Genomic DNA, 288,358 nt, shown 5'->3' on the forward strand with positions numbered 1-288,358 from the left:
GAAAACACTGAGGCAACATATCTCACATGTTTAAGTCATGTAAATATAGTAGCCATAATTTTATCCTTCCTTTAAAGGCAAGTTGTTTATTACCCTTCTTTACCTGGTCTTTCCCTCGTACCCCATCCTCTTTCTTGAAGTCCTCCTTCATCCTTTTCCCATTCTTTTACAGCCATTTGGTTTAGTATTCATATTTCCTTTTCCCCAGTGTGGTGAGGAAAACTTTCCTTCTCTACTGCCCACTGGGGAGCCTGCCTCATTTGACACTGAACTCAGGGAAACCATATTGAAACAAACCAGCATTTGACAGGATGAATAAAAAGGCCTTTGTATTCTTGCTTTTCTTCTAGGAATTGGGACCTGAGGAATATTGAAAAGTGATGTTATTTCTATTTCATCCTCATAGTCAGCTTTCTCTGAGGAAATGGCACATAAACACAGAAAGTCCAATGTATAAAAACATGCTTAATAAATTATTCCTTGAGGAATATAAGGGAGAGTCTGTTTTTGTTCGAGCACTGTGAAAGTTGCAATACCTATAGGGTAGAGTGGGGATAAGAAAAGGCTGCTCTTCATGAAATCTTTTCCCTTATTAAACATTCCTGTGGAATTAATTCAAGCTTTGTTTCTTCAGTAATAAAGGTGACCATTATGCACTTATTACTAGACAAATACACTCAATTCCCAAATAATTATAACTTGGTACTACTGTGAACCCCCAGTTATTTACAGTAGATTATCTTTACTGAAGCTGATCTTTAAAAGATCAGTTTTGAAACATCTTGTCATTACAATCTGTTTTCTTTGCTTTAACGTATTACATAATTTCTGTTTATCCTTAATAAGAAGTGAATAAATAGCCTTTTGACACAAAATATTTATATGTTTAAGGAACTTTGGACCTAAAGAGCTCAGAAAGATTTGCTTCAAATGAAAGCAGTTTTATAGTAAAAAGTGCATCTTATAAAGTTATATAGCACACTCTTCTTCCAAAGGAAAGAATTTCAGTAGCTGAATTTTCATTTTGGTAGCATTTGCATAGTAGCTTCAGAATCATATGGAAAATTTTTACAAAATAGCCTATGGTAAGCCAAACGTTACAGCAGTATAATTCTATATACCTACTTATTCTGAAGAAATTTAAGCATTTTCAATCTTAACAGCAGCTGATCTTTAAAAAGCTAAAAAAAAAAAAACAAACAAACAAACAAAAAAAACTAATACAAGACTCTGGGACCCATGGGGAGGAATGGGTGCTCTGCATTTACTATGGCTACCCACGGAGGTTCTTTCTGATGGCAAACAGATGGAAACCCCACAGAGAGGCAGATTCCCGCTGTGAGTATTACAGGGCTACCCTATGCTTTGGAAATGACATCAGCCAGGAAATCACTGACTGGAATTTCAGATTTCATAGAAGGATTTTGCTTTGTTTTCTTGTAGGCCCAGAGATGGCAGGAGGAGGCAATAAATTCTGTCTTAGAACCTCTCCTGGTAGATGTTTAAAGAGATTACATTAGTAAATCAACTGTCCCAATCCCCTGATGTGATATGGACCATCCGGTTTGAATTTGAATTCCTTGCGTCCTTCTTTTAGAGAACTGATGTAAGCCAACAATTCAGAATAAGTTGGGTCTGGTAAGTGGAATGCAGTGCTGAGGGGGATTATTGGGAAGAACTAAAGTATTTATTTTTTATGAAGCTTTTCCTATAACCAAGTTTATAGCTGGAAAGGGCCAAGGCTGAAATAGTGCAGTGCATAGATTAGTATTTCTCACCAGAGAAAAGATTAGGTTGCTTCACTTTAACACTTAGATTTACTATACATGAATAAATGCTGCTGTAGTTTTCATCTTTATTTTTATTTTTCTATTATTGAGATTTGACTGAAACTACCTTACATGAATGTAGAGGAAATTCTAAAGTTGACGAATATGTTTTTCGTATGAGTCACTGTATGCATTGGTATTTATCGTGTGCTTTTGCCAAAAAGAAGCAAACAAGCTTTAGACTTAGGTTAGTTCATTTGGGTAGGGAAATTTCTCTATTGACTTCTATGTAAGTGCATGCTGTTCCAATGAATGCATACCAAACCTCATGAGCAACTGTTGCAATTGCAAAAGTAATGGATAAGCAGTTAATACTAATGAAGTCAAGTTTTCAGGTCAAATTGACCTTTTCTTTTGTCCTACTCATCTGAACCCAAGGAATGATGCTAGGTCTCCAGGAAGACTTGATTACCAGAGTGCTAGGGAATATACATCAAGATTCATCACTTCCTGGACAACACTCAAAATATATGCTGTATGTATAGTGCTAAAGAAAAAATTATTCAGTGACACTTGTTAACCACTTTGGTACCAGCGTTGACTATAGTCGATAGCCACGGATGAACGCGCACAGCGACTTTAGCCAACAGCCGTGATATGAGTTTTCTAATTTTTCATTTATCAAAATTGTGAACATTTAAAAATAACATATGCCGGGCGCGGTGGCTCACGCCTGTAATCCTAGCACTCTGGGAGGCTGAGGCAGGCGGATTGCTCAAGGTCAGGAGTTCAAAACCAGCCTGAGCGAGACCCCGTCTCTACCATAAAAATAGAAAGAAATTAATTGGCCAACTAATATATATATATATAAAAATCAGCCGGGCATGGTGGCTTATGCCTGTAGTCCCAGCTACTCGGGAGGCTGAGGCAGGAGGATCGCTTGAGCCCAGGAGTTTGAGGTTGCTGTGAGCTAGGCTGACGCCATGGCACTCACTCTAGCCTAGGCAAGAAAGCGAGACTCTGTCTCAAAATAAATAAATAAATAAATAAAAATAAAAATAACATAATGAAAACATATGTGTATATGTTACCTATTCTGATTTACATTACAAGTAAAGCTGCCTGTAAAGTAAAACAGGTTTTCAGGGCTTTAATGCTTTCCTCATCGCACAAAAGCAAAACGGATTTGTTGTCAATGCACAACACAAACTATCGTGCAGACTATGACTGCCGGCTGTGGGCGAGGTTTCATGACGGTGAGCGCCGTACCGAAGTGGTTAAAGATAGTAAGGTATCCTTTAGTCAAGGTGCATATGTGGGAACTGTCTCCATAGGTAGAGGAACCACTGCAATGGGATTTTGCAGTAGGAGAAAGAGATTGCACTCAACTTCAAATACACCATGGACAAGTGGGAATTTACAGCCAAGAAGCAGGGTGGGTTTCAGCAAATGTAAAATTACTAAGAGAAAACATCAGGGGTGAGGGGAGGATTCTGGCTAAATTGATTTAATAAGATTCTTGCTGAAGGCAGGCCAGGGTGATCAGACATCACCTGGGGGGTGGTGGAGGAGGAGGAACCCAATCCCATGTGCAGGGTGATCAGACATGGAGGAAGAGGGATTCTCACTAAGCTAACTTAGCTGGATTCTTGTTAAAATTGGACAATGCAGACACAAACACAGAAGTATACAAGTTGAGGCCTAGTTGGAAAATTCAAGGGAAACTAAATAGAATTTGGTCAAAGAGAGATCTTTGTCAATGCTGAGTGCGGTCTGGGTACTTTTAGACACAAGTAGCAGAAAAATCTGGCTCAAACAAGTTTAAACAATAAGATAATTTATTATTTCCACTCTACAGGAGACTCAGAGGTAGGTCAGGCTCCAGGGTAGGTAATATAGTGGCTCAAAGATTTTATCGAGGACTCAAGTTCCATTTCTTTGGTATCTTCAAAGTCACCTTTACCCTTAAACTGGTTTCTATTATGGTCATAAGCTGGTAGCAGCAGATTCAGATCAATAATACTGAGATAAATAAGAGCTACACTTATATACCCACCCCCCTTTTTAAGGGGTGAAGAAAGGTTTTCTAGGAGCCTCCCAGGAGACTTCTTTTCATGCTTTGGTAGGTAAGGACTGGGTCACATGCCTATTCCCAAATCAATCACAGAAAAAGGGATTATAATGATTGGCTTACACCAGTGGTTCTCAATCTTGGCTGCAGTTTGAACCTGGGTTCCACCCCCAGAAGTTCTGCTTTAATTGTTCTGGGATACAGCCTGGGGCATGAGTTTTAAAAGCTTGCCAGTTGATTCTAATGTGCAGCCAAGCATTTTGGGAACCATCAGTTTAAAACAAATGTGGGGTGGGGAATTCACATTGGATTATAGACAGTCATATCCATTGAGTATTGTTATATTTTCAATGAAAATTTTTAAAAGATGTGCATATGTATAAATACATATATGCGATTGGAGTCTGGTTTGGAGGAGTCCATATTTATAGGGAGACCAGACAAATGTGACCCATATTAGGAGAAAAAATTGGGTGCATCCAAAGCCAACCAAAACCATTTGTAAGTATGCTTATGATAATGCACACATAGAGTTTTGACTTTAGCAATGCATAATAAACCAAATAGCGATGACAGTGACAGAGTTTGGGACATGCCACTCCAAAATATGCTTCTTTGGCATATTGACTATTTTGAACTAGAGACACCTGAAAAACAGCAGGAAGGGCACTCTGATCTCCCCTTTCTTCCTCAAAGCAGGAGATAAAACTCCCATATGAAAGATGCCTTCCCTATACCAGTAAAAAAGAGACAGTCTTATCACCAGAGACGGAGAGTCAAGGCTGAAAGAAATTTATACAAACAAACCTAGTTAAACTAGCTCATCTGCCTAGTTACTTTTCCACAATTGCCACTCTTTGTTCAACCTATGTTGTGCTTAGGCCTAGCCACTTCTTTGGGTCTTCATTTTTTTGTGTGTGGTTCCCATGTATATGTAAATGTAATTCATATTCTTTTCTCCTCTTATGTCAGTTTTAGCCAAAAACTCTAAGACGATAAAGAAAAATTTTTTCTCTTCTATAACAGAAATGATACCTATGATGAGTCTTTGAAGAAAAAACGTATGAAAATAGTCTTAAATTTTAAAAACTCTCTTTAAAGTGTTTCCACTATCAAATTTCATAGCTTTTAGTATTTTTCAAATTCCTTCTGTGAAGGCCAAAGATCTCTTTAGAATTCTTGACTGTATGATATTAAAATTTTTTTTTAAGGTTTCACTGGTTACAAAGCTACATTTGAATAAACCAGAATACCCCAGACTGAATGCCTTTAAATAATTCAAATCCTCTAATTTGTTCCATTTATTAATTTTTCATCATTTCTTTAGGTTGGACATCAAGGTCATTTTATTCTCAAACAGGCTGCATCCAAACCTTCTCACCGGCAAGCAGCATCCACATGGTCCCTACTGTGTTTGTACAGAACAGTGGTTCTCCAACTCAGCTACACATGAGAATCACCTGGGGGACTTCAAAAAAACTAACCCCCTCCTCCCACTCCCACAGCCATAAACTGAAACAGAATCATGAGGAGTTAGGGCCAAAGCATCTCTAGTTTTTTAAAAGTTTGCCAGCTGACTCTGATGTAGAGTGAGGACTGAGAATTATTAATACAAAGGGAAAAATGAAGGTATTAATAGATAACAGGCATTCAATCTGTTCTTGTTTGTGGCTTGTTTTTAATTTTTCCTCCCTAAAACCTAAGCTAAAATGGGTAATCAATCTCCTGGAAGAGGGTGTTTAACAGCTTAGCTCAGATGGACTTTGCAGTAAAGGTAAAGCTTTATGGAGCCTCAGAAGTCTCTGGCAACACTCTGTAAATACTTGTGGAATCAGCTGGCTTTCTGCTGTGGTTTAGGAACAAGTACCTCACAGCTCTTTGCACTTGAGGTGTAGAGAAGCCTTCTGACAGCCGTTTTTATGTGTTTGGTGGCTAGAAACTATAATGAAGAGAAGAAAATCACTAACTCGAAGAAGGATCATATAAGGTGATTTTTTTTTTTTTAAAGAGGTGATGGAACAACAGGTGGGTAAATGATCTATGCCCAGCCCAGATCGTAGTGCAGCTAAATCTGTGCCCGCTGCAAACAATATGCAGTGCCTGCTCAAGACCCCGCCAGCACACCTTTGGAAACTATAATGTAATTTAGGCCAGACCAAGAATGTACTCACTACTAACTGAGTATCTTGGAAAAAAACTTATTAAACCCCAATTAAATCACCAGCAGCAACTGAAGGGGTGAAAGTCATAGCTCTGGAAAAAGAATTTCTTACTTAGCATTGATAGATAACTTATAAAAATAAAAAACAAAAACAAACAAACCCTAAGGGGAGGAATGCAGTAGAGTAGAAAGTGCATGAGAGTTGAGCAAGAAGCCCTGAATCCTGTTCCTGGCTTTGCCCTGATCCCATTTGGCTTTGTCATCTGGGGCAAGGCCTATTAATCTTTCTGAGGTTCGGTTTTATGATTCAAGAGATGAGCCTGTCTAAGCCCTCATTGTTCAATGCAGATACATTCCAGATGTTTATCTTACTACTTAATTTGTAATTTAAAAAATCTATTTTTAAATAGATTTATATCTACAAATGTAAAACATCACATTTCTGATTTTTCATTTTATATTTTACATGATTATTTTGGAATCATTTTATAATTTTGCCAATCATTTCATTATAAATCCTGTACATTGTCAGAAAAATAGTCTCCTTAGTTTCTGAAACTATTTCTAGCATCTTGGTCAAATCATGTATAGCTCTCCTCTGTTCTCTGACATTTTTTCAGATTTTAATAGTAATAAATCAGTACAAGAATAGAAGATCTAGAAACAAAAATACTGTATTAATTACAGAAAAAGTTTTGCGTTTTCTAGTAAACACACAAAATAATGGCACTCCTTAGAAAATGCATGTGTTACTGCCTTCTAACTGAGTCTTCTTCAGCGAAGTGTTTGTTATGGTCTGATTCCTGAAGCCTTTCTTTTGTTTTACAACATTAGGATGTGACCGTCTCTTACTATGGTACTCCCTGACTTAAAAATGTAACAGGAATATAAGATTATTTTCTCCAAACTATACACTCTCCTTTCTATATATGAAGTCTATAAATTATAGGATACAGATTTGGCAAATTTGGAAGAACTAGAACTAAGAGGTTGAATTTTCACAGAGCAGACTCTGATGAGAAAAACTAACCCAGTCAGTAATTTACTATTGTGTCTTAACAAGATCTTAAGGGTTTGTGGGTACTCTGTGGACATAGTTTTTATAGAAGTTGCCGTGAATGCTGGTGAAACTTTCCATCATGTGTCCTTTATCTTCAGCATGTGCCTCTCCTAATAAAATAATTGAAAACAAAATAATAATAAGCATACTTTCTCACACACCTTGTTAGGGACTTGTTTGCACAGTATAATTTTAGCCATTTGTTATTTTTAACTAAGGCATCTAGTTATTGATAATGATGTGTTTAATTTCATCATGTGCAAATTTCACTTTTGAACAAGGAATTTGACTCATTTTACATGTTCACCTAATAATATTTGCAATCAAGTTATTGGCAAGTCCTATTTAAACTACCAAATGCTTTTCATACTAGAAACATACACAGAGCTCTATTTTTAAATACTTTTTCCCTATGAAGCAATTCCTTTTCAAATACATACACATTATGATGTTATAGAAAGGATTTCAGTATGTGGTGGATCAATCTTGGCAAGAATCCACGGAACTTGATTTAATTAAACAACCAAAAGAACCTAAATAATAGTGGACTCAAGTATAATCACCTTGTAAAGACACACTAATAAATTAATTACTAGACACAGTAATTAATTACTTCTGGCCAATGTCCAGCCCTATTTTTCAATATAAAATGATTATGATACAGTAAAGCAAGTGCCCTGTATAGTTGAGTACATTTAATTCCCAATGTCACAGAACATTTTAGGTGATAAAAATACTGTATGTCTTTAAAATTCCAGTCACTGTTTTTCTACACCGTTCAAAGAGTTTAAAGGAAAAACGTGGGTTACTGCAAATATACTTTAAAGCTCATTGTATTCTACAAATTATATAGAGCTAGTGCTTTTGGTGAGTCCTCTTAAATAAATTTTTTCCAGCTTTACCAATTTGAGCGTTACTTTTTACAGATAAATGCTATCTTGTTTTGCAAAAAATGCATTGTTTAAGGGTTTCTAAAGTCACCTTGAATATCAAATGCTTGCTCACTTGACATTTACTGCTAAAAGGTTGGTATGCATCTTTTATACCTGGTTGTGGTTTCAACTGCCAGCTATCAGAGAAAAGTGTCCCTGTGATTGACAAGAGGGAGAAGATAAAAAAGAGAAAGAAAAGGGGGTTGGTAAGGAAGACAAATTTTTCATTTCTTATCTTGTGATACATTCTGTAGCAGTAAACACCACTATCTCTTAAATAGACCCTTTGAAGGAAGGAAAAGAAAACACTCCAAGAGAATCTTTATAAACTAGAGATTGTCTTTCTGTTCTATGTGGCCTTGACCTTTAGGAAAGTCTGCATGACCTCCCCTCCTTGTATTAAATAAAACAGGAGTGTAAGGACTGATGATTCGATTTGGTGAGTTAGCTACAGAAGTAGCTCTGGCATCTGTTACTTCTGCTCTGTTATCCATTACTTCTGTCCTGTGAATGAAAGTAGACATTTGATTAACTGCTGAGATTGGGACATGAAGGGGATCCAAGGTGGGTTGTGAAGTAAATCATGTAGCTTAATCTCCATTACATCTTCACTTCACCTGTTCCTTTGTTTCCAGATTTCTGGCATACCGGCAGCTGGAGGTCTTCACTTCAGGAAAAGGAAGGCTCTATTTATTTGAAGAATAATTAGGGGAAAAATGCACAATATAATAGCCATCAATAAAACTCCTAAAGGGAAGGATACTTTATCATTTCTGGGAAGGATTAAAAGCAAATCTCCCCTTGCCCAACAAATAGATACAATTAGCAGAAAAACTAAAGGGAAGTTAAGAGAATTATACAATTTATAAACAGTTACAGAATTCTTAATTTATACACAAACATATAAGAAAATAGGGACCATACTATATACATTCACAGCTAGATTTGTAAGCAAAAACTCCAAGTTAAAAGGCAAAAATCCAAATTTCTTAGTAGTAATCAGTATAATATCTAACAATAATGATCATTCACCTTAGGAGTTAACATTTACTGTAAGCCACATTACTAGAAAACATTCATCTGAAATACAATTATATGTTTCATTTCTTGGCTGACTTGTTTATTATCCAGGTCATAAAAGAAGAGAAGCAATTTTCTTCTAGATGGCTTATACAGAATCAGATGTTACAGTTAAAAGTAATTATAAAGAGCACCTAGTAGGTCAAATGATTGGGAAACCTCAAAGAGCAAATATATTTTTAGAGCGTAAAACTAGAGTAGAATGTCTAGAAATAATACCATAGTCTTCTCATTCTCAGTTCAGTGTTTCTTTTTTCTTATACTGAAAATACAAGGAAGCTTCCATAATTAATATATGTCACTATCCATAAGGAGTCACAATGAATTCTGAAACTCAAAAATGGAAAATTAAGAGAAATATTGATTATAAAACTTTAGAACCAAACAATCAATGAAATTATGGAAGAAAAATCAAGTCACTGATCAAACCTCATAATGTGAAAAGACCTAGGAAAAGAAATTCTCATTCATTTAGTGCCTGTACTTCTGAAAGCACTCAGACCAAGGTCCACACGAGACTTTGCTGAGATCCAGAAAGTTAAAGCACTAAAACATTGTGAAGACATATAGTTAGGAATTAGATTTATTAGACAGCACAGGCTATTGTGGGATGGTAAAACAGACATGCCTTTATTTTCTGATTGAGAAATAGTCAAGCCATAGGCTAGCAATCATTTACATACCAGTCACCAAAGAAATGAAAACACACTTACTCCAACAGTGCATTGGTTCCTGTCACACCCTTTCTGAGAGCCCAAAGCTAAAATATCAACTTCTATTTAGAGTTACTTGCTTACACATACAAAGATGTCACTCTAACAATTATTGCTTGAGGGCAAGACCTGTTGATTGTCAATAGTATAAAGAACGCAGAAATAATTCAGCTAATACTGCATGGTTCCTACTCTCAATTTAATGGAAAAGTTGCTCACACATAATATTTGTTATTGTGTGTGCTATTTGTTGAATTGTACAAGGTTCAACATAAAACAAATATAAATATTCCAAGGCTAAATGCATATAAAAGAGTGGAAAATAATAGGGAACAAAGCCATTTTGATAAAAACCACTAGCAAGCATGACTATATATTCCATCCTATAATCTCATAAATCAATGCTTTCAACTGTCTGGACTCATATGTGACTGTATTCTTTCCAATTTGCATTCTTTCTTCTTCCAGAGGTTGTTCTATAACAGCAGGTATGTTTTTGCCATAAAGCTCACAGTGTTCTAGAAACTGGACACATTCTTGAATAACACTGTCACGAAGCACTATCATGTGTTTTGACATGTTTTCTAACAAAGACAGGAAACATCTTTTGGCATAATACCAGGTATCAGTTCCAAGTTTTTTATTATAAGGTTCTAAGCTTTTGATAACTCGAGAAATACCAAAGTCATAATTTCCTTTGGCACAATAAAGAGTTCCTATTACCAAATTCACAATGCAGAGATGGTAGATTTTCTTATCTGGGTCATCATAAGAGAGCTGCTCTTCCTCCTTCTCAATCTTCCTCATCAACTCCTCAGCTTCTTCATTTTGACTTGTCATAATGTATGAAACACAGAGGTTAGCTAATACAATAGCACTGACACTCAAGATGTTATCATAATGCTTCTTGACTATGGGTTCATAGAAACCGATGGCTTCTTTGTACTTGTTTTCCTGCATGAACAGAACATGAGCCACATTCAGCTTCCACACATCCTGGTCATTACAGAATTCCACGGATTTGCGAAAGATCTTCTCCACCATGGGATAATTTTCAAGGTTCCAGTAGATTTTGGCCTGGGCCATCAACACGGGAATATACTTGTCAATGTTGTCATCATATTCATTCACTGCCTTTATGATTGTTTCCTCATCTCTATTGTGTCTTGCTTCCTGTACTTGTTTGGCGAGTCTCCGAAGCTGCTCAGTCAGCATCCCTGCTAACGCATCAAACTTAATGAAAGCCTCCTCAGGAGCTGTCTGGCAAGTGATCATAGCATCCAAGAAGTCGTAGAGATAGGGTGTGAGGAACTTATATGTCAGATGGGCATTTTCTGCCAGGACATCTGCTGCCAGGTCAAAATACTCATATTTACAGTAGAGCAGCAACAGGTTGCCAAAAGTCTCTGGGGGGAAGGGATTCTGTTGGAGCAAAAACTGTAGCTTTTCGAATCCTTCTGTAGGTTTGGCATCCATGTTCATTAGTGCCTGGTTGTGCAGGGTCACAGGGTCCAACTCTTCCTCTGCCCTGGGTGGCATGTCAGTGAGGGCTTCCTGAGCTGCCTCATAGTTTCTCAGTTGGTATTCTATGGCTGCCTTGAGGTTGAAGGCTTCCACTAGAGCAGTCTGGTGGAGAACTAAGGTGTTGCCAACACTGCGAATATCAATGCCTTCAGTGGTCATGCCCACACCTAGCTCTGGGTGCTGGCGGATGCCACGCTCAATAATATCAGCGATATACTTCAGTGCAGGGGCATAGTGCTTGTTGCTGTAATAGGCCAAAGCCAGGTTGTAGGAAAGGTCAGGTCGGTAGCCTGAGGCCTGCAGGGCCGCAAAGAACTTGGCACACGCTGCTTCATACTGTCCCTCCTTGTAGAGCAAACAGCCCAGGTTGACGTGGCCATCGTGCTCATTCTCGCCCCCACTCTCTTCTGCCCCTTCCCCACCCAGCAGCTGCTCTACCAGGCTCCTGGCCCCTGACAGGTCGCCCTCGCTGTACTTGATAGCAGCTTGCAGGCGGAGGACTCGGCTGTGGTAGGCGGGGTTGTCCAGCAGGAGGAAGGCGACGCGGGTGGCCTCAGGATAAAGGCAGGCCTTGTACAGGGCCTGGGCCTGGTACAGGCGGTACTGCTCCAGTTCGGGGTGCAGCTGGCCCAGCTGCTCGTAGCACTCGGCCGCCAGCGCGAACTCCTGCAGGCGGTAGTAGCAGTAGCCCAGCAGCGACAGGCCGGCGCGGCTCCTCGGGCTCCGCTGCAGCTCCCCGCCCAGCAGCTGCACCGCCTCGGCGTAGCGGGCATCTCGGATGAGCCGGTACACGACGGCGGTGAACTCCCCGTCGGGGATCTGCGAGCCGCTGAGCTCTGCCATAACCGCCAGGAATGTTGTGTTTGCTGGTTACCACCGTAACAAGACAACCGGAAACGGAAGTCTGCGAGGCAAACGTTTCTTTATGTGCTCCGGAAGTTGATTTGTAGTCAAAGCAACTTGCTAGGATTGGAAAGGGATCTCTTAACTGACAGAACACACTGAATGTTGCCTACACTTCTTAAGCAAATGGAAGAATTCTTTAAATATATATAAACTGATATTTAAAGAGCTTTTGAGCATTTTCTTCAAATATGAATCAACTGGAAAATGGTAGCAGCTTGAATAATACGGATTATACAGATTAAAAGTGTAATAAATTACAGACTATGCCTTAAACTTCACAGTTAGCCAAATTCTCTGACAGATCTGATATAATTTCAACACCCATCGAGACTATGGTACAGAAGAATTATGCTGAGCATACTTCATCTGAGTACCTACGTAGCTAAATAAGTCCTCCTGCAAGGAAACTCATTATAGCAGGAATCCCTGACTTTCAGTTGAAAGCTGTTAGGTTGAACCATAAGAAATTGCTGTTTTTGTGAGTTGAAAACTTTCAAATATAGTAATTTCATATTTCAACCTAAATACATTTGATTTTTTTCTAAGTCATTTAGAGTGAGATTGACAATAACATCTGTGAAAAACAAAGGGCCTAAGAAGTAAGGAAAACAAATTATAATGCTTTTGTAGCATGTGGAAATGTAAATACCTGAACTGCAAAAAACTATTGAGAAGATTATAGATATGAAACTGGCCATTATGAATCTAGTAGATAAGGTTTCAGAATCTATTTGTAGACCATTCCATGTTTTGTGTGAGTAGCAGAAAAATTTGATGAGGTCATAGAAGTAATGTACAATATTTTACCTTTTCCAAGCAGCTACACTATGGGTACATATTCCAGCATTAATAGGTTCTCATTTGCGAAAGAAAATTACAGACCAATATCCCTCATGAATATAGATGTAAATATCCTCAACAAAATTTTAGCAAATAGAATTCAGCAGCACATCAAAAAAATAATTCACCATGACCAGGCAGGCTTTATTCCAGGAATGCAAGGCTGATTCAACATATGCAAACCTATAAATGCAATTCACCTCAAAAATAAAAGCAAGGATAAAGACCATATGATTTCCTCAATAGATGTAGAAAAAACATTTGACAAAGTCCAACATACCTTTACTATAAAAACTCTTAACAAAATAGGCATAGACTGCTCATATCTTAAAATTATCAAGTCCATTCATGACAAACCCAAGGCCAATATCATACTGAATGGGGAAAATTGAAACCATTCCCACTTCAAAACAGAACTAGACAAGGATGACCACTATCTCCACTTCTATTCAACATAGTGCTCGAAGTTCTAGCTATAGCAATTAGGCAAGAGAGGGGTATTAAGGGCATTCAAATGGGAGCAGATGAGATCAAACTGTCACTTTTTGCCGATGATATGATATCTAGAAAATCCCAAGGATTTGTCCAAGAGACTTCTAGAATTGATAAATGAATTCAGTAAAGTCTTAGGTTACAAAATCAATACACACAAATCAGAGGCATTTATATATGCCAATAACAGTCAAGCTGAAACTCAAAACAAAAACACAATACCTTTTACTATAGTCCCAAAGAAAATTAAATATCTAAGAGTATAGTTAACAAAATCTGTGAGAGACATATACAGGGAGAACTATGAAACACTAAAAAAAGAAATTGTAGAAGATGTAAGCAGATGGAAAAATCTACCTTGCTCATGGTTTGGTAGAATCAACATCATTAAAATGTTAATACTACCTAAAGTGATCTACAGAATTAATGCATTCCCCATCAAAGTACCATCATCATTCTTTACAAATCTAGGAAAAGTAATTCTACACTTTGTATAGAACCAGAAAGGACCTTGTATAGCCAAAGCAATCTTAAGTAAAAAGAACACACTGGGAGGTATCAGTCTACCAGACTTCAAGCTGTACAACATAGCAGTAATAATTAAAACAGCTTCAAACTGGCACAAGAACAGATACATAGATCTTTGGAACAGGACTGAGAATCCAGAGATGAAACCAGGTGCATATGGTAATCTAATCTTTTACAAAGCAGACAAAAATATACATTGGGGAAAAGAATCTCTCTTTAATAAATGGTGCTGAGAAAACTGGATAGCTACATGCAGAAGAATGAAACTGGATCCCTGCCTCTCACGAAAATCCATTCAAGATGGATAACAGACTTAAGCCTAAGGCATGAAACCTTAAGAATTCTAGAAGATGATGTTAGGAAGACCTTTTCAGACATCAGACTAGGCAAAGAATTTTTGAAGAAGACCCCCAAAGCAATCACTACAGCAACAAAAATAAACAAATGGGATCTTATCAAATTAAAAAGCTTCTGCACAGCTAAGGAAACTATCATTAGAGCAAATAGACAACCTACAGAATGGGAGAAAATATTTGCTCTCTACATTTCTGATAGAGGTCTGATAACAAGAATCTATCTAGAACTCAAAAGAATTAACCAGAAAAAAATCAAACGACCCCATCAATAAATGGGTAATAGAAATGAACAGAAAAATTTCAAAAGAAGACAGAATAATGGCCAGCAAACATATAAAAAATGCTCAACATCTCTAATCATTAGAGAAATGCAAATCAAAACCACAATGAGATATCACCTAACCCCAGTGAGATTGGCCTCTATCAAAAAATCTCAAAACAACAAATGCTGGTGAGGAAGGAGAGAGACAGGGACACTCTTACACTGTTGGTGGGACTGCAAATTAGTGCAACCTTTGTGGAAAAGAATTTGGAGATACCTCAAAGAGCTGAAAACAGAAATACCATTCTATCCAGCAATAGCACTGTTAGGCATCTACCCAAAAGAGCAAAAGATATTTTAAAACAAAGACATCTGCACCCAAATGTTTATGACAGTACAATTCACTATTTTAAGGATGTGGAAACAATCTAAATCCCTGTCAATTAATGAGTGGATTATTAAAATTTGGTATATGTATACAATGGAATATTACTCAATTATAAAAATGACAGTGATCTACTACCTCTTATATTTTCCTGGATCGAGCTTGAACCCATTATCCGAAGTGAAGTAACACAAGATCAGAAGCATAGGCTCCACTTGTACTCACCATCAGATTGATACTGATTGATTAACACTATGGTGCTCACATGGTAGTAATATTCTCCAAGGATAGGGGATTGGGGGGGAAAACTCACAACTATAGGACATGGTGTGCATTGTAGGGGGGGGAAGGGCATTCCTCTAACCCCCTATTAGGGAGAGGCAATGGTATAAAATGTAACCAAAATGTTTGTACCCTCATAATATCCTGAAATAGACAAAAAATGTTCTCATTTGCAACAGAAATGTAGGAATTAACAACTGACTTCTAAGATCACCTCTACTATTAATCATTGTTAAAGATCAACTATGGGAACAGAGAGGGGAATCAAGATGGTGGACGAGAAACACCACCAGACAGAGTGTCTCTGCAGAAAAGACCAATTCTAGCAGAAATTAGAAGAAAGAAGCAAGAAGATGGGCATACAGCGGACAAGGGGCAGAAGGAGGAGTACCTGAGACCACGGGAGACTCAACAGGAGGAGTTTGCAGAGGAGAAATGGAAGCTGAGACCGCCAGAGCAGCCCAGAGACCAGTGGGAAGGGTAGGTGGATAGGCCAGCTTTCCCCTCCCCTGTATCTTGGACTGCTGGTGGGCTCCCCAGTGGGTGGAGAGACCTGAGGACACCAGCCCAGAGATGGCTGCCGCCACTGAGCAGTAAGCCAGTAGCAGATGCTGCACCAGGCTCCCAAATCCTTCGGGGCACCTCCATGTGCACAGACCCGAGCCGTGCGGCAGGCGCCATATTGCCTCCTTCTCCCCTCCACCGACCCTACCCGCGGCTGCCCAGAGAGACAATATAGCCACCAGCCTGAGGCACCTCCAGGGAATGGGACCTTCCCTTTTGGGGCCCTAGGCTGACTAAGGGGAACTAAGACTGTGAGCTCCATACCCGCCAGCCCTCCCATGTGCTGCTGGCACGGCGATTCCAGGAGAACAGGGCAGACCCTGAGGCTGAGAGACATAGACCCAACTTGGGCTCCCCATGGGTGAATTGGGACTGGCACTCCTCTCCCTGGTGGGGATATAGTTTGAACTCTGGGGCCCAGAGGTCAGACCTGCAGACCAGATCCCATGCACCTAGGTCTCGCATTGCCCGGGGCACAGAAGGGGTATACGTGAACAGCCTACTGAGGCGTGTGTGCCTTCGGGGGCAGATCAGTGCCCTAGAGGGCAACCCTCCTCCCAAATGGAGGCCGTACGCCCAGCCCAGGTGGGATTCCTGCCCAGGGAACCTCCCTGTCGGCATCACAGTCAGGGGAGGCCCGGTGGCGTGAGGTCTGGCCTGGTGGCAGAGGCCCAGGAGTAGCTGCGGAGTTGGGGGGGGGGTGGAAAGAAGCAAGGCCCGCCCCAGACTGCGGATCTTAGCCCCACTCCCATACGTAGACTTTTAGACTTTTGGACTGAGCGGGGCCATTCCAGCCCCTCCCTGACAGCTTTTCCTGGAAACAGAGAACAGAACTTTGACCCCTGCTAACGACATTGGTGGTGCCTGAGGGCAGGCTTACCCAACCCAGCTCTGCCCAGACTCTCTCCTAGGCCATCCCTCACTGAGGGGGAGAAAAGGACACACCTGGAAGTCCCAGGGCCTGACCAACCACCGGAGGCAGCAGAGTACCTCTCTAAAGGAACAAGAGCTGATAACAGGACACAAAAACAACAGCATAGCCTGTTCCTACAAGCAAGCCCCACCTACTGACAGGGAGGACATCCTGCACACCCTTTTCATGGCACCTACTGACTCATACAGGGAGTGGTCAAATCTCACCCACAGATACCACCTACCAGCTCAGAAACTAAACAAGGCATGTGAATACCCAAAAGAAAACCTAAAGGAAAGAAACAACAACTGATCGACATGAGAAGAAATCAGCGAAGGAACTCTGGAAATATGAAGAACAAAATGGAAAACACACCCCCAAAAAGGAGCACCAGCCCCCTAGAAACGGACACCAACCAAAATCAGGCAACCAAAATGACAGAAGAGGAATTTCGAATGAAGAAAATTCAACAACCTGCAAGAACAACTCAATAACCAACACAAAGAAACCACAAAAAGCCTCTAGGATCTGGAACAAAAGTTCACTAAAGAAATCGACACAATGAAGAAAAGTTTAACTGAACTCCTGGAAATGAAGAATCAATTCAGGGAACTACAAAATACAATGAAAAGTCTCAAGAACAGGGTAGATCAAACAGAAGAAAGAATGTCAGAGATTGAAGATAACACCCTCCGATTAAATAAATCAGTCACAGAGATAGAGCAGAGAAACAAGAGAAAAGAGCAAAGCCTACAAGAGATGTGGGATTATGTGAAGAAACCTAATGTGAGGGTCATAAGGTTACCAGAAGGGGAAGAAGACAACACTCAAGGGTTGGACAAGCTATTTGAAGATATAATAGAGGAAAATTTCCCAGGCCTTGCTAAAAATCTTGATATACAAGTTCAAGAAGCTCAGAGGACCCCTGCGAGATTCGATGCAAGCAGGAAGACATCACGACATGCAGTCACCAGACTGACCAAAATATCAACTAAAGAGGCCCTTCTGAGAGCTGTAAGACAAAAGAAGCAAGTAACATACAAGGGAAAGCCAATTTGAATAACACCAGACTTCTCTACTGAGACTACAAGCAAGGAGAGATTGGGGCCCCATTTTCACTCTTCTGAAACAAAACAATGCCCAGCCTAGAATCTTATTTCCTGCAAAACTAAGCTTCGTATATGAAGGAGAAATAAAGACATTCTCAGATAAACAAAGTCTCAGAGAATTCACCAAGACAAGACCAGCCCTACAAGAAGTACTCAAAACAGTGTTACGCATGGAACACCATAATAAAAACTCATGAATATAAAAACAACCAAAACCCAAAGATTAAAGGCCAGATATTACAATGGCTCAAGAGAGAAATCAAAGCAACATCCAACCCAACAGAATGAACAGTAATCTACCTTACCTATCAGTTCTCTCGATAAATGTGAATGGCTTAAACTCTCCACTCAAGAGACATAGGCTGGCTGAATGGATAAGAAAATACAGGCCAAGTATATGCTGTCTTCAGGAAACACGTCTATCCTGCAAGGATGCATATAGACTAAAAGTAAAAGGGTGGAGATCAGTATTCCAGGCAAGTGGAAGCCAAAAGAAGGCTGGCGTGGCAGTTCTAATTTCAGACAATTTAGTTTTTAAACCAACAAAAGTAGTAAAAGACAAAAAGAGTCATTATGTAATGGTGAAGGGCACAGGTCAACAAAAAGAGATAACAATTTTAAATATATATGCACCCAACTTAGGTGCACCCAGATTCATAAAGCAAACCTTACTGGATCGGCCGGGCGCTGTGGCTCACGCCTGTAATCCTAGCTCTTGGGAGGCCGAGGCGGGCGGATTGCTCAAGGTCAGGAGTTCAAAACCAGCCTGAGCGAGACCCCGTCTCTACTATAAATAGAAAGAAATTAATTGGCCAACTGATATATATATATAAAAAAAATTAGCCGGGCATGGTGGCGCATGCCTGTAGTCCCAGCTACCCGGGAGGCTGAGGCAGAAGGATCACTCGAGCCCAGGAGTTTGAGGTTGCTGTGAGCTAGGCTGACGCCACGGCACTCACTCTAGCCCGGGCAACAAAGCGAGACTCTGTCTCAAAAAAAAAAAAAAAAAAAAAAAAAAAAAAAAAAAAAAAAAAAACCTTACTGGATCTAAGCAAATGGATTAATAGCAACTCCATAATCACTGGAGATTTCAACACCCTACTGATGGCACAAGACAGATCCTCCAAACAGAAAATTAACAAAAAAATAATGGACTTAAACAAAACTCTAGAACAATTGGGCCTGACTGATATTTACAGGACATTCTACCCAAAATCCACTGAATATACGTTCTTCTCATCAGCTCACAGGAAATTCTCTAAGATTGACCATATCCTAGGACACAAAGTAAACCTCAAGAAATTAAAAAAAAAATAGAAATCATACCATGTACCTTCTCAGATCACAGTGGAATAAAAGTAGAAATCAACCCTAACAGAAACTCACATTTCTACAAAAAAACGTGGAAATTAAACAACCTCCTACTAAATGATTACTTCATAAATGAATAAATCAAGATGGAAATAAAAATTTTCTATGAGCAAAATGACAATGGAGAGACAAGTTATCAAATCCTCTGTGACACAGCTAAAGCAGTTCTGAGAGGAAAGTTTATCTCCATAAATGCCTATAACCAAAAGTCAAAAAGATCACAAATAGATAATCTAATGAAATGACTCAAAGAGCTGGAAAAGAAGAACAGACCAGCCCCAAACCCAGCAGAATAAGTGAAATCAACAAGATCAAATCAGAACTAAATGAAATTGAAAACAGGGAACTTATTCAGGAGATTAATAAAACAAAAAATTTGTTCTTTGAAAAAATAAACAAAATTGACACGCCATTGGCTAAGCTAACGAAAAGCAGAAAAGAGAAATCTCTAATAAGCTCCATCAGGAACAAAAAAGGAGATATCACAACTGATCCCAAAGAGATACAAGATATAATTTACGAATACTACAAAAATCTTTATGCACACAAACTGGAAAATGTGGAAGAAATGGAAAAATTTCTAGAAACACACAGCCTTCCTAGGCTCAACCAGGAAGAAATAGATTTCCTGAACAGATCAATCTCAAGATCTGAAATAGAAACAGCAATTAAAAATCTCCCTAAAAAGAAAAGTCCCGGTCCAGATGGCTTCACACCCGAATTTTACCACACTTACAAAGAAGAACTAGTACCTATCTTGCAGAAACTATTCCACAACATCGAGAAGAATAGAAACATCCCTGACACCTTTTATGAAGCGAATATTATTGATACTAAAACCAGGAAAGGATGCAACAAAAAAAGAAAACTACAGACCAATATCCCTAATGAATACAGATGCAAAAATTTTCAACAAATTCTTAGCTAACCGAATCCAGACGCTTATCAAAAAAAATAATTCACTACCAAGTGGGCTTCATCCCAGGGATGCAGGGATGGTTCAACACACATAAATCTATAAATGCAATTCACCACATAAACAGAAGCAAAAACAAAGACCACATGATTCTTTCAATAGATGCAGAAAAAGCTTTTCACAAAATTCAACAACCTTTCATGATACGAACACTTAAGAAAATAGGCATAGAAGGGACATACCTAAAAATGATACAAGCCATATATGACAGACCCACAGCCAACATCATACTGAATGGGGAAAAATTGAAAGCATTCCCATTTAGAACTGGAACCAGACAAGGTTGCCCACTATCTCCACTTCTATTCAACATAGTGCTGGAAGTCCTGGCTACAGCAATCAGACAGGAAAGTGGAATTAAAGGTATCCAAATAGGGGCAGAAGAGATCACTGTTTGCTGATGATATGATATTATATTTAGAAAATCCCAAAGATTCAACCAAGAAACTCCTGGAACTGATCAGTGAATTTAGTAAAGTCTCAGGATACAAAATCAATACACAGAAATCAGAGGCATTCATATACGCCAACAACAATCAAATTGAGAACCAAATCAAAGACTCAATTCCCTTCACAATAGCAACAAAGAAATTAAAGTACCTAGGAATATACTTAACCAAGGAGGTAAAAGACCTCTACAGAGAGAACTATGAAACACTGAAGAAGGAAATAACAGAGGATGTAAACAGATGGAAATCTATACCATGTTCGTGGATCGGCAGACTCAACATCATTAAAATGTCTATACTACCCAAACTGATTTACAGATTCAATGCAATACCTATTAAAGTCCCATCAGCATTTTTCACAGATATAGAAAAAATAATTTTACGCTTCGTATGGAACCAAGGAAGACCCCAAATATCAAAAGCAATTCTAGGCAACAAAAACAAAATGGGAGGTATTAATATGCCAGATATCAAACTATACTACAAAGCTGCAGTAATTAAATCAATCTGGTATTGGCATAAAAATAGGAATATTGACCAGTGGAACAGATGTGAGAATCCTGATATAAAACCATCCTCATATAGCCATCTAACCTTTGACAAAGCAGACAAAAACATATGCTGGGGAAAAGAATCCCTCTTCAATAAATGGTGCTGGGAAAACTGGATAGCCTCTTGTAGAAGGCTAAAGCAGGACCCATACCTTTCACCTCTCACAAAAATCAACTCATGCTGGATAACAGACTTAAACCTAACATATGAAACTATTAGAATTCTAGAGGAAAATGTTGGAAACACTCTCCTAGACATCGGCCTAGGCAAAGAGTTTATGAGGAAGTCCCCAAAGGCAATCACAGCAGCAACAAAAATAAATAAATGGGACATGATCAAACTTAAACGCTTCTTCACAGCCAAAGAAACAGTCATGAAAATAAACGGACAACCTACAGAATGGGAGAAAATTTTTGCATCCTATGCATCTGATAAGGGGCTGATAAGTAGAATATACTTAGAACTCACGAAAATCAGCAAGAAAAAAATCAAATAACCCTATTAAAAAGTGGGCAAAGGAATTGAACAGAAACTTTTCTAAAGAAGACAGAAGAATGGCCAACAAACATATAAAAAAATGCTCAACATCTCTAATCATCAGGGAAATGCAAATCAAAACCACAATGAGATATCGCTTAACTCCAGTGAAAATGGCCTTTATCAAAAAGTCTCCAAACAATAGATGCTGGTGTGGATGAGGAGAGAGTGGAACACTCCTACACTGCTGGTAGGACTGCAAACTATTTCAACCTCTGTGGATAGCAATATGGAGATACCTTAAAGCGATACAAGTAGATCTACCATTTGATCCAGCAATCTCATTGCTGGGCATCTACCCAAAAGATCCAATGACACTCTACAAAAAAGACACCTGCACTGGAATGTTTACAGCAGCACAATTCATAATTACAAGGCTGTGGAAACAGCCCAAGTGCCCATCAATCCAAGAATGGATTAATAAAATGTGGTATATGTATACCATGGAGTACTATTCAGCTCTAAGAAACAACGGTGATATAACACATCTTATATTTTCCTGGTTAGAGCTGGAACCCATACTACTAAGTGAAGTATCCCAAGAATGGAAAAACAAGCACCACATATACTCACCAGCAAACTGTTTTTAACTGAATAGCACCTAAGTGGACACATAGGTACTACAGTAATTGGGTATTGGGCAGGTGGGAGGGGGGAGGGGGTGGGTATATACATAATGAGTGACATATGCACCATCTGGGGGAAGGTCAGGCTGGAGACTGAGACTTGTGGGGGGAGGGGGGAAAGGGCATTTATTGAAACCTTAAAATTTGTACCCCCATAATATGCCAAAAAATATATATATGTATATAAACAAACAAAAAAACCTATGGGAACAATAACATCATACCTTATCATATTTATGTTCATATATTCAACTTACTAAACAAGTGGAGCAAAAGAAAACCATGGAGACATGTTTTCCAATTGTTTATTGTTTCTATTCCATAGCACCATAATTTTGTTAGGGCACAAGATTGTCCACTGGATCTCGTATGTTCTCATAAAATATTTAGAATGTGAGCAGTTTTTGTTAGATAAAGCATAACATGTGTATTAGAAAACATGCTGAAATATCCTAAAATTTATGCAAAACCTATGCATTACAAATTAATTTTCAGAGTAAGCTGTTGAAGTAGAACATATAATCCCTGAAATAATTATTACAGCCCATATATTCTATACATTAACTGAGTTCTGGACTTGATAATGCTTATTCCCTGGAGGATGTAATTTTGGCATACAGGGTACTTTTAACAAAACAGCAAAACACAAAAGATAACAAGGGCATTACAAATACTACTAAATGTAACTTGCCCATTCAGTTTTGAATTTTTTCATAAATCCTTCCAGGGTTCAAGTTCATTTTATTTTAATTCAGTTTGTGTGTTTTCTCAAAAGAAGAACTGTATGTATTTATTTTAATTATAACTGAAAAGGGGGAAAAGTTCCACATATAACAAGAGTAAAGATGCCAAAGGCTAGAGATAAAACAAAGATAACAAAACCAATATGATAAAATTCATTATCAGACATTATTAAATATTCCATCCTATAATTTCATAAATCAAAGCTTTCAACTGTCTGGACTCATAGGTGACTGTATTCTTTCCAGTATGCATTCTTTCTTCTTCCAGAGGTTGTTCTATAACAGCAGGTATGTTTTTGCCATAAAGCTCACAGTGTTCTAGAAACTGGACACATTCTTGAATAACACTGTCACGAAGCACTATCATGTGTTTTGACATGTTTTCTAACAAGGACAGGAAACATCTTTTGGCATAATACCAGGTATCAGTTCCAAGTTTTTTATTATAAGGTTCTAAGCTTTTGATAACTCGAGAAATACCAAAGTCATAATTTCCTTTGGCACAATAAAGAGTTCCTATTACCAAATTCACAATGCAGAGATGGTAGATTTTCTTATCTGGGTCATCATAAGAGAGCTGCTCTTCCTCCTTCTCAATCTTCCTCATCAACTCCTCAGCTTCTTCATTTTGACTTGTCATAATGTATGAAACACAGAGGTTAGCTAATACAATAGCACTGACACTCAAGATGTTATCATAATGTTTCTTGACTATGGGTTCATAGAAACCGATGGCTTCTTTGTACTTGTTTTCCTGCATGAACAGAACATGAGCCACATTCAGCTTCCACACATCATGGTCATTACAGAATTCCACGGATTTGCGAAAGATCTTCTCCACCATGGGATAATTTTCAAGGTTCCAGTAGATTTTTGCCTGGGCCATCAACACGGGAATATACTTTTCTAGAGTTTCATCATAGTCATTCACTGCCTTTTTGACAGCATCCTCATCTCTGTTGTGTCTTGCTTCCTGTACTTGTTTGGTGAGTCTCCGAAGCTGCTCAGTCAGCATCCCTGCTAGCCCATCAAACTTAATGAAAGCCTCCTCAGGAGCTGTCTGGCAAGTGATCATAGCATCCAAGAAGTCGTAGAGATAGGGTGTGAGGAACTTATATGTCAGATGGGCATTTTCTGCCAGGACATCTGCTGCCAGGTCAAAATACTCATATTTACAGTAGAGCAGCAATAGGTTGCCAAAAGTCTCTGGGGGGAAGGGATTCTGTTGGAGCAAAAACTGTAGCTTTTCGAATCCTTCTGTAGGTTTGGCATCCATGTTTATTAGTGCCTGGTTGTGCAGGGTCACAGGGTCCAACTCTTCCTCTGCCCTGGGTGGCATGTCAGTCAGGGTTTCTTGGGCTACCTCATAGTTTCTCAGTTGGTATTCTATGGCTGCCTTGAGGTTGAAGGCTTCCACTAGAGCAGTCTGGTGGAGAACTAAGGTGTTGCCAACACTGCGAATATCAATGCCTTCAGTGGTCATGCCCACACCTAGCTCTGGGTGCTGGCGGATGCCGTGCTCAATAATATCAGCAATATGCTTCAGCGCTGAGGCATACTGCCGGTTGCTGTAACAGGCCAAAGCCAGGTTGTAGGAAAGGTCAGGTCGGTAGCCTGAGGCCTGCAGGGCCGCAAAGAACTTGGCACACGCTGCTTCATACTGTCCCTCCTTGTAGAGCAAACAGCCCAGGTTGACGTGGCCATCGTGCTCATTCTCGCCCCCACTCTCTTCTGCCCCTTCCCCACCCAGCAGCTGCTCTACCAGGCTCCTGGCCCCTGACAGGTCGCCCTCGCTGTACTTGATAGCAGCTTGCAGGCGGAGGACTCGGCTGTGGTAGGCGGGGTTGTCCAGCAGGAGGAAGGCGACCCGGGTGGCCTCAGGATAAAGGCAGGCCTTGTACAGGGCCTGGGCCTGGTACAGGCGGTACTGTTCCAGTTCGGGGTGCAGCTGGCCCAGCTGCTCATAGCACTCGGCCGCCAGCGCGAACTCCTGCAGGCGGTAGTAGCAGTAGCCCAGCAGCGACAGGCCGGCGCGGCTCCTCGGGCTCCGCTGCAGCTCCCCGCCCAGCAGCTGCACCGCCTCGGCGTAGCGGGCATCTCGGATGAGCCGGTACACGACGGCGGTGTACTCTCCATCAGGGATCTGCGAGCCGCTCATCCCCGCCATAACGGCCAGGAAAGTTGCGCGTGCTCGTTACCACGGCAACAGGACAACCGGAAACGGAAGCCGGAGGTTACTTCGGTGCGCAGGAACTCGTTTGGCGTAAAAAGGGATCAGTGTCGGGAGTTTCTCAATTTCTGATTTTTTTCTTCCAATACCCTGGACTGCGGAGTGGCCGCAGTCTGGGAGGGGAGAGGAAGATTCTGAGGACATTTAGTGGCCGAAACTTCCCCTCCCGGCATGCACTGTTGCAGCCGCATCTCTGGCAGGGACCTAGCCGCGCTGCATGCTGGGAGGCGTAGTCTCTACTTCACTGACACTCCTCCGCCCCGCAATCTCCCCCTCCCATTAGGGGACGCAGAGTCATTGTCTTCCCTGCTTCTTAAGGATGAGGGTTGATAGCTGTTTGTATTGTGCCACTTCAGTCTCTGGCACAGAGAGGAAGGTTTACTGTCCGATGTACCTTGCGTTTTTGAGCCTTGGACACTGTGTGGTCCATACTAATGGCATTTGTCATTGTTGTGATAGGAATGACCGGAGAAAGTAACTGCCAATGCCCAAAGCAGTACCCAAAGCAATGCCCAAGGCAATTTAAAGCAATACCTAAAAGCAGTGACTGCCAGTTCCTTGTCTCAGGAAGTGGATGGAAAAGGCGGGTCATCTAGGAATTTCCTGGAATTAGAGTAAGTTCTTCTTATGCTTCCCTGAGGGCACACTTTCTAAGGATAGGATAGTACAGCCACCAGGAGTCCTTATTTTGGTCATTTCTAGTGGTTCATGAGAAGAAAACGTGAATCTTAATTGGGAGATGGAGGAAAACATCGGTTTATTATTGGCAGGGAACGTTGGAGAGCCAGAGCAGTAGATAGATCCAAGTTTAAATGTCAGCATATACTCAGTAATATTTGTTATGGAAAAGGAAGGCAAGAGATATTTGGATCCAAAACTGATCAGTTTCCTCCATCTCCCATAACATTTATTGATCTTTCATGATCTCCATTGGTTTCTCTAGCACCTGAGATAAACATAGTCCAATAAAAGTATGTCTTTATTATATAGAGACGTCAATGTAAGTCCTCGTGTGCCTCTTCAATTGTATTCTGCCCATAAATATTTTCTACATTTAAATTTAAGCACCGTCAGCCATATTGTATGGCACTTTATTATAGACCATTTACCTATATTATTTCTAATTTTAATAATCACCCCATAATCTGCATGTTAAAGGTGAAGAACTCTGTGGGCTAGAAAGGTTTAAAGGTTTAAGTAATTTGCTCAAGACTACCCCTAGATAGGTAGCAGCTGAGCTACTTTCAGTAAGAAATGCTAATGAATAACCCAATCCATATATTTCCTATAGATGAGTTTGTAAGGGCCCAGTGTTTGGTGTCAAATGTGTATGGAGGAAGATTAATGTCTTGTTTCTTCATTATCCATTACAACAACCAGCTAACTTGGAATGGGCAGTAGACTTTGACCTTCTAGGTTCAATTGCAGCTATTAGGAAGTGACTAGTGAGGGTTGTGTAGCTCCTAATCACCTAGTATCACTAGGGGAAACTTCAGTAGGTGTGTGTTTGCTCATGTCGTAAAATGACTGATTTAATGTGCTTATTCAGTCTTTTTCTTTGTTAAGAATTGGCAGAGTTGTGTCTTTCTGGGTGCAAGGAACCTCTCAATGCATCAATAGCAAGAAAGGGACAAATTGCACCCATTTCAGAAGGGTTGTGTGGGGCTTTGACTCACCCAAGATACCCCCAGAAAGCAAATGAGGAGTACTACTACAACCCTATTCTGAGGCTTATTTCAAGCTGATCTCCTGGTGCGCCCTTTTAGGATCTTAAACACTGGGAGGTATGTGGATGGACGGATGCTGACTACTGCTGCTGCTCCTTATTATTGAATAAGGTGGGGGAGAGGGTGCATCTTTTTTAAGGCTGATTGTCCAAGTTGTTCCTTGGAAATGTAGGCTCAGTATTTTAAAATCCTTGTGTATGGACTGTTACTTTGGGCATTAAATCAAAGTAAGATGACAAAACATGGAAATGGGCAATTGCCTGTTATGTCTTTAGCCCAACTCTGTTTTGCAGAGTTGTATTTGCATCATGAAAGCATTCACCTTCAAATGGCTTCTTGAAAATGTATGAAAGATAAAAGGACTATCTTCTTTCTTCCAAATTTCTCTGATCTCTACAGGCATTAGTTGGGGTTCTCCTCTTTGTGTTGTTAACCTGTGAGCATGGCAGCTGAAGTGGGCAGGAGGGAGGCCATTCTATGTCTTCCTCCCTATTTCCTGTGATGTTTCTCCAGAGGCCTGGCTTGAAAAAAGCAGGACATTCGGTTTAGACAGATGGAGGGCAGGGTCATTTTCAAAATGAAATGAGTGCACAAATCACGCTGTGAAATTGGCATGACCATCACTGCTGCTGTGATAGACCGACTTTTATTTAGTCTCTGATAGGCAGTTGGGGAATAGATTAGTTTTTGCAGGGAGGAGGTGAGAGAAGGCTTTTTAAAATAGAAATTCTGGAAAGCAATAAACAGGGTGGAATATTATAAAATGTCATAAAGGATCATTTTGTTTGCAATAGAATCTTGAAAAGCTGGAGCATATATCAAAAAGTTAAGTGTATCATACCATTTCAAGCAAGGCCTTTGATGGTTGTAATAAAGTGATTTAGTGACTTGTAGAAAGGAATTAGAGTTTGAAAAAATGGTGTTGGACTTAGGGTGGATTTTGCTGCACAAAGGGATACATATTTACCATGTAGAAGAGTTCTATGTAGGCAAAATGTAGAGGAGCAGAAAGCATGATGTTTCTTAGCATGCTTATGTTCTGCCTCCCAAAATATGTGATGATCAAATCCCAAATTCTATTTGTATATAGAATCTATTTGGCATTCTTTTTTTAAAACTACTTGGAAGGTATGTATTTTTATGTATCCTGTAAATGTGTCTATTTTCTGTTGGTAAGTATTGTTAATTTATGAATATTTCAACCACAGCTATGATCAAATATCTTCTTTTATAAAGAAAGACCTTTTGCAAAACCATTTTCCAGTTGCTATTTTTTATTCCTTTTGATTCCAGACCATTTGCTTCAGGATGGCCAGTTTGGGGGGCTTGGTTGCTTTGTATCCCCATTCCCAATCCCCATCTCCCAATATGAAGAGGAAAGAAAAAATAGTGCCAAATTTGTAATGTAGTTGAATGACTTTTTAGGAGCATCTGTTCAACCTTTTAGACTTCTGGAAAGACTGTATGCTAAAATCAACACTTGAGAACATTTATGCTCAGATGGTGAGACATTTAACCTCATTATGAACTTTCCTTTTGCTTGTAGTTCCAGCTTTATTAATATTTTAATTAGATTTCCTTCTTGAGTACACCTTGCTTTTGATCAAGTAGCTTGTATTTTGGGGTTTACAGTGTTATTGTCTAAATTAGCTTACCAGGGAGAACATAATAGCATTAAGGTTTATAAAAGGGATTAATAGAGAAGGCAAAACCGTGGACACTGGCATTTAAAAAAACAACAATCAACCAACCATTCAAACAAAGAGCTACTCTAAGGGCCTGTGTTTATGCAGTACTTTCAGTACCAGGCCTGCTTTGCCTAACTTCCCTCATTAATCCTCACAGCCCTCTGTGAATTAGGTGAGCCTTATCGTTGGCCCCACTTTAAAACTGCAAGCTGGAAAGCACAAAGGAGCGGGTGGTTGCCTGGCCAGCAGTGGTGATTGCTTATGCTGGCCAGTAGTGGGCCTCACTGTACCTCTCCCCTCTCTCTCCCTGGGCACCTCCTCTCCAGTCATTTGAATTGGCTTTGGATCATTTGCTGCAGTTTGTTCTAATAGAACAGGCACAATGGTGTAAGAATTTTAAAGTTTAAGCACCGAAGCCGTTGTGTAATTGTATGGCGTCAGTGTGGCTGGCGGCCCTGCGTTGATGCGATCCCCCTGTGTAATTGCCCATGCAAATTTGAGCAATCTGTAACGGACACAGGAACCCAGCATTTGGCTGCAGACTTTCCTACCTCCAGAAAAACCTCAATAATTTGAAGGAGCTTTTGTCATCTTTCAAGTGCTATATGAACAGGGATATCCCGGTATCCTTCTCACACAGGCAAACATCACCACACGTCAAGGCAAAGTTAATGGGCTAAATTAATAGTCAAAATATAAATTGTAGGTATTTGTATGCATGCTTGCTTCTTTCAGCCCTTAAGTCACCCTTCTCGAAATAAAGATTATTACAGAGCTTTAGTTGAACTTCAAGCATTTTATTAAAAACAAAGATATTTAGGTTTCTTAAAGCAGACTGTTTCAAAATCATGGATTAGTTGCTTGTGAAATGGCCAAGCAGTCTAAAATGTGGTATTCCTATAATGAATCATCAGTTTGGGAAATCTACACAAAGGGAATGACTTCAAACAATTCAACTGAAACATATTTCCCTTCTTTCGGGTAAAACAATAATAAACAGGAAGCAAGTCAGTAGGGGATCCTTTTTAGATTATTGTACATCTAAATAAAATGGCAAAAGCAATTTCCCCTCAAGGGAATGAGACTCAACAAAACCTAGCCTTCTATTTCCACACTATGATGTTTTTACAAAATTTACCTAAATATGATTTAATCTAAATCTAAACTAAAGCAAAAGGAAAATTGAGATTCTAACATGCACTTATACACAGAAAATGAACACGGAGATAAATGATGGCCACAAATAACACATTTTTCACAGCAAATATTTCATTTACTTAATAAAACAAACATATTTCTGTACCAGTGTATACATCCAACAACATTGGTGTAGGTATGCTGCACAAATAAACAATGTATCTTTAGCACTGCTGAAAGTTGTACCAAACATGCAAAAAAATTTGAAATTAATTAAAAAAAATGTACAACCCAAAATTACTAGCTGAAAAAAAAGTTCGAGACACAAGCAATGTAAGCACGACATTGGACACTGCTAAATCTAAATGCTCATCATGAAATTCTCCAGATACACCTCATTTTGTTTCTGCCATCTATGTGTTTGATCCCATTATTGTGCAAGCTTATTAAGGCCAAAACACCATAAACTAGACATGTAGCCACACTTAACCTTTAAATTTCCTGATACATTTGAGTTTGAGGACTTCTTTATAGCACATGGCAGAATAACAATTTTAAAGACTATTATTCTGAAGCAGATAATGAAGCTTTGCCACAGTAACATTGCCAGAGTTTTTAGGGTTCCAAATTAGGTTTTCTCCTGTTGCTGTAATGAATCTTTTTTTGTATTTTTTCTCCCAAGCCAAAGCAATTTTTAAAAATATATTTAAATCTTTCCATAATATGTTTAGATTTCTGTCTCACTTGAAGGGAATTGTTTCATACTATTACTGGGGATGAAACTGTTTTATCTTTCTGTAATTCATTATAGTCAGCAGTAAAAAATGGATTTTAAAATAATTGTACTGCAAAGTTAATAGAGCAGATTTTGTTTAATTACCTAAGGTAGGTGGATAAAGCATGATACATTTTAATACATAGAAAATGCAACTGAATTTTGGTGGAATTAATAATGGATAATATTGTTATTATACTAACACAAAGTGTTAAAGATTATTTTCCACCCAAATATTTTATATTTGCAAATATAAAATACCCAGAAATGTGTAGACATTTCAGATTTTAGAAACAGAAAACACACATGCAATTTTAACTTCTCTTGACTCATTTTACATTAAAAATAAATTCATTTCTAAATTATTGACTACCATTTATGGGATATCTATGATATGAGATAATCTAAAATTGTTTTTTATGAAATAAAAGGGTATATTTTTAAAGAATTGTATTGATGACCATATCTTTCACCATCACTAGAGGCGGGCTCAGACAGATCTGCAGTATGATTATTTTTCTATCTACCCCATATATGTAACTTTTTATTGTGTCTTTAATAAGAAGATGACCTCCTTAGGTTTGTTCCTATTTTATTTGAGAAGAATAAATAAGAAGATTATCTGGAAAAATTTTAAAAAGCAAAACACATCTTGGTCCTTTGCTGTGGGAACTGAATAAAAGTCAGTCCTTCAATTCAATAGATGGAAGACCTGAGACCTGGAGAGTTCCAAGATTACAGGTCTAGCCAGTGGCCAGGCTAGCATGGAGTCCCAATCTACTGTGCACTGGATGGTGCCCTTTGCAGTGTGGAGGGCTGTCCCTACCTGCCAGGAATGCCAGCTACATTGTAGGTTGTGCATATATTATCTAAATACTGGCTAACAAGAATAAATATCATGTCTGAAAAAAATACATCTCATAGAAAAAGTAGGATGATGTCATTTCAACCATTAATGCCAAGAGACCCAAGGAAGCAAATATGATCTGATCAGTTTGAGGTTTTACAAAAAGACTCACATTTCAAATACCTTCCTCCTCTAGGAGATAAACATTAACAATAAGGACTGGGACAATTTCTCTTTCTCTATTTTGGAAAAGCAGAGTTGTATGGATAATCACACATACCTCACATTCTTGGAAAATTAAAAATCATTTAGAAATGGGATTAAAACTACCTAACCCCCCACCCCCCAAGAGTTCAGTCTTTTACCCCCAGGGTTGTTGGCACCCTGAAGGACTGCCACCCTCCCTTCCACTGCTCCGTGGTCATGGAGGATCAGACCCATAGGATTAGTCAGCAGTTTCTGCATCTTGACCCGCAATAGGAAAGATACCTTGAGACAGGAGAAATAGATGGAGGCAATTACAAACAGCTACTTGATTGATGGTTGACATTGTCAGGGCTCCACTGTATGGCAGATTGCAATGGTGTTGAACTCCCCTTGCTACCAGTGGATGTTGCTATTGGCAACCGTGCAGTGAAGCCAATAAAAAGGGAAGAAAATGAGAGGAAAACTCAACCTTAGTGGAAGCTGTAGGGTTTGTGCTATAAATTATGTTCCCCTTAGCAATATGCAGTATCAACATTCAGGGTGGCTACAGTGCTTTTAGCTGCCTGCAGTCTCTGTCAGACCCTGGGTCCAGTTTTATCATAAAGCACATGCTTTAAAATGTTGCTCTAGATGGACTGGCATCCATTTGTCTGGGGTACTTATTTATTTATTGTTGGGGAGGATAACAGATGTGGGCTCATCTCTGCCTCACATGGACTGATTTTCAATTCCCATTCGGGACATAAACATGATGTGGCACAATACGCAGGGACACCTGCAGTGCCTCTGAGCTGCAGACACGTGATGATCTCGCAGACCAGGCTCTGTCCCTAACCCCACCCATGCTTTCTTTGTTCCTTACCTGAAGGAGGGGAGACAGCCCTGCAGAAGTTATTTTCCTTTATAGTGGAGTGATTCAGAAAACTGGCTTAATAAAATCCATAAATCTGAACAACCTCCTCTTACCTGCTCTGCGGAGGCAGTTTTTCCTGCACTCATTGTCTCCTCTGGTTTTTCCAGTCTTCCCTGCAGAGACAGCTGTAAAGGGGAGCTAGGAACATTATTTTTTAGGGCTCCCACTCCTTCCGTCTCTCTTTTGTCAACCCCCTCCCTGCTCAAGTGTCTCTCTTTTCTGAGCAATTGATGGCAGGATTCTACATCTTCATGTTTTGGGTTGGAAGTACCATTTTTCTTTGTTTGCATTGACTTTCACCTTGCCTTTGGCAATTCCTTTATTCACCTGCCTCAGTCCCTATCTTTGCTTTATTGGTCATCTTATTTTTCTTCTTCTTCCTTTTTTCCCCCTTTGTCTGGTTTATAATTTTCTTTAACTTCATTCCCTGCTATAAAGAATCTTACTTCCCTACACTTACCTGCTCTCCCCTCACTTAATTTTACCTACTCATTCCACAAACATTTTTCCAATTTCTCTACTGTGTATTGGAAAAACACGTCCCTTGTAAAACTTGGCCCCTATTTCTTTAATAGTTGAATTGTAAAGTTAATAACTGATGCTGATGAGTAACAACATGAACAAAATGGTTTGTAAATTTTAGAATTTTTAGAGCTGGAAAGGACCTCAGGTTTCATCTAATTCAGGGATTTTCAAACTCCTCTGAGTCCCTTTGTGGATCACCATGTGTATAATCAAAGAGATGAAGATTTGTAGGGGCTGTGGATCCCCAAACCCTGCTTCAAACAGAGGAATTCTGCTTTTTGATGTTTTATTTCTTGGCAATTCCTTGAAAGAGTTATTTGAACAAAGAGTTCTAAAGTTAAAACTGTTTGAAAATCATTTCCTAGTATAAGACAGATAAGGAAACAAACTTAGAGAAGTGACTTGTCCAAATTTACCCAGTCAGTAGTGCCAAAGCTAGGGACTGACGTCTATCTTCTAGCCCAGTGTTCTCTGGATAAGACATACCATGTCCTCAGGTAAAATGGAAAACAAAGAGACCATCTAGTCATTGCATCTATTTAATATAGTTTATTCTTCCCTATTATAAACCTGGCTTCCCACAGAATATGGGTTCTCTGTCCAGACTGTTATTTCTTAATCTTTCAAGCATATTTTTAAAGGAAAAATCCAAAATTGAGGATGCTTATGGCTTTAAGTTGGTTACTGGTAGTAACCATAAATTTGATACCAAAACTCATCACTAGGAGAACGCAAGGTAGTCAATGCTCAATCTCTATGGCTCTGCTGAATCCTGTGAAATATATCTTGCTGTTGGAACTAGTTCCTAAATGTTTCTAGGGACTATAGTTCCTAGATGTCACTTGTGGTAAATCCAGCTATAGATTTTCTTTCATTCTTGCTTTAATTAAAGTCTATTAATCCATTCCTTCTGGGAGAAGACTTGGTCTATAATAAAGGTTGAATTAAAAAACTTTGAAAAAGGGGACCACGGTCCCAATGCAGAATCACAATCAGACAAACACACTTGTTGTATTTCTGCTATGGACCTTTTTTTGGGGAAAACTGGGTGGGATTGGCTGGTATTTATGACAGTATAGCTTATCCTTTAGGTAGGCAATTCTAAAGGCTCTGATCCATCATTAAGAGGCTTTAGGATTAAAAATAAAATACCTCTCTAGATTACAGATCAGGATTCTTGGGACAGTCTGGCACAAAAGGGCATTCAGAGAGAGGAAGCAAAGGCAGGCAGCGTTTGGCTTGTAACGAACAGAAGAGCCATATACAAAATGAAGCAGCGCTAATGACGCTTTCACGGTTCAGTGTTCCCGCAGCACAGAGTGAGCGGGGCCGAATGTCCTCAGGTCCTTGGATCCAAAACAGTCCTCTGCCCAGAGCCTTCGTCTCAGCCCGTGTGGGTCCATCAGAGGAAGGTGAGGGTCCTGGGGTGTGCTCCTGGCCCCACCTCCTCCTTTGTCCTTCCTGTCACCCTCTCCGCTGCTGACCACACTTCAAGGTGAAAGCCCAGCCATGCTTCCCAGCACACCCTCGAGACCTTAGGTCTGTCTGAGCTAAAAGAACAAAAGGATGATGTGGCTAGACTGGAGTCGGCCTTTCAGGATGCAGTCATTTTGCAGCGGCAGCTGACTTGGAGGTTTAGTTTCTGTCCTCTTCAGCTACTGTGAGGCTGGCAGTGGAGGGAGAGGCAGCTGAGACCAGCAGCCTTTTTTGGTGCAATTCTTCCCACTTCCTTCTGTTTGCAGCCACGGAATCTAGCATTGGCTTCAGTTTCACATTGACTTTCACCAATGCCTAAAACAAAACAAAAAACAGGTGAGGGAGAGAAGAACCAGAGTCATTGACATGATTTTCCACCTTTAATTTATGAGGACAATGGAAACTGGCTGTAAGGAGTAAAAGTGATGATTATTTTGGTAAACAAGAGCTATTTACAAGAAGTAAATATTCATTTAACACCATTATGGTGTATTAATAGAGCCTTCTACAGAGAATGAAAAAATAAAACAGGATGGTTGTGTTTAACTCCAGGGGGCGCCAGGCACGTAGACTCCGACTCTGTTTTACAACCACATCGAACAAGACAGAAATCAAAATTTCCCCTCACACATGTCTACTAACATGTGTATCTTTGCCTGCTACAGAGGGCTCCAGATCTCAAAAGACTGTAAAACCTAAATTTTTACTAAAATAATCCTACAATTGCTCCACCATAGATGACTCTGGGTGGACTTACCTGAGTAAGAAAGGCCAGGTAAGATCCTGAAACAAGAGAAGGTGTTTATTTTTAAAGCTATTTTAAAGATCTGGGAATTGTGCTAAATATACAGGTCAACATGGAAATATATATGAAATAGACATGGCAGAACAGAAAAGGAGTGTGGGAGAGAGTGAAAGAGGGGTGCAGGAGAGATGAGGGAAGAGACAATCTAGTGTGTGGCCAGAGCCATGTTGACCGCCAGGGTAGTGAAGCTCAGTGTCCCCACTTGCACCAGACCCTTCTAAATATTTTCTTTTTTTTTTAATTTTATGTGTGTGTGTTTGTGTTTTAATTAGGGGAATAATCCCCCTATTCCTATATTTGAGTTTCTCATCTTACAAAACCTAGATTGCCCCTGGTAGTGGAATGAGAGCCCTAAAAGTATGGTGGCTCATTTAAATTGAATGCAAATGAATAATTCTGCTTTCACGTCAGAGGCTACTCAGGGATAGGGGTGACGAGGGAGTGGGGAAGAGGATCTTGCATCTGAACTGGAGCTAGAACAAATTCAGGAAGCTCAGGTTAAATAGTAATAGGTAAATGTCTCACAGGCCAGAGGGGCATAGAGTTTGCCCAACAGGGAAATTCCATTATTCTCTGCTTCACTGATTTTTGAAAGTAAATGACAAATTTAAAAGTTTATAGAGTTCCTTTTCATTCTTTTAAATGCATGAATATCTATATTTTCATTATGTTAACTTTTTAAACTTTTCATTATGAAAAGCTTCAAACATATTCAATTAGTAAAATATGATTAGTAAAAACATCTATTATCTATTTGCCAATAAGTGTGAATAATAAATATAAGGTACCCATGTAAAACATATAAAGCAAAGGGCCTGGGAGTTGTTTTATTTTCTGGATAGCTCAATAAAAAAGGAAATTAGATTTTGATGATGTTTAATTTTTCAAAAAACATGGCCTTTATCTTTTTTAAATGAGGGGGGTTTTGGGTTATTTTAAAAATAATGCTTTTTATTGTAGTTATTTCATATTTTTAAAAATAATGTGTTAATTTTAGAAAATATAGAGACAAAAGATTTTTAAAAAGTACAAAGTAGAGGTAATTTGTAACCTTCCAACTCAGGAGAACCATTAATAACTTTTGGCTTTTGCCTTGAATGGGATCCTTCTATTATGTTTTCTAACTGGTTAAATTATCTAAACATCTCAAATATATTCACATGGTGGTGTTTTTATAACAGCGGTTTACAAATGGGCAGAATCAATGAGAACGTATGGATTTTTAAGCACTTGTACTTCTTGGGGGGCCTTTTTTCCATCTCCAGGGTCTCAAAGAAGTATGAAAACCTGGCACCCCCACATGGATGAGGAGGAGCTTCCACTACTGAACACCTACTATGTGCTAAATACATTGCCAGGCTGCTCTGCATACTTCATCTCAGTTATTCCTCACAATGACTCTGCACCATACAGATGATAAACCACGTCCCCCACATGTTAGGATCATGAATGACCCTTCGTCTTTCCACTGTGGGAGGAAGATATGAATCTGATAGGAAGTTAAAGATTCCTGTTGTAATCTTACCATTTGTTTTGGGAAGCTATGGAGAAAACCATTGTTTTTCTCAAGTAAAAATCAAGGATAGGACACAAGCCTGCCACACAGAATGAGTATACAGAGAAAGCTGTCGAGGATGTAGCATACAAGGTAGCTTTAAAAAGTCAAGAAGAAAAAAACAAAGAATAATACTGTATACACATCTTGAAATTGTGTGGCTTCAATGATTTTTAATAATCAATTCAAACCAGCTAAGAATTTTGTTATTCATAAGTTTTTAGAAACTGAAGACATGAACTTTGAGGACACTTTGAGTGTGATTGCTATTGTCATCCCATTGGGAAATGGCCTGACACCAGGAACTTCCTTCCTTTCTTCCTACTTATTCATACTCATCTTTCCTGTCTTCCCTCCTCTTATCCATCGATTCTGTCATCTGTCATCTTGGCTATGTATACAACTCTCATGAATTTTGACATGAATTCTCAAGACTTTCCATTCTTTGAATGAAATCTTTATGTCACTTAGGGCTTCCCTGTCCCTTGAGATTTAGGTAAAACTTGACCTTGAATTTATTTCCATGCTCTGGGCACCTTTCAGATTCTTCTCTATGATTTCCAAGTCTTAACTTCCTTCTATTTTTTCACTTCCTTCTTGAGTTTCACTTTATTTCCCTTTCTCATAGGAAATCCCATCACCCTCAACATTTTTGCTGCCCACTAACTACTGAACATGAGAGATTGTCATAGGGGAAGTGAGTTACCCCACTGACTCACTCCTCCACGCTCCTCCCCATCTCAAAGGCCACAGTCTTTTGCACCATAGGAAGAGTAAGCCAGTTTTCTCCCTAGCCCTATAGCACTGCTTTTATATAGACCTGCCCTGCCAGCCAGTCTGTTTTTCCTAGGTTCTCTGCAATTATGACAAATTAAAGTTTTTCTATCTTGGTACACTAAGCTCTATAGGGTAGTTTTTATTTTTCCCTATAAAGAAATGAATTAATAAAGGAGCATGGAGCTGTGAGGTTGTTAGCCTATGAAAGGGGGGTGTTCTCACTTTATGTCCTGGGTCAGTTAGCTTCTTTTGTTCTGTGGCCACAAATTATGCCCCTGGGCCCGCCATGTCAACACCTTGCAGGTGTGTCCCATTCATCACAAGGGGGACAGAAGGTGAACATATGATTCAACGACTGCAATTTCACCACACTTCCTGAAAGCCTTCTCCAAGCATGACCTGTGGTTAGGGAGCGGCCAATAGCAAGGTCCTTGAACAGGAAAAATAGCTCTTCATGTTGAGGACAGCAGAATGAACTCCCCCAAGCACAACTGCAAACCACCTGTTAGTAAACCTGATTTATCCACTCAAATAACTCTCTACTCCAGGGAGTTCCAGGAATATGAGTAAAATTTAACTATATATAAGTTAAAGGAGTTAGCGTGGGAGTTGAACGCCCAGAAATAATCAAGCACCCTAATGAATACTGAGTGCTCCACCCGGGCTGAGATGATGTCTCTGTTCACATCAATGTCCTTAAAACAGAGTATATTCTCTCTCTCTTTCTTAACAGTGATGTTTATCACAAGAAAAAAACATCTAATTTTAAATCAGATGTACTAGTTATTTCATATGATAGTAAAACAAGCAAATATAATAATTCAGGCAGTGATCAGAATCTCCTTTATTTCCATGAGAAAAATGTAGATGCTTGTTTTCTACTCAATGCACAGTGTTTTTATTTGGACAATCGTGTGAGGTAGCACACAACTGCCATGGTTTTATTTAGTATAGTTTGGCACCAGCTCCCCTTTACTCTGATCAAGCCTTTTAATTAAACTGACTACTATAATTCCTATGGAAATTAGTGTTTATGTTATTTTCCTGCTACAAAAGCATTTCTCTAGACCTTGTTTTTTTTTAATCCCAGGAGCACAAATTGGAATTTTTTTTCTGCTTGAAATGTAATTAAAAACTCATTTGATTACAATATTTCTGGCTCTGTTTTACTTATTAAATTCCTGTAATCAGTTTTCTTTTATGAAGCTGCTGGGAAATGATCTCAAAAGCAACACATTTTTCTCTTCCTTGGCAGGTTCCCTAGCATTTACTAAATTACATTCATAGCACCTGCCCATGATTCGAATCACTCCACCAATTTATCCCTTAAACCATTTAAGTTTATTTGGCATAGCCCCAAACAGCTTTCTTTCCTTTATCCTCGCTCTTTATTCTCCCTCTGGCTTCCTTTGTGTTGAATAAAAAATTGGGTGGGTGCTGAGTACATATTTCTCAGAATTCCTCTTTCTCTTTGTTTTATATTCTCCCGAAACACAGAATTGCCACACTAGAATATTGTTTTCCTCTGGCCAGGTGCTGGTTCTAGGCAAAGGCATCAAAACTTCTATCTTAAGGAATTAGTCTCACACTGTAACATTTGTTACATAAAGGCAGTTAACTGGGAGAATATGGAACTATTAAAATATTACTAAAGCAAGGGATTATCCCCAACCTAAATTCCATGGCTTATGGTGATTATGTGCAATGTGCCGTCCTCAAGAATTGCTTCTCGTATTTAGAAAAATACAGGCATTCCTAAAAGCTTGTCATCTGCGAATGACACCTATTGGGTGCTGAGAGGATGCTACTATTATCTGTGTAGTTCCACCTGCCCCTCACTTATCGAAAGAGACGGGGAAACAGCGCCAGTTGGATCACCGTCCATATGCACCGTCAGGGTTATGTTTGTGGGGCATCAGCCACAGGATGCCTGGCTGTCCCCTGTGGCGACCCTGCTGCTTGACTGCTCAGCCACTGTGGAAAGGCAGCCAGAGGCAGTGAGCGCACTACCTGGGGGTGGGGGTGGGGTTGGGGGTGGGGGTGGGGTGGCGTCTGTTTTACTCTTTGTTCTGGCTTTAGAATGTTAGTTCCTTATGCTGAACTGACATCTCTATCCCTGTAATTTCTACCTCATGGTTCTGTAATTCTTGGGGTGCTCTCTCTTTAAACTAGAATTTTCTTCAGCAGTGGAGGACTGCTGTACTGCTTCAAGTTAGAGTTGATGCTGACCTGAAAGCCCAACTGGGGTGAACTGTGTCTGCCTTGGGGCCACCATATTAATCTCGCTGGGGCTCCCAAGCTCCCTCCAGCTCCCTCCTGGCCCACCACAGGCAGGACCTGGGATACTCTCCCCACTAGGGGACACAGCCCAGCATCTGGTCATCAGGGTAGCTGAGGGCCGCCTCCCCCCGCCTGCTTCTTTCCTGATTCCTTTCACATCCCATTGTTGAACTCTCTTGTGACCAGCACATGTGGTTTAGTCCACATTTTGTTTGTGTTTTGAGTAAGTAACACATTCACATAGTTCTGTGGTAATGAAAGGGTACCAAAGGGCAGCATAAAACCTCCTTCCTCCCCTGCCTAGCCACTTAGTCTCCTCCCCTATAGGCAACAGATGTTATCGGTTTCTTGAGTATCCTTCAAGAAATATTTCCTGCATGTGTGTAAGTACATAAATATATTTGCCCCTTTTTACAAATGGCAATACAGTACACAAATTGACCTGCGCAAATTGAGCTTTTATTCTTAATATATCTTGGATAAAATCTCATGTCCCTGCAAAAATGAGGTTTCATATTTTATGCAACCTAGTGTTCCATTGATGTCAAAATTTGTTTAATCAGTTCTTTTTCTTTCTTTCATTTTTTTATTTTTATTTTTTGAGACAGGGTCTCACTCTGTCACTCAGGGTAGAGTGCAGTGGCATCATCATAGCTCATTGCAACCTCAAATTCCTGAACTCAAGTGATCCTTCTGCCTCAGCCTCCCAAGTAGCTGGGACTACAGATGCATGCCACCATGCTAATTTTTCTGTTTTTTTTTTTTTTTTTTTCTTCTTGTAGAGATGGGGTCTTGCTCTTGCTCAGTCTGGTCTCAAACTCCTGACCTCAAGCAATCTGCCCACCTCAACCTCCCAAAGTGCTAGGATTAGAGGTGTGAGCCACCTCACTCAGCCTAACAGTTCCTTTTTTGATGGAACCTAAAGGTTGTTTACATTAATATTTGGCCATTACAAATAATGCTGTCATGGATATTGTTGTAGAAAGCCACTCTGTAGATCTGGAGTTCATCAGAGGGTCAAATTCTAAAATTGGTATTGCTGGATCAAAGGGCATGTGCACTTGCATCTTGGTGGATATTATCAAATCAACACATACGATTTTGCTTAAGATATATAGCAAGATCTTTCTGTTAACCACACTATTAATAACAAGAAAGAGAAAACATAGAAATAAGAGTTACTGTTTAGACTTAGACTTATTGGTTGCTTACTTTGTGTCAGACTATAGTAAGTGCCTTATATACATTGTCATTTAATTATCTCAAGAACCATATGAAGTAGAAACTATTATCTTCATTTCTTATAATTGAGGAAACCGAGCTCGCTCATGGTCATTCAACTGGTAAGTGCAAGAACTGAAACTCTACTGAAGGGTTTCTCAGCCCCAGTCTGGATGATATTTTGGGTCAGATAATTCTTTGCTGTGGGGGCTCTCTCATGCATTGTGCTCCCCAAGTTGTGCCAGCCACAACTGTCTCCAGATATTGCCAAATGTCCTCTGGGGGGCAGAATCACCCCGGCTGAGAACCACTGCTCTGGTGCCTCTAGGAGTTACCTGTCTCCATCAGGTCTTAAATCAACTCAGCTTACCCTCAAAGAGAAGGAGGAATGAAAGTAACTAGCTATAGTCTGAACCCAAACAGCATAACTGCTAGCAGAGAAGGAAAGATTTCCTTCTGGGACCAAATACATTCCCCCTCTTCACCTCCTTTTTCTGAGGACACGTAGGAGAAGTAAGAGGCGTTTCTATATATTGAGCATTCACTGTGCTGGACTAGGTCTATGGGCTTAGAGTCATTATCTCATAAAATCTTCATAGCAGTCCCACTGAAGCAGGTATTTTTATCATCTCCACTTTACAGATAAGGAGGTTCAGTTAGGTTAAGTGCCTTGTCTATGGCCATTTAGTGAAAGATGGAACCAGGATGTTTACCTGAGTCTTTCTGACTCTAAAGCATTGTGTAAAAAGCTCCTTACCTAGAGAACTAGTCTTTCTTCACCACCCAGCTTTCACTCTACCTTCCCTGTGAAACCTTCTCTGGTCTTCTGGTGTAGAATCAGGACGGCGCTCTACTTAGGCAGGTCTGTGGCACGTCCTCCATCTCTCCAATCATAACTATCACACTGAAAATGTCCTTGTATTTTTTTCCCAAAACTTTAAAGATATTATCTTCTGGATTGTACTTTTGTTTCTTTATACATGTCCTCCCCCCCCCCCCCCCCGGCTCCTTTTAAGATTTTCTCTGAATCAGTGGTTTTAAGAAATTTGATTCTGATGTGTATTGGTGTAGTTTCCTTCATGTATCTTCTGCTTAGCTTCATTGAGAATCTTGGTTCGCAAGTTTATTTCTACGACTCTGTCTTCAACTATTTTTTATGTCTGTCCTTTCCCTCTGGGATTCTAAGTATACGTATTTAGCCATTGGGTGCTGCCTCCCAGCTCAACGGATGCTCTGCTCATTTCAGTCTTTTCTGTAGCTGAGTTTCATTTTGGATGGTTTCTGTTGCTACATCAGTGAGTTTTTCTTCTGCAGTGCTTAATCTTCTGTGAGTCCCATCTCCTCTATTTTTTTATCTTAGAAATTATAGTTTTCATTTCCAGAAGTTTGAGTCTTTTTAATATCTTCCATGACTCTGTTTATCATGCTCAATCTTTCTCTACCTTCTTAAACATATAACACATAAAAACTGTCTTAATATCCTTCTCTACCAAGTCTATGATCGGTATCATCTCCGAATCTGTCTTGATTGATTTTTCTCATTATTCTGGGTCAAATTTTCTTGCGTCTTTGCATGCCTGGTTATTCTTGATTGGATATCAGACATTGTTAAGTTTATATTGTTGGGTGCTGAATTTTTTCCCCTCATTTCTTTAAACATTTTTCAGTTTTTTTCTGGAATGTATTAGGTTACTTGGAAATAATTCAATCTCTTCGAGGCTTGCTTTGCAGCTGTGCTAGGTGGGTCCAGAGCATCCTTTTGTCTAGGACCAACTGGGCCCCACTACTGAGGCAGTGCCCTTCTGAAGACTGTACACCATGCCTCATGCAGTTCGAGGTTTCTCTGTGGTGCTCTGGCTGGCAGGAGCATGGGCTGTCCTGCAGTCTGTGTAACCACTGAGGATTATTCTACTTGCTCCTTTTGCTTGTTCTTTTTTCTGCCTTGGAATTTTCCCCATACGGATACGGTGAATAGTCCTAAGCTGAAGACTCAAAGTGCCACCTGCAGCTCTCTGGAGCTCTCTTTCTGTGCAGCCCTCTATTCTCTGCTGCTCTTTCCTGGAGACTCTAACCTTCTGGCCTTCCCCAGACTCCTGTCTCTGCCTCCTTAACTAGTGAGATCACTGGGCTGCTCCTGACTTCCCCATCCCCATGCCATGGCCTGGAAATTCTCTCCAGGAAGAAAGCTGGGACAACTGCAGGAACCACAGCATTTATTTCCTTCACTCAGGAATCACCATATTGTGCTGCCTTTTGTCCACTGTCTGAAAACTGTTTTATATATTTTTCAGGGTTTTTTTTTTTTTTTTGGCCTTTGTCACTCAGTCGTGGGCAGCTGTGGGGGTCCATTATCATTAATCTTAAACAACGTTGTCTTGCCCACTATCCCAAAAGCCCAGGGAGAGAATGGAAACAGGATCTTTGATCTTTGTAGTCTCAGTGCCTAGCACAGTGACCGCAGGACGCAACAGCCTCTCCTCCACTCCTCCCGAGGAACAGTGGCAGTGAGGGCTGGGACGGCTGCCGCCGGCTAAGAGTGGGGCCAGGATGTTCTGACCTGCCACACGATCCTGCTGTAACAACAAACCAAGAATGACCCACATGAGAAATGAATATATTCTCTCTTATTACTGTTATTCCTGGGACCTTTCTTGTTTTTATCAGTTCACCAACCTGCTGGGAGCCAGATTCTGGCCATGCTTTCCCTCTGCCATCAAGATCCACATCTGCTATCCTCTGGCTCCGTGTGTGCTTATTAGTTGACCACAATCACTCCTGGGGACTCAAGTGCTGGATAGATGGGGCAGATGTGGGACGAGGGAGAAAGCAGAGAGAAGCCACACTCTTAGAAAAAGTGAATGTTCCCATACTATGTTGTTGGAAGAGGGCATAGAGTAACCCCACCAGATTAAAGCCAGATTTGTCTTTGAACCTGAAAATGTCCAACTGTGCCATTAATACCTTTTAAAGACTCAGAGGAAATTGTCTGAGCTGACTATTCATTTATATATATTTTTTGAAAAGGACAAAGAGAGAAGATGGTTTTGGCCTCCTGTTGTTGATTTATATTTCCAAAGTTGCTAGCAATATCACTTAGTATTTTCTGTCTTCCCTCACCCCAGGCTTACCCAAGAAAAATAATCAGAAACCAAGTGATATAATACATGGCAAAGGGGAAAGAATTTAGAGTATTTTTCTTAAACATCAATTTTTTAAAATGAAAATACAAAGTTAGACTTGGAATTTATCTCAAATATCTGTTTGAGGCAATATCCCTGTTATAAGGACACAATCACTTTACTACCATGGTTATTTCCTTTCTGAATGAAAATGTCAAAAAGCTCATTTGGGGGCTGGCATTTTGAAATGGAAAATCATTGACGATAAGACCAGCTGCCATCATCTCTGCTCAGTCTCTTCAACAGGAGGGGCAAGAGAACAAACAAGTGGTGAAATGCTCTTCAATTCACATGACTGACCGGTCACAGGTGAAAATATTAATAGTATCTTCAAGAAACACAGGAGCTTTCTATTCAAGGCACGTAACCTCAGAGAGAAGTGGCCAATTGTGGGAGCATGTCCTAACTTTTAAATTAGTGAACTGTTGAACTGCTAACACCTCTTGGTTCCCAAAGGTTAAGATTATTTGTGATTTAGTCTGACATATCTCTGGATTTTACATGCCACACTGCAGTGATGCAGTTGGCTAGGAATTGTATTTGGCTTGCCAACCTCTACCCTTCCAAGAGCTGTGAAGGCCAGAGACATGGTGGATTCATTTTCTAGAACTGAACACCTCACCTTCCTTCAAACCTTCCTCTCAGGTTTACTCTCCCAGGGAACTGAGCACTATCAGCCACACAGTTGCCCAACCCAGAAAGCTATAGGTCACCCATGACATCTCCCTCTGCCCCTACATCTGGTCTATCGCCAAGGCCTGTCAATCCTACTTCCTGGGTATCTTAGTATGGCAGTCTACTTGCTGCCTTTCCAACCCTGGTTCAGACTATCATCATCCTACCAAATGTTTTAAATCTGTACAGCCTCCTCACTGGTCGCCAGCCTTCATCTTGGTCCTGTCCCATCATCTCTTCACGTTGAAGCCACCATAGAGTGGTTGATTGAAAACACACGCCCAAGCTCACCATTCTCTGCACCTTTCTATGGCTGCCATTTGATATGAATATGCTCAGCGTATCATGTTCCAATCCCTCAGCATGGCCTATAAGACCTTATCAGAAAAGGAGAATTGTAGTAAAAGAGCGTGCAATCCAGAAACAAAACAAAACAGAAACAAACTCATAAAATCTGATGAAAAACTAGAGGTATAGTACAAAAACAGAACTTCAAAATGCCAAAATAATCTCATCAAGTTTTCCAGAAAACCGGAAATACACATCTTCCTATGCATTTGAACATTTTCCTGAATTTAAAAAAAAAAGTCTCGGCGGCACGTGGTGTGCTTGGCAGGGAGAGCTGCAGTGCTGGTTGCTACATGTGAGAGCAGATGGAGCTGGCTGCGGGTCCAGATGGGAGGCAGCAAACAGACTCCTCCTAAACCTCACTCCTTCCCTCCCCAGTTCAATGGCTTTTGAAACTCAAGGTTGTGTAAAAATTAATTTGCATTAAATTGCTTAAGATAATGTATTACCTACCATAGAAGGCTTCCAGCAGTTTTTAAAACTTGCTTCGAAAAACAAATAATCAAACAATAATGGTGAACACAGAAGCAAGCCAACACTTCTTTGGATAAATGTTTTAAACATTCGCGTTAAAGAGACTAGCATTACAACACATCTTTTTTCTGTTATTTGCTAAGTTGGAAAATTAATAATAATTATTTACATAGGTTACACATATAACTGTGCCAAGCACTGTGATATATTGGTGCTTCATTTATTTTTATTTATTATTATTTTTTCTTTTTGACAAACTTTATTAAATCTTGTATTGGTAATGGGGTATCTCTTACTGCATTCTACAATCCCAGGATTCAAGGGGGTGGTAAAGTGGCAATGGTGAATTTGGGTATCTGGTCTCCCAAAAGTGCCTGCCGCTCTACCCCTGGCTCTGCAATGGCTGCCAGGCGGATCACCCCTCCACTGGAGCCATCCGCTCCATGGCCAAAGCCAGAGCATTGGCAGTGAGTTGCTGACACTCTTCCTTGGTCCTGCCTTCCCGGTAGGTAGCATCGACATAGCCATAGATACAGGAGCTCACAGAGCCTCCGATGGCAAAGGACTGCTGTACCGTCATACCCACCATGGGCACTGGATACCCCTGCCCTCCTTCTTGAGGATCCCAGCCAGCAACAATAATTCCCGCCATCAGGTCTTCCCGGTACCTGTAACACATCTCTTTCAAGAGGCTGGCTGCTGTGTGCACCAGTGGAGGCTCATTCAGTTCAGTGCTGTGGAAGCCAAGCTGGTAAGTGACAGCATCAGCTACAGCTTGGGTATCAGCTGCTGAGCCTGAGCGGCAGCAGAAAATTCCATCATGAATAGGAGTCAGCTTGTCAGTCACTCGATTGGCGATGTATGACCCAGTGGTTGTTATGGAGCGGTTGTTATCCGCCCCCAATACCGCGCCCCTTCAAATTGGACGGCCATGATAGTGGTCCCCGTGGAAACTTCAGCATTTTCCCAGTCTGGAGTGATGGCCTCCGGCCCCCAGGCCGGTGCCGGCCCCACTCCCCAAGCAGCTACCAAGGTGGCCGCCATCTTCCTCTTCCGGTGCTGCCTCAAAGCAACTCTGCTTCATTTATTTTTATCTCATTAAATCCTCAAAACAAAACCAGATGAGTGAGGTATGTCCATTATGAGCCCATTTTAAAGATAAGAAAATCAGGCTCCGAAAGGCTCTATAATTTGCTTGGGGACTCAGAGCCATGGTTTGGACCCAGGTCTCTCTGATTCTAGAGCCCATGTTGGTAACCAACTACCATGTATGTAATGTTAGCACATGATTTTGCATAGGGCAGCCCTGCTGGTTAGAGTTATGAATGAAAAGTGAATTTCCAGACAGGAATATTGTTTTTCCATCCTAAGGAATATCTGATTAGCCAATAAATGTTTTCCCCTTAACAGACTCAAATGCTACTGTGGTTGCAGCTGTGTTCATATCACTTAGGTCTGTAGAGGACAAAATTGGTCAGAGGGGCAAGTAAGAGGTAGAGTCACCCTGGAAAAGAGTGGACAGGGTTCAGGGCTGCCCAAATATAAGGCTGAAGTTTGGAAAAAAGACCAAGGGTGGCCCAAGGAGAGGCAAGGATGACATAGTGGGGTCACAACAGCTGAGGATCTGAAATATATATTATTTGTTGAGTTCTTCTCAGGCTACAACACAATGGAGTTTAAAGAGCTCTATCCTTATAACTTCTTCCTTCTTTGGGGACATGGTTATTTATTCTTCCAATTGTGGTGTCTCTAGAAGAGTTTGCTAGTTGCCTGCCCAATATGCATTTTAACCTCCCTCGAGTTTAGGAGTGGCCAGGGAGATAGAAGTAGAATTCATAAAGTAGAGGCCCAGGGAAAATTCTTTAAAGGGGCCTTATTCTGCTAAGAGGTGCATTCTTTTGCCCTTGTCCCTATCTATCTCTTGCTGTTGGAATATGAATATAATGGCTGGAGCCACAGTGGCTATCTTGTGACTATGAAGCAAACTTGACTATGGCAGCCATATGCTAAGAAAAAGGCTGGGTTTCTGATGGTTATGGAGCTGCCATATCAGAGCAGTACAGAATTGGCTTCTCTAGATTATTTCCATATTTTACTAGTAGCTGAATTCCTAATTGAGAAAATTGATGTCATATTGTAGGACTCTATTTTTCTGACTATTTGTACAGGCGGCAGAGTGTTTTAGGCATCTTGATACTTGAACAAATTGATTCCCTGTGTTGTGTGTATATGTGTTATAAGTTAGCTTTTTTTTTTTGGTAATGGTTATAAGTGAACTCTAGTAGACAGCAGAGGCTATACATTGTCCCTTTACCCTTCTCTGGTAACAGAATCCATTTCACATGCTCAGATTAAATCAGGCCTGACCAGCAGGAGTGTCCCTGTGATTTGCTTAGGGATTGGCATCGGGCACAAGCTAACCCAATCAAAGGTCTCTTGGGGTTTTACATGGAACTGTTGGAAATGAGGCTTTCTTTTTCTTTTCTTTTTTGATATGATAATAGCTATGACAAAGGTGTAACCTCTGAGCTGCCAAGAATATCTTAGAGCTTGGGCCTCAGGGGTCTAAGAGTCAAGGACTGGCTAGCAGCTACCTCCCTTCTCCTTGAACCCCCAGAGTCTGCCCAACAGAAGGGGCAATTTCCTTTCCTTTTAAAAGGTTCACATTCTTAGTCTGTCATGTTATGGGGACTCGGCAAACACTAATGGAGGGTGCCAACTCCCTTGGTGGCAAAGTTAACAAGCCTATGGAATCTGTGGCTTCCAAGGAAGGTATACTCAAAGGAATCAGGTGGGGGCATCCATTTCATTTGGATTTTCTCTATGGTCCAGGTGAACTCAGATAGACAGAAAACAGCCATTAGTTGTTATTTTCTCCTTAGTGGGAATTCAGTGTTACACCATGTTTATCACAGAGGGTGAGTTGCTTTTTCCAAGTGGAAAAACTATTTTTCTATATGTGGTATTTACTCTGTGGCTCTGTTACTATTCAGTAGTGACAGTAAGGCTGTGTGAGGTATTTTGCAAATGCCAAAAAATATTGTCAGATTATCCTGTTTTGTTAGCAGTATATGAGATCTTAAAATCTAAAAAATGTGAGACTGTTACCCAAATAGCAGAAAAGATGACAAAGCCACAGAGGTACTGCTTAGTAAGCAAGTTCATTAGACTCTAAGGCAAGAATGATTCAGATCCGCAATTAGAATTTTAAGGGCATAGTCTACCTAAGTTACAAATGGAGACGATGTTTGTAGCACCAATGTCTAATCTTCTGTGAGACAATTATAGTGCTAATAGTAAGTTAGAAAGAGATCATATTCTTTCAAGGTTTGAAGCAGATTAGCAGTGCAAGTAAAAATGAAAGTGCAACAATGCGTTATAGCAGTTTTCTCTCCCACTTTCCATTTCTTTCCTGACCTCTCAGGTTACTTGTGTTGCTTATTTTATTTATATGCTCAAGGGATTCCTGTGTGGCAAATGATATTTACAAGTGACCTAATAAATTAATGAGGCAGGAATTTTAGTCTCCTTGGATTAATAGCATTGTTATTTCCATAATATAGGGCAAGTATCTTAAACTCAAATGCCCACAGGGCCAGGACAGTGAAGTTAATGAGGGAAGTAGGCTGCATGATGTATAGTTGGGAGCGGTGGGGACCGCGGCAAACTAGACATTTTACAATTTAAAAAGTGTGTTCGACTCAACGAAACATGTCTGTGAGCTGAATCTATTCTTTGGACCAACTATTTGCTTGCTGTAATAAAGAGTAAAACACATCTTGCTAAAATAAACTAACTACTGAGTATTAAAGGTAACCTGTTCCAGGTGCCATTCTGGGAACTCTCCACGTATGAGCTGATTAAACTTCGCAACAGTGCTGTGAGATAGGTATTATTGACTCTGTTTTGACAGAGGAGGAACCTGAGATTGGGGAAATTAAGTTAAAAGAGCCAAAGTTTACATGGTTGAGTATATAGCAGAGCTGAAATGTCAGTCCAGGCCTGACTGACATGGTGTCTTCACATTAGAGATCACAACTGAAACATTGGTAACAATAGGTGTCTCACACCTTACTGCAGTGTTGAGGACAATGATGAAACCTTTTTGTTCTAGTGTCCCTGACACTGGTTCAGGACAAATTCACCGGAGGGTGGAGGCCTCACTAAGTAAGGAAGAAATACCACCTCCCAAACAAAAGGTATAGACAGAGAATCTTCCATGACTCGTCTACTCTACCCTGCCCTGGGAAAATAAAACAAGGATTTTAAGTAGTGAGTGACAGACAGGCCTAAAGATAGCTCATTTAAATGGGAGCAAGGAGAACAGTTTCTTCTGTTATAACGAGCCCCTCTAGGATACTGTCCTTGGTTATCCTGTTGGTTGGGTTTTCAGAGCAGACTGGTAGCTAATCAATCATGTTCATTGTGTGGGCAACTTTTGACTCGGAAGGAATGGCCACTGACCCAGAAGCCACAGCCTTTGATGAATGGGGCTTCATATAAGAGGTGGTTGGAACATGTAACTAAACTGCCGCCACATGGTGATAATCCACCTTTCCACATGCCAGAATGTTTTCTGGTAAAACTATGCCACCTGAGATTTTACAGAAATATATAAAAATCTATTATTTTTTCAAAGTTCAGTGTGTAAAAAAGGCCATTTAAAAGTTTTAGTTTGTTGTGCTGCAAACATTCATTCACCATATATTTATTTTGTGCTCTTCTTATGTCTTGAGTCCTAGGAGTCCCCCACATAATGGAGAGGGTGCCTGGGTGGGAGAGGATTCTACGAATACAGAATTGCAAATCCATGTCCTTGGTGTGATTGGTAAGGAACTATAAGACCTCGAAGAATGAATTCTAAAATACTCTATTAGCATTTGCTCAATTTTTTTTTTGCTTATATTTGAGAATCCCCAAAGAGGCACTAGGCTAATCATATGCAGTGATGAACTGCTTAGTGAGTACCATGCAAATCTGATGATTACTGAGCATTTCTTATGAGAATTTAAAGGTGGTCCTGATGCTTAGCCCCAATCAGTGCTCATATTTGAGACAGGGAGATGGCTTGAGAGCTGTCAAGCCCCTACATCCCCACGCCCCAGATCTACAGAGGACTACACCCAAAGCATCCAGGAGAAATGCTTCGTTTTTAGGTAAAGATCTACGAGGATAAAAATGCTCTGTTATTTTAGTGATCTCTCTATATATGGTAAGGGAACCTTCTTTTCCTTAATTTTACAACCTAATAAAGAAAGTGAGATTTTTGAGATAGAGAATAAAAAGAAAAGAAAAGGGAATATTTACATATATCACTGGGTATATGTCTGAGGAAGATGCTGTATCATTAGGCGGCCTTCTCTTTGTCCATAGAAAGGGGCCAATCTGTCTACTGTAAGACCTGGTTGGCTCTTTTTTAATTACATTGCTAACTCCTTAAAAGGATAAGATATAGGAAAAGTTTGTATGTGTAGGGAAAGCAGGACCAATATCCCTAATAGTTTTATTACATTTCTGAAGTGCAGTTTAAGAGAGGAAACTAAGAATTTTATGAATAAAACCTCCTAATGGGCAATATTTTCTATTTCTTAAAAGTTGTAAAATTCTATATTAATTTATTTTTCAGACATTGACCATCTAAAATTAAATAAGCTACTTATAGAAAGACAAACTGAATTTGTTTTTGAACTAAATTATAAAGCTTATATGGAAAAATAAACAAGAATACCTAGAAAACACTGAAAAAGAAGAGTAATGAGAAAGTCGAAACTAGTCTTACCAGATATTAAAATATACTATAAAGTGATATTAATTAAAATAATATGACTAAGTAGATAAGTCAATAGAATAGTATAGAAAGACTAAATGTAGGCCCAAATTTAAGGGAATTTAGTATATGATAACAGTCACATTCAAATCATAAGGAAAAAGATTAGTCAAAAACTGATATAAAGAAAACTGGGTAGCCTAAAAAATAAAGTTGGATTCCTACCTCACGCTTTATAGTAAAACAAACCAAACCAGAAGAATCAAAGCTTCAAATATAAAAAAACAAAACTGTAAAACACTAAAAGAAGTTCTGAAAAAATTTGTTTAATTTTATAGTTTTGAATGGAAAAGTCATTATAATAAGTATGACACAAAATTCAGAGCCATGAAAGAAGATTCATGAATTTGACTATGTAAAATCAACATATGTATAGCATAAACAAAGTGAAAAGATAAATGACAAACTGGGAAAAATATTTGCCACTTTTCCTATGGATAAAGGTCAATTTCTTTACTTTTATAATGAGCTCTTCCAAATCAACAAGGAAAAGACCACTTACCCAATAGAAAAATAGGCAAAAATATGAACAGTTTACAGAAAAAAAATACAAATGGCTTCTAAGTGAGTTAAATCTATACTAAAACTATAATCATATTCATTTCTAATGCAGAAAGTATAAATTAAAACTATAACGAGATAGATTCTGCACTTACTACATTAGCAAAATTCAAGAAATTTGAGAACACACTGTGTTGGTAAAGGTATGGAGCAATAGGCACTTCAGATGTTGCTGCTGGGAATATAAATTGGTTCAAATTCCACAGAGAGAAAGTTGGCAATAGCCATCAACATTTCAAATTTCCATACTCCAATTGCCCAGTAATCCCATTTCTGGGTATTTATCCTATAAACAAAGTGTGAAAATTATGTACTTCCAAGGATATTTATTGCACATTGTTTACAATAGCAAACTATTAGATACAGCATCAATGTGTATAAATAATTAAATAATTAATTATTGGCTAAATAATTATTGGTTAAATAATTTATTCTCTACCTTTAAAATTGAATACTATGCCACCAATAAAAAAGAATGAGATAGCTTATGTGTGGAAACTGAAAAGGAATAATCTAGAAAATGTATTAAGTGTAAAGAAGCAAGGTATGGGATAAGCACTATGCTCATATATATGCACATGCACATACATATATATGAGCATAGTACATATAGATACGTGTATACACACTGTATGTAGAAAACAAGGTATAAACATTATGTGTAAAAAACTGCAAAAACACTGCATTTATGCTTTCATATAAACTGTCTTGAGAGGCACACACAGAAATTGGTTAACAGTGGGAGTAGAATTGGGTGACTGGCAGACAGGAGCGTGAGGGAGGATCACTTTTCTCTGATATGTTTGTGCCTTTAGTACATTTTGAATTGTGTTCGCTGAGTGTGCATAAACTATTTAGCAATGAAATATTTTATTTAAAAATCTAACATGAACTGATAAAGGAACTAGCCATATTTGGTCATGTATTGTAATTATTTAATGAGTCATCTGATTGTTAGCAGTTAGAGAAGGCTTGCAAGTACAAGGACAACAAAGGGAAATGCTTATTTCCATAAAGATCAAAATAATTTAGTGCTTTACCACCATAATTCAACGTTATTTTAATATCTTCATGTATGTTGCAATGATATTGTGTACCAACATCCCCCAACCCGCTGCCCACCCATCCACGTCACAAATAAGGGCTGACTACCTCATTGCCCCTCAACATTCCCTCTGAAAAGCGATCAATGTCCCCTGCCTGGCCATTAAATAGATTTTGAAAAACTCTTCAATCCGTATCAGTCTCATATCCTTATTGAGTTCCTCAAATTTGCCCTCAGCTGGGAATTCCGCAGGCCACTGTGATTCTGTTGTGCTCACCACTCATTTGAAGGGTCCCATCCATCATCATTTCTAGTCCTTTTCTGATGCAATGTAGCTTGTTCTTTGTCTTTCTTAAAAACTGAATAGCTGTTAAATTATCCATTTATCTTCCTTCAGATTTTCTGTTCAGTTTCTCAGGCCCTCGCAGGGCTGTCTTTTCTACCTTGTTTGCTGACTTTTCATTCCATTTCCCCCGTTCTTGGAGGCATCGTGGTTCACCATGCTGTCCTTCAAAACACACTGAGTTCAGTCTGCTTTCTGCTTGTTTGAAAGCAAGCAGAACTTGCTAACCACGTGGATTTCCTTTGACAATTTTGCCCCTCCAGGCTAGCCTTGAACACTTTGAGATAACATACTTCATACTTTATACGTAGATGGTAGGGTATTTGGGGTCTTTTGGCACAAACCCTAAACAGAAGAAAGATCAAAAGTCTCGGGTTCTAAACCCAGCTCTGCCACTCTTAAGTCGGGTCACTTGAAAGTGACATCTCAGGGTTTTGCTTTCCTCACCTATAGGCGATCTGCAAGTAGCTCCTAGTTAAACATATTAGTATTAAAATAGCACATTGCTTCTGTTAAAGGTGACTCAGTAAAGGATATGAGGTTTATATGATGCTAACACTGGCAAATACACGGTCTCAGGTGACAGGAGGGCATACGCGTTAGAAGCTGCAGATTTCGACGCATGGAGAATCTAAGCCCTGCCACTTGCTGTGCACTCTTGGGTAAGTTACAGAAACTCTGTAGCCTCCGTTTCCACATCTGACAAATGGGATAATTATAGTGTCTAACTTGATATTGCTAGGACAATTAAATCAGATAATGTTTGGAAAGTCCATCTTGAGCGCATAGCGAATGCTCAAGAAAAGTTATTGTAGACTCACCGTATCTTTGTGAGACAGGCAGCTGGGCTATTATTATCCAGATTTACAGCAGAGATACTGAGGTTTAGAGATGATATTAATGATAGCAGTAACGACTCACGTGTTGGAGGGCTTCAACATACAATATTTACTCTTCCTAAAGCATGTCGACATACTTCACCTCCCTTGGATCAGACTCTTGGAAAAGTTGATATTATCTATCATCAATTCCATTTGCTTCAAGAAAAAAGTCACTTTGTAAGGCTAAAGACTTTTAAAAAGTAGCAGAGGGAAGCTACTTTCAGCCAAACCTATTAGCCAGTAGTGATCAAAAGGAGAAAGCTGAGGGTAGCGGGCTTTGGGTTTATGAGTGTGGAGGGCAGGTTTGAAAGAGGACACATAAAATCACTCAGCCCTCATTGTCTCCTCTTAGGCCCTCATCTTAGGTCTTTTTTTCTCTTTCCCGCTGGCTCTTTCTTTGTATGTTTCTGTTTCTCTATTTCTCCTTTCCCCTGTAGGTTTTTCAGCCATTTTGTAGCACCTGTAGCACTGAGACCTTAGACCACGATCTATTAAGTCAAGGACTTGGAGAATAATTTTTCCTTTCCTGCTATTTCATGGTTCTGTAGCTCATCCCGCTCTTTGCTTGTAGGAGGTATTGGTTCTGATGCTGACACTCCCCTAATTCACTGGGGGTGATTCTGAGCAGCAAGGATAACCTCCCTAGTTTCTCGTCCGTGAAATAAAGGCAGAAATGCTAACATCCGCCACAGGGCAACTCAGGAACGATAGGTTATTTCAGGGCACCCTGAAAGCACAAGATGCTGGGGGAATGCAAGCTCTTACTAGTAGCAACTGATAACCCAATCTTCCCTGTTCCTGTCACTCTCGTGCACTTGCTGTGTTGCTGAGGCAGCCTCCTGGGGGCTCCTAGCAGCAGGATAACAAACTTACACACTGTGGCTGCAGCTTGGATGAGGGAGGAGGTTGGTAGCATTTAGCTGGGCTGGGCATTGTGATGAACAACAGAGACAATGGATGCAAATAATTAAAATGTGCTAATAAAGCAACCCACAGAGCATCCTGAAGGCTGAAATATCTACCTCCTGGGGGCAAACAGAGGTTTTACATGGAGCCTGTCATCTGAGCAGTGTTTCCACATAAGACTAGGAGTTGCTTGGGGAGAGGAGGGAAAGGTAGGCCTGCAGAGACGGCTGTGTGAGAAAGGCACTGGGCGTGGAACATTAGTGAGGTAGCAATTTGGGAAATGGCAGGTGGCCAGTCATGGCAAGAGCAGAGGGTATGAAGGAAGGAGAGAGAGGAGGTGGGACAGGAAGGTCGAATGTGCCAGCTTAGATTTTTTCCCTCTAGTAATGGGGAGGGAGGGCCTGCATGGGGAGGGACTTTAAACAGGTGGGTGATACCATCAGGTCTGCTTTAGGATGACAGCTCTGGTGGTCACATGGTGCTTGGAGGATGGGATTGTGGGGGTGAGACTGGGGAGGGGCTGCTGAGTGCAACAAGGGTCTGAGTGGAGGCAGCTGGCAGTGGGACAGTCATGAGGACCCTACTAATGTAGGGGACCCAGACGAAGGAGAAAAATCATGATGTGGCACCTAGAAAATAATAGAGGAGAAGAAAACCCCAGGCATTTTGGGTCTCGTTTTATAACGTATTTCTTATTTTTTTGATGGTATTAGAGGTTTTTTTTCAAGTTGTCTTCTTTTTTCTACCTTTACTGTAAGCTCTGAATTCCCTTTTCTTTCATGATTTAGATTTGCTTCTATTCTTTTCTATTGGAGGCTGCCCTCAAACATTCTGTGCTCTTATCTGTTTGCATATATGTAAACGCAAGACACTGCAAGACTTATTCAAGGCAGCACATAAAGGGGGAGGTGGGCAGGCAAGTGGCAGAGCTGTGATTGTCAACTGGTAGGCCCATTTTAAGGGCATCCTGCAGGGAGTTGATTCGTTGAGGGACTCCCAAGTGCAGGTGCATGCAAATCTTTTCTCTGAGGCTGTTCTGTTTCCCTAGAGAAGAATCCAGCGTTCTGCTTCTGGGGCATCTAGCTGCCGGCATCCCAGGTGCAGAGTAGGAGGGCATCTGGGGGTCCAGCCAGTCATTCCACAGACTTTTAACTTGAGCTACGAGTTCTCTCCATTAGTGCTCCGAGAGAAGAGCTCTCTGGTCTCTCGACATGGCAGCAGTTGCAGAGGCTGTTTGCCTGGCAAAACAGTGGGTTGTGGGAGGTTCCTGAGACCCCATTTGCTGACTTTCAACCTTTCCAGCCTCATGCCTCAACCTCACTGTTGTGAATTGAATCGTGTCCTCCTGAAAGATATTCTGAAGTCCTAACCCCTGTACCTGTGAATCTGACCATATTTGGAAATAGGGTCTTTACAGATATCATCAAGGTAAAATGAGGTCATATTGGATTAAGGGGGACCCTAATCCAGTGGTTGGTGTTTATAAGAAGGTGATATGAAAACAAGAGACACAAGGAAGAATGTCATGTGAAGAAAGGCAGAACTTAGAGTGATGCATCTACAAGGCAAGGAACGTCAAGGACTGCTGGCAACCACCACAAGCTGGGAGACAGGCATGGGGCAGATTCTCCCTCAGAGCCTTCAGAGGGGACCAACCCTGCTGACACCTGAATTCTGGCTTCCAGAACTGTGATGGAATATATTATAATTTTTTCACCAGATTCTAGCATTTTAATATGGATTCATGATGGCAGTTTTTGAGCTCATAAAATACATATCGATAGGGATCGATTAAGTACTACTGTATAAAGAATGAGGTGTTTTTTTTTTTAAGTTGCATGAAATAAAAAAATTAAAGTCCATTTTATTTATAAGAAAATGTACAGAGCAGGTTGCTTTATCAGGTCAAACTCCTTTTTGGAGGTAGAAGATTCTCTACAAAATCCAACATCCTGGAGCATTAGGTACTCAGGAAGAACTCTGAGATGTAGCCAAGGGTATGTACCTGCCAATATCATGCATGATGCAGGAAGTGACATGAATTTAACTGCTCTTCTATTAATGAGCCCTCTCCACTATCCCACACTTCATCCTACACAGCATATTATTATCATATTTGATGTTTATACTGATAACCAACTGTTAAGCAATGGAGGATCTAAAAATTCTTCTAAGTCAAAGAAAGATTACCTTTTAATCATGATAAATCTAGTATATTTCAATGTATCATAATTTTTTGAAATAATATGTATATAATGTATGATATAATTTCTTGAAATCTCTTCATGATATATGCTAGCTCAATCTATTAACTTTGAACACCAAATTAACTAGATGACTACATTTTCTGGCAATGGTGGATAAAAGAAAATTTAATGCATTTCCAAGCTGAAAAAGTCAAAGCTCTGAAAAATGCAAGGCATAACTGGTCTTTTACAATAGAATTAAGGGCCAATTCAACCATGATGAGAACTAAACCATTTTCTAAAAAGATATCATAGGCCATATACTCAAGATTATGGGCAGGAATATAACAGTGCGTACTCTGATGAAAGGTTTTATATACAGTCATGTGCCGTGTAATGATGTTTCGGTCAATGATGGAGCACATATGCTACCATGTTCTCATAGATTGCAGTACTATAATTTTACTGTACCTTTCCTATGTTTAGATATGTTTAGATGTGCAAATTCTTAGCATTGTGTTACAATTGCCTACAGTATTGAGTGCAGTAACGTGTTGTACAGGTTTGTAGGCTAGGAGCAATAGGCTATACCAGGGGTCCTCAAACTTTTTAAACAGGGGGCCAGTTCACTGTCTCTCAGACCGCTGGAGAGTGTGGGCTCGGGACAAGTCAGCTGCTAAGCAGGACAGGCAGAGGCGGCAAAAACACCTGGAGGGCTGGATAAATGTGCTAGGCAGATGGCTTGTGGCCCGCGGGCCATCGTTTGAGGACACCTGGGCTATACCATCTAGCCTAGGTGTGTAATAGGCCATCTAGGTTTGTGTAAGTACATTCTTTTCTTTTTTTTTATTTTAGCATATTATGGAGGTATGTGTAAGTACATTCTATGATGTTCATACAATGACAAAATCACCTAATGATGCATTTCTCAGAACATATCTTGTCATTAAATGATGCATGACTGTATTTGCAGGTGATCACTTAAAATGATATTATAACCTTACTTTGTACATTCCATTGCTTATAATTAATTCTTCGGGATGCATCTCATCATTCACAATTCTGCTTCATTCATTCATTTGTTCAACAAACATTTACTCAGCAGTTTTCATGTGGTAGGCACTGTGCTAGGTGCCAGGAATACAGTGGTCCCAAGAAACCAGTCTAATGGGGAAGAGGAACAGACAGAAAGATGATCACAAAACAGAGTTTCATGTGTGATTATAAAGAGGTGAAGAGAGTGCCACGGAATGTCAAGGAGTAAAGGTTTCTCAGAAGAAGTGACAGTTTGGCTGATGTCTTCCAGGCAGAGAGAACGAGGCTGGCATAGGTAAATGCCAGGGAAGATGGACAAAAGGGTTAGTAGGTCCTATGCTTTGGGGCAAAGGGTGTCTGGGCGAGGAAGAGGGAAGGATGACAGATGAGGCTTTGAGGTGTGGCTTCAGAATGAATGAGGGGGCCCTGGAATGCTACACCAAGGACTTGGGAGGTATCTTATACATGGTGGTTGTAATCTGAGGTTTTTAAGCAGGGAGATGCCATGATCAGAATTTTTTTTTAAGGAAGATCATTTTGTCAAAAGTTTGGAAGGTAGGCTACAGTGGAGGGGCCTATAAATTGTATGAAACTGCCCCTTTAAATATTTATGTTTCTCTTCCATTCATATTTGACTAATAGTACACAAAATGAATATTTTTTGAGATAAACAGGTTTTACCACGAACACTCAGATTTGGGTACAATATAGGTAACAGGACAACATTTTGAAAATATTAAACCAATGTGTTTTTCCATCTGTTTGAATGACAATGCCTGCAGCCCCTCACCCATTATCTCAGTGTCCTTCCCTCCTTCAGGCAAGTGGTGGTTCCCAGCTAGAAACCACAAGCTGTCATCATTCTGCTTTGAGAGTCGAGAGAGAACACGCCTGCGTGCGGCTTTGCGTGATGAAGGGGTTTTCTAAATTTCAGAACTCAACTCTACCTATGAAGAACCAAGCCTGGCTAAGTCAGATCAAGTTTTACTAGAAAGCTCTTGCAGAGAGAGCATGGTGGAGGCCATACAAGGGTAGTTCCCATCAGATGAGGAAAAGGAAATGGAAAAATGTTAGGGAAGCAGGGAGAGAGAAGAGAGGACAGAGAGAGAGAGCTGGGAGAGAGACAGGGAGAGGGAGAGAGATCAGAAGTAAGCAGTCTTGGCTTCACATTCCTTGGGGGTCAAACTCTGGGGCTAGTGGGAGGGCTTGTCCCTGGAATCTCAGAGTCAAATTCAGGAAAATGACAGAATTTTCCTAAAGCAAGTTGGCACCACCCAAGCAGCATGTTAGAAAGGACTCAGGAAGTTGTGTGGATGGCAGGGTGAGAAGAAAGTAGCTGGGCGTTCAAGGTTCCCCCCGGGGAACTGAGTAAATGCCAAGGGAACCCGTTGCCTAATCTGACAAGGAAGCTTGGGGGGGGGGGATGCCGAGAGGAGCTGCTACAAGGCCCACAGACTTCAGCAGCCACAGCTACCATCTAGGGCCTGCACAAACTGCCATGACACACACACCCACGGTCACACAGAGGCTGGCCCAGCATCACGCCCCAAGTCCTGACCAGCAACCTCTTAGGAACCCAGTAAGGCCCAGCAGGCGCCAGGTGCACCAGGGGTCCTTCTCCTGAAGGTCACAAAATGGTCACAAGCATAGGTGAGTTTCTCTGGCACCTAGATATCAGCTGGGGAGGAGAAATAGCTCTGTCTGGGAGCAATTCACATTTTAGTGTCTCCCACACCCTGCCAACCCCACGTTTTTTTTTGTTTTTTTTTTTGAGACAGAATCTCATTCTGTCACCCAGGCTAGAGTGCCGTGGTGTCAGCCTAGCTCACAGCAACCTCAGACTCCTGGCCCAAGAGATCCTTCTGCCTCAGCCTCCCAAGTAGCTGGGACTACAGGCATGTGCCACCATGCCTGGCTAGTTTTTTCTATATATTTTTAGTTGGCGAATTAATTTCTTTCTATTTTTAGTAGAGACAGAATCTCGTTCTTTCTCAGGCTGGTTTCAAACTCCTGATCTTGAGCAATCCACCCGCCTCAGCCTCCAAGAGTGCTAGGATTACAGGTGTGAGCCACCACGCCCGGCCACCACATGTTTTAACCATGAAGTTTAAGTACCGAACACTGCCACCACTCCAGCCCATATCACCAGAAAAAGGTGGAGCCAGGTAGATCAATTATAATGAATAAAGGAAGTTATTTTACTTCCTTCTTCCCTCCTTTCCTTTCTTTCTTCTTCCTGAGTTTTTTGAGTTATATATGATGCCATTCTATATATGTCCCCCTTTGTAAGAACAGGTAAGAAATTAGACGCAACTATTTCTTCCTCTCATTACAAGAATATAAATGTCATAGGCGAAACACTTTACAGGAACCTGACCTGGGTGGTGTCTTTTAAAAAAAAATCAGATGAAATTTTTTCTAGGAAACAATTTTGTTTAAAATACTTTTATCAATACCCAGAGAAATTGTCCTGGAGTAGCACCTTATATCCTCTTTTCCTGTTTATCAATTTCTAATTTCCAGTCTCCACAATTTCAAGTATATTTTAAAGACTTTTTTCTTCTTTTTTTTCAGAAAGCATATTAATATTGCATCAAGTAGAATGCACTTGCTAAAGTGACCATGACAGCTGACGGCAGAAGAAAAGTCAGAGGTTACTATAATCTTAACAACAGAAGCCTGGCCTGTTTCAGAAACCTCATGACATTTTAACAAAGAGGCACTGGTCATACCAACATTTTCCTGCTCTTAATGGCGAAAGAAAATTATTCTGGCTAGATGCTGCCCAGGTCAAGCCGTTTTGCATTATCTGTGAGATAATACACTTCAAAATCAAAAGCCAGTTTGTGATGAGCTGAAAATCTGATTATGTTCATAATAAAAATTACATCCCTCAATCCTTAACAGAAGATTTATAATGCCTCTGTGCACCATTGACATTCTAGGTACACTGAGGTTTGATTAAGTTGAGAATGAAAATGAGAATTAGGAGCCTAAACTCAGCTTGCTATTGCAAAGAGCAGCTCAGAATGATTTGATGACATGAGGCTTTCTGTTTATCCCTAAGGCTGGTGCAAGCAATGACTTCAAAGTTTGATGGTGTCTTTTTTTTTTCAGTTCTTCTTTCTTTCTTTTTTTTTTTTTCTCCAAAGATGTTGAGCAGCAGGCTAATGGATCCCCAGCAGGGTGCAAAGACAGCAGAAAGCTGGGAATCAGAAGTCAATGTATTCCTCCCGAGATACCCTGCTAGGACAGAGCTAACTAACCAGGGCTTTAGTCTTCTCTGGGGCAACGTGCTTTGATGGTTCCCTGCCCACTCCAGGCTTCCTATATGCGTCCTGATTAAAATGCTGTCACAGATAAATCATGACTTGTGCCTGTTAGGACCATTTTCTTTTCTTTTCTTTTTTGTTTTTAAGAAAAGTTTGGAATCATGTGATTAAAAAGATGAGCAAATTCCAGAGAACTATATGCTCAGATATAAAGGCATGTAGATAAACATGGCCTATGTCCTTATCATATAACTTTCCATGGATCTTGGGACATTCTCTGCATGTGCCCTCCCACCTGGCATGGTATGAGAGCTAAATCAATGCCACAATTACTCGCTCTCTTCCTCCCCTTGAGAGAGAACCAGTCAGCCTCTCTTAGTACAATACATATGTAAAGAGGGCCCACAATTGCTTTTTTCTGTTTTATTTATATATTTTTATAGATTTTCTGTGTGTCACTTTCAGTCAATCACTAGGTTACTTAGGTAACTTCCTAATAAATAGATTTTGGAGGACAGGGAGTTCCTCATCATTTTTCCCTCAACGTAGTCACAGATTGGCTGGAAACTGAAGTTATCCCAGAGACAAGTTTCGATTTTAAACCCAATGGGCATCCGAAGTGGACCGATGTGGGTTCCTAACCAGGCACACAAATAAGTAGCCCTTCAGGCCCACGAGAGAAGCGATACTCTTTACCCTTTGCTTGGGGAGAGACAAACTCAGTGAACAGGAGCACAAGCGGAAAGTGCTTGATCTATTTGACAAGCACAATCCTTTTAAAACCACGAAATAAAACCGAACTACCCAGCGAAAGGCAATGAAGTAAAAAAGCTACAGTAAAGCCATGTTTGTATCTACTGCCCAGCTGTGAGTCCACCCTCCCTCTACCTCAGCGTCAGCTTCCACCCTCCCCTACCTCCATCGCTTCACACTCCCCACCTGCAGGAGGATCCCCCCGCCCTCTCTAGGAGAATCTGTTTGTCTTAGGCTCTGCATGAGGTTTCCTGGCAGCCAAGCCTACCCCACCTTGGGGTCGGGGCCTTGGCCATTAGAGAGGACATCTTGTCTCGTATGCGCTATTCTGCATTCTTTTGCCATGTGCCCAGACCAACCAAGCAAGGTCAAACTGGATTCTTATGCTCTCTATTTCAGCCCATGCCATTTCAGACCAATCACATTTGAGATTCCTGCCACCTGCGTACTGCCCCATGTGCCTTCTATCTCCTCAGGTAGACTTGTTATTGCACTTTGAAGCTCAAAACCCTGGTCTGGCCTTTTGCTGAGTTGCCTCAGTGACTAGTGTCACATCAGTGACTTTCCTGGCTTGTTATTTCCTCGTGATTTTGTGTCTTCCCACTGTGGTGATTCCTGCCCACTGATTGATTCCACTCCTGGTCGGGAGCACCAACAATTGATGTGAGATCGTCCAGGTAAATAGTGGGAAAAAGAAACCCACTGCAAGAGATGAAACAAAATAGGGACCCTTTGAGAGGATACTTAAACTCCACAAAGTTTCAGTTTGAGGGTTCTCGAAAGGTTGGTTTTGAAGCCTTGTAAAAAACTTACAAATGAAATCATCAGTTTTTAAAAAAAATTAGTGGCGATAAAGAATCAAAAGGAGCAAGATTTTCGTCCTCTTTAGATGAGAAGGCATAGCAGCACGTATCAATGTGAGCTTTTGTAAACAGCTCCTTCCATGTTCCCTTTCGGAATGGCATGCCTCGCCCCAGGTAGTGAAATAATAAAAAAAATAGCGGAGGAAATTTCCCTCAGAGGTGGAGAGGAGTAGTAGAAAGGCCACCACACAAAAACAGAGGTCATGGGTGAGCAGGACACGACTCTCATTTGGTGGGAACATCGCTTAATCTTTCTACATGTTTATTTCCTGCAGATGAAAACAGCCGGTGTACATAACCTCACAGAAAAGTATAATCGTGAAGTAAAACAGATGTGAAAGATCAGGATGATACATACCATGAAGGGATAATATTACTCCCTAAATTCTAGAAACTGCTATTTTCTATTTAAATCCAAGTAACTTCCTTTTTAACCTGAATATTTCAAAGTATTTAATAGGAAATAAAAGATAAGCCCTAATAATTGTGAGTCAGTAATAAAACCATTAAATTAATATGGAAAACCACCTGAGGATCCTTTATAGCAACGGTCCCCAACCTTTTTGACATCAGGGACAGGTTTCATGGAAGACAGTTTTTCCACAGAGGGTGGCAGGGGGGATGGTTTTGGGATGATTCAAGCACGTTACATTTATTGTGCAGTCAAACCTCTCTGCTAACGATGATCTGTATGTGCAGCCACTCCTCAGCACAAGCATCCTCACCTCAGCTCCACCTCAGATCATGAGGCCTTAGAGTCTCATAAGGAGCGTGCAACCTAGATCCCTCAAATAGGCAGTTTATGATAGGGTCTGGCTCCTAGGAGAATCTAATGTTGCTGTTGACCTGACAGGAGGTGGAGCTTACGTGGTGACGCAGGTGATCGGGAGTGGCTGTCAATACACATGAAGCTTCACTTGCCCTTGGCCACTCGCCTCCTGCTGTGAGGCCCAGTTTGTAACAGCCCCGGGGGTTGGGGACAGCAGCTTTACAGCATGTACTGTAAGGAATCGCACAGGAAGAGTGTATGTAGACTTTGGGTTCACTCCAAAATAGCTCTGCAGACCAGTACCAAAAATTAATCATCCCCACCCCCACCACATGTCATCATCCTCCCAAGCTTTACCCACAGTAAGAGGATTTTATTAAATGGAAGAATAATTTATTCATCCCATTTATTGCCTAAGTGTGCACAGGAAACTGAATAACATTAAAAAATAATTCATGCGGGTAGTCAAGGTCAAGTTAGCAAAGCAAGATATATGTGACCCAACAGCCATGGGCTTTACACATGGGGGCCAGCTTCTCCAGAGACATCAAGGATGGGAGGAGCAGATAGGAGGAAAAGAGAATTGAGGATCCCCTTATAATAAAGTATACATCATTCTTGATTTTTTTTTTGGCCCAATCTTTCATTGTTAAATAAAAGAACATTATGTCCCATTTATAACTAAAATAATCAATTTTACATTATTTGAAAATTTTGGTTGACTTTATGCTACCATGTATTTAAGGATAATATAAAACAAAAATTTACTTTTATCATTTATAGTTATTAAAAAATTATATTTCCAGGCCTGATGAGGTGGCTCATGCGGGTAATTCCAGGATTTAGGGAGGCTGAGGCAGGAGGATCGCTTGAGGCCAGGAGTTCAAGACCAGCCTGAGCAACATAGTGAGATCCTGTCTCTACAAAAAAAAAAAAATTAGCTGGGCATAGTGGTGCCTGTCTGTGGTCCCAGCTACTCCTGAGGCTGAGGCAGGAGGATCACTTGAGCCCAGGAGTTCAAGGCTGCAGTGAGCTATGATGACAACACTGCATTCCAGCTTTGGTGCTAGAAAGAGACCCTGTCTCTAAAAAAATTAAAAAAAGATTACATTTCTATCTTCAATACTCTTCTAAGTTTATTTTTTTTTTTTTTTTTTTTTTTTAGGGTACTGTGACAAGGCTCAGCAGTTCCTAAAAGTGGTGAAAACAAAGTGGTAGACGAGCTTGAACTTAATGATTGTGAGGTCCTTAAAAAACAATACTGTGTCTTTAATGGAGCTACATGGAGTGAGAAACTAAAGAGGTTTTGCTTTCCCTGCATGTTTCTCACTTTGAAGTTAAAAAAGAAGCTCAGTATGATTGAGCTAGGTAGGGGGTAAAGAACTTGCCAGGTTTTACATGTGAAAGCAAATTCTTAGAAGGAGAATTAAAAGCCAGTGTACACTAAACTGTTAGTATTAACGGATGCCAGCCCTAATCCATACTCAAAAAGTGGAGTGTGAACCATTGAAAGTGACACTTGTCTCCTTGCCAGGAGCAGAGTCCTGCACACCAGGGAGCAGAGCTAGGAATCCTTAGTGCATCTCGCTCAGAATTCACTGGTTGGGATTCGTCGCATGTGTCTCAGAGAGAGGCAGCTTTTGAAAATGGAAGGTGCTTCACAAAACCCCCCTGGCCCAGATCATGGGGTCAGAGCAGAACACCACGTTTCATGGAACCCTCATGTGTCACCTGGTATTAATAAAGTAAAAGAAAATTTGTAAAAAATAAAAAAGATTTCTGTAATCAAATATATTTGAGAGATTCAGAGTTAATCAACTCTGAATTAAAAAACACTGAAACACTCACGTGTTTCTTGGGTCTGTGAGCTCTTCTTTGAAGAGAGAGCTATTGGATTACAGCTGGATATTTATGTTCTATGGGGCACAGTTTGGGAGATATTGAGATAAAATGTTATTACCCCTGGTTTACAGAGGAGGAAGTTGAGCCCATGGAGATTATGTCTTAGAAAGCAAAACTCTTCCCTGGGGATGGTCAGAAACCCAGGAAAAGACAAAGTGCACCCAGAGTTCTTAGTAATGTTTGTACCCTGGAAGGGTCTCCTAAAACGAATGCTTCTGAAATACCTTACTTACTATTCTGGCTCAGTTGGGACATGCAGACCCTCCCAAATCAACATTACCTGATACAAAGGCATGCAGATGCTATCAATCCACTCCAATTGCAATCGAGGCAGTTCATCTTTTCGGTTCCTATCAAAAATAGCCTAGAATAGGGGAGGAAAAGCTTGCTTTAGCACACCGGAAGTATTTTAAGGTGCTTTGTCAAACGCTTTGCCACAATAGTCCCATGTTTGCAAACTGAACACTTCCCAAATCATAATCAATCTTCACACGTACTTTCTTTTCCTGTACCTATGAGAAACAAAGTATTTTTACCCCTTTTTATGAGATTTGTAAGTGCATTTATTTGAACTTTATAGTGTGCAACTTTGTGGGGCCAAAATCTGTCTTCAGATACAGGTAACTGCTACTAAATCAAGTTCTCAGGTCACTGGGAATTGGATAAAGTTAAAGGAAGGAAATATGTTTTATTGTCACAAAAATAATGCAGGTCTTTATTTCTATAGTGAGAGGATTGGCTGGAATGGGATAGATTGGAAAAGATCCTTAAAAGCAATTTTATATTAAATAGGAACAGTTTGTATTAATTTTTTAGGGTGGAGTGCTGGTTTGGCAATTATGTGTATTTTCTAATAAGATACTGTCATTAATAAATTCCTAAATACTTATCTATCTTTGGATGGTTGATGGTGGGAGGCACTCATCTTTCTTCATTCCAAACTTTTAAACTTTATGATGTTATAAAGTTTGAGATTATTTAGGTATATTTTTGAGAAAAAGAAATGACATACTTTCTCTTAGGCTGACTTAACAAGGGAAATAATCAATTGGAACTGGAAGGTTAAAATAGATTCCTTGAATAAACACTGACAATTCTACACCAGTGAGAATGTCCCTCTCTTTGTTCTTAAGGACAAGCCCAGGGCCTAAGGAGCTACCTAGTGCCCTTACCTATCTAGAAGACCAGGTTGTCCAGGCATAACTTGCCCTGCCTTATGGTCTTAGAGGAAGTTTTGTGTTTCCTCTAGATAAAACGTGGCATCCATATCATTTTGGTGTCATGAGGGCAGATTCAAGAAATCCCTTTCATCCAGAGATGTTGGAAAAGCCTCCGTCGGACTTATAAACAAGAGCGGGAGTGGCTGTGGCAGAAATCACTAGCTGCCAAATCTGAGGAAACTGTCACTCAGTTAAGGAGAAGGTCACTGACTTCCACCAGCTCTGCTCGTCCTTGTCTTGCAATGGGAATGGGAAACGTCAGGAAAGAAGACTGGAATTCAGAGACAACTGTGAAAATATGTTGGAGAAAGGGATAGTTCTTGAGAACTGCATGAATCTTGCTCCAAAACGTTTCTTTAAAATATACTATTCTGTTTTATTTTCTCCATAGTTCTCTTTGCTATTTGAAATTTTCGCATTTATTTAATTACTCTGTTTCTGGTGGGTATTATAAAGTTACTTCTTTTATTAATGCAGTGGTTTATAGTATATTCACAGAGTTGTGCAGCCATCACTTACAATCCATTTTAGGACATTTTTATCACCCCCAAAAGAAACCCCATACCATTAGCAGTCAGTCTTCATTTTTTCCCAAACTCCCAGCCTTGGGCAACCACTAATCTACTTTCTATCTCATTGGATTTGTTTTTTCTGCACATTTCATATAAATGGAATCATATGATATGTGGTCTTTTGTGATTGGCTTCTTTCACTTAGCATAATGTTCTCAACGTTTATCTATGCAGCATTCATCAGCACTTCATTTATTTTTATTGCCAAATAATATTTCATTGTATAGATATGCTATATTTTATTTATTCATCAGTTGATCAATATTTGAGTTATTTCAAGTCTATTATGAATAATGCTGCTATGAACATCCATGTACCAGTTTTTTGTGTGGATGTATAGTTTTCATTTCTCTTGGAGATAAACCATATACCTAGAGGTAGAATTTCTGGGTCATATGATAACTCTATGTTTTACTTTTTGAGGAATTGACAAACTGTTGTTTAAAGGCAGCTGCACCATTTAAATGCCTTCCAGCAATATATGAAGTTTTATTTTTTCCACAGCCTCACCAACACTTGCTATTGTCTGACTTTTTGATTATAGCCATCTGAGTGGGTGTGAAGTCGTATCTCATGTGGTTTCAGTTTGCATTTCTTGGATGACAAATGATTTTGAACATCTTTTCATGTACGTATTGGCCATTTATATATCTTCTTTGGAGATATGTCTATTCAGATCCTTTGCCCATTTTTAAAATTGAGTTATTTGTCTTTCTATTGTTAAATTATAACAGTTCTTTGTAGAGTCTAGGTACCTGGCCCATATCACATATAGGATTTGCAAATAATTTCTCCCATTTTGTAGGCTGTCTTTTCACTTTCTTGATAGTATCCTTTGATGTGCAAAATTTTTTAATATGGATGGAGTCCAATTTACTTTTAAGAAAGTACAATTCAACATCTCTGGACCAACATCTCTAGGCCATTTTATCTTTTGTCTCTTTGTGCTTTTAGTATCATATCTAAGACACCATGGCAAACCCAACCCAGAAGATTTATACCTACATTTTCTTCTAAGAGTTTTGGCTCTTACATTTAGGTCTATCATCCATTTTGACTTTATTTGGGGGTATCTCGAGAGGTAGAGGACCAACCTCATCCTTTTGCCTGTGGATATCCAGTGGTTCCTGAACCATTTGTTAAAAAGACTGTTTTCCCCCCACTGAATTGTCTTGGCACCCATGTTGAAAATCAGTTGACCATAATTGTAAGGGCTTATTTCTGGACTAATTTCTTCTTAATCAATGCTTGATGAGAGAAAAATGAGTGTGAGATCCCACATTGTCCTGTGCTTTTCCTTCAGAGCACTTTGTATTGAGTATTAGTGAATATTTGTTTAATGTCTAAATTTTTTTTAATGTTGGCATGGGTCTTGAGGGGAGGGGAGGTGGCATCTTGCTCATTGCTGGATACACAGGACCTGGCTTCACGCTGGACACATGGAGGTGCTCAAGCAGCTTTATTAGCTGACTCACTGCTTCCAGTGCTGACTGTGGTCCATATTAGCCTTTGTCTTCATAAGTCACTCCAGAGACTTCTGGGACCATGATACCTGAGGGGGCTCCAGGACAGTTTTCTTCCTAACTATCAAGGGCAACTATCAGCTCTGGCTGCATTTATCTCTGGCTGCATTTATCTCTGGCTGCTATCTATCTGCCTGCATTTCCAGACATTTCTGGAAAAGGACTAATGAGGGATAACTCTGCCACAGCAGCCAAGCCTCTCTTGAGAGACGGTCACCAGCTGTGTTGAGTAGCCTTTTGTGAGAAGACAGTAGCATTGAGAGCTATGTTTCTACCACAAAACTAATTTCATTTATATCTTCAGAACACGCCTTACCTGAGCCCACAGATAAAGGCTCCTTAGTGCTGCGCCGCTGCACCCGGCAGCTCACCGACTCTGGCAATTTTCTCATATATATATTTTTTTCCATTTAATTAAATGACCTGTGGTATTGCTGCATTATAATGCCTCTCAAACAGTTTTTAAGAGGAAAAAAGCTTTTATCTGAAAGTAGGTGTGTAGCTGAAAGAAATTTGGGTTGTACCAGGTTTTACACAGTCACTGTATGCATTCCAATCTAATATCTTTATTTTTATAACCAAATTTGGTGACACCACTAAAGAAGAATACAGGGATTTGAAAATTGTATAAATGTATGTTGCTTTGAAAACTAAAATAATTAGTGTTTCAGCCTATGAAGTCTTCTGACCTTTTATACATAAGCAACTGATTAAGAAGACTCAAAATTAGTAAGGCTGTGAGTTCTGACTTCAAACTGGTGAAACGATTCAAGCTAGGAGATAGTTCTTGTGTTTAATGTCAACAAAGAAGGGTCTCTTAAAAATTGAAGATCTTATAAATACCTCCAAATGTTGGAGACTCAGTTGATTTGAAGCCTTGTAAACACACTTCTTGACAATTGACACATTTTTTAAGCTTCATTGAATCTACTGTGCTGTGCTAGGCTTGAAAATAGTTTGCACCACTCTCAGAGTCATTGGTTTATATGTTTTTAGCTAATCATTCACTAGGAATACAGAGGCTGCCCCCTCCTTGAGGATAGTGAATGAGGCACTTATGACTTTTGTATCCTGATGCATAAAAACAGCATCATCTTGAGCCTATAGTGAGCATTCTCAAATAATAACTGTATGAGCGAGTCCAGCATAAATAGCATCCCAGTCACCGGAGCCTGGTTCCCCAAGTGGAACTTTTCATTTTGCAAACAAAGAAAAGAAACAGAGATTTGAAATGATTTGCTTTTGGGATTTTGAAAAGTTTAAAATTAGAAAATAAAATCTAGCTTCTCAAGTCTGGACAGCTTGCCTTTAATTTTTTTGCTGTACAATATTTCTATTACAAAGTAGGCATATATGAAATGCCAGCACCAGGCTTTGAATTATTCAAATTCCGTTTTGCACATCCTCCCTTGTGCCTATTTGTTCCACGGTGGGTGCTCAGGAAATGCTTGTTAAGTAGCTCACCACTCTTAATCAGAAACCTGGGAATAACAGTGTTTAGCATTTGAGTTTAATTAAAGCTTTAAACTTTCAGGAGTGCTTCCTTAAATCCATTCTCAGTCTCTTCCATTTTCAACTTGTGACTTGGAGTTATTTTTGAAAATGTCATTTGAAAGGGTAAATACGTGATAATAAAAGGATGAACTTACTGAAGGAGTGAGTTTGAGTTCTGATCTCTCCCGATCTCCTTGTTCGAAGAACTCACTGGTTACAAGTTCAGCCACCTGAAACACATTAATATTTTAATTCAAGGTTACGTGTAGTTTATCATGAGGCTTGAGAGTTATTTCTTGCTTACGTATCTAGTGATTACCTTCAACACAGACAGTCATTTAAAAAGCTTATGAGAAAGTACATTAACCTTTTGTGTTTGAAGGTATTACAAAATTTAATCAATGAAACTGATTTCCTTTTAATCAAGAGAACTTGTGCAATGTATTTTTAGATGCATGCCAACAGATGATCTCCCACAATACAGCTTCCATATTTGGGACGAAGCACTAGGTTGTCACCTTCAAAATAGGAAAAGATCTTATACAGAAACACGCAGCAAATTTTAACGTAATAATAATTTATATTATTATTTTACATTATTGATGATTAGCCAACTTTTGATTATTTCTATGTAGATTCTTTACTTTGCTCCATACTTTTATCTTTGCTTGTCTTCCTCTTGCTACCACAAAAACTGCTTAACTCCCTCCCTACAAATACTTGTGTTCACTGTAGAAGGATAACCCCAGGGCATACCTTCTTGCTTCCTACCGTAGCCATCAATCAAGAGGCAGAACTGTTAGATTCACTGTTCAAACCATACTTTCACAGTATGTTATGATAGAGTTTGAAGAACGTGATTTGTTCTTCAGGCTGTCTGGATCTATGTACTAAAAGTGTTAATTTATGGTAGGCTCTAGCTGGTACAAGCACAATGGAATGGTTGTTCTACCCCAAACCACGGAGACCTGTATTTTTCTACTTTTCACCCATTAGATCAGCAGCTACTGTTCATAGCCAAGCTAAAGAGATTTTTCTTTTTTCTTTCCCAACCTGCATTTCTCAGAATAGTTTGTGGGAAGAAAATCGATATAACGGATAAATGTTGAAAAGGTATTTTCAACCATACTAGCTGTGCATCTACAAAATTTCTGAAATGAACTATATTGATTTATGAAATATTGGAAGAGTAGAAAAAAATCCCAGACAACTTCATGGCAAGAAGACCTGGATCCCAAAACTAATTTGTCTCTATTCCAGCCTTTTATAAAGATAAGGTTTTTTAAGTCTGGCAAAGGTGAGACGGGTTTCATTCTGGTCAAGTGCATAGAATCAAGATAATTTACCTAAGTCTATCTCTTAAGAGACTTTGTCAACCATGGATCATAGATAAAACTTAAATACAACATTAAACACACAAACGCACACATGCACACATACATGTATAAATCTGAGAATGGCAAGTATGCAGTCATTAATAAAGAATTCCAATATCCACTAAGTTCAGATTTCTAACATTTCTAATGAGAAATATGGGTTCCTTTTAAGAATTAAACCATATATCATATAAGAAACCTAAAAAAAAAGAATTCAATCATATAAAATCACAAAAATCTCCCTCTCCCCAGCCTCTGGCTCCAATGACTTCACTTGTATGTCTGCCTATTTTCTGGGACTTGATTCGCTTCTCTCCTCTCCAGTCTCTGCAGCTACCTTTCATTTCAGCACGTAAGGTTTCCCTCTCCTTTCTCTGGCCTTCTTTAAAGAAGAAATGGTCCCCTAAGGGTATGGCCTCATTTATTCCGTTCCCAGAACTCTCCATCAGATTGCTCTGAGCTGGGTCTTTTGCATTAAAGAATGTAAATGTGCACATCAGGCACCCCAAAGTGGGAGTCCTGCAACTGCATAGGTCTGTAGCCCCTGGAAAGCAAAGAAATTAAAACAAAATCCTGTCCTTGCTCTTGCTCTAAGCAGACGTCCGCATCTCCCCTGTGCTTCCTTTACAACTTAACTTGTACTACTGCTTTGTTTCTACTTAAAAACCCAATCAGGAACATTAAATGGGTCCTGATTGAATTTTTTATTAAAGAAGAAAATTTGAGATGCTAATCAGGCCTTGGGGAATCACTGGGGAAACCCACATGCTTAGAGTCATGTTTGTGAGGAAGGAAAAGTGGAATAGACTCCGGTAGAAAAATATTTTGAAAGGGAGTTAAAAAAAAAAATCAACATCCAGGAAGTTAAAAATATATTTTTAAAAGAAGGGTCTGTTGTTTTGTCCGAATGTTTCCCAAAATTAGGATATGAGTATATTTTTAAAAGTATCTTAATCTATACCATTTGGAGACAAACACGAATGAGATCTCCAGCTTACAACTGTGAACTTAGCTTTCTGATGGAAGCTTTTGGGAAAACATGCTTTTGTGTTTTATTTCTCTGAACTCTTATGTTTCTGCACTTATCAGCAGAACTTCACATCCTAAAAATAAAATAATATTTACACTAGTGACTGAGAAGACCACCTACAAGCAGCTATTAGGCCTCCCAAGTTGGTCTAAAATATTATATCATTGCAGAAATTTCTTTTCCTTCCAAGTACTTTGCCCGCCCCAGTGGGATAGTGACAGTTCTTGCTGTGAGTGACAGCTCTTTCAGTTCCTGACATGCGTTTATTTCACTGGGGTTTCTGAAGGTCCCGCCACATCACACCTCATCCTGTTCCCTTTCTGTTCTTATTTTTCCCCCCAGTCCCACTAACTTCCTTGCATTTCCCATTCCTCTACCCCATTCCATCCCTATCGCAGCAGCCACGCTGGTGAGACACTTTCCCCATCCCTGGAAACCTCTAGGGGAAGCGAAGTGGGCAGAGATGTAAAAAGAAGCTACTCAACCACACAGATGCTTCATAATTACCCTGGTTCATGTTACTTCAAATAGGCCACACTGAAATTAAAACCAAAGCTCAACTGGAGGAGAGCTCTGTAGGAAAACTGCCCAGTCTGCATTGGACGACGATATAAACAAGAAATAAACCTTTATTTGTGTTAAACAACTGAAATTTTAGACTATATTGTTACTGAAACAAAGCCTAGCCTGTCCTTACCTAATACAAAAATTGGTATGGAAGTGAGGTGCTGCTGGTAAAAAAAAAAAGGGGGGGAGAGAGGGACAGAAAAAGACCCTAAAATATGTGTCATCAGCTTGGGAAGCAGATATAAGATAGCGAGGAGCTATAAAGATGACAATCCATGGTACACAGTGGCAAAATATTTTGTACAGTTATCACTGAAATAAAGCTAACAATGTTCTTAATGACCTTATAGTCTTAGGAGAAGAGATTGGAAAACAAAACATTGGTAGCACACAATGGTTACTATCAACTGTTTCGCTATGTATTACAGGAAGTGAGTTCAGAAAACGATCAGCAGGCTTATAACCAGGAATGAAAGAGCATAGAAAAAGTCACAATTCAGGGTCGTGTAGAGACAGAAGATGAAGTTGCTTCTCAACTCCAAACCATAAAAATGAAAATTTAGATATGCTTTGAACAACAGAGGTTGATCAAGACTCAGGATTACAACAAGTTTCAAATCAAATTTATGGCTATTGCACCTATAGTTAAAAACTCCGAATGAATTAAGTTCTTTTAACTGGACAAGAGTGGCTCAGAGAAATGATTTAAGTTCATGGTTTTCTCACCGAACCCTTTTAGGCTGAAGGCATTAGGAATTAAGTCAGAGAGAGAAAAGAAAGAAATATATTTGCTATATTTCTTTATTCCTAAATGTAAAGAAGCAAAGAAATAGAGAAAATCTAAGATGTCTATGTAGAACTGTGAATATGGTTATTGGCAAATAGAAATGACTAGAATCAAAGACATAAGAAGCTGACTAAATGTTGAAGAGAGTTTTAATACTAAGGCAGCCCTGAGCCCATGACAACATAAAACAAGCCCTGGGCCCTTAACATTCTTCAGGTGAGAAGCTGAGAAAGCAGCTTGACCTTCAGACAAGGAATGATTTCCAAGGGAAGATCTAAAGGTCACAAAAAATAATGAACTGGGGACACCTCCCAGAGAATCTGGGCCCACCCAGTGAGTGCCCAGTGGGATCTTGCAGTTGCTGTGGACTGCCATATGTTGCTCTTCTGTTTGCTTCCAGAATGGGAGTGTTATAACAGGTGTTTTGTGTTTGGGGTGTATGTCAGATGCTGTATTTTGAAAGTGCGTAGGTCTTTAACTGGCATCCAGATCTGAGATAGAGACTAGCACCTATCACCCAGGGATCCTGGACTTTGAGTTTTGATGCCACGACTGATGGGACATTCGGGCTGTCTTCCTTGGGGAGAGCATGAGTATATTTTGTCTGCTGAAAGGAGGGTGTATCACGTTTTTGGTGATTAGAAGGGCAAACTCTGGTAGTTATGTTTTTATCTACTATTTCTGGCTTTTTCCTTTCTGGGTGAATAGAAAGATTATACTTCCTGCATGAGGAGAGTCATGTGACAAATTCTGACCAATGAATTATTGGGGGAGGGACATTTAATTGCCAGTGCAAGACCTTCTAGGGCTTCTGCCAGAATGATCTGGGTAGTGGCTGCTCCATCAACCCCAGTGCAGAATGAGGACAAAGAGGCATGAGCCAATTCTAGATGCACATGTTCATGAGCAATTTGTTGCTTAAATCCACTGAGATTTTTGGATTTAGTGGTAACATAGCCTATTCTGTGGACATACTTGCATCATTTAAAAATGATGATTGATGCATCTTGTGTAGGATGCCTGGAGCCTAATCTGCTATACCTAGCTCCACCATCTTCCAGATGTGTGACCCCTGACTGTTTATCATTTCTAAGCCGTTTTTCCCATTTGTGAAATGGGGATAATAACTATATTAGTTTCCTAAGCCTGCTATAAATTACCACAAACGTTGTGGCTAAAATAGCAGGAATTTATTCTCTCATAGGTCTGGAGGCCAGGAGTTCTACATCAGTTCACTGGGCAGAAATCAAGGTGTCAGGAGAGATGTGCTCCCTCTAGGGCTCTTGGAGAGAATCTGTTTCCTGTCTCTTCCAGTTTCTGGTGGCTGCCAGCATTCCTTTGATTGTGGCCGCATCACTCCAATCTCTGCCTTGCCTTCACAGTGCCTTCTCCTCTACCGAATGTGTAATCTCCCAGGATACTGTCTTCAGTCAAGATCCTTAATTTAATAACACCTGCAGACACCTTTTCCTCTAAGATAATGTTTACAGGCTCTAGGGATTAGAACTTGATATCTGTGGGTGGTCATTATTCAGCCTACCATAGTAATTATACCTGCCTAAAGGGAGATTTTGAGGATTAAATGAAATAATGTACATAAAGCAGTCAATATGTATTTATTGATATAGGAAGATATCTTATTTTCCCTAAAATGTCAAGTCTTAAGATGCCAAGTTACTGTTTTGGACACCACAGCCCACATAGTAGGTGCCTCATAAAACTTAAAGGCATATTAACCTCTAAATACTGTCAGTAACAAAGATCTTAAGTCAGATAGTTATTTGATTAAAAATTATTCTTGCTACAGAACTAATGTTTTATGGCAGAGAAACCAGATAGGTAGTAAAGGCATGATTTCTTTGCTACAAATTAAACTGGAAACTGAACATTCTGGCCACAGAACTGTCTGATATCTAAACAGTATTTGAAAAGAAAAGAAAAATAGAATTTCCTTTTACCTCTTTTTTTTTTCAGATGTGAAAAACAGGGCCCCATGCTAAGACATGATTGCCTAGCCAAAAACACTTTTGAAACTCTTGCCATAAGAAATGGTCAAAGTGTTGTTTGGATTTAGCACTTAAAAAAAAATGTTAGCGTCAGAAATATTATTGCTCAGTGGAGGCGATAAAGAAAAGGCTATGCAATAAACCATGTTGCGCCTAAGCCTCCTGCTATTTTTTACACCATGTTAATATTGATGCAAATTGACTGGGGTTTCAGTGCCTTACGGTAGTCAGGGCTCTGGGAATATTGTCCCCCCAACCCCCGCCTCTGCCGAGCCCTGCCATTAATCACCACTTGCCTGTCTTGAGATCTCCCACGGTTTGGTCACGGCTCCAAGGTCACAGGCTGTCATTAACATTGATCTGAAAAACAGAACCAAACAAAACAGCCTGAATAATCTTTTGTTGCATTCCTAAACAAACCTGTCCTAGATACATAAATAAATAAAATGGAAAGGAGGCCGGCTCACATCTTCCTTTCCTCAACAAGGGGCAGCACTGTTTATAGTCCCTGTGTTCAGCATCTCCATCATGCGGTCACACTGCTTAGGAAGACAAAGCTCCCACACATCCTCCGGTGGCCCTTTTGTTTTGTCTGCAGCAAATCAAGGAAAGCAAAGTACTTCTTTCTCTATACCTGAGCTAAGTAGGCTCTGTTTAAAATAATTTATAATGGACAGTGTTATTGGAGTTTTTTTTTTTTAACTGTAAGCAAGGGAGTCAGTATATAGCACTATAGATGGCTGATGAAACAATTTACCAACTTATGACTGATTGAAGGGAATGGAACAAAACACACACCAAGGAGCGGAGGCACACAGCACACGGGAGCCCCGCATTTTCATCTGCTCCGTAGAGCTGAGATTTATGGGGGGGAGCCACCCTGTCTCCCTCCAGTTTACTACCTGGCTCCAACCATGTTTTATAAGCATTATGAAGAAGAAACACACTCTGCTACAGCCTTCATTAATTTGAGCACGTAAGGAAGCATAGGAACCATCTGAATCAGATGTTCGAGGGGCAGATTTAACTAGAATTCACACGAAACCATAGAAACATGAGGAACAATTCAAGTTATACGTAGCTCTGGTGCTTATAATTGGATAGGGTGGGAGGGGGAAAATAAGGCGCACTCTTTGTCTCAAATCCACCTTCTTTGTGCTAAGACCTGCAGCATGTGATGAAAAGTAATGTCGGATTTGAGCTGGGGAACCACATCTCGGCTAACTGCTTTTGGAAGAAAGGGGTGTTGTTGTAGGTCACAGGGCTGTCCTGATGTCAGGTGTTAACATTTCATACCCTGCCGGATCCGGACACCTTGGAAACATGTCTGCTGCCCAGATGGCAGAGCCTGCTGGATGGCAGGGGGGGTTGTGTAACTTCCCCAGGAAACGCCTCCAGGGAACCAGACGGAGCGCGGATAACAATAGGTCATTCAAGGCTCGACCAGGCAGCACCGGCATCTGCAGTCCTCGCCCTCTTGGATGCAGGCACCTTTTATGAAGCATCTAATGCCAAACATCCCTGTGTTAACCACCACGTACTACTAACTCACTACTAACTAACCACTACCTAAATGAATCCTCATCACAACCCCAGAGGTAGGTGCTGTTATTCCTATTTCACGGATAAGTAAACAGAAGCATCGAGAGATTAGGTAACTTTCCCCAAGTGAGCAGACGATTCAGGATCCTATGCTTCTGGCAAAGCTACCAGACGCCCTCCTGCTATACTGCGATGCTTCTCGTTCTAGGTTCTATCATGGAGATGAGACTGTGGGTAATACATACACTCTGCAGCGTCTCTCCTGCATGGGAAATAATCTCTGTGAGGCTGCCTGCTTGTATCATAACTTGGATAATTACTTAGGCTCTGTCCAATTGAAAATTGGAGACTTACTTCTGAAATTTATATCACCATTAATTGGTTGGTCAATATGTTTATTGAGTATCTGCAAGGTGCTCAAATGATAATTCTTATAGCTACTCTTCTTTGGGCCGCCACTACAAGGTGATTGACATAGTCTCTATATGAAGTAGAGATATTATTATTATCTCCTTTTTGCAGATCAAAAAATTAAGGGTTGGAAAGGGTAGGTAACTTGCCCAAGGTTATATAGCTAGGAGGTATCAAAAGTAGGGCCAGAATTCCTAAGTCTGATGGAAGGATTTTGACTCCAGTGAGTGCTCTACAGTGGAGCAGAAAGTCTACACAGAGAAGGAAGATGGGAAGGGCTGGGAGGTTGGTAGGGTGGGTGGACTGGATGAAACTTTTTTTTTTTTTTTTTTTTTGAGACAGAGTCTCGCTTTCTTTCTTCTTTTTTTTTTTTTGTAAGAACGTGTTCTGTAATAAGAGTCTCGCTTTCTTGCCTAGGCTAGAGTGAGTGCCGTGGCGTCAGCCTAGCTCACAGCAACCTCAAACTCCTGGGCTTAAGCAATCCTACTGCCTCAGCCTCCCGAGTCGCTGGGACTACAGGCACGAGCCACCATGCCCGGCTAATTTTTTATATATATATGTATTAGTTGGCCAATTAATTTCTTTCTATTTTTATAGTAGAGACGGTGTCTCGCTCAGGCTGGTTTTGAACTCCTGACCTTGAGCAATCCTCCCACCTCGGCCTCCCAGAGTGCTAGGATTACAAGCGTGAGCCACCGCGCCTGGCCTGGATGAAACTTTTGTTCAGTTGTCACTGGGGAGTCAATTAAGGCTGGGGACTCAGGAAAGACCTGGCTAGACTTTTAGGGAGGAAACTTGAGATAATAGAAGTGAAGACGCTTTGAAGAAGGAGAGAGTGGAAGGAAAGAGACCAGTTGGAAGCATAAGTTGATAAGAGCCTGAAACAAAGATGGGGGAGTGGACAGGCAAGGACAAGGATGGAAGATTACAAAGGAAGAACTGAAGGAGACAAAGGAGCAGTTTTATCTTATTTTTAGATCAATTCTCTGCAGAAAGTTTGTATTGACTGTTTTAGTCTTGAGGTGCCCATAATTCTAGTTAAATTCACAGGTAAATTGTGTCAATCTGTTTAGTGCAATTGAATGAATGGTCTGGAATAAGGGAAAAGCACAGTGGTGTACCCAATATACCTGATACTTGCAGCAGATTATTTTTAACATACCTCTCCTCTAAATGCCATAATTATTTCAATAATAATTTGTGATAATCACTATTTTCTTGATTTGTTCTATAGTTTTAAAACAACTGCCAAATTAAAAGGAATACATTTTAATTCCAAAGATGTATTCAAATTCAATAAAACATTTCATGTATGAACTGAAATTTGCACTTATGAAATAAAAGTGTTTCACCTTGAAGTTTGCACTTTGTTTCACTGTTTTAAATTTTAAACACAAACAAAAACTCAAAATAGTTATATAAAATGACAGGATGGAAATAACTCAAGTTATATTTCTTCATCTCTACCATCACTGTGTTAGCCTTGTTTATCCTAAATATAGTCTTTAAAAGCAGGAATATGAGATTCTTCAAGGTTAAAGACATAAACTACACCCAGAGTAAGTTCAAAAGGTTCCAAACAGGAACTTACTCCTGAGAGCTTGTAGCTGAGTCCACCTGTGTCAGGGGCTGACTGTACAACTAGACATTCTTGGAATTAATTTATGATACATGTACAAAGAAAGGATAAGTAATAAACGTGTGCTAATTGGAAGCTTTTATATCAATTATTACGATTCTCAACAATAACTTCAGCAATTGTTCAGAATTTATACCAACCAAGACATTTTTCAGGAGGAGTATCTCATCAGTGACTTTGCTTAGACTTGCTGGCACATGGTGATAATGAAAAGCAGACTGACTTTTAGTTGGTTGTATTACTAGTTTTAAATCCTGTACGGACAGTACTTCATCACATCCCCATCCCAGTGCACCATGGCCCAAGTCTAATCATGAATGGAAGAGGGGGGAGGGTCGGGGGGAGGGGCATGCACTTTTATTTTGCATATTGCACTTCCAAACAAGGTATTTCCTCCATATGGGGTTCCCAGCCAAAAAAAGTTTGAAAATATCTACAGAAAAACATCCAGGGGAAGATATTGAAGGAGGACTGGCATTTTTGGAGTGGAGCTCAGAAGAGAGGCTAGAGCCCAAGAAACAGGCTGGGAGTCATTTGAGAAGAGATGGCAGGAGAAATCATGAGGATGCTGAGGAACAAGAGAAGAGAATCAAAAACAGGTGCTTGGGGGACAGTTATGTTTGGGGGGAGGAAGAAGGGCTACAGAAGGACAAAGAAGGGAAGGAAGAGTCAGGAAGAAAGGAGAAAATCCAGAAGAGCATAGCTTTGCAGAATTCAAGGCTGGAGAGTGTTTGAAGAAAGGAAAGGCATGTTTAATTAGGGGCTGCAAAGAGATCGAGGAAGCTGAAGAAGACAAAGAATGTGGGTTTTGATACTTGAGAGGTGACCAGTGACTTTCAAAAAGAGCAGAAATCACATTTCACAGACTTAATTCCTGAGCAGAGGAATAGCTAAGTATGCTGTGGTACATCCATGTTTTGGAATACCATGCGATGATAAAAGATGATGAGGTATGAACACGACAAGAAGTCCAAGGCATACAGTTGAGTGGAAAAGCAAGTTCATCTTGGGATGTAAATATATAACTTATGTTAAAAGTAACAATACAAATCCACACTAGATGATATTTTTCCTTAGGGTACTCATGTGTGAAAATGCTTTGAAAATGATCTGGAAAGACATGACAAACTGAAGACGAAGTGTAACTGCGCAACCAGTATGGGAGTTGGGAGTGGAGGGAGCTCCAAGGAGTTTATCTGCAATGTTTCATGTGTTACAGAAAAATATATTCATCTAATTACTCACGAATTAAAAATTATACAAAAAGAAAGACGTTGCCTTGCAAGAAGTTAGGGGATGTGTGAGTGAAGTGTGGGAGGGAAGAGGAGGAAGCTGTGATGGGACCTGAAGAAAAGGCAGGACAGATTTTCTGATTGAGGTGGAAGCACATTTGTAGGTCATGATGGAAAACAACAGATTTCGAAAATGGAGGCCAAAGAAGCATGATCGATATAGCAAGGCTGCGGGTGGGCGATAGGGAGGTGGAGGGAATGGAATTAGGACACAAGTGGAGGGGCTAGTCTTGAAGAGAGGAAGGGTCTCTCTCTCTGGAAAGGATGAAGAAAAAAGTCTGTAAAGAGAACACAGAGAGGCCGGGCGTGGTGGCTCACGCCTGTAATCCTAGCACTCTGGGAGGCCAAGGCAGGTGGATCGCTCAAGGTCAGGATTTCAAAATCAGCCTGAGCAAGAGCGAGACCTCGTCTTTACTAAAAATAGAAAGAAATTAATTGGCCAACTAAAAAAAACCCAAATATATATATATATATAATTAGCCGGGCATGGTGGCGCATGCCTGTAGTCCCAGCTACTCAGGAGGCTGATGTAGGAGGATTGCTTGAGCCCAGGTGTTTGAGGTTGCTGTGAGCTAGGCTGACGCCACGGCACTCTAGCCCGGGCAACAGAGTAAGACACTGTCTCAAAAAAAAAAAAGAAAAAAAAAAAAAAACAGAGAACACAGAGAAATATCAAAGTAGAGAGGGAAGAAGGCTTCAGCGGGAGATGGGAAGGTCAGCTGCAGCGTGCCGAAGATGGGGGCAGAGGTGGGATACAGCAGATGCCGGGGACAGTGGTGGGAATCCCACGCAGGGGATTCCAGCAGTTGCCTGGTTGTGGAGCAGACCCAGAGCACCCCAATCCTGGCCTCACAAGCTTTCCCAGCAAGACTTGGCAGTGTCAGAACAGGAAGAGGACAGCAGAAGGTCCAGGATGGGTGAGGTGAAGAAGGAGGGAGGAGAGGGCAGGAAAGAAAGAGGATTGGCTCTACCATCTGGAGCAGTTGCAATAGAGTGGTTAGAATATGCCACGTAAACACAGCAGGTTGCTGCTGTCCTTTCTCAACAGCTAGGAGGAAGTCCAGTGTAACATCTGGAATAGCCTCTCCCACCCCCAAAATTGCTCTGACTGGTTCTCTATCCTCTTGTTGCCTATTGTCACTAAAGAAAAGCAAAAGGTAACCCTCCACTTTCCTCTGTGCTATGTAACTCTGATTTCTAAGGTTCAAAAATCCCTTCTGCTCCCCACTTGCACCCTCCTCCCCTCAAGAAAGAGAGGGAATCATGGCTTGCTGACACTGAACTAGCTTGAACATTATTTTCTATTTTTGAAGGCAGATTTATGGAGAGGAGGCAAAACTGTAATAAATTATAAGACAAAAAGACACATATTCTATCTTTTCTCTATTCGACTAATCTCTGAATGTTTTGAATGTAAGCTAAGATTTGTCACTTTAAAAATCACTTCCATGCTCTTACCACTGTCGGAAATGTGCGGCTCAATGTCCAAATATTGAAGAAACACATAAACAAGAACGTTTTCTTACCGAAATATATCACGATGGTTTTTGATGTTCCAATCACATTCTCCTTTACTGACAAGTTCAAAGAATTCTGTTCTCCTCCTGCAAGAAAATCAAATGAAGAAAGAAAGAGAGAGAGAGAGAAAAAACCCTGAAATGAAATTTCTCAGTCTGTGGGGTGACATAAACACATTTATGGGAAAAATATAAGACCACCTGAACCAAGTAACTTAATACTTGAAATCACGAGGCTAAAGCACTATCAAAATAAATCACTTTTTAAAAAATGTTGCTGCTTCAAGAAAAAGCCACAATCATTTCTGAATGTATTTACAACAGAGGAGATTATAGAGCCATAAAACAGAAAACAAAGTGGTACTGCATTTAGGATTATGTGCTGTGGAGCCCTGTGACACTTACTGAAAGTCAGGGAAGAAAGGCAAGGACAAATGAAAAGCAGAACAATTCCAGAATGTACTTTTATCATCACACAGAATTGAGCTGCGTGATGATCCAAGATAAGATAAACTCCCTGGTAATAAATTCAAGATAAATATTTTTTTCCAGTTTAGAAAACAATGATTTCATCATTTCAGTGCTTAAACACATAGGCTATGAAGTGAGAAAGTAACCGTGTTTAAACACTGGCTCAGTAGCCTCTTGTGACATAAGTTTGGAAAATGACTTAAATCCTCTGAGCCATCAGGAAATTGACCTGATGTAACATGGGGATTGGGATTCTAGTTGCTAAGTCAGAGTTACTGTGAGGATTAAATGAGAGGACACGTGCAAAGCATTTAGCACAGTGCTTGATACACTCCCCACCCCCACTCTTCCACAGATATGCATTTGGAGATGTATAGGTATGGAAAAGACAGGAAAGGAATATTTTAAAGTTGTGAAAATAGGATGATTTCTATTTTCAAAACTTTTGTTTATCTAGTTATATTATCTTATTTTTACAGTGAAAAAAGAAAAAAAAAGAGAACAACACCATTTCTATTTAAGAATCATTTCCCAAATTGTCACCCTTTTGGTGCTTCCTAAGGAGAAAGTATTTATTTATCAATTTATTTATTTTTTTTTTTTGAGACAGAGTCTCACTCTGTTGCCCAGGCTAGAGTGAGTGCTGTGGCGTCAGCCTAGCTCACAGCAACCTCAAACTCTTGGGCTCAAGCGATCCTCCTGCCTCAGCCTCCCGAGTAGCTGGGACTACAGGCATGCGCCCCCATGCCCGCTAATTTTTTCTATATATATTAGTTGGTCAATTAATTTCTTTCTATTTTAATTTCTTTCTATTTGATAGTAGAGAGGTGGTCTCACTCTTGCTCAGGCTGGTTTCAAACTCCTGACCTCAAGCAATCCGCCTACCTCGGCCTCCCAGAGTGCTAGGATTACAGGCGTGAGCCACCGCGCGCGGCTTGGAGAAAGTATTTAAAGGATCCTGCCACACCATTTCCCCAAGTGCATCTCACGAAATGCTGGTCTCAAGGAGTGCTCTGTGTAAAGAAATTCCCTGGGAGGTAGAAAAGCCTGTTTAATCTTATTTAACCACAGAATTCCACACAGTACTGATGTTTACAAAATACACTTTGGAAAATACCACCATAACACATCATTGATGGTGGAAACCAGGGCAGGATCTTGGAAACTTAGTGCTGACCCATTGTAGTTTGGGGGACAAAGGACACAACGTTGAGAACTGCTGGCTCTCCTGTGTCTGGCCTGGGGTGTCATCACCACTGACCAAATATATGGATTTCTTGTCAACCAATCGAGCTGACTACTCAATTTACTTGAGAGGAGGCAGGTCAGGAAGACCAATGTACAGCTTACTTCCATATTCCACACACTAGGACAGGTCCTGGATTCATCTTTTTGGGTTGATATGGGTCAAGTCATGCTAGAGCATGAGACGATCTCCAAGACAACCTTATAGCGACTGGCAGAGATGCCATTGTGCAAGTGCACAGAAAGACCCAGCAGCCCCCTCCCCCCTCAGGTGGGCACTTTGTACACATATTTTCTTTGCATACCTTTACCATCTTCTTCATCTGGCCCACTCCCTTCTTCATGACCATGGCATGCCTTTCTCATATCACCACCACTGACTGTGAACTGCAATAGAAAGGGAGGTGGTGGGGTGGAAAGGGCCCAGGTTTGGACTCTCGCTGATCTGGGCTCAATGCTGACTGCCGCTTATTAGCCATGTGATCCTGAGTGAGTGACTCCACATTGCTGAGCCTCAGTTTCCAGCTTTGTAGTGAGAATTTTGAGTTAAGGTACACTAAGTGTGTGGCACTGGTAGATACTCAATACCCGATAGCTATGGTTAATGTGTAAATAATATTAATAGTATTATTGCCAACAATAACACAAAATTGGCTAATTGGACTACATAGAGATTGAAGAGTTCACCCAGTTCTCTTCTCTTACTGCATAGAAATTAGTCTTCTTTTGAATTATTATAGAGTAGAAAGTTGGGTTCAACAAATATTTATTGAACATCTATTCTGTTCCAAGTCTTTATTAGGTTTTATGGATACGAGACATGGGTGCTACATTTAAATGGCTAAATGTTTAGCCAGGGTAACCAACAAATAAATAGGTAATTCCTCCCTTTAAATGTGATACAAATGATAACAATGATTCTGTGATTAGAGTGACATGAGAAAGACACTCATTTTGGGCATAAATTTAATAGGTACCAAAAACTTCAGTATTCAAGATAAGTATTTTGGTGCAATGTTTTCAAAAAATCAAAATAAATGCAAAAAAATCCACAATAAACAAAATAACAAAATTCTAAATAAATACAAAATTCTAAATTAAGACAAGATTCTTTGTAGGCCTCACTTCACCTGTCTTACCCTAGTCCCAGCCCTGGTGAGGCTAATATTTATGGGGTCCTTACTATGTTTCTGGTGTCACTTACTACCTGCATGACTGACCTTGAGTAGGTTACTTAACCTTGTTGGGCTTCAGTTTTCTTATTAGTAAAAGAGTAATAGTAATAGGATCTACCTTGTAGTATTGGTGGGAGGATGAAATAAAATGATTTATGCAAAACACTTAGCAGAGTGCCTGGAAAAAGGAGATGATCAGTAAGAATTACTTACTGTTACTAAGCTCAGAGGGTTGAGTACCTGGCCCAAGGTCTCCCAGCTGGTTAGTGGCAGAGCTGGGATTCAAAGGCAGCCAAGATGCCCAAGCAGCTAAGGTGTGCTCAGGGTGTCCTAGGAGCATGGAGGAAGGCACTTTGCTTAGCTTCGAGGATCATGGAGGAACATACAAAGCTTTCTGGAAGAGCTTGTCAGCCATCATCTTTATCATCATTTGCACCTGGGTGGCCATTTCAATTGTAGGAGTTATTCCAAGAACTCACAAGAATGCAAGCTCCATAAAGGCAGGGGTCTGGCCCATTTTTGTTCACTGCTTCATTCTCCCTACCTACAACAATGCCTGACGTGTAGTGGGAACTCAATAAATATTTACTGAATTGATGAGAATGAAAATCATTATCTCAGAAAACTGTTCATTTTTAAAAATATCTCTTTAGCTACTGGTTTCACGTTGATTCTCATTGTTCTAGGGGTTTCACAGTTGCCACTTGGAGAGATTGAGATAAGAAGACAACATAAAATCTAGGCAAGAAAAGCTCTGTCGGATTCTTGCAGACTAGATTCTAACCTGAACCAAGTGGGCAACATAACAAGTTGTAGGAAATAAGAACACCATTCCTATCCAATGTCTGACCCACTGTCCACTAACTGTTGTTATAATGTATCTGCGAATAGTTTGTTCAATATATGGAACATAACATCTTTGATGCAAAGTAGAGGCATGTTACCTAGGTTTTCTTTCTCATTGAAAAAAACATTCTTTTTTTTAAAATGCAAATCTATGACATGACAACCAAGCAGCACCATAAGAATAAATTCTCTAATAAGGGAAATTTTAACAGCTGGAGTTGGTGGTGTGAAAGTCTCAAATCAAAACCAAACTCAAAATCAGTCATAGGCTTCACATCACATTACCAATGCTAGGATGAAAGGGAACATCAACTATCGCTAGGGAATGGTGAATGGAGGAGGAGTAAGAGGAATATTTTCACAGGGTGCAGAAAAATGTAGCATACTAATTTGATTTTCCACCACTGTCAAAAGTCAGCTACTTGTTGATTGGGTCTGTGTGCTCTGTCATCTCAAGGTTTGGCTCTGACCTCACAAGATAATAGGAGTCTTCCTGCACTATAATTTTGTCAAGAGAAACATAAGAAAAGCCTATTTTTCATAGTTCGTGAAAAGAAGTCTTCTTGAAAGATCAGGATATGGGGTTAATCATTTCCATAAGGCTGCAAAAAGGATTTGGAAGTGATATGTCACATAACAAATTTATTAGACATGTTTAATAATTTTTAAAAGGTATAAAAATTACACAATGGACATAGAGTATCCATCTACTACCCAGCCTAGAAATAAAGCTCTACCAGTCCTGTCCAGGCCCTGTGCCAGAACTGTTGCTTCTGCCTTCCTTCCACCCACCATAAGAGGACCATTTTCTAAATTTCATATAAAGCATCATGATATACATCCTTGTAATTTTACTAGGTCAGTTACACATGTTATTGTTCTACATATTTCAAAACTTTATATAAATAATTTCATCATAGTGTATGTATTCTTTGGACACTTGTTTTTTTCATTCAAGGTGAGATTCATCCATATTGTTATATATAGTTCTAGGCCATTCCTTCTCACTTATGTGCGGTATTCCATATATTATTATCCTACTGTTTACTTACACATTTCTTCATAATGAAAATTTAAATTATTTCTTATTTTTTTGTTATTACATACAACAATGCTATGAACAACTTTATGTGCATCTCCTTGTACATTTGTGTGAGTTCTCTCTCTCTGTATATATGTGTACATACATGTAAATATATGTATATGTATATGTAAAATTGCCAAGTCATAGAATAATTTCTATGTTTGAGTTTTCATTATAGTTATAGACTATTAGAACTGTATGGAACTTTTGAGGAAAACCTGTTGTAATTCTCTCATTTTATAGGTGAGGAAACTCAAGGTGAACGAAGGTGAAGTGATTTGCCCAGGGTCCTGGGGCAGTTATGGGCATATCTAGGTAGATTCCAAGTCCCCAGCCTCCCAGTTCTGGCCTCTGAGATGATCTATGTAACTATTAATATGTGTAGCATCAATCTTTGGGGCCAGGTAGCCTCTCGTGTAGTGAGTATGTGGGCAGTCATGGCCGACAGCCGTCATGGGACATGATGGCATCAGGTGCTGCTGTACCAAGCAGTACCAAGTATCAAGGCAGACACCAGAGGTGAGGAGACCTGCAGATGGCCCAGGCCAGCTTGGTGGTTCACCGCTCCAGTGTGACATTCTCCTTAGTGATAATCATTACAAAGTAACCATGTGAAATTCACTATGCTTTTGGGAAATGAGTTTGCCCATACAGCTGTTTCTTTTAGCATCTAAATGTATATGTGTACATAGATTATAGAGTCAACAGCATGAGCATATGCGAAACTGTTAGAAATAGAAGCATTTTCAGAAACATGGGACTGCTAAAATGACTATTTGAAAATCCACAAAATTATACAATACCCCCTGGATCCAGACTCCTTTGTCATGAGGAACTATATCATTAACTTCTCAAGCAGATCATCGGGAACATTGGTTTTCAAGGACAACGGCAAGTACCTCAGCTAGTGAAAAGCAACTTACTGGAAAATCTCATTTATAATCAGATATGTTTTTATTAGGCTTTTATCCTGCTCTCCTGACATATGTTCCCCTCAGAAAAATAGCAGTCCTTAAAAAAGCATCATTTGAACAGAAATGCTAAAATTACCCTCAAAAATAATTCTCAAGATTGGTTACCAGTCACCCATCACTACATTGAAAATCTTTCTGCTTTGTAATTTATCTGCAAGGCATCTTTTATTTGCAAAATGAGAAATCACCATTCCTGGGTATATTTTAATCAGGATTTTTTTTTGTAAATTTATATATCTATACATGCATATATGTATACATATTCTTTATCTGTCTATTCATCTAACTCCTCTGAATCTACTAAAAGTCCATAAATGTTAGGAAGTTTTTATTGCTGAGATGGCAAATCATCAGTGTGACTCTCCCCAATTTCAACTCCAGGATTGTCAGGCAGGGCTGGGGGGTGTGTGTATGTGTGGACGGGGTGAGTAGATGCAGCAGAGAAGGGTATTTGTCCTTTTTGTGTTCTTACAGCTTGTTCAACAGGCAAATCATATACACATGCAGTCAATTGCTAAATGCAGATTCTGGAGAGATTTTTGGACTTTTGACATAAAAGCACTGGAGAGAAACAGAAGATTAATGTGCAAATGTTAACTCTAGTAATTACGACTAAATAAAAAAAGTGGTATGTTTAATTTGGAAGTGAATTTTCTCCCTGCTTTAGACTAGCACTAACACAAGGGCCAGCTAAGAACCTCACTGAAATGTTCTGTTTGATGCTGTGCTGTTTTTGACAGAACGAATAAAATTAGCAAAATGCAGGGAATGGAAAGACTAGAATTACTCTAAATGTTGAAAATGGCAGATTAGATAATGCAAGACCCAAGTGGTCAGTTCAGTAAAACTATAATCACCAGGCAGATATGATGCTTGAGCCGTTGCTAGACAGCGTGCTCCAGGGCTCCCAGCGCTCACTTTGGCTGTAGCACCCCACGGGCTGTCGCACTGCGGCCCCCTGCTCCCCACTGGGCTCTGCCTCCCTGAAGGTGAGAACCCTGTCTTAACTGCCCGTGCATTCCCAGCAATTAGCACTGTGCCTGGCATGAATAACTGCCAGTTGGATGAATTTCTCATTTTTTAGTTAGTTGTGATATCATGTAAATGGGGATCTGGAGATGAGTATATGTAAAAATGCTTTGAAGTATGTCAAGAAATACCAAAATATTTCTTCCATCAACCTACCACAGGGGCTACTGGTCTAACATTAGAGTAGTTTCAGCAGGTTAACTCATCAGGCTCTGTTAAAATATGAGAGTGTTTGGGAGAGAGTAACGGGTTAAGCTCTACCCGTCATTGACACCTTGCTGTGCACCAACTTCTCCTCCTCCTCTCCAATATGGTTGGGTGCAGGAAGCTGTGGCAGTTGAGGGCGCTGAGCAGAGTGGGCGGCCGGACACACATTTGCTGACTATTGAATGCATGAACAGTTCGGTCTGCATAGCAGTGGAAACGTTTGTTGAGTTCCCACTGTATTTTTAAAAATAAATTGTCCGAAAACTAATCTGATTTTTAAAAATGATGGTCAAACTATTCCACCAAACAATCAAAAATAGTTTAGTGCATGTTGCTATCATGATCAGATGCTTTTGAGAAGTGCTACTTACTGCATCCCTTTGGAAAGACAAAGACAAAGACAAAGAAAACATTAGACCGTGTATTTTTTGACGAATTGTGTTGATGAATGTAGAGCACAAAATGGAGCAGCAAATTTTCAATGTGAAGAATAGTCTGATTAATTTAGAAAACCAATCTAAAAAGTATTGAGCACTCAAGAGGATTTATAAAATCTGAATTTTGGGGTAATTCTCTGTTTAAATAGTGGCCTAAGGCAACGTGGCACAGAGACCTGGTCACATACAACTTGATGGATTTGGGCAAATTGCTTGCTGTCTTTAAGCCCAGGTATCTCTATCTATCAGGTGAGGATAACAATATCTACCTTTCAGGTTGACACGAAAATTCAATATCAAAACGTTAATATTTTAAGAACTCATGTCAGACAGTGCGTGTGTCAGGTTTGGGGGCTCCAAGAGTGAGCTAGAGAGTAGGATGTCTGCATTCATGGAGCTTCCATTCCAGCACAGTGGTGACAGAGGGAGTGTACAGTGATGCAGGGAGACACTGGAATGCCTAGAATGGTGCTAGGCATGGAGCAGGCACCTGGTAGACAAGGGATACAATGTTATGTAATTACAACCTGGGGGGGATGGATGCTATGTATTGCTACCCAATAGCAACAACCTCCATGACTGTATTAAAGCTAAAGGATCTTCAACCTCTGATGCCCCAGCTTAACTCAACAGCAAACAAGGAGCCTCTCTTTGCAAGCTCAGCCCCACCACACAGGCTCCCGAGCAGCTCTAACCTGGAGCCTCCACACCCACCCTGCACTCCTGGTGGTGGGGCCTGGCATTAGTTGAGTTGCTGTCACCTAGTGTGCTGACATCTAGTGTGTTTGGAACTAGCCTCAGGCATGTGCATACTCAAATTACTGCTGCTCCTAAAGCCCAAGTGTTCCCAGGATTGGCCTCAATTTTCCCTTTAGTACTCTTAAACTAGCCATTACATAACTGCAGAGAGAATGTCGGGGTAGTTAAAAACATTTTTTGAGTTGAACTACTTGGTTCAAATCCCAAATATACTATTTAACATTGTGAGCAATTGCCTGAGTCTCTCCATACCTCAGTTTTCCCATGCATATCGTGAGGTTAACAACAGTACCTGTTCTAATAGGTCTGCTCTCAGTGTTAAACGGGATAATGTGTACAGAAAGCTCCTAAGTAAGCACTCAGGAAACATTAATTGATGTTTTTATTACTAATTGTGAAAGCTGCATAGGTCATCTTTGTTGACTTACAGGCAGGCAAACAGTACAGGGCATTTGTGACATCCTCTTGAAGTTTGAACATTTATAATTTTAGATCTCTCTCTGCCCACTTGGATAAGCATCGTCTTTTATAGTGCATATTTTATTAAGTTTTCTGTGTGAATGATTCCTTTCTTTATAAGGTACTTAAAAATATCAAAGCTCTTTCATACAGGTAATCTCCTTTGACTGCCACAAGGACCCTGGGAGACTGGCATGGGTGATATGCCTCCCCTCATGCTGCTGACAAGGAAACTGAGGCAAAGAGAGATTTGACTCTTAGAGTTACATGGCTGGTTACTGACCAGGTATATCTAATTCCTGCTTGAGACGGTGAAATGACTACTTAGTTATCAAAGCCTTACTCACTTCAGGGACTCAGAATTTGGCACAGAAATCAATTTCAGAAAATCACGCAGCAGTAACCAGAAAATGTTGTCAGTATGTTGGAAAATCAGAATGAATAATTAATTTCCAGATTTAGGTTGTGAAACCTAGACATTCATACCAAGGGTTTTGTTTGCTTTTGTTTTTTAATCTTGTAAATTCTGCTTTGTGGCATTTGTGGCATAGAATCCCAAGGACACCCAAAGCCATTAGAAATTTAAGTCATTAAGTTTTGGTGGTTGTTTTGAATGCATTTCCATATTTCCATGAATATTAAATTTTTTCTCTTTTGGAGCAAGGCAGGAAATCCTGCCCCTGGGAATGAGTCATAAACCCTTCTCCAAAAGGCTGCCCATCCTGGCCATGTCTAGAATGACTTTCTTCTTCTAGGGGAGGAAAGCAGTGAGCTTCCTTTTTGGTTTCCTCAACTGTATGATAACTTTTGCTGTGAGTAGTCAAGGCAGAAGAACTAACAACAATGCAGACTTCTAGAAACTAGTCCTATGGCCACTTCTCATCCTCTTGGCCCACCCACGCTTCTCCAGCCATTGCTGCAATCACCAGTGCCGCAGCTGCTCCTCTGCTGCCCCACGCAGGCTCACTTTCTGCCCTGGCGCTGCTCTGAGTCCGTGTGTGGGACAGACTGGGGACGGCCGCAGGAATCCTGAGCCCTCAGGCCTGCACAACCTGGAAGCGCATGGGAGTGAATACCACGTACAGCAACCTTTGGCTCACAAGGATGGCGTCTGGGGGACGATTCCGACATGCATTATACGAGACTTCTCAGACAGTCTCTGCAGGGTCAAGCCCGGCTGATCACAGTGATGACCAACAAGGAAATGTGTCCCTCCTTCCAATGGCTTCCCTCCTTCCCCATTTCACTGTCCCAGCACCCTCTCTCTTATTCCTGGAGTCATTTCCAAAATGAAACTACCTGCATGCAAGCCCGTGTCTCCAACTCTGCCTTGGGAGAGGACACAGGGAACCCTGGCTGGTTTTTAAATTAAACTGATTAAAGAACACCTAGTAAGGTCAATATTAATGTATCCCCAATTATTATAAAATGGCAACCATTTCTTGATTCTTCCATTGGAGAAGGTGATTGAGGAAAAAGCCCTGAAAGAGGAAGAGTGGATTCCAGTTTTGCAATAATTACTTAAGTGATCCAGCTTACGCTGTTTAACCATTTGGACCTCCGTGCCTGATCTGTAAAATACAGGAGATGAATTGGATGGCATCCTTTCTCAGATCCCTTCCAGTTCCGCAATTGTACATTTATGAAACAAAAGCATCTGGGTGACAGTTTGTACTAGTTGCTTTTTTTCCTCATTAACCCTGGTGATTGTTTTGGCTAAAAATATGGCAATACTTTAATGCAACTTTAGACAGGCAAGTGAATCAGTCCCCTGAAGGTCTAGATTAGAGAATGAACAGCTATTCAGAACCTCAAAAAACAATAATGCTGACGAAAACAGAACAAGCCAGCTTCTTTGGGAGTCAGCAAACATTAGCAGGGGCTGCAGCATTGAGATAAGAACAGAATAATGAGAAAATGAGTTGCAACCAACTTCCTTGACTGCATCCCACGGTCACTCCATGATTCGTCACATCCCTAACGGGGCTTGATAAATGGACTCCAAGTGTTGAGATTTTTTTTTTTTTCTCTTTAGGAGTTACTTGGAAACATGGCTTGGGAAGATGCTTCTACTTTGAGATAAAGAACACAAAATCCTGCAGAGACAGGAAATAAAAACACTAAAAGGACCCAGACTTTCCATAAATCCCAAATCAAGGAGCATCGATCCAGAAAAGATGGAAGATCATGATAGTTAAGTCAACACAAGGGCGACAAAACATGCAAAATAACTAGGTTATAAAGCAAATGAGGTTGTAGATGTCACCATTTATAAGCCATTTACACATGTGAGCCATTTATAACACATATAATGTAGGTATTGTTATCTCCAGAGAAACAAAAAAAGATGCTCAGAGAGGTAAATAATTTGTCTGATGACACACAGCTTGTACTTAGTGGCATAGCTGGGATTTTTGATTTTTAAATATATTTTAAAAATTAATTAACATTTATATTTATCAAAGTAATAACTGTGCATAGCTAACAAATCAAATAGCACTAAAAGGCATATAATGAAATATAGCAGTGTTTTCCATCTTGCTGTCCTTTGTCCTTTGACTGTATTTCCCAATGTTTTCATTTGATTTTTTATTTTGGTCATTATGTTTTTAATTTTCAAAAGCATTTTTTTCTCCATGTTTGTTTCTATTATTATTTTTCAAAACATCCTATTCTTGTTTCATGGACATGATATCTTAGCTCCCTGAGGATAGTAACAATGGTTTGTTTTCTTCCTCTTCCTGAATTTTCTGAATTCAATTTTTTTCTATTTGTTTTGGCCTCTGTTTTGCATACTGGAGGCTTATAAATGTTCTTGATCCTTGTTTGTCTGTGTATAATAGTAAGGCATTAAAAAGCTAAGTGGGAGTTGTGTGGGGGGTGGGTAGGATTGCTAGATAAAATATAATAATTTCAGTTTCAGATCAAAAATGATTTTTAAAAAATTTCCTATTGATACCTAATATTGTTCATATTTGGGGCTACATGTGATATTTTATTACATGCACAGAATGTGTAATAATCAAGTCAGGGTATTTAGGTTATGCCATCACCAGGAATATTCATAATTTCTATATATGTTAGGAATATTTCAAGTCTTCTAACTATCCTAAAATATATAAAAAATAATTTTTAGTGTAAGTATGTCCCAAATATTTCATGGAAAAAAATATATATATACACTAAAAAACATTAATTGTCTATCTGAAATTTAAATTGAACTGGGTCTTCTGTGTTTTCACCTACTAAATCTGACAAGCCTGGGCATGTGGCATATGGACTCCTAGCTTCCAAGTGCTGGGCTATGGGACATGGGCTTTCAATTCAGAGACTGGATCCAGTTAATTTAATCCCTTCTTCGCAGCACTGCATCTCATTCCTACCCTGCACTTCTCATCAATCCAGAGCGCTTCATTTTATTTCTCCAGAAAATAAACCTCTGGCCTTCTAGAGGTGGAGGAAAAGAAATTACCTGGCTATGTTGGCAGAGGACTTTGTGGGCAGTGTTCTGTGGACTAAGTTTCTAGCAATCTCTTTGAGCTTTGAGTGTCTTAAGTTTTGCATGTCCCATCTATTTTTCACGGTAGTGTTTTCTCTAAGCCCCAAGCAAGGTTCTGCAGGGCAGAGGGCTTGCTTTTCAGAGCTGTCCTCTTCTGTAGGTACCACTTTCCATTCCTACTCTGCTAGGTCCATTACCTATTTGGTGGTCCACCTTCCATTGTCCACGAATGTACCGAATCTCTTGTCAGTTGTTGTGTGCCCTCTTTTTCTCCTTGCAGATTTATGTCTTTTTCTTTGAAATTTATTTATTATAGTATCATTTTAATGAAGTCTTAGGAGGGAGAAGACATAGATATTTGGGCTCAATCTACCAGGTTTAACTAGAATGCCAAAGTGAGATTCAAATCCAGGCCAATATAAACTCCAAAATCTTTACTCCTTCTAGGATACCATGTAATAACCCATTTAGCAGAATCCAAAAATAAATACCTGTGGCATAGACCGCCAGTTGTCTCCCCCAGTATCCCCTTTTCCTTTCTTCCTTAGTAACAAGACTCCTGTTTTTTAAAGCTGGTCACATGGCTACCCAGGATAAAGACTTCCTTTTCCAATTTTCCTTGAAGCTAGGTATGGCCAATTGACTAGATTCTGACCAGTAAAATATAAAAGGAGGTGTTAGGTGGCATTTTCCAGCAAACTCTTTTAGAAGACAGCTTGGTTCGCCCTTTTACTACTTTCTTCTTTCTTCTTCCTGCTGGCTTGAAGGTAGACATTATGGCTGGAGCTTGAGCAACTATCTTAGACTAAGAGGTGGAAAGCATATGTTGAAGGTGGCAGCACCTTCAGGGAATCTAGGTCCCCGATGACTTCATATAGCTACTCTACCAACTCCAGATTGCTTATCTCCGGACTTCTTCCATGTGACAGAGAAGTAAGTAAGCCACTGTTTCTTTGGGTTTTCTGTCTCTTACAATTGAACCTTATTTTAACCGATGCAAATGCCATGGTGCAGTAAGATTTCAAAGGGGGTGACACAAGACTTCCTAGAAAAAGTGGCAGAAGAGACAAAGGACAAAAAGACAAAAATCTTAAAGGATGATCATTTCAGCCAGGTGGGGACGTGAAGGGGCAGGATTCCATATAGGAACGACGCTATGATTAGGACACAAGGAAAACTACATAGGGGTTTTCAAAGGGAACTATGTAGACCAGTTTGGTTAAAGTAGACAAATCGCACAGAGAAGAAGTAGAAAATAATAAGGAGAAAAGGTTGGGGGAAGATTATGGAGGGCCTTGAAAGTCAAACCAAGTTTAAAGCTTTCTTTGAAAGCAGTGAAGATACTGAAGGTTTTTGAGATGAATTTGGAGATACAGGTCCACAATGTGAGGGAGGCTTAGAGAAAAAGATGTCATAGTCTTTGGCACACAGGTGATACCATATATAGAGGTAACATAGAAGTGAGGCCAGGGGAGTGAATCTGAGTGGAGAAAGGAGAACATGGTTGGAGATCTCATATGTAGGAGCCAGGAGAAAAGAAACCTACAAAAGACCTAGAAAAGGAGAGAGAAAAGGCAATTGGATGTTGGTGAAGCAAACAGAGTAGAAATGGACATTAAATCAGTAAACCTTCAGATATCTCAAAGACACTAGAAAATATCAGAAATGAGGACAGGGCCAGGCGCGGTGGCTCACGCCTGTAATCCTAGCTCTCTGGGAGGCCGAGGCGGGCGGATTGCTCGAGGTCAGGAGTTCGAAACCAGCCTGAGCAAGAGTGAGACCCCGTCTCTACTATAAATAGAAAGAAATTAATTGGCCAACTAATATATACAAAAAATTAGCCGGGCATGGTGGCACATGCCTGTAGTCCCAGCTACTTGGGAGGCTGAGGCAGGAGGATCCCGTGAGCCCAGGAGTTTGAGGTTGCTGTGAGCTAGGCTGACGCCACGGCACTCACTCTAGCCTGGGCAACAAAGCGAGACTCTGTCTCAAAAAAAAAAAAAAAAAAAAAAGAAAAAGAAATGAGGACAGGACAGTACTCAGATGTCTCTGGTGTCCTCTGAGAACAATTCTGATAGAACGTGGAGGTGGACTCTGCTCTTCATGGTGTAAATGGGTGTTAGGAAAATAGAAGTACTAATGTGCTGTTTATTTTAAAAAGTAAAAGCAAGGTAAATTGAAAAGCAATGAAAGATCTCCATGGAATCAAGTGAAATAATTTTTTTAAGGAAGGGGATTTGTTTGGTCTTTAAGATAGGAGGGAATTGTGCAAATTAGTGGAGGAAGAGATTTCCAGGCTGCCAAAGAAGAGGTACCTGATGGAGCAGGTCTCGCTGGGAAAGGGAGGGCTAAAATTTCCAGCTCAGAGAGAGGCCTGACCTTGAGGAAAAAGGAGGACAGCTCTTCCAAGAAAGAGAGATAGAAGAGCAGCAAGGAATCAAGTCTTGAATTTTGAGTTAAACTTTCATCAGTGAATATTTCTCATCATCATCATCCATGCCATTATAGATCTAACCAGAAATAATAGTCTAGAACTGCAATTTTAGCCAGTATCTAAACTAAAAATGGCCATCACTTCGTTTAAGAGTCAAGAATGTCAAACAAGGCTCATAAAACAGAAGATATAAATCTTGTGATTGCAGCCTTGATTCTCTTCACTTCTACACACTGCCTTAATGAACTCCATTTAAATGAAGGATAAACAGCAACAAAAAAGATTAGCTTAGTTACACATTGATATCAATGCTAGAGTAACAGGCAACCCCAATGTAGACCTAAAAATTAATTACAGGATGGAACTTTAGATATCCATTTATCAAATAGATCAAATGCCAATACCTACTCAAAGTACAGCGTGAGGTCCGTTGCCAATATTGACTGCTTCAAAAGCTGCATAAGGTCACTATATTCCTTGGAGGACAAATTAGCAAAGATATTGTGACCCTGTAATGAGAAAGTAAGAAGTCACAAAAGACAACATTAAATTTGTGGTTGTGGATTATATGTTTTTTCTGTATTAAAAAAAAAAAGCCTGGGAACATGATAAAATCATTTTTAAAAAGCTTAAAGAAATTTTGTACAGATACAAACAGATTACTTGGCAAACATAGCAAAGCCAGAATGCACAATCATTTTTGAGAAGGTTTGTTATGTGTTTAGTCTAAAAGGAAAAAACTCCGAAAATGGGACTCTGCCTGACTGCCTGCTTCCTATGGGGTTACTTAGTAGAGAAGTTGGTGAAACATTTGGGAATCTTTCTCACCTTAAAATAAATACTAATTTCCCTAGGTAGCAGAGGTTTAAACTGGCATTTTGGAAATACTTGCTATGGCAACAAATGAATTCAAGGGGGAGAAAAAACCATTAGACCAGTGGTTCTCAACTGGGGGCGATTTTGACAATGGGGACTTTTGGCAACGTCTAGAGACATTTTTGAGTGTCACAACTGGGTAAGGATGCTGCTACCATCCAGTAGTAGAGGCCAGGGATGCTGCTAAACATCTTACGATGCACAGAGGAACCCCCCTCCCGCCCCACACAAAGACTTACCTGGCCCAACATGTCAACATGGCTGAAGTTGAGGAATCCTATATCACACTCTTAAGAAACACTTTGATGAAGTGCGTGGTGGGTTAAATTCAGTACAGTGACTAATTACTGAATAGCTAGGAAGTATAAGACATTATTCTTGGCACTGCGGGACTCTAAAGACGATTCTTACCCAAGAAAATTTGCAATTACACTTTTATCTCCATACCTTTGAAAAGCACCCTTGTTTTCAGCAAAATTTATTTTAGCTCCACTAGGCAGCTCCACATTTGTCTTTAGTAAAGTGAAAAATTCTTCTGTAAAGTGACCAATTCACTTAATTTGTTTTGAAAGTCAGGACTTTTCATTTTTCAGGTTTTCTTAGCATGAAATATGAACTCATTAGTATGTGGCCCAGGAAGTGGACCGGTTTTAAACCCAGTGCTGGGAGCCAGGAGATGGTGGAGAAGGAATGGGGAAGAACGACTGCCTGAGAATAAACTATTCTCCAACAAGAAGTAAATTAATTCTTTCAGGGAACCAGGATATCAATTAGTAAATTATCGCTTACCAGGCACCAGATGATAATCTGCTATCCTGAGTTAATTTATCTCATTGGGTGAACCTGCCACTCCTTAAAGATGAAAGTATATTGGTTCCACCTGGGACCAAGTCCAATATTAATAATAATTTTCAAATGAACTCTTCCAGACCCTTAATTCAGCCATTAAGAAGAAGACAAATAACTAAAGGAATGTCGCACCATAATTCTGCCTGAGCATTGCTCGAGGCTCAATCACAGGCAGGTGTTCAGGGGCCTGGGAAAAAGTGGTCAGAAGCTATGGAAAATTAGTGGATCTAGCCACACACCCAGCATCTCCCAGACAAAGACGGAGAGCCTTCAGGAGCAAGTTACAGTAAGTTAACATTGAGCCAGGGAGAGAGCTGGTCTGAACTTGAGGATCCTGATTATTTTGTGTTATGTGTATGTTATTACAGTCATGCATCATGTAATGGGGGGGATACTTTCTGAGAAATGTGTCGTTTGGTGATTTCACCATTGTGCAAATATGGCAGAGTGTACTTATGAAATCCTACACATTATAGCCTACTGCACGCCTAGGTGATATGGCACGGCCTATTGCTCCTAGGCTACAAACTTGTAAGCATGTTACTGTACTGAATACGGTAGGCAACTGTAACACAGTGAGAAGAATTTGCATATCTAAACATAGAAAAGGTATGGTTAAAAAATATGGTATTATAATCTTATGGGCCCACTCTCATATATGTGGTCTGTCTGTGACTGAAACATTATGTGGCCCGAGACTGTACTCTTAAAGGACATACAGTACCTAACACCATTTACAGCTGAAAGAGTGACAAAGCTAGCCAGATCAGCTTTAATTTTTAAAAAAGGTAATTTGCAATGAGTGTATTGTTTATATGCAAATTGGCCTTCCACAGTGCCTCGAGGGTTTGGTCCCTGAAGTAGTTTAGAGACTTCCTAAAAAACTGCTTCTACTCTTTGTCTAGGGAGGCGGTGAGTGTGGTACTGATGGTAAGAAATGCAGATGTGCAAGGAGAAACGTCTGGGGTAAACTTCCTAAAGCCATATAACCTCCCTGCACATGTGCGCATTTGGAAATGGGACAGTAACGGCACCTGCATTGCTGCCTTCGTGACGGGCAGGACCGTGGGGGCCTGGGGCAGTGCCAGGCAGCCCCGGCACGTAGCAGGTGCTCAGTGCACTGTTCCCTCTGTATTAGTCTCCGATCTTCACAGGGAAGCCCAGAGTGAAGGGCGGCCAACGTGTCTCGTTTGTATGAACGCGAATTCCGAGTGAGTGGGGTTTGTTTCCCCGAGGAAACTTGACATCCTGTTTATAATCCGTGTTATTACAAAGGTGGGGCTTTCTGGGGGCAGAGGTGTAAACATACCACACTTACCAGTATAGAAAAAATAGTCTGAACCAAATTTCCTTTATCCCCATTGAGTGCTATGGAAGCACTCAGCTACAATATGGCTCTTGTAGGAAAATTCCAGAGCCACAGATGCCAGCATGCTGGCTTCTGTCAGTTACTGAAAGCCTAACCCTTGGTGTTTCAGTCCCAGCTGAAAACACATCACTCCCAGCGGGTTTGCCCTTCCCCGGCCTGCATCCGGGTTCCACAGTGTCGACTCTCCTTTATGGGGTCGGGGGCCTTCAGTGAAACTGCAAAAGGCGTGCTTTCTCAAGATGAGCTGGAGGAAAAAAACCTCCATATTTAATGATGCTATTCCAGCGAAGCAGGGCCTTAATGATGATAATAATAATAATTAATGGCACAGCTAGAGAACTGACAAATAATGGGGAACAGATGATCCCTTCCTGGCCTCAAAAAAAAAAAAAAAAAAAGTCTGTACGCCTGCAGAAAATTAAACAGATCCTTTCCTGGCAATTTAAAACTCAGACGCCTCAGCCAGAGTTGGTTAGTGGTTTCTGTTTTTCTCTGTGGAGAGCTAAAAGTATAAAATTCCAACTACTTCTAACTCCTGCATTGCCACATGAAGCAAAATAAGGCATATGGCATTAGCCCTGGGTCTTAAGTTTAGTTGCAGTTCTCACTTTCAAACTGGTCCCACCAGCAATTTTAAGTTCTTTTATGTTTTATAGGTTTCTCGATGGTGCTAATAAAGTGTAACTTTCTCACCCTGTTTTTGTTTCTACCATCTTTCGAAATGACTTTGGGTTTCACAAAATGGGAATGTTGGGCCACTCACTACTTGAATCAAGTCACACCCTTAGTGGGCTTCTATGTCCCTCAAGGAAAGTAAGATCGTGTTCTGGGGATAAGCAGTCTATTCCTGTCACCCCATTAAGTGAATTTGAAAAGCCTGCTAGCCAATAACGAAACCCAAATGAATCAGCCCAGGAAGAATCTGAACAAGGTCCTTGGTCAGGCATCTAAAAGAATCCAAAAAAGCCAGCAAGTCCCAGTAGTTTGACTTAAAAATGGTTTTCCCATATCTCTGTGTCTGCCTGTGACACCATAAAGAAGGAGAGGTAGGAAACAAATAGTTGTTTCCTTTCTATGTCAAGGAGAGAAATAGAACATCAGGTCTGTACCTCACTCTGCAGGATCATCACGGCGTGGTTAAAATGATGATGCTCCAAGGTAGCAGAGGTTCCATAGAGTTGGGCCAGGGCAGAGCCGCTCCTGAAAGAGGACAGAGAGGGAGTGAGCAGGGCCCTGGCCCCTGTCGACCGTTCCTCCACACCAGCTCTTTGGATCAAAGTGCTTTTCCTGCTTTTGGCAAAGGACCACAAGCAGATGCATTATCAGGTACCTGCTTTTGCAGTTCTTTCATCTATTAAGCAAGCCTTTCTGTAAGTTTCTATGTGTTAGGCTAGATGCTGTGGATGACACACGATGAATAAAACACAGTCCCTACCCCTAAGAAATTTACAGACTAGTAAGAGAGATGAGATGAGAGAATGGACATAAAAACAATATGAATACTAAGACACTGTAGAAAAGTGTCCCAGGTCCAACCAAAGTGCTGTGGATACTCTGAGAACAACGAAGACAGGATTGCTGGCCATGGGGATCAGGGGAGACTTCGTGGACTAAACTTTGTACAATCTCTGAGTGTCCAGAAAATAATTGTCTTATATTAATACCAAATGTATTTGACTTTGTATAGGAAAAGACCATGTCAATAGTCCAGAGTCCATTTTATCTACTTTACATGTCAAGTTGACAACCTTCTACTATGGTTTCCCAGTCCACAGTCACACTGTGATATCTCAGTGTAGAACTCTGGAAATTTCCCTGGATTTAGAGTCAAATTTCAGCTCTTCCTCCACATAGCAGCTTTGGACAGTTACTTGGCCTCTTTAAGACTCAGTTTCTTTGTCTCTAAGATTATATACTGTTTATCTAACCTGCTATTTATGAGAACAATAAAATATTTTAAAGTGCTTATCACAATGCCTGGCATATAGTAGATTGTAATCTATAGTAATTAGTAATCAACAATTAAAACATGTATGGATATTTTCATTTTAAATTAATAAGATGTTAATTGATGCTTGAAGGGATTACTTCAAGTTATCTGTAAATTTCATATATGTAGAGCAACCCATTCCTCAACAGTGTCAGATTGGAAAAGTATTCATTCAAAATGGTCATATATGTTCATTTCAAAAGTGTTTTTAGGAATAGGAGTTAGAACATATTAAGAATCAAGACAGGCTGGATGTGGTGGCTCACGCCTGTAATCCTAGTACTCTGGGAGGCCGAGGCAGGCGGATTGCTCGAGATCAGGAGTTTGAAACCAGCCTGAGCAAGAGGGAGACCCTGTCTCTACTATAAATAGAAATAAATTAATTGGCCAACTAAAAATATATAGAAAAAATTAGCCGGGCATGGTGGCACATGCCTGTAGTCCCAGCTACTCGGGAGGCTGAGGCAGCAGGATTGCTTGAGCCCAGGAGTCTGAGGTTGCTGTGAGCTAGGCTGACGCCACGGCACTCACTCTAGCCTGGACAACAAAGCGAGACTCTGTCTCAAAAAAAAAAAAAAAAAAAAAAAAAGAATCAAGACAGATCCCAGAGAGTCCCATGGTTTAAAGGGTAGTCATGGGACTTGGGCTGAAAATCCACCCACATCCTTGTGTGCTGCAGACACTGAAAGGGCAATTTGGCCTTAACTTGGAGTTGCTGGTGATTGACAGCCCACAGTCTGCCCTGCTAGTGAGAGGAGTAAAGACTGCATCTAAGTGCAACATGAAGGATTTCAGTTATAAGCTGCCCCTGTGTGCCTCCAGTGTGAGGCAGCCCAAGATCGCGGTCAGTTTGGGCGTACAGGGATCTGAAATCTTTAGAAAGACTCAGAGATGACCACATGTTGGGAGAAACAGCAGGGTTAGGTTCAGTAGGAATTGTTATCAAGAGCCTTAGTAAAGAGGGTGCTAGATTTTAATCAGGTATGTGTTATTTCTTTAAATCCTGCTGCCTCTATCATTTAATAAGTAAAAATTTGTTAGGCTAATCTTAGTAATCAATGGTAAATTAATATTTAATGTTAGTTACTATTTGTCTTACATGGAGTTCATTTCTATGAAGATATATGTTTCAAAATGCACACTATTTGCCTTTGTCTTGGCTGTTGAAATTCTAGGGCATATCACATCTAAATGTTTGGCATGGAGTAGGTACTTAAAAAATATTAGTTCCTTGTCTAATGAGCTTACAATAGTATGTCTAGAGACTATAGTTCAAATTGGGAGGTTAACGATAAGTGTGTTAGCATATTTTATAATACTAATGTTATTAATAATTATAGTTACCATTTGTAAATGCCTTGATGCACTAGGCAATATATTAACAACTTAATATTTCATTTAGTCCTGACAAAAATCACGAAATAGGTATTATTTTCTCATTTTGCACACGAGGAAACCAAGGCTCAGAGAAGATAGGTAACTTTTCCAAGGTCACACAGCTAGCTAGTGCCGGTCCTAGATTTGAATCCAAGTTTTTAAGCTTCTTATTGCTCAATGAGAATAATTATAAATACATTTCTGATATTTGATTCTCCATTTTTACCAAGCTGGTTGTCATCAATGAAAGAAGATTTCAAAATTTAATTCAGAATTCTACTACTATACCTGTTAACCATAGGCTCAGATTCCTGTGATTTGGTTCTATGAGCCAGCCATGCTCAGATGCGCCTCACTTACTAGTGTGAGTCTTGATGACAAGACTCGTTGCTGCAAGGTAGGGTCTAGATGCAGAATGTTCTCTCTTCCTTTATTCATGTTGGTTTAATGGAACCCACAAAAGTTAAACCAGCTAGATGATCACAAGTCACTTCATATTTTCTTTGGGGTGAATAAGGAGATGCTTCCTCCTTTAACCAGGGGATACCTTATAACGAGGACTCTGATACTGCCTGGGCTGCACTGCTCTCCCCCACAAGTCCATGTGGCTTCTGACCTGCTGTGTTTTACCTCATGGTATGCGTGCAAGGGCAGCCATGTGACTGCCCACAGTCTGAGCATCTTCCTCGTCAGATTCCCTGTCTGTTCCTTTCTGTAATTCCATCCTGCATTCTGCCTCCCCTCACACAATACTGATTCAATCACAGAAAATATGTAGATGTTGCAACTGAATCAGACCAATGCTATGAAAGTGCAGGAAGACATTGTGATTCATTCATTCATTCATCTATCACTCATTCAACCAACAAGCATTGATGACTATTATTATACCAGGCTTTAGTACAAAGATAAATGTGGAGTACAAAGATAAATGACATGATCTCACCTTCAGGAAGCCCACAGTCCTCTATAATTGTGTCAGGGATTTTCTCTGATCAGTCTGGCACTAATGCTCACTTTTCTGCAAGCGAGGTACCATCTTAGCATTCAGAGAATGGATCATGGTATTAAGTTTGAATTGTTTAGAATAAAATCATCTAAGCAAGAGCACTTCTATTTCCATATGGATCCCTTATTTACACTCTAGATTTGGTTCCTCTCAGATTTTCTAGACTGCCAAACCTCTTAGTGCCTTTTCTCTCAGGCTTGGGCTCACAGAGAAAGTTGTCTATGCCTGCCATTGCACGCTGTGAACTTCCTAGGACCACCACGAGACAAGTCCACAGTCAGAAAACTTGGTATAAGTGGCAAAAAATAAAACATATGTGTTAGAATAAGCTTTACCAAAAAGTATTTTACAGAATACTAGTTCTTTACAGTGTTAAACAGTATTAGGGAAGAAATAAAAAGGGTTCCGCAGTCAAATAAGTTTGGGAAGTGCTACCTTTAAAAAGTTAGGCTGTTTCTTTATTGTAAGACTTCCCAGAGGTGTCAATATGTGAAAATACACATTGTGATTCCGCTGAAGGAGAACATAATATGCATAATAATCTTAATTAATCATAAAAACATTTTTTAAAAGGGCCATGTTTTTCACATAATATATGTTATGTAAAAGTATACTTCCACTTTTTCAGGTAAAATATGAAAAAAGATCCCCAAATCAATTATATATGGAAAAAATTGACTTTAATACCGTGCTTCATTTTAATTGTCTAGGGTAAGTATATCCACCATATAAGTAGTAGTGAAAATATGATTACATATATACAGGGTGTGTGGAAAGAGAGGGGGAGAGTGGGAGAGAGGAAGGAAATCCAAATCCATAAGCACAAGTACATTTACATATGTGAATATTCATGATGTGCATTATGGATTAGGTCATCTTTACATACTAAAGTTTTTCATTGGAGACAAGCAGCACAATGAGGAGAAACTTATCAAAAAGAAAAGTCCGAATGAAAATTCCCTCCAGGCATTTGGCACTTTGCACAGGCACCAAAAATAAGTGTGCTAATGGAAATGTACCTTTAAAATGTCCCTAGATGATGCATATTCTTTGAAAAAGAGACTGAATGGCAGTGTGCAGCCATGACTTAGAGGAAACTTTAAAAAGGAAAACTATGAAAGGTAATTAGGAAATTGAGAATTGTTGGGAGGTGGTGAGGAGTGGGATTAGGCTGTCATGGCAGATTAATGTGCCCCAGTATTTCACTTCTGGGACCTGGCCGAAAGCGACAAGATGGGTTTTCATTCTCAAGAAATGAGCATAAGAGATTATGCTAGAAATGAATAGAAGAAGTCTCCTAGGAGAATATACTACAAAGCTGCTCGGTACTGATATTTAATCATCAGGAGCAGCTGTAATAGAGAGGAGGATGGGTGGGGAGCGCTGTCCCCGGAGAGGACTGGGAGAGCTATGAACACAGCCATTTCATGGCACTGTGGTATTGCAGCTCTCTCTACCTATTGATCATTCGTTGCACGCACTCCAATAGTTAAAAATTAAGAACAAAATATGAAAATGCAAAGGTTCACTTATCAGAAAGGCTAAGAGAATAAATCAAATTGTGCTCTAACTAAAGTCACACTTTTTATTGTAGAGGCATTTTGCATTTTATATAGTAATTTGTCCCTTGCTAAATGTCTTCTGTTTTTTTATAGCCTTATGTATGAAAAAAAAGGTAGCATATGCTTTGCCACATAATAATTGGTGTATTTAAATCCCGTTTTCAAATGGCTCGAAAGGCTAGAATTAGACTGTGAACAGTTTAAGAGAAGGGACTGTTTGCTATACTTCATTTCTCCCACAATGCCTAGCACAGTGTCATGGACGTAGAAAGCCCTCAATTAATTGGGAAATAAAGAGGTAGAAAAGAATACAGGTTTCTTCCAAGGGATTTTCTAAACAATGGCACACTCACTGAATAAATTTCATCTAATCAATAAAAAGGTAGTTCTTTTACCATGATGTAAAAAAAGTCTTTTTCAGCATTCATTCTCAAAGAAAATTTTCACTGAGGGTGGGTAGTCCTAAGTTTAAAAATGATTCTCTTAGGTAAGTGCAAGGCTGACAGAAATCCCATGAACTAGTAAATTTCGTACAAAGTTAATAGTCTTGAGAAAACACATCACATCATCTTGGAATAGGCAGATTTGATCATGTGACATGGGGATGCAAAAAATAATTGAAATCTAGGATCAGTGACTCAAGACCTACCTAACATATGTGAAAGCTGCTCAGTCTTATATAAGCAACTTGAGATTTGGGGGCCTCAGTTTCTATCTTTGTAAAGTCAAGGCATTGGAAAATATGACCACTAAGGTTTAGTTCAGTTTTATAATTTTTATGGCTCCATGTCTTAAATGATTGGATGCCAGAATCTAGTTTTCCAGAGCTCACGTGTCTGGCAAGTCAGCAAATGAACTGGAAGCTCAAAGGCCCACAATATTAATCGATGTCACAAAGTCATGGAAGAGAGTAACAGTGGTTGAAGAATGGCTCTTGGAATCAGCTGACACACGTCCAGCCTCCACTCTACCACACAGATGAATTGGGGCAAGTTTCTTGCCTTCCTGAGGTTCAGTTCCTCCTGTAAAGTAGAGTCAAAAATATCTACCCTACAGAGATGGTGGTGAGGGCTTGAGACATAGTAAAAAACAAATAAATTGTAGTTCTTCTCATTGTCCCAGGGACTGTTAATTGCAAAGAAAAGAGACGAAGTACAACCAGCTTCACTAGGAAGAAGGTTGATTAAATGTTACCAGGAACTCTGAGGAAGCCCAATTATCAGATACCTAGAAATAGGAGCGGAGATGAGGAGAGCCGGGGATCAAGTCTCTCCTTTCTACTTCTCTCTGAATATCAGCTTCATTCTTCTGTCCTCTCTGTAGACTGGCTTTCTTATTTCTTTCATCCACTTGGAATGTGGCTCTTATAGCTTTCCCAAAATGGCAGCCTCAGCTCCCTGCAGCTTGGATCCCTGCGGCTAACTGACTCAACAGCATGGCAATCCAACTCCAAATTCCTGGGAGATGAAATCTGATTGGCCCAGCTTTGTTTGGGTGTGTAGTCTTGGTTCAAACAGCTGAGGGGTCAAGTAGCAAGAAGAGCTGATTCTTTCAGCATGATGCCCTGGCTCTCTCTCTGTGGCGGGGCCATATACAGGTACTGTGCACTTCACTCTTAAAGGAACCCACAAGGTGCTCACTCTTTTTTTATAGACACAATTCTGACACATTTATCTCTTCTTTATGGAAGAATGTGTGGGGGGTGCTGGAGAGTGGGTGCTAGAGGGAAATACAATGACAATGATACCATTGGCCTAAGGGAGAGAGGAATCCTTAAAAAAAATAATGAAATGCAGACATAAGAACTCAAAATAAGGAAATGTCAGACATGGAATGAAAGTATACACAGCATATACTTCAGTGGTACAGTATCAAACCTATGTGTATAAAAACTACATTTTATAATAATCTACAACAGGTTATATGTGTTAAAGAAATCAGGAAACCTTAGGGAAAAGCCATATTATAATCAGATAATTAAAATCTCATCCATTCATGCAGTTGCCAATTCATTTCTTCATTCAGCAAACATTTATTGGTTGTCATGCTCCTGGCACTGTTTGCCCACTGTTGCAGGCACCAAAGAAGGGAGACACCCTTGCAAGTGAGCAGTGAAGGCAGAGTGTGAAGCACACTGTGGAAAGGGCATGGCCAGGGCGTCTTGTGGGCATAGAAAATTGACCCTGGGAGCATGTATCAGTCTGGGGAAGGAAGGAGAGGAAAGGCATTCCAGGCAGGGGGGACAGCGGGGACCCGACCCGGTGCATCCCGTGGCCCTCGTGTCTGGAATGTAGACGCATGAGGAGGTGGGGTGGGGCGAGTGGGTGCCCCACCTGAGAAATTGGCAAGGAGCCTGAATGAAAAGGGCCTTAAGGAGCTCAACTAAGGAATTTGACCCTTATTCTAAAAGTTGTAGGGGGTGTCGATGGCTTTTAAGCAGGGAAATGACCTGGCCAGCTTTGTGAATTAGATTATTCTGGGGCGCCAAGCCGACCGGAGGAGGAGCGCTGGGCCGTTTGCGGTGGCAGTCCGGGAGAGCCATGAGCAGGGGGTGCCTGTAAGAATGGGGAGGAGGGCAGATTCCGGTGGTGCCACGCCCTGCGTTAGAGGAGGGAGAGAGGGACATGCCTGAAGGGAAAGACTGAGATTGAGGTGACCACAGGACTTTGAATAGGAGGGGGCGTAAGTGGCTAGGGATAAGCTGAGAATCTGGCTCAGAGAAATGGCGGGGTGGCGGGGATCAGCAGCAGATGGGTGGAGGCCCGGCACGGAGGATCATGAAGAGCAGGAGCAGGAGAGGACGGGGAGAGCACATCACCGGGGCATGCAGGGCAGGGAAGAGAAGAAGCCTGAAGCAAACTGAGAGAAAAGCTTTCTTCTCAGGTAGAGGAAAGTCTTTCATCGTTGAAACAAAGGAAGAAAGAAAAGAGTTCCAGGACGGAGGGAGTGAAAAAATATGTCTCTTGGCAAGAAGGATCAAGAAAGGACATAAAAGGGTCCAACAGTTTTGGGAAAGGGGGCCGTTGGTGACCTACTGAGGGCATCGTCTCTGGGGAGGTGGAACCGGAAGCCATGTGGGCATGCAGGGCTAGGGAGGTAAGGACAATGAACCCCACAGCTTTCCAGAAGCTTGACTGGGAGGGAAAGAAGAGAAATAGAACCAAAGCTACGGAGAGAAGTGGGGATCAGGGCAGGTTTTGTTTTATTTTATTTTTTCATGATGAGGGAGAAGTGTTTATATTAATAGGACACAGAGAGCCGGCAGAGAGAGGGAGCAGATAGGGCAGAGGGGAAGATTGATGGCCCGAGGTCCCGGAGGAGAAGCAGGGAGTGGCCCCACAGAGGTGGAGGGACGGCCTCAGACAAGGGAAGGACAGTCCTTTCACTGAGATAGGAGGGACGGAGGGAAGGATGGGGATGGGGAGATAAGTTGGTAGGTGGCAGGGGAGGAAATTGAGAGACTCCTCGATTGATGGCCTCAATTTTCTCGGCAAAGTAGGAGGCAAGGTGATCTGCTGAGTGGTGCGGGGGAGGTAGCGGAGCAGGAGGTGGTTTTGGAGGAGAGAAGTTTGGTGTGTGAAACCGCCAAGAGCAATGGGGCATGGAGCTAGCTAGGGACACAGAAGGATTGGTGGGGAGTACTGGGCACCCTGCTGCGTTGGGAGAATATATGAATATAGTTGGCATGCCTCAAACTCTCACCGCTGTGACATTTTCTCCCAAAGCCGTTACAAGTCTAGGCAGAGTAGCAAGAAACTGAATTGTTAGACTGTATGTACCAGGACTGAGTATTTGAAGAGTGGATGTCACAGAAACTGAAAAGGGTCAAGAAATTATAGGATATTCAGAAGGGAGGGTTGAAGTGATGGGCTATAGGACACAGGATAGAAGAGAAGGACACAAAATCAAAGTTCATCTGCTAGATCCGGCGCAAATGCAAGGGCCCAGGACTGCAAGGCCTCAGTGAGTAGGTCTGTGGGGAACAAAAAGAGCCGTGAGCTGAAAGAAACCTGTTGCCACAGAGGAGGCTGTTGAAGCTTCAGACAATAGAGGTCAACTTGTTCTGGGGGCTTTGCAATCAGTCATCAGAAAGTACCTTTTTGTCAAAGCCTCCCCTAACCTCTCCAGCCCCAAACTTTTCTCTCCAGCCTCCGAACTCCTGTATCATTTTGTTTGTAGACAGATAGTGAAAAGAACATCAAAATTGGACCCTCAATGTAAGAGTCAGGAGGCCTGGGTTTTGATCTTATTTTCAGCACCCATAAGTTCTGTAGTTTTGGCCACAGAGTGAGCCACCAAACAACAGCTACCTTGACCACTCCAACTTGCTTAGGGACAGATTATTCTATCTATACACATTATGTGCATGGCAACTAGTTGCCTACACATCACTGTATTTATGTGATTCTTTTGTTTGTTTTCCACTTTCTGTAGGAGCAGGGGTGAGCAAAGACTATACTCCTCGTATGTAGCTTTTCTTCACTGCAGTAAACTGTAGTGAACTTTACCCACCATCAAAAGAATCCTGGAACAGATTCTATTGGAGAAGAAAAAAGATATTTTGCTTCATAAAATTTCCTAAGACTGCTCATATTTTAAGAGTCTCAAATCAGATTTTGAGAGTAGCAGGTCCAAGAAGCTTATCATGCCATAAAAGCAAATATTCTGGGAGGAAAAATGTAGGCCCTTTAAGATCTGAGCTTTGTTATCTGAGTGAGGTCAGCAGAGACAGACCAAATCAACAAGCATGACATGAAGGGCAAATTTGCAATTAAAAGAAGAATAGGGAATTATAAAGATGGATGGGCCTTGTGACATGCACGCCCAAGCCTGCGTGGCCTTGGCCCCGGATGCCAGAAATTAATGCTTTACTCTTTAGCATTTGTCACCTTTGGCTCTGAGCAGAAAGGCAAATGCATTAAAATAACAACAATTAGAACACTTACTTAGCTTGGAAGGCATTGTTGGTTCCCCTGTGGTCGAGGTCATGACACAGGCATCCCACAATCACTGCTAAAATTTCCACCTCGGTCAGAATCTCTTGAAACCCAGCGGTCTGGGGAGAGGGGGAAAATGGCAACAGTCACTGCTGGGGCACGGAGGATGGATAAGGTTAGTGTGCTGAGCAACAATCAGCCCTGTTTTCATATCCACATCATTTAAGGAGATGATTAACTGCCGCCCCCTCAGACGACAGTGAGTTGGGTGGTCAGTTGTACAGCCTAAGGTCCCCACAGTGATGAATTAGCTCGCTGTCACAGCAGCCCACGCTGCCACACTGGGACAAAGTTCGGACTATTTTGTTCCCTTTTTAGAGAGGAGGCTGTACTATCCAGATATAGTGACAGTTTGGCAAAGGCCCAGAGCAAGATGCGCTTTGTTATTCCACATTTTAATGATGAGCGTGGGGCTTGGTGGTCGGGGCATAGAAGGCGGCTGTGAATTTCCAACTGAGCGCGACATCCACTGGGTGCCACTCAGGTGAGAGCAGGAAAAAGGCAAAAAACAACATTTTTTTTTTAAAACACTAAAAGGAACAACTCCGTTGTACCAGATTGTTGCACCATGACATTCTAGAAGTTAATCTTGTAAATACCTTAATTCATGTTAGGTTAGTGGGAAGATTAAATTCACACAAATAAGAAGGCAGCACATGTCTTGGGAACTAGAATTTGGCAGATTAGGCAACCCAGATTGAGGATCGAGTGGAGGAACCATGACTTGGAATTCTTTTTTTCTTACCCCGTGTTAGCTTGCTTGTGAAATGCAGAGCTGTGATGTGATTTCTTTTGGAAGCAGTTTGATATAATTCTGCGACCAAGAGCAGCACTGCTTCTTTGGTTCCTGCTGGCCCTTTCATTAGTTTAGAAGAGGAAGTGTACCTCTGGGACAGCAGGTCTATGCATTTTCTTGATCCAATGCTTTTGTATTCCCCCTTTTACTTTGTAAGTCTCCTATTTCATTACTTATTAAAATCTTTATCAGAGGGTAGGAGGAGGGGAGAGTCAGGGTTCATATTGCCTTACTTTTCATGTGTGTTTTCTCCCCCAAATCTAGATCACTGCCTAATACCTATAAGGGACTTCTCTTAGAGCAATGAAAACTTCGTTTTTAAATTAAGTGCATTTTCCCCCAGAAATAATTGAATAATAGGTTCTCATGTTGACAGTTTTATTTTAAAAAATTGACTCGAGTCCACTGCTACATGAGAAACACATAGAACTTCATTTGCATAGCAAATGGACATGTGAATAAACTGGAAGTATGAAATAGTCCATGTCAAAGCTTGTGTGTGCCCTTCATTTTAAAATTGGCAATTGGCTGTTGGCTTTTCTAAGTTAACTTTATTTTACTTAAAGTATTACCTGTAATAGTTAAAAAGAATTCAAATTATACTAAGAGATTTAGAAGCAAAAACCCAGTAGTCCCTCATCCTTCCCCTTACCTGATTCCCAAAGGCAACCATTTTCTATTTTCTTTTTTACTTAAATTGGTAGGTTTCCCCCCACAATTCTATGCAGCATGCACATACTAGCACTTGATTATTCACCAAGTACTCATATCATCCTTCCTATGTACCAATACATTGTCCTAAGAGCTTTACTACTGTTGAGCTGAATTCTCCTAGTGGTCCTGTTAAGTAGGAACTGTTATTATCCCCAGTTATAGATGAGGAAACTGAGAGGCTAAGACTCAGGCATCCTCAAGCTACAGCCTGCGGGCCACATGCCACCTGCCTAGGATATTTATCCGGGCCAGCCGGTGTTTTTGATGCCACTGCCTGTCCTGCTTAGCAGCCGACTTGTCCTGGGCCCACAGTGCACATTCTCCAACGGTCTGAGGGACAGTGAACTGGCCCCTTGTTTAAAAAGTTTGAGGACCCCCACTAAGTCATATGCTGAAGGGCTCACAGCTAGTACAAGGCAGACAGGGGCAACCTTCCACTTTCACCAGAATCTGCCCTCAACACCGATGATGTCTAGCGGCAGGTGAGAGTTTATGTTCACCTACACCCTCCGCTCACACTCCCGGTGTGATCCATGCACAGAGCTTTCCTGATACACCCTCTAAATACTATTCGCTGCTGAGCCGACCAGTACACAGCGATTGTTTCCTTTCGTATGTACAGTTTATCATTTCTTGGAGTTAGGATTTCTTTGAAAAGTCTAAGTCTTCTCACAGTCTGCACAACTCTGTAAAATGCCTCTCAAAACAATGTTGAAGAGAGTCCAAACTTCACAGCTTGCATTTAGATCCTCGTATCCTGGGCACCTCCTCCTGCAGCCTGACCCTGCTCGTTGGTCCAGATTCTCTGTCTCCCTCCCCGTCATTCAGGGGGCTCCTCTCTCCTCTCCAGGGTTGACCTCTGATCTCCTGCGCCCTGTGCCTTGGTGTGCATTTTTTTTTTAACACTGGGGGAGTTCATTGTTTTTGAGGCTTTGCATGACTGAAAAAAAAATCTTGTCTTTTTTTTTTCTTTTTTTTTGCAGAGGGTTGAATCTTATTGTAGTCTTATACTCAATTGTTAACTTGCCTAACAATTCTAGTTTGAAACATTTTCACTCAGAATTTTGAAGGAGTGTTCTATTGTTTTCTAGCTTCCAAAGTTGCTTTTGAGAAGAATGTATCATTCTTATTCCTAATACTTTGAATGTTACTTAATTTTCTTTCTTCTAGAATCTCCTCTGTATCCCTTGTGTTCAACAATTTCAAAAAGATATGCTTGGGTTTGGAATTTTTTTTTTCATTCAATTTGCATGGTAAACCTAATCTGGAGGTTCAACTTCTTCAGTACACATTCTTTTAATTTTTTAAAAATAATTTTCTCTTCAGTATTTTTTCTGTCCTATTTTAATGGGACTCCAATTGGTTGGATACTGTACTTCTTGTATTGATTTTATCTCTTCTTCCCATTTCCCATATAGAATTTTCCTCTTACTTTCTGAGAGTGAGAAATATTTAGTTTTATAAGCATTTCTTTGTTTGCTACTCCTTTTCTAATAGCATGCTATTCTTCTCCCAAGGATACATTATCTTTTCTTATCTTTCTGAAGATGCTAATTATAATCCTTCTGAAATTTTCTTCTGTTCCTTGAATTGCCTGTTTCCTCTGAACTTCTTTTCTCTGTGTTTGGTGGTTTCCCTAAGTGTCTGATAATCTTTGGTAGCCTATTCAAATTTGAGAGTGAAGCAGTACAAAGCTCACCATGCACCAGTGCTTGTGGGTGGTGCCTGCAGATAGATGGCAGGGCCTTACCCTGAGTGACTGGGTGGCCGGTGAGTCTCTGCTGGGGATCCCCAAATGTAAGGATCTACACTCATTTTCCCTGGACTTTCCAATCTTTGCATGGGAATGGTGTAAACACGTGTGTTGCCATCCTAAGAGAACTGTAGCTTCCCAACTGTCAGGATGTAGGCTTTCACTTAATCCTCCTATTTTCAGAGTGCACCCCACCCTAACTTTACTTTTGTTGGTCTTGCCAAGTCAGTGGTTCAATTTCTCCAGCAAATAATTCTGGTTACTGCAGAGATGGGCTAAGAGTAACCCTCTGACTACGTGGAGAGGGAGTGGAGACTTGGGCACACACTGTTTTAATCACTTCCTCCTTCCACCTCACCCCGTATTGGTGGTATCTGAGGCCTCTAGTTCCTGAGCCTTGATAAGTTCTGGGGGGCATTGCTTCCCATGTGTACCCCCCCACCCCTCCCCCTGACAGCACTTGGGTTGGACCTTGCTTTTCTCTCCTATGTTGCGAACAATCTTCCCACTCTTTTCTGCCTTCATATGTTATGGGTCCATGAAAGGCAGAATTGTGCCCCGTTCTTGTTCTCCTTGTTATTTTGGGGTGATTTTTGAAAGAAGAGGGTATAAATGTCTTTTTCTGTCATCTCTATCATTTTGGAAGTGTTAAGTCAGCTTATTGGGCTTGCTCTTGCTAATACTAAGTAAATCTTGAGAAAGTCTATCGAGTATGAAATCATTGTCTGTGATACTGTGGAAATAAGTGTTGTAAACAACAATGGCACTGAGCTGAAATTTAGAGAGATTTTGCCCATGACAATGCTACTGACTAGAACTGAGTGATGAATGAGAACAGTGAGAAGAGGGATAATGTTAAAAGAAGGTAATTTGATGAAAAATTTAATTATTAATAGAAGTTAAAACCAAATACCATCTAATAGGTTCAAGATCAAAATTGTAAGCCCTTAGTTATCACCCATTATATAATCGGATAGAACAGATTTTGCTTATATTTTTTACATAGCCACCTTTCCTCCACCCCTGGAAATTCAGCATCTGGCTCTTAAACTATTTGCATTATGGATACTTTTGAGAATTTGATGGAAGCCACGGACTCTCTTCCTCAAAGTTTTTTTATAATCTTATGATATTTAAAGACCATGGAGCCCAACTCTAGGACCTCAGAGTAAAGAATCCCTGAAATAAAGCAGACATGCACAGTCGCACAAAACACATCTACCTCCCTCGACTGTGATACCTGCGTTACTGAAGCAGCACCTATCTCTTGACTGTGATTTAAAGCTGCCTGGTAAATGGTTTCTGAAAGTCATCAGGCCTGAAAAATGCCCACCTGCCACTAAGTGTCCTTTTGCCCGTCCCCCACCCTCATCCATCTTCCTTCCAGTCCCAGCCACTCAGACCTGCGCTTACCCGTGTCGAGCAGAAAGAGTCGACCACCTGCTGAAGACGATACACTCTCAAGAGCAAACAGAGAGGCAGCAGGAAGTATATTTTAATTCATTTCTTCCATATTTGACTATATTCTTTTATTTTCAAATAAAATTATGTCTTTTCTGTTCTTGACCTACTAGTCATGGGTTTTATTGACCTTCATGTTAATATATCTTGTCACCTGTATTTTCTCATGGTTTATATCAGAACTGTAAGCAGTGGATGCAATATATCTAAGCAAAGAGACAGCCAAGGCACGGAGACCTATTTCACACCACACTCTCTGCAGAGAAGCCGTGTGACGGCCTCTGAGCAGGCCTGCCGTGACAGTCCTTCACTGAGCTGAGATGTAGGCTGGGGTGAGCCCCTCCCCCAGCTACGGCAGCGAGTAAGAACTAGAACTCTAAAGGACTCAAACCAGTAACATTGATTCTCAGGGGCCCCTTGACTACCCAGTAATTTCGGTCATTAGCTAACATAAAATTTAGACCAGCCAGAATGTGCTCTTATTTTAAAGTTGATCCTGTATGATATTGCTAATGAGTGGAGGAATATCACCGCCAGAGAAAAATGACTTGCTTTGTGGCTCTGTTGAATCCAAAAAGGTGTAAAAACCACAGCTGTAATATGCCCACTAGATGGCGCTATAGAAGATTCATTCATTTAACAAATGTTATTAAGTGCCTATTACCCATCAAGCAATTGGCATATTTGAGAAGAGGCTTGGGATACTATCAACAATAGTTAGTTTTTATAGTGCTTAGTATATGCCTGACATTTTTCTAAATATTTCAAATTCATTAGCTCATTTAATCCTTGCAAGAACCCTCTGACGTAGACACTATCCTTATGGTCCCATTTTATAGATGAGGATATTGAGGCACCAGATTAGAAGGCTATAAGGTGGCAGAGGTGAGATTAGAGCCCAGGTAACCTGGCTCCTGAGTCCATGTTCTTACTGTGCTATACAGCCTCTACGGTCAGGTGTGGGTGTAGCTGTGCAGATTTCAGATACTCTGATAGAGTGCCAGACAGTAAGGCTTTAAAGAATCACTTGGTGCGTGCTTTATTTCATCAAGGACCTTATTCTTGAATAGTAAGACGTTGATATTGCAGATCCACTGACACCTGTAGGCTAAACATGGCTCTGGTACATCCAGATGTGCCTGATAATATACAGTGCTTTACAAATAAAGATTAGAGAGAAAAGAGAGGTATGATAGTTTGTAATATCTCAACTTTATAAAATGTCTAAATATATGCATAGGAAAAAGACGGTCAGGATGTACATCAAAATGTTATCAGAAGTGGGATTACAGTTGATTTAAAATTTTTCCTTTGTGTCCAAAATTTCCATAAAGAACATTTACTCATTAGAATGTATGTGCTAATACTATATGTGTGCATTTGTGAATTCTTTTTTCTTTTAAGAATAAACATATACTTCATCAGACTGTCCTGGTTTGGAATAAAATAGTGATATTCTGAAATGTGTCCATTCATTGAACAAATATTTATTAAGTATTCACTCCTTTCCAGGCACTAGGAGCAGAGCAGTGAAGAAGACAGCACGATCGTGGTCCTCACCGCACATATTATGTGGTCACACCTCAAGCCAGCCAGTGCTGTGCCACAGAGTGCCTTTTTCTCAAGAGAAACCAGCACAACATTGGCTGGGCTTTGTGGAAGACAGTAATAGTAGAAGCGGCCAGCCACTCCTGCCAAGTTTCTGGAGAAGGTGCATCATGGACTGCACGCCTTTGTCGTGTACGCAGCCCTGGCACAGGAATCTGAGAAAGCGATGCCATAAACTCTGCCCTCACCTTTCTTTTTGAACCAGACTATCAGAGTTATGAATCATGACAGACTTCCTGATGAGGAAATGCTGTTGATTCTGAGCTCTGGAAGATGAAATAAGAGGGAGGGAATCCCACAATGTCCTGGAAATTCCTAATGGTTGCAGACATCCCTGAGCAAAGGTGCTTGGCTCCAAGTGCTCCTCCATGGATGCTGACGCCCAGGCACTGCAGCAGAGCCCTGCATGGATTGGCTAAGGTTGAGGGACTGCGTGGTCAGTTTTTGGAGAGTCTTTCTGTCTTCTCTTCATCTTTCTCTCTCTTCTGGACAAGAAGAACAAAGATTACTGCTCAGACAATTCCAAGGGTTTTGAAAGACATGATTTTTTGAAGGAAGTGCCTCCTCTAGAAGAATCTGCACACCATATCCCTAATCTGTGCCATCTTATCTTAACTGATCTATAGATGGCTTAAATTTGGAGGTCCTTTGAGCTTGGTTGGGGCTGAAAGGCAGCATTCATAGAAGAAGAATTTAATTTCTGGTATTTTAAAATTTTGATACATAGAGTGTTGCAGGGTCACAGTCTGAGGACTTTGGTACATCATTAAAACCAAATTTATTTCAGTCAAAAGTGGTCCTTGAGGGTTTCATTGTAAATGCCACATACAAGGTGCTCATGTCTTGTAAGAAACAATGCCCCCAATTGCAATGTTGGTGGCAGGTCCAGCTCTGCTAGGCCATCCTTAACATGAGAAGTTGGTTTGTGAAACTCACATCTCCTAACAGGGACTGATGGTTCTACAGAAGGGTGTCTTCAATCACTTCCCAATTCAGCGAATGTCCTAGTCGTAGGTGGATCAGAGTTTTCAGAGAATGTCTGGGCTCCATGTTCATTTACAACAAGCCCATCATGCTTTTTAGGGGACACTATTTTGTTTGCTTCAAGATGGAATGGCAACCTCTCAACATATAAATCCTACGGGCAGGCTGATGGGTATTGAACTATTCGATATGCTCCTAGGCAATGAATGATATTGGACAGAGGACTTACTCAAGGTTTAGGGTGGAAGCAGATTTCAATTGCCTACCAGGAGTCCTTATGAGTTCATTTATACTACTTGATGTCACATCATACCTTCTTCTCTTACAAAAGGATCCTACCTTTGCAAACCAGAGATAGTGTGTAATAGAAACACAGTGGAAGAACAGATATTCAACCACAATTCTGTATTGAGGGGAAAAAAACCGTATTGGACAAGCTATAGTATCCAGAATTAGTGATCATACTCCCTTGGGGTTTATAATCCTGTTTGTCAATATTTGAGTCTGCTGAGTTGAAAAGCAGGCTCCTCAGCCCCATTTTGAGGTCCAGAGACCAGAATCTTTTTAGCTGATAGAGAATCACCATCCAGTACCGACATGTTTACGTGTCTCCTTTACCCGATCACACAATACCACAAACCAATTGTAGTTGATCTTATTATCCACGAGAGTGGGATAGCTGTGATTGAATTTGCTTCTCTTTCTTTTCAAGATGAATGTAAGCCAAATATTGATTTGGCATTAATTAAATATTGATTTAGGTCTAAATGATCCTTTCCTTACCAAGCTCAGAGTTGGAAAGACCTTACAGTCTGTACTTTAATGACTTTCTTTCACAACCAGAAGCTTCTGAAGGTACTTACTATCAAATCATAAAACCTAAGTCATGTTTTGGGCACGTGTTGACTCTTAACCTCAAATAACGTTGCAAATGCTTGTCCATGTCAGTCTCAGAAAGGCAAGGCAGCAGAACTTAATGGTCTGTCTGGTATAATTGTATGTGTTGAGTAGATGTTTGATGCATGAATTAAAAATTTTATATTAATTTTATACAATATTATTATTACATTTTATTATATTTTAACCACCTCCAAGGCTTAATTTTTAACCTACTTATTACCATAATTTAAAAGATCTTTCTTTTGGAAGGTTAAAAACATAAGAAAAATAGAATACTATCATGAACCCAATGGAGTCACTGTCTAACTTCAGCAGGAATCTTGTTTCATCTGTCTCTTCACATGCAGTTTTCTGTTTGTTTGCTTGTTTTATTTGGTAACGTGTTTTAAAGCAAACCTCTGGCATTTGTCGATACTCTTTATTTCATTTTCAAGAAGTCATGATGTGGTCAAATAAAAATTGATCAATATATTTCTGCTCTTGTATTTTCATGAAATGTACAAAAAGATATACAAATGATATAAGGAAAATTTCATACTAAATACCTTAATAAGACTTGAGAAGATGGGGTTTCTGCTTTAATTTACATAATAAATAAACATAGCTGAAAGTAGGTAGCACATATACTACATTTTAAAAGGAAACCAAAGAAAAGGAGTATCAGATTCTTAAGGATTTATCTTTCAATACTAAGAATAGATGTGCTTTATGATTTTTTTTGAGGACAAGAACAGTGTGTTTTGTCCATGTTTAGAAATATAATATATTTTATTTATGATAAATTACTAGTGAGCTGCATATAACATATGGTTTGTGAGCGCAGAAAATGAAGCAGATCACTTGGTGCACATTAATTGTGCAGAAAGACAGATCTCTCGAAGTGCCACAGAGGCCAGGTTGATGAATTTCAAGAATACGGGGCTTCTTCAAAGCTTACCCCAATTTTTATTAGCCATCAGTGACCCCAAATTAAACATGCAACCCACGAAAAATTAAAACTTTTTAAAGCCCCCAACTTAACACCCTTAGGTGCTAGGTTTCAGTCCTAAGAAAGTGGCACTACGAAGCCAGCCACCGTGGAAAATGGAGGCTGTGATAAACGACTGTGGCTCTGCTGCTGGGTCTCCCTGACCTGGAGGATTTGGCCGGCATCATAAAACACAAAGCGACAGATTAAGCAGTTTACCAACACCATAAAAATCTCAAGAATAAATTCACTTTAATCAAAAATCCTATATTGTAACTAGGCAGCCCCAGCCTCGAAACCACATGCATTTCCTTACAAGCCTGTGTCCATGAGCAAGAGCTTATACTTTACCTGTAACGCCGGACATGATTATGTCCATACACTTTTACAATTTACATGTCCTAAGAAAAATACCCAGCTCTGGCTGATGGTGCGGGAGAATTTATTTTCACTAGAAAGGGAATGACCCATAACTCATGAATGGCAGCGCTTAAAGTGAGTTATGGAGGTTACTCTCCTGTGAGAGGAAATGGATTGGATTATCCTTCTGCCCAATTGTATGTTTGGTTATTAGCACACCAGGTTCTTAATTATGTGCGGCTTTGCCTTTTTTCTTTTATAAAATAAATGTGGATAAAGGGAATGTCAGCAAGAAGCATGGAGTGCCTAATTGGGGCTCTGAGATGTAGTCAGAGAGAATAAAAATAGAAACCTTCTTAAATGATTAAAAGACAGAGGTCTTAAATGTAATTTAAACATAGTATTCAAATTGATTAGCTCCTTAGTTAATTTATAATGTTCAGTGTTGATATTCTGCAAAAACATCAAAAATCATTCCTTTCCTAAAGATTTGCCATCTTATAAGTTACATCTGTATGAAGATTAAAGAATTGGTTTTCATAACATGCATATTTTATTGTATTATTAGGATAATGCTGCTATTTATTTTAAAGTATTAAATAAATGTAACTAGTTACTACTATTATTGATAAGGAAATGCAATGTAAAAATGATGTTTGATGATTACAAATATGATTATTGTTTACTACTTTATTATAGGCAGTTATAGAACAAAACATCTAGATCTCTTACTTTGAAATTTCCAATGTTACAATCTATAAAGGAATTTGGTTTCTGTGGAGATTAGGATTCTGGTTATTAAGTAAAAATATTTTACTTAAAAATTCAATTGGTTTTGTCCTTGTGAGAGAGGGTAGGGGAGAGTTTCAATTGTGCTTCTAGGATCTCCTTCCAGAAGAAATTTTCTACCTTGAAAATCAAGGACATCCCTGGAAACTGCAGCCGACAGACTGCGCATTATCCTCAAGCTAGTGAGTAGGATGGATTTTCTCCCTAAACATCCCTTCTGCTCTCCACTTTGAATTATCAATAAAACGGCTTGCCTTATCTGCGAAAATAACCTTGTTGACAACACAAATATGGATTTAAACACACTACCTGCACATTAAGATTTAAGAAGCCCCCAGTAAATGTCAGGGGGTGTCAGTGTGTTTGCTGTGATACTTGGTTATTATTAGTGTTTAACTGCAGTCCCCCACCAGTGCCACACTGCCAGCACCACCATAAATTTTAATGTGATCATGTGCTCTTCTCTTTTCATATCCAGTGAATTCTGCAAGATCATAATATTCCATATGAACCCTAGCTGAACCTTACTGTGATATGAAGAAAGAACAAGATTTCCAGCAGTGATAGTTGTTCATCATTTTATAGTTGTTTTTTTTTTAACTGGACACTGAGCAACACAGTTCCTTGAATAATATTACCCTAAACCAAATTCACCCATTCAATTAATCTTTATTGAGCCCCTACAGGATGCAGGGCATGGCCCAAAGTGCTAATGAGTACATTTATGGGATAGTAAAGAATACTGACTCTTAAGGAAACCTTTTTTTTTTCTCCCTTGGAAAATCTGTCAGAGCTCGTACATCATTTATAAAACCGAAAAATGTATCTGCAACCTTGGCACCACTACATGCGTTTTATTTTACAGAACACAAACAAAAGCACAGTCACTTCCAATATCTGGTCTGCATCGTGAATAGAAATGTGTCCATCATCTTCCGTTATGCATGTGCTTGATGGAATCTTTAGTCTACAAACTTCTATCAATAAAGACACTTTGTATAATCATCATTGATCTGTAGGTTTTTATTGCTCATTTTAACCACAAATGGTAACTGGCACTACAAGCTATTTAAGAAAGGAATTCAAAGTGTTTCATAATTTTAGCTACCTAAATCTCTCTTTAAAAGCAAAGGATAACATTGAAGCTTTCATTTTATAAATTTAAAATTTCAGGCTAGAGACATGGAACAAATTAGTAAGTCATTAACAGAGCTCCCAGTGAACTTAAATGTCCACCATTTTATATCAAATTGCCTGTCCTACAAAATGGTTTTATTTTTTTTTTTTAATTCTTTTGTTACCTTAGACATGAGCCTGAATACTTTTGCAAAACACAGCGCTGAGTCAGTAAATTTATTTTCCATGTATGAAATGGTTTTAGGGTTAAAGGTTAGGAAGCTGGGGCATTTATTTATAATTTGCTTGTCCTGCTGTACATGGTGCCAAAATTCGCTTAGCAGTGACACACAACTAAGCATCTGCCCATTCCCAGAGACAACGGGCTTAGTAAAAATACACAATTGCAGATTTAAGGTCACACAGAGAACACTGTATTATTCATGTTCACAGAACGGTGTGCAAGGAAGCAGTCATAAAACAGGCCCGTCCTGACAGGAGAGGTTCTTTTCAGGAAGACTGGCTTAAAATAGACATATTGTCTATTTCAAGAAAAGCATTTATTTTGTGGTGGAGTGTGTGCTTTGGTATCTCCTGGGCTGGAAGAAAAGAAGTACTTATGAGGAAAGGAAAGGTTGGTAAGTTTTTTTTCCCCACCGCATTTCTGGAACCTGGCTGGGAAATTTTGCCTTGGAGCGCCATCTAGAGGAAATTTTGGCACACATGCTCCGTGCCGCCTTAGCTTTGTGACCCAGGCTGAAGCCAGTGGTTGGTGGACGGTGAATTTCTTTTTTTCCAGATGAATAGAAAATTTGGCTCTAATTCAACACATGGAAATGAAATATGAGATCACTTGAATGGAATTAGAATCACTGATGAGCTCGAAACAGTGAAAGACACGAAAAGTCTTCAGGAGTGCTGGAAGTATCCATGTCCATTCATGGAAATAAGTAGGGCATCATTTTGCCATAGGTGAAGGTCATATTTCAGAGATTAGAATTGAAGAGTGAATTAATTTCATTTTAATTTATACTTATAAAGTAATCTTTTTAATTCTATAACTATTTTCTTAATTTAAAAATTCTGATAAACCAGATTGATCAGGGTCAAGTTGGAGAAGATATTTACTTGGGTTAGGGACAAACAAAACGTGACATTTTTAACCTATTGTAACCCTTAGTCAAGTTCAACAAATTTTAATGAACAGAAGATAATATCTTTTCTAGATGTGGCTACTTGATTCAATGTAAGGGAGAAAAGATACATATACTAACATATTCTTTGTGAAGTCATGTTTTTATTTTGCAATCCGCTCTACCTTCTACTTAGAGAACTTTAACAATGAAATATCCTCTTTTTGTGTTAGTAGGAATGCAAAAAAAAAAAAAAACAACCTGAAACCTTCTCCAACAGCAATATTCCTCAAGGTTGCTGAGCATACTTGCAAAAACAAATGCAACCTGGAAATATTCTGATGGTATGAACGTCCCCATTGTGGTGACATAGTTAAAGAGTTCTACTTTCTTCAGTTTCTTGAAAAGGATCAAGATTGCCATATCATGGCAATATTCACTGATAATAGCTGGGTGTATATTTCCTTTTTATCCTAAGTGTCCACCCTGATTCTGCTGCTCTTGCCGGATCCCCCCCATCCCAACTATTTTAAGGCTCATCATGAAAATAATGTCTCGGTGGGCTTGACATCTCTAACTCACAATGGCATGGCTGCTCCTTTTTCCTTTATCAAACAAGGTTCCTGCTTACTTATTTTGGCAATTCACCATAGATCCATAGGAATGTCCTCCGTGAGCCAGACACATGAACTCTGCACACAGAAAATTATTCCTCCTCTACTAAGATATGATATGGAAAAGCAAAATGAAAGTGTTCTCCCCCCTTCCCCAAGCAATGTTGGCCCTTGAGCAATTAAGCCTTCTGGTTAAAGCATCTTCCCTTCCCACTTTCTCAAATGACCGGCTCCCTGCTGTGATGGTGGGTGCAACAGAAGGATGGGGCCAGTCCAGTCTGCCTGTTCCTTAAACAGTGGGGGATCCAAAATCCAAGTCCCCGAGACCAAAAAGACATTTTGGTCCCATCTTCTTATGCCATGTGCATATTTGTGCTCAAGTCAATCCAATGTACATTTGTTGAATCCTACTAAATGTGTGATAGAGTGAAAGGTGCTGGTGGGGCCCTCAAGAAACCGTCGCTGGGCAAGTAAGAAAATGCTATTGAAAGAATAAAAAATGATCTCTTCCCCAAGCAGCTTACTCTATAGGAGAATGAGAGATTTGTAACTTAAAATACACAGTGGAAAGAAAGATATGTTGTACTAGATACAGTGCAGAGAAAGAAGTAATTATTGATGCTTTGGGAGGAAGGAGAATACTTTGTAGAAAAAGTGGCATTAGATCAATGCCTTAAAGGATGAGTAACACTTTAATAGGCAGAGAATGAAACAGATTTTCATAGGGAAGAAGCAGAAGAGTCTTTGTTCATTTGGACTAAAGGAAAATGCATTTTATTTGAAGTTCCCCAATTTTGTGTTTAAATTTTAATCTGGGTGCAAGAATGTAAGGTATTTCTATTTATGTTGTGAGAATCCAAAATTCACATTCTCTTTTATTGCATGGTAAATATATTTATACACACTCACACATATATACACATGCAAATGTGTGTATATATAACTATGAGGCAAAAGAAACCAACAAGCTTATCCCAGAAAACATTGTACTTGATGCTAGTTTAACAATGCAGTGGAAACAAGGCCAAAGCAAGCCTTACTTCTTGCCAGCAAATGGGGATAAAAAGAGGGTTTTGTTTCAGTTTCAATCTTGGCCACAAACACTTACTTTCAGATTAAATTCCAAGGTTTACTTCTGGCCAGCTGCCTTAGATGTCTCCATGAAGCAGACTGGCCACTGTCACTGGGTTACAGCCCCTGGTATGGACATTTTATGCCTAGGGAGCCGCTAAACGCTGAGAGCATTCACTCCTGCCCCTTCCTACCCCCTTGGCCTCCCTGGGGATTCTCTCAAATACACATTCTCTCAGGATTTCCATGTTCCTGTGTGTTATGGTCACACCTCCCCCTTTCTGCTTTCCACCAGCCCAGAGAGTCACATCCAGTGATCTCTTTGTTCTGTTACTCAGCTCCATTTCCGTTGCAAAAAGATTCTTTTGAAAATCTGAGCATTTCTTTTGTAAAAGAACCAGCTTACCAAGACAAAACATGGAAAAGAAGCTCAAGTCATCATTCCAAGGCTACACCTGCTTCAGAGTGTCAATGATTTTACAGCTTTAAAGCTCAGAAAGTGTTGTCACATGGATACTCCCATAACCTGGGCAGGTGAGTTCCGACATAAAATAACCACCTGGCGAGTTTTCAGAAAGACAGAAGCGTTAAGGAGAAGGCCTGTGGGGTCACACAAAGGAAAGATGGCCTTCCACCACCCCTGAACACACTTACAGTTAGCATGGCAAACATCAGCTGGCACACATTGAAGGCGTGTCTCCAGTTGTGGTACAGAACCATTCGATAGTTTTTCCGCACCGTCAAAAGCCATCTACACAGTGTCTGAAATGGGAGGGGAGAGGTTGTGTCAGGCAGTCGTATGTACCTCAGGTGGCCCATTATCCAAACGATGTCTGGCGTCTAAGTAACCTCCAATAACCTTCCACAAACACCCCGTCTGATTCTCACGGTCATCTCATGAGGTGTGCAGGAACGCGATTATCATCCCCATTTTATATTTGTGAAACCTGTGGTTCAGCCTGGCTACCACGTTGTCCCAGGCACACCTCTTGGATCACCCAAGACAGAAGCTCTTACCTCATAGTCAATTTTAAATTTCTGTACCATCCCCAGCTCCATGAACATCCGGAGAGCCGCCGTGATCATGGCATCCACATCGAGAGAAAAGTCATCAAAGTGAATGTCATCAATGGCGAGTTCTGACACCAGAGGGATGTTGGCTGCCTACAAAAGCAAAAGACATAAGTCAAGCCAAGTTCACAAGCTTTCCCAAACACCCATCCTGCTCTCCTCCCCAGCTTATCAGAAGTGCAACATAAATCAGGCCTGACCTGTACTTACACCCTCATATAGCTAAACTCTGAGCTGTAAATGTCTTTTGTTTCTGAACTGCAAATGCCCTAAGCAAATGAAGGGGGGAGGGGGAGGAAAACTAATCTGAAGATAAAATATACACACTGGATCTAGTCTGCAGAATTTAGAATACAGAACTGTCTAGTTTACAGAAATCGCAATCATACAATATATTCTGATGCATATTACAGAGCACTAAATGCAAGAAACATCTGGGCAGCCAGCAGCTGTGAATTTTAATTGCTGCTATTCAGAAGGAGATGGGAATGCACCACGTTGCCTTGTTTCTTGTGTCCTTATATCCTGTAGCTTGCACATGTTCTTTGTTACACACGTGTCCTGTACACTCAGAAGGATAGAAAGGATCAGACAGCACATCTCTTGTGTGAATTATGTTGTCTTAATAAAATAGAGATGTTTGGAGGGTTAGCATAATAAGCATATGTTTCATTGAAAGGATAAGTTTTGCTACCTTGTTTAGCTTCATTCTATATAAATATCACAGCACAGTTGCAGTACTGGTCATACATATTCAGGGTTTTAAAAACTCAGTTAGGTAGCTATCAATCAGTTGCCCTACACAAACCTAAAAGGAGGGGAAAAATCTTTGGAAATCATTTTTCTATTGATTTCATCGGGTTTACCATATCCTTTGGGCCACTTTTGGTAAGTGGAGTCACTTTTATGTTTTCAGGTTATCAGAGACCATTCTGCATTCATATTCTTAGTCTATTCACTGGGTGTAAATTACCCTAGGAGTAATTTATGCCCTGGAACTACTTTGGCTGAGCAATTAAATCCAACTCTGGCCACTCTAAGCATTCCAGACACTACATAATCAATCCTGCCTTCCCAACTGTATGCCCTCCATAGGAGTTTCTATCTGCAGGTTAAAATCTAAACACTGGCTATTCCCCATGACATGGAAGAACAATGAACAAACAAATAAATTCCAGGAAAATTCAACTTCTTTTCTGAATATTGTTTATTTTCATTAAAAATTATTCATCTTACCCTTTTGTAAATCATTTTATTTTTTTTAATTTTTAAAAATTTTTAGCATATTATTGGGGTACAAGTGTTAAGGTTACATATATTACCCATGCCCTCCTTCCCCCTTTTAGTATGTTAACATGTTTGTAGATTCTAGCTGCTAGGAATTAAAAAGGCAAGGCTTGTGAAATTTGAACATGGTGGTGGAAATTGTCCACCATGGGGCCAGGAACTTTAAAAATATTTTTAGATCTAAGCTATAAATGCAAATAGTTTTAAGAAAATTAGGTCTACAAGGCTATTTTCACACACACACACACACACACACACACACACACACACACACGCAATAGCAGAACTCTTTTGATATCAAAATTTTCCCTCACCCAGAGGCAATCAACCACTTTCAAATAATCTATATAATTGTTTTTGTATTTGGCAAAGTAAGATGCTTGCAATTCTGTTTTAAGCATTGTCTATTAACTTTGCACCATTGAAGATGAAGATGAAGCTGTCTTATATTACATCTGCCAAACTCTGCCGCTTCATGTACTAACCCTTTTCATTTCCTAATATAAATACTTTGTTGAGATAAATATTCAGGGTTTATATCAGCATGACTATGTACAAGATATTCATAACTAAGTCACGCAATTTACTAAGACGACTTTTCCTTTCCTGGACCTCATTTTGTACTCTGTAGAGTTAGTAATAAAAGTCTTCTTTAATATTTGCTTAGTTTTCTAAGTACTTGTCATTAATTCAACCTCTAAACTCTCTACCAGTTGTCTAAGTCTCCTCTCAAAATGTTCAGATGCTTTCTTTGAGTATTTCATAAGTTTCATGAAGAAATCGCTTCTGGAACTTTCTGCATTTCTCCAATCTGGACTGGCTGCTTTCTTTGTCTGATGTAAGGTTTTCAACCTATATGTTCCTTCACCATAATTCTGGGCGTGCCCTCATCTCTCTCTTTTTTTTCTCTAGCTCACATCTTTCTCTCTTGGTTTCTCCTCTCATTTTGGTGAGACACGTCCTTTAATAGCTTCTAAGAAAATGTGTGGAGTAGGTAGATTTGTGAGACCTTGCAGTCTGAAATGTTTTCATATTGTTGTCACATCTTATTAATAGTTTGTCTAGATAAGATTTCTAGGTTGGAAATTATTCCATTAAAATTTCAAAGGCATGCTTTTTCAGCTTTAGATGTTACTTTTGAGAAGTCTGAAGCTGTTCTGGGCTCTTATACTTTAAAAATAACTCCCCTTCCTACCCAGTTTTTGTAGGATCATTTTGCTTTCAGAGTTCTGAAATGTCATGAAAATATGCCTTTTGTGAGTTTATTTTCCTCCATTATCCTAGGTCCTTCGTAAGCCGTTTAATCTGGAAAATCACATCCTAAAATTCTAGAAAAAATTTAAAATTAGCTCTTTGATAATTTCTTTCTTTCCTTTGGTCTGGTTTTTCGTTTTTTGTTTGTTTGTTTGTTTTTTGTTGTTGTTGTTGTTGTTGTTCTCTTTTCCTTTTCTTTTGTTTTCATTTTCCCTTTACTTTTTTATTCTCTTTTTCTCTTCATTGCCTTTTTTCCATGTCTTTAATTTCTCCTATTTTATATTTCTTTTCTTTTTTGCTCTATTTTCCAAGAAATAACTTCTCTTCTTACTCTTGAGATTTTAATATCACAGTTTTTGTTTCTAAGGGCCTTTCTTTTGTCATCTTCACATTCCTTTCTTTTAATATCACCCTCATTTTGTTTCATGGATGCAACATCTTATCTTAGCTCTCAAAGGATGTTGATGATAATTCTGTTTGTTATTTTCTTCTTCCTTTATAGTTTGCTTCACTCCCTTCACTTTGTTTTAGTCTCTCTTTTTTGAATTGTGATTTAAAAAAAACCCACATAAGATAAATTTACTCTCTCAACAACTTTTAAGTGTACAGTACACAGTATTGTTAGCTATATGCACATTGTTGAACAACAGAACTTTTTCATTTTACTTGACTGAAACTTCCTACCTATTGAGCAACTTCCTGTTTCCTCTCCTCCCAGCTCCTGGCAACCACCATTCTACTTTCTGTTTCTGAGTTTAATTACTCTAACTACCACACACAAGCAGAATCATGCCATGTTTATCTTTTTTGTGATTGGCTTATCTTACTTAGCATAATGTTCTTATAGTTCATCCCTGTCAATGCATGTGACAGGATTTTCTTCTTTTCTGAAGTTGAACAATATTCCATTGTGTGTATACACCACACTTTCTTTCCATGACTCCATCGATGGTTTAGTTAGTCTCTTTCTTAATCAGCCATCTTTCCATAAATTATTTTAACATAGTAGAGGCTTTAAAAATATTAGAGGTTTTTCCTTAGCTGTCTGGTCATCTTTGGTTTTCCATTTTGTTTAACAGCGGGGCTTTCAAAGTTTCTATTACAGCTTCTGGAGGCTTCTCTGTAGGAGGAGCTGACTGACCTGTTTGCTTGGGGAAGCCACCAAATGTTAGCATCTTCGTGTCTTTGCTCTTTAGCTACTCAGGTTCCCCAGAGAAGAATCTTCTGACTGGAACCCAATGGGGAAGGAGTCTCAGCATTGTCTACACCTCCTGGTACTCATTCAGTCCCCGTTTTCAGCCTTCTCCCACCCTAAAGCTCTGCACTGATGACTTCCTAATGCAAAGACGTGCTACTATATCTCTCCAGAGGATGAGTCTCCAGTCTTTATGGAGTGGAGGGGTGGAACAAAGGAACTGGGGGCCTGGCTGCTTCTTAGACTTTCCGTTTTCCTGTTTATAACCCACCTTCATTCCCACTCCCAAAGATACTTAATTAGCCAATTCCTGAGCTATTTGTTGGGAGGAGTTTGTCGTATACATCTTCTTGCCTCTCAGCTTTTCCCATTGCTAGATTATTTTGCCTTTCTTGGGTCTGCTAAATTACTTAATATTCCTCCATCTGTTTTCTGGCTTCCAATAGTTTGTCATTGTTAAGTCCTCTTCCAGTTTCTTTGGCTTTGAGGTTTGCCTTTAAAAAAATAATTTTATTGCTGTTTTAGTAGGGCTCAGGGAGGGAACACAATCAAATGAGTATATTTAATCTACCATCTTTATCCAAAAATCATTGAAATTATCTTTATTAAATGATGCCCTGTATGGTCAGAGGTAAGCCAATGTTTGGTATATAGTGCCTTCATTTATTTTTATTTCTTCTTCTTTTTTTTAAATCCTGAAACGTTCTACGTGCATGAGCCTGGCTATGACCACGCAGATCTCTTGCTCTGTGCACCTGTGTGTTCACTGGTGCTGTGACTGACTCATTAGGCTGTAACAATCTTAGAGGCAGACACCATGTTTCTTTTCCTTAGGGAAGTTCCGGAAAGACTCTCTACTTCCATCACATGTTTCAGAAGTTTGTATATAGAGAATGTGGGCTCTCAGATCTGTTTGCGGTGATTTATTCAGATTCAAATACAACTGGAAAAAACACTTCCCAAGAGATAGAGACCCTGTCCCAAAAAGACAAGTCTTTCTGGTCTCAGGAGAGAAGTTTGGTTCTGAATTGGCAAAGGAGGTGGAGCCCTTTTACAGTTTGTCGCCAAAGGAGCAGAAGTGGTGACGGAGACAGCACTGCTGCTCTCCAGGTGGCCCCTGTCTGGAAGATTATTAACAGTGCATTCCCTGATGCCATTATAAATCTTCTACCCTTCAGAGGCACTAAATTCACTTAATTATCTTAAAAATTAAAGAATATAGGCATTTTTTCATTATGAAATGTTAATGGAAAGGAAATAAGAACATTAGGTTGAAAATGTAGGATGACCTCTGGTTCACCAAGACCCATCTTTATTGACCTTGTCTTTTTTCCCTCTAATAGGTTGATTGATCCACAGTTAAATCATACCAGCGCATAGATCACCCCGAGCCTGCTATAAACCCTTGCTGGCACTTGTAGATGCAGAGAAAGTTCCAAGCCTTTCAGAAATGACCATTTTCAGCTATTTTGAGAAGTATGGGCAGTTTTCATCCCCACATTCCTGGGTTCAAAACCAGGTTCTGGAGAAAACGATGAAGGATAAAGGGCAGTGTGTATCCTGAGGAGACAAGCATAGAGGTCCAGTCTGCAAAAGGTTTGGGAAAAGCCTTGTGTTGCCAAATTCCTCTTTATAGAGCCTCTGCTCCCCATCTCTTCCAATAAACAGAGAATGAGACCAATCACCCAAACCTATAATTACCTTAGCCATAGGATATTAACAAAACAAATCAAAGTCAATTTCTCCAAGTGTCAGTCTTTAACTTTTAAATATTTATGAGGCATCATATCCCTAAATCAAAGAGGAGTGCCACAATCCAAAATAACTACTGAATTAATAGCCAGGAAATAACATTTGGATAAAAGAACCATTTACTTTACTGCAGCAATAAATGAAAACACAGAATTATGAGTCCTGGAGCTAATTTGAATAATGTTCAAGAAGTGGGACTCTGGCTGGCTGGGAGTACCTGATATCCTCTGACCATTCCTCTTCTTTGTTTGGGTCTTAATAGTTAAGTGGTTATCAAAGGGAGTCATAAAACTGCCTCCTCTAAAATTGAAAAGGTAGCTTTACAAAGAGGCCATAAAATGTTAAAATACAATCCTGGATCCCTTGACACATGAATATTACATTTTGCAATTCTCAGAAGATGGGAAGAAACAACAAAGTGGGTGGTAGTCCAGCCCTGGCAATTCAAAGGGAAATTGACTTGTTGTCATTACAGCCTACTCACCCTCTTCCTCCTCTGGACAAAAGCAGGAGTCAGGGGCCTCAGGATTCTGGGATTAATGGAGACAGGAGGCTAAGCTGTGATGATGTGGAAGGGACGGCAAAGTTCCATCTTTTGCCAACACTTTATAGCATTTATTATGTGCCAGGTACTGTTTTAGTACTTTACACATATTGTCAGGTCTTCACAAGACTCCTAAGAGGTTGAGAATATTTTTAATCCTATGTTACAAAGAGACAACTGAAATGGTTAATAAATAAGTAGTCAAATTTGCACAGTGGGTTTGGCAGAGGCAGATTTGAACCTGGGGAATTTGGTTCTGGAGACTGGCTCCTAGCCACTATACTGCCTCTAAAGATGGGCCTGTGCCAAGCTACACGTATCCCATTCTTGTATTATGCAAACTAATTTAAGTGCACCATGAGTGGTGTTTGGGATTTAGATCCAGATGACTAGCCTGTCGTTGGTGAGGCAGACAAGGGTTCCAAGCTTGATAGAGCAAATCCTGAATCCCTGTGAACAAGCAGCAGTGTTTTTAATCACCCTTGAGGCCTTCTATGTCTGCACCTTATGGTATTGCACCATCTTCAGGGTAGACTGAAACTCCACTCTGTCCATGTTGTTCTCTGCCTAGAGAAGCCCTTGTTTCCTCATTGTCCCAGCAAAACTGTATTCATCCTTTGATACCCACATCCTGTTCCACTGTGTCTCTTGGCCTCTCATATGCTCACTCCTCTTGTTGCCTCTGAACTTTATGCTTCTGTTTTTTCACCAATTACTCTGTTTACTCTTCTTTCTGCTTGAGTAGACCATGAGAATCTCTGGAATGGAGTCCACATCTTTTCTTAGGTTTTAATACAAGTTTTATGATCTTGAGAAACTTTTGATCATAGTAACTATTTTTTAACATTTTGAATTGTTCTAAATATAGAACATAAAGTTGTTCATAAAGTTGAAGTTTAATGAAAACTTGGAATGAAGGCAGGGACACTAAGGTAAAAGTATTTCACTGAGCCTCGAGGCTTGTGAAGTGGTAGGGAGGACACTGTTGGAGAGCAGAGGGAACTGGAAGCCCAGCTGCCCCTCCTTTGTGGTTTTGGTCAAGGTCACCCTGACCTTGCCCTGCTTGTACTGGGGTGATGAGTCCCAAGGGCCCTGGTACAAGGTTCCATGCCCTGCAGCGGAGCAAGGCCAGTGAGGAGTGAAACCTGAACCTCAGGATTAGAATTAGCACCTAATGACAATCACAGTTGGCAATAGGGTCACCTGTGGGCAAAAAGGATGGTACAGGGACACTCCTAGAACATGGCATTTGTTTGGGCTTCCCATCCGTGTTACTGACTGGATCCCAGGCTCTCCCTCAACCTTGTCCCATACCCTGAGCACCCTCTTTTGGCCTTCTAGTTGGGGGTTAGGAGTGCAGTCTGTTACCAGGGACACATGAGGCTTCTTGCACAATCCTCACTTTCCAGAGAGCTGGTCAGAAGCAATATTTCAATATCCATGCAGTCAACAGAAACAGTTTCCCATCTTGTGCATCAACAAGTACAGCAGAGTCTCTCCGTCACTTCTGAAACTAAGCGTCTCTCTGCTGTTGCCTCAGCATGCAGCTGCTGTCTTCTTAGAGAAAAATAGACTTTACTTTCCACATGTCTTTCATGGTCCCTTGATGCAGCAAGATACACACGCATTTATATACTTTTACTTATACGTCCAGTAAATATTTATATTGGTTTGTGCCATAAAAGCACACGAAGAATTATAAAACAGGTTTCCACTCTTAAGGCTGAATAAAGCAATCACTTGCAGTGAAGAAGTAATCTATCAAGTGAGGCAAAGATGGGTGTGGTTCCCGATCCCTGGCTTGAATTGTATCTGCATTTATTCTTGGATGAGTGGAGGTGTTCCTGAACACACACGCACGTACATCTGTGCACACAGTGTCATGAACACGCTTTACTTTTAATCTGCTCTTTGACTTCTATCAGATATTTCATTAGCCCGTTCTGTCTTCCTCTCTGTCAGACTGTTATTCCACAATGACTGGACTGTGTTGTTGGTGAACTATGTTGGTATCTGACTTAAGCTGAATATGGTGGATAGGGCAAAAGTATCTTGGAAATGAAATGATATTTAAAAAGCCACACAATAAAGGTCAGTGAAAATAGTCATAAATTTAACAACACCAATCACTTTAATTAAAGAAATGAAGAACTCAATTATATTTAAGCAGGTTGGTTATTTTTGTTAGTGGTAGGTGGAATATGCGTTAGAATAATTCATCATAGTGCATTTATTGAGACATACTATGAAGTAAGCATGTGTTAAATGCTTTGTAGTATCACATTTAATCCTGCAATAACCTCCTGGATAAAATTCTATTCTTGGTCCTAATTTAGCCTCCCTGGCACAGACGAAGAAACTGAAATGAAAAAGATAAGTAACTTGTCCAAGGTGACATAACTATTATAGAAAACTGCTGAGACTAGAAATCAAACCCCAGTTAATCCGCTCCCTACCTACCCCCGTGATTGTAACCATTACCCTATATCGTCCACACAGTCATTTGAATGCCTCTTAGCTTAGATTCCATGGCATAGCCATGGTATTATTGCTTCCAGAGCTTTTCTTTCATGCAGCTTTAAAAATTTATTTATTTTTGTGGTCTTTGTGAGTCTGTCTCTCATCACTTATAAGTTCCATAAGGAAAGGATTAAGATTCTCAAATGTCAGCAATTATTACAGCCTAGTGCTTTTGTCATGACTAGCATGTAATAAATGTGGGTTGGTGGCATGCCAAGTGCGTAACCTCTGGAGCCAAACAGATGTGCACTGCAATCTGAGTTTGCCACTTGCTAAAAATGTGGCCTTGGGCATCTGTTTTTTTCTTCAGAAAAAGAAACACAACAATGACTACCTCATAATCATTAAAAAGGTTAAGTGAGACAAAATACTTAGCACAGAGCCAGGCTCATAGTAGGCCCTCGGTATATGACAGTGTTTTAGCCTGCCAGGACTGCCATCACAAAATACCTCACAGTGGGTGGCTTCAACAACAGAAATTAATTTTCTCACATTTTCTGGAGGCTGGAGGTCTGAGACCAAGGTATTGGCAGGTTCCATTTCTGCTGATGCCTCTTTCCATGGCTTGTAGATGAGTCCTTCCCACTGTGTCCTCACATGGCATTTTCCCTGCGCATGTGCATCTTTAGTGTCTTTTCCTCTTCTTATAGGACACCAATCCAATCATATTGGATTAAGTTCCCATCCTTATGATCTCATTTAGCCTTAATTACCTCTGTAAAGACTCTATCTCCAGGGTGGGCGAGGTGGCTCATGCCTGTAATCCTAGCACTCTGGGAGGCCGAGGTGGGTGGATCACTCAAGATCAGGAGTTTGAAACCAGCCTGAGCAAGAGCGAGACTCAGTCTCTACTAAAAATAGGAAGAAATTAATTGGCCAACTAAAAACATACAGAAAAAATTAGCTGGGCATGGTGGCACATTGCCTGTAGTCCCAGCTACTTGGGAGGCTGAGGCAGAAGGATTGCTTAAGATCATTTAAGCCCAGGAGTTGGAGGTTGCTGTGAGCTAGGCTGACGCCACGGCACTCTAGCCTGGGCAACAGAGTGAGACTGTGTCTCAAAAAAAAAAAAAAAGACCCTATCTCCACATACAGTCACATTCTAAGGTATTCAACATATGAATTTGGAGAGGGACGTACTTTAGTCCATAACAGATGGCTATCATTATTGCAAATGAATTGAATATTAAATATCCAGAAATTCAAAATAAATGTTCCATGGCAGATCCAAGAATGGTGGTCCCTTTAAAAAGTATCCTGATTACAATTTTAGTTCTTCCTCTCCCTGCTGCCTTAGAGAAGGCAATCTAGAAAGGCTTTCTCTCCCAGGAAAACTGCACCATAGTCACTCTTGGAAAGAAATGTATTCAGTATTGGGGTGCCCAAAGTACACTGGAGGAAAACCTGATTCATCAAGTTCAAGTTTAACACCTCAAAAGATAAGGGTCAAGGGCTGCCCATTCTGCCAGGAAAGGAGGTATTCTTGTGGGGAGCTGGCTACAGAGTGCTTCTTTAACATAGGGTATTGTTGAGCGAACGCTTCCTTAGTATTCCTATCATTATACTTTCCTTATTTAGAAAATTACATGGCTATCCTGTTGAGAAAAGTCCCAGGAAAGCTCTTCCTACTCTGAGAGAGAGGAAGATCAGGCAGCTAAATATCAACTGCTTTTTCCTCTTCTGCTCTTTCTTGAATTTGTGCATAATGTGTTTTTGCTTCTACTTAAACAGTATGTCTTGAACTATGCAAGCATCGGATAAGAGGGCACAGTGTAGAAATGTCTGCAAAGTTAACCTCACTTGATCTAAGATGGCCAATAAGTTGTAGTTCATTCAGATCCCTTGAAGAGAAATATAAAAGAAGGGAATTAGCATTTTTTGAGTGGCTACCACCTGCAGCTAGTTTTTTGTTGAATTCACGGAGGCTTGGGAAGTTAACTAACTTGCTGGTAAGAAGCTGCAATAAGTTCTGCAATAAGAAGCTGCAATAAGTTAAGATGATATAAGAAACTTAAAGGGAAAGGGTTTAGAGAGAGAGTAGGGATCTGAGTAGTTTTACAATTGGAAATCAGGAAGGGGTGATTGAATAGAGCTATGCATGAAACTCAAGTTGGAAATGAGAGAATGTGTGAGCAGAAGACCCTAAAATCTAGGTCAGCCTTGGCTGGATGAGACAACGTTTGCCTTTTAGGTATCTGTATCATTCAGAACAAAAGATAAGCTAGCTGCCACCTGGTGTCTACCTTGGGGCTTTCCTCCCCTCACCTCTTTCCTGCCTGTCCCTAACAGTGACACCAAGTAAGAAAGAAGAGTGGCCCTGGAGACGTAAACATTTCTAAGACTTAAGGAGGACTCTGGTTTAGGAAACAGGGGAGGAGGACAGCTTGCAGGCATAAAAAACAGAAAAAGACTGAGGGATTGGGGGAAGGAAATAAAAGAATGTGGGTAAAAGGAAGAGTTATTTAGCAGGGGGTAGGAGAAGTAGAAATATGCTCTGTGACCTTGTAGGATGTCCCTGAAGTCTGACAGTGATGCTCCGTGCTGGGTGACAGTGTGCCGACAAGTTGGACCACTCAGATCGCTTCGTGCCTTTTTTGGCTATGTCACTTTAGATAAACCAGCATGAACCCAAAGTAAGTTTGAACCTTCTTCAGATTCCTTTGTGCATGTTCATTCTGTGGTGGGTGGGAGGAGAAAGAACATCTCTTGACCTGTGTGAATCACTGAGTGCTGTGATACCACCAGCCAGGAGGTGCAAGGGCCAATGGTCCACTGTGGTTTTCCTTACTGGGCTTCTGAGGATACTTTCCAAAAGTGACACTTTCCTGCTCTATAACCGTGATGAATGGTATTATTTTCAATATTTGCTCCTCTCTAGGTGAGAGGACTCTGCATGCCCTTGCATTGGCATGTGACCCCACTGTATCCCATGAGACGACGACTCTTCCCTGCCCAATGACTTCAGGCTTGGCCATGACTTCCTGTGGCCAGTAGAATGGGAGTGGGGGTGACTGTATACCGATCCACTCCCCTACCACCAACCACAAACATGGAGCAGAAACTATAAGGCCATCATGTAGTATCACCAGCTCTCTTGTTCTTTTCCTTCTGCCACGAGGAGCTTCTCCTTCAGCCCCAATTCTAAAATGAAGGAGCCACAGAGCCACAGCTGACCTATAGCTGACATGTAGTGAGAGTGAGAAACAAGGTTCTTTCCTTAACAATCTAATGAAAGTTGCTACAGTGAACTTCTCCTCCATATGCTCCCCTCGTTTTACATTGCCCCAGGTTTTTAGGTCCAGTGTCTGTAATAAAGGATATCTATTCCCTTTCATAAATGCCTTTTCCTCTTGCCCCAAACTATAAAAGACTTTACGTGTCACAAAAAAGATCATGGAGAGAGAGAGAGAGAGAGAGAGAGAGAGAAACTGGCATATTGAGAGACACTGGATGTATCTCAGGTCTTTGGGCAACTTTGCACCTTGGGTATAAAAGCATAGTGGCCAGAACTCTTACCAGGGTGTATTCAGTCCCTACCACCTCTAAAATGGGCTCCTAGCCCTCTAAGCACCAGCTTCCAATCTAAATCAGTAGTTTGATACTCAGCTCTGTCCTGGATTCACCTGCAGAGCTTATCAACCCAGATTCCCAGGCCTCACCTTGAGATTCTGATTCAGTACATCTAGGATGAGGGCCTAGAACCCTTATTATATAAACATTCCCCAGGAGATGTTGGTGAGATGCCAGATTGGGAAGCCACCACCAGCCCCCCTCCACTGGCAGGCTTGCTGGGCTTTAAGGTTGCCAGAGAGGTGCCAGGCTCTGCAGGGTTCTGTCGGAAATCTGGTGTGGGCTGCTGGCCTCTCTGGGCTAGATGAGAGCCCAGGCCCTGTGCTGGAGAGTCCTAAGAATTCCAGGAATACTCTGTCCCCAGTGGTCCTCCTTGACAGGAGGGCAGCAATGGCATAAATGATTGTACCTGTTCTCCTAGCTCTCCTCCATGTCCTCCCCACTAAAGCTTATCAGGTGGTCAGGTGGGCTCAGTCCTCTTCCACCCCTGAGAGAGGATATGGCATCAGCCTTGGCCACCAGCTGAGGAGTCCAGGGAGACAAGAGGGCTCCTGCTGAAGTCTCCATAGACATTGACAATCACCTGCCTGTGAGCTCATTGCTCACCCATGGGGCTTGGGTGCCTTCCAACAGTCCTTGGAATACTGTCTCTGAAATCTCCCAGGAGTCAGACCTGAGCTTCAGTGAACAAAGGAAAAGAACAATATATAGGAAGAACCCAGCTACCAGAGAGAAGTGGAGCTGCTGGAGGAGACAGAAGACAATTTGCATATCATCATATCATCGTACTACCATTGCATCCAAGGATTATAGCAGGAAAAATGAGACTAAAATATGAGATTTTCTAAAAAAAAAAAAAAAAAAAAAATTCAGGAGATAAATTAAAGAAGACAGTTCCTATTGAGATCCAAAATATTGAGTTGGAAGACTAAGTGGAAGAAATATGTTGAAGCACAAAAAATATATATATAAAAATTTGGAAATCTGGAGGGAAAAGACAAAATACTTAAAGGGCAGATCCAGGAGGGAAATGAGCAAATACCAGGAATTCCAGAAGGGGAAAAAGGAACCTATAGAGAAAAGCGAATAATGAAACAAACAAAAATAAACCATTTTTGTAAACTGAAGAAAGACCAGTGTCTGTAAAAACTATGAAAATGGCTTATACTGGGGTGTAGTCTGAGAAAATTCCTGAAATCTAAGGTAGAAGGAAAAAAAATCTTAGAAGCTGCCAAACAGAAACAATGAGAAACGTAAAAAGGAAAAAGAATCAGATTGGAATTTGATTTCTCAATGCAACCTTGAAAGCTAAAAGATAACGTCTATGTGCATGTGAGACGAAAGAATTGCAATCCTCAATTCCAATGCCCAGCAAAGACAGCTCCACCTGCCAGTGTGAGAGGAAGAGATTTGCGGCTAGGTGAGGACTCAGAGCTTCTAAGCAAAGGAGGAGGCCTAAACAGAGACTCTGAGAGAGTGAGAGATAAAGAGGAGAGGAAAAAAGTGGTGAGAATTAAACTTGCAACACAGAGAGCTAAATCTAAATGGGAGATAATAAAAGATTGACTGGGGTTATCTAATATAAGTGTCAAATAAGGATTACTGAAATAAGATAGATATTGACCACCAGGAGAAACCTAATAACCAACTGAATGTGAAAGTATTAAACTATAATGGCAACACTGAGGATGGGGGCAGGGTGTGAGGTGGGTGGGTACAGGAGAGGAGAAGAGAAGGGAAGAAAACATTCCATGATCTCAGCTGGATGGAGGCGGGAAGTAGAAATGTTCTGAAGCTTTCTTGAGGTAGTGGCAGCAAGAATGGTGGGGAAATGTTGACTTGTTTGGAAACCACCCTGCTCTGACCTTGGTCAGTGCTCTACTTTGAACCCACTTGCTTTTGGCCCTGATTTCCCAGCAGCCTGGTCTCCAGCCTCCCTGATCTCAGTCACTGCACTTCACTGATATATGGGATGGGGCAGCACAGGGAGTTTGCTAGGGAGCCTCTGGGTTGAGCTCACGATGGATGACTCTGGATCTCCTACTCTTGCAGGAACGTATAGAAGTAGATTCTGAAGGTGTTCAAGACATCATTCCAAATGGCTCTCTTGGACAAGTTTAAATCCTTAGGCATGCTGGAATCATCCTATTGACCTTTCTCCTTTCCTATTCCACCTCCACTCCCACCCAGGTTACTTCTAGTTCTGAAGGCTCCATTTTGAATTTTGGGTTCTTGGGCAATTTGTGGCCTGCCTTTCATTGTATTGCCTGTAGCATTCAGGGATTTTAGGAAAGCATTTGAGAGATCTTGGTTTCATCCCAGCCCCAGCTTGTTAGAAACAAAACAATAGGTGTGGGCCTCTGGATATCACTCAGGAAGCCCTAAAATGACAGTAGGTTAACCCCTGCTTGCCTAATGCCAGAGAAGTTGAATAACTTGCCCAAGGTGAGAGTGCCCATTGATGACAGAGACAGGATTAGAATCTCTTGATTCCCAGTCCAGACACTCCTGACCCTCTAGCCCCTGCCAAATCCCCCTTCCAGTTTGAGACAGAATTTACCAAGCTTCAGGGTGCCCTGCTCAAGCTCTGTCTCAGCTCTGACTGTAATTGGTAGCATTGTGTAGCTTTTGTCTGGAATACAAGGCATGCCAGATGATGCATTTAAAACAATGATCATATTTATACTTCTGTACAAAGAAAGATCCAGCACATCAAAACATATTTAATAAATCTAATAAGCAATAAAATAATTTATCTGTGAGAGAATATTTTTAAAACTGGAATTACCACTGAGAGAAAATATCTTTCCTTTATGAGGATGATTTGATTAAACAGAAATTTTAGTTCAAGTCTATTTTATGAGCCCATACAGGAGAACAGCAAGCTAATCCATCTGAGAAAGAGAGTAGACAGCTTACAAATTTATATTCTAAGAATGAATCAAGTCCTATTTCTCTTTATTTTGGTTACTCACATAAAACCACACCAGGTGAATAGAGCCTTGTTTTCTATCTCATCTATTTGCGTCTTATTAAATACCGAGAGCACGCAACACCTCTGCCTCCAAGCAACAGTATATGGGTGATTCTTGGAAGAGTCATGAACTGCACAGTGAATGAAAAGAGCTTCTCGTTCGTATCTAGTGCTGCTGGATATAAACTATGGGCATGAGACAGCAGTTATTTTTTTATTCTTTTAAAGGTCACAAAGGATAAATGATTACAATAACATTTCACCCACTGACTCTAGGTTTTTACTAGTAAATCCTGATATTGATTTTAAAAGCTGCAAATCTTTTATTCAAATATTTCTGATCAGACCATAAATTCTGAAAAATCAAATCTTTTTCTGAATGAAGGATCTATGAAAATAGATGATAGATTTCATGGGCTGTCAAAGCAAAAATGTTACATTTCATAGTTTGTCATTGAATATGATATAAAACACCTGCAGGTAGAGTATTTATATTGATACAATTATTCTTTAGTATTGAAAGCTGTTTTCTGGGGAATAAAAATAAAATATCAAAATAGCTTTTTGCCAGAACTAGAAGTTATCTGCTTTAGAATTAGGTAGTGGAAAATAATGTGGATAAATGCCAAAAGCCATTCTCTTTGTGTCAAATACAGGGTATGCTACTGCAAGCCCAGGACCGGTGGACTCCTTTTCCCATGAAGCACAATATATTTTATGAAATATCCATCAATATTTTTGCTGGAGATATAAGGATTCATCTTTGAAGTACCTTTTTTTTTTTTTTTTTTTTTTTGGTTATTGTTCTTTTTACACTTCCTTGCCAGAGGTAAACAAACTTTAGATTTATATTCCAGCCAGATTAAGTATGCCAAAAATTATTCTTCCCTTTCTGGGTAGTGATTGTAGGATTAAGAAGCTAATTAGCTTTGCTATTTTTTATGGCTACAGACGGTGGTCCTTACTCTAGCCAACTTTCTCATCAATAAATTTGTCATAAAGGGGCTGATTAAAGGAATGTGGCCAGACTGGACAAATCCAACACCACAGCTCCCCAAATGACCAGGAGTTAATACACCATGCAGACGGGTCTGGAGAGTCATTTTCTCATAATAAAGACGTCAAAGGATACTCACTCGGCAGCACATTAGCTGGCATTGTGTGTGTCTATCTATGTAAATGTAAATAAATACATACATATCTGCTAATCTGCTATTTTATATCCTGTAAATCATTTTTGAAAATAAGGATCACAATTAAATGATGCCAAATATTCTTTAAAAAAGTGAAAAAATGATGTAAAAATATTTATGTTTATAGATAGAAACCTAAATATACTGAAGTAGTTCACATATGAAGTTACAAACATCTTTCCCCCTATCGTTCCATATTAATTGTCATTTCTCATTACTTGTTGGAATAAGATGCACCATTCATTTAACGGCAGGGCATGCTGAAAGGACCATTTATGGGCACTGGTTCCAATCCCAGCTTTGATGCTCATTTGACAAGCTGCTTTGCTTCTCTGGGCTGTAGCTCCCTATCAGGCCAAGAAGGCCAAAGCCACGAATTTCAGAGTTGTTTTCATGATTAAATTAAGATAGCACATGTAACCTGGAACATATAATAGGAAGTGCTCAATTAATAATACATAATAATTGGCATTATTATCATTTTCATTATACCTAAGTTGAATACCTTCTAAGGCCCTTGGCTAATGGCATGGAGTATGGCCACTATTTTACTGTGACTTAGGAGTTGCGCATGGTTATATATATTACCAACTATAAATGAAAAAATGACATTGTTGGGAAAGGGAATAAGTCAGATAGTCAGGGAATATTCAGGCTCATATGAGGAAGGAAAAGTGCAGGCTCAGAGAACTCCCTTCTCAGATCCTGAAAACTAAAGTTTAGGTTTCATTTACAACAGTACATAATCTCAGCGGCACATAAGAAACCTTGCCACTTCTGCTCAGTAAAATACAAATCACTGACTACCCGTTTTTATTTTAGGCAGTTAGATAGTTAGTACATCGTTAATTCCTGCACATACTCAAGCTCAATATCATTGTCAGCTCAGTTTTATTTCTGCCTCCTTTCAGAGATCCCTGGTTGGAGGTAAAGACCTGCTCTCTGAGTGTCTCCGGGTATTCTAAGGCAATATGAACCATTAGAAGCTCCCCTTCTTCGAGGCAATTTATAATGCAAAACAGCAACACATTTTCTTTTCAGGGCAGAAATACTGACAATAAAAATGAAGCAGCTTTGAAATATACATTACTGTAATTAAAGTGACTTGCTCTTTGGAAATTCCTGAGATAAGACTTTATTGCAACTATTATTTAATGATGAGCATAATAATTAAAGGCTCATTTTCAAAACAATATCAATTCCAGGATCTGGATGTCGTTTCAGATTGCAAAACATGGCCACTGGTGGATGCCTCCACTCAGGACTCTCTCTGCCTTTCTTTGGACAATGTACTGTGGACTGTGGCCAGCTCCAGCATGTGCTCAGACTGGTGTTCCCTGGCACACTCTTACAGACACCATTAGCAGACGGGCTTTGGAAAGGGTGTGGTCAAAAATGGCTATGTAAAGTTAGTGTTCTGCCATTTGAGGCACAATGCCCATGAGGATATAAAGTCTTAGAAACTGTGCAATAAAGACACCTATTTACCTTTATTATGGTTAGCATTTTTTGAATTTTTAATTAATTTAGTCCCAGAACACTTTTTGTAGGCATGTGGCACATCTATTAATATTCTGTGGAGCCGTGTTCTATGAGACATCAGTTTGGGAAACATCACCAAGACCTGTGCTTTTCATTCCTAGCTCTATAACTGAATCACCTGAGGGCTTAAAAATGTATACCAATGCCAGCCCTCTGCTCTTTTCTTTTTAATTGGTCTGGGGTGATACCCAGGTATTGGTATTATTTTAAAGGCTCCTTTCTTTACACTAGTCTAATGTCCAGCTGGAGCTCAGAGCCACTGGCCAAGGCCTATCACTTACACAACCTAATCATCCTCTTTCTAGTGCAGAGAGCCATAGTGAGTAAGAAAAAAAAAATCCCTCCAAAGTTCTGATGTGCGAGAGAAAGAAGTTTTCTCTGGGGTCGGATCTAGATCTTCCAACTTATCTTGAAGTGTTAGCTGATACGCTGACCTGCTGGTTCATGGGCTCACTGCTGATGGTGCTTCCTTCTCCTCGGCTGTGGCTATTTTCAGAGGGAAGAGGCAGGCTGCCTGCTCCACCCGGAACCTTTCCTGGAAACCCATGTCTATTTCACTGACTTTATGGACGTGACTAATAGCTCTTCCTCACAAAAAATGACGAGAACCTCTGCTGTAGGTAATGCTTCCAAGACTTTCTCTATGATTTATGGTACCCTGTTTCCCATTGAGCTAGCTAGTGCTGGAAGCCCCTGAAATGTCCATCACTGGTGCAGCGTTTCCCTGGGAAATGGAAGCAGGGGAAGGAGTCTGGGAGCTGGAGCCTCAGGAAACCTTGTCTAATGTAGACTTCTAGCTCTGAACTTGTACCTTGTGTCTGAGCTTTTCTAGAGTTGTATTGGGATAGAAAACACATTCTCTTTCTTCTTGAAATAAGGGACCATATTATTTACTGATTAAGCAAGACTAGAAAGAAAAACTGGATGACTTTTAGACTCATTTTATAATATGCCAAACAAATCAGATTCCTCATTCCTCTTTTTTACTTAAGGGTAAGGGAGAAAGAGAAAAGGCATTTAATATATATTGAGCAACTACAATATGCCAGGATAAATACACGTTCTTTCCATATTCTCATCCCATTTAATCCTCACACAACCCCTTGGGGTGGTTCCTCTTATCCCACTTTTATGACTCTGAAAGGGAGGCTCAATGGAGTTAAAGCATTGCCCAGAGCCACATGGGGAGTGTGAGACAGAGCTGGGACTTGAACCCATGTCTGGTGATGGTGATGGCCGAAACAGATCTGGATGAGCTGGTTCTCCACCTCTGCAGAATCCACCACGAGAAACAGAATATGGGACTCCAACCCGAGCTCAGTGACCTGTTCAGAGCTCAGAGAGCTGCAGGGTTTTCATCCTACCTGCATCTTAACTCTCATTTTATTTTTAATCATCTCCAAAATAGTATCTGAATTTCATAACCAATGTTCTACTCAGGGCTTTGAAACAGAAGAAGTGTTAATGCTGTGGGGAAATGCAGCATGTCCTGCTCCCTGCGTTCATATTTCAGTACTTATAAAATACATACGTGTGGACACAGACTCCTACAATAGTCACAACACGAGCTTTGAGCTAGACCTGGGTTCAAATCTTATACTCTGTGACCCTGAGAGAGTTACTTGACCTCTTTAGGCCTCAGTCACTTCATCCATAAAATGAGGTAACAATAATATTATCTCATAGAGTTGTGAATGAGCAAGATTACAACTCAGGTCTCCTGAGTTTAGTTTCCATTAGATGCATATACCCAAAGACATAAAAGAAGAACAACCTGTTTCACAACTGTCCAAAGCTTGGCATCTGCAAAGCTCAGGCAGATTCACAAGTTTTGTGTCATTTATTGATTCATTAAGTCAGTCATTAATTTATCGCTTTAGTGGTTCAACAAATATTTTATTGAGCACCTACTATAGGGTCGAGCATTTTTGTCAGGCACTGGGGATACAACAGTTTTCAAGTAATTTAGGGTTTGGTTAAGGCAAATTTGACTTTATCATTTATACCTATTGGAGGTATGCAGAAATGATATTCACAGACTAATTTGTTAATTTGAGTCTACAGAGTTAACATGCATGTAATAGTATTGGATCTAAGTTAATATGTTGCCCTTGTTAATTATAATTACTATTAATTATGGTTAATTTCTAACTCTGTGGAAAAGCTGAGAGCACCTTCCTCCATCTTGCTGCTCTAAGCTGGCAAACAGCAGGTGCTCTGGGGAGCAGCAGTGAAGGGTTTATACTGAGTGAGCTCTTACAAGGCAAACTGTTGGCCCTGCATTGCAGTCAGGTCTCCAACCAACGACAAGATACACGCGGGGTCCTGGCATGGAAGCATTTGGAGTTTAACTGTTTTTCCTAATTGAAAAGGTGGATGCCCTTCCACCGTGTAGACTGAGGTGCCAAGAGGCTGGATCCTGAGCAAGGACTGGGTGTTGTTGCTTTAAGATTTTATTTTTTCCTTGTCTGTTTTACAGCATGTTCTTTTCAGAGCATTCCCTAATCACTTTGCTTCACACATGCACTCCATCCATATTAATTTTCTGTGCTATAGTAACAACAAGAGGATAAAAACAGAAAGAGGAAAACCTTATTTCCCCCCATGAATTGCACAGGATCACACGAAGGAGAAGGACTCAGAGTAGATGAATGGACCTACGGCCTGTTATTGAAGGTGCAGGTGACCTTGACTTGTTCCTTGGCTCTCTCCTTTACTTTTCTCTGGGGGACAAAAAAAAATCAGCCTAAACAGATAAGCAGAAGGAAGAAAATTTTTTAAGGGCAAGATAATTCACAAGATCAGATATTGATAAAGTAAGTTGGGGGTTTTACTTTGCCTTTAGAATACCCCCATGCATGGCATCCTACCTCTAGCAGACAGAGGCTTAATTGTCTCCACACCAAAAGCCCTAATTCACTTTCCACAGAGCCCCGCACTCAGCAGCACTTCCTTTCGTGGGGCAGATAAGATCAAGCACCCACATCTATCTTTTATGCATCCCATGACACCGAAGATTAAAACTACCTGCCCTGATATGTTTTACATTTGATTTTTATTTGGGGGGATGAAAACATCATGCTTTAATCTGATACTTATAAAATACCACATTTGCCACTGAGAGGTTTCCGTGTCCAAAACATCTGCCCACCCCCACGCCCATGCCTCCTTTTGACCTTCACAGCTGAGCCCATCTGGATCCTCCTCCTTTCCAGCTGACAGCGAAAGAGCCAACGAAATACCTTTTCCTGTTGCTGGGTGACTGCGAACAATTTGAAAACAAGTCCCATAAAGGCAGCAGCTTCACGGCCTGCCATTGGCTGGCTGCGAATACTGAGCAATGCTGACGCATTAGTGTTGGCAGAAGAGTGACAGGAGGGAATAGCTACGCAAATATATTACTGGCCTGATGTTCCACCGGAGAGAAAGACTATTTCAAGGCTGAGTGACAACTATAACATACCCTGTTAGAAGAAAAATAAATCTCCCCGAGCCTACATTCAGGCATCTGAAGTAGACTGCGGAAAATACTGCAGAAGAAAACCACAAAAAACCCACCTCAAGGTTGTCTTACCCTCAAATATCCTGCTTTTTATGGTCTGATGAGCAGTTCTTCCTGTTCAAGACCTATGTGGGTATTTCTACATACCTTTCGTAGAATATGTGTTTATACATTTTAAAGTCCAAACTTCTTTATTTGGGACATAATTTTCAACGTCAAGAACTTTTAAAATTTTCTTTGTCTCCTTGTCCCCAGCGTCCCTTCCTTGACCTTCATCCCTTGACCTTCAAGTCCAAAAATCCGGCAGCCACAGGATGTGGTCAGTGTCAGGGGCTGCACTGGCTGCATTTTATCTCACTCTGTCCACTTAAAATATTTGCATCCTGGTGGGAGGATAAGCATAGTCCTGTCTAAACAGCTTTGGGATTTCATCTTTGCAGTCAGAGAGAGCTGTTTGGATACAAGTAACTGCTTTTGCTAACACCGGGTTAACTGTTCACACACAAATCTGCCAACGCGCCTCTAGGAAAGAATGTCCTTCTACTAATTGAATTCTAATGAGGCCAGGAAGTAGATTAGGAATTGAGTTATTTTACTATGAGTTTCAAACATCGGATATAGGGATGTTAGGCCTATTTGATCTGCTTAATTTTCCAGTAGATCCTAAATAATTCATGAAGAAATGACTACCCAGAAGGAATCTGTGGGTTATTGGTTGATCCAGTTGCACAGGGCTTTTCTGGTTATATATCAGAGACTCCAGTGTTCAAGCACAAGAGAAAGATGCTGATCTGAGATGACCCAATGAGACAGTCATTAATGAGGAATGCCTGGAGGAATTTAATTGGCATGTCCCTGGAAATTATTTTTATTTGCCTTGTAATATTTAGGTGAGTTTCAGAGCCAAATCAGGGTGACCATCAGTGAGGTCACCCATGATTTCTACTTAACTGTGGAAATAGAAATGCTTTAAGGAGATAATAGAATATTCTTTTCAATAATGTGATCTAGCCAACATCGCTTGAGAAATCACTTCATCACTTCCTGGGGGTTGCCCAGGATCTACACGTTATGAAGGGGCCCTTGTGAACATCTCACCTATACCCCAGGAGATGTCTGCTGGCCATAAGTGAGGGCTATCTGGAAGTTATGTGCAAGTACCCCTCACCTGCGAAGGACAGCCATGCTACTCTCTGCCTGGCACCTTGCTCCCTTCTAGGGGAGCTGGCCCTTCTTCCACTCCAATCACATGGTTCCACCTGGGAAATGACATATTCTTCTATGAGCATATGTCTTCTGTGACATATTCTTCTATCAACCTCATCATGGTTGATCAGTTCAGGGATGGACACATAAACCAACTTGGACCATCAGAAAACGTCCCTGAGATTCTCCACACTGGAACTTGTGGAGAAAAGAAACTTCTTTTCTAAAGGGCTTTGCTGAAAGATGTGAAACCTCGGCTCTGACAGAGGCCGCATTTACCCTTTGTAAAGAAAGCCAGTCTGCAGTGAGCACGCCGGGGGCTCAGTGCTGTACTGTGAGGCTCTGCACATTGGGTCTAAGGGGCAGCTCAGGTGCTTGGCACAGAGCCACAGCAGCCAGCCCTGCGCCTGGTCAGGTGGCTCGGAGCACAGCAGTTGGCTCTGCAGGAGCCTATTCAGCAGGGCAGGTTTTCCTTTAGGTGTACACTACACTCCCGTTTGTAACCCTTCCTGGGAAGACTGTGGGCGCATGTATACCACATAGAGGAAGAAGATTTTACATCCGGGACCTTGCGCCCTCAACCCTGACTTCCCACAAATGAATTTACCCCTAAGTGAGAGAAAGAGCTCACATGGAGAAGCGTGATCACAGCCCAGGGCAGATAGGGACATTCCTAACACTGGAATACTTGGTCTTTCAGGGCATTGTCAGAGTAATCAGCTCTTACTCTCACACATAACACCTCAGAGAATCAGAGTAAAGCTGTTTTCAAGGAGATCACTGAGGGTTTAAAAGATATTTCAGGCAGAAGCATAAATTTCTCCATGGTTTTGAAGGGAGGGCAATTCTCTCTTAATTCACATTGAAGCAATGTTGTCACAGAAAGCCTCTTGCTCTCCTCTTTTTCTTTTCTGAATTTTAAGTCTTTTCTGTTGGTATATCGGGGAAGAGTACAAAGTGTTCTTCCTAAAAAGCCAGCTTCAGTGTTTCACAGGGTTGTTTGACAAACTTAAGTCCAGCAGTGAGGACAGCCACCTGTTCCTGCAGAAATCACAAAGCTTGGTTTTCACAGAGCTCTTTTGTCCCCAGAAAGGTGGGAAGTGGATTATAATATATGCTAGGAAAATGAACCTAGTAGCAAAAGGAATGGGATTATTCAGCACAAGAATTGTTAGAAATTTACCCTTTGGAGGGAAGAAGTGTTGGTAGACCCCACAAACAGATTCCTTGAGGTTGATATTCCAGAATACCGCAGGCTAAGGAAGCACACCTGCCTAAACAATGGGGCTGGATTACTTTACAAACTGGGTAACCTTAAAAACAGAAACAAACAAACAAAAACACTCTTAGCAGAGTATGTTGAAGTCTGAGCTCATACCGGAGAACTAAGCCAAGATTATACAAGGGCTCACAGCAGACCATAAGGAGAAGACCAAGCCAAGGCAGAAGGATCTAAACCAAGAGTTCCAAGTCATTTCAAAAGGGAATGTTACAACTTCAGTGTGCAAACCCAGTCATGATTTCTTAATTTGTACACTGTAATTAACTAAGAATTTCTCTCTGTGCCTCCATTTTACCATCTGTAAAATAAGAAAAAATACTTCACTAATGTGAAGATTAAATGAGTTAATACAGGTAAGGTATCAAAACAGACCTGGCAGCTGGTAATTGTTCATGAAATGTTTATTTACCAGGTGAGGGTCGAACTGAGCGGGCTGATCATATACAGGGGAGGAGAGTCCCAGGCAAAGGCCTCGGCGGCAGGAACCGAGGTTTCCACATTGCCTGGGCTGCCTGATACACACGTGGGATTCGGCTGCTGGGGCCTCCTTCAGAGGGGCGCTGCTAACAGCGAAAGAAGAGCTGTGAAAGCACTTTGGATCAGCAAGAATGCTGCAGCTGTAAGAGCATTACTCCTAGCGAATGGCAATATTTGAAAGTATATAATAATTGGTATCGTGTTTTCCTACACTAAGCCCAGGAAATGTATTTTAAAGTCCATCCACCTGTAGATGCTTAACAACAGAATAGTATTTAAGCCGTTTATCCTCGGATAGGTTGAGAAAAGCCCGAGTGTAAGTTCTCACCAGCCCTTCTCATACTTGGTCCTTTCATGGGTGTGGATGCGATTACAGTGAGCCTAAAGGCGCGCCTGTGGCAGCTGCTCAGAGACAGCTTCCAGGGCCAACTCTGAGGCCAGCTGCGGTGACCCCCAACCTAGGGGGATGAGGGAAAATCTGTTTTGAGCTTAGACCCCTTCTACAATGAGGTCTTAAAGAAAGGATTCTAGAGTTTCGGTTACAGTGGGACTATAACAGATTTTCAGTTTTTATTAAAATTCTTACTCATGCACAGCCTAACTCCTTTTAGTCCCAGCCAAATGTTGGAGGCCCTGAATGGAAACATTAACCTGAATTACATGACAGTCTTAGCATGTTCTTTCTGGTTATTCTTGTTCATAATGCAGAATTTAATTCCTTGGCTTTATTTATATGAGCATCAAATCCAAAGATTGCAAAATTGTTGCATAGATATTGACTATGGATATTTTAACGCTTGGCTAAGGTAGTGTCTTTGTAAAATCCAAGAATTGCTTCTAGGGAAGCAAAATCACCCAAAACCATTCCACCAACATGCAGTGTTCTGGGGAAGAAGACAAGGTGTGCTTAATGTCTCTACCAGCTCTGGCAATGAGAGGAATGCATTTGAAGGGATGGAGTGCAGCCATAGAAACGGCTAGGTTCAAGTCCTGCTGCTATACACATGCTGCAATTACACACAGCAATAAATATAATTAATGGGGCACCTGACCCACTGACCTCCGGATACCTGGATACCTACTGCACCACCTCACGGACGATCCCCAGCCCCTCCACGCTGCTTTGCGCTTTGCTCGGATACAGCAAGCATGAGGGCCTTACCCAGGCTTTGTTCTTAAGGCTGAACCAGAGGGGAGAGATCCCCAGTCCCTCTGCCTCACTCCTGGGCAAATGAAAAAGCTGCCTGTGTCACTAACGTATTCCAGGTCATGCACACACACAAACATTATTATATGTTGAAATTACTTTTAAATTACTGTCTTTTGGGTTTTAACCATTTTCCTAGAAATGTGGCTCAGCAAATCCTTACGTGGAGCAAGGATGGCACCCAGTGGCCAAAGTGCTTCATCTCAGATCCTGTTTTCTCAAAGATTTTCCATTCAATTGTCTCTTTGGAGAAATTGAATTACCAGGAGATCCTTCTCTAAAGCCAGAGTTGAAACTCCAAATCACATGAGTAGCGCTTCAAGTTGAAGCACGTGTACACACACAAACGCACGCGCACGCACACACACACTCACACACAAATTGTGACAGTATCAGGAATTAATTCAGAATAGCTAGAAACTTTGAAAAATCTTTAAAAATGTATCATGAGAGTTTATGTTAAAATCGTCACATTTCAGATGTGCAGATGACAGTCTATGACATTCCCGGCATCAAGGATCACTATAGCAAATAGACAAATATAAACCCAGTCTCACATTCTTCACTTCATATCTTCCCCCAAATAGTCTCTAGTTCATAAGTTCTCATGCCTTAAACATAAGACTTTATCTCCTGACAAGTGCTTTATCATTAAACTGATGTTTGCAATCTCATATCCTTGTTATCTTTCTTACGAGGTACTTGGCAGGCCTGGAGAGAACAGGATAATAAAGTGGGGCTGCTCTTTTTTCTTTGAGCTTTCCAGATGTTGAGAGATTTCTGTACAGCTAGATAGCCAATCAGACTATACAGATGACAGGCAAGAAGTCAGAATAATGGATCATATATTCTCTTGCTAAGAATGATGCAATGTCTCTGTAAGGTTTGCTGTTTCCAATTTCCTTAGGTTTCTAAGCGGTCTAAAACTCCAGGGCAAGAAGTCACACGGATAGCACAACTACAGTGCAAAAAGAAGTTTCTAATAAAACAGAATTATATAATAATTGCCCAGAGAATGCCATGGATAGTCTTTTCAAATGTCTATGTTAAGCTCAGCCAAAAATTCTGCCTTTCTGAGACTTCATGACCATTCATACTTATTTGACCTCAAAAGTGTCAAGATGCCACAAAAGTTCCCATAATAATAGCCGAATCAAAAGAAATGACTTAAGGGTAAAATTCAACGACACTGCTTCCATTTTCCTACTCAGCCACTTGAAGAGCAGCATTGTCTTCAAGGTCAGAACAAAACGTGGGAGACGAAAAACCAAAGCAGATAGGTTCTTGGGTTCTTAGTTGCCTCATACGTGAAATGGAGATACGCTAACCCTGCCCTCACCACCACACTGTGAGGCTCAGGCGAGATAACAGACGTGAAAACGTTTTTATACATCGCTATTTCTTATTATCGAAGACATCATTATTTAAACATTTATAGGTAGCATGAGTGTACAGTTTCTATACTGATGAGATTAAGACTCTTGCCTTACCTAACGTAATCACTTACCTTCCTCATGAGCATTATTACATTATATTACCCTTCAAATAGAATATAGTCCTGGGGGGCTTTAGAAATTACTTATGGTATGTCATTAAATCAAGCTGAGCCATCTTCTACCAAATACCCAAATTCTTAAACAGAGCTTACATTCAAAACTTTGAGTATTCAGAAATCATAAAATCCCCAAGATGTTTTGTCAACATTTATGTTGCTTTGTGTTTTATTTTCCCCTTCCCTCCTGGGGATAAATTTTATAGACTCATAAAATTATGTCTGGAAATGGCTTTGTTTTGCAGATAAGGAAACCTGAAGGCTGGAAATTTTAAATGAACCAAAAGGTCTGGTGGCTGCTTTGTCTATTTACACATTTGCTCACGCTCTGGTCTCACTGTGTTTCTGGTCTTACAAAGACTGTATAAAAAGGGGCAGCTCTGGCTACTGACTGGAGAAAGCCCTTTGGTCAGACATTGTCTGCTAACTTCCTATTTCATATGGTGCCTTGGGACCAATAGAACAAGGTTCGTAAACATTTTAAAGCATTCGGATGGATTCATTTTTCAATTGAGAAAAAAATATGAAGAACTGTCAGACTGGTACATGATTTCAAAAATAGGCAAGAGAGACAGATCACAGGACTATACAAAATAGTAAATAAAATACAAATTAAAAAGTATTAGAAAGGCATCTTGAAGGTCAAGAAATGATAGATTCTACAAAATTCAGTCAGTGGGATGGTGGTAGAGGGATACTGGAATGAAGAATCTTATTTAATAGTAAAGAAATTGCTAAATCAACTAAGAACTAAAGGCAAATGGCTTTTGGCCACAGCAGGGAAGAGAGACATTGTCATTACAGAGCACTCCAAAGAGAATAGGGCCAGCACTTATCCTAAACAAAGAAAATGAATCTCTGTGTTTTCATACAGTTTAGGTTGCATAGAAAACCCAGGAAACTAACAACCAAGAACCAAGCCAAAGGGTTTTAAACAACATAAAGCAAGAATTGAGAAAAACTTTCCAGACATTCCTATTGTCACAGATCCCTGCTTCAAAATTCTACGCACACGTTATAATTTCCTCTGCCATAAAAATGGCAAATATTTCAATGAATTTGGTCACAAGGAAGATATTTCTCCAGCACCCAGGTGAAAAACATGGCTTTAGGTGTTAGAAGGGTTACAAAAATGAGTAAGTCAAGGATTCTCTCCTAAAAGTGTTTCTAGTTTAACCATGTGGTTAGGCGGGGCACCAAGATTAATACTGCAAGGTAGGAAGTGGTAAGTATGGTGAAAAGAATGGAAAATGAGAAGGTCACTTTTGCCTAAGGGACAGCTAGAAGGACTTCAGGGAGAGAGGAGCAACCCAGCATGGACAGACTCATTGTTAGGACTTTAAATATGTAGAGAAAGGTGGGGACAAAGTTAGGAAAGGGGCAGGCAGTGGGCAGGAAACAGGCTGGAAAAGTGAATTGGAGGTTAGAGTTCTGAGTACTTTTAATGTCCAATTAAAGAAATAGAATCGACAGAATCTAGAGGCCCATGGAAGAGGCTAAGCTTTGTGAAGTGGGACCCAGCACCCACGGAGGAGTTCTGCCGTTCATCTGGCAGCTGTATACAGGTTGGGTGTGGGAGAGGGTCAAGAGGAGGAGGGAGCCCAGCGCGGAGGGCAGCGTGCAGCTGCCTGCGTGGGAGAGAACCAGCCCCTGAGCCGGTGAGGGCGGTGGGGGTGGACGGGGTGAGGGGCCTTCTGAAGGCAGAGTGGAGGGCACAGTGTGCGGGCTGAGGAGCGGGGAGGGCTCAACGACGACTGTGCAACTGTAGCCAAAGTGTGCATGGGAGAGCGAGGGCGAGGGAGGCCTGTCAGGAGGTAGTAGCTTCTGGGTGTAGGGAACAAACCGCTGAGGGGACGCCAGCCATTATGATGGCTAAGCCACGCCCAGAACACTGAGGTGAGGGGCTACAAAGGCTGCAAGTGGTTCTACACCTACAGTTACCAATGGCTGTAATCAGAGGAAGACCAGAAAGAAGGGAGAGTGAGATGGTTCTGGATGCCCTAGTGTTCTGGAAGTTTCTGCCACCTTTGACTTCTACAGTTCCCTTCAGAGTTCAGGGGTCAGGGCTGTCACCGGGCCACACCACTGCTCTCTGCTGGACCTTCAGGACTTGTCCCCTGTGCTCTGCTCTTTGTCTCCCTGCCTCAGGCTCAGACTCCCTGTGCTGTGCCGGCACTGTGGGAAGTGCCGGGGAGAGAAAGCCTTCCAGGCCCATTCTTCCCGCCAGGGAAGTAGATGCTCCCAGTGGCCTCCTAGAGACAGTGTCCCTGCTTTGTGTTCAAATGGAAACAAGTGATAAATAGTGGCTGTATAAGTCGATCCAAGGGGAGGGCAGGGTCACCACAGGATGTATTTTGGTCAGGCGGGTCCTTGAAGGGCCCTCAATCCGTAGCCGCTTAGCTCAGCAGCAGGAAAGGCCAGTCTGCGCTCCCGGACCTGCCCCTCCCAGCCTCCGCCTCCGCAGTACGCTCCACACTCGAGAGTGACAAAGGACACCCATCCTTTTTCTGATGTGGCATTTGATTAAGACACAATTCATAAAGAGAGCCGGACACTTGAACACCAAGCACTCCACATATTTACGGCCGTGTCCCGAGCCGCGTGGCCGCTGGCTGGGCGGCTGCCTTGCGGCAGAGGCTGCCCTTTAGGGCGCTGAGGCAGCTGTTTCCTCTGCAGCCAATTTCCTGGTGAAGGTTCAATAACTTTCCCTGATGATAGAAAAAACAAAACAAAACAAAAAAACCAACTTGGATATTAAACTTGGCATAAATACTATTTAAAGTCAAAACAACTTCCTAAATTCAAGAGGCGGGGACAAGGGAGAAGACAGAATAGGTGAGGGATAATGTGATAGCCAAATTCCTTTCAGACTGCTGCAAGCGCATCTTCTAAACCACCTTAGAAATCAGCTGAGCTGAGTCGCAAGGCTGCTGCTGAGATTTCTGAGGGTAGCATTTTGGGAAGGACATGAGAACTGAGACTCAGAGAAACAAGAGAAAGCTTTTGTCCCCTCTCTGGCACCCTGAGGTCCTGGGCTATCCCCAGGGCTATCCCCAGGGACAAGGGCGGGAGGGTCCCTCCTACTGATCCGAGTGAGAACTGAGCTCTCCTCCCTCCACCATGGGCAGCCCTCCACAGGGCCAGGCTCCACCTCATTCCTTCCTTGGGGTTCTCTGTGTCACCTGAGTTTGGGTAAATGCCACGGTGTTACCCCCTCTCTACATAGTGAGTTCTTCCTCTGCAAGAGGCTGCTGCAAGGATTGGACTTTCCCATGGCTTTGGAAATAGATTGGGCAGGGCAGCAGCTAGCCCAGGTGGTGCCCTTGTGCCACTTACAAAAGGAGCCCACCCCCACCCCAGGATCAATTGCATAAAGACATCCCATGCACTTGGCCAACCAAGGGAAGAGGGCAGCCTCCGCTCCTGCCCGCCTGTTCCAGGGCCCTTGTGCAGGGCATATGGCAGACGCATCTACTGGCATTACTGTAAGGGCAGTCCTGAGGGCTGAAGCTTCTTATTATACACATTAGACTATTTCATGGATCCAAGTGTCTTCTCCAGTCTGAATCACTATTATTATTTTTAAAGCCCAGTAAATCACATTCCATTGATCAGTCTGCAGAACAGGCCATAAGATCCTATTTTTGATGCAGCTATTCTTATTTTGGTATGTAAATGCTACAAGGAATGCCTATTCTTGGTACTTTATTTTATTTACTTTACCAGGATATTAATTTGTGGCCTAGGCATGAACATTGAAAACTTGAAATATGTAAGAGGTAGTCCAAACCTGGATACGCAATGTGAGTTATTGGTGTTTAATTACTGAGGCAGTTATAGTGCTGTAAATGAGTTCTCTCTGATTGCAGCCCTAACCCATACAGTTCTGAATTGAAAGAAGGGATGATAGAAAGTGGCAATATAACATGAGAACATCCATGAGTTGATTTTAATTGGTAAACTGGCAATATATAGTGATAATTGTTTGGTCTGTCCACCGCATTGGAATCTAAGGAAAGTACATAAAATTACAAGAGCATATAATTGGTGTACTAAACTCATTTTCTTATGTTATCGCAGCTGGCATCTTCAGGTTATTAAAAGCCTTTAAACCAGCCATCTTCAAGGAGATGTAATTGTCAATATGGTCTTTATACATTATTCCTGTTAGCACAGAGCTGAAGAAATATAAACAGGCACTAAAATCTAAACAAATTTTCTATATATAACTTTCTTATTTCAAGTTCATGGAGGATCAGTATATGTTAATGAGGATTAAAAACCATTTTTTTAAAGATCCTGGTTTCCTCATTAGATGCACAGGGCAATTGATCCATAAAGGATAATTTATTAATGTTTTAAACAGAATCAGACTTTTAAAAACAATTAATTCATTAGTTCCAAGAAGTTCTGTCATTTTTTTTTTTTTGTATTCCAAGTGCTTTTATTCTGAGCAGTAGGTACAAAAAATAACGAGATGTATCTTATGCTGTATAGTTCAGTATGCTTCACAGTACACAATGGACTGTTTCCCAAGGTATAAATATTATATCAGAACCAGGAAAAATAAGCCCAAATTTTGACATTGTTGGATGAACAATTATATGTTGCTTTATCTACTTATCCTGGCTGGACAGTCCAGGGACGCTTCTAGAAAGGTTTTCACACTGTATTCTCCTTCACTCAACCACCACTACACACCCCTCTAGGAGATTTTCCCCAACAGAGGAAATACAGTTATCAGAACAAAACAAAACCAAAACACCACCACCTCCCCCTACCACCCTAGCAGCCTAGAATAGCAGGAAACATTCCAAAACATGAAGGGATGTGAGATAGGAGGACAAGATGTGAGACAGGGTAAGGTGGCATCAGCCTAACATTACTGATTTTTAATGATTCACTACAGGTTCATCTTGTATGAAATTAGTCTTCCTTTAGGTCCCACTACCTACTAGTACAAATGGTAGCAAATTAAGAGTAATGAATAGTACATACCACACTCTAACAATAGTATAGGATCTCAATCTCTCCTACTTATCTCTGGGAGTCCTCAGGGTATGCCTTACCTGTCCTTAAAAAGTGACCACTCAGCCTGTATTAGTTCCTCCAGCCTCTTCCAGGCACACTGGTAGGACGGTCCCTTGCCTTTGGTCTGTAGTGATGCTTCCTTCCATTGGGCTCCTGCTTCCTGTTGTGTGCTGTTGACACTCTGGAGCCGTGTGCTATTGGGGGTATTTAATGCACCGAAACCATACTAAAGTCCATGTTTTTTGTGTTCACTCATGTTCTCAGCCAAGAACATGAATCCATGGGAGGCTGAGGTAAGGGATAAATCCAAGGTACAAATCCCATGCTGAACTCGGAATCATCTAGACACAGAAGCCTGGGGCCTTAACTGCCATTAGGAAGAATTCTTGACTCAGGAGGCCTCTTGTAAATAACCACAATGAGTCTCTCATGTAAATAACCGCATTTCACTGGTCTCCCAGACATTTCTGCATCTCAGATGTGGTGCAGTGTGACTTTCAACTAAAGTCTGCCGTATGCATCTATGTAGCATTTGACCTCTGGATCTTTTTAGCACTAAATGATGAAATCAGTTTTTTCCCAAACTCTGGCTTAATCTCTGAATCACAGATTACTAGCCTGGTCCCAGCTGGATATAATCCAATACACTGGGACTCAGCCATCCTTTAACTCATGAAATCTCATGGATAACTCTGATTCTAGATTTCAAATCACTGTACACATTTAAAAAAATTTTTTTTACTATCTCTGTTAAATAAACACTGCAGGTAGCAATGGTTACAATATATTTTAATGTAAACATAGTTTGTCATATATATTGGTCAAAACAAAGCATTTATTTACTATTATTTAGCTACAATGTTAGGGAACTGCCATTGCACATATTTCAGCCTGGAATTTCGATCAATGCTTTTCACAGTCTATGTGCAGGATTATTTTAAGCACACTACATTTTAATGTTATTGCTGCAGTTATAACAGACATCAGCTACCAATTATGATAATGTTTTATTTACTTTATATAGCAAGACAAAAAGCCACTTGGTTATAATTATCTACTATATCTCAATTACATTGTAATAGGATACTAGCTAATATCTTTCAGGATAAAATCTGGAATAAATCAGTTAAGTTAATAATCTTGACAATTTTAAGATGAAATAACCCTTTGTTCTCAAATTTAAATACTCGATATTTTAGTATGTTTGTAAGCTAACAATAGAAAAACATGACAAATTCAAGAACAATGGGGTTTTCCTTACTCTAAGCAAATAATTAAACCTGAACACAGGTCAGTAACTTTTAGAAAGGTTGGCCTGCTATGGCTCTGGACAGGTCCCACGGAGTAGCTCTTGCAGTCATATTTAGTCCATTGTGAGCCTTGTTGTTTTTCTCCTTGCCTACCCCTTACCTCTTTTCGCAATGATGACAGTTATAACAAAAGCAAAAATATAATAATATAGACATTATATTAGCATTTCGTCAGGAACTAAGTATTTCCATGAATAGGTTTTCTAGGTAACTGAACTTTATTAAAGTTAAAAAGCTTTAAATATTGTTTTTTTTGTTTTTTTTTGTTTTTTTTTGAGACAGAGTCTCGCTTTGTTGTCCAGGCTAGAGTGAGTGCCGTGGCGTCAGCCTAGCTCACAGCAACCTCAAACTCCTGGGCTCGAGCGATCCTTCTGCCTCAGCCTCCTGAGTAGCTGGGACTACAGGCATGCGCCACCATGCCCGGCTAATTTTTTATATATATATCAGTTGGCCAATTAATTTCTTTCTATTTATAGTAGAGACGGGGTCTCGCTCTTACTCAGGCTGGTTTTGAACTCCTGACCTTGAGCAATCCGCCCGCCTCGGCCTCCCAGAGAGCTAGGATTACAGGTGTGAGCCACCGCGCCCGGCCAGAAAAAGCTTTAAATATTTTTGATGGAGAAATGTTTATAAAATGTATATATTAAATGAAATTATAAAAATACATAAGATAATTATATATTACAGCTTCTTAATAACTAATCATTTTGAGTTCTAGAACACTGATGCTGCTTGGAATTATTTAGCCATTCATGCCTTCATTCATCCATTCAACATGTACTCATTTAGTGATACTATGTTCCAAGAACTATAAAAGGCAGCTGAGATACAGCAGTGAACAAAAGACACAAAAAGCACTGCCCTGATACAACTCACATTCTAGTCAGTATACAGGATGTTTGTCTCTACAACAAATAGGCTCTGACTGCTGTGCTTTTGGTTGCTGTCTCCTTTCTCTGTTGTCAGCTGTCACCTCTTGCTGGTGCCATATCTTGCCCTTGGATCTGGGTTACCACTGCAGGTGTTTCCCCTAAGCATTTCTCTAAGCCAATAATAAACCACACCCCTGGATGATGCCCGAGCAGCTCATATGCCAGTGTAGATGTGCTGTTCCTTGACCTCGTGAGAGGAATTCTCCCAGCCCTGCTCTCTGTGTTTGGCTCTTCCTTTTTTCCCTATCATTGTTCACGTGACTCAATTCTTCTAATGATCTGGTTCAGTTATCAGGCCCAAAGGCCTCTGTGCAAATGAAACTCTTAGGAAAGTAGCCATCACCAATTAAGACTGCATACTAATATTGTAATACAAACATGTTCCTTCTTGCTGTTGTTGTAGCTTTTCCTGATAATTCCCTGAACTTCCATATAAATTTAAAAAGGCAGACACCAAATCTTTCAAAAGGGAAGAAAATCAGTTTCCCTACATGCCTATGTGTTGACTGTTGCTAAAAACTGTCTGGTAGGAGTGTAGAGAGACAAGCAAGAATTTTGAACTGCATTTCAGAGAATGTTGGTGACTAAGGTAAAGATACATTCACAGACTTCTCAGACGTTGAAGCTGCAATTGGGTCACACCCCATGTAGCAGTGAAGCATGGTAGTTAAGAACTCCAGTTCTGGGGCCAGATTGCTATACCCCCTACAATCATTTGAAATTGGCCTGGTTACTCAACATCTCCATGCCTCAGTTTATTCATCTGTATAATAGTATGTACTACAGATGATTATGAGGATTAAATGAATTAACACGAGTAAAATGCCTTGATTATGCCTGGCACACAGGAAACAGTAAGTGCTAGCTATTATTTCAATCTCTTCACTTATTTTTACAGATGAAAATATAAACCTTAAGATTTTAAGTGAACAGCAAGTTAGAGATAAAACCAATGCCAAAATTAGGTGTCCTGATCCTCACCATATTACATATTTTTCTCCTGATATCCTGCTTACCTAACAAATGGTAATAGTGAATCTTTTAAATGATCATGAGGGGGCTACTCATATGTAATCCCCTCTTCCCGTCTAAAACACAAGGATCCAAACACAACTTTGCCTACTTCTACTCCCCCAACTCCCAGTAGTCAGGACTAAATCTACAGAGGCAAGGGATGAAGGGTCAGGAGTGCAGGTGAAGTTTAACTTTATGCACTAATAGGGCAACCATTTCCTTCTCCTTACCTTAAACTTGTCAACTTCAGCTTTTGAACATGTCGCATGGTATGATAGCACCTAATTCAGAAGAAAACAAAAGAACATTAATAACTAAACACGACTATTTTCTGAAATTCTCCTGGCTTAAAAGTAAGCTTTGCTCACCTATATCACTTCAACATAACAGTGGATTTTAATGTATGACAAGAAATAACATGTCTAATCAAAGTGTCTTACACAGATCATACGTTAAAGGGTATTTTATACCAGGATTTTTCTACAGGCAGTTATTTCCTCAAAGGGACATGATGTGGCTCAAGACCACAGTCCCCAAAGGATATGAACACTTATCCAGTGAAATGCTCTGAAAATAAATAAAAAGGTGGTGTGCATGTGCATCTACACACTTGTGTATGTATGTCCTGTGGCAGACGCTGTAGGTTTCCAACCCAACTTCCATTCCCTCACCTATTCTCACTTGCCTGCTTTTATTATGTAGGAAAGATTACATTGTTATGTATTTGGGGCCCTTTATGTAAGAGGATTATACTTCTTTGCCCTATTGACATCTGCCTTAGTATGTGGTTGCTTTGGCCAGTGGGATGTGGGGGAAGGTCACAAATGCCACTTTTGAGTAGTGTCTTTATGAACGATCACATGGTTCTGCCATCTTTCATTTTCCCTCCACCATGGGAAGGACATGGCCCAAGAGGGGCTGCTAATTCAGCCTGGGCCCCCAAATAATGAAGACATGTTGAGCGGAACTACCGCAAACCTGCAGCCATTGGCATGTCAAGTGAGCAAGAAATCAAGGTCTGTGGTTTATCATGGCATCATAACTTACTGGCTTAACCACTTCGGTACAGCACTCACCGGCCGCGAAACCTTGCCCACGGCCGGCACTCACAGTCTGCATGATAGTCTGTGCTGTGCATTGACAACGAGTCCGTTTTGCTCTTGTGTGATGAGGAGAGCTTTAAAGCACTGAAAGCTTGTTTTACTTTACAGGCAGCTTTACTTGCAATGTAAATCAGAATAGGTAACATATACACATATGTTTTCATTACGTTATTTTTAAATGTTCACAATTTTATTTTGATAAATGAAAAATTAGAAAAGTCATATCATGGCTGTCGGCTAAAGTCGACGCTCGGCTGTGCGCCTTCATATCACGGCTGTTGGCTAAAGTTGAAGCTCGGTTCATCTGTGACTATCGACTATAGTCAACACTCGGTACCTAAGCGGTTAAAGGTAAGAAACTAAAAAATAAAAAAAAAAAAAACAATTTGGTGACACTGCCCTGGTCAATGAATTCTAAGTGGGAGTGTTAGAGTTGCCTCTTTCCTTTTCCTTCCTCCCTGGACTACAGCTGTGAAGCCTGGAGAGGCAGTAATGTCTGGTGTCTATGAAGTGACACTCATGAGTGTGAATGCCAGCTTGTTATGGACAGCAGACCAGAATGAGAAAGAGAAATGAGCCCAGCCCTGGGCCACCCTGACCCAGAATTCTTGTTCTGTGGTACATTTTTAAAGTCAATGTTGGTATCTTATAAGGCCATATGCATACACACACACATATTATATATATATATATATATATATATTATATGTTTTATGCTGCTAAACACATTCCTAATCTATACAAATCTCAAACAAATAAGTCTGGGAAGTGCTAAATCCTTCTTCACCTACCAACCTTAGAGAATCATAGCACACAGTGGCTCTGAAAAGTAAAGTAGCGTGTTTTATTTTGTTAAACTCAGCATTTCTCAAATCTAAGCCACAGAACTACCTTTTAGGTTACATATTAATCTGGTAACATTCCAACTTGATCACTTGCTGACCAAGAACTTTGAGAAGCACTGACCCAGGCCACACCATCTGTGTGGTGCAAGCTGGGCAATGATGGAGGCAGTGTCCCATGGTGGTGGCAACACGGCCTCTACGGCCACACTGCCAGGGCACCTCCACTTATGAGTTCTGGGAGTTTGGGCAAGTGACTTAAACTCTTTGGGACTCATTAGTAAAATGGAATAATAGTAATACCATACAGGCATCTCCTGCTTAATGTCAGTAATATATTTTTGAAAATCAGAAGTTCCACCTGAAAACATGAACAGGGAGCCTGTTTTTCCATTATTTTTATTATAATGCATTGTAATATCTACAACAACTTCTTAAAACTCAACCATAACACAGTAAAATTCATAGGTATACATGAAACAAAAAAATAATGTTAGGTTAGAGTTGCTTAAAATGTTATTTTCTAAACATAATACAGTTATTAACAAAAATTCTTTATATTAAGTAATAGCTTCTCTATTGTTGAGATTTTTCTTAGTGATTTTTATTTTTTTTTTCTGTGGGAGGGGATTCACAAAAATGTTGTATTGCAAGATAAGTATGTTCCATGAGGTTTGGTTATTAAAAATGAAGAGATTTTCTACTGGGGAAATGTTAACTATGGAGGTATTCTGTGGAGTGGGCCTGTACTTCACAGAGTTCTTAGGAAGACTAAATACAATAATATATGTCAAATATGTGGCACACAAATAACCAACTTACATTTATTGTATTAGGGCATTAAGTATGAAATGTCCGATTTCTAATAAAAAATGTCACTTATTGTATCTCAAACAAGAAGCAGTCCAATTAATCAAACTTTGTGCCTGAACTATCGATAGTTTTGCCGTCTTAACAGTAGCTTGTTTATGGCAGCATGGAAGAAGTCTAGAGAATAAGTGATAATGAAAGGTGTTTTCCACAGCTTGTTGAGAATTGAATATTTTTCCTTGCAAGAAGTGGCCCAAAGCTGGAGGAAGTGGTAATCAGTTGGTACAAAGTCTGGTGAATACAGTGGATGACAGAGAGTTTCCAAGTCTAGCTTTCGTAGTTTGAGCAGCGTTGTTTTTCGTGACATGTGGTCTTGCAAGAGGATTGGCCTGTCTCTATTGACCTATCTTGGCTGCTTCATCACAAGCATTGTCATCATTTCATCCAATGGGTTGTAGTAGACATCCGCTGTAATCAACTAAGTTTCATAATCTACAGTAATACCAGCACTGGACTACCCAACAGACACCATTAGCTTTTTTTGATGAATATTTGGTTTTGTACTGTGTTTTGGCACTTCATCTTTATCCAACCATTGTGCCGAACATTTGCGATTCTCGAAAAGAATCCACTTTTCATCACACATAACAATACAATGTAGAAATGGTTCACCTTCATGTCGTGACAGCAAAGAAAGGCAAGCTTCCAGATGATTTCTCTTCTGATGCACATTTAATTCATGTGTAACCCATCTATCCAGCTTTTTTACCTTGCCCATTTGTTTCAAATGGCCCAATATTGTTGGAATAGTAACATCAAACTTTGCTGCTGATTCATGTATAAGTTGAGATGGATTCACTTCCACTACAGCTTTCAGCTCATCATTATCCACCTTGGTCTCAGATCACCTGCTGTGGCTCGTTTTCAAGATTAAAATCACCAGAATAGAACTTCTCAAACCATGGATGTACTGTGCATTCATTAGCCACATCCTTCCCAAACACCTCGTTGATACTTCGAGCTGTCTGTACTGTGCTGCATTGGTTCCATGACAGGACTCATGTTTAAAAATAGCATGAATTTTTGACTTATCCACGGTTTCACAAAAATTGCTCTAAAAATTTTTTTGAAAGATAATTACAAACCAAAGCATGCATTTGACAGAATAAGGATATATCTTAACAATAAAAAAAAAAAAACAACCAATAAGTGTCTAAGTGAAATGTCAGAGGTATCAATTGTCAAAGTTAGTACTTAAGAAAATCAGACATTCCACATTTAATAACCTAATGTTAATATTCAATTAAAATTCTATTATATAAATATGCAGGATATTATGTTATCATATTATCTTCATTGTCTCCTAATATTAATCAGTTATTTTCAATCAAAAAATTGAATAGATTTTGTTCTTTTGGTTTGGTTTTAATATGGTAAAATTTAATTTGGCTGTCATCTTATTGGAATCTCTTACTGTTTACAAGTCTATTTTTGCAGATGCAATCTGCAAAATTTATCTTCACCTTTAACGAAATCCCACAAAAACTCAAGCTGCAATTCAAAAGTATCTGCCACCAGGTGGTGCTTAGCCAGGCTTTTAGTATGCAAAACGTGCTATATCCCCTGCCCCACACCCCCTGTTTAAATCAACTCTTCCCACTTCCTTTATTTATTTTTTTAAAAGCTATTAACTCCACTAAATTGAAACTGTTTGAATCAGTGAAGCAAACAATTATTACAGATTAAGACTTTTTGTTCATATAAAATTACAGTAGGTTCTTTTGTTTTGTTTGTTTTTGAGTTGTAGGAGTTCTTTGTATTAGTATATTTTGGATTGAAGTCCTGTCTATGTATGTTTTGTAAATATTACCTCCTAGTCTATGACTTGTATCTTTTAATGAACAAAGTTTTAGATTTTGATGAAGTGTAATCTCTCAATGATTTTTATTGTTATTGTTTCACATATCCTTTCTAAGAAATATTTTCCTGTACCCAAGTGGTGAATATATATCTTATGCTATCTTCTAGAAACTTTATAGTTTTTTTTATCTTTTGTGTTTAGGTCTATGATACATCTGAAATTAAATTAAATAGTTTAAGACTTTGATGAAATAAATGCCTTGGTTATTTTCTTATGATTTTTAAATTTCCTGGGTCACAACTTGGAGTCAAAGCCCTTTTGGATTTCATTCTGAGATTGTAAGCCTCTTTACTGGCTAATCTATTAAGGCCATAGGAATTTATTAAATATTTATCCTACCTTATTTGACAAAGTTAATGATAAGGAAGCTTTTGGTTTTACATTTTGAATCTTCTTATTCAGAGAGTCCCTGTTTCCTTTTGTAGAATTCAGAACCAGTAAAGAGGGCAGAAGAGTGGCCTAGCTAAAGAATCTTTTAACCACCTTCTCCCAAAAGAGTATATTCCCATGTGGATGGGCAAGGAGATTGTTCTGCAGGAGTGGAAACTTTTGGTAAACCACAGTCTGGGAGGGTGGTAGCATTGTCTCCTCTAGGAATCTCTAGAAAAACCAACAAACCAGAGGAGCAGATTCCTTAATACAAGAGAACCATTAAGTCTTGCTTAAGAATACTCTGTACACTGCTGGTAGGACTGCAAATTAGTGCAACCTTTGTGGAAAAGAATTTAGAGATACCTCAAACAGCTAGAAATAGAAATACCATTCGACCCAGCAATAGCATTGTTGGGCATCTATCCAAAAGAACATAAGTCACTCTATTATAAAGACATCTGCACCCGAATGTTTATAGCAGCACAATTCACTATTGCACGGTCATGGAAACTACCCAAGTGCCCGTCAATTCATGAGTGGATAATTAAAATGTGGTATATGGAATGGAATATACCATTGGAATATTACTCAATCCTAAGAAACAATAGTGAGCTAGCACCGTTTATGCTATCCTGGATTAAGCTTAAGCCCATAATACAAAGCGAGATGACACAAGACCTGGAAAATGGGCTCCACATCTACTCGCCATCAAATTGGTACTGACAGACTAAAACTATGGTGCTCAAAAAGTGGTAGTGTTCAACAGGGATTTGGGGGGGAGACCCACATCTTAAGGATGTGGTGAGCATGGTGGGGGGGGGAGGGATTACCTCTATCCCTTTTTAGGGAGAGGCAAAGATACACACTGTAACCAAAATGTCTAAACAAAAAATCTGCTATTGGGAGGTGGACAGGTGGAAGGGGGGAGAAGGGGAAGGGTATGCACTTACATGGTGGGTGCAGTGCGCACCACTTGGAGGCTGGGCATGCTTGAAGCTCTGGCATAGCGGGGTGGGGAGGAGGGGCAGGGGCAAGATATGTGACCCTAACAATATTTGTACCCCGTAACATGAGGTAATTAAAAAAAAAAGAATACTCTGATTTTCTCCTTCTAAGCTGTTCCTGCTTCTGGTCCTAAAGGGTTTCCTGGGATGCACTCAGGAAGGCGGTGGTGCCCAGTTGTTTTAGTTTAGCCTCAGTGTTTGAGGTTTGATGCACAGAACCATTAATATTTCACCTGCAAGCTTATCAAATGTCTTAAATCTGGAATATTTTCAGTAATGCTACTTTTATGAGCTGAATTTTATACCCCCCCCACCATAATTCAATTTTGCACCCTCCTCCCTGAAATTCATTTATTCAATTCCTAATCCCTAGGATCTCAGAATGTAACTGTATTTGTAGATAGTTCTTTAAGAAGATAATTAAGGTAAAATGGGTTCATACGGCGGGGCCCTAAGCCAATATGATCAGTGTCTTTATAAGAAGAAGAGATTAGGACACAGGCACACACAGACTGAGGGGCGACCATGTGAGGACACAGTCAGAAGGCGGCCATCTGCAAGCCAAAGAGCAAGGCCTCAGAAGAAACCAACCCTTCCCACACCTTGATTTGGATTTCCAGCCTCCAAAACTGTGAGAAAAGAAATATCTGTTGTTTAAGCCCCCCAGTCTGTGGAACTGTGTGATGTTATGGCAACCCTAGCAAACTAATAGAGCCACATAACCTCATTAACCTAAGATCTGTGACAAATCTATGGATGCCACCGAAGGAGCCATAGCAAAGATAATTCTTAATTACTTTTAGCATAGCCAGTCTTCAAAAGAGAACCATTACTGTTTATATATATATATATATATATACACACACACACACACACATAAATATATAAAATATGTATACATAATTATATAGCATAAGTAATGACTACCAATCTGGCATATTTCTCTAGTTGAGAATAAAATTAAACAAATTGAAGAATTATATTTTTAAAATTACTTTTGCCAAGCTTCCTGGATAAGTTAAAGTTTCCTCCACAATTCCAGACTATATTAATTTGATAAAGTATTTGAATTTCCTAAGACATATATTTCATAGCAAGTATCCAGGCACACCATACATTTTTGGATAATAATAGCTTTGATCAAGTAAAAAAAGCTTTAATTAAATGCATTACAATAGTTTTGAAAAAAGAGGCATTTGCAAAATATAATTTTATATATATACTATCTTTCTCTATAAGAAACATTGTTAGGTTATGAGAGTTTAGCCATAACATACACAGTAGTTAATTTTTCTGACAGCGAAATAAAATTTGTATAAAGTTTACATGAAAAAGTAAACAGTTGATCCACAGAACACTCGACGAGCAGTAAGCTTTCACAAGAAAATTTCTATCCCAGATAGATTTATCTTTTGTGTTGATATTAAGTTAGAAAATATTTTAGAGGCAAAACTAATGACTCGGTTTTGTTAGTGAGCTCAGACTTAAGAAACCTTTAAAGTTTCTAAAATAAACCACTATTTGCAAAACCCTACTGACTTCAATTAACTTTTGGATTAAACTTTCTCCTAGCAAAACACAAAAAAAGCAAGATAAAGAAATTATTAGACCCACGAAAGACAGAGGAAAGAAGTCATGTTTTATGTTGAGTTTGCACAGCAGAGAAAGACAATAAACTACATTTCAAAAGAAAAACAATGGGCAGAGCTATGAGATAAGACACTGGATCAAGCCTGGCCCTTCCCTACATGCAGTTCAAGACCAGAGCCAAGCGCTTGTCTTGCTGTCTCAGGAACTTCCCCTGAGCGGTTGAGGGCCATCCCTCCCACCAGTCATTTTTAATGGGAATTTATTGTGGCTCTGGGCAGCCATTGGCTCCTGAAATGAGATATGGACCATTACAGAAACTGGCTGAGAGGAACACAAATGGAAAGAACCACTTAGCAGAGAGGAGGAACAAAGACACCACTCACGACCCAGACTGGCTGTGTCGGACAGACGAGGGCTGCATGAATGTTTACTGATATGTTTATGGCTCTGGTGGCAAAGTGGCACTTGGTGACACTTGAAAACTAAACTGATGGAAGACCTCAGCTAAGCTGTTCGGAAGTAAAATCTCAAATAATTTATATTGAGGAGCTCCAAAGAAATAAAGAAGCTTTTTTATCAGTGGTAGTCCTCCAAGCAAGAAAGGTGACAAACCACAAGGAATGAAGAGCCAATTTACTTGGGATGCCCTGACAGAAGTGTCACCTACCTATGTGAAGAAGCATACTTCAGGATTTCTTAACAAGATGATGACAGGATTCAAAGACATGGGAACTGAACGGACGAATTGAAACTGAGAAATCATCAGTATCTATTGCCAAATATTTAAGAATCTTCTATATAATAGGATGAAATGTTCATAAAGGCACTTGGGATAACTGTGCTTGCTGTGATCTTTTATCACAAACTTCAGAATATATCTGTCTTAAAAGCGTTTTTAAAAAATCTAAGAAGGATTCAAACTTCTTGAATTTAAAGTAAAATAACAGCTACCTGCTAAACCAGGGGTGATATTAATATAGGCATATCTCAGAGCTATTGTGGGTTGAGTTCCAGACCACCTCCATAAGGTGAATATGGAAATAAAGCAAGTCACACAATTTCACTTGGTTTCCTAGTGCATATAAAAGTTATTTTTATACTATACTTTGTCTATTGGGTGTGCAATAGCATTGTATCTAAATAAAAGTACATACCTTAATTTAAAAATAATTTATTGCTAAAAAAAATACTAATTCTCATTTGAGCCTTTAGCAAGTTGTAATCGTTTTGCTGGTGAAGGGTCTTGCCTTGATGTTGGTGGTTGCTGACTGATCAGGGTGGTGGTTGCTGATGGTTGGCATGGCTGTGGCAATTTCATAAAATACGACAACATGAAGTGTTCCCCTTTGATCGACTCCACTCTTCCTTTCACAAAAGATTTCTCTGTAGCATGCAATGCTGTTTGATAGCACCTTATCCACAGTAGAACTTCTCTCAAACTCGGAATCAATCCTCTCAAATACTGCCACTGCTTTATCAACTAAGCCGATGTACTATTCTGTATCCTTTGTTGTCATTGAAATAATGTCCACAGCATCTTCACCAGGATTAGATTCCATCTCAAGAAACCACTTTTTTGCTCATCCATAAGAACAAACTCTACATCCATTAAAGTTTTATCATGAGATTGAAGCAATTCAGTCACATCTTCAGGCTCCACTTCAAATTCTAGTTCTCTTGCTATTTCTAGCACATCTTCAGTGACTTCCTCCGTTGAAATTTTGAACTCTTCAAAGTCACCGTCAGGGTTGGAATCAACTTCTTCCAAACTTCTGTTAATGCTGATATTTTGACCTCCTCCCATGAATCACAAATGTTCTTAATGGCATCTACAATGGTGAATCCTTTCCAGAAAGTTTTCAGTTAACTTTGCCCAGATCCATCAGAGGAATCACTATGTATGGCAGCTATTGCCTCATAAAATGTATTTCTTAAATAATGTAAAAGGAAAATCAAAGTCTCAGGGCCATCCCCCTAATTCTTTGTGCAAAAGAAAAAAGCCTCAGGCACCTATGAAAAATTGACCCCACAGATCATTCATTAAGGAAATTCCTTGCTAACTTCCCCTAAGCAAGGATGTGCAAATTGTACCTATGTCTAGCACCTAAAATCAAAGCCTATCCTATTCTGCACTAATGATGAATTACAAGTTTATCTTTGCAGGTAACAGAACTGGAGATAAGACAGAATCAGACATTCTTCCACCTACCCAGGGAAATCTACATAATTGATGCTTTTTTCACTCCCCTTTACCCTTGTAACCTTCTTCTTATTTTTTCTAAAATGTAGATTTCCTGGGCCTCATAAGAATGTAACCACTTTGCCTGATCAACCCACCTCAACTTTTTCTTTCTCTCTATATGTCTTTAAAATGCTGAAGGTTCCAACTTCCCCTTTGGAAAAACAACCACAGGCTTGTCTGCAGTTTATGTTTTTCCTGGGTACATCCTCAAAATCTCAGCTTAATAAACCTCAATTGAGTGTGACTCTCATTTTCTGACAGTTATTATTTAAGTTAATAATAAGACATGAAAGTTAAAATTACTCCTTGACCCCTGGGCTACAGAATGGATGTTGTGTTAGCAGGTACAAAAACAATATTAATCTTGTACATCTCCATCAGAACTTTTAGGTGACCAAGTGCATCATCAATGAGCAGTAATATTTTGAAAGGAATTTTTTCTGAGCAGTAGATCTCAACAGTGGGTTTAAAATATTCAATAAACTATGCTGTTAACAGATGTGCTGCCATTCAGGCTTTGTTGTTTCATTTATAGAGCACAGGCAGAGTACATTTAGCATAGTTCCTAAGGGCTTAAGGTTTCAGAATGGTAAATGAGCATTGGTTTCAACTGAAAGTCACCAGCTGCATTAGCCCCTCATGAGAGTCACCCTGTCCTTGGGAGTTTTGAAGCTAGGCATTGACTTTTTTTTAAGCTATGAAAGTCCTAGGTGGCATCTTCTCTCAACAGAAGGCTGTTTCATCTACATTGAAAATCTATTCTTTAGTGCAGCCACCTTCATCAATGATCTTAGCTAGATCTTCTGGGTGACTTGCTGCAGCTTCTACATCAGCACTTGCTGCTTCACCTTGCACTGATATGTTACAGAGATGACTTCTTTCCTGAAACCTCATGCACCAGCCTCTGCTGGTTTCAAACTTCTGCAGCTCCCTCACCTCTCTCAGCCTTCATAGAACTGAAGAAAGTTAGGGCCTTGCTCTGAATCAGGCTTTGGTTTATGGGAATGTTGTGGCTGATTTGATCTATCCAGACCACTAAAACGTTCTCCATTTCAACAATAAGGGTGTTGAATTGCCATTGGCTTGTATACTAGTATGACCTTGCTGTCTTGTCTCCTTCTCTATGGGGTCAGTAGTAGTACTTGATTTTGTTCATCTGGATGAATCGCTTTATGGATTACCTACAGCAATTCTTAAGACAGGTCATTTCTTTTCATTTAGTAAAATTTTATTTTCTTAATCTGTCACTGCTTCATATGCCAACATTGGGAGGCAGTGTAGCTTGACCTTTGAGCATAGAGGCTTTGGGGTCAGACTGCTGAGCTCACAATTCTGGCTTCGCTGGCCCTGCAATGTTGGCCTAAGTACTTAACCTAAGTCTCAGCTTCCTCATCAGTAAGAGGTGAGAAATATCTGCATTTTAAAATTACATTTCACCAGCCAGAGCAAGGTACAGAGCTCTGATTTCAAGGAAGTGAGGAAGTTCAATACTACCACAGGCTCAGAAGGGAGAGAGCCAGAAATAGTTGGTGATGGGCACTAACAGATATCACAATGAGTTGGGAAATCAAATAGAAAGTTGTGTTAGAATTGTGCATCAAATCAGAGCAAATGAATCCAATGTATGAACTCCAGTATATAAATTTTGTGGTTTATTTGATTTTTGCTTACTTCCTGATTCTCTTCTGTGTTTCAAATAGTCGTGTTTGGTAGATAGGATCTTCAAATAAGTGAGGTTATAGCATATACTTATTAAATATTGCTTATATTTAACATACATAGTATATGATCATTAAATATTATTGCTTTGAATAAGTACATTTTGATATCTATAGAAGAAAATTATCATAAGCAAAGGATAATAATCTCCTTATTTCTGCTATATAACTTTCAGGAAATGCTTAGTTATTAATTTCAATCACTTCAATGTCCTTAAAGTGAAAGAAATAGCCTATTTCTTTTGAAAAAGTTGCATATGGTAATGATTCTTCTGATTTTTCTAAGTTTTTAGTTGTCTCTTATAAAGGACCTCAGCTATTAACACAAATTTAAAAGGCTTTTATGATTAATCCTTAGTGTGATTCAATATGACTCTATACATATGCATATTGGACTATAATTTATAACTGTTTCAAAATAAGTGTTCCATTCCCACGATTGCATTACTTCCCTCATTCTGTTTTAAAGTGAGGCTGTTTTTCTTAATCATGTAGGTTATTAAATGTATTAATGTTTCACAAATGCTTTTCTAATGAACTCCTTGCCTACTTGCTTTTCTTGTTTGTTAATAAGAACAGAGGCGAACATAACATTCTTTTGGACTAATTGAGCAACTTGGATTGATTATTGCTATTTCGAAAACAACTATAATATGTGCCAATGGTTTTTTGAATCTATAATTTATATATCTGAAACTATTAGTAGTTTGATTTCATTTAAGACCATACTTCTGAGTAGCACATTATTAAATATTTATATAAACTTGTTTTTTATACTTCTTCCCCCATGGTTTTTGCATAATCAATGGGGTTACTATTACAATTTGAGAGAGAGAGACACACATGGCTTATTTGCAATGGTGATGCAGAAACACCATGGAGCACTGTATGTTTGAAGTAGCATGGCTTTCTTGGGAGCCCCCTGTGGAGTGAAAGGAGGAAGGAGAGACCAGGCCTAGTTTGGGCCACTGTCAAACTGACTTGTGCCACGGGGTGACTAGTCACCATGGATGAAAATAAGACTAAAAAGGGAAATTTCTCATCTGTGTGGGTCAAGGTGGGTGGCCATGGAGATCAGATTAGCCTTGAGAAAGTCAGGGACTAGCATCAGTGCAGTTTGGGGTGCAGTGTACTGATGAATGAATCACTCATTGAATCAAGACATATCTATTGAGAACTTAATTTGTACCAAGCACTATGTAGACTCTAAACAAGCAAACACACACATTGAAATACCATCCACAAAGCCGAGTAGCAAAATGCTGAAAGATACAAGAGGGAGTGAGGGAGTGCAGGAAGGTGACAGGAAAGTTGATTAGGGACAGCCTGTCTGAGGAGTTGGTATTTAAGCTGAGACCCAGAAAACAAAAGAAACCAGCCAGGCCAAAGGCTAGAGGAAGAGCAACAGGTGGAAGGAATGTTGCCTTGAAGTGGGGTACAGGCATGACAGTGAGAAGGGGACACCAGAGATGAGGCAGGAGAGCTGGGCAGAGGCCAGGTCACCAAGGCCTTGCAAGCTGATAAAGGACTTTATTAGATCCCATGGGAAACCAACCACTCTAGGGTTTCAGGCAAGAGGCTGACATCACCTGGTTAGTTTTCCAATCATTGTGACCTTGGGAGCCCCTTCTGTGTCCCTCCTCAGTTATATACCAGTCCCCTCCCCCCGCAGAGATGACTTTTGTGAGGTTTATTCCCTTGCTATAGTGTTCAGTGTTGCATATTCTTGAATTTACATAAATGGATCCCCATTGCATGTGGAACGTGACTCTGGTTGTGTGGAGGGTGGATTGGAGGTGGGCGAGATGTGGAGGAGATGACGGTGGCTTGACTGGGATGGTGGAAGGGGAGATCCTGATCTGTGGAACAGTGCACAAGATCTGGAAAGAAAGACCCCACTCAGGGAGAACAGGACCAGAGCCACGGAAGTGTTCCTGAGTCCCTCCTGGGCATGCAGGGAGCCACACACCAGAGGTCCAGATAAAAGGGGGAGCAAAGGGCTTGCGAGGCCCACATACAAGCAACCTGGACCCAAACACGAGGGAGGCTGCTTCCCTCCGCTTGTGTGGGTACCTGGTGCCTTGTTACCCACACTGTGATGGCTCAGGGAACAGTGGGCAGACTTGTTCCAGAACCTAGTAACTGAAGGAAGGGGAGGGCTTTGACAACCTTCCGGTTTGCAGCTTGGCAGGACAGAGCTGGAGATGGTGGTTTCATTATCTGAATCTGAGGCAGGGTTAGGCACGAGTGTTGGGAAACACACACCTTTAAAGTTTACTCAGTCCTCAAATATTATCAGCTATGTTTTGGAATATCTTAGGAGCTAGGGATACACCAGTTAACAAAAGAGATAAAAATCCCTGCCAACATGGAGCTTACAATCTAGGGAGAAAGGAAAGCCAAGTAAGTAAAAGATAGTATGTCAAATGATGCTGAGTGCTGTGGAGAAAACGGGGCAGTGAAGGGAGACTGGGGTGCAAGGAAGGGTCGTTGCTCATGTCCATAGGACTGTCTAGGAAGGTCGTACTAAATAGTGTGAATAAAGACCTGAAGTTCTGAGGGAGCCGGCCACGTGGGTGTTGGGTAGGGTGCAAGGTGCAAGTGCAGAGGCCCTGTGGCAAGGCTTGTTCAATGAAAAGCAAGGAGGCCAGTAGAACAGAGTAAGAGGAAAATTAACAGGAGGTCAGAGAGGGGCCAGGGATTGGATCACAGAGGTTTGGGAAGCCAACACGATTTGGCTTTCTGTTAAAACATGTAAATATAGGCACTTGCTGGGGATAAGAAAAATTTCCCAGAGGTAGGTCCATCCAATTGAGCCCAGTGCATTTGCTAAATTAAGGAGCTATCTCCCCCCTTTTCAAAGAGCTGGAAGCAGCATCTCCCTCATCTCTGCCAAGCTCAGGGGCTGCTGCTAACCACACGGACCCACACGAGACAGATCTTTTCCTTTGGCTAGTCTCGTTCCTCAGCAATCCAGAGAGGATTCCCACCCACCACCTCCAACTGACAAATGTCTGCTGTTTGTTAGTTGATGTCTGATTTTTTTAAATGGCATTTTTTGTTGCTGACTAAGGGGGTTGCATTGCCCGCTGCACAGAGAGGAGCCAGTACACTGAGGCGGTCAGGGTTGCAGTGGAGAAAGTGATTAATTCCACAGAGCACTAAGCAGGGTGATGGGAGGAATTTCTCAAATCCATCTCCCTGATAATTTGGGAGTTGGGTTTTTAAAGATAGTTTGGAGGGCAAAGGATTAAGCAATTGGATTTGCTAATTGGTTAGGTTGGGGGCAAAATTATAGGAGTGTAGAAACCATCTTCTTATGTTGAGTGAGTTGCTGGGTTGGGGTCACAATTCTGGCTGAGTCAGTGCCTTGGCATGGGCCTCTGGTCTAGGGGGGTCAGCCAGTCCACTGGAATGTGGGACCTGGAAGATATCGCAGAAACTACTGTTAGGTTCCTAACAGGCGATGTTACCCTATGGAGAAAGTTGACATTCTTTATGACCACAGCGATGTGACTCCAGAGTAGCAATTATAGAGAAGCAAACAGGTGACAGTGGCTGATTATTATCATTATTTTTAGTTAGGCCTGTGCCTTTGCAGAGTTTTAGGCCCTTGCTCCAGTTCTCACCTTGCACCTCTTTGTGGATTTGTAGAGGGCAGTTTCATTTTCACCTTTATGTTTATTTCATTCCCTGGGATGAATTTAATCACTTGGAGGGAGCGGAAGGAGAGGTTCAGAGACGGGTCTGATGGGGCCATATCTAGGGTTTCTGGCAATAAGAGGAGTGTTTCCTGGTGGGACACACTTTTGGCAATAGATGTACAATATAGATGGTTTGAGAACTTATTTACACTTATCACCTGGTGGCAATGGATGATAGGAAATGGGCCAAGACAGGTAAGTGTTTCTCCAGTCTCTGCTCTGGGCCCACCACCTGAGCTGATATGCTGGCTGTTTGGGCCCTTTCCAAGAAGCAGGTGTTTTGGTTAGAGAGTGATAATTACTCACTTGGGCTTTGCTGTCCTGGAGTTTATCAGTGTATATGACCATAATATCTGGGAGCTCAAGGGGGTATGTTCACACTCCTTTGTCTGTACACGCCAGTCAAGGACCTTTTGAGACACCTCCTGGGTGTCTAAAGCCAGGCTTCTCTTCCCACTGGGCAGGGGATTGAAGATAACTTCAAGATGTTTAATCTACAATGGGAATGAAGACATGTGAGTCCCACCCCCCTAAGACCTGGTTTGATGAGGACTCTGCATCCTCAAAGACTTTCAGGCAGTTAGTGAGGGCCATGGGAAACAAAAACCCCACAGGTGGCCCCTGGGGATTGTGGATAATTTAAAGCTTACTATTAATTATTTAATTAACTCCCCATATATATCCATACATATATACATGTTTTTCATTGGTTTAAAATTTTAGCTACACTAATTCCTTTTGGAAAGACTCAACTGTGACTTTTAAGGTCCTACTGAAGGTAGGTGCTGGGATGGAGATTCTGAGAGTAGGGGCTTGGTCAAGGTCTTTGTGACTGTCAGATGACTGGCAGGTGACAGCTGTGTCTCCCAAGGCCGTGGCCTGGCCCCTAAGCTTTGAAAGGCTCTACACTGGCTCTCTCTGGCTATGGTACAACCTCTGGGGAGAAAAGTCTATGGATCCCTGGAGACGTGTCATTCAGATTGTGTTCCAGGTACCTGGGATGGTGCAGACTAAATCCCAGGTACGCCAAATTCTCCCAGATGCCCAAATGCCCATAGTCCATTGCCAGGGCCTGCCTGGGCTTCATCCCCAGAGTTGGCCTCCTCCGAAGGCACCTCTGCGTGGGACTGTGGAGGGAGCTTGGAACAGGCTACAGGGCTCACGCATGTACAAACGTGGCACAGTGTGGAGCGGGGGTGGGGGGAAGGGAGCAGTAACTCCAATCTCCTCTAAATGGTGCAGGCTTGGTTCCATCTGGTGGGATCCGGGTGTGATTTGCTGCCTTTTGAAAGCAGCATCCCACACTGCGCTGTGGGAACGCACCATCGAGCTGCTGAGCATTGCGCCTAAAGTGAATGCCAGTTTCTCCCTTGGCCAGCTGCAAACCTGGCTTCCACAGCCGATGTTTCACAGGAGAAGCCAGGAGGCTGCGGCATGCCTGTCCCACTACAGAAAGCTGTTGTATTTCTCACACTGTGGAGTAATTGACCCGAGTCAACTAACAGAGTCAGCATTCGACCCAGACAGGACTGAATTAAGGAGTGAGCTGCTGGAGCTGAACACAGACCCCGGCTACTACTCCTAGAATCTACACTGAAAAACCAGAAGCATTAGGGTTAAAAGGAACAGTTTCATAAGTTAGTCATTGTTGGTGAAATCAAAAAGAAAGTAGTGGACAATACATTCCCCAGGGTGTTTTATTCAGCTTGAGCTTTTAGATCAATGGGTTTGTCTTCATTATTTGACCCTAATTACTGTTATCACAGTCTGATAAACCATGCCCTGTGGTGTGGAAAACAGGCCCTTTTCCTTGGCTCTCTTCCCATTTCCATCACAGCAGCCAAGGACTCCAGTGGTAAATGCAGTCCTGCAATTGATAGAACACTCCCAAAAAGACCCCTTGCAGCACAATTTGCACAACACGGCCCTTTTGAACAGACAGACCTGAGCATGAACCCCAGCTCTGCTGCTAGCTGTGCAATGCAAGTCACAGGAGCCCTCTCAGCAAATTTCTAAGTATTCCTGAGCCTCAGTTTGCTCATCTGTCAAATGGGATTGATATTGTCCACTCCATGCTGTTTTGGCAAAAGTCAATAACATATAAATATAAAGTGCATAATACAGTGCCTGATGCATGATAAGCATTAAGAAATGTAGCATTTAAAAAAAGCACCAAAAATAACACAGCAAAACAGAAGAAAGAACATAAACTAATGAATGAAGAATATTCATTCACACTGTATTTTAAACAAATAGACCAGAACAAATGCATCCAAATAACAATTACTTCATAAGGTTACTATGGGGACTATGTTAAATTATTCCAAACATTCTGTTGTGTTAGGAAACTCTTGACCAGGATCCTGAAGCACATTGCTTAGACCATGGCAGTGGTACAGATCATTTGAAAGTGGATTTGATTTTGGAAAACCACCAAAAATCATTTAATAGGAAATGAAATAAAAACATGGTCAACTTTTTGTTAAAAAGAAAACCCAGATATGATTATACGATTTAAAAAATTATGATTATTAAATTTTTCTTCGTAGCTGCCAGAATGATCTCTCTAAAATGTCAAACTAATCATGTTCCTCTCCTGCTGAAAACCCTTCAATGGTTCTCCACCACTTGTAGAATCAAGCTCAGATTATCATTTGTGATCTGACCCCTGCTGCCTCTCCAGCCTCATGTCCTACCTCTTCCCTCTCGTGCCCTTTGCCCTGCCTGGACCTGAATGGCAGGCTGCCTCAGTCTCTCCTACTCTAACCCACGACGTTCCTTCTGCCTGGAGCATGCCTGCTAGTTGTCTTTCAAAATTGTACAGCTTACTGCTAACTGTCACTTAGAAGGTGCCTTCTCTGCAAACCAGTCATGTCTTCGCTTTGAATAAGATGTCCTTCCTCCATATTTCCCTAGCATTGTATCTACCTCTTTTCTGGAACTCATCACACTGTACAGTAGTCACACTTTCCCTTGTCTCTGTCCTCTACTAGAGAGAGGAGAGAGAGACACACACACAAAGAAATAAATAACTAAATATATACATAAATAAAATGGATAGAAGAGACAAATATCCCATATAGAAGAATTCTAAATAATATATGTAGACACCTGCCCCTCAAGGAGGTGAAGCATAACTCCCCACTCCTTAGGTGTGGCCTGTGCACAGACTTCCTTCCAAAGAGTACAGTGTAGAAAGGGGGAAACAGTAACTGTACAGCGTGGAGATCTGGCCAACACTACTTCGATCAGATGATCAAGGTTAACGTCAACAGTGATGAGTCATGTTGATAGTACGTACCTTGATATGACACTTTACACCTGTGGTCTTCCTCCCCACAACCCATAACCTTGGGTAAATCATAAGAAAAACATTGAACATATCTCAATAGAGGGACATTCTACAAAATACCTGACCAGTATTCCTCAAAACTGTCAAGGTCATCCAAAAGGGAAAGTATGAAAAACCATCACAGCCAAGAGAAGCCTAAGGAGACGTGATGAGTAACTTTAACAAGGTATCCCGGATGGGAACAATAAAAGGATATTAGATAAGGACTAAGGATATATGAATAAAGAATGAACTTTAGCTAATAATAATATAGCAATATTGGTTTATTCATTTATAATAAATGTACCATATTAACGCTAATAATAGAGGAAACTGGGTGTAGGGTATATAGAAACTTTCTGTACCAGCTTCCCATACCTAAATGAAAACCCAGAAACCATCGCTAAAACTGATACCCCACTATAGAATCTGAGAACAATCTTCACCAATGATAGGCAGATGCAGCTGGATTGAGAAAAATAACTCACAGCTTAACCGTGCTTCACCCCCTGGAATAAAGCAGTCCCACTGGCCTGAATGAAGACAGAAAGGTGTTCCTAACACAGTCCCGGGGTAGAGGCACTGCTCCTCTCTGCTGCCTGAATGCTCACTCAGAGACCCAGGACCTGTACCAACCAGAAAATTAATCAGTTCACCTTCTACTGAGTGCCAGCTGTTTTTGAAGTATTAGCTTTCATTTTGGGGGAGAAAGTCACTGCAAATAAAGAGTGTATGACGCTGGGCATATGAGGGATGTTGTAAGTACTGTTATTGACATTTTCATGAGCACAGTGCTAAAGATTTTACCAGCATTATTTTATTTCATCCTCATAACAATTCCACAAGGTTGGCAAGTGACAACAATGAAGCCCAGAGAAGTTAAGTGACTTGCTCAGAGATGCACAGCCAGAAAGCAGCAGAGCTAGAATTAAAATCCTAATGGTTTAGTTTTAAAACCTGCATTTTTAATCACTTCATTGTACTTCATACAAAACCCTAGTAGCAATGTATGCTGAGGACCGAGATTCTTGTTGTACTTTACTTATGATTTTTACTTGTATTTTATTATATTTGATTCATTCAACAAATATTTCCTGCATGTCTACTGTGTGTTGTGCTGGCACTAGAGACACAGTGGGGTGAACTGGACACATAGACACATCCCTATACCCAAGGGATCCAGAATCCACTGAGACCTGAATAGAGGCAGATATACCATTTCAGCCCAGCAGAACCACAGTAGGGCCGTTCTTACCTGCTGGGCATGGAGATTCAGCCTAGAAACTAAATACATCAGTTTGCCCCGTTTTGTACATCAAGGGGATTCGGAGGGATGTAAGTGAATCATGAGAGAGCTCAAGGACCATCACAAAGCCTTGCCAGTTAGTGAATATTGTGGTCCAAGGCAGAGGGAAAAGCATCCTGAAAGCCCAGACAGAATGTACATCTGATGATTATTTCATGCAGGGGCCATTATCTTTCAGCAATCTTATGCTTAGTGTCTTCATAAGACACAAGAAGAAAGAGCATCATGGAAACTGGAGCAGAAAGCCATATAGGAAAAATAGGTTTGGATGAAATTTATAGAACAAATAAAAAAGAACAAGATAACAAAGCTCAACTGTCACTTTCTCAGGGCATCCTCTCCACAGTACTGCCCGCCCCCCCATTTTTAGTTACTCTTTATTAAAACATCCTGCTTCATTTTCTTTATGACACATTATTATAAATTTATCTTGCTAAATTATTTGTTTACTTATCTTGCACCTGTCTTTTCCTACTAGACTAAAAGGTTCAAGAGAATATGAATACTATGTGTTTCTTCACTGCTGAATCCTCAGCACCTAGAGCAGCACCTACCAAAAAGCAAGAGCTCACCAAATATTTGTTCAGTGAATGTACATAGATAACAATGGAGATGGGTTAACATGTGGAAGAATTTCAAGAGAACCCAAATTATAATAGCAGAATTTAAACTCACATTGGAGTTAATAAAGATATATATGTATGTATGTATGTATATATGTATATATATATATATTTAATGCAAGAGCTCAGAATCAACAAATCAATGGAAAAGAACAGACAGACCAGAAATGGGCTGATACTTACATGGTTATTTGTTTTTTAACAAAGGCACCAAAGGGATATTATGGAGAAAGAACTTTTCAATAAATGATACAGATAAAAAATGAACCTTGGTGCGACTGAGATGGATCATAGAGCTACATGTAAAAGTTAAAATCATAAGGCTTTTAGAGTAAATCATGGAATATATTCTTATTTGTGGGTAGGCAAAGGTTTCTTAGATCACTAAAAGCAATAACTTTCAAATGAAAAAAAATTGATAAATCAGACTTCACCAAAACTAAAAACATCTATTCATCAAAAGACACCATTAAGAAAATGAATTAAACAAGCTGCAGATTGGGTGAAAACATTGACAATACATACATCTGATCAGGGACTGGTACCCAGGATATATAAAGAACTCCTACCACTGAATAATAAAAAGACAAGCAACCCAATTAAAAGTGGGTAAAAAATTTGTAGAGCTCCCAAAAGAAGATATCTGAATGGTAAATAAGCATATAGGAAAGAGTACAACATTTTTAGTCATAGGGAAATGAAAATTAAAACCACAGTAAAATATCACTACACAGAATGACTTTCCAGAATGACTAAAATTATGAACAGTAGTGGCATCAAATATGGGTAAGACTGTGGAGCAACTAAAACTTTCATAGTTATTTGGTAGGATTATACAGTGGTGCAATCACTTTAGAAAATTCACATCTGAGAGTTGTTATAAAACTAAATATACACTGATCTTTTGACCAAGTGATATTAGGTTTTAGCCCAAGAGAAATAACATTACATGTTCCCAAAACTACTTATACAAAAAAGTTCATGGCAGCTTTATTCGCAGAGCTGCAAACTGGAAACAGCCAAGGCATTGAACAACAGGAGAATGGATAAACAAACCGTGGTATAATCACACAGTGGAATCCTACTCAGCAACTAAAAGGACTAACTTATATTCCCAGTGTGGATGAACTTCAGATGCATTATGGTGGCTGAAAGGAGCCTCACACAAAAGAGTATATGCTGTATGATGTAATTTATATGAAATTCCAGAACAGGTAAAACTAATCTGGAAAAAATCAGAACAGTGGTTATCTCTGGAGGTGGTAGTGGGTATCCTTGGGAAGGAGGCTGAGGGAACTTTCTGGGGTGATACTATATCAAGATATATTTCCTATGGAAAAATATGACCAGGCACAGTGGCTCATGTCTGTAATGCTAGCACTCTGGGAGGCCAAGGTGGGAGGATCGCTTGAGTTTGGGAGTTTGAGACCATCCTGAGCAAAAGTGAGATCCATCTCTACTAAAAAAATATTAATAGAAAAAATTATCTGGGCACAGTGGTGTGTGCCTGTAGTCCCAGCTACTCAGGAGGCTGAGGCAGGAGGATCCCTTGAGCCCAGGAGTTGGAGGCTGCAGTGAGCTATGATGATGCCACTGCACTCCAGCCTAGGCAACAAAGAAAGACTCTGTGTCCAAAAAAAGAAAAGAAAAAGAAAAACTGTTTTCTAAGCTAAATAAGTTTTGGGATCTTTTGATATGCAAGATTAGATTACCAAAACAAAAAGATTATGTCTAAATGAATGTTATAAATACAGGTATATTAATACTGAAAAATATAAGTAATACTTCTTGAAAAAGCACTTGTATTGTGTAAACAAAAAAATCTACTAACAATCATGTAATTAAGAATAATACATGAACAAAAACTAAGAAACTACAAAGTAAGTGCATACTTCATTCTTTTTTATTTTATGCAGTTTATTTTTGTTCTTATTAACTGGAGAAATATTGATTAAAGAATGCTTTTGTAAGAAAAAGTGAGAATAAATAGTTTTCACTTCACTTAAGGAGCTTTAAAAAAATCAATCAAAATATACCATATAGTAAAAGTCAGAAAAAGCAAAGTACAAGAAAGTAAAAACTCAGAATAAGAGGAGTTAATAGGTATAAAACCAAATCCTTCATTAAAAACAGAGTCCCAGATTAGATTAAAAATTAAATTCACATGTTTGTAGTTTATAAAAAATATGCCTAAAACAAAATGACCCAGAAATAATAAAATTAAAAGATGAGTGGGAATTTTCAATTTAAATATATAGCCTTAGGGAGGATTTATGTAAAACCCCAGTGAAGATTATGTTCCCTCTCACATACTTTATGGCATCCTGTGTTTTCTCTTCATACAATTTATCGCAACTGTTACTGTATTCTGATTTGCATGATTTTTTTAAATCTATTTCCACATTCTAAGTTTTTTAAGGCAGAGATCAAGTTTGCTTTGCTCATAGCTTTATCTCCAATGCCCAGCACAATGCTTAAAATTAGGAAATATTCATTGAATGAATGTATTCTAAAAATAAGTAAAATAAAAGAGAAAGCACAGATGACAACACTTATTTCAAACCAAGGCAATTCTAAGGTACAATCAATCAAAAAAACCCAAAAAGTAATTTTAAATCTATAAAATAAATAATTCACATCATGATCCTGTTTTTGTAAATAATATAGAGTAAAAAATTATAACAAAAGAAATATTAACAATTCAAGGAAAGAGATTGATGATAACAGACTAAAAATATATTCACGTTCCTTCCTGGCAAGCTATCATGAAATTACTCCCAAAATTTAATATCTAATTCAGTCATATCAGCAATGGAAAATAAAAAGAGTTGGCCAGAGGTTTACACTTACAGATAGGTAAAGAAGATCTTAATAGATTGTCACTGCCTTCATAACAACAAGAAAAAAGAGATAAAGTAAAAATCGTATTTGTTGTTAAATTTGTCAAGGAGTGAGTGGTGGACAAATTTAGTCTCCTGACTAAATTCCTCTCAGAAGTAGCTCTTTATAGATGAAGAAAGAGCAGCAACTGCTTCCTTACCCGAGACCAGTTGTTTACAGGGTGGAGGGATGAACCTACTATCAGCAGAGCCACTGCTAAAAGGAGGAAAACTAGCCAAGCTTTTAAATGGTAGTGAGCTATCAAACAGATTGGTATGTGGAAGAGTCACAAATGCAAAAGTAAGTCTCTCACCTTGAACATTCTCTGCCATAGGAAGTTTGCTGTGAAAGTGATGATTAGTGCAGAGCTGGAAAACAGAAATCTTACATTCTTGCACGTAAGTAAGGTTGGAGGCCATGCTGGAGTTGATACCAATGTGAACTGAATTGAACTCAAGCTGCAATTCAAACCCCTCCGAGCTCAAATCCTGATTGTGACCAATTACTGGATGTAGCCTAGGTAGTTGAGATTGGGTAAATGGGCAAAGGAAGAGCTCTATAATCATTTTTGAAACCAGAAACAAACTAAAACTAATAAAAGCTCCAGCCTATCCCTAGCTAAGCACCACAGATTGTTGAATTTGTGTGATGGGCTTCTCATTCTAGCTGACTGACATAAAAAAATCACATATACTCTCCATTAGAAAGAGAAAATTATAAAAAAATTTTATTTAGCTCAAACATGTCTGGTAAAACTAGTAAATACTTTTATCCTTCTATACAAGATGTTTGGAGTGCAATAAATATTTATGAATACATGCAAAGAACCAGAAAAATGTGACCTATAATCAAGAGCAGAAATAATCAATACGGTTAGACTCACAGATGCCCTGGATGCTGGAATTAAAGATCAGGTATCTAAAATAACTATTATAAAGAATTATATGCTAAAAATTTAGAAGAAAAAGTAGACATAATTAATAATAGTTGTGAAGTTTCTGCAGAGAAATGAAACCTTAAAAAAGAACCAAGTCAAAATTTCTAGAACTAAAAAATAATTCTAGAACTAATGAATATTAATACAACATAACACAATAAAATATCAGAAATGTATGGGCTTTACAGAAAACTACACATAGCAAAGAAGGATCAGTGAACTCTAAGGCTCTAAGTTCAATAGAAAATACCCAAATTGAAGCATGAAGGAAAAAGAGAATGAAAAAATTATACTGTCAGAAACCTCTGGGCCAATATCATATGATTCAACATGTATGTAACTGGTCCCAGAAAGAGAGAGAGAATAGGAAAAAATAAATATTTGATAAGATGTTAGCCAAATATTTTTTGAAATCAACAAAAGTTATTAATCCTTAGATTCAAGAAACTCAATAAGGCACATTACAGTCTAAGGACTTGAAAACAAAGATTAAAAAGGAAATGTTAAAAGCAGTGAGGAAAAAGATATTATATTTAGGGGAACAAGAAAAATGACAAAGTTTTTATTAGTAACAATGGAAACCAAAAGATAGTGATTTCTTAAAAGAGCTGAAAGAATGAAGAATTGTCAACCATAATGATAAGGTAGTTAGCTCTAAGCAGTAAGTTACCACTGAATTTGATTTCTTCTAAATACTTATTATATATCTTCTGGAACAATAATGCATTTCTCTTGTAGCTTAAACACATTTAAAAAAGAACAAGAAAAATACTATATCTGGGATATACTTAGTATACTAGAATTACCAGAAAACTATCTGACTAATCTTCATATCAAATATCTAAATGATTAGTACTGTGCTTTTATGAGTCTTTGGACCAAAATGATTATTTGTCACAGCATGCATTCATTTATTCAGTATAGTTTCATTGAGTACCAGATATACATGAAACACTGAAAGGAATAAAAGATGGATAAGACATGATCACACAATTCAAGGCACAAGTGTTCTAGCAGAGGAAAACATACAGACTCACAATTAACTCTAGTATAAGGCAAAGAGAGGAACAAATCACCATAGGATTAGGAGTTTTACAGAGAAGAATACATTTACATCTGGCTCTGAATGATGGGACAGTTTTGAGTGGAGATGGTATCATTGGAACAGAGAGTGACAAAAGTGGAGGGGATGTTAGAGTAGAGTCAGATGGCAGAGAAGCTGGTGGCTGATTTGTAGACTACGAAATAGTTGAGTTTGTAGGTAACATAAAATACTCTGAGAAGAGAAATGAAAGCCGGGGGTAGGAAAGCAGTTTGGTAGGAGATTTCCAGGGCCTCCAGCGGCCAGGACACTTGTACTTTCATAGGTAATGGGGGAGTAATTTAAAGTCTATGAGTGGGTGAGTGATGCAATCTAAAATACGTTTCAGGAAGAACAAGTAGAAGCCTATTGCCCAGTCCAGAGGTAATGAAGCCCTTTAAGTAGGATGGTTGCTGTAGCGATTGGAAAGGAGGAAATAGATGGGAGAGGCTTTGGGGAGGTAGAATAAATGGGGCTTGACTCCTGAGTGCACATGCCTTTTTCTCACCCTCCGTGTGACCCTCATTCCTTTCCCTCTTCTGATCATAAAGCTGTATGAAGTGTCCCTTAACACACAGGCTTATATTTCCTGGAAAATTTCTCATCAGTATTAGGTAAGGCTTCATTTGCAATAACCATGAAAGACATCCCAAAGGATAATTCTTAATGTTCACAAAATGAGGAAGTCATATTCTACATCTACATTCATATTGTGTTTTCTCTGTGTTCTGACTTTTAGGCAAGGTTTCTCCTGTTTACCTAAGAGTCTTTATGCTCAGAAAACGGGAACAGATAGCATAGCTCTTCTGAAACTCCTGGCTGCTCATGCAGAATGGAAATTAGGGTCATAAAATTAAAATTCTCAAATTTACTATCAAATGATAGTAAATTTCATTCTTTGTTCCATTATTCAGGTTTAAGAGCATCTCTGCTAAGAGCCTTAGAATATTAATTTTATATATTTAGGACAAGATTTTAACAATAGAATGGTATAACTAAATGATGAGAAACTAAGGAAAGCAGTCATCAAAATAATTGAATTGATAATTCAATTGTTAAACAAAATCCAGATAAGGTATTAGTCACTCCATTTTTTAAAGCAAGAATAGTAGACAATGTTTTGTATGCTTGTATTTCTATTTTCACCATGTGTGTGGACTATGGCTAAAATGAGCTGCAGTTGGCAGTATGTGGCAACAGGGAAGGGACTCTCTAGCATGGCAAGTCTTTTGGGGAAGCTTTGCCTTGGAGACATAGAGTTTTTGAAGCCCTCTTTGGCTGCTTTTGACAAGGAAAATTTTGTATTTTCAGGCCTGGGACTATTTTATAGAAACACGTATGATAACCAGGCTACAGGCAACAAGCACGCATTGAGCAAGCAGGAAAGCCCTGCGGTAGCTGCACTTGCAGTACAGCAAGGAATGCTTAGTGCCGTGACTAGCACAGCGCGTGCCTAAGAACTAGGAAATAGGGGATCTGTTTTCAGCTCAAACTTCAGGCAGGAAGTGATTTTCCTGATAAAACAAGCAAAAAGTTATTACTCCTCATTCCCCCCAATCAACACAGTCTTACAGCAAATCTTGGGCTTAACAGGCAGAACTCAAATGAAGATTAGGGACAGCAAGTGCCCTGGTTAGTAAGAACAGCTAACTTTTATTAAGTACTAACTATAACTAAACACTCTCTCTAAATATTTTCCCTGCATGATTTTATTTAACTGTTAAAACACCCTCCTTATCATACCCATTTAATGTATGAAAAAACTGAGATTAAGAGTTTGAGTGGCTTGCCCAGCGTCAACAGCTACCGAACCAGGATTAATGCCAACTGGACTGATCAGGCTAATTCTAAAATCAACACTTTAAATCTCCCTACACTGCCTTTTGCTCAGATAAAGTCAGCAGCCTCCTTGTGCAGGGGATATTGATGTGCAAGACCTACATTAAAAGTGTACTTAAAACAATGCATTTCTGGTTTAGAAGGGAGCAGATTAGTGGAACAAAAGAACATGTGTACTTGAATATATATAAGAATTTGCATAATTTAAGATGATATTTCAAGTCAATAGGAAAAGTAACAAGTATTAAATATGTGGCAATCAGTGGCTATTTGGGGAAAAAAATTAAAGCTATATCTTTTGGGAAAAAATCTGCACTTTCTGTGAGCTCTGAGTGTTTCAGAGATTGTACTCATCCCCATTTGTGGGCATTAGTCTTCCCAGAGAATTTATCTGGAGAATATTTACTTTCAGAGGAAGCACTAAGAAGGGAGGTCTTTTTATTAAAAGTGCCTTGGGGATAGGATTTTTAAAAGACAGAAGAGAATAGTGTTGTGCTGTCTCTCAAGAGTCCCATTAACTCTCTAGGCCATGAACTATGTGTGCTCCCTTTCTGGGGAAGGAAAGGCTTTTAGGGCGATTATTGTCACGGGGGCTATATGATGGATTATTTCCCTCCACTCTGGTTGCTAACTGAAAAAAAAAAAAAAAAGACACTCCAATAAGATTATGAGAAGGATAGAGTGACATTTATACATAGCTCTTCTTGGGACAAGTTCAAGTAGGATAAAAACTGAAGTGAAAAAACAAAAATGAGACAACACAAGGAGAAGAATAACCTGGCCAGCCTTGAGTGGGGAATTTTTCCATAGCAGCAGTGGGAAAGGGGAAAGGCTAGCCCAGGATCTTGGAAAGGAGGGACAGAGATGACAGAAGGGTGGTAGCATTGTATTTGGTTCTGTCCCCCAGCTTTCTCTCTCTCTTGTCTTTGTTGTTATTATTATTTTACTTTTTAAAAAATTTTGCTGGGTCATTTATATTCTCATAAAGTAGCTCGAATCCTTTATGGGACTAGGCTGATTATAAATACATAAATATAAATAATGTATTAGAGATATTTATTAAAATATTACATTTATTCATATATAATATTCATAAATTTAAAAGTATATACTCATTCAGAAGTTAATGTCCACTATAGTATATGTTGATCTTATTCCATGGTTTGGGTTTAGTGCTCTCAACAAATCATTTTTTATCTTCACAAAGTCCTGAGGGTAGGAAATCCTTCCAGATACTTGCGCACATGGATTCCTAGGCCGGGGAGTGAAGTTGGTACCTGGTGCAGTGGGGTTGGCTTAGGGTGGGAGGGACAAAGGCAAGATGGCAACACCAGAATTCTGACTGGGAATGCCACTTTGACACTGGCACAAAAACAAAGCACATGGAACATACAAGTCAACACATGTAAGCCAATTTCTTGAAAGCATAAGATTGTCACAAGGCTAAGAGTTGGGCTGGAAATTTGGCAGAGTCAGTAATAATTTTTATGTCTAAGGACAGAGGAATCTGAGTTACACAAACAAGTGGGTGTTCACTGCGAACCCAAATAAGCGAGTCATGGTGAAGGACACTGTGTCTAGAAATAACGGAGTACATCAGCACCACTTTCTAGGTGATGGTAACTGTTGCTCCTTGGGGCATATGTGGCGTTAGGAAGTGATGCCAGTGAGAGTGGTGCCTTTATTGAATCTTCTCTTCGGGGGGTAAAGGGCCATTCATGTTTCAACCCAGTTATTCTAGCACCTTATCAACAGGATGAAGATGCACTAGGAGATTGGTGAGGAGTGAGAATATGGCCATATGTGAGATGTTCTGTGTGTGTGTGTGTGTGTGTGTGTGTGTATGTGTGTGTTACGTATATTAATTATCCATGACACAATGAAGTAGGGTTTAGCTGGGACTAGTGTGTGCTGTGTCCTTCTTTTTACAGTTGCTGGTAGTGAAAAACAATGGGTGAGGCAACTCTGTGGAGATCGGAATTTGATGACGGTGAAGGGGGCATGACTTAACATTTGCTCTTCCAAATTGCTGTCCTTTGCTCTTTCTCCCCAATCCATGGTGATTTCTCAGTAATAAATATATGACTACAAATAATATTACATAATACAGTGATTATTGTTATTGCTGTAATTTTATTGACTGCTTATTAAAATCTTCACATGCATCATCTCATTTAATTCTCACAACTGAGGTAAGTGACAGTGCCAGGATTTAAAAATAGTTCTGCACAGAGACCTTAATGCTCTACTAGTGACTCTTATCAGCTGGTTGCACGTTTATAATTCACTCATTTATTAACTCATCCTGTAGATACTGTTTTTAGTCCTTACTATAAAGGTGTTATAAATAAACAAAGCAGGACCATCTTGGAAGGAGAACAACAATAACAAAAAAATCCCTTCCTTTCCTTCTTCCTTTCCTTTCCTCTTATCATCCAAAAACCACTCAATAAATCCCTCCTCTGTGCTAAGCACCCTACCCGGCACTGCAAATAAGATTATGAAAATGATAAAAATCTCTATGCTTCCACAATTCAGAGTCTAGCCAGGAGAAAATAAAAAGTACATATTAATAGATAGATAACTATAATTTTATGTCTTTAAATATCAAATCAGAGAGTACTGCAGGTAACATTGACTTGCCTGCTTATATTTCCCCTGGGGTTTCTCTTTCTACCAATATCTGGCTTGGTACACAAAATATTTTGAAGATTGTGCATGTATTATAATATACTGTTTTATATGCTTTTATCTTGGCACTGACATTTTATCTGCCCTGCTAAATAAGCATTTCATAGATATAAACAAAATCTTTGGTACTATTTACAGAGCAGAATTTGGAAAAAAATAGGGCTTGGGTCAAAGCAAGCATCTGTGATTCAGTGTAGATGAGAACCGTTCTTCTAGAACTTAGCAGGTCCAAAAGGAGATGTGGTGCAGTCATAGGTCAGAGTTCTCCGTAGGATGAACAGGGGGAATATGTGCACAGGGGGAATGAAGTCAGATGATGACAGGACCAGCATCCTCTATCTGGGTCACATACTCTTATGGTGAAGTTTGTTCCCATGATAAGAAAAGTTGTAAATATACAGAATATCTACACATATTCAAATATAAGTTCACGGAACATTTTAAATCCTGACAAATCATCTTTGGATTATCACTATCGAACAAATGTAATATTTATATATATTTTTTTTTCTTTTTTTTTTTCGTTTTGATAAAGGAACAAATGTAATATTTAAAATCTATGTCTAAACATAGAACAGATATGGGTGGGCTTCAAGGAGTCTGTGAACACCTGAAATGATATGCAACATGGTGTTTTTTTAGCTTTCATCCAATTCGAATCTATGACACTAAAATGATTAAGACCCAATGAATAGGTAACTAAAAATAGAGAAATTAAGCCCTATAACAAGGGCAATTTTCCCTCATAAAATTAGTACTTATAGCACATGATTCTGACATGAATACTGTACTTACATCTAGAGCCACAGACTGCTTGGCCCAGGACTTCTTCACTTGGTCGTACATAATTGTGTTGTTGATGCCAAGGCCACAAAAGATGACAAAAGCCTAGGAGAAGGAAAGCTCGCTGAATAAAAATTGCAACAACTCATTAGCAAAATCTCATATGAAAGCAAGCACCCATCAGGGATTGGCCTTGATAAATCTAATTTTATTGAACACAGAGGTGGACCTCAGGGAAATAGGCCCATTAAAATTCATAATTACTATTGTCGTGGAACAACTTTACAGCTTGCATCGCACATGAGAAAAAATTAATGTCATGGAGAAATTACTTCATGTGTTTAAAAACATACTTACAGTCTATTTAAATGTGTTCTTAATTCAGGCGTCCTCAAACTACGGTCCTTGGGCCACATGTGGATGTTTTTGCCCGTTTGTTTTTTACTTCAAAGCAAGATATGTGCAGTGTGCATAGGAATTTGTTCATAGTTTCTTTTTAAACTATAGTCCGGCCCTCCAACGGCCTGAGGGACAGTGAACTGGCCCCCTGTTTAAAAAGTTTGAGGACCCCTGTGACTTAATTTATTTAGGTTGTGGACTGATTTTAGTAACTCCATTCTACTTAACCAAAAACAACCTCATTTAAAAGTAGCTAGGCTATAAAATATTTTGGTAAAGAAATCCAACGAGTGTAACCATAGGTGAGTGTTAAGGGTAAGAAGGGTTGAGTTAGAACCATTAATAAAGAAGCTGTGAGCTATTCTGGGCCAGTAAGAAATAATCATGGGTTTTCATGTTGGCTATTGGCACAGTCTACGAGGAAGCCAGTTCAAGGCTAACCTCTACAGCCAGGGGGCCTGGAATGAATGGAAGCTTGTAAACAAGAGAAAGGTAAGAGTAGTACACCTGGCAGAGCTGGCTCTGGGTCTCACAACTCTGAATACACATGAGCAAGACAGGAGTAAGACAATAACCCTTTGGAAAAAGAGAGGGAGACTCGATTCTGTAATAAAATTAAGATAAAAATAATCAGTAGTTATAAAATAATTTGATTAGTGAAAAATAGAACCAAATATTACCTAAGCACTTATGTATTCCTTAAATCTTCCTGTAATTTTTGTCATACCATTTAAGCATAATGATAATAATAATTAATTAATAATTATTTATCCTTACAAATGTGAGCAAGCTATAACCAGGAGACTATTGGTGACTCCATGTAAATCTTGGTTTGTAAATTTATTTTCTTACCTCAAAAAGCCTTTGATCTGCATCATCAAAAGGTTTCCCATCAAGTCTATTTAACACTTGAGCCACCCCTGTGGAAAGAGTTTGGGGTATGTGGTCAGTTGCAATGCTGGACATTGTTACTCTTACAGAGTAAGCCAGAGCTGACTCCATGCCTTCTTTAAGTAACTGCACTCAGTGTAAACGCTGGTCTCTTGAGTGCTCGATATCTCCATGAAAGTGAATCTGAGGTGTACAATGAAGCAGTCTATCTTCAAGGCTGGTCTTGACCTATATTCCAACTAGGTCTCATTAACGTTCAGAGTTCTTCCAGACATCAATCTGATGCCCTGGCAATGGCTTTTTCCTCTTCCTCTTTGCCCTTTTTCCCTCCCCTCGAAAAACTCAATCAGGAAAGTATCAAACCCAAGAAAGAAGCCCAGTCAAGGAGAGTTCATGGTTAAAATGGAGAAGTTACAAAGGATGAAAGCATTAGAGGATGGAAGCATTAGTTAAAAGTATTGAAACACAATAAAAATGTCATTTTTTCCCCTAAGAGACAGAAGGAAATTAATGCATTTGGTAACCAATGCCTCTATTTGTCTCTCTCTGTTTTCCCCTAAAATTGCCTGTTAAACTCTAAGACACTTCTAATTATCAAAGGATTTAGTACACTGTGAGTGTTGTCAAAGTCTGAATTCTGAAAGAATTTTTCATCAGTTTGTTTAATTTGCACAAAATATTGGTACATTATTGAACATAAAGAATATGCTAAAATTTGGGAATCTGAGCCCTTAGTACAAAGCATTAAATTACATCATATTACAACTTTTCAATATATTTATTAATAAAAAGAAGAGAAAGTCCACAAGAAACACCATGTATTGTCTGTGGATATTAAATGGAAACCTCACATACAAGCCTACATTTCAATGCTAACAGTAAACATCTGTTATTACCTCAAAATTAAGAGTATAGTTTTCATGCTAAAAGTTTTGAATTTCATAATATGTGTCTTCTAGCATATGATAACTTATCTTCCTGGTGGGAAAGTTAGGTGTTTTTAAAAATATAAGCATGCTTTCGAATTACAGCTTCTTTTTGTTGTTTGCTTGTTTCATGCTAAATGGGAACATAAACTAAGGGTTTTCAAAATTATTGAGGGTTTTTTTGTTAGACTTGTGTGTTTTGAAAGTTATTCCCTAAAACATCTGGTATAATTCTGGAAGTGAACTTTGGAAAGAATAAGCAGTTAATAAATAATAATAAAATAAATAATAATAAACTTAATAGATTAAGTTTATTAGAATATACTTACTCCACTGGTAGCAGGCAACAGAACTAAACTGGCTTTGAAGGTTAACTGTATTATATCAATTTCTATTGCATGTAGAAATTCCTAACACTTCTTGAATGGAAATGGAATGAAACTGGAAGCTGCTGTGCCCACAATTCCCTTATTCTGTGGAAAGTGTGACCAATTTTAGAACTGTTCAGGGAGAAGGATATAGCACCAGTATATGTCTAATTGTGGGGACAAGAATAACTCTATTTTAGGTGCTAATCTGCCATGAGACTCCTCACTAACCTCAAGTCCGGGAATGCCTCCAAGATGTCTAGTTTATGTATTACTCCTTAGGTGCCTTTCCTCCAAAACAACCCTTGATGTTGTTGCATACATCATAGACTGTGATGTCCATAGCATTGCACCCACACAATCCTTCCAAAGCACATATTCTTTGTCCCCAAGATATATGCCCTTAGTCTGGGGGTTGCAGTGCAGAGATCTACTTGTCTTGTGGCCACCCAAGACCATGCTTCTGTCCATAAGTTCCCCTAATAAAAGACCCTTTTACCAACAAACTGGATTTGTCTGCCTCATTCTTTGATTTCTCTGCTCCTTTTGGTACTTGGGGCTACTTTGCATATATGACCCTTCCAGGGAACACTAATTACTGAATGTTTTTTCTTTCCTTTGCATTTATGTCATGTGCAAAAACACAGACATAAACATACAGACATACTGGGAAAGTTTGTACTAGGAGTTAGGGGGTCTGAGTTTTATGACCCTGCTATAAATAACTTTGTGACCTTCCTCAAGTCATTTTTTCTCTCTCTCTCTTACAATTTCCACAAGGTAAGATAAAAGAGTTTTATTGGTTAGTACCTCAGATCCCTCCAGCTTCAAAAGTCATTGGTTCTTTGAGCTTAATAAATATTTGTTCAAGTTCTGATTAATGTTGATTCATTAGGAGTCTATGCTTAAGAGATTATACGAGAGTTATGAACAGAGTGTGATGAGTCCCGAATGTAAAACTAAGGAGCACATAAAAAAGATATGAGTGTATTTTAAAGCAAATTTCTGTTTCTTTATACAAGAAGTTTGAACTATTTAGGCAATGGCTTACCAATTATTTGGTGGTTGCTATTCCAAATAGGGACACAGAGAACAGACCTTATGTGAAAACCAGATATCTGTTCCACCTGGGGATATAAGAAAGAAATTAATCAAAATTAAACATTAACTATCCATGTCTGATTTACAGCTTACCATTCTTCATAATAGATATTCAAAAATAATGTTTAAAAGGTTATGTTATACATTGTAATCTAGTTTTTAAAATGCATATACTCACTCACCTGCCTCCTTTCATTTATTAATAAAATATCACAATGAACATCCCAAGGAAATCAAAACCAAACCATGTATTAATAAACCAAAACATCCCCAAACCAACACCATCACCCCTAATCTCTGCAGCCACAGAGAGCTGGATATAAAACTATCTTGATCACACTCACACCAACAGATGAGAATTCTGGCAACTGTTTCTGTTCTGAGTATTTAAAGCATTTTAATTAAACCAGTGGTCAATATTTGTCTTAGGACACACCTGTTAGTAAAAATGTTTGCACCTATAATGCTGCCATATGTACACTTACTTTGAATATTCTATATTTGTACTGTTAGTAAATTATTATGTATGTTGTAAAATCATATATACCAAAAAATAAAAATGGGAAAATATAAGATAAATGTAGAGGCTTGAAGATATTTCTGTACCCTAACAGATGTAAGGAGGTGATAGATTTAAAATAAGGAAGAATAATTATCAACAGTAAACATCATTTAGTTAACAAGCTCCACTTAATATTAAAAACAATAGTCCATGTTTAAATGGTTAGAGAGGAGCAGCTAAGACTGAAAGGGTCTCAGGGAGTTAATATGACCTAGATTTCCAGGGAAGAGTCAACCTGTCATCCTAATACTATAGGATAAAAAAAAGATCTCAAGATTTTGGATAATGATTATTGAGATAAAAAGATATTTTAAAGTATTCTTTGTTGAAGTTAAATGTTCCATATTTTAAACATTTGAAATTGGAAGTTAATTTACACATCTAAAATTTGTATTTGGATATCTTTATTTTTGGCTTTCCTCTTTGAGAAATTAATTTTCCAGATGTCTTCTATTGGTTGTTAGTTTCTCTTTTCAGTATTTTTTGTTACTTTAACATATGTAGAAAGGTGCAAATATCCGAAGTATACAGCTCAATGGATTTTCATAAAGTGAACATACCTATGCAACCATCACCAGGATCAAGAAATAGAATATTATCACCACCCTGGAAGCCACCTCCATGCCCCTTCCCTCCTCCCAAAAGACAACCACTATACTGACTTCTACAACATATACTCATTTCCTTGTTTTTAATTTTATATAAAAGGAGTCACCAAATGTGTATTCTTCTGTGTCTGGCTTCTTTTGCATTATATTAGATTTCTGAGATTTACTTATTTTGGTCATTTTCATGGCAGCATTATTCTAAAACATGAACGTAACACTGATAATTCATTCTATACTCAATGAACTTTGGCTTGTTTCTAGTTTGGAGCAATTACAGATCATGCAATTATCAATATTCTCACACATTTTTAGTACACATATGCATTTCTGTTGGGTATATACCTATAATAGAATTGCTGGGTTTTTTACCTGTTCAGCTTGAATAGAGATATTTAAGAAGTTTTCCAAAGTAGTTGTCCTCTCCAACCAGAATTGTATGAGAGTTCTAGTTGCTTTACTTTGTCAGTAATACTTGATATTGTCAGGCTTTTTTTTTTTTTAACATTAACAATTCTGGTAGATACATAGCAGTATCTCCTTGTGAAAGTAATTTGATTATCTCCGACGACTAGTATGACCATACACCCTGGTTTGTCTGTTTTGCTGATAGAATTATTAATAATATGGCTTTTTACTCTCAAAAGTGTTCCAGTGGGACAACAAATTTATGGTTTCCCCACTGATGATTAATGAAGTTCAATAACTTTTCATATAATAATTGTCTATTTTGATATCTCTTTCATGAAGTACATGCTCAGAACTTTGGCTATTTTTCCTATTGGTTTATTTGACTTTTTAAAATTGGTTTGTGAAAGTTTTTCCTATATTCTGGAGAAGAGCCCTTTGCCAGGTATATGCATTACAAATATTTTTCTTACTGTATGGCTTACTTTTCCACTCTCTTAATAGCATCTTTTGATTCAGAGGTTCCTAATATGATACAGTCAAATATCTCAATCTTTTAATTTGTGGTTAGTATTTTATTGGTCTTGTTTAAGAAATCTTTCTATACTCCTAGCTCATAAAGATATTCTCTTATTATTTTCCTAGAGTCTTTATTGTTTTAACTTTCACTTTTAAATTTATAATCCAACTGAAAATGATTTTCATGTATAATATGAGCTAGGAGTCAAGATTTCTTTTTTTAAAACTAAAGGTAAGATCTGCAGCAAGATTCTTTTAAAAAAAAAAAAGAATATCCAATTGACCCAGCACCATTTTGAGGGAAAACAATGCCTCTCCCCAACACTCTATAGTTCTACCTTTTCTGTTAACCCATTGTCCATATATGTTCGGATCTGTTTCTGGACTCTCTGTTCTACTCCCTTGATCTAGTTATCTATCCTTACGACAATACCATTCTGCCTTTACAAATATAGTCTTATAATAAGTCTCAATATCTGATAGTGTAAATCTTCTTAGTTCTGTCTTGACCATTTTTGGCCCTTGGCATTTCCATATAAATTTTAGAATCAACTTGAAGTTTATACACATACACATACACTACTGGCATTTTTGCTGGGATTATGTTAAATTTATTGATAAATTTGGGGGATAACTGACATCTTTATAAAACCGAGTCTTTATAAACATCCCTAACTTTATTTAAGGCTCTTAAAATTTGTCTAAGCAAACTTTTATAGTTTTACATGTGGGGTCTTACACACAATTTGCTATATTTGTACCTTTGTGTTTAAAACTTCATGCTATTGTAAATAGTATTAGTGTTTTATTTTCTAATGCCTGTAATTGGTACATAAGAATAACTGATTTTTGTATTTTGAAACTGTATTCATCAATCTTGCTACATTCAATTATTAACTTTAAAGTGTTAAAGTGTAACTTTAACACTTTAACCTTTAACTTTAACCTGTAAAGTGTTATGGATTTTGTCATGTCCTCTTAATCTTCAATTCTTATAGCTTTTAATTATATGATTTTAGATTATGTAATTTTTCCTTTTTAGTTTGTTAATAGAGTGAATTACATTGATCGATATTTGAGAATTCCAGATGCAAAACAAAACACGGGCATACATCATTCATCCAGTGCTCTCTTCCAACAAATATTTACTTCCTTATATGTGCCAAACACATTGCTGAGTGTTGAGGATATAAAAATGAATTCAGTCATTACCCTTGAGGTCCTCACAGTCTAGTAAAGATATAAATAGTTAAGATAAAAATAAGTGTTCAAAGGCCGGGCGCGGTGGCTTACCCCTGTAATCCTAGCACTCTGGGAGGCCGAGGCGAGCGGATTGCTCAAGGTCAGGAGTTCGAAACCAGCCTGAGCAAGAGCGAGACCCCGTCTCTACTAAAAATAGAAAGAAATTAATTGGCCAACTAATATATATATAGAAAAAACTAGCCGGGCATGGTGGCGCATGCCTGTAGTCCCAGCTACTCAGGAGGCTGAGGCAGTAGGATCACTTGAACCCAGGAGTTTGAGGTTGCTGTGAGCTAGGCTGATGCCATGGCACTCATTCTAGCCTGGGCAAAGTGAGACACTGTCTCAAAAAAAAAAAAAAATAAGTGTTCAAGTAGAGGACTTTGAAACACTATAGGCAAGACATCAACTGATTCTGGTTAGAACAATCAGGAGCAGCTTGAGACCCTATAAAGTGGATCTTCAAAGATGATGATGATGATGATAAGCTAACATTTATTGAATTCTCACTATGTGTCAGGCACCCAGCCTGCACGCATTATTTTATATACTTTCTACAACCATATGAAGTAGGTACTGTTACCATCATCTCTTATCAGATGAGACTTAGAGAGATTAACTGCCTTGAATGGGAGAGACTGGTTCAAAAGAGGCCAGACAATAGCAAACACATCCATCAAAGTTATCTTCCAAAAGAACAAAGTGGTTTTCTTCTTCTCCCTAAGGATAAAATCTGAATTAAGGCAATGCCAGTAAGCATGAAGAGAAGAAGAAAGCCAATTTGAGTGAGGTTTGGGAGGTGTAACCTACAGGCTTGGGCTAGCCTCAGCAGCACTAGAATGGCTGGATCTGTTTTGTTTTGCTAAGGGAAGATCACATACCATCGTACAGATGATCTTGGTCTGAACCAGCACTGAGCAGTAAGTACAATTGTCTCTGCCAAGTCTGAGACAATAACCCCTGTCTAACCTCTCCTAGAACTTCTGAAGCAGTAGAGCATCAGGTCACAATAGGCAGTAAGAAAAGGAACACACAGTAAGACAGACAGCTCCAGAGGCTTGTGGTGAGAAAAACAAGCCTTAGGCTGTTTGCCATGAAATAAAAGAGAATTTTGTTTACTCATAATTTTTAAAGGACTGCATTTCCACAAAAGAATTTTTTTTATTTTGGGGAGGTGGAGGTACGCAATTTTCCCATCCCTATGAAGGATAACATTGAGGTTTCTGGTTTGAGTAAGGGTGGGAGTAAGGGTTGAGTAAGGGTTCCTTGAAGTGGGAAATACAAGAGATTTGAGGGCAACGATATTGAGTTCAAATGGACACACATTAAAATTGAGTAGGGCTAGAGATAGTAATCTTGGAGTCATCAGCCCTCTGTGTTAATTACATGGGTAAAATCACCAAGGCAGAACTTGTCCAACAAAAGGATTAAGAATTGAACCTTGGGGGACACAATGTTTAGTGCTGGAAGAAGGTGACATCATTGACAGGGATGGAAAAGAACTCCCAAAGCTCATGCTCTTAACCTCTAGGCTTTGCTGTATCTCTAATGTTTGAACAGATCATGCAACCTTCCAGGAAATGGGTCTATTGATGTGTAGCCAGAGCCTAAAAAGTACAAATACCCTTTGACTTCTCAATTTTGTGTCTAGGAATTTATTCCATGGGAATTATTAAAGCTATGACAAAAGTTTACATACAAAAGTGTGAATCATAGCATTATTTATCACAGTCATATATTAGAAATAACATGAATATTCAACTACAGGGGTTAAGTAAATCATAGCACATCCATACAACGGAATATTATGCATCCAATTAAAATCATGCTATAGAATACTGATAGGGAAAATGGTTAATATGTTAAGTGATAATAGTGTGGGAGTACAAATGCATACTATATACATTGAAAAATCCTGGAAAAACTATAACCATCATAGTCCCCTTTGAATTGCTTGCCTATGGCAGTTTTAAAATTATTGTTCCTATTTTCTAAATTTTAGATAATGAACACAAATTATTTTTCCACAAGGAGAAAAGTAATTTTCTAAATAGGATAAGGATGGATAATAGGTTATTGAATGTAGCAACACAATAGGACAATTGAAGGCAAAGATGGTTGAGGGAAGAAGGGATGGGATCAGGAATAAAAGCAAGGGGTTCATCCTGGAGGAGAGGAAGGTCATACTGAGAAAGCAGAGCTGCATCAACCTAAAGCTAGAGCCTTGTGTGGGCTGAGTGTGGGAGGAGAGGTGAGGCACCAGAGAATGTTGAGAGTGTCTCTAAATTGTTCCTTCTGTGGCGAGGGAAGGAGGCGAGGCTAGCTCTAAGCAGCTAAGAGAACAGGAAGAAGGGCTGGTGATGCTCAGCATGCTTGATGAGTCTGACAAAGTGGGAGAGGAGGACAAGGAAGGATGGCAGAGTGTGATGGGAGTGAATCTTTTTATTTTTAATATCATTAAGGTAATTCCCTAATTGCCTGTTTGCAGCAGTGGCTATTGTTTCTGGAAAGTTGCACTGGTCTGGGTGGGTTTGTATGAGCATATGGAATAGCAAGGCCAGGGAACACATTTCATCTTCTGCAGGGAATGAAGGAGAAGGAGAAGAGAGATGAAGGAAGCACAGGATAGCTGAAGAACGAATCCCAAACAGGGAGAAAGAGGAATGAGAAAGTATGAAGGAAGGAATCGTCTTTGTTCATCAGATAACTCCAACTCCCCAGATAGAATCAGTCAATGGAGCTCCAAAATGCCCATCAGCTGCACGACACCCACAAACATCCCCCAAACTCTCAATGCCTCAACTTGATCATTGACGTTTGTCTCCTGCACACCAAAATGGTGACACTGGTTATATCTAGATTTTGGTGGCATCTTTTCTTTTTCCAGGTTATGTTACGAGAGTGTGTGTTTGAAAGGGTTTCAAAATTTGTAAAGTGCTTTACAAACACAAATATTACTGATATTGAAAAGAATATCTGCTTGAAGCTCTGACTCAAGGGGGGAGGGGGGCATGGGCAATACACATAACCTTAACATTTGTACCCCCATAATATGCTGAAATAAAAAAAAAAGAAAAAAAAAGAATATCCGCCAAAGATATCTGTCCCATTATTCTGCAGGGTCCCCGCTCGATCATGCTTGGTTTAAAATTCATGCCATTAGGGTCTTGAAAGTTAGACCATGTTAGGCAAAGCAGCCTTTCCAGGAGGCTGCAGTTAAAATAAATATATTATCTGGGAGTGCCTTGTTCTTTCCAATTAAAGATATATCTACTTAAAAACTATACCTAGTTTCTGCCCTCATGAGGTCTTTCCTGTTAATGGAGCTAATTAAAAATGGTGTAGCTCTTGGAGCCATCAAACCATACTTGTCTTATTTTCCAGCCTCTCAAAGGCAGTCAAAAGAAATGTTAAGTAAATGATAATAATGTAATGCTATTAATTAATGTGCAGTATGTTTCTTTTCTCTAGAAAGGTATGTACAACTTTTATAATACTCTACAGCAATGCTTTATCCCCAAAGGCTAATCTACTGGTGATACATTCTAGTACTAGGACAAGCTGAGGGAGCCAGTGTTCCAAGTCAGTTTCTGATTTCCCTGAAATAATAATAGAGAGGAAGTTTATTTTTGCCAACTTTACCTGCACATAGGATCCATGCTAATGGCTTCTAGAACACTGCCTATACATGAGCCCTTACATTCCTCACAAAAATAACTGGCCTTTGTGCTTAGCACTGAGGCACTGTCTCCACTGCCTACGCAGCAAAGTCTGTTGGATTCTTAGAACCCTGGGACTCATATTTGCGTTCACTACTCACAGCTGCCCCACTATGGTTCAAGTCTCAGTAATTCCCCCTCCCTACTGTGTTGCGAATAGAATATAGAGGGGAAGGGTGGAAGCAGAGAGACCTTTCCTGCCCTTCTTGGTCATCTGCAGTTCTTATGGCCACTATCCAATCTTCCCTACCAGGGAAGTAGGGAAGGCTCTCAGGAAAGGCTCTCAAACTGGTTCACACTAAGTGTAAGCAACTGAGAGAAGATTGCCAGTAGCAAATGCACTTCGGCCAATCCACAGAGCTTTATCTCCTAATGATTTCAATTTTGCACATTTCCCTTTGTCACAGAAGCATAACTTATAGACCAGAAGGTGTTACAGAGAATAGGAAATGACCTGTCCTGCCAGATTAGTGCTTGGCGTCCACCGAGTGGGATTGCAGGAGTGCTCACCAGGAAGAATTGGCAGGCGGAATGTGCTTTACTGCACTGCATCAGAGAGTCTCAGAGCCTGGAGCCCCATTATCCTTAAGTGCTACATGACAACGGTAAGTGCAATTGAGTTGTTTATTACAGGCTTTAAGAAAAATCCCAGAAAGAATTTTACGTGGAAGAACTACATGGGACTAAAGAGCCAGACTTCAGGACATGACACCTTAGTGCTAACTGTGCAACTCTGCATTGGCCATCCATACATGGCAGAGGAGACCTTAGGTGCTGGTGGGCTTCTCACTACTCCTGAATTTGCAACGAATATGCGGTCCACCAAATCCATCCATGCAGAGAGGCCTGACTTACTTTCTAGTTATTTTCTGACATTCCTTTTGCTGAACGAACCTTTCTATGTAAACATTGAGTCCAATTGTTCATTCCTATCGCAGGCAGAAAACAAATCCTACATGTGATGGCTATGAAAATGCTCTCCATAACTATACAAATGGAAGGAAATACTAAATTAAGCAATAGAATATAATACCTTAGATTGACTAAATAATGGCTTGTTTTGCATTAGTGTATTTTTTTTAATGTGTCCTTTGAATCTAGTATAAAAAGAAGGGCAGAAAGCTCCACAGATAATGTACTAGAGTGCAACTAACTACAGGAAGGTGAATTCCAGAAGCACAGTGCCAGATGAAAGCAAGGCCAGAATAATTGTTTTATGGTGAAGGTATTTGTAAATAGAGCTTGCATTCCAAGAAGTCACCCGATACAAATGGCAGGTAATCTGCAAATGCAGTTTATGTACACGCCATTGGAATGATCTCACACAAAGCTTCTACTTGAAATAAAACCCAGGTAACACTCCATACTGGCAAAGGCAACAGAAAATAATCCATCTGAATTCCCTAAAACTGGTTTTGAACAATTGTTTCTAATTTTCAGAGGGTATACAATAACCTGGTAAAATATAATTTCACATAAGATATAAAGGGTCTAAAATTTTTAAATAGCTTTATAATTTTTCATGATTACAAAAATAATATGAACACATGAAAAAATGTAAAGCAAATAATAAAATCAAAAGCTTTAGTGTATATAATATATATAATAATATATGGTACATTCATAAATAGCATGTAGAGAATACATTTAAAAATATTGAACAATATTCAACAATAATTCCTATTATGTACTAAACATTGTTCTAGGCCTTAGGGATACATCAATGAACAAAACCAACAAAATTCTTATCTTCATAGAGCTTATATTTTAGTGATAGAAGACAGATGGTAAACAATATAAAAAACATATAAATAAATTATATGTTAGAAGGTGTTAGGACAAAGGGGGGAAAAGAGAGCAGGATTAGAGGGATAAGGAATACCACGGGTGCCAGGCCTCACTGCTGGGTGACATTTGAACAATGGCCTTAAAGAGGTGAGGATGTGAACCACACAGATATTGGGGAAAGAGTATTTCAGTTGAGGGAGTAGCCAGTGCGAAGGCCCTAAGGTGGTGTGCACGTGCCATATTCTAGGAACAGGGAGGGTAGTGTGGCTGGCACAGTATGAGTGAGGGCTGGGGGTAGACAATAGGGTGCCGGATGGTATAGGGGATTGTAAACCTCTGCAAGAATTGTGAGTTTGGTTTTTACTCTAGTGTAATAAAGAGACGTTGAAGAGTTTCTGAGCAGAGTTGTGATATGACTTAAAAGCCTCCGGCTATTGTGTTTTGAATAGAGTACAGAGGGGAAGGGTGGAAACAGAGAGACAGATTAAGAGGCTATGGCCAGGAAACAGCCCAGAGATGACGGTGGCTTGGACCTGGGTGGTAGCAGTTGAGTGGTGAGAAGTGGTCAGATTCTGGATGAATTATGGGATTAGACTATTAGACTACCTGATGAATTAGTTGTTCAACATGAGAGAAAGGGGAATCATACCTATAAAATATTTGGCTTAAGCATTGTGAAGGATTGAGTTGCCTCAACAGAGATAGGGAAACAGAGAGAGAAGCGGGCTTCGGGGGAGAGAAGATGTGAGCTCTGTTTAAGACATGTTAAGTTTGAAGTATCTATTAGAAAAATACGTGCATATCTAAAATATGTATCTATACCCACATATATTATTCTATACATACTTCTACACATTATTCTAAACATACTTCTCTGTGGCTTGCTTTTTTCCTTATATATATTTTAAAATATTCAAACATATAGATTGATCATGGGATAGAAACACTGTGTGGACTCAATTTTAGTCTTCATTAGGGTGTGACAGGCAGAATTCTAAGATGGCCTGTAAGATTCCTGCCTATTGCCACCTCCTATCCTGTGGCTTTGTGCACATCTTGTCCAATACCCTCCCTCGAGTGTGGGCAGGGCCTGTGAATGGTATAGGATAGTCATTTCCCTGGTTAGGTTACATTACATGGCAAAGGTCATGGGATAATTATCCCTGAGATTATGTAAGTCACTCTTGACATTATATAAGTTTCTGTCACAGCCAACTGGAGTGAGATTCTCCCCTTGGCTTTGAAGAATTAGGCTGCCATAAGCTGGGATCTGAGGGCAATCTCTAGGCACTGAGAGAGATCCTTGGCCAACAGCCAGTAAGAAAATGGGGGCCTCATTCTACAACTGCAAGGAGCTTAATTCTGCTGACAACCTGAAAGAGCTTTGAAAAGAATGCTAAGATGCAAATGAGAATTCTCTCTGCCAACAGCATGATTTTAGCCTAGAGCAGAAAACCCTGACATGCCATGCATGCCCAGACCTCTGTCTAATCTACAGAAACTGGGAGATGATAAGTGCATGTTGTCTTAAGTGGCTGCATTTTTGGTGATTTGTTATGCTGCAATAGACAATTAATATACATAGTATTCCTGTCAGTGTCTTCAGAAACACACATGGATACCTCCTCCCCATGGAGCAAATGCCTGATAAAACTACAAAACCAATAAACATGATAACTCATGACCATAAGTGTTTCTTGTGTCCGTGTAAGTACATATGATCAGTTATATTTAGTAGGTCTTTTCTGTCTTATATCCTTTTCTTCTCTCTTTTTTTTAATGACCTGATAATGAGTTTTCATTTCTTACATCCTTTTCAAGGATCATAGACTCTCATAACAGAACAAACAGTGATTTTCATAGGGTTGTAGAATTTAAAGCTCAGAAACTTAGTTCTGGCTCTGTGACTACCTTATATAACCATTCTATCATAATTTTCCACCCATAAACCAAGGAGTTTGGCCTCAAACCCCACATGCTATCAAGCCCAGCAGGTGCCACTTTTGAAAGTCAACTGAAACAGGCATTCAGAAAGCAAGTAATCACTATGGCTTGTCTGCTAAGTCTGCTCTGTTTACCACAAGGAGGGAACTCCATTAAATATTTAAGACCATCACAAAGAGAACACCCAGCAGGTGGACAACTATGATTACTTGCCCCATAGCCTCTCAGCAGGCACCTGACAGCATCTGGCATGAGGTTTACATCACATTAAAGATATCCCTTTGTAGCTTCTATCAAAAGAAGACCAATCATTTCAAAACTGAGATTTGAAAATAAAGATAATTCTCTTACTGCCTATCTTTGGGTAGAGTTTCTGAGGACTTCTTAGAAGTTATTAAAAGGTAGAAAAGACATGGAAATTGGAAGTCTAGTTTGCTTACATACTTTAACTATACAACTGAAGCAAAGCTTGGTAGAGTAAATTATCTCTTATTGATAGAAAATAGCCACTGGTGTTATGAATCCCCAAATTGATATGCTTTGCATGCTATGTCAAATTGGAAAAGAAACTTCCAAATGCACACAAGTGGGTGTGTTGGGTTAGCACCAGCAGTTAGTGATCTGAAGAATCCACAAGATGGTCCACTGGGCAAGTCATCCATAAGGTGGTGCTGAACAATTTCATTCATAAAATGGGAACACCTCCCTAACCCACTGACACTGATCAGGAACACCTATTTGGGCTTAACATGAGCAAAAACTAAACTCCTACTATGTCGAACCCAGAGATTTTGGAGTTTATCTGTTGCTTTAATTGATATAAAAATTTTAAATGTAGGCAGTAGGGCTATGTTTGAAATATACAAATGCAACCAGCTCTTAGCTGTGTGTTTGAAGGACTGGTGGGTGCTTGGGCTTGGGCAGTATATTCAGCCACTGAAATTCGATCATCTCCAATGTGTCTAGGTAACCTGGTCCCTGACTGCCTGGCCACTCTTAAGAAGATCCAGGTCTACATCCATCTGGCTCCTATAAGGGAGTACCTGGTGATCACCCCTGCATGGTTTACAAAGTATTTATATAGGACTTCACATATTACAAACTAAGTAGTATGCCCAAGACCCCTCAGCTTGTGAGCAAAGCAGACAGGACAAAAATGTAGGTATGCTGGCCATAAGTTCATGTGCCTGTATAGAGAGAGGAAAGAAGGAAGTAGTGACTCTACTGCTCAGGTAGCCCCTCAGCAGCTGATGATCCTCCCATCAGAGGTCGTCTCAGGCAGAGGGATGTGAATTAGGAAGCAGAAGTTCTAGAGTCTTCCCTGGGCCCTGCCTTGAGGAAGCTGTGTGGCCTTTGGCAAACCACTTCCATTCCCAAGTTTCTATTTCCTCACCTGTAAGTTAAAGAAATCTCTAATATTTTATGTATGTTGATGTATCTATAGTATAAAATCCCATTATAGGGCCAATCCATTCTGGGGCATTCTATCCTAGGGTGTTACATTTTCTGACGAATTGGAGTCCTTCTTCATGCTCAGTAAAGAGAGTTCAGGTTGCCAGAATTATCCACTGAGCCATTGAGAAATTTAGGATATTTACAGATACTGGTGCTCAGGATAACTGCATTTCTGGCAAATTTATAATCATTATGTAGACTTAGGCTGAGAAAGTCTATAGGAAAAATAGGAGATGCTTTGAAAAGGATTTCCCATGCTACTTCTCTGCAAATAATCATTCTTGTTAACCAAACTCGAACTATTCAGGAAAGTCAGTGCACTTTCTCAGTGGAGATAACGATTAGTAATTAATCCTGGATTTTAAAAATTGTTTGCTATTATAATATTCTACCATTGATAACTAACTATTCAGTTATGATTGCTTGGATAAAATATGGACTCATGTATCAGACTCAAGAAGAAGAAAGGACTCATACCTTTGTAGGAAGACAACATAATTCTGAAAGGTGCTCTCTGTCTCTAGGGTGATTCTAGAAGCACTTTTTTGTGGTGGAGGAAAGGATGAAGCAATTTCATTTTGTCATGGCATTTTTTTTTTGTCTTGAGGAAAATACTTAACACACTAATGAAAAAATATTACCTGCAATGGTTGTCTTTATTTTATGATCTACGCCATCTTACATCATCAGGCTTTGTGGGCAGAAGGTTCCAGACTCTTAGTCTTTTTCTTGGGAGCCCTGTGGCTTAATCTGGAGTATGTTACATTCATTATTAACACAAACAGTTGCCATCTGTCCCTGAGGCAAAATATACTTGAGGAGAGAGGAAGTCTAAGCAGATAAACAATTTTGCTAGTCCTGGCATGATATGTAACACACACACACACACACACACACACACACACACACACACATTTGTAGGACATACCTACTTTCAAATTTTTTCTCTCAGTATGAGAAGGGAAACATAAGGTAACTTTGAATTTGAGTACCATGCAAAGAGAAAGTGTTAAAATCAGGGTACGATGCAACTTCAGATTTGCATTTAAAATCCGATATTAGCTGGATGGTAGATTGAAAGCATTTGGGTGGAGGGCCAAGAAATAATGATGGTCTATGTTCATGCTTTATTTTATCATAAGGAAGAAAGTGATTTCATGCTTAACCTACCATAGTTTACTGTCTTCAGACATCATTGCTTCTAACTACTAGATCAGGGCATGAAATTTTTATGCCCAAGCCCACAGAAATAACTGTTGCCTTTTTGCTTGAGAGTCCACATTGTTCTTTTTATAAATCAGCAGGGCAGGCTGCCTTATTGGACTGGTCTATACATGGAGGAAAATGTGATAAGGCTGTATCACTAATCAGAAAGGGATGTGGTAAGAATCTGCCTGTAGTTAGAAACATGATATATTCAAGCTCACTAAATTATATTAGCAAGAAGTATTCTTGATACATCAATTGTGTTTATGAAATGTGCTGTTTTTCATAAGAAAAGAAGAACAATGATTGAATAAGAATTTTTCATTCCTTGCTAAAGGTAAAGAGGCTTATAGCTTATGACCCAGCACGTCATTTTTCTAGATATAGACTCTAGAAAAACTCTTATATTTGAGCATTCAGAGACAGGTACAAGAATGTCCTTGCAGTTATATATGTGACAGTAAAATACTGAATCAAAATGTCCATTAACACTATAGCGGATAAATAACGTGAGGCTTATTCATACAATAGAATATTTTGCAGCAATGAAAATAAATGAATGAATTACAAGCTTATACAACCCAGTAATATACTGTTGAGAGAAAAAACGTGAGCCACAGAAGAATACACACAGTATAATTCAATGTATGTAATGTTCAGAGACATGCAAAATATAACAATATATTTGACAGGGATTCAAACATGTGGAATGAAACTATATAGAAAATCAAAGGAATGATAAGTTCAGATTCAGGATACTGGGTACGTCTGTGGGGGAAATGAAGGAGATGAGGTTAGAGAAGATTAATACAAAGATTCAGAAGTAATGATCATGTTATTTTTCTTAAACTTGGTGGTGGGTACCTAGGTGTACACTGCATTATGTTCTTTATACCTTTACACACACATACATACTATATATATAGTGTGTATGTATATATATTATATATAATGTGTATATAATGTGTGTGTATATATATATATATGCACATATAGAGTGTGTGTGTGCATATATATATATATATATATATATATATATATATGTATATATATATATATATATATATAGTCACTCTGTCACCCAGGCTGGAATGCAGTGACATCATACTGGTTCACTGAAATCTCAAACTCCTGGGCTCAAGTGATCCTCTTGCCTCACTCTTGCCTCAGCCTTCTGAGTAGCTGGAACTACAGGTGTGTGCCACCATGCTGGGTTGATTTTTCTATAATTTTTGTACAGACAGGGTCTTCCTCTTGCTCAGGCTGGTCTTGAGCTCTTGACCTCTAGTGATCTTCCTGCCTCAGCCTCCCAAAGTGCAAGCATTACAGGCATTAACCACAGCACACAGCTCCTTTACATATATTTTACGAACCAATTTTTAAAGAGCAGTGGTGCAATTTGTTGATTATTTTTGCTTCCCCAGAATTTGACTCTCTTTATGGTCCAAAGCTAAGAGCAGAATAATAGCAATTCATACCAAATTTAGCACTATAATCTGGGGTAGGAAATGACCATTGCCTCCTGACATCTAACCAGATGTGTTGCCTTTGTAACAGTAAATTGATTTTTCTGCATGGCAAAGCCTTTTGGTTTGTTCAGCTATTACTGATGTTAATGCAATACTTGGCAGTCAACAGTAGGCAGTTCAAAAAATCAGATCACAAGGGAAGAATGGAAAGAATTGCCAGTAAACTCGGGACTGCTGTCGATCTGTATGATGTCCCTTTTCTGCTTCAACAAGCAAGCTGTCAACAGCGTGACAACGGAACCTATGGCTGCAACCATAGGGCTCCTCTTACCTCGGCATCGAAGCGCGGGTCCTGGTAGGCGTCACTGATGTTCACCGGGAGGCCTGTTGAAGCAACCAGCTCGGCCACGCTGTTGTTTATCAGCCAGTCGGAGTAGGATGATTTCTCTACGCTTTCTTTGAAACTATCAGAGCCAAGGCAGGAAGTAAGAAAAGAGAAAAACCTAAGTTTGCTTGAAAACAGGCATAAACTACACTAATAGCAGCATTATCTACCCTCATTAAGAAGAGATAAGTGACATTAGTCACAGAACAATAGTGAGGTAATTATCAGTAGTTACTTCAAAATGACTTACCTGCTCTAATGTATAATAATCAAATCCAAGGGTAGAAAGCATAGATTCTCTGTGATCCAGAGAGCAACTGTAGGTTATGTTTAGGTCCCAAAGTGGGCAGACATAAAGTAGATAATCAGATAATGATCAAAATTGACAAGAGAGCACCAATAAAATGTGGCCTAATAAAATCCCACCAACCCCCCTAGCCCACCTCCCTTAACTGAAAAGACTAGGTATTTTGGTAGCTGGAAAAATGAAACGACAAAATTAAGAAAAATCAGAAAATAATAGAGAATTTATAAAATTCTAAATGTAGGAAAAAAGCTTGTGTATACTATGTATAATTGTAGCAATTATTTTAATAACTATTTCAGCATTTTAGTTTCAGAGTCTATTTCTTTACAAAAGCACATTTCCTGGTTATAAAACCTCACTTAAAGGCCTGTTTCAATGCTACTGACCCCTAATATTAATAATTTAAATGATATCCATCTTTTTGATTTGAACAAGAAATTTTATGCTAAATGATTTTGTGAACTTTCCCTTTTATCGCTTTCATGACAGACATTACATTTACAAAAATGCTGTAAGAATTAGTAAGTTCCCTTCTTCCTCTCTCCTTCCCATTGTTTTCTTCCACAGGTACATACTGAGCACTTCCAGGAACTGTGGAGATGCAAAACTGTGTACAGTTCAATAGCATTAGGGAGGAAAAGTTTCATGGAGGATGTCTGATTAGTGGACTGTAACGTGGTGACTAAAATCATGTGAATGAATATGAATATTCTAGGGTAATGTTTTTCAAGCCATATTCTAGGGAACCCTGGGTTCCATAAGATGTTAAATGAGTATACTACAGCAATAATAATAACTCTATTAAATTTTTAATATAAACTGCATTATATGTAAGAAAACACTAAACACTGTACATAGTTATTGTTATGCAAAAATGTGCCTGTATGGAATTCATGCCATACTGAGAATGCCAGAAACTGATCATCAGATGCATGAATGGGTGGTAAACATAAAGATTATTTATCATCATTAATATATCTCATCTGTAATGATTGCTGCTCTATGTCAGATAAATTCAGCATATATTTATAATATTATTCATTTCATATTGCATATTAAACATTAATAGTACATAAACTTATTCTCTATGAATTTCTGGCTGAAAAATGGAAGTTTTAACCAAAAGCTGAGTCTTGTAGTTCTTAGATGATGCCTAAATCAGAAAAGTAAAAAGACTGAGTACTTCAAAGAAAAGATGAAACTTCATTTTTAAAAAAAAAAAAACAACCAACAACAAAAAGTCTATGCTTTATTTTCTCTTTGTTGTTTTATACCTTTGAGAAGTGAAATTTTATGTTGCGCTACAATGAAAGCAAAATCTAGAAAGAAACATGATAATGTACCAGATATGAGCATCTAACTTACTGTAGTTATTTCTAAGTTTATAAAAGGGTGTGGACTGAATTCTGACCTTTCTTTCAGGGATCAATTGGCCTGTCAGTTCACTCTGTGCAGTCTTTATACTTTATTCCTCACTGTAACTTTTAGAGCGTTCTGTGATCACACAGTTTGGAAAGTGTTGACCTAGTGTGTGCTGCGGAGAGTGGGAAGCAGAGCTGCAGCAGGACCCTGGGGAAGCATCCGGGGAGATGAGTCATGGGGAGGAGCTGAGAAATGGTGGGGTAGGTGGGGCAAAGGAAGAAACTGGTTTTACCAGCAAATGTCAAAACATTTAAGCTGGGTCTTTCAGGATGGGCAAGAGTTTAGCAAAGAGAAATTGGAAATATGACAGCCCTTGAAATATTTAGCAGTAATTAACATGTCCCCTGCAGTCTTCCACCTAACATTGTTCTTTTCCCACCTATCCCCAATCCTTCAGTACTCCCCTTGTAGCACATCGTCCTTATTTTCACACCATGCCAGTCCTAGACATAGCCCTGCCTGTTAGTAGTCCTTGTGAGTGTGAAAGTTAGTACAGAACACAGTGCCCCTGGGTGTGAGCAGGATGGAAATAGGATGACCACCTCCTTCATTAACTCTCTAAAAGGTAGACATCCTTAAGTTCAGGATTCATGCTAAAATAACAAGCTAATTGTAAAGATATTCTTTATCTTATTATTTTGCTAGAACCAGGGACATAGGAAGATACAGGTTTTTAAGTGAGTTTCATGCAAAGAGCTGCAGTTTAGATTATCCTTCCTTAGAGGTATCTTGTTTCCAAATGTGAGACTCAAAATGACTTCAAAAAGAGTTTCATGAGCTCAAATATATTGACTGTGGAGGAATAACAGAGAATTGCCCTATTATAGAAAACACATAATTCCTGAAATGTGGCTGCCCCTCAAGTGAGGGCCAGTGAGGTAGATATAAACCTAAGGGTTGACAAGTTGCAGTCGTGTAGGAGGGAAATCGATTACAAGCAAAACAAAACAAGACAAAACAAAATACCCCAGGAGAAGTGACTTCAACATCTTCATTTGTCTGAAAATCCTAGCTTAGCAGAAGGTTCAGACACAGAAAACTGTGAAAATAAACTTAAGACAATCTTCGGAGTTCTTCAAAAAAAGAGTCTACATTAGAAGACAAAACATCTGAATACAATAATGTTAATAATTAGACTGTGCCTGTGTTGACGTTTCTGTTCTCAACGTAACAGTTTACTTATATGTCTTCACTAGAAACTCCCAGGAGGATTTCACTCTTTCAAGAGTGACCATTGGCTGGGCCTCTCCTAAGTGCTGGACAGGAGTGGGGTGAATCTTGCATGAGGTGAATGATAAGGGTCTTTTCGTTTTTGCTGAAAGGAGTTGGCACATGGAAACCCATCTGTATATGGATGTCAGCCCAGCCTAGCCCCTGCTTGTACAGAAAGAGATATGGGCAGAAGCTAAAGGGCCAGACCCTGTGAGAGCGCACAACAGGGACAATGCATTGTGACAAATGGAAACACATGCTGTACATGGGAACAGAGAAAGGAAGGGCCAGTTCTGTTTGGGTTAAGAGTGGTATTTGGGGAACCACTTCACAAAGGAAGGTGGTCTAAGCTGTCTTTGGAGGGTAAGTAAGAGTTCACCTGGCAGAGAAAGAAGATAAAAAATAATGCAGACAAAACTACACCATGAGTAAAGCTTTATAGAAGTGTGGGTTTTCTGTATTGGTACAGTAAATAATAGAGTAACACTCAGATACATGGTGGAAGTGATTAATAAGGCTACAGCGGAAGAGGCCAACCAATACTTTGTGTGTTTCCACGAACATAATTTGTTTCCAAAACCATGTCCATGAATATGACTCTGTCCCCTGTATCAGTGGTCCCTGGAGTCCTGAGTTCCCCGTGTGTATATCCAAGTACTTTCTGGAGACTTCTCCCTGGCTATCCCCAGGCACTTCAAATTTGCCATTTTCAAGACTGAACTAACACGTTAATTAATGGTCATTAAACACTGTGACCATTAACTAAAAATAGATCATTAGGGTGGGAATAGAAGTTTCAAGTTAGATACAATCTATTTTCTCATTGCCAAGGAGTGATTGTCAATTGCCCGTCTGCCAGCTTGAGTATTACCCAGTGATGGAACTCAGAGTGATGAAGAGTCAGGAACTCAAAGAAGTATTTAGGACAAATATTTCTTTTCTATTCTTTGCAAACAAAATCAAGTTGTGATCTACAGGTTATATATGGTAGTATTTGACATTTTGTTTCATTGATCAGAGGTTAGTCTGAACTTTGACTCACAAAGAGAAACTCCATTCCTCGCTTTTTTCCTCAGGTAAGCCTGTCTATCCCTGGGGCCCTTCCTGAAGCCTCCAGCTGTGCGACATTATTTGAAGTTGTCTTTTAATTAGGAGATTAAGAAACTAAGTCAATACCAGTGGGACTCAAAGACAGGACCCCAGCAGGAGAGTCTGGAACACCCAGGGCTGGGCCATTAATAATCTCGTAATGGCTTCAGTATATCTTTGAAGGCTATCAAACAAGTCTCTTAGTCATAAAAAGTAATGGGAGAGAGTGTAATTAGCAACCAGAACCAGCCTTTCAGCTCTTGCCCTGTGGTAGAAGTCAGCTCGAAGTTGCAGGAGTTCTTAAAGTTTATCACGACCTGTTAATGGACCTGCTTTTAAGGTCTTGCCTGAGGAAACTTTATCACACTCTTCTCTCATTTGAAGCATTCTTTGTTATCAGAAATTAAGACGTGGTAACCAAAGAACACATTTTATATCCCTCATTTCCTCAAGTTGTACAATTAGAATGATGAGATTAATCACCCATTGGAGTTGGTGTCACTGTGGGGTTGTAACTCTCAGAAAAATGTCAGATGGCATTGCAGTGAGTGGTTGGTGTCTACTAGTTAGTATCATATGGTGACAACTGCTTGGTTTCACAGCCAACCAAATCTGGGTGGTATTTTTAAAATCTTGGCCCAACATTTCCTATAATAACCGTGAAATTACAGGTAATGTATTAATATCTCTGATTTTTAGTTTCCATAGTGGAATATAGGGGAAATAAAACCCCACTTTGTGAGGCTGTTTTGAGGATACTAGAATGTTGAAGAGCACATGGCACATAGAAAGCTTTCAATAAATGTCAGTTCCTTATATCACAAAGATTTTTCTTTAATTAAAAGCACCAAGGTAAGATATGTTCTCTTTAAGTGCTTAATTCATGAGGCAGGAGATAATGTGCTAACTGCTTCTGACAGTGGCATCTTTGTGAGATTTGGAGAGGTACTAAAGAGAAAATGTGCGAGCTGGCAAAATTGCTGATAATAGGGCACAGTTAGGATTCTGTCTTTCTAGAGGTTTTAAGTACCTCCACCACATCTCTCTGTGAAGATACTATGGTCACATTCATACATCTTTGGATTGAGGGCACAACTTCCCAACAAGTCCTGCATATACACAGACACACACACACATACAGCAAGAAAGGAGAAGTAGACACAATTTGTTAAAATATTAACTAAAACATGTTAAATGTGAGATCTACAAAACTAAGTCAAACATAAAAAGCAACAGTTAAGGCTTCTGAGTTGCTATAATGTTGTTTACTGCATAGCATTGATCCAAGGGGCAGCTGACCTACATAAGCTACTTTACTATACTTGATCTCAGTACTTATTCATGTGCCTTGCTGTTCATGGAACATTTTTATAGCTTTCATTCTCCTCTGTGACAGTTTTACTAGGATGACAAGCTCATTGGTCTGAAATTAATAGGAGTAATGAGAGGGTTTGTCTTTCATTATAGTCTTCATGTTCAAAGCCATGAAAAAGAAAAGGCAGAAATTACATATGTTTAAGAAGTGAAGATTAGATGCTTGTGAAATGTTTCCTGGAGTTTATTAAGATTAATTTGGACAATACCCAACTTCATTACAAATGCTTCCTCCCCTTTATTGATGTTTAGTTCTTATAATTAGCATCATGCAAATGGGTCATAGACACATACCCCACTAGTGCCATGGAGTGTATTTATAAAATAAGGTTATTTGTTTTAAAGTTTACATTCTAAATTAGTATTGAATGTCATACAGCTAAATTTACATGAACTGATAAATCTCTCTCTATATATGTGTATACACATATATACATATTTACTATATTTTTATTGTTGTGTTGTAAGAATTATTTTTATATAAATCCCTTATCAGATTTATGATTTATGTATATTTGTTCCCATTCTGTGAGTTGTTTTCTCACTTTCTCTATGGTATCCATTGAAACACAAAGTGTTTACTTTTGATGATGTTTAATTTATAATTTTTTACTTTTGTCACTTACACTTTTGTGGTGGCTTATCTAAGAAATCATTGTTTAATCCAAGGTCATGAATACCTATACCCATGTTTTCATCTAAGAGTTTGATGATTTTTGCTCTTGCATCTAGGTCTTTGATTCACTTCCAGTTAACTTTTTGTATATGTTGTGAGATAGGGGTTTCAATTTCCTTCTTTGTACATGAATATCCAGTTGTACCAGCACCATTTGTTGAAAAGACTTTTCCTTCCCCATTTAATTGTCTTGGCACACTTGTAGAAAGTCAATTGTCTATAAATATATGGGTTTATTTCTGGACTTTCGATTCTATATCATTGATCTATATGTCTATCCTCTTGCCAGTATAACATTGTCTGTATTACTCTATCTTTGAAGTAAGTTTTAAAATCAGAGAATGTGAGTCCTTCCACTTGGATCTTTTTCTTCAAGATTGCTTTAACTATTCTGGGTCTCTTATATTTCCAAATTAACTTTAGGATCAGCTTGCCAATCTTGCCAAAACCTAAATAAGAAACTGCCTTTGTGGGCCATGTTGGTCCCAACATCCATCACAACCATAAAGAATTTCCTGTTTCTTCATAGACTTAGAGCTTCCTGAGTATAGTTGTTCTCAGTTATGGGGTTTATGCAAATACAGATATAACAAAAAATTATTGGCTACCTTAGGACAAATCATCAAAGAAACTAAAATATTGTGGAATAACAAAAGTCTATAGATTTCTTAGCTTAAATGGTTAACAATGCAATCAGATAAGAGAAAGAAATAAAGGGCATTGAAATGGGAAAGGAAGAAGTCAAATTATCCTTGTTTGCAGATGATATGATCTTATATTTATAGAAATCTAAAGATTCCACAACAAAAAGCTACTAGAACTGATAAACAAATTCAGTAAGGTCACAGGATACAAAATCCAAACATACAAAAATCAGTAGCATTTCTATATGCCAACAGCAAATAACCTGAAAAAGAAACCAAGTTTGTAATAGCTACAAATAAAATAAGATACTTAGGAATAAGCTTAACCAAAGAAGTAAAAGATCTCTATAATGAAAACTATAAAACACTGATGAAAGAAATTAAAGAGGACACAAAAAAATGGGAAGATATTCCATGCTCATTCATTGGAAGCATCAATATTATTAAAATATTCATATTGCCCAAAGCAAGCTATAGATTCCATGCAATCTCCATCAAAATACTAATGATATTCTTCACAGAAATAGAAAAAATTATCCTAAAATTTATATGGAACCACAAAAGACTCAGATTAGCCAAAGCTATCCTAAGCAAAAAGAACAAAACTAGAAGAATTACATTATCTGACTTCAAATTATACTACAGAGCTGGAGTAACCAAAACAGAATGGTACTAGCATAAAGACATACCCACAGATGAATGGAACAGAACAGAGAACCCAGAAATAAATCCACACATCTGTAGTGAACTTATCTTCTACAAAGGTATCTAGAACTTACAGTAGGAAAGGACAGTCTCTTCAATATATGGTGCTAGGAAAACTGGGTATCCATATGCAGAAGAATGAAACTCAACCCTTTTCTCTTATCATATAAAAAATCAATCAAAATGGATTAAAGACTTAAATCTAAGACTTGAAATTATGAAACTACTAAAAGAAAACTTTGAAGAAATTCTTCAAGACATTGGTTTGGGCAAGGACTTCTTGAGTAATACCTCCCAAGCACAGGCAACCAAAGCAAAATTGGACAAGTGGGATCACATCAAGCTAAAAATCTTCTGCACAGCAAAGGAAACAATCAAAAAAGTGAAGAGACAATGCACAGGATGGAAGAATATATTTACATATATTCTCATATTGTATGCTCATAAGACAAGGGATTAATAACTATAATATACAAGGAGCTCTAACAACTCGATAGGAAAAAAAATCAAATAATTCAATTAAAAAATGAGCAAAGGATCCGAATAGACATTTCTCAAAAGAAGACATACAAAATGGCCAACAGGTATATGAAAACATGTTCAACATCATTAGTCATCAGAGAAATGCAAATCAAAACTACAATGAGCTGTCATCTCACCCCAGTTAAAATGGCTTTTTATCAAAAAGACAGGCAATAACAAATGGTGGAGAAAAGGGAATCACATACATTATTACTGGGAATGTAAGTTAGCACAACCACTATAGATAAAAATATTGAGGTTCCTCAAAAAACTAAAAATAGAACTACTATATGACCTAGCAATCTCACTGCTCAGTATATATCCAAAGGAGGAGAATTCAATATGTCAAAAAGATATCTGCGTTCTCATGTTTATTGCAGCCCTCTTCACAATAGCCAAGATTTGGAATCAACCTAACTTTCCATCAACAGATGAATGGATAAAGAAATTATGGCACATATACACAATGGAATATTAAATAGCCATAAAAAGAATGGAATCCTGCCATTTGCAACAACATGGATAGAACTGGAGAACATTATGTTAAGTGAAATAAACCAGGCACAGAAAGACAAATCTCACATGCTCTCACTCATATGTGGGAGCTAAATATGATAAATAGTTGATCTCATGGAGACAGAGAGTGGAATGATGGTTACTAGAGGCTGGGAAGGGTAGTGGAGAGAAAGGATAAAGTGGAGATGGTTAATAAGTACAGAAATACAGTCAGATAATTAGATAGAATGAACAATATTTGATAGTACAACAAAGAGACTATAATAAACAATAAGTTAGGGTATACTTTAAAATAACTGAGAGTGGAACTGGAATGTTCCTAACACAAAGAAACATTAAATGCCTGAGGTGATTGATATTCCAATAACCCTGATATGATTCATTCATATTGTATGCCTGTATCAAAACATCACATATACCCTATAAAGATATATAACAAGTATGTAACCATAATAATTTTTTAAAAGGCACCCTCCCAAACAGTACAGCAAGCCTCAAACCAGAGTTCATCAGAATCAAAATAGTACCCTTAAACACAGTTACATGAAGCCATAGAAATTATCTTCAAAAATCTGTACTTTTATACTTCTGACTGATGTCCAGAGGACTGGTATATCTAATGAACGTTATCTATAGTGGAGATGTTAAATGATGAAAGATTTACAATGTTTTGAGAACAGGCTGTGATTTGTAGACTCATAGTCTGTTTCAATGTCCCTTCCAGGCCACTGCTGAAGTAAATGTTAGAGTCACTTGTCTTTATTTCTTTAACTTCCAACAAACGACTGAAGAAACCCACGTCTATAAGAGGAAAATTACTGGGCAATGAAGGAAAGGTCTTCTGAGATAAATGAACATTCTACATTAATTTAAAAGCCATAAATAGAATGATGAAGAGGACTATCTCATAATGTCAAAGTTCAAAGGCACTTTTCAAATGTCTCTTTAAAGAAAATCCGATCTTTCTCTCTTTCTCTCATTCTTTTATTATCAGAAAGTTTGCCAAAGGCAGTCTGGGCCTTGGGTCATTTCATTTTGATATGGAAATTCTTTCAGCATTAAAAAATAATCCAGGCCGGGCGCTGTGGCTCACGCCTGTAATCCTAGCACTCTGGGAGGCCGAGGCGGGTGGATTGCTCAAGGTCAGGAGTTCAAAACTAGCCTGAGCGAGACCCCGTCTCTACCATAAAAATAGAAAGAAATTAATTGGCCAACTAATATATATATAAAATCAGCCGGGCATGGTGGCTTGTGCCTGTAGTCCCAGCTACTCGGGAGGCTGAGGCAGGAGGATAGCTTGAGCCCAGGAGTTTGAGGTTGCTGTGAGCTAGGCTGACGCCACGGCACTCACTCTAGCCTAGGCAAGAAAGCAAGACTCTGTCTCAAAAAAAAAAAAAAAAAAAAAAAAAAAAAAATAATCCAAACGCCAGAAGTATTTAACTCTGAAGTCACCATGAGAACATGTTCAACCTTATAAAAAATAACAATATTGAAGCATTAGGATTTCAAAGGTTGTGTTTTAATAACTCCATAAAGCTTTCTTCCCCATATTCGAGAAATATAACTTACACAAGATCATGACTAGCTAAAGAAATCAGCATGAATAGATCTTTTTCCTAATGTATTTCATACTATTTTACAACATTCTATTTAGGAAAATTGCTGAGTATATCACTAGTAACTCTCCATGCCTAAATATCTTTGTTAGGTATAGATTAGCTGACACTGGATATAGATGTGAATATAAATACATTTTTCATGAATGTAAAAACCTCTTACCAAAAGCCTCGTTTTCCCATTTTAATTTCCATTTCAAGATATAATTTACAGACAGTAAAATTCACCCTTTTTAGTGTACAGTTCTGCAAGTTTTAACAAATGCAGTTGTAGAACCACCACCACAAGCAAGATACAGAGCAGTTCTACCATGACCCCAAATCCCCCTGTATTCCTTTGTAGTCAACCCCTCCCTTAGTAGTTGTCCTGGAAACTACTAATCTGCTTTCTGTTCCTATAATTTTGCCTTTTCAAGAATTTTCTGTAAGTGGAATTGTACAATAGTAGCAAAGGCCTCTTTTAAACTTCATGCACTTGATAAAAAGTAAAGTAAATGAAGTGCTCATTTTCATTTACTAGTTTCTATTTCCTGAACTTAAAAGTAATAACAAATATAAAACTCAAATTACCCTTGAATAGTACATCTTGAAATAGGTACTACCCAGAGAGCCTTTTGAATATACAGATCTTTAGGACTTCATTTTTGGAGTGTTGAATCATAATCTCTCAGTGTGTATCCTGAGAAGTTAGTTTCTACCAAACTCTCCAGCCTGATTCTAACTGACCAACTAGATTTGGGAAACATTAACCCAACAGATATTCACTAAATGAGATCAATGGCCAGATTTCAAATTATGTGTGGTAATGGGATCAAAGTTGATAGGTTGGGAGAGTCTTCTCTGGATGATCTTGTCCTTGGATGTGGCCACCATTTACTTACTGGTTGCGGGGCCTCAAGCAAGTTACTTAAATTTGTGGAACCTTGGTTTTCTTCAATGTCATGCAGGGGAAATGATGCCTACCTTATAAGATTATTTGGGGGATTAAATGCATAGAAAGCATTTGGCATAGTACCTAGCACACATAGCACTCAATGAATGGAGGCTGCTCAAACGGTTCTAACTGTTACCAGTATTATTATCATTGTCTTCATCATCATACTGTCCTGGGCACTTTTATGTGTCTTTATGTGTATCTCTGCATTTTGGTCAATTTTGCTATTTTCTAGCCCTTCCTCTAAAGGTGACCAAAGTAAAGAGAATCAATCTTTGCAGCAGCCCAACTGTTATTCAGGGCAGTGGAAAGCTAAGAGAAATTCACCAATTTGTCCCCAACCCTTACTTTTACCCTGTTACAACCTCAAAGATGTCAAAAGGAACAAAACGTGAACTACTGGAAACTCTCACCTTTTTTTTCCCCCAAGAGGATGTTAGTGGCCAAATATAGGCAAACAAAAGTGAGGAAGAGAAACAAAGGGGCAAAATAAAGCAAAAAATTATGCTGTCTGCACTGTTAGGGAATATCTAAAAATTGACTTTATTCATGAACAGATTTAGTCAAAATCTTTGGCATGAAGAAAAATTAAAACTGTTGGCTTAAAGAAAGGAGGTTTACTCCATTGTTACTCCATAGTGACTTGCATAAAGAATTTGGATTTGAAGTTCAGACATCAGCAGAGTATTTTAAGATTTGTTTCAAAACATTACAAAGTTCAGGGAAAAGGAGGACTAAAATCTAAAGGTAACATTTTAGTCCTATTATAAGTACTAAAATTTGGCCTTAACTGATTGCAAGCCAGATATATGTGTATTTATTTATTTACTTTGTGAGGCAGAGTCTCACTTTGTTGCCTGGGCTAAAGTGCCATGGTGTTAGCCTAGCTCATAGCAACCTCAAACTCCTGCGCTCAAGCGATCCTCCTGACTCAGTCTTACGAATAGCTAGGACTACAGGCACGCGCCACTGTGCCTGGCTAATTTTTTTTTATTTTTAGTTGTTTGGCTAGTTTCTTTCTATTTATAATAGAGACAGGGTCATGCTCTTGCTCAGGCTGGTCTCGAACTCCCAAGCTCAAGCAATCCTCCCGCCTCGGCTTCCCAAGGTGCCAGGATTACAGGCTCTGTATTTATTTTTAAGATATAGTTTTTATTTAAGCCCTGAAATACATGAGTGATGACATTTAGCTGTACTTGCTCATATAGAGAAAAAACAACTCCTATCCTCAAAGAATTATGCAATGTTGCCAACACCAAGAACCAAAGAGCATCAAAAGACAAACAGGAACCTCACAAGCCCTACCTGTTCTCAGCATCGGCACTGCACTTTGGGGACATCAATTCAAAGGATTTGGTAAACTTCACCACCTGCCACACAGAGAAATAATAAATATAGGTCAATTAAAGCTTTCTCACAATTTAAAATAATGCAATAAACATTTTTCATGTTTATAATGACTATGACAATAATTAGAGAGTAAAGAGAGCTTTTAAGTGGAGAAATCCCAAAGGAGAGAAGAAGAGGGAAATTCTATCCTACCTTTTGTATTTACTTCTCACATAGCATACATTGCCACTGACTAGCTGAATGAAGGGCAGTGAGAATAGCTCAACTACAAGGAAATACCTTTGATAAACATAGACTATATTTCATTTCATATTGTACTGTGAATTGAGCCTCTACAGAATCACTCATTGTGGCAAATTTTATTTTCGAAAGACAGTCACAGGAATATCTCCCATCCTATATTCTTCTCTACAATGTGACCTTCCTACCAATTAGTAGGCTCTCCCCTTGAATCTACTTGGCTTCTGATGGCTTCAGCTAAGAGAATATATGGAAGAGATGCTGTGTTTCTTTCAAGGTTATCATAAAAGGCAATACAGCTTCTGTCTTGTCTGATGGAATACTTGTGCCTGGTGCTCTGAATCATCATGAAAGAAGTCAAGCTACCCTGGGGCTACTATGCTGAAAGGGAGCCAAACCATGTAGAAAGGCCATATGTGGCTGCTGTAGTCAGCAGCCCCCTTCTTCAAGCCATTCCATCTCAGGCACCAGACATGTGAGTAAACAAACCTTCAGATGATTACAGTTCCTACACACTCACAGTCTTCAAGATTTCCCAATGTGGCCCCAGATATCCTGGAAAGAGGAAAGGCATCCATGCTGTGCCCTCTCCAAATTCCTGATCAGATTTATAAACAAAATAACATGGTTGATTTAAGTCTATAAATTTGGGGCTTATTTGTTACACAGCAAAAGTAACTGGAATACCTATGTTAAGTGAGGTGTAAACAGAAATCAACCACTTAGAAATCTTGATCCAGCTATAATATTCTTAGGTCTCACAAGGCCAGCAAGCCACAAAGAGACTGTTTGCTATCACCAAATAATAAATCCTTCAAACTACACCCTAAATAATTCTTAGAGTTAAAACAATAATAGTATAAATAGCAGAAACATTTCACTTGTTTTCATAGTGGGAAATTGTCACAGGTCTTAAAAGAAAGAGTTAGTCCTGTATCTCCCCTTTGATCTCTCATCATTTGTGATGAATTTACATTATTTTGCTTAGATGATGTGAATTCTTACATTTTTATCATATTCTAGGCTGTATCCTACCATTTTACTGCAAATGAGGCATTTTCACAATCCTTTGTGACCAATCCATGATATGTATATATCAATGCTTATAACATCCTGGCAAGGTGGATATTATCCCCATTTTATTGAAGGAGAAATAAAGTCTGGAAGGGTTAAGTAATTTCCCAGAAGCCATAAAAGCAGTAAATTGCAGAACTAGGATTTGAACCATGTCAGTTTGATTCCACACCCAGTTTTCCTACTATTTCTCACTGCTTTCATAAGTAAGAGCAAGTGGTATTGCAATAGCAAATTATTTGAATATATCTCCTTCCAAACCAGAATACTTAGATAAACTTTGCCTTCATTTATTAATTCTACAAATATTTACATAACACCTACTTTATGCCCAAAATTGAATAAACACAGGCTAAAAAGTAACGTGCAGTAAAGCAAGTTTGGTTGAATAAAATTAATCAAATTACCAATAAGCTAATAATTGTTTCTGCATTTGGAAATCAAACAGGATATATCTTTTAATTTGCTGATCTTATAGATGCAATTAAGTTCTCCAGTATTATTAAGAATATTTCTTTGGCTTACTTTTTGCTATTAATGAGAATATTTACTACTCTGTAAGGGTAGATATTATCTTCTGAAAAACTGATAGCAATGCAAATAATTTTTGTCATATAGCAACGCAAATGAATTTTATCTAAGTAAAAATACAAAATGATTTCTGTGCACTGGAAAAGAAAACCCAGTGGTTACAATTTTATTTTCCTGAATGACAGTAATCATTTGTAAAATCTAACCTAGCAATCTTAAACCAGCATTCTTTCAGTGCCTATTTTGAAACAACTTTACTACCCTGCTATTTCTGTCATTAATGATTTATGTAGATCTTTGGTATATGCTAGTTTTAGACTTATACAAGAGTTAGGTTTTTAACTTTTTGAAAACTGTCCTCTGACACAACAAATATGTACTTAGTGTTTGTATGTGTCAAGCAGTGTAATAGACACTGGAGCTAAAAGTACAAAAGTAAAATAAAATAAAATCCCTACACTCATGGAGTATACTCTATGGTAGCAAGCTCAATTTTCTCTGGTTCCTCAAAATAGTGCTCCCTGGAAAAATAAGTGCACTTTTGGTTTCACATCTTAAGGAAAAAAAACCCTGAGAAATGTTCAGAAAATAAAAAAGAGTAAACTTCTTTTAAAAATATTTTTTTCCATCTGAGAAATAGCAGCTGAGGGATATAATAAATGTAAGAGGAAATCTTGGAATTTTAAATCTATAAACTTATAGATCTAGAATCACAACGAGAATGAATACACAAACACCTCTTCATAAAATGTCACAATGTTTGAACTCTCGAAATGTAACAAAGGAACTTTTAAAACTATTAATACTAAAAAAAACCAAAAAACACTTTTTTCTAAAATGTTAGAACTTTTTACTCCAACATAAATTACAGGCTAAAAAGAAAAACAGGGTCAAAACATTTTATTTTATTTGTTTTGTTTACTTAATTCATATTTAATAAACAAAGGGAAAGTCAAGGATTACGCATTTTTCAACTTTAACACCCCGGATCATAGCCAGTACTAGCTACGCCCCCCAATAAACAGGTTAATGGTATTATCATGAAAATCAGATGCTGGATTCATGAGCCATGGGTTGTCCTTGAGTATAGCAAAGAATTTAACCATTCTCAAAGAGAGGTCTGGCCTTTGCCCTTGGTTCCCGGGAGGTCCTCTCTAAGCCCTTGGAATATCCTGCCTGATAAATGTGTCTTTGTTTACTTGGGGGCTTTGGGCCAGCCAGACAGTAACAATGTGATTTAGAGTGGGGGTTTGGATTACATGGTACCAGTTCACCACTGGAGGGACACAGAGGTCAGCCATGTGGGTGGCCAACCCAGTTTTTGTGGTTAAGCCCCAGTAAAGACTCTGGACACTGCGGCTTAGGCCCTGGTGGGCAAAACTTCATGCATATTGTCACACATCGTTGCCAGGAAAAGTTCACATTGTCCATGACTCCATGACTAGAGGACAACTGAAGGCTCCACATCTGGAACTTTCCTAGATTCTGCCCCATGCTGATTTTAATCTGTATCCGTTCTTGTAATTAACTGTAACTGTGAACGTAACAGTTTTCATTAAGTTCTTGGAACCCTTCTAGCAAATTATTGAAACTAAGCATGGTCTTGGGAATCCCCAAACTCTTAAGTGGTGTCAGAAGTCAGGGTAATGTTATTCTATGTTCCCTAACTTTGCACTTATATGATAATTCTTAGGTTTCTGTGTCTTTAGAAGAAAAATGAAGATAATTAAATACTAATGTTGACTGATCTTTGGTTAAATATTATTATTTATCCAGTGTGTATCAAGTACTGAATAGCATAAGGAGATACTAAAGCAATAATAAACAAGGGTTCTAACCTTTTGAAAGACTTAGCATTTGTGATGGTTAATTGTATATGTCAACTTGACTGGGCAAAGGATGCCCAGATAGCTGGTAAAACATTATTTTTGAATGAGTATATAAAAATGTTTACAGAAGAGATTAGCATTTGAATTAATAAACTAAGTAAAGAAGATTGTTTCCTCCAATGTGGGCAGGCATCATCTAATCCATTGAGGGCCCAGATACAACAGAAAGGTAAATTTTTTCTCCCTGTTTGAGCTAGCAAATCTATCTTCTCCTACTCTCAGACATTGGCACTCCTGGTTCTCTGGCCTTTGAGGTCAAATAAGGACTTACACTATTGGCTCCCTTGGTTCTTAGGCTTTTGGACTCAGACTGAATTATACCACATTTTCTTGGTTCTCCAGCTTACAGACAGCATTTTGTGGGACTTCTCGGCTTCCACAATTATGGGAGCCAATTCCTGTAATACAATCAATCTCACTCTCAATCTCTCTCCGTGTGTGTGTGTGTGTGTGTGTGTGTGTGTGTGTGTGTGTGTGCATTCTATTGGCTCTGTTTCTCCAGAGAACCCAGACTAATACAACATTTTAAAAAAGAAGAATTTAAAGTTCAGGGTCAAATAAAAATATTGATCAGCTGATGTGATTCCTTTCACTAGACTAAGAGAATTATAAAACCTATAATTTTTCTTTGACGTTGGCTATTGGGAAGCTCATAGCAAAGCTTTAGGTTCAAAGTTTTATCTTTATGCAGAATAATTTGGTTTTGAATTTACTGGTTTTGTTTTGTTTATAAAATTTGCTTTCTATTTTCCCCTTTTCATTTGAAATTTTGCCTTTCATTCCATTACAAGTCTAGCATATAATAGGCAAGAAAAAATATTTGTTCACTATGAATTTTTGTATGTTTGCTCAAAGATGCTTCTTTAAATCCTTTTGGTAGTGAATTAAGGAGAAGTACAAAGAGGAGATGGAATAATTACACACTTGAAAAAGGTATAAATGTGTATAAAATACTTTTACACATAACATAAATTTGTTCCATAAAACTAATTACATTTGAACAAAGCCATTAAGTTATGAGCCATTAAGTTGTGCAGAAGAGCATTATTCAAAAGTAGGAAAGGGAATCTGGAATGGTGGGTAAGAGAAATACAACATTTAAGGGCCTACAGCTATGGCAAGCAATATAAGAATAAAAGAGAAGCAGGCTTGAGTCCCATCAAGAGAGTGTAAAATATCAGCTGCATAATAAAACTGTGTGGACAAACCTTTCTCTGTTACATAAATCCAAGTTTGAACCATGTGTTCAGGAACCCAGCACTGCTGGTGGAATCTCCCTACAGATTCTCTGTCTTGGGGACAACTTAAGGTTAGGCTTATATTCAAATTGACGCCCAGAGTTACCAGTTCACTAGGCAAGGCAACGTACATATGGGCCTTAGTCCATGTTGAGGACAGTAAGATAAACAGTTGAGAAGTAATAATTCTAGGCATGTAAACTCATCTACCTGCCTCCCGGTCCTTCCCAGCAGGGCTGGGCAGCAGATAGCTCATGGGCCAATCTGGCCCACCACTTTATTCACTTTATGAATAAAGTTTTATTGTAACAGAACCATACTCATTAATTTAAGTATTCTCTATAGCTGTTTTCTACTATAACAGGAGAGTTGAGTAGCTGCAATGGAGATTATATGGGCCACAAAACCTAAAATATTTAGTAGCTGGATTTTGATAGAAAAATGTTTGCTAACCTCTTGTCTAGAGGCATCTCTGGGCCAGATCAGTTATTTTCTGCTAAATTGTTAATGGTTGATGAAATTAATGTATTAATATTCCCATGAAATTTATGATGCAGAAAGGGGGGATTCCTAGAGTCATAACTCTTTTAAATCAAAACAAGATTGCAATGATAGAAATTTTAGACATCGGGGCAAGTGGTAGGGGACATAGTGAGGATATATGTATATCCCAGTTGTCATGGGACAGTCCCACGTCAGTTAACCCTGTTGTCCAGGGAAAATTATTAATAGTGCATCCTTTTCCCCTCAAAAGTACCTTTGAATAACAAATTCCAGGCAGGCAGGCCTTTGGCTGCTCCTCAAAGCATCAGACAATTTATACATTTTTAAAGTATTGAAAATATAACTCATTCAATAGAAAATTATTTATATTCAGACAACCTGGGTTAAAAAATAAAACAGTAAAAACAACTAAAATATTTTTGATATAATTTAATGGGATGTATAAAGTGGCACTGCAAAAATTAGGACCAATAAAAAATACGTGAAAGCGTAAATAAAAGAAAATAAAATTCATGCTTTATTCCTGACCAATTCTATGATTCTTAGTTTCATTAATTTATTAAATTTACTGTCTAAATCAAATTCTGATTTTATTATACATATACTAAATGAACACAGATCAAATAAATAAATACACACACAAAGTAAAAAAGAAAATCTTACAAGGGAAAATATCAGAAGTGATTTATAGGTCAATGAAACTGAACAAGTGGTTCCAAGCTCCTTTTGCTGTTGATCAGCCTTGGTTATTGCACCCTGAGGAAAGCAGACCGCCTCCAAAGTGAAGGAAACAAAATACCCTCCTGCTTGTTCTTTGGAAAAGCTCCATGGATGGAAGTCTTTTTGATTTGGATATTTATCAAGCACTAGTTGCTTTGGCTTTTCTCTGTTCTTTTAATTTAAAAACAAGTTAAAAAACAAAAACTATTCTCAAAGAGATATTCTTACCAACAAAAAGAAAATGATCTACTAAGCAATCACCTTTTTTTTTTTCAGTTTTTTTAATCTCTGTTTTTCCATAAGAGGACTACTCAAAAGGGTAAAAGAATAGCCTGGATGAAATAATCTCCTTCATTATCCAGTGCATTTCATCTTTCACAGTGACTACTGTGTTTCCCCCAAAATAAGACAGGGTCTTGTATTTATTTTTTCTCAAGAAGATACCCTAGGGCTTATTTTCAGAAGGATGTGTTATTTTCCCCTCAATGCTTCAGCTTGCAGCACCTACAGGATGGCCAGGACCTGACAGGGGGAGCTGACCTTGTTGGTGGGGCTGCCCGCACCTTTCCAGTCACCTCTGGGACAGTAGCTGTCACCATGGGGCAGATGAGGAGGGCTGCTCGTCTTCTTTACCGCTACGCAACGAAATGCATTGGTTGTACAGATAGGCTGGGTATCCATGCCCATCATTAGGTCTTATTTTCGGGGTAGGGTTGATATTGCACAAATGCTTAGAAATCCTGCTAGGGCTTATTTTATGGGTAAGTCTTATTTTCGAGGAAACACGGTATATGCATAAAGATACAGAGACAAATACATACATAGACTGATCATAGGAAGGTGGGGTAGAGGTGCAAGAAAGGGATAGAGCGAGGCTGAGGACGAGAGAGGAGAAGCACAAGTGAAGTTGGGAGCAGAGATGATGGGCCTGGGATGTTGGGCAGTATGAACTTCATTGTATAGGCCACAGAGAATTGTCAAATGTTTTGAAGCATAGGAGAGGCCGGTGTGTGTTTAGAAAGATAACTAGAAACAGCATGAAGAATTGATTCAAAGGAAGAGTGCCCCATTTGCAAGCAAAGAAATGAGTCAGGAGGAAAATGTCCACGCAAGAGATTAGTAAAGACAAAGTAAAGAAAGTGGTAGAAGGGGTAGGAAGGCAGGGCTAGAAATGATGTTTTAAGGTAGAGGCAATAGGCTGGATGTGGTGGCTCACGCCTATAATCCTAGCACTCTGGGAGGCTGAGGCGGGAGGATTGCTTGAGCTCAGGAGTTCGAGACCAGCCCGAGCAAGAGTGAGACCCCATCTCTACTAAAAATAGAAAGAAATTAGCCAAACAATTAAAAATAGAAAAAAATTAGCCAGGCATGGTGGTATGTGCCTGTACTCCCACCTACTCAGGAGGCTGAAGCAAAGGATTGCTTGAGCCTAGGAGTTTGAGGATGCTGTGAGCTAGGCTGATGCCACGGCATTCTAGTCCAGGCAACAGAGTGAGACTCTGTCTCAAAAAAAAAAAAAAAAAAGTAGAGGCAATAGAATGTAGAGAAAAGTGGATATAGATGGTGAGAAAGACTTAGAAACTACTCTGTGGTTTTTAGCTTGAGTTACTAAGTGCACGATGATGATTCTATTAACCAAAATAGGAAATATCAGAAGCAGTAAAGATTTGGGACAGATGTGGTGGAGACTGCCAGTGGGGATTGAGGTTCAGTAGTTGGAGATTATATATATATGTATGTATATTTAACATAGAGAAATAATGATGTTAATTGGCAACATATTGATATATTTATTAGTAAAATGAATTTATATATGAATATATAATAAATGATATGTTAATGATGTGAGTGTGTGTGAGTATATATATGGATTATATGTGGATTTTTTCCAGTAAATAGTAGGCACTCCTCATCTGCGGGTTCTGCATCTGCAGCTAAATTAGATGGAAAATGCAATATTCAGGTGATGTGAAACCCCTGGATATGGAGATGTTACATGTGAGTGGGCCCCATAGGGCCAACGGGGGGATTGTGTGTGCATGGATTGTGGTATCCATGGGTAGTCCTGGAACCAATCCCCCAAAGATACCAAGGGATGACTGTATATGTAACAATAATTGGTTGGGTAATCATTAGAGGTTTTTTATTAAATACTTTCCATTTTGCACTCCAGAAAAACACTTGAAACAAAAATCAAAGAGAATTTAAGTTGGCTTCTTTACACGGAGAAGGACAATTCAAGAAAGAAAGGTAGGGAAATGGAAAGAAAGTGACATGGAAAGGAATTTTTACAATCGACTTAGGACGGAGAGGTTGATTAATATGGGCCGCCCCAGAGCAATCAGGATGCTCACTCCCATCTCTGCCCCTCAAGTATAGGTTCCAAGAAGATCATCTATTTCACTGGTTTTGTTGTATGTATATTTACATAAGAGCCAAGGAGTTAAGCAACATATTAGAAAACAAGTGAACATAGCTGGTTTGTGCTTCACAGTTTAGAAAACAAACTCCAGAAACTATCCTCGTATTTATAAGTTTCCGTGGAAGTACTTCATAGAGTTCTGAACAACAAAATAGCTGCCAGCCATCAGGACCATCCATGAAAAGAAAACACTTGTAAATACCAGAGCTGAGACAGTGCCTTAGGATGCAAGATTAAAATGTCTACGTTTGCCTTCCTTGACTAAGCACAAGGATAAATAGAGATAATAGTAAATACATGAGCTGAAAAGGAACTAAGAGAAGTGATAGGAATTGCTTAGACAGGTTCATGGAATGGAATAACATTAAGCAGGGAATACTCAGTTCAAAGGACTAAATAGTTCCTAATGTTGACAGCAGCAGCCAGCTATAGAGCAATCTTTTTTTTTTCCCCACTCCAGTGGAAAATGCCATGGACAAAGTCTCTTAAAATCAATGTACCGAAACACTTAAGAGAAGCAAAAGAGGGTAAAATATTAATTTTGTCAGGAGAAAGGGCTAGAATGGGAGAAAGGGCTAGAATGGCATTCCTCATTTCTATTTTTGGCGTCCACTCAGTTAACTGATCAGTTTACACCTGAGTGCCTAGTTTAAAGACCATGAATGCAGTCTCTAAACACTGAGTTAAGATCTTGGTGAAGCAAAGCTTCCACAACCAAATTTAAATTTCTTTCTCTCCTTTTCTCTTCAAACCTAGAGGCTATAAAATATCATATACCTGGAATAACCAGTTTTTTAGTCACACACACACACACACACACACACACAGACAAAATAGAAGTTTTTATTTCCAGGAATGATTCTAATAAAATAGAAGCAAAGCTCATTATTGTAGGAAGGAGATTTTTTTCCACCCTGAAATGATACTATTTTGTTTTGTTTTTCTGATTATAAAAGTAGTTATGGAATGTCAATAGAGACCATGCTATAAATTCATACTTTCATACATCTGATCTCTTCCAAAAACAGAGCAAAGATTGATAAAAGACAGAAAGAGAAAACCAGAAAGACATCTAGAGGTTAAAAGGAATATAGAAGAGAAGGGGAGAGGAGAGGAGAGAAAAGAAAAGCTCTCCAAAGGCACAAGCCTGAAGACATAGGCCTACTGTACCCCAAGTTCAGAAACAGGCTGGCAATGATGTTTGGAATTTCAGCTTCTACTGGGGACTGGGGACTAAAAAGTCTTCCCTTGAGACAGGTGACTCAGCTTAACCCCCAGAAACAGAACAAGGCTGCCTCTGGGTTGGTGTAATATTACCACACTGCAGGAGATCTGAGCCACCAACATAAATCCTGGTTCTTGATTAGGGGCCATGACACTGAGCAAACTATTAGACAAGTAGGAAAGAGGAAAAAAAAGAAAGAAAGAAAACAATGGCACAAACAAAAACATTCTCCCATCAAAATGAGCTGCAATCCCCAATTCAAAAACACATAAACAACTAAATTAGTAACCTACATAATTGGACAAGGAAATATTGATAAATCTCTAGAGTTACACTAAAGTGTTGAACACACCTGTATCAGACCTTGATAGATGAAGAACAGAAAAGTATTAAAGATATAAATGATTTGGACAATATCTCATCCTTGAATAATAGGGTATTAGAGAAAGTCAGCTAGATAAGCCCCTTTTAGAAAAGACTTTTCTCCCTGAGTATATGAAAGATATGTGAAAGGAAATTTCCCTTTCTCCTCTTGGGACACAGTTATGGGATAACGTGCTGCCTGGCGCACCATGAAGGGAAAAGCCGGCTGGTGACAGCCAACCACAGGGACAAGTGGAGAGATGTGGACAGAGCCTGGGTCTGTGATCACATCATCTGGATGCTACACCATCCTCAGAACCACCTCCTGCAGACTTGTCTTATCAGTTAATAATAAATGTTCTTGTTGTGTAAGCCAGTTTCCCTTGAATATTCTATTATTTGCAGAATTCCCCCAAATTGATTTATAAAGTAAAGCTATTTCAATCAAAATCTATACAGAGTTTTTCATGGAACTGGATAACCCACTTTGAAAATTTATATGGAAGAATGATGGGCAAAGAACAGGTAAGCCAATTTTAAAGAGGACCAACATTGAGGACTTGCTGTATCAGATATGGAAGTATTATAAAATTATGGAAATTGACACAGTGTGACTCTGGGTCAGAAATAGATGAATGGACGAAATAGTGATGCCAGAAACAAACCCAGGTATATATGAAAATTTGATATAAGGGTGACATTACAAATTGGGGACAAAACAGTTCTAAGACAATTGGTTCTATATATACAGCTTTATACTATACATAAAAAATAAATTCTAGATAGATATAAAAGATCATAAATATCAGATGGATTAAGAAAAGATATACAAGAATGCCATTATAACTGGAGATAGATAAAAATTTTTATAATCAAACCCTTAAAGCACAAATCAAAAAGAAAGATTAAAAAAAAAAAAGAAAGATTGATAAATTTGACACATTAAAATTAAAATATTCTGCAAAACCAAAGAAACCTGCTGAGAGAGGCAATCCACAGGAGCCAACTGCACAGTCTTGCTTTGTGTGTTAAGACTGCAAGGCCCCGCCTTCTCTTTGCCCAGTTCATTTCTCAGGATTGTATTTGCAGTGAGCAAACCTGAGAGATGAGATAACATCTCTCCGAGAGTAACACCAGGCTTGATGCTACTCAATAGAAAAGGGATATATTCCCCAAGCACAGTGTTCCACTTCTGTAATGTAACCCACTGCATATATGGGCACACACCCACCTGTTGTGTCTGTGGCTCTTGGGGAACATGAGGAACGAGCATCATTGTTATGGTTTATAATATAAGTTTTACGTTTGTTTCTACAAGTATATTCCCCACTGTTTTTTTTGCCTTTGTTCTACATTTACATATAATATTAATATATGCAACACTCAATACCAGTCTCATTTATCCTGACTTCTCCATTCATCACTTGCTTGGCTAGATTTCTGCCTCTCATATTTCTCATGAAGGACCTCTTGGAACTGTATTTCCTACACTCTTCTTTGCATATTTTAAAATATCTATCTGAAGTTTGTATAATTGAAATGAATTTGGCTGGAGATAAAACTGTAGGATCATATTTTCCTTCCCTGAGGACTTTGCAGATATTGCCCCATGGTCCTTTAGCATGGGAGAGTGCCACTAGGAAGTCTAACATCAGAATTTATTTTCCTCTAATAGGTGACTCGATTTTTTTTGTCTAGATGCCCATCGACCTATTGTATTTTTTCAATATCTTTAAAGTCTATCAATACCTAATGTGTTTCAGTGCTAAGCAATCAGTATCACGTTTTCCTGAAATGGTGTGTTCTGTCAGCCTGCAAACCCAAGTTTACCCACATTTCAGTAAAATGCCCTAGTGTTATAATTTTGAATGCTTATTTTTTTTCCTGTTCCACTTGTCATGTTCTCTTTAAGAGGTGCCAATTATTCTTATTTTGGACTTCCTTTATTCTGACTCCATTTTTATCATTCTCTCTCTTATCTTTTTATGCTGTATTATTTTCTGTTTCATTTTCAATTTTATTCCTCATGCCCCTGAAAATATTTTAGAAGTGCCTTTTCCCCTTTTTGATGTTTAAATGTATAATTCATTTCTGTATGGCTAAAAATTTTTCTTTTACTTTTTTCCAAGCTCTGCCAACTGAGTTTTCTTTCTTTTTTTTCTTTTTCTTGCTTATCATTTACTCCTTAAACCCTTGTACCTCTTTTTTGAACATTTTTATTTTTCCTGAGAGATCCTATTATCTTTAATTTCATTTCATGGAAAATCGTTAGCATTTTTCTGGTGTGTGTTTCATTTAGCTTTTGTTTTTGTGTTTCTTCCTCTTTTTTTCTTATGATATTTTTCCCTGAGCTCCTTGCTGGTGGCTCTTTGTTATGTGTTAATCTTTAAAGGAATAATGAGGGGGGTGATGCCAGAGGAGTGGTTTGGGGTGACTGCACTTTAATTTTGGCCTATCTCCTTTGAGCATTTTTTACTAATACTCTCCTTAGGGCAACCACTTCAGCTCCTTCCCAGTGGGAAGTCTCCTACACTTAATGCAAAATCCTATATGACACAGATATTTTTATGTGATGAATTAGCCTTTAATTCTTCTCAGCTGACCAAGATTAGCAGCTTCAGGGTGACTTTTCACTCACTTTCTTTTTTATCCTGATTCCTTGACAGCCTTGTTTGTAGGTCAGTTCGTTGTTCCACACCTTCCTTTCCTCCCACTCTGTGGCAGCAAGGAGGACTCAAGAAACATCCCTGATCTTGCCAGCCATGTGCTTTTACTTCTCCAAGCAAATGTGCATGAGCCGTTGTTGTGAACAGTGTGCTCTGCCAAGGTGGCTGAATGTAAGCAACCTCATTCAGCCTTTCACATCATCTAATTTCCCCTGAATTTAGTAGTCCTCCCAACTTTATACAATATGGAAGTGGGTGCATAGGGTGCATAACTGGTGCATAGGGTTATGAGTACTTCTTCTTTTGTGGATTAATTTCTTTCTTTTGCCGGATTGCTCTGGCTAAGACTTGCAGTACTGTGTTCAATAGAAGTAGTGACAGTGGGCATCCCTGTCTTGTTCCAGTTCTTGGTGGGAATGCTTGCAACTGTTCCCCTTTTCAGTATGATGCTGTGGGTTTGTCATATAGCTTTTATTATTTTGAGATATGTTCCTTTGATGCCTATTTTGTTGAGAGTTTTTCTTATGAAAGGGTGCTGAATTTCATCAAATGCTATTTCTGCATCAATTGAGATGATCATATAATCTTTGTTTTAGCTTCTGTTTATGTGGTGAATCACATTCATGGATTTACATATGTTGAACCATCCTTGCATCCCTGAGATGAAGCCCACTTGGTCATGGTGGATTATTTTTCTGATATGCTGTTGAATTTGGTTTGCTAGTATTTTATTGAGGATTTTTGCATCCATATTCATAAAGGATATTGGTCTGTATTTTGTTGTTGTTATTGTGTCCTTTCCTGGCTTTGGTATCAAGGTGATACAGGCTTTGTAGAATGAGTTGGGGAGGATTCCCTCCTTCTCAATGCTATGAAATAATTTCTGTAGAATGAGTACCAACTCTTTTTTGTAGGTGTGGTAAAATTTGGCTGTGAATCCATCTGGTCTGGGGCTTTATTTTGTTGGAAGATGTTTTATTATTGCTTCAATCTCATTGCTCATTATTGGTCTGTTCAGGAGTCCTCTTTCTTCCTGATTGAGTCTTGGGAGATTGTGCATTTCCAGAAATTTGTCCATTTCCTCTACATTTTTGAACTTATGTGCATCAAGATTTTTATAGTAATAACAGATGATATTTTGTATTTCTGTGGTATCAGTTATGATATCTCCTTTTTCATTTTCTAATTGAGGTTATTTAAGTCCTTTCTCTTCTATTTTGGTTAATCTAGCAAGAAGTCTATCAATTTCGTTTACCATTTTAAAGAACTAATTCTTTGTTTCATTGATCTTCTGTATTATTTCCTTGTGTTCAATTTCATTTAGTTCTTCTCTAATCTTATTTATTTTTTCTGCTGGATTTGGGCTTGGTTGCTCTTCCTTTTCCATTTCCTTGAGATGTGTCATTACATAGTTAATTTGCAATCTTTCTGTCTTTTTGGTGGAGGCATTTAAGGCTATGAATTTCTCCTTAGGACTGCTTTTGCTGTATCCCATAGATTTTGATAGCTTGAGTCTTCTTTGTCATTTAGTTTGAGGAATCCTTTTATTTCCATCTTAATTTCATCATTGATCCAATAATAATCCAGCAGCAGGTTGTTTAATTTCCATGACTTTGTGTAGAATAGAGTGGTTTTTTTGGAGTTAATTTTGAGTTTTATTTTACTATTATCTGAGAAGATACATGCTATGATTTAAATTGTTTTGAATTTGTCAATTCATGTTTTCTGGCCTAAGATATGATCAATCTTGGATAATGTTATATTCAGTGGTTTTAGGATAAAATGTTCTGTGGATATCTATTTGGCCCAATTGTTCTGTAATTCCATTTAGGTTCAATGTTTATTTATTTATTTTCTCCTTGGATGGTCTGTTCAGTGCTGTCAGTGAGGTATTAAAGTTCCCAGTAATTACCATGCTGCTGTTTATTTGTCTACTTAAATCTAGTAGGGTTTGCTTTATGAATCTGGCACTCCTGAGTTAGGTGCATGAATATTTAGGATTGTTATGTCTTCGTGTTGAATTGCTCCTTTATCATTATATAATGACTATTTTTGTTTTTCTTTACTGTACTTGATTTAAAGTCAACTTTATCTGAAACAAGAATGGCTACACCTGCTTTCTTCTGGTTTCCATTTGCGTGGAATATTTTTTTCTATCCCTTGAACTTGAGTCTGTAAGAGTCCTTATGAGTCAGATGTGTTTCCTAGAGGCACCAGATACCTGGCTTTTTTTGTTTGTTTTTTTTCCCATTCACCCAGCCCTTGTCTCCTGAGTGAGAAATTCAAACCATTTACATTTATAGATAGAATTGATATGTGGAATGCTATTTTGTTCATCCTGTTGGTTAGTACCTTATGGCTTTATTTTACCTCTTGTACTATTTCTTTATTTGAGCTCTGAGCTTTAGCTTTTGAGTAGTTTTACACTAGAGGGTGACCATTGTGCTGATCCATATATAATGCAGTTCTGAGTATTTCCTGCATGGGAGGTTTGGTCTTGACAAGTTCCCTCAGTGTTATCTGAGGGATAACTGGAAAAGTTACTTATCTGGAAAAGTCTTTATTTCTCCTTCAGCTATGAAAGTTAATTTTGCAGGACACAAAATTCTAGGCTGGCAGTTGTTCTGTTTAAGAAGACTGAAGATGGGACCCCAGTCCCTTCTGGCTTGTAAGGTCTCAGTTGAGAAGTCTGCAGCTAGCATGATGGGTTTTCCTTTGTAAGTTACTTGACATTTTTGCCTTATGGTTTGCGGGAATTCCTCTTTCATGTTGACTTTGTCCAGTCTGATGACTATGTGTCTTGGTGATTGCCTCTTTGTGATGACTCTCTCAGGTATTCATTGAGCTTCTTGTACCTGGATGTTTAAATCTCTAGCCAGACCAGGGAAGTTTTCCTCAATTATCCCCTCAAATAGGTTTTCTAGCCCTTGTGCATTTTCTTCTCCCTCTGAGATGCCTATGATTCTTATATTTGAGCATTTTACATAATTCCAAATTTCTCAGAGACGTTGTTCATTCCTCTTAACCCTTTTCACTCGCTTGTTTTTTTCTTGATTCCTTTATTCTACTCGTGATTTAATTTTTTAAATACCCCAGATTTTACAAAGTGCGGCAGTAGAATAAAAAACTGGAGTTTCTTTTCATAGAAACTTATTTATTTGGATTTTTTAATATTTCAAATTATTGATGCATTCAAAGAGTAATTTTTTTTTTTTTTTTTGAGACAGAGTCTCCCTTTGTTGTCCAGGCTAGAGTGAGTGCCGTGGCGTCAGCCTAGCTCACAGCAACCTCAAACTCCTGGGCTCGAGCGATCCTTCTGCCTCAGCCTCCCAAGTAGCTGGGACTACAGGCATGAGCCACCATGCCCGGCTAATTTTTTTTATATATATATCAGTTGGCCAATTAATTTCTTTCTATTTATAGTAGAGACGGGGTCTCGCTCTTGCTCAGGCTGGTTTTGAACTCCTGACCTTGAGCAATCCGCCCGCCTCGGCCTCCCAAGAGCTAGGATTACAGGCGTGAGCCACCGCGCCCGGCCTTAAGTTTGAAAAGAGTAATTTTAATCTCTATAATTTTTGCTAACCATGTCAAATCACACTTGACATCCAAGTGCAAAGGGTTAATTCTCTGTTCATTATTTTTGACTGACTGATTTAATATGAAAGAGTTGTCTTCAATCCCTGAGATTCTTTCTTCTGACTGGTCTAGTCTATTCTTAAAACTTTCCACTGTGTTTTGTATTCCCTTAAATAAATTTTTCATTTTAGAAGTTCCCTTTGGTTTTTCTTTAACCACTTTGGTAAGAGTGTCAACTATAGTCGATAGCCACAGATGTACGCGCACATCGACTTTAGCCAATAGCCATGATATGACTTTTCTAATTTTTCATTTATCAAAATAAAATTGTGAACATTTAAAAATAATGTAATAAAAACATATATGTATATGTTACCTATTCTGATTTACATTACAAGTAAAGCTGCCTATAAAGTAAAACAAGCTTTCAATGCTTTAAAGCTTTCCTCATCACACAAGAGCAAAACGGATTCGTCATCAATGCACAGCACAAACTGTCCTGCGGACTATGAGTGCCAGCTGTGGGCAAGGTTTCCCGGCTGATGAGTGCGGTACTGAATGGTTAATATGTCAATCTCTTCGGTGAATTTTTCATTCATATCCTGAATTGTTTCTCTGGTGTTTCTTTGAGTTGGTTTTCCATTTCTCTTGGATTTCATTGAGCTTCCTTATAATCCATGTTTGGAATTCTTTATCTGTCATTTCTATGTTCTCATTTTTATTTGTATCCATTGATTGAGAGCTGGTGTTCCCTTTGGGGGTGTCCTTTCACTCTGATTTTTCATACTTCCAGAGTTCTTTTGCTGATTCTTTCTCATCTGGCAACACAATTGAGGCCTGGGGTACTAGGTGTTGCCTGCATTCACTTTTTTAACATTAAATCTTTGATTCATCTGATATTTATATTGGCATTAAGTAAATAAGGCAAAAATCTAGGTGGTTCATATTTCAATGTCATAAGGGGAAAAGGCCACCCAAGGATTATCTAGGATGATGGTCTGTAAACTAATGCCTGAAAGCCAAATGTGGCCCACTACTTAATTTTTGTAAATAAAGTTTTATCGAAACATACCTATGCTCATTCTTTATATATTGGTTATGACTATTTTCATGCTACAATGGCAGAGTTGAGTAGCTGGAACAGAGACTGTATGACTTGCAGAGCCTAAAATATTTAATACCTGAGCATTTACAGAAAAAAAAATTTGCTAATCCTGGATCTAAGGAATGTACTTAGTTTCACTTATTGGTTACTACTGATAAAAGACTCCAGATTTAGTGATGTTACATGTTAAATTGTAGCTTTTTCTCTGGTAGAGATACAAGTAATTTCTCTCCAATGACAGAGATAACCTCAAAGGTTACAATTTATGGCTTGGTTTTGCCTTTAACTGGTTTTATTTCTAACCTTGAAATTATATCCTAACATTGCCTATAAATACCTAACTTCTCAAATGTTCTTTGGACTGGTTTTAACATCATATTGGTTTTCTCATAAGTTAATGAGTTAAAAACAATCTTTGACAAGCATTTATTTAATATTTACATGACAGCCATAATTTTGTTTTTTATAAAATTATATTTTCACAGGTATGAGGTAGGAATTCAGCTTTTTGTATTTTTTTCTAAATTGCCAGCTATTTGTTTCCAAAACATTTGTTTTCAAAACATTTCTCTCCACCCATCTAATTTCAAATGTTTCCATTGTCATACATGTGAATTAAATACAAGATGACTAATTAGACAATGTAATTTCTGTATTGATTTAAATTTCAAAGGCCACAATACAGCTGTTCAAATAATAATTATCTTTCTATAACTCAACTAATTCTCTTCTTGAGGTCCAGTTCTGCCTGTTTCCAGAAGACAAAAGAGAATATTCTAACTAAATTCAGCTACTTCAAGTTTTCTTAGTCATTTCAGATTTGAACTCATTTAATACAGAAATTCTCACCAGGATGACATGCAACTTTCTGGGTCCTTTGGACAGAAGCTGATCTATAGTCACCTTCTCACCCAGACTGGCCTCTGCTATGAGGTAAGAAGGCCTTGCTGGGCTTCAGCATAGTCATCATAGTCATCACTAACACTGGATATATTTAAATCACCACAGTTCCTCTGGGTCTGGGTCACAACTCTGTGCCTCCCTCATCCTGACAGCCAAGATTCTCCAGGTCCCAGCCCTGCTATAAATTTTATAAGCCCATTTTGGAACCCAAAAGCAAAGAGTTTAGCTATTTGTTTCTGTATTTTGAAATAACACACCAGGCTGACTACAGGGCTGAGGAGAGGTTTGGGGAGGGAGACTTCCCTTAACACCTTGATATTAGTCTTTTTTCTTGTAACTTTTGCTTTATTTTATGTGGATAACTAACAATTGGTTATAACACATCTAAAACTGGAACTAGCACTCTGCATAAGAGAAAGCTCTTTGCTGTTTATCATAAATACCAGGGGCATCAGAGGTGATGGACAATGTCTAAAAAGCATCCAGCTATCGATAGGTTTGCTGATAATAATATAGAAAAAAGTTAAAAGGAAAAGGTATAATGAATTCTAGATTTGCTTGGTGATGTGGAAATGCTATATGCATTCCCTATAATTATAAAAATATGTCTTGTTGAAATACATGGAGTAAAAATAAGTTTGTCAAGTCTGAAATTCTTTTAATATACATTTTTTGCCCTTAAAATAATTTTCTAAACTCTAACAAGCCTTTACTAGATTCTCAAGATGCATTGGAGTATTTGGAATCTATTCTATTCAGCTGTTTATTTACAAGGAATTTACCTCTAGTTTATAATACATTTCAACAGCTTCACAGGCAAAAACACACCCATTCTTCATCTTTGTTGCTTTTTAAACAAATTTTCTGGCTATTCATACGTGTTTATTTTTCCATATGAACTTTTAGAAATTTAAAATCATGTTGTCAAGTTCCACTTTTGTTTTCCATTTTTGAATGGATAAAAATCTATCTCATTCTGCGCTTGGTCAATCAAATAAATTGTGTTTATGAGTGTTGCTTAAGTTCCTTCTCTAATAATTACTCATACCCCTCATTAAATGTAGATGACAAACATTTTTAATATCAGTTTGTACTTTCAGCATTCTGAGATGGGGAAGGAGGAAGTCAAGCCAAAGAACTTTGTCTCCTCCAGATTTTTTGTTTGTTGCAACCACTGTGCCAGTGCCGTGTTTTTGTTTCTGATTTCCTGCCTGGCTCCTTCTCTTGGATGTGGTGTAACTAGTGTCTGGTCTCCTTCCTATAATCTCTCTCTGGTGACCAAGGTTGTGCACAAACAGCAGCACTTGTAAATCTAAAGGCTTGAGAAACCTTCGGTGAGAAGAGTGTTCAAGGAAAGCACAGTATTGATGGTTTTCTGCATGGGGATACCACATAAATACATCCACCATTTCCACCCCCAACTTCTCCCACCACCTCCCCAGGCAGCAGCCTTGGCAAACATTCTTCACAGCGTCTATCTAATAAAACAATGCTGAGCAGATTGAGCTTCTCTCTCTCCCTGCTTCTCTCTTTCATGGTTCACTTTTACCTTCAGCCCTTGCCCCTATGGATTAGATGAATTCATCTTCACTTTGAAGGGGAGGGGATGAGAAAAAAAAAAAAGAAATGATGAGGAGTGGCCCAGAATTTTCTACCCCAACACTGTAGTCTTAGAATGCTTAGTGGTGATAGCCAAAAGGTCTTTTCTACACTTTCAGTAATGGACTAGTACCTTTATTGCTAGATGGTGTTTTTTTGACCTCCCGCCACCTTATGCCATGAAGATACTTCTGTCTCTACTATCCCCTCCAGCTCTGCCCCCACATTTGACATCAGCTTCCATCACCTATAATTTTCTGTTTATTTGCCCAAGAGCTAGACCACACTATAAAACCTAGTCCAGGTAAGAAGCTTAGCAAGAATGACCACCCTTAGCTAGTTTAAGTCACTTTCATGCCTGTTTACAACTGAACTAACAGACAATGAGTATGCCCTTGTCCAGATTCCAGCCTGTTTCCACCCCTACCCTACCCCCCACCCCAGCCAGTTGCTACCACAGGGACCTGGGGATGCCTCAGGTAATCCTGGCAGCCAAAGCTCCAACAACTGCCCCCTCCTGCCTTTGCTTAACAGGTGCTTCTCTGTGGTCTTGCAGTCTGCCAGGCACCAATGAGCACCCTTACACCTTCCCATTCCTTTCAGGGGCTGAGAGTCAGGCACTGGAGGTGACTCTGGCAAGTCACTCAACTCTCTAAACCTATTTCCTCATCTATAAAATTAGGATGGTAATAATACGTACCTCATAAGGTGAGGATTAAAGAAACTCAAGAGCTTCACAAAGTGTCTGGAAGCACACTGCATAAGTATGGGTTTGTAAAGGAAAAGAAAACTCTCAGGACCCCTCCCCTCCCCAACTCCTTATACAAAAGGGAAGGTCAAGCCTGGAGGCTTGGAGTCATACTCCACCTCCTTCTGAATTAATAACTGTTACTAACATTATACATTAGCCAGAGTCCCATGGAAAGGCTAAAGGCCTCATGTATCTACAAGGACTGCCCCCACAGATCATTCATAAGGAAATTCCTTGCTGGCCTCCCATACACAAAGACATGCAAATTGTAACTTTAGGTCTACAAGCTAAGTCTAGCTCTTAAAATGAAAGTTTATTCAATTCTACAATAATAATGTGGGTTACAAGCTTATCTTCCTAGGTGCAGAACAGAAACAAGAGAAGATCATTCTTCCACCTACCCAGGGACATCTGCATATTTGATTCTTCCTTCACTCCCTTTTTCTCTTCTAACATTTACCTTATCTTATGTAAAATTCAGATTTCCTGAGCCTCACAAAAATGCAACCATTTGCCTCACTGTCCACCTCACTCCTCCTTTTTCTTTCTGTGTGCTCTATACCTTTTAATACTGAAATTCCCAAATCCCACTCAGAAAACACAGTCATAGATACTCTGTGGCTTGTTTTTCCCAGGCACATCCTCAAACTTTAGTTTAATAAACCTCCATTAATTGAGATCTTTGCCTCAGTCACTTATTTTGGGTTAACAGGCTACTGTGTGTGTGTGTGTGTGTGTGTGTGTGTGTGTGTGTGTGTGTGTGTGTGTTCTCCCAAGGTTCAGCTGAGTTTACACAATCAGAGGATACTTGCAAGGCTATTGTTTCTGTAAACCACACCAACTGAAAAAAAAATAACCCCAAGCTCTGCTAAAATCTGGGGAAACACTCCTGAACATTTTAAACATATATAGATTTTTTTTAAAACCTTAACTTTGTAAGTTTTACAGTACTTATTATTAAATCTCCAAAATTTACCCTAAGATTCTTTGAGAAAAACAAACCTAAAGGCAAAAGCAATAATCTTTTCTAAGTAAAGTATGGTAAAATATCACTCTCTGAGGTATTCAAACAGCTCTCAATTGGTGGACAACTCCCGGTTGCCGAGGAGAGTTCTCGGCAAACATATTAAATTGCTGCCAAGGGTTTATACATTTAACTTTCAAGAACTTAGATTGATGATGGTCATTATTTTCAATACAGTTGTTCATCTATGCAGCAGATTTCCCCCAAAGGGCCAAAGGGCTTAACAAAACCTGAAAGCTGGCCACGAATCACCAAGTGCGCAGGCCCAGGGCCCTGAGCTAGATGCTTCCCTTTGGAGTGACAGGTACCACTGCAGTGAGGCAGGAAGGAGACTCCCTTACCTGGTTAGTCTGCCCTGTGCCAGTATCCACAGGCCCAAAGCAGCCGTGAAAGAACCTGGAAACCTCAGCAGGACAAACCTGCTGCAGGGGACAGCCCAGTCACAACTGGCCACCCCACTCAGTTCCAGTCCAATTTGTCCAGGCTCCAAGAGCTAAGTGCATCGATTCTCCATTCATTTGTTTGCTTTCTCCTCCCCTTAAGAGAGCTGTGGGACATTTTCTGGGCTGCAATCCACTCCCAGAAATGCTGAAGGCCTTCCCCTTAATGGGTAAGTAAAATGGGAGACAGACACGAGTGTATCTTTTAATTGAACTGTGTGAGTTCGGACAAACCACTGAGCCCCTTAGCCCTTCACCTGTAAATACATTGGGCTGGGATAGATCTCTAAGATCCCCATCAACTTAAGAGTCTGCGTTTCTAAAATAACAGAAAAATAAGAATGAAAATAACATGTCAAGGAAATAAGAAATTCTTATTTTATAAACCGTCACCTCATGGTTAGAAGTGTCACAAAGAGAGTGGTTCAAGTCATGATTTCACATGTTTAATTACAAATAAACTCAATTTGATTCCATTCACACTGCCTTCAACTGTGTATGAAAGGTAAAAGATAGCTTACTGGTGATTCAATGTCTTCTAGGAGTAAAACAGAGCAGCGTTCACATTTCAACAGAGTTTGGGCCCGATGCATTATTTTCTTGACAATTTTCTCCAGGTCAGTCTGTTCTTCAAAGAGGTCATTAACCACCTCTAGCAAAGCCTAGGAAAGATGAAATGGATGTATTTAGGTGGATATAGAACTGAAAAAAAGGTCATTTTTTTTCCCTCAAAACTCCATTTAGTCTTTGCTCTAATAAAATATCATAAATAATTTTGTGTGGTAAATTTTAAAAGCGTTTATGATTGGTTTGACATATTTCCATCATTTCATTTTAGAACACACTCTTAACCTGGCAAAATACAACTTGAGAATAGAGCTATTCCATATAACAGGGATCATAGAGTCATTAGCTATAGCCTTTTCTCCCCTTCTACAGTAGTTTTTCTGCAATGAAAGTAGATATACACTCAACATTTTATAAAGAACGAAGCACATTTATTTCAGGAAAGCACAAAGCAGCTCTTCCTCACTATCAGGAAGAAATAGCATCTTGGTCAAACTTGAAACTCATTTTCACTAATGCACACCTCTCACAGAACTCTCAAACAATTACAGAGGTGAATACTAATGAAGGTTCAAAGCCTTCAAAATATATAACTCTCATTAATCCTTCTACATAAGAAGAGGGAATACTACCTCATCCAAAACGTTTTAGGAGAACATTTAGATACTACTGTATATCTCAGGAAAGAAAACACCATTAAAATTTCTGTTAAAACAGCAGAGTGAAAAGCATACAAATTAAAGGACAAAAACCTAAATTCTAACTTGAAAACTATGTACTCATTTAAAAATTAAATCACAATAGCCTGTCATTTTATCTAGCTAAATTAGTTTACAATTTTTGCATTGAAATAATACTTGTTTGGAATTTTTAATAACATGGATATTTCTGGAGATTTAAGAATAGTGGCTTATGTACAGGTGGTAGATATTACGCTTCACTCAGAGAGGAATTAGAAAATGACACAGTCAATGAATTGGCCAGAGGGTGCTTTATGCAAAAGAATTTAATAAGATGTGTGATCTCAAGTCTGACCTCCCACAAAAAGATTTCATGAGTTGTCAAATTCACATCTATTCATCATGGCGCTGACCATCATCCCAGGGACATGACTACTTTTCAGCTTTAATAATGAATTTGATTTGTTCTGAAACCATTTGAAACATGTAAATTTCTTCTCTGAATCCATTCAAGTAGGAAAGCATTTGAATGAGTTAAGACATCCATGAAATGAGTCTAGTTTATGCAGCAATTAAAGAAGGACCAAATATCCTGGGTAGCATTATCTCTAAAGAAAGGCTGAATATGGCTAAGGATCATGTTGCTGTAAGGTCCCAAAGCAAAGACAAACACCAGGAGGTGCAAAAGGTTTTAAGTGAATCCTGACAATTTGGACAGCAAATCTCAGTAAGGGGTCAACGCGTAATAATTTCATGTTCAAATATAAGATTAAAAATGAGACAATTGTCTGAATAAAATTACAAACAAAATTCCCTGTTACTAAGGCAGAAAACATTATTTCCATGATCATCCAGACTATTTCTTCATATAGATCATATTAACTGAACAATTATTTAACTTTTCAGTTGGTTGGGACTGCGTGGAGAAGGCCTCTGGGACCCATATACTCAAGAACACTTATCTCAGAGGAGAAACTAATTGTGCCTTGAGTCTTGCACTAACAAATCACATCACAGTAATTTTATTGTTTCTAATTAAAAATTGCTGGTTTACTAACAAGTGATGAAAGTTTTACAAATAACAACGCAGACTAGCTCCAGAATAGGAGAAAAAGAAGAGAAAATCTCGGATGACATGCAATTCAACAGACACTGGAAGCATTTCCCACAGCTGAACACTCCCTGCCTTTTGATGTCACTTACCTTCCAGGAAGTGAATATCTGCATCGGTCTCTTTCTTCTAGTGACCTTCTTTTGCTCCTGGGCTTATCCTGGACCTCTTTCCTTCTCTTATGTACACGTTCTTCCTTCCCCAGATTAGTCCAGCTAGTCCCCTGGCTTTCAACGCCATCTACATGATGATGGGTCCCAAATCTTAATCTCCAATCTTACATCTCCCCAAAACTTTAGACTCCTTTGTGCCAGCTGCTCCTTGTGCCAGCTGCACAAGCCAACAGTCTCTTTCACTCATTTCTGCCATCAGCCAGCCCTGTAGATTTCACCATTGATTTTGGAGAGAATCTCTCACTTCTCACTGCCCTAGTCCTGGCTGCATTATTTCTTGACTTCAATATAGTCCTCTCCTAATTCTTCTCCCTGCTTTCATACTTCTCTTCCCCTCTCCAGTAAGTTTATTGTGTCCAGGGAAGCCAGAGTGATCTCTTTTAAAAGTAAATCAGGCACAGCTCAAAATCTTCTAATGGCTTACCATGGTACCCAGAATAAAAGACAAAGTCCTTGCTCTGCCCACAGGCCTTTCTCGCATCCGGCCCCTAGCTCATCTCCATCCTCATTTTCTTTTCTTTCATCCTCTCTCTTTCTATTTGCTCTTTATATGCACTGACCAAGCTTTCTCCTGCTCCAGGACCTTTGCACTTGAGATTTCCACTGCCTGGAATACTTTCCCTAGACCTTTGTATGGCTTTTTCCTTCTTTTCATTCAGGTCTCTGGTCATGTATCATCTACTTATAGAAATCTTCTTGATCACTCTCTAAGATAAACATCTCATCCTATGCTTCCAGAACCCTTTATCCCTTTATCTCACTTTAACTCTCTTTATAGCACATATCACAACTTGCCGCTATATTATTTATATTTATTTTCTTGTCTATTATTTATTGCTCCCAGTAGAATAGTGAGTTCCATGAGGGCATGGATTTGGATAGACAGAATCTGAAGAGAACTACACAATCAATATTTGTTGAAAGAGTAAATGAATTGTGCCATACACAAGGATGCAAAGATAAATCCTACATGAAACTTCCCTTAAGGAATTCGTAATGTAGTTGAAGAGGAGAGCCCTCATTAAATGTTATGATACTGTGTGATAGATACCCACAATAGAATAATAGCAGGAGATACAAGGAAAAACAGTACACAAAGAAGGGAAGACTACCCGGAAGGTAGAGGTGGGTCCCGAAGGATGTGCAAGGTAGATGGCAGGGAGGGTGGGGAAAGGAAGAAGACATGAGGCATTGACGACAGAGGGAGGAATGTGGTTAAAGGTATAATACAATGAAACCAACAGATCATTTTCTGGAAGCTGGGAACTATATTGCTGGAGTGCCAGATGAAAGCAGGAGAATGGTAAGACTTGGGGCTAAAGACGAAAAAAGGATCCAGATCAGAGAAAAGGTATATACGGTATTTTTTGTTAAGGATGATGGCTGTAGTCGTCAACTGTGTTCATTTGTTTCTGGAGAAATATTCATAACTCATAATAATACTTAGCAAATGAAGTTGTTAATCAATTTGATGATCAGATTAACTGAGGGTTTCTTTGAACATCATTTTGCTAAATATATTTCTAAATTGTGAAATAATCTTCCTATATTTAAAAGTAGAATGAGTCTAATATAATTTAATCTCTACTTGCTATTTTAGAATTTTTTTGAGCACTGGTTTTCTTTTCTTTTCTTTTTTTTAACTATTTGGTTCTACAACTTAGGAAGGTATACAAGCTCAATCTCTCTAAGTGTGTTTCTTTATAATTCTATGAAAGTCTTTCCATTATTGTTCCAAATATCTTGTGATGCCCTTCCAGAAAAACTTTCAATTCAAAAACAAAATCTAGTAAGTGGGGTAAAATCATGCTTCCTAATGGAACCAAGTTGCAAAAACATCACCAAATTGCATTATCGTTTCAAAGCTACAAGTAAGCAAGAATCTGATGCCTTACAGTATTGATACGAAATTAATTTCTTTTTTAAAAGAAGTTAGTAATATTTCCCCCAAACAACAACAAAGAATTTGAGCTACTGCTTAAGGGTATCTTGGACCATAGCCTTGCAGGATTATACAAATAAAAAAGATTCCTGGGCTATTCAAAGATCTCTGGTGTTTTTAAAAGATATAATGACTCACAGAAACCAGAAAGACAGAGAACATTTAGGATTGTCAGCAACATTTCTTTCTACTCACCCTGCTTCTTTCATATTCTTTCCTTGAGGCAGCAAAGAGCTGAGCATTAGATATGGCGATTCCACAAAAGGGAAGATACATCTGCATGACCTGGGGCAAAGAGAGCATTGAGAACGTTAAAACATAGAAACATTAAAACATCCATCACTGAACTAAAGTCCACATTTCCTGCATATGCCTGATTATAATATTTTCTTTTCAGCCACAGGGATTAAGTATGGAGTTGTTGATAGTAGTATCTTAACTTCTGAAGAGATATTTTCAGAGTTAATTATAAGACGCTGTAATCAAGCTTTAACTGGAGAATTCTCATTTATGAAGACATAAGAGAAGCAACAGATGATGAGGGTCATGATATAGGAACTGTATCTAAAGCATCTTGTATTCCTTCTTTGATAAAAGAAGAATAAATAAGTGGATGAACCATGATATATCTGGAATTTAAGGCATGTTCCCACACTCACATTGGGAGGAGGGTGGGATATAAGTCAATCCCTTTGTTGCAAGGAATATGGTATAGACCATACATATATGGCATACCATTCACGACTGTAGCAGGGATTTCAGCTTGACCCAAGACCTACTGGCTACCAGATTTAAGCACGCCTGTCAGCACGGGCCCAGGGGGAACGCAGGGCCCAGAGAGCTTAGCAGCCTTCTGCAAAAGAGCTCTAAATGTGCCCACTGCTGTGTAGACATAACCGGACACAAACGCAAACTGGAGGGATGCTTCCACAGAAGCCTATTTGAAGAAAGGCTGGGGTGCCTGTGAGCGGAAGAGCTTCTCCTGTGGGAAGAAACACCCAACTGTGATGGGCCTGACCCTAACTACGACTTTCTCATCACAGGGGTGTAGGTGCAGGGATTTTCAGTACTGCCTGACACGCTCACTCAAATTGGGTTCCAGAGAAAGAGCAAGCTCCAAGTAAAAACTGGAGAACAATTTCCCTAACCTCTTCTCAACAAATAGAAACAAGTGGCACTGCTTTGGGTCTTGTCTAAAGCAGAGGGAAAAGGGTATGTTTTCTACCACAGTCCTTCTCTCACACGCGCACACATGCACATGCACAATGGCGCCCTGTGCAGAGGTGCAAAGCGGTGGCAAAACACAGCAGTTCTGGTCATGCCTGGCAGAGGGCAGCGCAGCGCCCACCGGGGGTGAGGGATGAGAGCCAAAGGCCGCCAACTCAGGAGCACTGGTGAGACACCCCTGGGACACCCAGAGCAGAATTATCTGGAATGGAAGGTGATTTTGCAGAGGATTAGATGTAGACATAAGACAAAGGGCCATTCACATTCCCCGTTGTTTCTTTCCTATTAAAATCTTGCTTCAGTTACCTGGGCATGCTTAACTCTGATCTATGATCTCAGAAGGAATTTCAGAGCCCCACAGAAACTGAAGCTATGACCTCACTCTTAAAGAAGAGAGAGAAACAGTGGGATCAGTATTAAGAAGAGGTACAAAAATCAATGAGTTGATTTTTGCAGATCTTTTCAGGATAGAATCCTTCCCTGAATTGTCACATGCTGCCTTCTGGAACTAGACGTTCTGTTAGCCCCTCTTTCCACTTCCTTACTGCTCCCCCTCATGCCTTGGGAAGTCTGCCCGCAAGTCAGCATAAAGCTGTTGACATACAGCTGCCAGATATTCTGCCAGGATTTCCCTGCCTTTAGTCAGAAGGGGACACTTTCAGCATCACCTACACACACAGGAAGCACTTTTCTTGCAGTTCTTTGGTCTTCTTCTGCCATGGAGACAGTGACTATAACGGAGCTAAAAGGAAGAAGGTATGGGGTAGTTATTTTTAACACTCCACCACTTATTTATTGTGTTTATATTTGTCTTCAGGGGCCAAGTTGAACGTGGTTTGTAAGTCAAACAAGCAGGAAGAAGGGAGACTGACCAAAGGAATATGTGAAATGTTTTCTGATACATCATAGGCTTGCTTTATGTCATTTGTAATCCCAATATTTCTTGAGCTCCAGGCATGATGTGTAATTAAAAAGAATCTGAATTTTAAATCAGATGACCTCTGTTCTTTTTGTGGCTTTTCTATGTGAGATTCAACAAGTCCTTTAACCTCTCTGAACCTATTTTCTTATCTATAAAATGCCAGGTTTATGCTTTTTTTTAGTTCTAATATTTGGTGATTCAAATAATGTGAAATATCTCAGTGAGCTGCAATAATCTATTTACTACAGAAAACAAAGAATTCAATAAATATGCTTGCATCTTATTCAAGAAACAATCATTTATAATCATAACTGACGTTGACAAAGCCCTCTGTCAATGTGTCAGGCATGATGTTAAGCATTTTATATGAATTATATCCACTTGATCCTCACAACTACTTATGTTATACCACTAATTCAATTTGTTACATGATAAAACTGAGGCTTCAAAAATGTCAACCCAAAGTAGTTGGGAGATAATTCTCTATGGGTCTCTTATGTCTCTGCATATCTGGCAAACGGAGGCACTGGCTGTTCCTTTCAAGTACATTTGTACAGTGAACAACCTTGGAAAATAAACATAGTGTCTCCATCCAGAGCAAAGAGCAGAATTGTTTACTACTCAGTAAAATATAGATAGCATCTCCCTCTAGGCAGAGATCAGGCAGGCTCACTGTCCATTATAAAAGATTTGGGTTGCTTGCATTTGAGATTCCTCTCCAGTAATGCAATCCACTATGTGTACTGTTACTGGGGTCAGAAAACCAGGACAAATGCTGATGTTCTGACTATTGATTGCTATTGCCGTGAGTAATAAACTGTCCTTCGTCACTGATCCAGGACTCTCATATCTTCTGTCAGCATCCATAAGACTATGGCAGACTAAACTACTAGCTTGCAAGCACAATATAACAGAATCTCAAACCCTTCACATTTAACAGTGGCACCTAGATAGTAATTGGTGAAGCTCTATTTTGAATCCAAACAGCCTAACCCTAAAATCTACCTTCTTAACTTTTACGTTCTCCTGCCTCCCAAAGTAATACATATCTCTAATATCATTGGTATGATGGCCTGGTTAGCTGCAACACAGTAAGACAGACTGCAGGGACTAGAAGGAGATTCTTTTTACTTCGGCTCATTGCTACTTCTGTGTCTGAGTGGTCATAGGAGATTGTAGTTCTGGTAAGGCAGACATAGCCTGGGTTTCCAGAGATAACATGCAACAGTCCTCAGGTGGTAATCTGCCTAGCAGTTGGCCTACGGGAAATCCTAAACAGAGAGTGAACCTCACTGATAGGCATCAGAGTGTGGTGACAAAGGCCAGGGGAGAATATTCAAGTAGAAAGGAAAGAGCAGGGCCCCAGTCTCCAGGTGGGAGTTTAAGGATCAAATTACACTCTTGGTGAGGGAAGGGAGGGAAATGGCAGAAGAAAAGAAGATCCCCATCAGGTAGATCAGGTGTTAAATGTGGATCACACTATTTTAGGGACACAGAGCCATCACAGTAGGGGTTGTGGCAAAGCAGAGCCTACAAGTGAGGTACCCAGGTGTGGTTCCAGTTACAGAGTGGGGAGGAATCCAGAACCTGGAACCAGGCTGTGTTCAATACACTGCCAGAGAAGTCCCAGTGTCAGGCCCAGTCTGAACACATCTATGTTGCCAGGAGCCTAAGAACAGCTCAAGGTCACACTGTCGGTCCATGGCAAATCTCCATCCTCATCCAATTTTGTTTCTGTTAAACTTAATTTTTAGTCTAAAAATTTTTAATTTGCAAATACTTTCCTTAAATAGCGTAAGCTATTCTTTACAAATAGTACAATTCACTATCAAGAAAACGTGTAAGTCAGATTGGTATGATTAGTTCTTTAATCTACCCCACTGTGTCTGACAAAGCACCCCTCAATTCAGTACTGACAGATGAGTGATATTTACTTGTCACAACCTCAGGGAAAGCAACTCTATAATCTTCCTCCATTTTAAATGTCTAATAAATGTCACTTTCATGGAATTCTCTCATATAAATGTAACAAATCCCTCACATCACAATGTAACTGCAATTCTTATTCTTCACTGGAGATGAAAAACAACAACAAAAACTCTGCTAATCTAAACCAATTATGAAGCATTTAACATGGTATTTTGAAAGGCGAAAGAGACTCACTCATGCTGTCTTATTTTGTGTACTCTAATTTATCAAGTTAATGCTTCTATAGCAGCATCCAAACAAAAGCAAATGGCAAAGCTAACATCCTCCTCACTGTACTTGAAATGTACAGATCAGCTCAATTTAATAAGAGTCGCCTGACTGCTTTCTCCTGTCAGGCTTTGGGTTCACAATGCAGCATGTACGATAAATTACATGACACCATTACTACTCTCAAGTTTATCAGGAGTTTTAATTATATTCATGAGATGATTACTAGCCAACTCAAAGTCCTGCTATAGTTTCACCAAAAAAATAGGTTACATTTGAAATTTCAATTTTTCATTAAAGACCTTTAAAGATTCTACCCTAGCTATATTTCCTAATCTACACACTCTGCGTTCCAGTTAAACAGGATGATTCCAGCAATTAATCCCCCCAAATCACCTATATTTCACTATGTCTCTACCATCTGCATCACCTGGAATTCTTTTCCCTTCTACCTTCTACTTCCATCTCTATCAAAATTATAATGATCATTTTAAAATTTGTTATATTCAAGTTATTATTTTAGTTACATACATTTTAAATAATATAAAATAAATTGATTAAAAATCACACTTCTTTTACATTCGCATTTCCTTGAATAGTTTATTTAAACATTTCAGATGCATCATTGTATCAGTGTCTTTGTTATAACTAGAACCAATCTTCAAATCAGTTTTAAATTAAGTTTTACACAATAGTCACCTCCATTAAGTCAACTGAAAGATGTTGTATAGTGAACAGCCTTGAAGATAGAAGTGTCTCCTTCCACAGCAAAGTGAAGAATTGTTTCCTATTCAGTATAATAAAGGTAAAATATCCCTCTGGGGGAGGGGGCAGGCAGGCTCATTGTACATTACAGAGATTTGGTTTCCCTGCATTTGGGGATTCTCTCCTGTAACACAATTCCCTGTGTAATCTGTTAGTACTGAACATTTTATTCCAAGCCATAAGCACACATTCACATATCATTAAGACCATTGTTTTCATTCATTTGTCCTGTTGGGGTATATCTATGACTCCACAACATAGCCATATCTCCGATGATTTAGAAATATTGAGCATTTTTTCATATGTTTATTGGCCATTACTCTATCTTCTTTTGAAAAGCTTCTGTTCATGTCTTTTGCCCACTTTTTAATAGGGTTGCTTGATTGTTTTCTTGCTTATTTGCTTGAGTTCTTTATAGATTCTGGTTATTAGCCCTTTAGTGGATGTATAGCATGTGAATATTTTCTCCCATTTTGTAGGCTGTCTATTTGCTCTGTTTGTTTCCCTGCCTATGCAGAAGCTTTGCTGTGATTGCCTTTGTGCTCTTCTTCATACATTATTTACCTAGGCCAATATCTAGAAGAGTTTTTCCAACATTTTCTTTTAGTCTTATAGTTTCATGCCTTAGGTTTAAGTCTGTTATCCATTGTGAATTAATTTTTGTGAATGGTGAGAGTACAGAGCCCGTTTCAATCTTCTACATGTGGCTATCCAATTTTCCCAGCCCCTTTTATTGAATAAGGATTCTTTTCCCCAGTATATGTTTTTGTCTGCTTTGTCAAATATCAGGCGGCTATATGAGGATGGTTTTTTATCTGGGTTCTGTTCTGATTCACTGGTCTATGTCTCTGTTCTTGTGCCAAAAACATGCTGTTTTGGTTACTATAGTCTTGTAATATAAAGTCTGGTAAAGTAATGCCTCCAGATTTGTTCCTTTTGCTTAAGGTTGCTTTAGCTATTCAGGCTCTTTTCTGGTTCTAAACAAAGTGTAGAAATATTTTTTCTAGATCTGTAAAAATGATGTTGGTATTTTGATGGGGATTGCATTGAATCTGTAAATCACTTTGGGTAAGTGGGATGCATTTCTGTTCATCCTGTTGAGTAGAACCTTGTTGCTTTGTTTTACATCTTGAGCTATTATTTTATATGGGCTCTGATATTTAGCTTTGGGGTAAATTTTACACTAGTGGGTTTCTATTGTGCTGATCAATGTATAATGCAGATCTGAGTATTTCCTGTAGGGCAGGTCTGGTCTTGACAAACTCTATCAGTGTTTGCTTCTCTAAGAAAGTCTTTATTTCTTCTTCATGTAAGAAACTTAGTTTTGCAGTATACAATATTCTATGCTGAACATTATTCTGTTTAAGAAGACTGAACATAGGGCCCCTATCCCTTCTGGATTATAAAGTATCAGTTGAGAAGTCTGCAGTTAGTTTGAGGGGTTTTCTTAGTAAGTTACCTGATGTTTTCACCATACAGCTTACAGGAGTTCCTCTTTCTTGTTAAATTTGGCCAGTATGATGACTATGTGTCATGGAGATTGCCTCTCTGCAATGACTCTCCCAGGTGTTCATTGAACTTCTTATACCTGGAAATCTAAATTTCTACCAGGACCAAGAAAGTTTTCCTCAATTATTCCCTCAAATAGGTCTTCTCATCCCATGTGCTTCCTTCTTCACCCTCATGGATGCCTGTAATTCTTATATTTGGCCTCTTTACATAATACCATATTTCTTGTAGGCTTTGTTCCTTCATCTTAATTTTCTGTTCTTTATCTTTGACTGATTTGTTTAATTTGAAGGTGTTGTCTTTAAGCTCTAAGATTCTTTTTTATTCCTGGTCTAGTCTATTTTTAAGATTTTCCACTGTCTTTTGTGTTTTATTGAATGAATTTTTCATTTCCAGAAGTTCTATTTGATTTTTCTTAATAATTCAATTTCTTTAGTGCATTTTTCATTCATTTCCTAGATTTTTTTTTTATGTGTGTGGTTTGTCTGGGTTGATTTTCCATTATCTCTTGTATTTCATTGAGCTTATTTGTAATCTATATTTGGAATTCTTTATCTGTCATTTTGCTATTCTGAGTTTGGTTGGTATCCATTGCTAGAGAGCTGTTTTTCCCTTTTGGGGGTGTCCTTTCACTATGATTCTTCATACTTCTGGTGGGTTTTTTGTTGATTCCTTTTCATCTGGAGCAGCTGTTACTTGTTATCTTTAGATTTTCTTTTGTTTTGATAATGTCACACCTAGTTTAATCTCTGAGACAGTAGATGGCACTTGTAGGTGAGAATCAACCAACACCCTGTATGATTGAGTCAGTAAATGCTATAAAGGCAGTGCAAATTGACCTCCCTGTCAGTAGGTGGCACTTTCTGGAAGGAACAAGCTGCAATGTTCTTTTGGGGTCCTGTGACTGGTTCTAGTCACTCAGACTAACTACAAGGCACTAATTGGGGTCCACTGATTTGGAACTGGAGGTGTTTTAACATAGCTGTGATTCAGACACCAAACAAACTCTGCAAGTAGAGTAATTTGGAAAATAACATATCAAAGTATGAAAGTAGTCATATTATTCTGATATAATGAAACACTTTTAGAGTTTTTTAGGAATATAATATTAAAAATAATTTCAAAATTAGTTTGGAGTTTTCTAGAGAGGTGGGGTAGAAACAAACTGCTCCACCTACACTTCTTACTGGACTTCAAGTCTCTCAGGGGTTGCTCTCTGCCAATACCTTGCTCCTTCTTATTCTGCTCTGCAACTTCTTCACATGGAGTCTCCTGAAGATTCTGGCACTCTTCCCTCAGTCCCACACGTGATATATGTTTGTCTTTTCTCTTTCATCTTAAACTTCTCCTTCTTGCTGAAAAATTCTGGCATCTGGTGTCTCTGGTCAGCCATTTTGCCTCTCTTCTATTTATGCCCCCTACTACTTTCTGTTTCCCTTATTTTTGTGATTAAACTAGAAATTTTATGGACAACTTGACAAAATCTAAACTTAACATTTTTAGCCTCCTTCCAAATAAGATAAGGAGCTTGGAACAATTTAATATTAATATTACTTTCCTGATAAAGGTGTTACTTTTTTTCTAGTTCTATCTCATTGTGTCACTACATATTGGACATTATTATTCCTAGTTAGTGTTTGTTTATATTTACCCACATGTATACCAATTTTTTCCTAATTCCTTCCATCATCTCCTTCCTTCCTTCCTTCTATGATAGTTTTCTTTCTTTTTGAAGATACCTTTTAGAATATCTGTTAGTGTTGGTGGTAAATACTTTGTTTTGTTTAAAAATATGTTTATTTTGTGACCAATATTACAAGGTAATCTTATTGAGTATGCAATTCTAGGTTTACAGTTATTTTCTGTCATTACTTAGAAGATATTATTCCCCAAATTATGAAGTGCAGTTGATGCTGCTTAAAAGTCAGCTGTCAATCTAATTCTTTGTAGATTATCTCTATGTATCTCTTGTTTCTTTTAGGACCTCTTTATGTCTTTGATAGCCAATTTGTACTTTTCCAAGTCTCTAAGGCTTAATTGAATCAGATTAAATGCTAATGTATATATTAACCAAATATTAGTGTGGACAGAGACAATATTATAACTTCATGACTCATTGCACACTGAAAGAGACTATTAAAAAGGAAATGTTCTACCCTGTGCCATTCATTGGCATGAAAATTCAACACTCTGGGGCCAGACTCAATTTTACTATGGGTACAAGTATGACAACAATCCATAGAGTTTCTAAATAGGTGTGCAGGGGAAGTAGGTAAATACATTTTTGAAAAGAGGGAGTAAAAACATCTGAAGAGCATAGAAATAAAAAGTGAAAAACAAAATATTTTCATCTTTTTTTTCAGTCCCAGTACAACAGATGTCTTATAAAAATAAAAGATATATGTTGCTCTATTTTTCTTTCGGAAGTCCTTCCTTTCCAAAAAGAAAAAAAAAATTACTAATTTGGCTTCACCATCTAGTTTCTGAATGCCAAAAGGTCTAAAAAGCCTTAATGACTAAGAAGCTAATGAGTCTGCACACCCTGTGCAGCACTTTTCAGCTTGAAAGCACTTTATGAACATTGGCTAATTAATCTTTACAACATCCCACTCAGAAAGGGAGTTAAACTGAAAATCATTACGCAGTGTAAAAAAGTCACTTTAGTCCTGAAAACTCATGAAAATATCACTAATAAGCATAAAATCTGAGCTTTGGGCCTTCCATCATTGTACTAAAGATAGACAGTAGGTAGCCAGCCTTTGCAAGCCACAGAGAAAGGCTATTAAAGTCCCACGGTCTGGTCCGGTCCAATGACACATCATTAAAGAATACTAGCGGTCAACACTGGAGATGTGGAGTGGGCGACCTGGGGCCATCCCCTTTATGGACCCCACTCCTGGAAGACAAAACAGCTTGAAGGGTCACAGCTAAATAAATGGGTGACAGAAGGTTTCCCCACCAACAGGCTTTGTGCAGATTCACTCTTAGAGTCACTTCTGCCCTCAGGCTAACTGCAAGACACTAATTGGGGTCCACTGATTTGGAACTGGAGGTGTTTTAACATAGCTGTGATTCAGACACCAAATAAACTCTGCAAGTAGAATAATTTGGAAAATAACATATCAAAATATGAAAGCAGTCATATCATTCTCATATAATGAAACACTTTTAGAGCCTTTTTAGGAATAGAATATTAAAAATAATTTCAAAATTAGTTTGGAGTTTTCTAGAGATTCCAGAGGAAATCCCTGCTTCCAGAGGTATAGTTTTATTCACTGCAATATCGTTTCTGCCCAAATTCAGTAAAGAAAATAGATGGAGCTTTTATTTCAAAAATCAGCATCATAAATGAATCTTGTTATGTTATGCCAAAATATATACTCAGCTGAAGTTTGCCCTTTTCTGTCACTGACGTGCCCTTTTCAAAGAAAACAACCTCTGAAAGATACACAGAAACCTAAAATACCAACTTTGCTTTAAAAATGGCATGGAATAGATAATCCAATTACATACTTTTTGAAATTGTCCAATATTAGAAATAACACTCTTTGAGGAACAGGGTGGGGGACTTCATTAACGAAAGACAAAAGAGAACAAGAGGGAAAATAAAAAGTGTTGCTTTCAGGAGACAGAGTCGAGGACGAGACAATGGAGCAGAGATGTGGAGAGGAGCCCACAAGGAAAGGAAGCCCAGGGTGGGCTCGCACTGGTCCAGATTCAGGGCAGAACACATTAAAAAATACGTACCTTTACAGACTCCCCCTCCTGCCTAGGCACTCTCATCACTCTTCTTCTGTTTTCCCTTCTCAGGACAGGGGGTTATAGGTGCTTCTGCTTCTCTGCCTGGTATTAAGCTGGGGCTATTGGAATGAACACCCTTCTTTCCACTGTTCTCACCCCTCTCCTCCAAGCTAGCATTGGCCAAGATATTCCCAAGAGGCCAACCAAGGACAGACAGGCTGAGTCCAATTCCTGGCAAGTAGCTTAGTAGCATCAACACCTATTCTCTTTGGCTTTTTAGAGGCTCTGGTCTGCTGCCTGCTCAAATCATGCAGGTAGTAAGTCACACCAACCAATCACCTTATTCCTATCTGCCTGCCCTCTACCCCTTACCCCAATACACACACACACACACACACACACACACACACACACACACACATATACATATACAACTTTAGAAAAATAAGCTTCTCATGTCTGGAGATGGTTCTAAATTCCTACTCTCTTAAAGATAGATACTCCATTGAAGGGAAGACCCTGAAGGAATCCATTGCAGGAGCCATGTCTTTCCTAAGATAATTTGTTTTATTCTTTTTAAATTATTATAGGTAAATAATAGTTGTATATCTTTATAGGGTACATGTGATGTTTTGATACAGGCATGCAATGTGAATTGATCAGATCAGGATAATTGGGGCATCCATAACCTCAAGCATTTATCATTTCTTTGTTGTAAGAACATTCCAGTTCCCCTCTTTTAGTTATTTTAAAGTATATCCTAACGTAGCATTGAATACAGTCACTTTGTTGTTCTATCAAATATTGCTCATTCTATCTAACTATATTTTTGCATCCATTATCCATCCTCACTTTATCCTTCCTCCCTGCTATCCTTCCCAGCCTCTGGTAACCATCATTCTACTCTCTGTCTCCATGAGATCAATTGTTTTTAATATTTATCTCCCTCATATGAGCGAGAACATGTGAGATTTGTCTTTCTGTGCTTGGCTTGTTTCACTTAACATAATGTTCTCCAGTTCCATCAACATTATTGCAAATGGTAGGATTTCTTTTTGTGGCTATATAATATTCCATTGTGTATATGTACCACAATTTCTTTGTCCATTCATCTATTGATGAACACTTAGGTTGATTCCATATCTTTGCCTATTGTGAATAGTGCTGCAATAAACATGGGAGTTCAGATATCTTTTTGGTATACTGAATTCCCCTCCTTTGGATATATACCCAGCAGTGGAATTGCTGTTATTGTTTTTTTTCTGATTATAGATTTCAAAAGAAGAAAAAGGACCCATATTTATACCACTCAGAGGTAACCACTATTAACATACTGAAGTACATCATTTAAGTTTTCTTTTCTCTTTCCTTTCACATAAACCCAAGTAGGCCAATCCTATACATAATATTTTATCTGCATTTTCCACACTTTTTATAACCAGCTATCATTTATTATGACCAATTTCTATGATGCAAAACATCCCAGTGTATGGCCAGAAAAAACAAAATTTATAGAGAAAGTAGATTAGTGGTTGCCTGGGCTAGCAGTGATAATAGGATTAACTATAAATCAGCATAGGGGTTCTTATTGGGGGTATGTTCTAAAACTGAATTATGGAGACGGTTGCACCACTCATAAAGTTCTTAAAAATCACAGAATTGTTCACTTGAAATGGGTGAATTTCATTATATGTAAAATATACCTCAATAAAGCTGTTAAAATTATCATAAATATTCCACTCATTATATGGATTAATATAGTTTACTTAGTCAGTCATACACTGTTGGACATTTCAGTTGTTTCCAAATTTGGATTCATAATCCTAGGGTTAAACATCCTTGCAGTTAAATCTTTCTGCATCCCATGACTATTTTCTTAGAATAAAGCCCTAATATTGGGACTATTTTATTCAATATACACTCATATAGCACTTCTCTGTACAATGTAATATTCTAAATGCTTCACTAATATTAATACACTGAGGTATGAGTACCTTTTTAATAACCCCTCACAATACACAACTTTTTACTTTTTGTTAAAACAAACAGTATTAGAAGTGGACAGAGTAAAGTAACTACAGGCCTCCCTTCATTTCCTCTCCTGATACCCATACCTGTCCCAAGAAACAACCCATTAGTTTTTATAGTGCATTCTTCTGGGCTTTTTTATGAACTGCATAAATACAATAACTAATTTTAATAGCATTTGTAAACATAAGCAGGATTGTACTGGTAACTTATTTTCTGTAACTTTATATTCACTTGGCAAAGTATTTTAGAAATCTTTACATGTCTATTCAAAGAGATCTACTTTATTCATCCTAACATCTGCAGGATATTCTAGGAGGTGGCTGTACCCATCAATGGAAATTCAAATTTTTTCCAATTTTTATTTATTACAAATAATGTTTCTGTGAACTTTCTTACAAATATGTCTTTTTGCACCTGGACAATACTACCGTTAGATTCCTAAAAGTGAAATTTTAAGGTTGAAGAGTTTTGTGCATAAAAACATATTAATAGCCACTGCCAAATCGTCTCCAAAAAGGCTCTACCAATTTATACTACCACAGACAGTAATCAGAGTATTCATTTACACCACCCGCCATACAACATTGAGTATTATCATTCTTTTTAAATCATGTCTATTTGACAGATAAAATCAATACTCATTTTTGCATTAACTTAGATTTATTTGATTATCAGTGAGATTGAACACTTTTTTAAATAATTTGTTGGTTATCTATTTTTTAATATGATCTCTTTATGTCTTTTGTTATTGTCTACTGAACATTCATCTATTACTGCTTTGTAAGCACTCTTTATTTTCTAAGAATATTAACCAATTTCTATTTTCATAAATCATGATCTTACCTGATAATCGGCAATTGTCATCTGTTTGATACAGTCCAATAGGCCTGCAAGCTATGATTGCTTTGTCTAAGATGAATAAATATTATGGCTCAGTAAACTTGGCCTACTCCTTCTCATGGTGTGAAGAACTTTTCCAAAAATATCTACCTATATAACTCTGTCAAGGTTATTTTTACAAGACGTTGACCTACATATCTCATCCTACCCATTTATTTCATCTGCCTTTGTAACTCATAGCTCTTGAAAGAAGTTGGTTTGAGCTACAGTTTGATCTGGGCATTCTTGAGGTGTAGCTATTAGGATCATTATGATTCCCTACTTACCAAGCACAGCAGGAAGCTACACTATATGGTAACTCAGTCAAGGCTCAGTACCCTGATGCTAGAAAGATTCTGTTATATCACAATCAATGTACAAACAGAAAATTTCCCCTTAGATGATTTTCTGATGAGAAATACCTAAGCTTTTCTTTAAACCTGAAATCTATTCACACTATTTCTTCCTATTAGTAGCAGGAGCCTTTGTTTTCACCATCTCATTTATTGAGCTCCTTCCTTTTTATAATTCCTGCTTTATAAAGTAGTGGGCATTTATACAGATGGAATCACACAACATGTGGCCTTCGGAGTCTGGCTGCTTTCACTTAGCATACTGTTTTCAAGATTCATCCATTTGTAGTGTGTATTAGTACTTCATTCTTTTTTATTATAAATATTAATAAATAGATTTTTTAGAGCAGGTTTTCAGAAAAATTGAGTGGAAAGTACAGAGATTTCTCATAGATCTCCTTCCCCTGCCCAACATACACAGTTTTCCCTATTATTAATATCTTGCATGAGTGTGGTACATCATTTGTTACAACTGATAAGTCAATACTGATATATTATTATTATTAACTAAAGTCCTGTCTACAGTAGGGTCCACTCTACGTTGCACTTTCCATGGTTTTGACAAATGTATGTATCCACCATTACAGTAACATACAGAATAGTTTACTGCCCTAAAAATCCCTTGTGCTCCACCTACTAGTTCCTCCATCTTTCTCCCCAAATCCCTGGCGACCACTGGTCGTTTTACTAACTCCATAGTTTTGCCTTTTCCATAATGTCACATAATCGGAATTATATAGTATATATCCCTTTCAGACTGACTTCTTTCACTTAGCAATATCCATTTAAGGTAACTCTGTGTCTTTTCATGGCTTGATAGCTCATTTCTTTTTATCAATGATTAATACTCTATTGACTGGATGTACCAATGTTTGTTTATACATTCACCTATTGAAGGATATCTTGGTTGCTTCCAAGTTTTGACAATTATGAATAAAGCTGCTATAAAATTTATGTGCCGATTTTTGTGTGGACATAAGTTTTTAACTCATTTGGGTAAATACCCACGAGTGCAATTGCTGGATTGTATTTTTAGTTTTGCAAGAAACTACCAAACTGTGGTCCAAAGTGGCTGTGCCATTTTGCATCCCTACCAGCAGTGAATGAGAGTTCCTGTTGCTTCATATTCTCACTACCATTTGATATTGTCAGTGTTTTGGATTTTAACCATTTTAATAGGTATGTAGTGATACTTCCGTGTTTTAATTTGTAATTTCCTAATGATATATGATGTTGAGTATCTTTTCATATGTTTATTTGTCATCTATGTGTTTCTTCTTTGATGTAATCTTTTGCCTATTTTTTAAATTGAGTTGTTTATTTGCTTATTATTGAGTTTTAGGAGTCCTTTATATATTTTGTATACCAGTCTTTTATCACATATGTGCTTTGCAAATATTTGTCTCCTAGCCTGTGGCTTGCTCATTCATTACATTATATTTTTGTATAAAGCTTAACCAGATTTTTTATTTCTTCCTATTCTGGTTTCACCAAACTTTAGGATTAACTAAAAATCTGAATAAATTTCCTCATTTACCTTCAACCTTGTCTCAATATAAGTCAGTACAGGAATCCACGACAATATCCCTTTGTCCAGGCCCAGGGGAAAAGGCATGTTTTATCTGTGGAGGTAAGCTCTTTGCTTAGGTTTTAGATTCTTAATCTTTTTGAGGGAACTTGGGGCCTCTCCCCTCTACTGTAATGTTTGGATCCTATGTCTAGATCCTCCCCTCCCCCTTCAAAGGGGAATGTACTTCCTTTCATTTGGTATTGCTGTTTCCATCTTCACTGTGTGACCTACATCTGTGTGGCTTGATATCCTCATTCCCTTGTCATTTGGATTACTGTCTGCAATCTTCAGCTTGTAGTTTGTCTGTGACCATCCAATCACCAGATCACAAAATATATCAGTTATTCTAAGTCCTTATCCTCTTTTCAGCCTTTAACACTTGATCACTAGCTAGATATTAAACTTTGCCTTTCATGTACTACATATTCCTATTTCTCCTTCTGCATTTCTGACACCTGATTCAAGTTATATTCCAAAGTTCAGTCTTTGGCCTTCTAACCCCTCTTTCTACCTTCTTCCTCTAAGGATTTATTTATTTTCACAATATAAGATTACTACAAAATAAAGTGAATTGGCCATGCAAAATTTAACCTTTGAACAAGAGTCAGAAAAGACAACAAACTTAGTACTGCCAGCTACTTAAGACAGCTGAGAAAACTTCCTCCTTCTGCTTACTCATTTCCCGCCACTCTTCTGTCCATTGCTAATTCCTTCTGCCTTTGACTTTACTATCCCATGTCCCCAACCCCACTTTCAATCAATCACCTCTGCTGCCTTAATGACCCAAGATTCGGTCTCTGATCTGGATACAGCTTGAGCTCTGAAAACATTTGCTTCCTCTATCTTATAGTCTAATTTTAGCATTTCTGGTCCTAGATTGAAGTGAACTCTGAATTCAACCATACTCACTAAACAGGTGCTGAAGTCTCTGCCTTTTACCTAAGTCTTCAATAGTTACTTCTGGCACAATTCTCAGAGTTGGCTTTCTGATGCTGACCTTTTCTCTGTGCTCTAGCTCCACATCACCAGGTGCCTACAGGACATTTCAACTAGAAGGTGCTCATACTACCTCAAATTCAGTATTCCAAAACCAAGTTTATTATTTCGATCTCCCATCCTCCCAAAGAAAGAAGGCTTCCTTCTCCAAAATGTCTTATAATGGATATTAATGTTCAAATGAACCATTAATGTTCAAGTCATCCAATTCCAAACTGTTGGAGCCATCTTTGATTGTTATCCGTATAGGCATAAGCGAGTCATAGCAATCCAGCAGCTTCTGAAACTTCCATCTCTGTCTTTTAAGGTCCCCTGGCCTAGCACTGACATCCCTCACTATCTATGGTAACAGTCCCCTCATCTCTCACCACTACTGCAACAGTAGCCAAGATCTTCTCAAACTTTCAATGTGATAAGAATCCACTAACTTTTGTTTCCTATCCAGAAAAGACATAAATTTAAACAAACTGATTATCCTTCCCAATGTACCCTGTTGTCATAATTTTTTAAATGTAAGAAATAATATAAATGTCCTACACATATTAAAAACTAGATTTTTTTCAAGCTACATTAGTGTGAGCATTTTTATATCACATATACTATTTTTAAAAATCTCATTAGAAGCTCATCAGAAAGTATCTCTGATATTTAAGACTATGGCTTACTATTTTATAGATGCTTGGTGAAGATATGCAATAATCTCAGGAAAAATAGTGAGGAAATATAAAATTATATTTAAAGAAACTCATGAGAGCCAGAGGGGATTCTTCTGCTTATATATCTTTTTTTTTTTTCATTTTCCCTAAACAATTCATCATCCAAATGCAACACCAATGACATGGATAATAAACCATACTATTTTTAATTTCTAGTAATATTCTCCAGTGGAGTTTAAAACAGAGAGGATATGAAAATATGCTTAGAGCATTAATATTTAATTAATGTAATAGTACCCCAAAATGAATATTTTAACTGTAAAAGTCTTGGTCAGATTCATAAGTTGTGTCTATGCAACTAAAACACAAAAATCATATCTAGTAAATTCAGGGTAATCTTAATGCATAGACCTGAAGACAAAGAGAGCTTTAAAGTTAAGCCTAACAACCAAGAGAACTTTGTGAAGGGCCCATCAATCATTTATTACCAGATTAGAGAATCAATCTAAAAGGCAAAGGGGAAACTGTGTACATGATTCATCAGTAATTCAGCAAGATTTCTCATTCAGTGTCTTAGAGTAGTTCAGCTCACAAACTAAGAAGGTATCTTCAAAGCCAAAATGCTTTATATTGTCTGCATTCACACTTTCCACTTTTCACCCCTACTCATTCTCATCCTTTCTTTTAGGTGCTGTTTCTCTTCCTGGTTCAAATACTTATCTTAAGAGCTCAATTACATACAGAGCAAGCAAAAATAACAAAAACATAAGCCTGAAGAGAGCAGAAGGAAAGAACTCATAAAAATAAAAGCAGAAAATAATAAATGAAGAAACAGCCAGTAAAATTGATAAATAAATCCAGAAATGGCTCATGTAGGGAAAAACAATAAGAAAAATAAATAGTTTAAACAGAGGGGGAAAATCCCATAAATATACTAAAACAGAAGTGATAAAGAAAATTTAATCATAGCTATAGAAGAAAATTAAAGGAACTATAATACTTTCTTTCATAACTCTAAGCTTATGTATTTGCAAATCTTATGTAAACTTGTGAATTTTAAACAAAATAGAAATTGACAAAATTGGGTCAAAAAGAATGATAAAATCTGAGTAAAACAATCACCACAAACATGATAGAGTTGTAAAGAAGGAGGGGGGACATGGGCAATATACGGAACCTTAACATTTGTACCCCCATAAATATGCATGCTGAAATAAAAAAAAAAAAGAAAGAAAAGAAAAAGAAAAAGAAAAAGAAAAAAGAAAAGGAAAGGAAAAGAAACCTCAAAAAAAAAAAAAAAAAAGTAAAAGAAAAGAAAATTCTCAGGAAATATGCCAGGTCCAGACGGCTTTATAGGCAAATTCTCTCAAACTTTCAAGAACAAGGAAATTCCTACGCTATTTCAAAGTACTCCAGAATCCAGAGAAGGAAAACATTCACATATTTTTTGAAGATGCAATAATCCTGATAGCACATTCTGATACAAATAACGCAAAAATTAAACCTAGAAAATAAGTCCTTTATGAAAATAGATAAGATTCTAAATAAAAATATTAGAAGATTTTTATTTGTATGTTGGGATGTTGAATTTAGACAAATATAAAAAAATAGAACATAATCAGAATATCTATTTAAAATAAACTGATGATGGTTCAATTTTTCAAAACTTTTATAAACTTTCATATTAACTTGTAAAGGAAACAAATATGATCATTTTAATATTCTAAAAAGTCATTTGATAAAATCTAATACTCAATGGCTATGAAACTTTTATAAGTTATAATGTATATTAAAGAATAGTTTTTAAATGGAAAAACATTTTTCAAAATGAAAGGACATTGAATCAATATTAAAAACATATGAATTATCTCTCTAAATGAATGTGTAAATTTTACTCTAGTGAAAACTGGAATAATGCTTTTGGAACTTGAAAAGAAAAAGTAATTCTAAAATTCAAATAGAATGAAAAGTGTACAACAATACCCAACATTAAAAGAAATAAGAGAAATAAGGAGAATCTATTGTGAGGCTATGATGATCAAAATATAATAGTATTCCATTGTATACATATACCAAAAAAGAAAAAAAAAAAAAAGAAAAAAAAATATAATAGTAATAGAGACACAATAATCACATGACTTAATGGAACAAAAGCCCAGAACAAAGTATATGACATAATTTACTATGTGACAAATGTCACATTCCTCAGAAAAGGATGGTTTTAGTCAACAAATAGTGTTGGGACATATAGTTCAGTATTTGGAAAAAACTAAAAATTAGAAAATCTTTTTTTAAAATTCTCAGGAAGATTAAAAATAGGATAAAAACTATAACTATAAAAGTCATGAGGAAATATTGCAAACATTTATATGTTTCTTAGTTGTAAAAGCTCTTTCCAATCAATCACACCCTAAATGTGGAAATTATATGAAAGACTTTTAATACATTTGAAATGGAAAACACCTATATCTCAAGATATAAAATAAATAAAATTAAAAGGCAAAACAAACTGGGAAAAATCATTTGGAATGTTTATGAAAATAGTGAATACCCTAAACAGGGAAAGAATTCTCTGAAATCAATCAGAAAAAAAACTACCTCATGAAAAAGGTCAAAGACATAAACAGGCAGATTTAAAAATTTTTTTTTTAAATCTGAAAAAACATATTTAAAAAGTTCAGTATTAGTTATCAAAGAACTATAAATTAAAATAACAATGAGTTATCACATTTCTCCTACTATATTGACAAATATTATCATTAAAATGAATGGTTAATAATAATGTAGGGAAACAGATATTCTCATATACCTCTAAAGAGAGATTAATTGGTGCAGCATTTCTGAAGAACAGTTTTGCAAAATTTATGAAATGTCTTTAAAAAGTACAAGCCCTTTTTCCATACAATTCCATTCTTAGAAATTATCTTAAGAAAATAATCGGACAAGTTTATTTGCATGTGCTCACGTCTTAACAAGGGACAAAATCAGGTTTCATAGGCCTAAATCTTATACTTTTAGGGGGGGAGTACTTTTAGAAAAAACTTACAAAGTTATACAAAGAAATTAGTTATAAAAACTCATTTAGAATGAGGAAAGAAATCATAACACACTACAAATTTCTTAAAATTGACAATAACCCAAACATCACAACATCCAGCAAAATATCATATTTATACTAATTTTTCTAAATTTTTGACAGCATGCATTTTGATTTCCTCTGCATGTAACTATAATTTTAAATACAATTTTCCTATAGATATACAGAAAAATAAGTCGGTCTTCTCTAGCATAGCCAATTAAAATTCATTTTATATTATTGATGATTGGGAGGCATAATACATACAACTTCACCCAGAGACACATTTTCTACTTTTAGTATTAGTACGGGTTTGTGCCTACAAATGCAGGAATTCTGATAAATTATATTTTGCATAATTCCTACCTAAAAGCAATAAAGAAAAGAAAGCATGATGTGTTTATCATTGTACATGCTGCATTGAGTATACTCCTGATATGAGAGAGATTCTGTTTTGATTAGGCATCTCTGAAAACTACATGTTACACATCTGATGATTGGAAGAATTTTCCATAAACTAGCTTCTCTGGCTCCATGCATTTCAAGTCTCAGTTCTCCTTCACTATGCATATTCTTGCAGGGCTACATGCTATAGAACACATTCGTATCAAAATGTGACCACTGGCCTTGTACTTTTGTACTAAGATGCTAACTGAGCTGGGATAGTGGGTTAAAGAGTATTCAGGAGAGCTATTTGTTCCTACAGCATAAGACTAGCAAAAATTTAACTCTACACAAAAGGAATTGAAAACCATATCAATTTATCCTACTAAACTAAAACTATTATAACAGTATTCCCAACTTGCCTTCTTCCCTAACTGCATCTCAAAAATGCCTGTGGTCCCTCTAACTACACCTGATGAATGGGGAAGTATGACAGATAGGATGTTGAAAGGGAAAAAGAAAGTTGTTTCAAGTGAATACCATTAAAATATTTTACTTTTGCTAACTTTACAAAACTTTGCTCCTTTTCATGTTCTTTTGTAGAATTATTACTTTTTTTCCAACTGACTGTTACTTTTTAGAGTTCCTCGAGACTTGATTCTGGGACTTTTTATCTCACTCTCTTCTGTTTCTAGGAAATCTTATCCACAACACTGGGTTAAATTACCATCTACCTAAGACTGTCAAATTTATATTTCTTACCCAGATTAAGCCCAAGATCCATGCATATCCAATAGCTTACTCAGTATTTTCACTTACATGTCTCAAAAGCCTCTCAAATACTTTATATGTAAGACAGAACATACAATTAAAAATCCTCGACAACTTATTTCCTTTCCAAGAGTAATACGGTATCTTAGGGAAGGCACCATCTTTCCAATAAGGGCTAAACTCAAAAACCTAGAGCCATGTCCCGTACCCCATTATCGAGTCCTATTGATTCTACCTATTAGATATCCCTCAACACTGTCTGCTTCTTTTAATCATCACTTCTGACTTCCTCACCTCCACCCCAGTGCAAGCTATCCTTATGGCTCTTCCATGGCTTCCTACTGCTTATAGGACCTGACATTCAAAGCCCTCCACAATCTGTTCCCAACATGCAGTACTCTTTTCTAGACTCATCTTCCAGCACTCATCTCTCTCTACTTTCCTCGTATCCTAACCTCAATAGATTATTCATTCCTATGTACAATTAAGTTTTATACCTTCTTTGTTCATTATAATTCCCTTTTTCTAGAATGTTCTTGTCTACTTTGTCCATCTGTCAAACTCTACTTATTTCACAATACCCAGTTTGAATATCATCTTGACAGAATCATTCTGGACTTTTCCTCCCCACAAGTGCTGCCAGCCTGGGCTCTCTCACAGCCACCCAAGTCTCCTGCCTCCATTTTGGATGGCCGCTCCCTCCTTCCCAAGAGCGATGTGCACCAGCCCACAGGGTCTCGGCCCCAAGACCTGTTTGTCTGTTTGCCCGTCAAGAAGAGTGCACATTCTCTGGGGGTTCAGAGACCATACTTAGAGAGACCATTTTTTAGTTCACTGAGAATCTCCATTTGCTGGGCAAAATACTCAGTAACACTGATTGGATGTCAGTAAGATCAGAACTAAACGAATATTTATTATCTGCATGAACCTTGAGAAATGAAGACTACTGTACTCTAAGTAACTGTATGTTAAAAGTTTTGGTTTTTTTTAAAGCCTGTGTCAGTATTTTAAAGCCTGCTAGGATGAACATGAAGCTTCCTTTATACAAGGACAAGATTTCTTGTTCCAGTTCACATTTTCTGTGAGGTGGCTTCTGCGGTTCACCTTCCCTTTCTTTTAACATTTGTATGCTTGATGTTTTCTTGGGTTTCTTTTACACTTTACCTCAATTAAATTCAGGAGGTTGTGTGTGGGTGAATGTGAGGGTGTGGGAAGAGAGAGTTAATTTCGTGGTTGAATAAATTCCTCTTAGAACGTTATAAAGCTCCCCACCCCAGTCTCACATCAAGCTCTCTGCACAGAAATCACAGAGCACAGTGTCGCTTTTCTTCCAGTCTGCTCCTAGGAGGGGATCTAAAGGCAGCAATAAGGTCTGTAAATAGGTAACTGCTATTTGAGCAATAATCCTACCTTTGTACAAGTTATGTACTTAAAAAACCAGAGTTCCAGGATAAATATGATTATAATAAACAAAAATACACTCCCTGACAAGAAACAGAAATGAATCACCATTTATAAGTTTGATAGAGTAAGTGTGGGCTGCTCACTTTGTCAGAGTCTGTATGTGATTTGGCAGTTGATGTTTTACATTTCTCACTGCTCAATTTAAAGCTTATTCTTTGAAGTTTAAATTGATCAATTAATTACTTGCAATTAAACAGCTCTCATGTCATTATATATTTGTACTGCTAGTCATAAAGTGACTAGCGTTTCTGAAGCTATTTTTTTTCTGATAAATTCACGACTGATTTACTCTTTAAACAAGTTCCCTCAGTGCATGCAGTAGACAGCCCATACATGCTCATAAATTGAAAAGGTTTGGCTTGGCTGCAGGCAAGCAGGTGTTAGCAGCTGCACCATGTCTACTTTGCCAATAATCAACAGCCGTATCCGATACCTGGGTGAGTAGTCAACGAACTAGATAAGGATCAGGAGAGAGAAAAAATAATCTTGGCATTGAGTCCCAGTACCCATTTTGGGGAAGCCCAGGTCAAAGGCCAAAGCAGCCATCAGAGTTAAAATAGAATACTGAATAACTACCAGTCTCTGGGGCCTGAGCCTCCTCCATCTGGAAATAAGTTGCAGAGAAGAGTAGAAAGGATAGGAAATATCACCCCACAGTGGTCATAGGGACATGCACTGTGTAGGGGAGCCGAGCCATGGACTTGGCCAAGGGCAGAGAAACTAGAGAGAGCCATCCCCTAATGCAAGGCCCAGAGTCATCTGGGAAGTCCCCGGCAAAACACAAACGCTGGTCTCTTGGATTAGCATACCCTGAATAATGAAGAGGATTCATGAGCCAACTGGGACCCTCTAAGGATCCGCAGAGGATTGTGGGGCACCTGGAGTCTCAGCTGGTCTCTGAACCTTAACTGAAAATCCCCCAGAACTTTCACAGCAAGGGAGTCTTGCACAGTGGCTCCTTCACCACGATGATCACTTCCCGCTGAGACTCACATTCAGACACCAGCTAATCCACTGATTCCCCCACTTTTCACCATCAAGATCACCTTTGGTATTTTTTCCTTATCGATACTATGTTTTTTATTTTTTTCCCCAGCATATTATGGGGGTACAAATGTTAAGGTTACGTATATTGCCCTTGCCTCCCCTCCCCCCTTGAGCCAGAGCTTCTAGTGTGTCCAATCTCCATCTATATCTGATTTTCTTTTATTGTTAATGTTCTATTTTATTTATTTAATTCATTTTTAATTGACAAATAAAAGTTGTGTATATTTATCATGTACATATTGTTTTGAAATGTGTATACATTGTGGAACAGCTAAATTGAGCTGACATATGCATTATCTCACACATGTATCATCTTTTTGTGGTGAGAACATGTAAAATCTACTCTTAGGAATTTTCAAGAATACTATACGTCATTAATAACTATAGCCACTACATTATACAACAGATCTCTTAGACTTATCTCTTTTAACTAAAATTTTGTATTTTTTAACCAACATCTCCCCAACCCTACTCTATGTCTAAATTTGCTATTATTAAGTAATGATTTGTTTCTTTCTTGTTAGAAAAAATTTATCAGAAACATATATAGTGTCAATCAGGGCTTCTGATAAGAATATTGATAAAATTTCTACCAAAAGCATACAAAAGAAATAACCTTGTTTTATTTATCTTGTGCTGGTTAAGCATGTTGTCTCTGTTAGTCTTTTTAAATTATTTACATTATTCATGGACCCTTACCTCTTACTAACCACTTACCAACATCCCAACTCTTACCAACACTGGGCCTTCTCAGACTGCAAGGGATTAGGAGTCCCTGTGTTGGAAATTGGAAATTGCTGGGTAAATACTACAAACTTGCTTAGGTCTGGAAAATAGAGTAGTTTAGCTGTAGTGAATGTCATTGTGAGTCATCATTTTACTGTGTTAATCTAGGTATAAAATTTTCAAGGTAGTACTTTTGCATTTAGTGCAAAGATTGGTCACCTCAATTGACATGTCAGTGCATAGGTGCATTTGTTCCAAGGCATGACACAACAAATCACAAGGAGTACCCAAAAGCCCACACAAACCAACTGCTCCTCTGCTTCTTGCTACTCAGGGAAGCCCCCTGGCCTTATCCCTGCCAGCCTGAGGCCATGTCTTGAGGTCCTTGAGGAAGCAGCAAGCAGAGCTGTGAGGGGCAGCTATTCAGGGAAGGCCGGTGGATAAGCTTCAGATGTGGAGCCAGAATATCTAGATGTGAGGCCTGGCCCTGACTGTCACACCACCAGAACCAGCCCAGACATTAAGCAAAACAATTAACATCAGACAAAAGGGAGTAATGAGGGTCTCAGTGACACCCCGGCCCCCCTGCCCTGCCTGTGTGCGGGAGATGTCAGAAAGACCAAAATACCAGATCAGCTCTCAACTTGGTCCATGTGGTGTCTAGAAACATGCAATCACTTGTCAACATACTTGTCTCTCCTTTCTATAATTTTACTTTATTTTCTTCCTGGCACTATTTTGGGAAATTCAGTATCTTCTGCAGACATCTATGTATTTATCTGAACCTACTGTCATAGGGAACCATAGAAAAAGACAGGCAGGATGTTATTTGGGAGTATAGGTATCGACAGACAGAAAAAAGGGAAGTGCCCGTTTTACTTGGCAGAGTGAAGTTTGAAAAACAGTGAGTCTTGAGCCATAATAAAGAATGTTCTTTTATTATTTTTTTCTTGCTGTCCCAGAGCATACTGCTAATGTTTTCCATGGCTGGTCTATTTTGAGCTTGGTTGTATTTCAGTATTTGTGTGACAGTGTCAGAGTTGCAGCCTGTCATTTCACATTCTGCTAGTGACACCAGATCTATTTTTCATTCAGGTTCTAGAAAAAGCTGTTGCTCTAATTTCATTGTTTGGAGCCACAGACAGAAAGCCACTGCTTGCCCTTGGTGCAGTTCAAGCAAAGCATCTTGTAACTCACTCCTTAATCACTTCTGAACCGCGCACAATCTTCCCCAATCGAAAAAATGCTGAGGACAGGTCCCTGAAGGCTCCCCTCACAGAGGCATCACCACAGACAGGTGGGTAGTTGAAAAGTGCCTTGGATTGGAATTTATTTATTCCCAGGGCTTTAAAAATGAAGGGATACTTTTATTAAATTTTAAAAATATTTTGCAGATCCTTTGATACTCCTGAGAACTGTAATTTTCTGAGAGTTTGGGCTGGTGGGGGACCGTGGGGGCAAATTACCACGTCCCTCAAATATTTGTGAGGCATCTCTTTACAATTTCTGCAGAGGGAAGTTGTGCATGCTTTCACAGCACTTTAATTAAAGTGATCATACATCAGAATTTGCTTGGAGAGACCTGGCTTATGCCTGTTGATCCGTCTTCATTCAGGGGCAGTTGGTAGGTCACTCTACCTCTAGTGCACTTAGTTATAAATGTCAACCCCGAGGGAGACATGAAAGACACACAACTGATTAAACACGGAAATTTAATAATAAAGCGAGAGCCTTATTGGCAAGAGGGTGTGGCTCTTTTCTTGTGAAATCTACCCAGTAGGATATCTGAAGTTGCTTTCTCTCTTTTCTTTCCAAAAAGCTGCAATGGGATGAACAAGAAGAACACTTTAACTTTGCCTTCAGCTCCAAGGTGAAGAGAAGATCCCATATACCCCAGACAGGAAGCAGATTCATCTGTCACCCAATACAAAAGATGCTCCCAGGAAATAGAAAAGCTATAGATTTTATTCTCTAAAGAGGAGCCCCAACCAGCCAAAAGACATTGGCATAACCACTAGGTGCAATGAAAAAGAAAGTACATATCATATGAAGACAAGCAGAAATTACTAATGGCGAGAATTCGCAGCCTTTTTCTTTGGCCTGCAGCCTTACGGCTACAAAAGGAAGAAGGGGTTACTTACTAGGAGAGACTGAAAACTTTAGAGTGGAAAAGGAAAGAATGGCCATTAGGATAAAAATGAATGAGTGTAGGAGGTGGGAAGGGAGGAGGGAATGGTACCACCACCTGGGTTTAGAGTTGTTGAATGCGTGGGAGTTTGGGGGACGTATCGCAGCATGCCTCTGAAAGTAGTAACAGAAATCTGAGCTAAAAGGGGCTTTTAAAAAATGGAAGACTTATCGTCACAGTAATTCCCCAAAGTAATTCCACAGTAAGGAGGCAGAGTGGGTCGATTCAGATCCCACGGCTGTTTGAGGACGGCCATCCTGCTGCTCCGCCATCCATGCCAAACTGAAGACGTGTTGTTCTCAGCAGGCTGGGCCTGCTTCCCTCCCGTCCCAGCAGGAGCAGCTCAGTTTCTTCCAGTCCTCTTTCTAATGAGCGAGGAAAATCCTCCTCAGAAGCTTCCCAGCAGACACCCTCTCACATCTCATTGGCCTGGCTAGAATTGCATTTTATACTCATGCTTAAACCATCCCCTGGCAAGGAAAATAGGACCACCATATGGCCTAGGCCAACCACAATTCACCTGCCTGGAGCTCAGGATGAGGCTCCCCTACCCTGAAACCCCTGGCAGTAAGGTAGACGGCCGATTCCTGTAGAAAGGAGGAGGAAGAAGTGTTTGGTATGTGTTATGGGCTGAATCGTGTCCCCTCGGGATTCGTATGTTGGAGTTCCTAACCGCCAGAACCTCGGAACGCAATTAGATTTGGTCTTCAAAGTGATAATTAACATGAAATGAGGTCATCTGGGTGGACTGTAATCCAATATGACTGGTGTCCTTAGAAGAAGAGGCAATTAGGACACAGGTGGGTACAGAGGGAAGACAGTGTGAAGGCACTGGGAGAAGACGGCCGCTCGACATGCCAGGGAGAGAGGCCTCAGAGGAAACAACACTGATGACACCTTGATCTTGGACTTCTATCCTCTAAAACTGCGAGGAAATAAATTTCTGTTGTTTAAGCCACCCAGTTCATGGTATTTTGTTATTCCAGCCCTAGCAAACTAACATAGTATACAACCAGAAATATCTATAAGAGAAGAGATAGGAGCTGGGAAAGGATTTTAAAGATGTTTCCCTAATCTAAACATTGTATGTCAATACCTGCTAACATCACAAAAAGAGAGGCAACCAGACATTATGTGCCTCCTGGCAGAAGTATACTACACAACAACTAATACGGCAATGTTGCAAAAGAAAGATCAAAAGAGAGACAAAGAAAGGAAAATTGAATCTGAATTTAGTCAAGGCACTAGATCCAACACCAATTTACAGAAATAGACAGGGCAGAGGAACACCTTAGCTACTGGAATGCAATCAACAAAATCCACACCGTGGGAAACTTTATAGGACAAACATCCTGGGATTGAGGGACTTTCCAAGACATGGGACTTTCAGTGCTCACACAGGGAAAGTCCTGTGCAAACCAGAACAAGTTGGTTACCTTAGCTCTGTCTTCAACAAACAAATTGCAAGAGAAAAAAAAGAGATGAAGAAGGAAATGATCCTTTAAAAATATTTAAAGATAAATCAGCCAATCATAATATGTAGATCTTATTCTGAACAAATAAATGAACTGTTAAAAATTTTTATGAAGCAACTAAAGTATTGCTAATTGTTTAGTGTGAAAATAGTATTTTTATGTTCTTTTAAAAGTAATCCTCTTTTAGAGATATATAATTGAAATATTTATGGATAAAACTGAATTATGTTTGAAAGTTGCTTCAGAGTAAGATGAAACAGGATTGCCCAGAAGTAGATGGCTGTGAAACTGGGTGAGGAATTTATTATACTAGTCTGTCTAATCTGTACAAGTTTGAAGCTTTCTATAATTTATATTAAAAATGGTACCTTTTAAAGATTTTTTTCAATATATTAAGAATATACTCTCCAATTTGTTGTGTTTTTTTTTTTCAGAGACTGAATAAGTATCTGAATTAAGTGTAATCACCTATTTCTTGCTGAGCTTTTTCTTTGAAGACATCTGGGCCAAAAAGCAGCACTGATGATATTGTAATTATATTTGAAAAAGCTCATGAAATGATAATCAGGACAGAATACAGTTCTGGGAACTGATGTTATATTATCTATTCCAGAATAGCTTAACTAAGAAGGTAAGATTTCAGCAGCTGCTTGAATGAAGGATGCAAGTCTTGTTTATAACAATTTGCCTTCCTATTAGCCCACTGTGCTCCTAAATAACACCATTATCAGTTTCATTTAGAAAACAAACATTCTGGTACAAGATTAAAACATTAATTATTAAAATACAGGCAATTCTCTTTGCAAATAATAGTCATCAATAAATCATCCTAAAGTGTGTTCTGCATGATATTAATAGCTGTCATAGGATAAGAGTTCTGTCAAATAAGTTTAGGAATCACTAAGTTAAACAAAATCCTGGGCAGTACTTTTCATATCTTGCTCAGACAAATATGCACTGTGAACCTCTAAGAAGGACATCATCTAGCCTCTATCTTGCAGATTCTAAAAGAAATGGTGCTTCATGGCACACATACTGGGAAGCATGGACTTGTTTCTGAGATTATGTATTTCTTAGCTAAGTCAAAGTTAGCTTGACATGACCATGTTTCAGATCAGACCAATCTAGACAAAGTATTGAAGGAGAGTATGTAGTAAAAATTAGCACCAGACAGGGAGAAGGTGAGGGCTCTTAATCTTCTGCACAACTCCCAGCTGAACTCCAGGTAATAAGAGCTCCTTTCTCACCTTTCCTGCTAGCACTTGTTCAATCCCTGCTCCAAGCCAAATACTCTGCTAAGTGTTTGGAATTATTAAAATTGGGATTAAATTATCTCATTTAATCCTCGTCGCAATCTTCTGATTTAGGTATCACTAACTCATTTTGACAGACTAGGAAACTGTTCTTTGAAGACATCAAGCAGTTTGCACTAAGCCTTCCACCAGTAAGTGGCAAAGCTGAGATTCCATCAGATTCAACCTCATGTTTTTTCTAACTCTGCTATCTGAGGATGCCCCACCAGTTAAATTCCTAACCCCTCAAACCTCACTTTGCCTCAACCCTCCCTACCTCCTCCCACCCACCCCCATTTTCCTAGTCCAAGTGTTTATACAGCAGCATGGCAGTTTTTCCTGGAATGATTGAAGTATCAAGATCCAGATATTTTTTCCCAAAATACTGAGTGCTCTGAATCATTATGATTACCCAACCTGCCCGTGGTAATTTAAAAAGCACTCTAACGCACATTTCATTCTCTCTACAAAGAGATCTGGAACACGGAACGCCCTGCCAGCTCAGCCAAATGGGGTTGTGGAATTACCTTTATTTGCCCTGGTTGCACCAGCTGTCCTCTCCCTCCTCTCCTCTCCGGCTGCTGCGTGGTTATTTGGTGGGGCAGGGATTGGGAGATGAGGAAAAGTAGCATGTTCGACTTTAAGGAAGGCGTTAGTTTACAGCAGTCAGCACTTCGAAGGAGCAGGAACGGGATCCAGAGAGTTCTTTATCCAGAACTTCCAAACATTTCCCCCTGTGGCAGAAGCCCTGAGTAACTTTGTAGCCACACTCCTGGAGGACATTTTAGGCATGTGGTTTATAGGCTTATATGCAGTATAAATGGACCTTAAAGATCATATTCTAATCCATCTAGGCCAGATGAGCTCAGAGAATTTCACTGACAAAAGCAAGGCTACTGAGGCTCTGGAGCAGGACTCCATGCTCCCATTCCAGTTCTTCTGTAATGAGGGCCTTCTTTTGCTGTATTAATGATTTTCTATAAGAAATGCAATTGTTTGGCCGGGCGCGGTGGCTCACGCCTGTAATCCCAGCACTCTAGGAGGCTGAGGCGGGCGGATTGCTCAAGGTCAGGAGTTTGAAACCAGCCTGAAGAGCAAGACCCCGTCTCTACTATAAATAAAAAGAAATTAATTGGGCAACTAATATATATAGAAAAATTAGCTGGGCATGGCGGCACATGCCTGTAGTCCCAGCTACTCGGGGGGCTGAGGCAGTAGGATTGCTTGAGCCCAGGAGTTTGAGGTTGCTGTGAGCTAGGCTGACACCATGGCACTCACTCTAGCCTGGGCAACAAAGCAAGACTCTGTCTCAAAAAAAAAAAAAAAAAAAAAAAAAAAGAAATGCAATTGTTTAAAACATGTTCGTCTATGTTAGAATATAGCCTTGTGACATAATAGTTATGAGGACAGGCTTTTCAGCCAGACTGCTGAGGATGGAATTCTGGCTTCATCATTCCCTCACTCTGTGACCTTGGACAAATGTCTTAACCTCTCTGAATCTCAATTTCCTGACCTGTGAAATTGGGATAATAAATTCTACCTCATGGAATTATTGTGAAAATGAAATGAGATTAACCATGTAAAGGATTTAGAACAGGACCTGGCACCTAATAAGTGTCCAATAAATGATTAGCTATTAGTCCTTACACCAGTCATTGGAGCCATTATTTTTTAGATTTTTTAATTGTAGTAAAAACACATGAGATTTACCATCTTAACTGTTTTTGAGCATATAGTTAAGTAGTTTTTAGTATATTCACATTGTTGTACAACAGGTCTCTAGAACTCTTACATCCTACAAAACTGAAAACTTTATACTTATTAAACAATTCCCCATTTCCCTCTCCCCCCAAACCCTGGCAATAACCCTTCTACTTTCGGTTTCTATGAGTTTGACTACGTTAGATACCTCATATAAGTGGGATCATACAGTATTTTTGTGACTGGCTCTTTCATTTAGCATAATGCTCTCAAGGCTCATCCTTGTCATAGTATGTGACAGGATTTCTGTCCTTTTTAAGGCTGAAAAAAATTTCATTGTATGTGCATGCCATATGTTGCTTTTCTATTCATACATAATGAACATTTGGATGGCTTTCACCTCTTGCTTATTGTGAAGAATGTTGCTATGAACATGAATGTACAAATATCTCTTCAAGACTCTGCTCTCAATTCTTTTGGACATATACCCCAAAGTGGATTGCTGGATTATATGGTACTTCTATTTTTAACTTTTTGAGGACCCACCATACAGTTTTCCAGAACAGTTGCACCATGTTCAATCCCACCAACAGTGCACAAGCATTTCAATCTCTCCACATCCTCACCGACACTTGTTACGTTCTATTTTTTTTTGATAGTTGTCATCCTAGTGGGTGTGAAGTGATACCTCATTATGATTTTGGTTTTCATTTCTCTGATGATCAATGATGTTGAGCATTTTTTCATATGTTTTTGGCCATCTGTATGTCATCTTTGGAGAAATGTTTATTCAAAACCTTTGCTCATTTTTTAATCAGGTTATTTTTTGTTGTTGCTCAGTTGTATAAATTCTCTATACAAGGAGACTTCAAAAAGTTTGAGTCAAAATGAAATTAAAAGATAAAAATAAAAAATATAAACTTTATTTCTCAATATAAGCTTCATCAAGTTCAAAACACTTTATAACTGATGATACCAGCCATTTAGTCTGTCCCTACCGAACTGAGGGTCCTAGGACTTTAACCATGTCAATGAAATTTTTTTTTACATTATTAACTGAAGAAAATGGATGTCTTTTAAGGATTTTTTTAAGATTAGGAAACAAAAATAAGTCAGAAAAAGCCAAATCAGGACTGTTAGGTGGATGCCTAATGATTTCCTACTGAAAATCTTGCAAGATTGCCCTTGTTTGATGAGAGGATTGAGCAAGAGCATTGTTGTGGTGAAGAAGGACTCTCTGAGAAAGCTTCTTCTGCTGAAACTTTGGCTAACTTTCTGAAAACACTCTCATAATAAGCAGATGTTATAGTTGTTTGGCCCTCCAGAAAGTCAACAAGCAAAATGCCTTGAGCATCCCAATAAACGATTGTCTTGATGTTTCCTATTGACTGGTCCACTTTTGCTTTGACTGGACCACTTCCACCTCTTGATAGCCATCATTTTGACTGTGCTTTGTCTTTGGGATTGTACTGGTAAAGCCATGTTTCATTTCCTGTTACAGTTCTTTGAAGAAATGCTTCAGAATCTTAATCCACTTGTTAGAAATTTCCATTGAAAGCTCTTGTCTGCAGCTGATCTGGGTATAGCAGTTTTGGCACACATGGAGTGGAAAGTTTGCTCAACTTTAATTTTTCAGTTAGAATTGTGCAAGCTGAACCAATTGAGATTTCTATGGTGCTAGCTATTGTTTGCACTGTTAATTATTGGTCCTCTTCAATTAGGGCACAAACAAGATTAACTTTTTCCTTCCCAATTGATGTGGATGGTCTTCCACTGAGGGCTTCATCTTCAACATCATCTTGTCCCTTTGTAAAATGAGTTATCCATTTATAAACTGCTGACTTTTGGGGGGAATTGTTTCCATAAACTTTTTGTAAAGCATTGATGATTTCACTATTCTTCCACCCAAGCTTCACCATAAATTTGATGCTTATTCTTGCTTCAATTTTAGCAAGATTCACATTACTCTGGTAGGGGCTCTTTTCAAACTGATCTTATCCTTCTTAGTACTTCAAACTAGATCTTGTTCAGACAGGCTAAAGTTATATAAGTTTATTTTGGTACAAAATAATTTTGAAATCTATGTATAGTTTTTTCATAATATGCATTTTCTATGAACTTTTTGAAGACTTCAGATAGTCTGGATATTAACCCCTTATGAGGTATATTAATTGCGAATATTTTCTCCCATTAGGTTGCCTTTTCACTCTGGTGATTGTGTTCTTTGATGCACTGAATTTTTTAAGTTTAATGTAGACCTATTTGTCTATTTTGCTTTTGTTACTTGTGATTTTGATGTCATATCCAAAAACTCATTGCCAAATCCAATGTCATGAAGCTTTTCTTCTATGCTTTCTACTAAGAAGTTTATAGTTTGGGGTCTTACTTTAGGTGTTTTATCCAATTTGAGTTAATTTTTGTGTGTGGCATAAGATAAGGGTTCAACTTCTTTTGCATGTGGATATCCAGTTTCCCCAGCACCATTTGTTGAGGGGATCATTTAAAATGGTCTCCTTTACACATTCAGAAGTTTATGTTGAGTTTGTTTGTTTTAAAGGGTGTTTAGGGTATGTTGCCAAATGTTCTCAAGGAAATGCTCAAAGTATGAAACTTTCTTTGTCATTTCTGGGGTTAGTTGCATGGTTTATTCTAGGTGCTAAAAGAAAGTAGATAGTATGATAATCAAAAAGCAGGCTTCTAGTCCACAAAGGATTAAAAGAAAGACCTAAACTCCATCATTTCCTACTATCATCTATATAGAAACAAGAGGGAAGGTATTTTACATTAGGGTAGAAGAAATTTTAGATTAGAGGATATGGAAAATATATTCCCCCCCAAATTCTGTCAGAAATGTGTAAATGGTAAAGTTTTCTGCAATAGCCTTCATCATTGATCTTTGTGAAAGACAGAGTACCCTCCAACTGAGTTATTCAGCAAGGAAGACAACTGCACTAAGAATTCCTATTCATGTGAATTTACTTATCAAGGCTCTGCTTGAAAAGCTGATGGACATCTAGGTCATTTCACATTGTTTGCATCAAACAATGAAACAATAGACAAAGTTTTATTAGATGTCTGTATTGCTTAGCATTTTACACAAACATAATCACTTCTCTAAACAGGGCAAAGTCTGTCAAAATGACTTAACTGAAATAGGCAGGTCATTCATGAACTCAGGTGTAGAGCCTCTTTTATAAGATAGAGCAAGATGGAAATAATCAGACAAGAACCTAGCTATTGCAAAGCTATAATCTCCACTAGAAAAAAAAAACCTTCTAAGAATAATGCTGAAGCACATCAGAAAGAAGAGCAACTTTATCATAGAGCCTCCGACAATTGAGGTTGCTATAATCAAGCAATCCAATGGAAAGATTAAAAGCATAAATATAACCCTCATGCATCTTCCATTTCAAATAGAAAATCACTTTGTTTATACATATTTACTAGAAGACAACTGAGAAAACCCTTAGCTGGAAGAAATGAAAAGCTAATAGCATAACTTTTTAAAGAAAAGTTAATATCATACAAGTTGCATTATATCATTCCAAATACTTATTCTCTCCAAGCTGAGAATACTAAAGCATAAATACTAGGAAAATGACCAGTTCCATTTTTTTTCATTAATGTTGAATATAAACTGCTACTTCAAAAATATTTTCATTAGATTTAAATTATTCTGTGATTCCATTCCCCATCCCCATGATGTTAAAGCTAATTTATCATTCTCAGGAATGCATTTTCATCATCTTGAAGGAGACAGTAATTAAATAAACCCTTGATGAGTTCATTCCAGAGGTGAACATGAGGTGAGCACAAATCCCGCTAATTCCCATGGAAATCCCCCAAAGAGAAGATATGTGTTCAGATTGCCAGAAATTTCCTTTAGAAAAAAGCGGTACATAAACTTCAGGTTATTTTTCAGAGAACTGGCTTCAAAATCTAATAATGCTAGAAATGCTTGAAGTACCAAATAGAAAAATGTGAATATATAATTGGGCAGCATTGTGAATGTGTCAGTAGAAAGCTTTATAAATGGCAAATTTATCATAGGACTTCACTTCCCTTATTTGGTAAAAGGTATACTAGGGACTGTAAATTATTATACTTCCAATCTATAATGCTCTTTCTTGTTCTTTTTGAAATCCTGAATCCTACAGATTTTTATGTGTTTTTAGCCTTGCAAAATGTGAGACATTATACATTTTATAACCACACTATCAGCCCAGTACTCCTAATGGGGGAAAGTTACTTAAAATTAAATTCTTTAGTTATAGCACAATTTCTCATTTCCATCATTCTTATAGTGTATCAAGTATCCTCCATGAAGGAGCCCAAGAGAGAGGTCCCTTTCAGATGTATCATATTTGAAAAGTCACTCATAATATAAAAATCAGGAAGCTTTTCTGAGATGGACTGGTAATTATAGCAGCAGACAGGAAGCTGGAAGATTCAATAGTTCTTGGAGTTAGCTCCAGATTTAGACAATTTCTTTGCTCATCAGCCTCCATTTGACATGATGAAGAAAGACAGTATAGCAGGGCATGTGTATAATGATATTCCAATAGAAAAGGGGGCTTCATTGCCCTCAGGAAACAGAATCAAGTGCCCCTTAGATAATGAAAGACACATGATTCCCCAAGAAGGCCATTCTGAAATGTAGCAAACACATTGCTCTGTGCAAATGGCTCTGAACCTGGCTACACTTTAAAATCACCCAGAGTGTTAAAACAAACTAGTCTGGTCTCCACCCGCAGGGGTTCTGAGAATCTGATTCAATTGGTCTGAGGTCAGATGATTCTAATATGCAGCCAGAGTGGAGGTGCTCTGTCCTAGGGAATCAAAGTTAACCAAAAAGAGTTAAGGCACAAACCTCACATTATGGAGACTTTTCTCTTTTTTAATTATCTTAAAGCACGCAAAACCTATGGGAACTAAACAGGCAATTTTCTACTAACTTAAACATATCAGGACCAGTGGAGCAGAATTCAACTTTTTGGGACTAGAACACTGCTTCCAAAATTTCCTCATAGCTATGGTCAATTCTCTGGTCAATTTGATTCCTTTCTATTCTTTCATAAAATAATAGAAAATGTTATTTGGTATTTTCTCTTAGATTTTTCCAAGGTAAGGATAATAATTCTGCAATTACAAGAGTTATCCAATTCCATGTTTCAAGGCAGAACATGATAGTATTTATGCTTTTGCAGCCTCAAATGGCTATTTGTTTTTTCCTGAGAATTTAAGGAAAGCTGAGTATGCATCTACACACATATTTTATGTGGAATTTCAGTGGGTTCACAAACCACCTACAGCTCCCTAAGAGTTCACAGTGCCCAGGTTAAGAACTCCTGCTTCACGGATTTCTCCCCAAGTTATGTGTCAAGGGCAGGAGAGGAGGAAAGGGAGGAAGGGAAGTAGGTAAAGCTGTAGCTTTTGCAGTTAGGACCCAGAAATTCCCAAAGAATCCTAGGACAATGCTTCTCAAGTAATGTGCACACAAATCACCCCAAGATTTCATCAAACTGCAGATTTCGATTCCGTAGGTCTGCAGTGGGCCTGGGATTCTGCATTTCTATCAAGCTGCTGCTCCATAGATCTGACTTTCAGTAGTGAGCACGTCATCAGCTTTACTGGCTTTTCCTAGTACATGAGGACACAAATGTACAACTATTTCCACCTTTCTTGAAAACCCAATACTGTATATAACATATGCTATTTCTCTCAACAAAAAAGAATAAAGAAGATGGCAAACTTAATTCTTTATTTTCAATGGTTTCAGAACTTCAATTGTTAGAACTCTTAAATTCAATAGTGTTTCTTTTCATGG

The 288,358-nt window shown here is 39.1% G+C and overlaps 3 protein-coding genes and 1 pseudogene across 3 annotated transcripts; all 4 read right to left on the reverse strand.

Annotated features, from left to right (window-relative positions):
- Nucleotides 1–10,041: 10,041 nt before the first annotated feature.
- Nucleotides 10,042–12,153, reverse strand: LOC105883024 (intraflagellar transport protein 70B-like). Its single transcript, XM_012785885.3, has one exon. It carries the CDS (start codon nt 12,151–12,153, stop codon nt 10,156–10,158), a length of 1,998 nt encoding a protein of 665 aa, XP_012641339.2. The 3' UTR covers nt 10,042–10,155.
- Nucleotides 12,154–22,749: 10,596 nt separating this feature from the next.
- Nucleotides 22,750–25,396, reverse strand: LOC105883025 (intraflagellar transport protein 70B-like). Its single transcript, XM_012785886.3, has one exon. It carries the CDS (start codon nt 25,366–25,368, stop codon nt 23,371–23,373), a length of 1,998 nt encoding a protein of 665 aa, XP_012641340.2. The 5' UTR covers nt 25,369–25,396; the 3' UTR covers nt 22,750–23,370.
- A 6,932-nt stretch (nt 25,397–32,328) lies between these two features.
- On the reverse strand, nt 32,329–218,164 carry LOC105883021 (dual 3',5'-cyclic-AMP and -GMP phosphodiesterase 11A). Its single transcript, XM_076005395.1, has 16 exons — nt 218,151–218,164; nt 212,399–212,531; nt 197,101–197,176; nt 194,717–194,784; nt 193,478–193,570; nt 162,919–162,969; nt 127,291–127,437; nt 126,928–127,035; nt 111,957–112,066; nt 102,182–102,272; nt 98,387–98,487; nt 83,369–83,446; nt 77,255–77,318; nt 71,348–71,422; nt 66,664–66,747; nt 32,329–35,041 (listed from the first exon to the last, which is right to left on the reverse strand). Exons 1-16 carry the CDS (start codon nt 218,162–218,164, stop codon nt 34,886–34,888), a joined length of 1,449 nt encoding a protein of 482 aa, XP_075861510.1. The 3' UTR covers nt 32,329–34,885.
- LOC105883028 (proteasome subunit beta type-6 pseudogene) lies at nt 46,303–47,123 on the reverse strand (annotated as a pseudogene).
- Nucleotides 218,165–288,358: the final 70,194 nt, after the last annotated feature.

The sequence above is a fragment of the Microcebus murinus genome, chromosome 8 (genome assembly GCF_040939455.1).
Source record: "Microcebus murinus isolate Inina chromosome 8, M.murinus_Inina_mat1.0, whole genome shotgun sequence".
NCBI classification, from domain to species: Eukaryota; Metazoa; Chordata; class Mammalia; order Primates; family Cheirogaleidae; genus Microcebus; species Microcebus murinus.

Bases quoted from the DNA above. Each gene is read 5' to 3' on its own strand.
- LOC105883025 (XM_012785886.3), bottom strand. From the start codon at position 25,368: ATGGCGGGGATGAGCGGCTCGCAGATCCCTGATGGAGAGTACACCGCC.
- LOC105883021 (XM_076005395.1), bottom strand. The intron at 193,571-194,716 runs GTAAGAAAATAA...TCCTTCTCCTAG, and splicing joins CAGATCAAAGGCTTTTTGAG to GCTTTTGTCATCTTTTGTGG. The intron at 71,423-77,254 runs GCAAGTGGTGAT...AATGTGTTTCAG, and splicing joins CGTGGGAGATCTCAAGACAG to GTGGCTGAACTTGTAACCAG.
- LOC105883024 (XM_012785885.3), bottom strand. From the start codon at position 12,153: ATGGCAGAGCTCAGCGGCTCGCAGATCCCCGACGGGGAGTTCACCGCC.